The 255502-nt window shown below is 41.1% G+C and overlaps 1 protein-coding gene across 2 annotated transcripts; it reads left to right on the plus strand.

Annotated features, from left to right (window-relative positions):
* Positions 1-54034: 54034 nt before the first annotated feature.
* On the plus strand, positions 54035-224553 carry KCNJ6 (potassium inwardly rectifying channel subfamily J member 6). 2 transcript variants are annotated; one of them, XM_075099989.1, is made up of 4 exons: positions 54276-54384; positions 103904-103952; positions 179731-180651; positions 220486-224553. In XM_075099989.1, exons 2-4 carry the CDS (start codon positions 103928-103930, stop codon positions 220809-220811), a joined length of 1272 nt encoding a protein of 423 aa, XP_074956090.1. In that variant the 5' UTR covers positions 54276-54384; positions 103904-103927; the 3' UTR covers positions 220812-224553. The 2 variants fall into 2 exon arrangements, with proteins under 2 accessions (XP_074956101.1, XP_074956090.1); XM_075100000.1 differs by lacking the exon at positions 103904-103952 and having other exon boundaries at positions 54035-54384.
* Positions 224554-255502: the final 30949 nt, after the last annotated feature.

A 255502-nucleotide genomic window follows, 5' to 3' on the forward strand; every position in this document is an offset into this window, starting at 1 on the left:
GCACACAAAGAAAAGTATTTACTTTTCAAAGTAATGAAGGCAAGTGCAAAATAAGTGCTCTGACCCTAGTCTCAACCAATGCAAACATATGCAGTGCTTAAACAGCCACTTGGTTCTAAGGAACTATAAATGAACCTTTTTATGGTCAGTTTGGTTACTGTCCTTCAAGGGGAACTCAAGACAGCTGTGGAGATACTTGCCCTCTTTCACCTCTCCATCACAATGCTTCCCATTCAGCCTCCCTGGGTTCCCCAAGCAGAACATAGTCGTTTATTTTGGAGACTGCATCCCAGCTCTTCCCTCAGTGAAAGTCAAGGGCAGGGGGATCTCTCCAGCCATGAACAGTGGTCTTAGCCCACCAGCACCTCAATCCCTATCCTATTCTCCAGTGATGTCACTCCTCAGTCTTCAACTAGCTGGTGTACATAAATCTCTGCTATTTAAAAAAAAATACTTCATTCTTCAGTCCCCTCTTCAGCCACAGAAGTTAAATAAAGGAGGGAAAGGCAGGTTGCTTCTTTGCTCCTCAAGTTGTATACAAAACCAGACAACTTGCACAGGATGTTACCATACTCAAATAATATGTGTGAAACACTATGAATGAGGCTGGAGAGTATAAATACAATTTGCTTGCATTATCATATGTCCTATCCTGAAGGCTTTTCAGGTTTAGATGCTACAGGTGCCATCTAATGCCACCATTCCCACAGATGCACCTGATCCTTCTACAGACTCCTCAAGCCAGTGCAATCCCAAAACATGAGATACACACATGGGGCCACAGGCTGGGAGATGTCCAGTCACATAATGGGAGAGCATATCTGCTACACGAGCAAGGAAGGCCACAGCTTGCCTTGCTTTGGCTGCCAGAGGGAAGCACAGGGATGTATGGAACACAGTGCCACGGCTCCTCCAGCCCTTGTGCACCAGGCGCAGTTGGGGAACAGACTGCAGAGCTGTCAGTGTCAGACAAGAGTGTCGCAGCAGCTGCACTAATGTGAGAGATGTGGCATGGCAGTAGGCAAGTGTGAGAAGACAGGTACTAAAGGATCTTGTACTCAGCACAGGAGACTTAGCAGGCCTGTTTGACATCTGCACGGTATGGAGGAATAGCAGAAGGAGCAATAAATGCATCTTGGAGCCCTAGTGCAATCAAGAGTTATAGATCAGGCACGAAGTGTCACAGAAAGGTCCAATTCCTTGAATTCCAACAGGCTGAGAATCCACAACTTTCACCATATCAACAGGACAAAACAGGAGTGGGGCAAGAGCCATGCCCAGCTGTCTGCTCCATACACCTCCCACCACCAGACACCCCATGCAGTTGTTGGCAGGTATAGAAGACTACCGCTACAATGAGCTACAGTGATTGCCACTAATCTACATGCACTAGAGGTTTTGCACAGCTTTATTTCTGGCTGGCTCAAGTAGGTAAAAAAAAACTTTGCTTTCTTCTGTTTTACAGCGACCTGCAAGGAGATCATAAACTGATTCCAAAAACAATTCTAGGATGTCTCTATACAGCCTATGCATCCTTTCAGACCTTCCCACAAACCTACACACTGTCTGGTGGCTTCTAACCATTGCAAATTATCCTATACATATTTAATTATCTCCCCCCAAACTGTTCAGCAAGAGGTTGAGTTGTAACAGAGATCCACGTCCCTTTGCTTTGCCTTCCTGTTTGACATAATCTGAAAAGTATTGGATTATGGATATAGCTTCTATTTACACATAGCAATGCTGCCTCTGTTCTGGAATCAACATGTTGTTTCCAAAACAGAGTTCATTAAAGGTATTTCTACAGATGATGCCTGCTCTTTCTGTATAGAATAATAGAATTGTTTAGGTTGCAAAAGGCCTTTAAGATTGTCAAGTCCAAACATTAACCTAGCACTGCCCAGTCCACCACTAAACCATGCCCCTGAGCACCACATCTACATGTCTTTTAAATACCTCCAGGCATGTGACTCAACCACTTCCCTCAGCAGCCTGTTCCAGTGCTTGACAACCCTTTTGCTGAAGAAATTTTTCCTAATATCCAATCCAAACCTCCCCTGGTGCAACTTGAGGCCATTTTCTCTCATCCTATTGCTTGCTACTTGGGAAAAGAGACTGACACCCACCTTGCTACAACCTCCTTTCAAGTGGTTGTAGAGGGCAATAAGGTCTCCCTTCAGCCTCCTCTTCTCCAGGCTAAACAACCCCAGCTCCCTCAGCCGCTCCTCATGAGGCTTGTGCTCCAGGCCTTTCACCAGTTTCATTGCCCTTCTTTGGATGTGATATATGTAATACACAAAAACCCTCACAACGATCCCTATGGAATCGTGTACATGCATAGGTGGGTGTTGGTTGCAAGAGCATTTTAATGAAGCTGTTCCCAAGCTCAGTGGAAAAAATCCAAGGGTAGCTTTTGTTTAGAGGAAGGCACCTCTGAATTACCCATTTATGGAAAGGTCAGTCTTGTTGTTGCAGAGATACAGAAGAGTTATTACTTCTAAAATGTGGAAAAATGATTTTTCCACAAATGCCCACTATCGTGTACCTGGGGACACCCCAGGACAACTGAAATAAAACTATGCTCTACAGGAACAAGCCATCACTCACTATTAAGTGACTGTGAAAGGCAGAACATTTTTAGCATATTAAGAATTCCTAAAGCTCTAGTATAGCTAATATCTGACAGAAAAAGCAAGATATAGGAAAAGGTAACGTATCCTCTTAAGTGAGCATGTGGAGTTTCTTTAGAAGGCTATGTTCCTTTACACTTGAGAGGAGCATTTTTTGATTACAAAACTATGAAGTAGCAAGGATCAGTAAGAATTAAGAAACTGCTTGAAGAATCATTTACTTTCAGCTGAGCACAGGAAAGGAAAAGTCACTTTGGCTTGGAGGGGAAGAGAAAACCAGAGGAAGTGAATAAAACTAGAAAACAGAAAAACATTGTGTCACTGAAGGTAAAAGTTTCATTTCTGGCATCTCATTTATCTTGATAACTCAATAAAGGAATATAACGGATATTTATTTCCAAATATAATTCATACATGTTTGTTGATAAGGATGTGGTCTTTTGACTTTTTCATAACCTACTGGAGATAAAAATCCTTAAAATAGACCCTCCAGCACTTTCAGAAGCCAGCCTTCTATCTATAATTAACAGTGTTTTCTTCTTCTCAGAGTTTTGACCTATCTTTCATATGGATTTCAATAATACTGTTTATTAGCCTCTTTATTATGTCTAATATGTCAGAGAGTCTGTCATAAACATGGCTTAAAATGCAATAATCAGGAAAAGAAAGTTGCTAGCTTTATCAAGAAATAACTCCCCAGTCACAGCCTGATCTGAGCATACATTATTTCATCATGCAATCCAGAACAACAAGATTGGCAAGGAGAAGCATAAGAACTTGTCAAATAGTGCCAGAAACACCTTAACAGATATGAGAATACAGGACACTAATTAGTGTTTAAAGCTTGCCAAAGACTTAAATGAGTGAGAACTGGTGAGGTCGCAAATTAAGGGTAAGATGGATATGAGAATTACATACCTGAATGTTATTTTTCCCCTGGTGGAGCAGAAGGGGAGATGGCTTCTGTGGACTCAAAGACCATTTTTGGTGCTTGTGGTGAATCCTACGTTCTAAATTTTTCCATGTGAAGAAAAACTAATTAATGTAATTTCCTAGTGATATGTGTCTTTCTTCTCCTGGTCATTGTCATAGTCTCTCATTCTGGTAATCCCTGCTTCTTGTATGACCCGTCTCTTATATGGGAACGCAAGAATAAGCGTGGATGGTACAAGTACAAGTCATAGTTCAAGATGTGGTCAGTTAGTTACAAATATTTTGCGTATCATGAACACCTGTTAGCAATTAATAGATTAACAGTGCAGACATGCTGAGTCATGACACACTGGGGCAATAGTGTGCATCTCTCACACAGACTGAAACTGCTTTTCACCAAAGGTACAAAATTTTAGTTATCTTAATGATTTGCAGGTCGATTTGCTCAAAAGATTTAAAAGATATGAGAGAGACAGTTTGACTGACAGATGGGTCATACCAGACTCATATATTTTGGAAACCAGGCTAAGAAAAATAAATGCAACTGCTGCTAGTGGAATATATTAGTAGGATTCTGATATCTGATTTATGTATGTGATAGAAGTTCAAGGGAAAGAAGGGGGAAGAGAGAGAATTGGTACAAATGATTGGTGATCTAATACCATGACCCAGCAGCTGCTCTCTTCAGCTGGCAATGCTCTAATGCACAAATTTAGGTGTGATCTGTTGGGTTCATACCAGCTGCTGAATTTTGTCTACTTAGCCATTTGTTGCACACAGGATGTTGAGACAAGCTTATACTTCAAAGCTTTATTAGCTGAGAAGCCCATAGTTGATGGCATACACTGGTTCCTACAAAAGCCCACCATAACAGCAGTATCTGGCCGTGCAGGGCCCTTGAGGCTTATGCCATGAGGGCAACAGCATGAGACCCATGAGGGAAAGGTTACTGCCACCAAGGCTCTGGAAAAAACTGCCAAAGAAGCTTAGCTGAAAGTGTACAGAGCTGCAAGCAGAGGGCAGGCTGCAAGATAGCAAGTGGAAAGCATTTAGTGCTACAGGGATTAATTCACCCAAGGAACTGTGCCACACATTGAACTGTTAACATCTAACTTGCCATTTGTAGAGGTTGCTCAGAGCACTTCAGAGAATGAAAGCCAGTGAACAAAACCAAATGTTATTATTGCATTTTGTGACATGGTCTACTCCCCAGCAGCATAAATCAGCATCAGGAAACAGACAGGCAGTGCACCCACAGCTAAAAGAGCTTAAGAGCACAGGACTTTCTCCTTCCTCAAGCACTGACTTCAAGGCACCAAACTCACCAGTTCAAGCATCTTCGAGATTATGAGTGCCCTGATAGCACTACAGCTATATCTATACGATGACTCTGCAGGCTCACACCCTCTCTCAGCCCCTTCAGTTTCAGCTCTATCCCTGGGATGAGGTCACAGCTGTGGGGCAGCATCTAATTCAGTGTCTGATTGCCAGGTGGCAACAAAGCCCTTTATACATGAACCATGAAGAAATACATAGTGTAACTCAAAAGAGGCACAAACTCAGGGAAAAAATGCTGCCTTTTCTACAGGTGAACCATTCACTGTTTTGCTGCCTGTGAATGTGAACATGAGATGTGGACTGCTGAAGGCACTCCTTGACTGGAGATATAAGAGCATATAATACCAGCCATGTATGTGATGAACACATGGCAAATGAGCAAGTGTTGTGCCAAAGGTCTGCATGTCTCACCTCCCTTCTCATATGTACAGGACTTGGTGGGTTTAAACCTAAGATATGCTGTGGTGAAGTCATTAAAATTCATGTAATATGAAACCAAATCCCCAGCTCATTTACCACAGATGGAATTATTCTAGTTCAGCGTAGTTAAGGACCTGGTCACGTTGCAGAATAAACGAGAGCAGGTGACTTTAGGTTGTCAGTCCAAGGGACCCCTCAGCTCAGTTTGGTCACCTCCTAGGATATATGCTGTTTGGTCTTGGCTATACGAGAGCAGGCAGTCCTCTGGTGCAAATATCTCCTTCATCTATGTGGGTTACGTGATTTTCATGCCCAGAACATGCCCCCAGAGCCTCTGCACCTGAAATCTGGGTAGCTGCAGGGCAGGACAGGACACAGCCACAGTCTCTGTCCAGACTAGAAAAATCAGGTGGTCCTACTGAAGGGCTAGACTACTAATGTGCCTCCTTATTAAATTCACCTGCATTTATTTCCCAATTAGGCTAGTACTTTCCTCTGCCAGGTCGATAGGACACCTGCAATATTTCACTTATGACAAGAAAAATATCTGGAAATGCTGAAAGTGTGGATGATAAATTTCTAATGAGTAAAGATCCTTATGCAGGATAAGGGGGTCATTTTTGATGAACAGGAATATGAAATTCCTGACAGATCAGTTAATCTGAGGGAAAGCTAGAGAAAAGAAAAAGGAAAAGCTGAAATCTTTAGCAATTTGACAACCAGAAAATGTTAAGAGTGCATTTTCTTATATTTGAAGCAAAAGGAAAAAGACAAATTCTGCCTACCTTTTCCGCTGGCTAACCTTTCTGTCTCCATTACCCACAGTTTCCACTGTGCAGGAGGCATCTGGCAGATGCCACACCCTGCCCTGCCACACCACCAGGATCTACAAGCCATGCAGTTCCCTGATCCCTCTCCCGCTCAGGTTCCCTATATGTTGGGTACTGGTCTGTGACCCACAAAAAATCTCTTGACATGAAGCAAGAGGAAGTCTAGAGAATGGCACACATCTGTGGTGCTTATGTCTCTGACACTGTCCCTTGCCCAAGGCACCCTTTCTAGAAGGGGACTTCTTGCTGCAGCATGGTGCAGCAGTTTCTTGCCCACAATGTGATCCTGCAAGCATGCATGTGCCAGTATACATGCTTCCCTCCCAGGCACTGGGGGAACAGAAAGCTCCAAGTCTGGCTCAATGCAATATTTCTTACTGAAAGAAAATCCTAAGAAGGAAGGCAAAGCAAAGTAATTTTCCTAGCCTATGAACCCTGCAATCCTCCATGATCCTCCACATAGCCCCCAGAAGAGACCCAGTTCTCAGTCTCATCTTGAATCAGATATTGGGCAGGCTCTTATTTCTAACAGAAAATAGTTGGTTGTGTGCCAGTGGGACCAGACAGAAAGATTGCTGTCAGTCCCGTCCCTTGAAATACAGACTGACCTTACCTCAGTCCTGATTCCTCCACACGCCAGCAATATGATGTGTTATCCTGGAAACAGTCATCTTGGAAGAAAAAGTGCTGTAAAACATTAATTTCAGCTAAAACTCTTGAAAGTCTGGGCAGGGGAGAAGCAGCTTTAGGGCCGTGTAGGGAAATAGTTACAAATGCTGGAAACAGCTGACATGGTCCTTTTGGAAGTGGTTTGGTCTGATTCTGTAGAAACCAGAGCTGGTTCCCAAGATATACATCAAGAAGTGGCTTGTACTGGCTTCATTGCCCTCACTAATGTTTCCTTCCACAGTAGCTGCCTGTGTTTGGTTCAATGGGCAACTCTACCTCTTGCTGCCCCCTGCTTGGGCACAGACCCCAAGTCCTATCTGATCTGCAGCAGGCAGTCCTTGCTGGGATCCTGGCCTCACACCTCAGCTGGTAGTCAAGCTCCCTTTTTCCACCTCTCCACTCAGGTGAGAGCAATTTGGCAGGAGGATACTCCTGAGACACTGCAGAAACTCATGTCCAGCTGTGTCACGGAAGGAAGGAAGGAAGCATGCTGTTCCAGCCAACAGAAATGGGCTAGGGGGAGAGGGGCTATGGCCCTCTCAGCCCTCCACCTTTTCTGTTGTTTTGTTCTTGAGAAGATAGACTGTCCTTCTTTCCATGGCTGGCATCCCTTACCACTGTAGGTAGGAGAGCCATGATGGACAGGTATTTAACTCTGCACAGTGTGGATGGGTGAAATCATTACAGAGCGCAGAAGATAAAAACTGTGCCCATGCTGTGTACGGTGGTGGTGTGAAGAGGCACCTAAGCTACTGGTGTCATTTATCCCATTGAGCTGCCTCCACACAGTCAGCACAGACCAAATCAGCCTGTTCCTCCTTCTTCAGATTTGTATCTCTGTATTTCTCTCTGGCACCATCTTCTGAGTGTGTCAACATAACATGAGAGGGGCAAAACCAAACCTTTTTTCCCCTCAAACATCTCCATTTGCTAGCTCACCCAGATAGGTGCTGAGGCAATACGATAATGATGCCCTCCGTGTTGGCTTGTGCTATGGGCTGTGGCCACTTGTAGTGACCTCAGTGGCCAGGGCGAGACTGCTGTCACTCCACGGGACACTGTGATTTGTGAAGTCTCAAGAGAAATTTCTCTGCAGTCACCTGCCAATTTACAGGGATAATCAGCAATTCATCACTCACAACAGTCCTCTGTATCTATATCCCATCTAATGGTTTCCCATTCTGCTCTGTTTTATTAATCCCTAAGACTGCATCAAGAATTTGTCTTGGATCCTTTCCCGAAGAAGGATGCTGGCTGCCAAGAGGATCTCCTCACATATGGGCCTCCAGTCCCCTTACACTCACACATGCATGTTCCCACATGTCCGATGAATCAAAAAGCCTAGAAAAGAGTGGGCAGATTCTGTTGAGGTTACTGTACTCAGCTGCACTTGTTGAAGTTAGAATTACAGATTTATTTAAAAAGCACCTACAGTTGAATTTAAATTTTATTTCCTCTGGCAGGAAAGTTAATGGGGTATTTTTTTTTTTCCGCACAAAGCTATAGGTTTCTTACCCTTAATACTTAGCAAACACGAGATTAGTTGCCAGGTAAATTGCTTCCTCACTCATTCTCCAGCTCTCCCTCGGCATCACATTCCTGCAGCCCTCAGGCCCCAGGACGGAAGAGGGTAGAATTTGTCAGTGGATCCCCTTTGAGGCACTTTGAACATCTCAGAAACAGCAAAGCCATGTTAGTGCCCCCAGATCTACTGCACAGATTATTTAAGGGCATTATCTAAGCTGCTGCTAAATTCCTGCATATAAATCTATAACTCCGTCCACGGGCAGTACCCCTTCCGTCCCTGCGAGAAGCAGCGTGCGGAAGAGGATTGCACCGTGCGAGGGCAGGATGTGTGCGGCTTATGCTATGTGATGCCCACAATGCTTATGGGCTTCTGCCTGTGAGGCTGCAAGGCTTGTTAATGTTTGAGCATGCCTGGGCTTCACATCGCAGGGTGGTTTTTAAAGAAGTTTGCTAATTTTTTTCTTCATAACAAGACCAGCTTCACCTCCAGCCTTGGTTAGTAATTCCTAGTATTGTTTTTATTGTGCAAGGAGATTTTGTGATGATATTTTCACTGTTTTAGTCCAGGACTGATGTTGAATTATTCTACAGTTACTCAAACATACACAAGGATCATTATTCATTCCATTTGCTCCTGGCAATCAAAAATTCTGAAGGAGCAACTGAGGAGCTGAATAGACTTAAGTGATTTCTTTAGGGACATTTTAGTATGAAATATTTTCTAATTAAATCTATCATATTCAAGCTTGGAACCAGAGGAAAGTGTTTTCCCTGCACCACAAGAATTTTTGATACTTTAAAAATTCTGTCTGGCCTGTGTCAAGACACAGTGTAGAAACACAAAAACCAGCTCCAAAAATGGGAAAAAAAAAGTTGAGTCACATTGTGTAGTTTCTGGGTTATTAGAATGGGTTTTTTTTCCTGAATCTTATTGCCTTTTGGTTTTTTTAGTTAGTGATTTAAACTTTTTGGGGAAAAAAATCAGAATAGTCACTATGATTGCAAAAATGAAGTTTTCTGGATATAAACAGTCAAATATGGCACTGATAATTTTGAAAGTTTTTTCCAAAACATTAACAGCTGCGCTACTCATAACCACCATATCTGTTTTCAAAAGGGTTTGGAGTTTTGTGTTTGTTTTTTTTTTTTTAAAAAGAAAAAGCCCAAAATAAACAAAAATGAAAAAGGAAAGAGAGTTGTTCAATGAATTGCTGACAAGCCCTATTCAAGATATCCAAAGCACAACATCTGATTCCATTCTGCATCATATCACGTCAATATTCTGCAGCCAAATCTGCCTATTTCTAGAGTGCCACAAAGAGTGTATTTCCATGAGAGTCGGTTGGACTGTGGGACATATAGGAACCAGATGAAAAATGCAAAAAACTACGGCATGCAAACAGCCAAGCCAGTAGAAGATAACTCTGCAAGTTGAAACATTTTCAAAAAGATGTCAGGAAAGTATGTTTGTCTCAGCAGTCTTTGTAAGAAATAATCTGTCCCCCAGACCCAGGCTGAATCTAGCACAAATCCACATCATATGCTCAGTCTAATTTGAGGAAATGCACTTTGTTGCTCATCCCTGATCCAGCCGAAATTGAAGCTGCAAGTTAGTGGTCTGTCCAGTATAAAGAGCTTGAATGGCTATTTCAGGATGAGACACTCAAAATGTAAGGCAATATCACACGCACACTGCCTCACTGCAAAGCATATGATTTTAATAAAATGCATCCAGTGTTCCAGCACGCTGTCAAATCCCAAGCTGAAAATTTGGAAGTACCTGTCTAATGATTGAACACAGAAAAGAATTTACAAGTTCTGTGCCTAGCACTGCAGAAAAAAAATACCACCTAGTGTGGATGGCTGATAAAAATATTCCCATAGCCCCTTTGCAACAAACGGGTAGTGAAGGCTGCAAAAACCTTCCTTCCTCTGTTCGTTCCTAGAATGTGAAATGGCAATGGAAGATTTTTACATCCGTGCACCAGAGGATTTAAAAAAGAAAGTCTGTATGTTTCCCATGGGAGAGAACACACCACTTCCATTCAGACTGCATTCGCACAGGCCGGGAGACTCTGGGAGTGGGGGACACAAGCACAAGGTTAGAAAACAAAATTCAAGTAAAATGAAAAGTGTGAAAAAGACAGAGGAGGCAGAAGGAAAGCCAGTATAAGTAAGGAATGTAGTTCCAAAACCAAGCCGTGCCTTCTGCTTTATGGCTGTGTGGCAGAGAGGCAGCTGCTTTCCTTCCCCTCTTGACTGCAGCGGGCTGAAGGTGGTACAGGAGGAATGCTGAACCCCAGGAGCTGGCAAGTATCTCCAGGTCTTTGCAACACAAAGCTAAAGGAATGGGTCACTAAACACCATTCAGAATTGTCACCGATGCAAAAGAAAGCATTTTTGTGTTTGGTGTTCTTGCAGGGGTGCAGCTCCACATCAGAGATAAGGTGCAGAAGGTTAACAAAATCCTGTGTCTCTGACACTGGTGCCTGATATGAGAAAATACATGACACTATGACAAGGGGAATAGGTGATAGAGTGAGAGCCATTTAAGCATCTCTCTGTAAATCAGTGCCTAGCTAAGATATATCTATCTGTCTATCCCATGTCTGTAGCACAGCTAAATATCATCATGTTCTTTGCAATGTATGGATACAGTTTTGATAGGGTCCTATGGATATTTTGCATGTAAAGTCAATAAATAAATAAATAAATAGACTGATGGGGGAAAAACAGTTTTGCTAACAACTGCTAGGGTTTTCCCATAGCTTCCTAGTAAAACGAGGTTTATGCAATCGTGCAGTCTGTCTGCCCTTCTCCTCCCTCCCTCCCTCCAATCTCTTTTGAACCTTTTGCAGGAGACCATCCATATTTGGTAGCATGGACAGCCAAACAGTGCATCTGTGCTGGTGGGACAGCCACCGTATCCCTAGCTGCAAGAGAAGGAAATTAGAGGCATCTGTAACACGCACCTGTTGGGAAGTGAGTTTCATCAGGTGAGACTTGACTACAGTTTTGCTATATCAAAACTCTGAACGCCTTCACATCAAGTGTGCAGTCTCTTGGTCACCTCTCAGCCCATGTATACCTGCAAAGTACTCTACCAATATATTGCCAGCATACAACCAGCATAGCATCCTCTAACCAGCAACACTATTCTGGAAGGCTGGAAAAAAACCCTGAGATTACTTCTGGCACTTCGAGCTGAAAATGACAAGAAATTTAACATTTGCTTCTTATATGCTCTTGTATGGGTCCCAGAGGAGAGCCAGGCCAAGAGGTACATGGTGGCTAATCGACTCTGGAAAGGTCAGAAGCTGTTCTGCAGCATTTGGCCTCTCGGTCACGGATTGCTCCCTGGATCACTGAAGAAGAGCTGACTTCAGGAGCAAGGAACTGAATGGACAGACTTGAGACCTGTGTTTACAATATGAGAAAAAATATGCAGTGAATGTATTAACCACAGAGTTGCAACAGTCAAATGCTGTAGATTATAATGGAGTCCATAAGAGAAGAAAAGGTGAATGGCAGGTCATTTTCAGGTGCTCTGACAAGACTGAATTGCTACTGCAGACTTCATTGGAGGCATTCTGAGGTTAGAGTTCAGCCTTAAGTTTTGCCATCCTCATACTTTTTACATACTACGTTCACAAACAGAACAAACCATGTTAATCAGCTTTTGCAAGAAAAGATGATCTGTGCAAGAGCTAAATGGGACTCTCATAAGGTCCCAAAATACACTATTACACAATTTGTCAAACAATAGTTAGCTCAGTGGCTACTGAAACAAAGTAAATGGTGCACTCTTGACTTAGTGAAATTAGTTATTATTTCCTATTTGATTCTCCATAATAATTTCTTGAGAGAGGTTTCCAGCAGAGACGTCCCATTGAGCAGGTGTGAGCTAAAGGTTTTGCTTCCAAGAGCCTATGCCGGAGGGAAGAGGTGGTGGGATTTGACTCATCTGCTCAAGAGAGTGTACAAACGTGCAGCCCCCCAGGGGATTTTTTTCCTGCCAGCCTGCAATCTGTGTTAATTTCTTTAAGTGTGATATAAAAAAATACAGCAAATATGTACTGTCTGCTGGAGTGATGGTAGGACTAAGCAGGAGACCTGCTGGAATTTACAAATTGTCTGTGACAAGTGAACACAGCACCATGTTTCATGGAAAGAGTGAATTGGACACTTGCCTGATTCAGCAAAGAAGCTGCCTTTATAATTTGCACTTCACCTAAATGTTATCTGTCCCTTAGTTTTATTTCCAAGAATTTGGCTTTCAATAGACTGGGGGTTTTTCACTCTCTCCAAACTTCATTTCCCTTGAAATAATTTTTTTAATTAGAATTTTTATTTATCAGTTGTCAAGTGTAAAACCTAATAATTCAACATGTGAAACATAGTTGTGATACAGAACAAAGCTGAAGGATTGAATTGACAGTGAAAGCTGAACTGCTAGTCTTCAATTCACATTTAAAAAAATGGAATTTTGCAGTCTATTGAAAGTAGAGCTGGCATGTGGGCAATGAAAGGCATGCAAGTAAGGTCCTATTTTTAAAAGAAATTATCAGGACTCCAACTCTTAAAAAGAAATAAAATAAAATATTGCTTGTGAAAGTCAAATCCACAGAAAACAAATCCAAGACCAAGATGTACACCATCTGGGGATCCTCAAAAGGAAGAAGGGGTGGTGGGCAGGGGCAAACGTTGTGAACATGCTTCCAACTGTTGGCCAAACTCTCTTTACACAGGTGGCCTCTGTCTCCATGTTTCTCCGTGATTAGGGCCAAATGTGATTGTATGCAATCACTGGGTTGCATATTCCAGAGGTATTAATCTAATGTAAGTGTCTGGTAAAGTTTTGTGGCTGCTTTTCATTGCTGGAACGTTGGCAGAGCTGAATTGGAAGACTGATAGACAGATGTTCTGTTCAGTCTCAGATTTATCTAGCTCTTTTGCTTAGCAATGCAAAAATGCATTGTTTATGATGCTCAGACACATCTGAAACCATGCAGAGCCCTTATGTATTCTGGTTTAATAAAATTGTTTAGAGGAAGAGACGAGCCATTGCACCTTAACCTTGTGTAGTACCACTTCTCCAATAGGGAATACAGCATCTCTCGCAACAGTTGTTCGGGAGAGAACAGAACCAGCTATGTGATGTCACTTCATAGTGTTTAAAAAGTGGTTATTATAAAAATTTGAGTGCATGCTTCTGATTCTTCACTGTACAGCAGGGAATACAGTACTTGGCAACGCGGATACAAGATACAGTTGGGACTGATTAGATGTGGTTGAAAGGTTTCCTATTTGTTCCTAGAAAATCACTGTGGATTAGACCAGTAAATGAGAAAAAAAGAAAAAAAACTAAAACCAAGCCCCCAAAAATGCAAATCAACCTCCAGAAAAGTGTTAAAATGGCTGTGTTTGGCATGAAAAGGGGTTTTATTTAAATAATAATGAAAAGTCTTGATGGTTGGGCTAATCCTTTAAAATTATGTTTTGGGCTTCATGAAGTTGCAACTGAAGGAAAATGACAATTATTTTTACTGCAGTAAGGGTAAAATGTATAGAGAGTTGACAGGCTAAGAAAGCATTGCACAATGCAATTTCTGGAATTCACTGAGTCTTAAGGAAAAAAATAGGAAAAAACCACTGAAAACAAAGAAGAAATTCTAAAACTAGATGGTGGACAAGGCTATTACACCATGTCGAGATGAATCACTTCTTAAAAAATGCATCTGTGGCAGATGAAGCTAAAACTACAAGACTGCTTGTTACAAATTACAAGCACAGAAGGTTTGAGAGCAACATGGGCCAGATATTTTAATTAAATAAGTAAAGTGTGCAACAGCCTGTAAAATCCATTCAACATGAGCCCTATTTAAACCCGGTTTTGATCACTGGAAAGATGACACTGGACTTTGCATCAGGGCCCAGGATGCCAGCATAGTAATTTGAAATATAGGCTGAGACGGTATTTGATACGTATGTTGTGTAAACCCAAGAATGACTGATAGCATCTCAATACAGCACAGTCTAGGCTACATTTGTGGAGTAGTGAGAAGGGAGTGCTTTTTCAGCTGCACCACATCACTAGTGTGCCTGCCTGCAGTGATCAGTGGGGATCCAGGGAAGAGAACCGATGATGTCATTGTGAAAGCAAAGTATTCAGCAAGGACATCACCACCTGCTGGGCACAGAGGGATTTCACTTTTATGCACAAAATAGAAACACTCTAGGTATATGCTAAATGAAAAATTATGGCAAGGTTACCTTTTACCTGACACCGGAGGCCTTCAACGGAAGGTTTACACAAACTTCCTCCATGGGCAAGAAGCTAGGACCTCCAGCAGACATTAATTCAGGGGGAGATAATACGCTGCAAGAGCTACTGATATCAAATAAGGAAAAGACAAGAAAGCTTAGCAGCGATAGTATTAATCCTAGCTTTTCAGATCATTTGTTCACACTGTAACTCAGATGTGCTCTCTTAAAAATATACATTGTGGTCCTTGTTATTGTTGAAACCCATTTTTCTCTTTTAAATGGGGAGTCTTTTTGAACAATGGTGGAACTGAGGTTAAAAAACATCCTAGTGAATAATATTCTCTGGAGTTCCTGGGAAACAAACATCACAGGACTGTACCTAGGTAAAATGGTTATGCTACAACAAAAGAGAAGCTAACCATCCTGTATGCTGGTCCAGTATGTGTGTGCAGTATGTCCAGTGCCTGTGCTCACCCTGCCGTGACTGACCCTACCAGTTTGACAGGAGAGGCTTAAGCTAGGTTGTATGTATGTGTACATACAGTGTAATAAACTCTGTAAAGACAATCAGGCTCTTTTCTATCATGACCGAAGGCTCCAGAGGAAAGCCCTAGGAATCATTTTCAAAGCAAGCTGTCCCATTCTATTTGTAAACACTGAAATAGCCAGTGTGCACTGAGAGGACTTCAGTTAGAAACGCCCTTCATCAAGACCAGATGAATACCTGCACAAGCCAATAACAGACTGAAAACTTCTTCATATGAAAGACAAATCACAGGCTAATTTGAGATCTGTAACAGGTAATAAACTTGTGCAGGAGTCTACAGATCATGTACAGCTCCACCGATGGCCACCAGTACCATTTCTCCCACAAGCTCACTGATTCTCCTGCAAAGATCCAGCAGTAGGATTAGATCCTCCAGGCACTGCAAACCAATGTACAAGACAGACACAACAAAAGGCTTATAAATACATACCTCTCTTTTGCCATAGGCCCTTCCTAGGTGGGAGAAGATGAATTTCCAAGGTTTGTCCAAAGGCAGAGTGTCTTGTTAATGGTAACACTCAAGAACTGAAGGGCAGGGTTCATTCAGAAACACATTTGCCAGATTCTCACTGTATCAGATAGTTTTACAAAATATCATTTCCCCTTTCTACAATTTACAGAAACAGTTGGTGACAAGTATCGAAAATAAATTGGTCCAACATTTGTTTGTTTTATTAAAATGATGTAAGAGCATTTCATGCCACTTTAATAGGAAAATCCTAAAGCAACAGCAGGTTTCATAGAACATTAATTTTTCTAGGGTAGGAAGTAACTCTAGCTTTGTTGCATAAAGCCTAAGCTGGTAGCACAGGAAAATCTTCATCAGGCTTAATGAGAGAAGTGATGCTTTCCTAATGCCTCTCACATTTTCTAAGTTTGCTGCCTGTCAGCCTTCCAGGTTTACATATCTATTAGCAATTTTTGTCACTTTCTGGTAGAACATTTTATTCCAGGTACCTATGCATGTTTCTCAATCACTCTTTTTTTTTTTCTCTGTGTTTACTCCCACACTCAAAGTATGACACCAGTTTCAACCTTTGGCATGATTACTGGCCAGCAGGAGTAGGGAAATGATCATGCCCCTATACTTGGCACCAGTGAGGCTGCACCTTGAATGCTGTGTTCAGTTTTGGGCCCATCACTACAAGAAAGACGTTGAGGTGCTGGACCATGACTGAAGAAGGGCAACAAAGCTGTTGAAGGGTCTAAATCACAGGTCTTATGATGAGAGGTTGAGGGAATTGGGGTTGTTTAGCCTGGAGAAGAGGACGCTGAGGGGAGACCTTATCACTCTCTACAACTACCTGAAAGGAGGTTGTAGCGAGGTGGGTGTTGGTCTCTTCTCCCAAGTTACTAGTGATAGGATGAGAGGAAATGGCCTCAAGTTGCACCAGGGGAGGTTTAGACTGGATATTAGGAAAAATTTCTTTACTGAAAGAGTGGTCAGGCATTGGAACAGGATGCCCAGGGAGGTGGTGGAGTCTCCATCCCTGGTGGTGTTAAAAAAACATGTAGACGTGGCACTTCAGGACATGGTTTAGGAGGCATGGTGGTGTTGGGCTGATGGTTGGACTCGATGATCCTAGAGGTCTTTTCCAACCTTAATGATTCTACCATTCTATGATTCTAAGTCAGCCACCAAATCCGTTGCTACAACTCACATACTGTTGCCTGTAGCTCTTGATATTAAAGCCTTCCTAGGCACATGGAGAGTGAAAAAAATAACATATTCCCATTAAAAAAGGGAGTGAGGTAGATACTGACATTGCAAAATAAGTCCTTATGTGCAAGGAAATATCAGAACTGTTGTTTTCTCTGGAATTCCAATTAAGCCTTTCTGTGTGCATGCATGATGATAAGTACCTGGTCATGTACTCCTTTTTTCCCCATGGAAGACCTATTTAATTTCATGTACAAAAAGAATGACAATTACTCAAAGCATTGCTCTCTAATTTCTTTTTACTGCTGTAATCCAGTCTGTGACCCAGCTCACCTTGCAAAAACAGGACCAAAGACTAAATTGTTATCTTTCCTATTGGTTTATGTATGGAGCTCATGTCAGGTGTATGGAAACCTCTCTCCTGCATGAAAAAAAAACCTTCAGAGTGCTCCACTGAGATTAGGCTAGTATTATTCTTGCTTTACACCTGGACACCTGGAACAAATAGTTATCTGGAGGGGTATTTCTGTCTCCACTGAATAGAGAGGGAGCCGACATGACAAGTATAACTTTTAATAGCTTACCATTAGGTAAGATTTATTGATCTGACCAGCATCATTGTGCCCATTCTATGATGCAGATAGAGAGAAGCAGCAGCTCTCCTGGGCAGCATCCAACCCTTTACAAGAGAGACAAACCTCTCTTGAAACTCTCTCTCGTCATTCAACATGTAGCTCTCAACTTCGGCAGCGAGACAAGTGTCTCCCTTACAAAGGTCTTCTCTGTCCTTTACAACCTGCCAGCATCAATGACCAGGATCACTGGTCGATTAGGAGCTGATTCTCCCACTGCCTCTTCTTATAGTGTTCACTGTCAAACCCTCAGAAGTCTAAAATTAGTCAAGTATGTGTTAAAATGTGAAATTTCAGGTCCTAGCAAGCTGCAACACCAGCAATACCTCAGGATGCCGATCACCAGGACAGCCCTACAAATCTGTCAAGGCACTTCCTTTCATCATGGTCCCCAGTAACGGATTTAAGCCACCTGCTTTAAATCCACTTACTTAATTTTGTAGTTTAGAAGACCATGACACTTAGCTGCTGTCACAAAGTCATTTCAAACTCTTGCTAAGGTGGCACTGCAACAACTGCATGGGGAGAATAAATGGTAGCATTGCCACTAGCAACAGCTGCAGTAGTAGCTACCTGCTGACTGCGCCCCACACAACCAAAAAGCAGCGGAGGGACAAAGAGGGAGAGCAGCTAAATGTGGCACCTGGATCACATATACAATAGCTGCCTCTAAGACAAGGATGACAGATTTCTACCTTTATGTCCATCTCTACAACAAATTATAAGGTTATACCTCTTTCTCAGAGGGTATGGCTTTGCAAGAGGGCAGATTCTTTCAAATTCTGTGGCAGCATTTGCAATATTTTGTTGATCAACAAGTGCGGCATTTGCATTTGTGCAGAAGTCTATCATTACTTACTTGCTCAGGCAGAGCTTTACAGATGCTGTCTTCAGTTAGTATCATTTACTTATTGGCTGAAATCCACTATTGTGCAACTCTGTAAAAATCATAGGTACATCTTAGCGCATGTAAGCCTGGTGGCGAGGAGACACTGTACTTGTACTTTACACAAGAGCAAATGTCATCCCATAGGCATTAGCTGATGTGCCTTGAATGCTCAAAGCAGATGTTAACAGAACTCTCTTTTTCTAACAGTCTTTTCTGTATTTCAGCAAAAGGATGCAAATATTATATCCCTTTGGCTCAAAATGCTACTGAACTAACAGCAGAAATACTTCTTGTAATAATTCAGTGCTCCTCTCCTTGCTATCATAATCCTGATTTTAAATGAGGACCATAGTCAGGTGATGCAGTCCTTTGAGACTACTCTTTTCAAGCAAAAATGAGTCATTTTTTCCTGTTGCCATTCTTACAGCTGGCACTTTCTGGAGCAGACCCACTGCAAAAGATTGGAAAACACTTGAAGTGTTAACCTTCATGTTTTAAAGAAAGTACTAGACTAATAATAAATGGCGAATAGGCTGTGTTTGTTTTGTCTATTTTAGAATCAAGATAGTCTTATAGGCCATGATAATATAAATGTGTTTACAGAGCACGAAAGAATTCAGCAGCAAAGGAGGCAAAATATAACAACTCAGGCTGTAGTTGAGGCCTCATTCAATAACCCACTCAACATCAGAAAAACAATGACTTGGTTGATTTCATTGGGAAGAGAATAGGATACAGCAGACAAAGGTCCAGCACGCAGCAGTGAACACAGAGCCTAAGTTTAATGGAAAATCTGCCAAGTCTGGAAAATCTGACCAAGCCTTGCTGATCTACGTGTGCTTTCCATTGTAATTAGATGCCTACATGTTGGACAGCTGATGGATCATAAGTACTTGTAGGAGTTGCGTGGCTGCAGCATCCGTCTTGTTGATCCCTTAAAATATATCACATAACAACTCCTTGATATTTTCCTATGTTTGGCATAGATACATAGATAGATACAGCAATCCCTGGCCCAACATCTCTGCCTTGTGGAGTAGTGGTTTTGCTCATTTTCAGCTACTACAGACTGCAGCCTGTTAAACTCGAAACAAGAAAACAGAGAAATGCATGTATGTGAAATGCTGTTCTCCCTCTCTGACCTTCAGGTAATTCAGCCATTGCACTGTGACCATCACTGCACACTTATCTTTAAGCACATGAGGAATCATACTCATTTCAATGCATCTGTTTAGATGTTCTACCTTCCCTGTGTTTATATTGCATTGGCCAGTAGAAGCAACTTTAAGCTTCAGAGAGAGAGAAGAGCTTGAAATTTTCCCTGTATCCCCACATTCACCCAAGATACAAGGAACATAAATGCCTCTCAGGTCCTATGATGAAAACATAAAATCCGTCCTCCTGATGTGTTGGGCCAGGGGTTACCCACTGATCCCTGCAGCAGGACAGCTTTACCGCAGACAAGCTCTGTTTACAAAAGAGAGGAGCTTGCCTTTGAAAATCAGAAGAGTACTCTGTGTATTCAAGGCGCCTCTTGTATCTGAAGGGGACAGGATACAGTTTTACATACAGCCTCTGAGATTTTCTTTCAGGTAATCATGGACATGTTTCAGCAGCCAAATGTGAATTCATTCTTTTTCCTTTTGACATTTGGATCTAGGAGCGTTTACTTAACAGAGATTGCTTATAAAAAGGTGTAAAAACCCAAGGAAACATGTTAAACCCATGTAACCTGGAGTGAAAGCATTTTGACAGGAACAGGTCTATATACACTGCTCTGGACAAGTACAGTGCAATGGACACAGAGGTGAGTGCTCCTGCTCTGAAGGCAACCGTGCCAGAGAGTTGCACAGTTCCTGTGCAATTCCCTTTTCCCTCAGTTGTTTGCCTTGTTAAACAAGGACAAGGTCCAAGTCGACAAAAACAGAAAAAGTGATCTTTGTTGCACAGTCCAAGAAACAGGGAAGCATGTCATGTAAATCTGAAAGAGGAGGGAAAACTTCTCTTGCTCTTTACAGAGGAAGGGAGGAGATCTGTTCTTTTCCTCCCACTCTCTCCTACCTTCACCTCTGAGGATTACAAAATGTTTACTCACAGTACATTGGTTCTGCAAGGGTTAGTTAGCTAATATTTGTACAGTATTTTGCTCATGGGAACACCATGCAAGTATTATAATTATATGGAAAAGCTTACTGCAAGTGTTACCCACAGCAAGTGGAATAAACCAAAAACTTCAAGATGTGATGTGACTCATATGCCTATAATGATAGCCCTAGAGATTCAAACACAAGCATCAGATATCAGATCAAGATTAATAATTGTAGCCCTGTTCTAAGGGAGACAGAAAGGCAGTGTGACTTCTGTGTGCAAGTACAGAGGAATCAACTGTCAGCACTGTTATACACGTCCCCAGAATAATCCAAAATCATTAAGATTTTGCAATCACTTTCTACCAAGCATAAACAATTCACACAGTTAAAACAAATGTTACATAAACAAACAAATTTCGAGATTTTTTTTTTAAGATATAATGATGGGTTGTTCACAAACACATTCAGACTTTGCTAGAGGATAATGGCTGAGAATATAAAATAAGTTGCTTATTTACATAAAAGGACATTTTTAGCTTGAATTTTAAACCCGTTCAAGTCAATGGCAGCTGCCAATTTTAGAAACAGTCCAGTCAGGCCTACCAGAGAAGCAAACACTGCCTTGCCTGGGATATCAAGTAACAATCAAGAGCTCAAATACGCAAGCCTTACTATAGGATAAGAATTTAATATGCATCTGCTGATCTCCTGTAACTCTCCATGTACATTGCAGGCAGAAAAGGAAAGGTAATTTGAGTAAACTCAACCACCTTTCATTGAAGAAGCTACGCTTGCATAAATCACATCCTGTTTTCCAGGGGAAATATAAAGCACACATGAACTGCCATCATGTATCAGCTGTTGTATGAAAATCTGTTACCCTGTGATAACCTGTTTTGCTATGTCCTCTGTGAATATAGCACATCTGGGTTTAATTTGGTGTAAAATCTTTCTTCAGCTCCTTCACTTCTGCTCATAAACACTTATTTTTTATAAATATAAAACGTATTCCTATATAAAATAAAAAGGTAAGTTTGGAGCAGGTGTGTTTAGGTCTGTAAGCAGTAATCACAACCTACCAGCTCTACAGGATATTGTAGCATCTTTATATTTCACAACAATGAAAGAAAGATGACCTTTGTGGTCCTTTATGGAAAACCTGCGCCTGTTGTTCAGTGTCTCCGCATCCCCACTAAGAAGTAAAACATTGAAAATAAGAAACAAATCTGTTTATTTTGATCACCGCCATTTTCTGCTTCAGGATAAATGGAGAATTACAAGGAAATTTTTTTCCATCATGGAGCAATTTGAGTGACTTGTTACACTTCTCTTCAACAATACCAATAAAAATTTATTGTTTGTGAGCCTGTCTCACAGCATCTAGCCACTCTCTTGAAAAGTATACAACAAGAAATCTTGTAACTGCAGCTATTCAGGTTGTCCATCAATGCTGTCAGGTCTACTAGGAGGAGCACTTTAGATGCCACAATCTGTTGGCAAGATAACATATACTAAAATCTGCCTTTTGTGTGGTATCCTCTATGAATGAGACTCATATCACATATTTTAAGCACCTCTTTAGTGTCAGGCAATTGTCTGTGCTCCATTTTCAGACAGAATATCAAGACAAATGTCTCCAAAATGTGATTTAGCTCTCTTCAGTGATGACAGACAGGTCCAGGAAACCAGCATAGACTAAACATGAACATGAACAGGTGAGCCAGCTGACAGTAGTGTAATTAAAACTTTCGTGACACAAAATTACCCAAACAGTTGTCTCTGCATAGAAGTCTGAGTTAATATATTGAGACTATTGTCTTACCCAATCAAGTCAATGTGCCATAGAGTGACACCCACAGGAGAAAAAATCCTGAAGACAACATATACATCCGGTGAAGATGCAGACAGTTCTTCCAATAACCAAGAAATCCAGTACAGCATTTTACAGAAATATGTAAAGAAGCTGACCCAGCTTTATTTCACCAGGCAGCAATATGTAGCAGCTTTGAGGTTCTGTTGTACTGGCAGTGACCATGTCATAATTTACCAATTACTGTGTAGGACTAGGAGAAGGAAGGATAAATATATGTGTATATGCATGCACACATGTAACAGACACATTTGCCCTCCCCCATCATCCTGTCCTGTCCTCATTTTAACCGCTCTGAGAATCCCAGAACAGGTTGGATTTTTTCCTTTGTGGCATGGAGGCTGGGAAAGTAAACTGGATTCTTTCAGTCATCTCACAAACACAAGTGGTAGATGCCAATTTTTTCAATCCTTAAATTGCTTCTGTGCAGGTCTGTAGTATTTGGGGATGCATGTCTAATATGCAATGGTGAGTGCAAAGATCACTTTGCTACTGGGCAAAACATTAGTTGATTGGACACCTCAATGCTGAGCTAAGCCCCAGATTTAGGACTCAGCCTGCCTTTCAAAACAAACATGCAAAATGTAGTCCTTTTATAGCTTTATTTTGATAAGGCTTCGTTCTCCTAATCAGTCATATTGTTAGAGTGGCACTTAAAAGAATCTGGAGCTAGCAATCTAACAATAGCAAGATCCATATAGGTCACTGAATCACCAATTTTATATGAGTCACCAACAGTATAGCACACATTATCTAAAGGTAATGTTTAGTAAATTATTTTATTTTGACAGGCAGACATATGCTTCATTGTTGATTCACTAGGTGGTGTTTTAATTGTGAGGCGTTAGCCTAGTGTTTGCACATTGCCTTCTTCCAGCTCAGGCTCTGTTGAATGAGCTAAACAAAGTAAGCGGGGCTTCCAGTGATCAGCTCTCAGCCCATGGGCTGGTTATTTTTGAAAGAAATCCTGTCTGCCTCCAGTTTTCTAATCCTATCAACAGACATAGGTCTCCTTTTCCTGTGTACACCCAAAGCTGGGGAATAAAAGCTGGTAAATTTAATTTGAATGATGGTTTTGGACAGAACCTGGACAACAGGTGCCACAATTTTCAAACTAAGTTTTTCGAATTGGTTGGATAAAAACCTGCCATGAATTTGAGCTATTTTAACAGTAAACTGGCTTTTAAAGGAAAATATTAAGGGATGGACTCTGGAGGCACAGATGACAACTAAGTGACTAAATCCCACAGAAAATGCGCAGGAGTTGGGCACTTCATTCCCCTGTATGATATTAAAGATCTCCCACTAAATGTTTCTATTAAGCACCCAATAAAACCTTTTGTTTTCTGAACTTCATTGCCCTATCTGAGTCGTCTTCTACAAAATTAGTTGAAAATGTTGCTTCAAATGTTGGAGATTTTTCCCTGATTCTTCTTGCAATTAGTGAAAGGGAAAAAAAATCCACAAGAGCTTAATACGCAGCTGGTGGTTATCAGCCTGAGGTAAAACTTGTGGAGGGATGGATACCATCTGGATAGAAGTCAGCCCTGGTATTTTAATTTGTCTGTGGGTCAGTTACCTAGTATGCAGCCTGCAAGGCAGCTGATTCCCAGCCTCTTTGTCTTCTCATGAATGAGCCACGCTGGGATTGCTCAGTGAGTGCGACTTATTGTCACCCTCCCTCAACGAGTACTGAGTGTCCAAGTTACCCTCAAAGGCAAAGGGCAAAGCACCCCATATTTTACACATTGAGCCCCACAAGTGTCAAAAAAACATACTTTGTAGCCATCCATACCTTTCTTGCCATATGTGTTAGCTCATCTGGTTAAGCTCATGTCCTGGAGCACATTGTAAAGGGTACTGTTTATCTTCCTGCACATGGGATATTGATAACACCCTTGGTAATATTGCAACAAGACTTTCTACTACAGTTGAGTTGTCCAGGAATAGAAAGAGTCTTCCACTCTGCTTTAAAGGTACACTGTGCATTCGTTCCAAATACACTTTTTACCCCTTGGAAATCACTCTTTTCCTCAATAAATCAGTGGAGTTCTGGCTTACTTATAAATGGGGTGAGAGAGAGGGGAGGGAAGTTGGCCACCTTGATTTAATTTCCTTTCTGAAGTGGAGCATATTTTGATTAAGGGAGCCACAAGGAGACATTCCCTATAGGGACTCAATATTTGAAATTTAATTTCCTTCTTACTGAGCTGTATGTTGTTGTTGTTGGAATCAACAGACAAAACAGCTGACCAAGTGATGAAAAGACCTACCTGAAGGTGCTGTGACTGCAATTTTAATTTGAAAATTCCTGCTAATGTTTAGTGGACTTTGTGACAAAGAGTTGCGGAATTTGTTATGCAGTAATTTTTAAATAAAATACATTAAGCCAATTTTGAAATGCATAAGATCAGCTACCCATACCGAGTAAATTGTTCAGCAGTGTAGGAATAGGAAAATTCCACATCTGGGTGTTTAACACTCATTTACTAATCGTTACTAAGTTGAGTTTTGGAGCCACAGTTCATACTAATTGTAAATAGCGAAGTATTTTGACCGGTCAGTGTGCAACGGGTACATACGACCCTCTTTCCTTTGATCTAGCTCAGAAGGCTACATTTGACTTGTCTCTCTTCCTCTACATTCCCTGGGTGTTCAGCAGGTGTTATGTAGTGAAGTTAATTAAAAAAAAAAAGTATGCTAAGTCCACAAGAGCCGCCTCCCACAGCGGGGAGAAGGCTTATATCCCTCCAGATAATTTGGTACTCAGAGTACGATGAAATTTCTTCACAGCAAGAAAGACTCCATTGTGTGCACCACTGTAGGGGACCAGGCTATACTCTGAAGGGTAAGAGCTCTCCCTCTGCTGTGAGGTTCTGTGAGGCTGTGCTTGACAATGACATATATTGGGAGGTTTCATGTAAGCTTGAATTAACGAGAAGAATAGCATTTGCTATTTTGTACACACATATGCACACAGGATTATATATAATCAAGATAATTACTACCGATTTGGGATCATCTTGCTGTACATGATGCCATAAAATGTATATGATACCCAGGATCTAGAAGTAACTCACACAGTTAGTGGAATCAAAGTTTATTCTTTTAAGCCTTAATCAAATAAAGCATACAAGATGTGCAAAAAATTTTAATTCAACGTCATTACTCTTACGCTTCAGGACAAGGACTAATATCAGTGCCATGCCAGGATGGAGTTGTAACACTTATAGTTGCATGACATTAGTTCCAATGGGGTCTAAGGGAAACACAGAAAATACCTTTCAGTAACATAACAGGAAGTTTGATATCTGTGCTATAACAAAGATTCCTCAGGTTTGCCCAAATTTACAGGACTATCAATAAAGAAGATGAAAAAACCAACACAAACTATAAAGTATGCAGTTACAAAATGAAGTATATTAAGTCAAGTAATGAATACAAAACTTAGTTGTTTAAATAATTGAGTGACTAGAAACAGGGGCTTATGTGGATAGCCATTTTTTTCAACACCAATAGGATTAGTTAATTGGTGCAAAGGAAGAACAGAGCTCTACCAACTTTTCCCTTTTGACAGCTGGATTGTACAACAATTCATCACTTTCTCCATATCTCCTTTCTTCTAGCAGTAAAAGTAAATGTGAAGGCAACTCTTGAACAGGTTTTCCCTTAAGGCTCATAAAATAAAAACAATAACCAGGACAGATGCTAAGGTACATCCACAACTTTTATGTTTATCCTTTTTTCTACTGCTGTGCATAGTAGAGGCACATATCAGACAATTGACTGTACAATGGCCTCTTTCACATCGCGAGCAAGTGCAGTAAACAGACATAATACATGCATGCAGCAGAATATCACTAATTCACACTAATTGCCGGCAGATGAATTGTGAGCTACCATAGATGCAAACTGATGAATAATCAAAGACAAGCAATAAGCAAGCATAAAGCTTCAAATAATATACTTTGTTCATTAATGGTGATAGCCATTCTTAAGTTGTATTAGTTATGTTAATAATTCAGAGAATTGTCCTGGTAAATGAAGTGTAGTAAATTTTGTACCAAACACCACTGTCCAAATAATAAGGCTTCATTACAACATCTCACTCATGTATTTTACCTTGACATAAGGGAGACTGCCAGACTCTTGCTCAGTATCATCAAATGCACAGGTAACAAGGTAGTGTTTCACTTACATTTTAAAACCTTCTCCTTTTTTTTCCCTACCAGAGTTACAGGAAAACCTATTGCTCCACATCATCTCCTGACTAACCTTGTCCTCTCAGATCTGAATAGATGAGCCTAGAGGGTAAACCTGGTAGGAGCCTTTGCAATTTATAAAAAAATAAAACCCAGCCTAAAAACGTCAAGCAGGTCTATCACACATGTGTTTGCAGCAGCATGCTTGGGAAATGTGCTGTGCTACAGATGTTCGAAGGGTTTGAGTTTGGGGTTTTTTAATCACACCCTGAAAAATCACTTGGTTTCTCTCTAAGGGTTTCACACTGCACCACTGCACGCAAACTAGGGTCTTTCCCTTACTTTCTTAAATATTAATTTTTTAACCTTTCCACCTGTCATCTCAAACTGCACGGTCTGCCTCTTCTAGCCTGACCTGCCTTTCAGCATTATTAAAAACAGTAAGGATTTAAATTGGTTCTTTGGAAGATACTAGATTTCAGTTCAAATTCATAAAATAGGGCTTCCACCTTTGATCACAAAGATTAAAGGAAAAAAGGTTGTTCTGGGCTTTGCAATCTTATTCTTATGGCAAACAAGTACCAGTTGCATCTCAGCACTTTCCATAGTGACCAAGTGTTGAAAATGTCAATGTGCAATCATTCACATAGTTATTTTAAGGATGATACAATATAAATGGGAAACTCTCTTACGGGTCTAAATTCTTATCTTCTAAGCAAATATTTTATTAAGTACTTCTATCGGACCAGAGATTCACCCAGCTTGTTCAGGTTATTTAATTTGCAATCCGTTTTATTGCTGTGCTATTGCTTCTCCTTAACTGTTAAAAGAGGATATAACAAATGCCATGTTTTAGTGTTTGTGAGTCTTGAGGTCTGGAAGGCCCTTTAATTGGTGGGGGTTTTTTTGCTTTGCTTTGATTTTTATGGATTTTTAGAACACTTAAGTTGCCTTTTTTCATTCAGAGCCTGTCTTCACATTTGTTGAGCTATAGCTAGACCCGTAGTTTATCCAGAAGCCCATCACTGAAACTGAAATGAGGTGAGAAGCAACCAGCCTACACCAAGGGTCCACTGTTTAAAAAGGCTGTTTTCTTGACTGCTTTCCAGTCTGTGTCCTGGTGCATGCCATCCCCAGGTATTTTGTAGAAGGAGTACATTTCTTCTCCTGTCATTTCATATCAGCTCCTCTACCAACACCCTGATACCTTACTACTTACAGCCCCTACAGTGGCAAAGGAATTAACATATGGGTGTGATGTGAATATGGATTACGTAGAAAGGGAAGGTGTAAATTTGTGTCATTTGTTATCTGTATGTGTCCTCAAAAGCCAAAAGAAGCTGCACAGAGTATCCTGCACTTCCAAATTGTGTACATATTGGATTAAGAGACACAGCAGCTGGCATAATAACTAAACCTCCAGCACACACTATGGACCCATCAGATCTAGTTGCCAAACCAACGAGACCCTGGTTTGAGTGGAAGTTCTTTGGGTGTCAGGATGATGGGGCCAGGCTCTTTTTAATAGTGAGCAATGACAGGACAAGGGGCAACAGGCTCAAATTGGCACACAGGAAGTTCCAGCTAAACATGAGAAGAAACTTCTTTCCTGTGAGGGTGCCAGAGCAGGGGCACAGGCTGCTCAGGGAAGCTGTGGAGTCTCCTTCCCTGGAGACATTCAAAACCCACCTGGACGCGTTCCTGTGCCCCCTGCTCTGGGTGTGCCTGCTCAAGCAGGGGGTTTGGACAAGATGATCTCCAGAGGTCCCTTCCAACCCCTGCCATTCTGTGATTCTGTGAAGAACTTGTCTACTGACAGCCCATCTTGTCTTTGCCAGTCTTTGCATGTCACCAAAAGATCCCATATAATTACACGTTAAAGCATTATCTTCCCTGCCTAGAAATAGTCTGATATTCCTACCATCTGGGAAAAAATAGTTCTGCTGGAAGCTTGTGCCATAGAACTACTATTTGAATTAGCTCTCCAAAGCTTTGAACTGAATAAATTATTGTTAACCATAGCAAACTTTTAACATATATTTCTGTTTGCTAGCCTAATTATTTTAATCCCCTTCTCTCAATCTCTCCTCCTCTCTTAGCATTCCACAAACCTGAAGACAGTACAAACAGCTGTGAGAATACTTCTGCCTGAGAGAAAAGTGAAGAAATTCCCAAGAACAATCCCTGTGTCTACTATTTTAGTGCTTTCACTAAAGCAGAAGAAATGACAAATAACAATTATCAATACGCATGAGTTACTTAACAGCATGCAGTGAACAGTGTAGGTGGGGTTTAGACAGAAAAGGTCTAGGGCATCATTTATCTCATCCTAAGGCAGACATTTAAAATAGATTTAGAACAGCAGAATCCCTTCCAGAATATACGCAGCTGTCTTCACTGACTGCAAAAAGTCCCAGGTGAATAGTACAGATGTAGGTGCCTGTATTGGGTTTGTCTGAAGTTAGCTAAGGGGAACCCCACCCTAAGGGCTTACATTACTTTTAGATAAAATAATCCCATGAACTCTTTAAAAAGAAATTACAAAACCAAAGAAATTATTGTCACTCAGAGCTCTAAGGGCCATAATTCTTTGGAAAATTTCCAGGATTCATTTAAATTATCATGATCTAAACTATGCTATAAAATTGCAGCACCTCTGACCCTTACCTGGTGCTCAGGGACTGCAGGTTTCCTGTTCCCACACCTTTCCTTCACTGGTTACATTTCCAGAAGGAGCAAAATCCTCTCAAATATCTCTCTGCAACAAGCATTTGTTTCCATGACAGTGCTCACTGTCCTCTTTTCCTCTGCCAAGGTGCTCCCTTCCTTTCCAGGATGATCCCTTTTCTACCCTCCAACCTCTTATTCACGGGGCTGCTTCTTAAAAAAATTTCTGTCCCGTATCAGTCTCTGCTTGTACTCCTGCTTTTTTTCTCATATTTCCATAATCATTTGGAGCTACAAGTTACAAGAAAGCCTTCAAGTGCTTTGGGGCTTTCTGGATTTCAAATTTCTCTGGCACGATACTGCACCTTACAGCTTTTAAAAAGCAAGCAAACAAATTTTGTGTGCTTGGTTAGCCTGTCTCTGCTCCCTCCATTAGAGTCCATGTTGAGCAACTGTTGTCTAAATACAACAGGACCACAAACTTAAAAAATGCCAGCCTCTAATCACAGACTTGAGAAATCTGAGGCCCAAGATATTTGTTACCCAGCATTTCTTTCTAGTTCATCACAGTTTGGACAGGGGACCCACCTTAAAAAAATGCGCCTTTTTTCCCCTCCATACCTTTACATGCTGTAGGTCATACTGCAGTTATTTTTAACAGCTTCCCCTAGCAAACCTCAAAATATATCTTTCAAATCGTTTTGATTTTTCCATAAATAATGATGTACGCTGTGATTGAATATGAAATGGGCTCTAAAACTGACGCCGTGATGAATTCTTTTTCTTGCCTTAGGCCCTGGTACCTGTGGATACCAAACATTTAAATAGCAAACTGATGAAATCCCTGGTTGGAGTCTTTTCATGTCAGCTCTGCTGTAAATATTAGGCTTCTGCTGATGCTAAATAGTCTAAACCCTGAGTCAGCTATCAAAACTCCACAGCTCATAAGGGATCAGGCTGTGCTTAATATCTCAACATTCATATCTGAATTGACTTACAGCTCACATTAAGTAAATATATTCTTAGCTCTGCCCATCAAACTCTGTTAAAAGGCATGGATGCAATGATGAAACCTGTGCAGTAACTTTAGCTTTGTTCATCGTCTGACTTATTTACTGTTGCTAGGTAAAGTAATTTTCTGAAAGACTGAGTGAAAAATCACCCCTCAAAAACTGAAGGCAAAATGCATGCATGAAAATGCAATGGGACAGGATGAGTCAGGGTATCAGTGTGAAAATCTTTTGCAGCTGTGCCAGCAATGTACAACATTGCTCCCAGACCAACAGAGACTTTAAATTAATGCTAGTTCTTCAAATGATGCTGTAAAGAACGTTAGCAGTTTTGTTTAACTGTCATAGAAAAAGTAGCCTCCACATCACCCAGGTCACCATTCTGTCTAAGAAAAACAGCCAATTTTACCTGCCGTTAGCAAGAAAGAAAAAGGTTGAAACTAAGGTAGTGGACGACTTAGCCTTGCAAACACAAATGGTCCCTCTAAGTAAAAACTGCCAGGAAAACATGGAAAGGCTGGATTTTTGCTCTTAATGCTTTGTATGTCCTGAAGACAAAAAAATAAAGTGGGGGGGAAGGGGTGAATCTGGGACTTATGCACCCAAAGAGGCTCACATTTATGACATTCCCAGCTGAAGCTGAAAATCAGGCAAGAATTTCCATACCAACCTCTCATTTATACATTTGCATCAAGCCTGAGGAAAAACACCAAGAAGAAAAAAAGCCTTGTCTGTAGCCAAGATAATGAAATCTATCATGCATCTTTCATTTACATTTGGTGATATGAAGCTTAAAAAATACATCATTTTCAATTATTCTGCAGACAATATGGACACATAGAAATCCTACTCCCACACAACTCATTTGCGAGGCCAGCAATATTTATGACTAAAAAACCTCAGCAGAATTTAAACAAACATACGCTTTTCTGGGTGAAACTTTACATCTATTTTTATTTTCAGATAATTTAACCTCAACAGTAACAAGAACAGATTCAGTGAGCTGAGTCCTCAGCTGTTGAAAATGAAGTCCATGGACATAAGGCAACTAGAATGACCTAACCGTATGGCTCAGAGAGGTAATCGCTTCAAATCAAGAGCCACTTCATACTTGTGAGATATAGCCAGGTAAAGCCTACTCATATTTTGAAAAATCAAACTTCTTGTCTAATAAAGAGAGCATTGCCTTTCAAGGTCAAGAATTTTATAGCATTAAGTCTAAGTACTTTTTCTTTTGCCACCTTAGTATCTTCTCTGAATCCATTAGAGCCGGAAAAAAATATCACTGCAGTATGAAAAGACCCTGCTTAGGCTTTCACCCTTCTTAGGAAAAAAACCAAACATCAGTCATGGATTCAAAGACTTTCTTTACTAGTAGAAGCATTCTATTTTTATTTCTAAGAAAGCTCTCTATATTGTCTGTATACCCTGTCATGGGAAGAAAAATCACCACACATTCTTGTTTTTCTTGATATAGCCAATGACATATTGAGATTTTCTTAACAAGAGCAGTTATAACTCTCAGGGTATTCCCAGGTCCACTCTTCCTTGCTCATTGCTCTATGGCCTCTGAAAGAATTGGTATTTTTTACTCTTTACTATTTTTCACTTTTACTCTATGTTTTACTACAGAAGGGCCAAAATCAATAGCCATTTCTTCCACTCTTGAATTCATAGTACAATTGTAATTTACTCTGCTTCAAAGCAGATGCCCTCCATTTGAAGATAGGGGTTGGATCTGTAGGAAGAGGGATAACTATGGAAGCGGAGGATGACCTGCTCAACTCCAAATAAGCAACTTCAGAAAGGTTGCCAGCAATTATAACTGACCATCATTTCAGCAAACCCTTACGCCAGTCACTGTCTGTCTATCTAGTCTAAAAGGACCTGTACACAAAGACAGAGAAAGCAAGTCACCTCTCAACAACTCGCAAAGTATTATTAAAATCAAAGCAAGTGATCAGCCTAGCATCCAGACTCATAGCGCTCAGCAGGCCCAAGGCGTGTACCTCTCATTTCACCTCCTCCACACCACTCCACTAATCCCCTTTACACACAGGTATCTACAAGTGAATCTTAATTTTATTAAAAATAATTAACTAATTAATAAACCACCAAAAATCCCATCCCAATATGTTTTCCAATTATTTTATTTTTAGTTACATCTAATGTTTTTTGTTCTCAAGAGCAGGCAGAAACAAGGAAAACAAACTGCATTCTTTATCAGAATCTCACTCGTAAACCTCATACATGAAAGCCTAAAGTGATAGGCGCTGTTCCAGTCTCTTTTAGTGAGGAAATCTGTTCCCTCACAAATGAAAATGCTGAAACAGATATTAACAATGACTCCTTCTACTAAATATTTAGAGCTGTGCTATCTGTCTCTGCATAAAATCCCTGCATGGTTAAGGTCTAACTCATAAAACCTAATTTTCTGTATTTCACATTAGCCTAATAAACTACGTATGTTTAAGGTCAGGATTTTTTAATATATAGCAGAATATAATTTACATTACAGGTTTGAATAAATATGGAAAGTGAGTGTAGGGCTTCCTTATGATATTTATCTGGAGGTACGCTTGTACAAACGTACGTGAATGTATGGAAAAAAATTACTAAACCCATTAATATGTTAGATGTCCAGCTTCTCTGTTAATCTTATGTTTAAATAATCTTCATGTGTTTACCCCATACACAGCTCTGTTCAAATTAAATAAATATGTGGAAATACAGGTGTTCCATATTTTGGTCACTTTGGTGACCCAGTCAATCACTTTTGCTCTCTTACTAGTAAATATCTGCACTCTGTCAGTGCGACAGGTAAAATGCTCAAAATGGATTGCATCATGACACTGTTGAAGATGCTACTGAGCAATAGTCATCGTGCTTTGGTTGACTTGCAACCAGCAATTGCTGAGGATAAACACAGGATGCATATGACAGAAACTGGCATATATGATTTTTAAGAATAACAGCAGGGTTGCACTGTGTTTCTGTTAAGAATATAGAAAAATACAAAAGTGAAAATTAAGCATATAGCTATTCATAACTGCTCAATACCCTTCTGTCCAAAATTCTGACAAGTTAAAGAAAATCCTTAGAAAATACAGGTTTCCAGATTCCAGTCTGATATCCCATGGGAAAATTTGGTTTAGAATAAAGTCTCATATGTTTTGAAGTGTAAATAGCAAGATAACAAGTGTATCCAGCATTATCTGTATGAGCACCTGTGTACCTTACTTATTTGGTTACTGAAGGACGTGAAGTAGAATACCATATTGCAAATTCCAGCACCCATTATAAGCACCCTGAAGCCCAAAGTGTTTTGATCAATACCTTCAAACAACTTCTTTCCATTTATGAACTTCAAACTTTGTCTCTTCTGTACAAAATAATACTGTGTTTTACATATTATCATGTGTCAGGGATGATACTCAGTAGATACATCATTAAAAAGAATGGGTTAAAAATAAAAGCTGCAAAGAGCATAGGAGGAAGGGAGGGAAGCAAGGAAGGAGGTTAGGAAGCTACATTTCAGGAATGATGCTCAAAGACTTTCTGTTTTGGTCAATCCTTTATGGTTTCAATGAATACTGAATCACATTCCTAAAAGATGTATATACTATGAAATGTGTAGAGATATTTTTATAAGCGTACTGAAAAGTATTATTAATTTACCTTCTAATCTTTACTAAGTATTTTAGTAATACAATCTAATGAATAACAGAAATGGCTGTGTTTTCACACCATAACTGCATTATGTGTAATTCACCCCTGTTGTCTCCTTACCAGATGGTGCAGTGGTAGAATTTAGTGGATACATAAATGATGGATTTGGGCTGAAATAAAATCAACCTTCACTTGTGAAATCCATTTTACATTCCATTACTGATTTCAGGACAAAACTCCAAAATGTAAAAGCTGGAAAATCAGCAGAGGGAAATAACAAAGGAGCGTTATAGCACCATACAAATGATTCATTGTAACTCATGCCCTTCATAGACTATACTTTTCTGCATGCTCAGCTCTCACTGATGTAGCGAGAGTGGGAGACATAAAATTACTATTTATGAAATTTGTGGAGGACACAATAAGTAGTAAATAATATTGAGGACTGATCAGTTATACCAAGCAATCTGAATTGCTTGTTAAGCTGAACATATTGAAACATTATGCAGGTAAGGCGTGGAAAAGTCAAAGTTATAGGAGCAAAACTTGCAATGTTTGACTAGTAAAACTTGTAAGACCTTGAGAATAGACACTGGAGTCTTGACTGGCAGAGTTTGCACAATGGTCTCAAAATCACAGGAGTCACATAGCTCAACAGAAAAGTATGTTAACATGATGTTTGTGTTTCCACAGGGAGGAGTAGCAAGAAGACGATTTTGCAATGGCAGTGGTAAGAATGATATGGGTTTGTTATGATGAGCTCTATGGTCCACATGACAGAAAGAATAAATGAAAAATGGGAGAGAGCTATAGGAAAAATAAATGTACCCAATGGCTGGAGAAGCCACTGTACAGTTTGAGAGAAAGAATTTGACTAAATGAGACAGGTATGGAGAAGAAGATACCACAGTGACCCAACTACTGTTTCTAAATATCTTGAAGATGAGAAAATAATTGATAATAAAGGAAACTTCCGTCTAGTGCAAATGGGTCTTATGAATGATGGATAAGTAAATTCACACCAGACTTAAGACACTTATTTTTAACAGGCATGTGATTAATCATGTGTGAAAAATACCATGATGCCTTTCTTTCACAAGAAAATGAGGGGGATTATTTGGAATATATGCTTTAGTCAAAGATTCGAAATGTGGGCAAAATTCTTTGATAAAATAGATTTTTGGGTGATCTTTCTAAACCTCAAAAACTCAACATGGTATTCATGGACAATGCTCTTACAGAGACAGAAATCAAGGCAGAGATGCTACTTTTTAATTAAATGAAGTATATCACATTTTGCCCCCTGTAACAGCACAGATAGCAAATATATGGGTTTTTCCTGTTTTATTTTCTGATTTTTAAGATCCATTTTTTCAGTAAAATAAAATATTAGGGACAATGTCTGTGGCGTTCTGTCCCTCAGTTATTATACCTACAATCACCTCCAGTGAAATGAATTTAATCATTGGTTAAATCACAGTACAAATGGTTTCACCACTGAAGCTGGGGTGTTCATGGGAATTAGGATTTTTAGTAGGATGCAGACCCATATTTCCCTTAACTCCTTAAGTGCAACAAAAGACTGGAGGATTTGGCTGTTAATCCTGAAAAAATGACAGCCATAAAAAACGTTGACTCATATCACCAATAGATCTATAAAACTACCATTAGGTTGTTACCACTAGGAACAACACTGTGTGGGTTGTGCATGTGCAAATGAGCACAAAATCACAGCTGGTACTTCTAATTCTGTCCAACCCAAGAGATATATGATCTCCGAAGTATCTGAGATAATTACACAAACTAAATTAAACCCAAATACTGAATTCCCAAGTGAAAAAAAATCTTTAATGTGTCATATATAACTGTTGAACCATTTACTTTCCATCTGTGTCCTCTCTGATTTTTCTTGACACATATTCTAATTACGAATAATGCTCGTAACCAAACACGTGTTTACACCTCTTCCATCCACTGCTCCAAACCCTGCTGAGAGTGTGCAAACTTGTTACTCCAGCATCCTGTCCAGAGCAATCACATAATAACTCAACCTGCAAATTCAGCAGGCATTAAAACAGAAAATGATTCTGTATTACAAAGAACATTGCCAAAAAGTATTTTGCATGAGCAGAGTGGATACCGCACAAGAAATTGTTTTTTGAAAAAATACTCTTTCTTTCACCATTTTGCCACCACATGAAGAAAAGCATCACTTTTCTCACATATTGCATTTCAGGATGGACGCCATTCAGATAGCATGCAAGGGTTATAATTACACCTTTAAATCCAGACTCGAGCTAGCCTTGTTACAGTGCATGTAATTCACAAGAATTTTGACAATAGAGACAGCGAGAAAACCTCTTTTCTAACGTAACAACCCCTATAGCAGCATTTCATCTTTCCACAATGCAGATCGCAGAGGCTTTTCAGAACAAGAGGGACTTGGAGATTTCTGTAAAACCTTACGCCTGTGAGAAGAAGAATCCAATGCTGGGGAGATGGAAGGAAAGGGTAAAATGTTGTGGCAGTCTGCACCAATTCAATTGCTAGAGCTCTGTTTATATTAAATGTAACCCTGCAAGCAATTGACTCATGAGCAGTTCTCATGTTATATGCAAAACAGTAAACAAAATTAACAGAAAAAGCAGGCTGTGCATAAATTCTTCCATAATTCCAGTTGTGAAAATATCAAGATTAATGCTGAACAGAATTAATACAGTTTATTTTGCTTACAACTGTCATTCAGTTTATTTCTTTAAAACTGTTTTTTGAAATATTTTAAAATGATATATCAAGCAGCCTGTTCTATGAAGTTATATATAACAGTATGGGGCATAGATTCTGCAAATACCTTTGAAATACTTGTATCATCTATGATATCTGTGATACACACATACTCTTCAAATACCACTGCATATTATACACCTATATTTACATACAGGTTTGTAAAAACAAATTCATCATTTTGTCTTGTTTTCTCCAAGTCATAGTCAGAAGATGTACTATCACAGAGTGAACTAAAGTCCAACCTCCAAATGACTCACTCCAACTGCTGCTGTTTAATCAATATTAGCCATAGTCAGGGCACAGTTCTGCCTCAAGATATTCATGAAGGTTGTCTTCTAAAAGCATTAGGAGTCACTAAGAACGATGGACTGTATTTGTAACTAAACCTGAGAACTGAAGTTATTCCATGGGTTAGATTGCTTACATTTTCTCTCCATGTGTGTTCCACTAGGCAGGGAGAAGTCTCTTGTTTAGCACCTCTAAATAAAGATGCTGAATAAGTGACAGTTTATTTATGAAATATTGTATCATTTGGTATAACTACAGCTGGCACAAAAATCTCTTAAACATATGTGATTGTTTGCAAACGTGTCCAGTGAAGGTGAAAACAATAATATGTTTTTTCTTTAACCTTGCACCTGAAAGTGTTGGATGTAAATTACAAAGTATTACAAGTTACATTATTTCATATACTCTACTTAAAATATGCGTATAAAATATACATTATATTATAAGCACACGCAGAAGCAGTTTTCATAGTATTGCCTGTTTTGTAAATGGGAGTTGTTCATACAAGGACTTAGGATGCATTTTCATAAAGCAGCAGGACTCCATCTCTGCGGTTACTTAAGTGGCTTTAGGGCTAATCTGAAAGGCAAATTGGTAAACCACAAATAAACCATTTGCTCTTAGAAATGTATTCAGGGACCAGTTAAGTGCAAACCAGTTAGGAAGGCTGAGAGGCAAACTCCAACTCCACCCAGTGCTGGCGGGGTGGGGGGCAGCCAAATGTGCTCTTGCCTGCAGAGCAGACAAGTTCCACTCTGCTTTGCTTAACCCAGCTATCTGCAGTACATCCCATCTGCTGTCCCAACTTTCTCACATACAAGCCTGACACTGGGCAAACAAGAGGGTTGGTGTCCCTCCCGCGTGGCTGCTAGTATCTCCTGCTGGCAGAGCAGATGGGATTTGCTGACAGCTTGAACCTACGTAGACTACCTGCCTGACAAAGTTGGGTCTGAGGGGGTTCATGAGCTATCTGAGTGTAAAGCCGCACTTTAGCCTGCAGCGCTGTGTACGGAGACTTTTTTCCGACCGAGCAGTTCCTTTGCAGAAGATACGATTTTCCCATGGTCACATATAAAATGAGTGACAGAGCTGGAAACAGAATCCAGGAGTCCCAGATCAAAGTATCCTAATTTATAACTAATAGAGACAGAAAACCACAATGGGAGGATGGGGGTGCCTCTGTCAGCCTTCAGGGAAAGAGTCTGGCTGACAAGGAGCAGTATTTCACTACTCAGTAAGAATTTGGTTTCTAAACAAACACACACTCTGAGAAATTATGACTTCAGGCTCCTTTAATATTTGCATGTCTTCTGTCTCCACATCCCCAGCAGTTCAGCACGTCATTAGAGCACTGCTGATTTTAATGACTGGTTGACAGAAAATGGTACAACTGGGAGAAAATGGGGAGCTGGTGGTGCTGAGTAAGATACTGTTATTTACTCACAGGGTGGACACAGTGTCACAAGCTCAGAATGTGCACAAGTTCAGGCTGTCTTTCTTCCTTCATCTGACAAGCCAGTGCTTCATTTTTAACATTATTCAGACACCTCCAGTCTCAGCAGTAAGTCTGAAACAGAAAACAGTCAGCCTTTCCAGGGAACAAAAGCCAAAGTCCATGTAGGAAACAAAGTGTCTTCCACTGAAATAAAAATGATGCTGCAAACTATAGCAGCACTAATTCAGAGCAGGGAGAACTTAAAGTTTGTATCAAACCTACAAAGTTTCATAAAGAATCAAGAGCTAACTACTTACATAAACAGGGGGCATGGATTTTATATATCTATACATCAGTATGCAAGTGCATGCAGCAATTATAATTTTATGCATACTAACATTTAATAAACTGTGTTATTTAGTTTATGTTCATAAACCATATCGCACTATAGTACCATATTCTCATGACATCCCCATATTAAGCAGCTCCTCCTTTCTTTGCCATGAATGGAGACATAAAGTACAGATGGACTTCTGAACCTGTTTTACTGCAGAGTGCATCACGACTGCTAGGTTACAGAGGGAAAAAAACTTATGGTCAGTCAAGACCCAGTGGGCTTAGAAGCTGCCCCCATCAACAAGCAAGAGAGCACTTTGGAGATGATAGAAGACTAAATAAGTCTTTCAAGAAACAGATAAGAAAATGAGCAAGGTCATAAATCCTTAATATTTAATTCCTCTCAAGCCCACTGAAGAAATGCTTTTTCAAAAAGAGTTTAATACAACCAACAGCTAAAATGAATTAATATAAGCTGTAAAAGAGATGACTACGTAAGGGGCGAGTGCAAAAAATATTCTGACAGTGCAAAAAAAAGAGCCAGAGAAAACTGAGAACTGCAAAGTCCTGCCAATCTCCCCAGGCAGATGAGATGGTCTCTTGTAACAGGTGACATGGTTTTTTATCCCCAGATAATTCAGAGGGTTAATATATTTCTATCTATACATGTGGGTTGAAAAATAAAGTCCATAAATTGACAATCAGTCTTTTTTCCTACTGAGTGCAAAAAAAGTTGTCTTGTGTGGTACAAATGACACCACAGAGCATGTCATGCAACTGTATCCAAACATTTCCTAATTATAATCAGCCATTAACCTTCAGGCAGTGGATCACTGAGGTCAGGACTGGGGATTTACAATCTAGCCAATTTACAATTGTGTCCCCGCAGAGGCAGGACTGCAGAGGGGCCTCTAATCAGAAGTGTTTCCTACGCAATCACAGAACCTTTTACAAAGTCATTAGGCCCAATTAAAATTCAACTCAAACTGTACAGTTGGCCAGTCCATAGACTAAGCTAAGATTCCTAGTCAGCTGGAGGTACACTAAAGCTTCCTGACCATGTTTCAATCAGTGCGGGTTTTCAACAGGAAATTTGGGTTTGGCTAAGCAAAATTTCATTAAAGCTATCTGCTGCAAGCAGAAATGAATCTGCTTTTGTCAAAAGCTGACTACTACAGAAGTTTTGATTTTTCCAGTAGGGGAATCACGGAATCACAGAATCACAGGCTGGAAGTGACCTCAGGGATCATCTAGTCCAACCTTTCTAGAAGGAGCGCAGTCTAGACAAGATGGCCCAGCACCCTGTCCAGATGACTCTTGAAGGTGTCCAACGTGGCCGAGTCAACCACTTCCCTGGGGAGATTATGCCAATGGTTGACTGTCCTCACTGTGAAAAATTTCCCTCTGGTGTCCAATCAGAATCTCCCCAAGAGCAACTTGTGTCCATTCCCCCTTGTGCTCTCCATGTGACTCCGTGTAAAAAGGGAGTCTCCATCTTCTTTGTAGCTACCCCTTAAGTACTGGTACATGGTGATGAGATCCCCTCTAAGCCTCCTTTTCTCAAGGCTGAACAAACCCAGCTCTCACAGCCTATCCCTGTATGGCAGGCTTCCCAGTCATTTAATCATCTTGGTGGAGCCTTCCAGCCTGTCCACATCCTTTTTGTATAGAGGGGACCGGAACTGTACACAAGCGGGGACCAGAACTGTACACAGGACCAGAACTGTACACAAACTGAAAACTACTTGAAAATTTCAAAATTTCATCATGAAAATCCAGTTGTTCCAATATTCCTGTGCCCCTCTTCTGGACTATGAGCTGGGCCACTGAAATCTCCCAAGTTGTGGCACAGACCCAGGGTGCACAACAGGGGCTCAGTGAAAAACTGCAGTGCACCAGAGAATGAGTACTGCGGTCTATTAGCCCATCCAGAGAACGGTGGTGACAGGAGACATCTGAGCTGTAACATCTACTACGTACAAATATGCCTCTTTTCAGCCAAAGTTTTTACACAGAACAAATAACATCTCCTCAAAAAATCTTATCAATGAGTAAAGCAAGATGGTCAAAGACACAAGACATGCTGTTGAGGCAGAAGAATGCAAAATCCACTCTCAAAAACATCAGTACTCTCAAAGGACCTGATCAAAACCTATTAAGTCAGTGAGGCTCCTTCTATTAGAACCAACTAGCTTTCTATCTGATCACACACAGCAAGATGGAAATTTTATTCCTTTAAAAAAACCAGCGTGGATTAAAGAGCATTTCCAGTGAAAAGACCTTCATATTCTCATATTACAGAAGTTGTGCTTCTGCTATTCAACGAGAAATTCTGATAGTTTAGCTCAATGTAGTGCATTTCACTCCACGCTAAATTTTTTAAAGGTTTTGATGTGCAGAGGGGAGCGCGGAAGCTGGCGCTACCACAGAACAAGTGGTAGTTCCCTCTTTGCTTGAAAACAAGCTATTTGCTTTTCAGTGCTTGAGCTGCAGTAGATGGAAAGTAATTTAGACCCTGGAAAATCAGGAAGAATCCAACAAATTACTGGCAGCTTAAACTGCAGAAAAGTTCTAGCACTTCCCTGAACACTTCAGGCTACTGCCCACCCTTTGGCAGGGCTAACAAAGGACTGCGAACTTATAGCTATCCTATTTCATTTTATAAGACCTTCTTATAGACTTCTCACTGAAGAATAAGGGTGTCAGGAAGCAGAGCAAAGCCAGGAAGACATGCAGATTAACATCAGAGAGAGAACGGCCAACAGAGGCAGGGGCAGGAGTGAAGGCAGGGAACAAAAACAGTAACAAAAGAATACCAAAGAAAAAATAACCAGCTGCCCTGGCAGCCTCTGGATGCCACTCCAGGAGCCCTGGCCAGAGTTTTACATTAATGCGTGCCCAGGGAATAGGCCCATGAATACCCAGAGGCAAAGTCTTTTCTGCCTTGCTTCTTCCTGGGCAGGAGGACAGAAGTCCACACCAGAAACAGGCTGACCAAGGTATGTACAATAGGAGCTTCCCCATGCAGGTCATATCACTGAAAACAGCCCACACATGACTTCACAAATCTAATTAGGCATGGCACAGAGGAACGCGAAGGTATTTCCGCGTCTAAGTTCATCGCAGCCTTTGGCTTCTCTCCGGAGGCTACCAGCAAGGTTACCAGCAACTGCCAAGTGTAGTGATGGTGTCATTATGGAAACACCTGTCCACAGGACCACAGCGATACAGCTCACCCACAAAGGCCGCCAAACAACAGATGGTAGCAACTTTTCATCGCTACCAGCATGGACTGGATTTGAACCAGTGAGTTAGAAGTAAAAATATTTTCAGCTTGCTTCTTATTCTCTTCAGCTATTTTTTCCCCTGCTAACATTATATATTATGTATTACCTTATATTAAGTCCTGGGAAGGGCTTGATTAAAGAAAAAAAAACCAAAAACCTTCTCCTTACTGTATAACACAAAATAGAACTGGCAAACTTGGATGTCTACTGTTTACATTTTACAGTAAGAGGCCAATTTCACACTGCCTACTACTGATGCTGCAATATTTCCATACCCACTTTTTGTTTGTTTGTTTGTCTTAACTCAGTTCATGCCAGAATTAAAATGAGAAGACTCATCAAGAATTTCATGCCTTTTCCATTATGAGGAGTTTGTGTCTGCCCTCTGTCTGCATTTTTGCTGTGTTATAACATTGATCTGTTTACAGAACCAGGTCAGCTCTGTGTCTGGCCTAGATTAAGCAGCAGGGATCCATCCCTCACCCGGTCCCTGCTGCCCATCAGCCAACCTGCCACTGTGCCCCTGCCCAGGTGACTTCTTACTCCACAGGTGGTTGTAGGTCTGGCCCTACTAACCCAGCCGTTTCCACTGAAACCACTCAAGGCATGGATTTTCTTTATAACTAAAATCATCCGGGCCACTCTCATCCAAACATCTTTTGCTGTCCGCAGAAAGTCAATGAATCAAAGGCGAAGCAGGAAAGCTAAAAGTTAAAAGCATCCAAGCAGATTGCTGAAAGCATACGTCGTACGGCAGGCATGCTGCAGCGATGTGTGGGTGGCAGGCTGCTTGTCTGGCTGCCTGCCCGCCGCTCTTCGCACGCCGGCGGTACACCTCCAGGATGCTGCCATACCATAATCAGCCTCAGTGGCACAGGCTGCACAAGTTTCAGGAGACGTGCACAGACTTCTTGGGTTTGGAAAGATTTTGGATCTGCGGTTATTTAGGCTTCTATTTATGAGCCTGTTGTGTAATAAAGAAGTGTGCTAGGGGAAGGAGAGTGGCTTTTCCGTATCTCTGACATTATTACTTTGACAGAAATTAAATTATAAGCCCTTATCACCACTTAGGAGTGGAACGCACTGGAGGCTATAAACCTCCTGGGTTAAATCTTAACCCTGTGGAAAGCAAGGGTAAAATTACTATTGATATTAATAAAGCCAGGATCTCACTCTATGGATTTGTGTGTGTGCGTGTGGTTTGCATTTTCACAGAGAATCGGGATTAATGTATTAACTGACATGCAGAGACTGCAGCAAAGACTGCCCACAGTATCATCAAAGCTTATGAAAATGTTCCTAAGATTCTCACTTCCTTTGAAACTGCCTGTAAAAGCCAAACAAAATCTCCTAAACTCAGTATGTGTTTTGGTTTAGATATAATTTATTTGTAAAATAGCATGCTTGAGTGATTACAAGCTTTTTTGTTGTTTTCTGAGATTAATATTGATTTGGGAAAATGAAAGTAGGAGTGCATTATTTTGTGTTTTATTAAATCACATTAGTTACTGAGCCTTAAGTGGCCTTCTCAGTTGGGAATAAACCTCACAACACTGGCTAGTAAGTTTCAACTCTAGGTACCGTACAAAAGCAGACTGGCAGTGAATGCACTATTTCTAATGCAGTATTTATTATTTTGCATCTGTAATTTCTGACTTTTCCAAAAGCAAGATGTACATAGTTTTTTGTTGTTTTTCAAGCAAAAAATAAGAATGTAAATTTTGTGCTATAATCATTCCTAACTCATTCATTTGCTTATTGTGACATCTCTATGGAACTAGATCTGTGAATTTTATGAAATTCAGCTGTCTGGGTTTTTTTGCCTAAGCACTTTCTGGCAAAGGCAGATCCTCCAGTGACGCTAATGACTATGGATCCTTTGGCATACATGGAAATATAACAAGTAACTCCACTGGAAATCTCCTCCAGGTAACCAAAATACTGTTTTTCTAAACACCTGCTAAGTTTCACATTAAGTTGTACCTGGGTGTGAAACAATTATAGAGAACTGATAGGGTTTTTTTTTTTAATACAAGCTCTGAATTTAGATCTTCACATTTCTCTTTGTCATTTATGTCTGAATAAACACAATATTGCTTTAGAACAGACATCCCTTGTAATCGTTTTTCTTGTCCTGGCCAGAAACATCTTCTACTAGATTTCTCCAAGCTGAGTGCTGTCCTTGCACTGACTTTTCTCAGTTTTTCTCATGCAGCCACCCTTGTGCTCCCATAGAAGTCCCCGGTGACCTCCTTCTGACTGAATGGAAATGAATCCCTTTTTCCAGGTTTGCCCTCTCAGCCCTCTCAAGAAGCCATGCCACTCAGTCATCTTTCAGTCTTCACAGTTCACTGTATCGCAGGACAGGGTTCAAGTCAGCTAATTCCAACTGTTCCAGCATAGGTATCTGATCTACACTGATTGTGAAAGCCCCCAGAGAGCCCCCAGAGAGGCAATTATGAGCAGGGGATAATTCATCTCATTGTTACTGCAGCCAGATCCTGAGCTGCCCAAGTTGCTGAGGTTTATGTGCCTGTACCTTTTCCTCATGTCAAACTCCACAAAAATGTTGAGATGTTTTTAAACTTCAGAAGGCAAGGATGTAGTTGACTATGTGCTAGGGTGACGGACTTTTAGATGGAGAAAGCTGTTACGTGGCAAAGGAAGAGAGAACAGAAATAGAAAGGATTTAGTCACTGCTTTTACCCCCTGCTCTTCTCCTTGTTTCCACAGAGGGCCTCAGCCAACCCAGGGAGCGGTGGCAGACATTGCCTTATGCTGCTGCTCCTGCACCACTCTTCCTTCTGCCTCTCATCCCCATGGCACATGTCCTTCCTGATCCTCCCAGCAGTTTCTCAAGCTCTCCTGGAACAGCAAGCCCTGAGCACCATGACAGGAATTTCTCCCTGCTTCTTCTGCTTCCCCCACTCAGTGGTTTCTGGCACCCACTCCCCTGAGAAGGCTTTGCAGCTTCCCTTGAGTAGGGACAATCTCCCCTCCCTAGAAGGGTTCCTCCTCATCTGCTTTCCTTAGACGAACACCACTCCACTGGGAAAAATTTTTTTTAAAAAAACCCACGCACTTTACCTCAAACTAGGATATGTCTACGACATGAAGAAGAGAATGGCTCTCTTCCACTGTTCACAGAGAAAGCCTATTTCATTGTGCACCTAAATTTTAGATGAACATTAACCCAATGGCCAAAGATACCATTACAAAGCAGGTACATAAAATATCTTACTCATAAGATGACAGGAAGGATAACAGCTTTAGCTGTATCTATTTTTGTAGATACAAGTGCTGGTATAATGCCCAGAGCACTGGGAAAAACAAGGTTTCTGGTTTGTAGGAGAGGTTAGAGCAGAAACTATTTCACAATAACTAGGCCTGGATTCTTTAAAACCAATCTGAAAGCACAGATGATTTAGGAACACCTTTAATTTATCAACACTATTGTCACCTTCCATTTGCTGACAATGAAAACCATTGACTACGCAATAGAAATACTAGATAGGCCACAGGAAAACTGGATATTGCACTGTCCTTCATCTATAACATAGCCTGCCACTAAGTTTTTTTTTTAAGTCTTTAATACTCTAGATCTCACTGTTGGATGTCAGAAGTCCAGTGGGCCAGAGAGCCAAGATCTAGCACCTTTACACCGGCCCAATCCTACACTGCCTCAGAGGTTTTAAAGGCCTCTTCAGCTTAGATATTTTTTTGTGGATTTGTCAAGTTATGACAGTCACAGCACTGAACTTGATAAGCTTCAGCACTAACCCAAATCTTGCCTAGAACTGGCATATTGAGCCTGCTCCTACATGCCCCACCTATCCCAGACCATGAGGGGATGGAAACAGAAGCGTATGTCCTTGTGGGTCAGATTTAGGGCAAACCCCTCAGGAGATGTTCCAGGCGAGGAACCCCAGGAGCGCATCCAAAACTTTCAATACCACTTTGCACCATACGAAAGAGCTGAAAGAGGGACAGATCTCACAATCTAACCTGCTGCTATGAGTAACCAGTTCACCTCCAATTTTTCAGCAGCACATGATTTGGACTAGTTCTTTTAGCTGGACTTCAGAAGGGACAATCACCCAATTGCTTCTTCCTCTTTTAATGCATTATCCACAAACTACGAACAGCCTCATGAAACAAGAAGTGGTAGCGGTATGTGTATTTCCATTACATTTAATTTCTCATGAGGCAAGAGAGAAGAGAGACACCAACACCACAGCTGGTGTGTCTATGATCTCACAGAGTTGGACAAAAAAATTAGGAGGTTAATACAATTCATTTCTTTCACTTTGTTCAGAATTTACAGATCAAAATCAAAATGTAGTTACAACTGTAGGAAGAATGGTATCAGCTTGTAATTAAATCATCGGGGTTTACAACTGCTAGCGCTGAGCTATGCAGCAACGGTTTATGAGTGGCATGAAACAGCAAGTTCCTTTTACATTAGTCCAACTTGCCTAGTTTTTTAAATTAAACAGAAAACCATCCATATTTGTGTTCATGCTTTAAAGAGACCATATATTTTAAATTAAACCCCTTTTAGAACCAGTAGGTTTCTGTAGTCAGACATAGCACTTCTGTTCACTTCACCAGACCTGGTGCCTATGTTTATATGAGGACACCATCCAAAGGGGGATCTACACACTGACTACCGAGTTCAGCCTCCTTGGGAATTGTCTGTAAACAATGGGTGGATGGAATCCGTCTTCCTTAAAAGCCCCTCTGCAGAATTGTCCTCTGTGGATGTCTTTCAATGACAGGGTGTCTATTTGTGATTGATATGATCAGTCTGTAATAGTTTAACTCACTACCATGTTCTACCTTAAAACTAGGGCAGGAGCCAAAAAAATTAGGGTAGCTGTTTCTTACATGCCTAAATCCAAAGAAATAAGACTTGCTTTCTGATTTTCCTTTTTCTTTCTTCTTCTTTTTTTTCCTTTTATTTTTCCCTTTTTTTTTCTTTATACCTCAGATGATGGCAATGTATCCATTACAATTTATGGGGCCTTTTTTCTATATTGCCACTAGCTTCTTTGGTTTGTTTCCTATCCACAGATTTGCTTTTATCGATATAGATCTTTTATAACCTTAAACTCGATGCCAGCTTACCTGTGGTCTTTGGAGAAGATACCCGTAGTGACAGAAATGGCAGCTGTCTGGCCAAGAGCTAGCATATTGGTACATATCTTAAGCCCCTTTAACACCACAAGAGGTACAGAACAAATAAAGGCAATATAAGCTTTCAAATATCTTTCAAATAGGGCAAGGGGATCCTTGCTTACCATGCTGAGTCAGTCTGAAACGTACCTTGTTTCAAAATATTATTATTTTGTAGGAGCATAAGGCTTTTAAACTAGTTATTATATACTTTGGAGCCTTACCAAAGACTCCAACCCCCAGATAAAATTGTAATAAATAGTGGTAGGGAGAAAAGTAGGTACTGCAAAGCCTAATTAAGTATTTTGATTAGTTCATACTTGCTGCATTTTGGCTGCTGTTTATAATTAATTTTATTATCTGATGTCTGTCAGTGCTGGTTTTTCAACTGCTTCTTTGTTTACTTGATTGGACAGTTTATAATCATTACTTTGGAAAAAATGAATTTTCCTCTTTGCTTTTGTAACTGGTCATAGTCTCTAAGCCTGTTTGCCCTTTCAGTTTCAGTACTGTTCATAACGCTGGCAGGATTAACCCCAAGCAACAAACCAGCTTTCCAGCCACAATGGCAGGGTGCTGAGCATCGTTTCTTACCCACAGTCAAACACAGACCTTCCTTTACCTTCAGCCACCTTTTCACGCAATGTGCAACCTATTCCCCTCTAACACCAATTTGCTATTTGAGTCTGTAGTAATGAATTAGTGCACCTATGGAGAGGCCCATGACAGCGGAGTGTCTTGTGGACACCATCAGTCTACCCTGCCAAGAAACGACTGCAGAATCAGAGCCAGTAACACAAAATCACACCGAACTTGCAGCAGGAAGGAGCCACCATCATTTTTAATACCCTACTTTAGACTTTGAACAAGGAGACCCGCATTCTTTACTTTTGACTTTTGAAGTCAGTTATTTCCTTTCTTCTATTTGGGCAAGGGACTAATTCAGTAAGAAAAGGAGGGGGCACATAGCCGAAATTATTTTATATTGCGAAGTACGAAAGTACCATTGAAATGTGAAATTGAGGCACAGCTATCCGTAAAAGAGGAAGACTGGGAATATTGCAGTGTCTTGTACGACCTTGAAAACTAGAGTAATAGGTATGGAAGGAGATTTAATAGTAGAAAGAGTGCAAAATCATGAATTAAACAGAAATTCCTGCCCTCAGTTATGAACATGATTGGACTGACAAGGAAAAAGAAAGACTGTACTGTACCATCCTCAGTCAGAGAATAACAGAGCCATGAGTGCAATAGAACTGTAAAGAAGTAAATGTGATCCTACATCCCATCAGCTAGGACGTTTCCTGTAGGGAGAGAGTAATATTGTTTCTGTTGTACATGACACTGATGAGCCCTTTGCAGTAATACTGTCACAATTCTGGTTCCTCCTACACCAGTAAGATGAATTTAAACTGATACTGTACAGAGGAGGACCAGCAGGCCGATAAGGAGAATGGAGAGCTCATGGTACAAGAGAAAACTAGCAAGAATTCATCTAGTTCAACCTAGGAAAACAGACTAGGAGGACATTAAGTTACTCATTATAAATACATTGGATCAGGTGAAGGGAAGGGAGGAAAGAGGGTAAGCATGGTTTTAAATTAGTGGAAAATTCTCTACCTGAACAAAACGATTTCAACTAGATAAATTCTGAAGTACAATGTCAAAGTGGATTTCTAACCATCAGAGGAGTGAGTAATGCTTCAGGAGTTGTAGCAGGAATACTACTAATAATAATAACAATAAACAGTTTGGTTTTAGAGTAAACAGCAATCACTGGAAGAAAGGAACTGTAAGGCACAGTGCAGACACAATCCAATGACCCTGCACATTGTTTCTAGACCTCTAGTCCTAAACCAGAACAGCATAACAGAGCTGAGAAGTTTTTATTAATCAAATTTCAGGAAATGGGAGACTTAAGTCGAAAAGGGAGGCAGAGGAAACAGAGATGAAGACTAGACGCAGTGACAGAGAAGCAGTGATGGACTGCTCTATAATATATATATAAGGAAGACCACAAATGCAGTATTTAACCTCAGTAACTAAAATTCATCTGTTGAAAATTAAGATTCATAATTGATCAAGAAATCCCAGCCAAACTAGAGCACTGAACAGAGTCACCTGAGACCTAAAGAGTTGAAATAATTACTGATAAAAGGAGTAGAAGGGGATTAAAAATGAACAAGCCTTATTAATTAAATTTGCTTGTTGGTGGGGAAAAAATTTTCCTATGATTGGTACGTGTCCTGCAGTTTGCAGAGAGAGAAGAATACTCAGAAAGATATTTGTTGTCAAAGCATGAAGCTACATTACCAGGGAAGACAGTTTGCACATCAAGAGGGATACTGTGGGAAACATGGGGAGATTGTGCTTCTGCGTGCAGCAAAATTCCAAGCTTGCCATCGCATCTCTGTGATGGTTGCAAAACAGCTTTACATAAGCAGCTTTTATAATGCTCCATGAAGATCAATAGCTTTAGGTTGCCTTATCTGTCTTGTTTTGTTCCCCTGTTACAAAAGTACTTGATCGCAGAGAGGAAAGTTGTTTGTTGGGTCAGGTACTATCCAAAACCATCAGGAAAGATAAACTTTACCCTGCAGAATACAGAAGACAGATAAAGGGCAAAGGGGAGAAGGTTACTGCAAACCTCTCCTTAATAAATCTTTGCAATTGTGACACCTAACTCCATATTTATAGCCATTCCCTATCTTGACATCCAGAAATGGGAAGGCTAGCAAGTGAAATAGGAGCTTTTGCACAGTAAAGCAATCTTAAATATCAGGCAGGTTTTCAAAACAGCTGTGCTAGGTTTACCACATTGCATTATGGAAATGTTAGACACCAAAAAATCATGCACTGATGTGTAAATAAAGAAAAAATGGGGGTGGTAGGTTGGGAAAGAGAATTCCCTTTGGTATTCTTCCTGCCAGAAAACAAAATCAGACAGCTTCCACCCACTAGTCTCTCCTTATCTCCCCTTCAGTTTCCAATGGCTTGCTCTGCAAAATTTCCCCAACTCTAACAAGCCATAAAAACTACTGAGGATTTAAAATTACTGTTAAATTAGCAAATTTTGACCCTTCGTCAATATTATCAAGTTGTGTGAACCAAAACTGGTTTAGCTGGTCTTTAAGCAGACATTTCTAACCATAGCTTTACTTACTGTTGTGCAAAAAAGCTCTCAGTGTTGCCATATGGTCTGAAGCAATATCTGGACTTATATTGCCTAGGCCAGTGAGAAAAAGTGTAATAACGAGAGGAGGAGCAAAGGAAGCTCTAGGCAAGGGAGCTCTTCCAAAGCTGCCAGATGATTTGTTCTCTTTGTATACACCCAGGCCCGGTCTTCATCTGGGATGGTGTCTAAGAGCCATGGGTCAGGATCAGCTAGCCATATAACTGTCAAAGCATACATCTTAGTCACAAAAACTGATGATTTTTGACGCATTCAGGAGTGATTTTGATATCTCCAGGTAAGTGCCATAATTTTGAGAAGAACATTGGACAAACTTTGTCTTACAGCTAAACAGCAATCCTTTAATGAGATAGATTAAAACCGCTGACTCTTTAAAATAGCTAAAACTCAGAGTGTGTGCATGAAACACTGTTATGTGGCCAAAATTCTTCCACAGACACATTTTTGATTCCTCTACTCGCCCCGTCCAGAGGAAAAGAGGGACAAATACTAAGAAAAGTAAACACTTCAGAACTTGAAGGGAAGAACCAATCGCTCTGGCTCAATTTCATCAGACTTCAAACATGTAATGCTGTCTGTCGTGCATGAGACTGCATTTGCAGGATGCACACAGCAAGGAAAGCCCATATACGCAGGATTGGCATAGGCGATTCAGCATATCGGAAACTACAGTGTAGGTAGGAAGCTGATGGCATTGCATACACTTACGGATGTGAACTAAATAATGCTCACATGGAGCTGTTGTCTTGAGTTCACAGGATAAGGTCATGGGAATAACACATGCATTTACATTTTGTCCTGGGAGCTGTAGCTTCACTGAAATACAAGTATCTCCAGTTGGCAAGCATACATCAAAATCACTCCTAGAGAGGTGCTGGCAAGTGATTTCTCTACGTGTAAATGCCGTGTTACATTGGCAAAATGAAAACTGGAGGGGGATAATCATGCATCAGATCCTACATTAGGCAGCTAGTCTTTATATAATCCCTCCACAACCTCTACACAGTCCCTATACAGAAGGCGAGGGAAAAAAAAACCTCCAGAGGGCAGTTCAGAACTGGTGTTTATTTTAGGTGCACTGAGTAGCCCTCCACAGGCTTCCTTCTCTCTTCAACGGCCTAAGTAGAGCAGCCTCCTAATGTAAAGCCCTAAGGTTAGGCATCTAAAGTAGGATGCCTCTTCTACCTTTTATCCTTATCAATCCATGCCTCTACCTATTGTTTGAAAAATGTACTTTCCAAAACCAATTCCAAAAACCTCAAGCTGATACAAACTTTGGTTCCTGACATAAACTGTTCCCTCAGGCAAAGCACAAGTCCAGTGAAGCCAAGTTGTTTCTGGGACTACCCTTCCAAAGGGAGGCGGGAGGGATCTCTGAGTCAAAGCCCATTAACTGAAATCACCCTGAACAAGCAATACAGATTTAGAGACTGCCAGTTCAAGTACTGCTTTGGCCTTCAACTGAAACACAAAGGGAAAAGAAATCTCAGCAATGTACTGGTCGAGCATTTGCTTGGGACCTTAAGAAAATAGCAGGCATCTTTTCTGTGTGTGCTAGCGTAAATATTAATAGACTCTGAGAGGTTCTGCAGTGAGATTAATGGAGCTGGCTTAGAGAAAACTGCAACCAGTATCAAATGGATTGAAGGGGGACAGCAGGCTAAGTATAAAACAATTATTTGTGCACCTGTTCAAGAGCCATTTTAGTCTGTGTGCCCCAAGAGAAAAAGTGCCATTTGGAAGGCACAAGGGTTTGTGCAATTTAATGATGCTATTATGGTTCCAAGCTCAATGTAACCATCCATATGCTGCTCCTCCTGAAATATTTAACAATTAATAGAGACAAAAGGCCCTGTCACTCATCACATTGTGTCAGGATTGTGAAGTCAGGACACACAAGCTCACACATATCCTTGTTCCACAGAAGCCCTTTCTCAGTCTTGAATATGCCCACTTTTCCTGCTGTGTTGGCAAATTAAAGCACGAAAAATGAGTAACAAGTGGAGCAGGCTCTAGAAAAGCAGTTTCAGCTTGGAGAACAGATACTGTTCCAGTAGATATGCTCCTAGCAAAAGGGAAGAGATTTAAAGAACAGTAGTTTGCAAGAAGAAACTTAGAGTTGTGCAAATCTCCAGGGAAGAAGAGGCCTCATATTGCTCTTTTCAGTGAGGCTCCCTTTTATGGAAAAAACTTAAGAAACTAGAACACAGCCATTTTTTTAGACTAGCATGATATAATACATCCACAACACAAAGGCATGGACTCAGATGAGATTAGACAGAGAAAAAAAAAGATTCCCAGAAAGTACATTAGGAAATGTAGGAAGGTGTGAAGAGGAAGGGTGAGGTGAGAAAGGAAATACAAATAAGGAGATTTTACAGGCTAAAGCAGTGCTGGTTTAAAATACTACTTTTGTCTCAGAAGGAGAAAAAAATAAGGTCACTGGTGATCCATGGTCACACAGCACAGATGAGCTCTAGAGCTGGTCTTGCGGCTAATCTTAGAAGAAAACCAAACCAAACAAACAGACAAAATAAAAAAAACAAACCAGAGAAACTGATATGACTAGTGAAAGTGCAGATTGTTGTTATTATTTGTGTTACCTGAAGAGCCACAGACCCATTCTGCTTCCCACTGAATAGGTGCATTAGCTTGGAATATGGGTAATTTAACAAAATGTAGACACAAAAGGTGGAGCAGTCTGGAAAGGATGCGTCCTACAAGAAAAATGATCAGGATGACATCTGGCAAATGTCTTCTTAGTTCTGCTTTTCAGCTAGGTTTTCTAAGAAAAGGAGGCTTAAGTAAAGTGTCTGTTAGTGTCTGAACGTGTGCACCTGCCTGTTCGTCTGGCAGCTGCCCTTCCTTCCCAGGAACGTGGTGTCTGGTGGCCAATTTCAACAAACCTGAGAATGGGAAAGTATTGTCAAAGATAGTACTTTCCACCAGACTCAGTCAGCGAGGACGGTGGGTGAAGACGCTGCGAAGTGCCCTAAAGGAGGTGGAGGCTTGCTCGCAGTCCGAGACCAGCCCTTACTGTGCACCAGAGGAGTCCCGCGGGACACAAACTTGGGCCTCCGCCGGTCACCTGGATACCCCTGTGGTTCCTTCGGAGCCCCCCGGCGCGGGCGCACCTGAGGAAGGCGGGACGGTCCCGATGCAGACGGCTGGGCGAGGGGCTGCCGGAGCCGGCGTCCGCACTCGCGGGGGGATGAGAGCCGGGGCCTCGTCCCCTCCCGCGCCACCCACCGCCCCCACGAGAGGCGACGGACCTCTCTGGCGTGGGCTGCTCCCCCCTCCGCGCCGTCACACCCCCGCCGCGCGCCGCTCCGGGGCCCGGCCCCCCCAGCAGCAGCCTGCCCGCCCCGCTGAGGCCGGGAGGCGGCGCAGGCAGCGGGCAAGGCCGCCCCCGCGGAAGGAGCGCGCCGCCGCCGCCGCCCCCGCCGCCCCGCGCTGCCCGCAGGTGGCGCTGCCGCCAGCCGCGCTCCGAACCCCCGCCGCCGCCGCCGCCGCCGCCGCCGCGCCGGCCGGGCTAGCGCAGCCCCCCGGCGCCGGCCGCAGCCCCTGGGCCCGCCCGCGGCTGCCTCCGCGGGGCCGCGCCTCCCCCGCCCGCCCGCCTCCGCGGGGCCGCGCCTCCCCCGCCCGCCGCGCTCCGCGCCGCCTCCCTCCTTTCCCCGCACACACACACACACACGCAGACACGCGCGGCGCCGCCGCGGCCGTCCGGTCGGTCGCCCCCCTCCGCTCTCGCTGCGGCCCGGAGCGGAGCCCCGCAGCCGGCGCGTTGCCGCTGCCCCGGCGTGCCCGTCTGCGCGGTGGCGGAGCGGCGCGGCGCGGGAAGTGGGCGAACGGCGTGGGGAATGGAGACGCCCGACAGCATCCTCGGGGCCGTGTGACGGCGAGCGGCGCTCACAGACGCGCACGCACCCACCGGCTCGGAGCCGGAGCCGGAGCCGGTGCAGAGCCGGGCAGCGCCGCCCTGCCCCGTCCCGCGGGGAGCCGGCATGGAGTGAGAGCAGCGTGCCGCCGCCAGGTAAGGCGGGGAGGGTTACCCGAAGGGAGGACGTGCTGCTCCGGAGCTTGCGTTTAGTGCCTGTGCCCTTACGGCTCGTTGCCGCCGCGTTTCTCCAGCCCCCCCCCCCGCCCCCCCGCACCCCCCAGAAACGCCCTTCCTCAAGCCCCCGGGCAGCCACCGCCGCAGCACCGGGAGGTGCGGGGTGCGCTCCTTATGTAACCGGGGGGGCGAGCAGCCGCGGCCGCTTTCCGCTGGGCAAGCGGGGGCGTGGGGGGTGGGGGGGTGCGCGGCGGATGGGGGTACAAGGCGGGGGGCCGGGCCGGCCCCGGGGGAGGGCGGGGGGATGTCCGTTTGCAGCTGCCGTCGCGGGAGCCTCCCGCGTGGGAGCCCCGGCCCCGCGCCCTCGCACAGAGCAGTGCCGCCGCGACGGGGCCGGGTCTGCGCCGGCCTCCCCTCCCCTCGGGGCTCGACAGCGGGCACCCGCGGGCAGGGGCGATCGGGGACGTCCCGCCTGGCCGCCCCCTCCCCAGCGGCGCTCCAGGGGCAGAGCCGAAACCGGGAAGAACTTCAAAGCGCGGGGGGTGGGGGTGGGGGGTGGGGGGCGATGCTGTTTTCGCTGCTCCCATCTCACTCCTCCTCTGGGAGGGCAGCGGGGGGCGGCCGCGCTGCGGGGAACTGGGGTCGTACTGGGCTGATGCAGGCAGCGCTTAGGGCAGCCGGGGAGAGGCTGAGGGGAGCCGGGGCAGCGCTGAGGGCAACCGGAGCCAGGCTGAAAGGAGACCGACCCAGGTTGGGGAGGGCGGCGAGGCCCTGGCCCCGCTGGGCGGGCAGGGACAGGGGAGCCTCCGCCGGTGGAGAGGGGCAGCGGGAGCGGAGGGGATGGGGGATGCTCCCGAAGGGGTGCCTGTCTCCTCTTGATCGGAGGGAGAGCGAGCTCGGTATCACCATGGCGACCTGAGGGAGGGAAAAGCTAAATAAATAAATAAGTAGGAGATAACTCCCCCCTTCCCCTCCCCCGGCCCCTGCCACCGCCCCTTCCCGGCCAAGTCTGGTCCCAAACGTGGGGAGGAAAATGCCACAGACAAAACTTTCCTCTCGTGTTAAAAAGGGAGCGGCAAGGGCTGGGGGACCGTGGTGGGGAAGGGGCCCGACCCACACAGCTCAGCGAGCCGCGGTTGCGGGGAGCCAGCTGCACCCGGCTCGCCGTGCCCGGAGCTTCTTCTCCGGCCGCGGCGGGAAGCAGACGCTGCTTCGGGGCGAGGTCCTCACGGCTGCTTATTACAGTGCCAGCCATGCCCCCCGGCCGCCCTCTGCCCCGCTCCCCGGCCGCGCCCCGCCCCGCCAGCCGCCGGGCGCTTTGCGGGGGCTGCGGGACCGGACGGGCCCCGCTTCAGCACCGCGGACAGCGGCGGCGGCAGCAGCGCCCCGGTCAGCGCCCGGGAGCGCGGCGGGAGCGCGGCGGGAGCGCGGCGGGAGCGCGGCTCCCCACGGCGGGCAGGGAGCCGGCCGGCGGCTTCGGATCGGGCCCCTGCGCCGGGAGGACCGGGGGAACCCCCCCGCCGGTGTCCCCACGCCAGGAACGGCTGCCTTACTCTGCTAGAGCCAGCACCGAGCACAGTGCCGCTCCCCGCCGGGTGCCAGGAGCCAGCGGAAGCCTCACCTCGGGCCACTAAACTTCCCTGAGCCAAATGCGCGCAGGAGCTGCGGGCAAACGCGTTAACAAATGGCATCTTTTAAACGAACTTGCTCGAGGTTGTTTCTTCTGACTCTTTGGCAGTGGTTCTCAGTAACTTGTTATGGCTACCTGGCTCCCTGGCAGGACCGTTCACATGCACGACATCCATAAAATGAGTCTTTCAGAAACTGTGAAAAATACGTGTTCTCAACTTGTTTTCCTTAAGAAAGCTTGTTGAGAAATTACACTTGAAGAAATTGCACTCTTAGCTTAGGGAGCTATCCCACTGCTGAGGTGCACAATTACACAGGTGGAGTTTGTGCCAGTCAGAAAGACACAATCAACTAATCAAAGAAACACCTCCTGGTTAAGAGCTGTTCTCCTCAGACATTTGGTGACCAGTTTAAAGAAATATACAAAGTGGGGTGAATAAAGCATTTAGGATGGTGATATTTCATTAGAAGCCAAGAGTTATTTATTGCACTGATAGGTTGTAAATTACTGACTCAGTTTTCCTATACATATCTCATGCTAGTAGTTACATATGCAATTATTGTTTAAGACTAAGAAAAAATATTCTAGAAAAGCAAACAGAGTAATGAATAATATTCACTGGGGAAGATAGAGATGGATTAGTCACTTTTGTGCTGTTCACTGTGTCAGGATGTTCTTTTTTCATTAAGCAAACAAGATTTATTTAACCTTGCCTCAGTCCTGATAGGCAGTAAACTATAGATACACGTATAATTATTGGTTTTGAATCCAAATCCCCAGCCTCTTGAGGTTATGCTTTACCTATAATCAAGCTGTCAAATCACACCAGCTACTGGGTTCCTTCCTTGCCTGCGTTCCTTCTTTGTTATAAATTGTCTGTTTCAAATAAGTCCTAGCCTAGCAGAGACAATCACATAGGTGAGTCTTATTCATGCATGGGAGATAGTCAGGTTTTGTACTTATGCAGAGAATCCAAGCAAATTCATCTCTGAGAATAACAAGTTGAAGTAAAGTCTTTTTAACTGTAGATCCACATTTTGCCCTAACTACACTTCTTGAGAAGCCAAGTGAACTACTGAGTTAAGCCTTTATGGAAATGGAGACCTGACTTTCTTAATGATGGGCCTCACATTTTCAGAGCTGTCTCATAGGGAGTATGGAAATAAAGGGCTGAACTGTAACTGTGGGCTTGGGAACTCATTACTGTCCTGTGGGAAAATGAGGAGACATAATAGAATACAGCTCTTCGGGGCAGTTACCTGATCATTTATAATACTTCAAGCTATTTATTTTGTTATGTAAGGCAATACTCCTGCAGTGTCAGAATAATTTTATCAGATAATTACAAAATGGTTTTGCCTTATAAACAACATAAGAAAAAAATTAATTATAGCAACATCAACAGAAAATCCCATAACCACAACCTTAATCAGTTTAGTAAAAGACAGAATTCATTGTGGAGTTTCTGCCAGTGCATTACATCACATTCAATATGAGCTTCCCAAGATACATAATTTCACTGCAGAAATAACTTACCTGTTTTTCATAAGCATGTATTTGTAGCCTTGAAAACACCATTTTATTGAAACACGGTATTTTGGAAGGAAGACAAGTTGTCTCCTTCAAACCATGCAAGAGAAATAGAATTTCATTTATATTTTCATAAAATATCCATAACAAAGGATTTAGTCAAATATTTCACAGGTATAAGCTTTATGTTGTTCTTTCTTTCACCGGTAAAGTATCAGGAACTCTGGACACTGTTGGTATAAGGCTACTGTATTTGCCATGATCTTCTCATGGTATTTTCACGTGTACAAATAGATTTTTATTCAGGAGTTGTTTATATGCTTCTACCAAAGCAAAAAGTGAAAGAATTGATATTAGCATTCTCCCAAATAAATTAAAATGTGTCTTAAGTAATAGTGGTTGAAGCATTGTAGAGAACACATTCCTATTGTATTTTTTTCTTTTTATTTTCATTGTTGTTAAAAGCTTGGGAGCTCTGTTCAGTGTTTTCATCATCTGCTTGCTACAGAATGTTGCTTTTTAATTGGGACAATTAAACACTGGCAGTTTTAAGAAGAGATATGGCTTAGGTTAATGTGTTCGTTACGTTTATGTGAATGTACGACATATACAACAATATTCCTAGCATATTAAATATCAACCTCTAAATACTGATCATGCAGAAAGAGACTGATGCTTCTTAAACAATCAATGCTAAATTTTCTAAACCATAAACCCAAGAAAAGAGTTTTAATCTCCTTCCTACTTAATAGTGACTTCCTAGAAGATTTTTTGTTTTCTCCCCCAAAACTGTGCATCGGATGCTTTACTGAAATGCTATTGATATTAGAAATACATTTTTATTATATGTGTGTTAGGAATAGCTGGAATAAAAGTATCAAACAATAGAAGTTTACTAACTTCACTTTTTCATACACTGCTGCAATTTTTAATTACGCCTGAGGACACTGGCTGTCATGGAAGCTTGAAGCCTTCTGAAGGAGCCTCATGACAGTGTTGTGGAGTCTCTGTCAGAAGGACAGCCTACACCAGGCTACCCCAGCCCAGTGTACTGGAGGAGGTGAATGGCAGCAGTCCTGGTGATGCAGGGGCTGGAGGAGGAGAACCTCTGTGGTCAAAAGTCATGTGCAGAGAATGGAATTTTTCAGTCATATACATTAGTATGGCAGCTGCAAAGGCACTGTGCTGCAGATATGAATCATGTCCATAAGGAGGCTCAGCGCACCACCCTCATTTAACTCATCACCCGTGGCCTGCCTGGTAGGATATCACACAGGGCCAAAGGAATTTGACAACACAGGAAAAACATCTTGTTTATATTTTAAAGGCTCATTAAAATGGATTTTTGCTAGCTAGTAACATGCGCTCTATTCACGAACTTTTACATATGGCCAGCAGAACATTCTGTCTTCAGATAGAGGACAAAAAAAAAAAAAAAGTAAATTTTAAAGTTTTTAAAAGATATGCAATTTCTACCAGCAGTTCATGCAAATGTACCCTCAGGGTTACTCAATGCCCAGTAAAATCAGTGAAGATCTGCATGACTGCAAGGACTGTGCACAGTCCTGATTGCAGAAGCCCCAATTCATGCCAGAGGTTGCAGAAGGAGCTCTAACATAAATGAGAAGGACCTCTAATAGAAGTCCTTTGGAGAAGTGCTTTGGAGTGTTAGCCAATAGAGTTTTGGAATTAAAAAATAGCTTAAAAAAAAGGTGAAAGCCCATTGATTCCCTGCTTCTATTTGCCAGCTACAACTTCAGGTCAGCCATTAGTGGTATCTGGGTATGAGGTGCAGCATGATATTCCTGGTATAGGCATCCACAAGAATAGGAGTCATACTATTTCTGTAGGTCTAACTGACAATAAGATCAGAAAAGCCCCCAGAAGACACATTGCCCAATTATGATAGTAAATATCACCTTCATATTAGAAAATAAAAAACTCATTCTATCAGGCTTGGCTTACTTCAAAATGAATGCAAGTATATGGCTGGAAGTGTATATTCACGGTATGCACCATTCTTCAGTTTGATATTATTTACTTCCTAGAAGCATGTACTTTCTTGTCTCACTTTGGTAGGAAAATAATGTAGTATATCCAAGGGCAGAACTAGCCTTGCAGTCAGAAAACTCTAACATTTTCACTTATAGCTTGAAATTCACAGGAGTAAATTAAAATTCCGCAGAGATTTAGGTTTGTTAAAGCGTTTGCATTAACAGCACTGGGTGTGTTAATGCAGACAGTGAAGGCTTATCCAAATATTTAAGCCAGAGAGCCTGCTCTTAATCCTGACTGCCAATGACCTACCCTTTCTGTCATGTGCAAAGTGAGTGGTTCATACTGAGGGAGCTCAGCTTCAGATTTCGACATGTATGTGAACATCTGAGCCTTCAGAAAAGCCTCCCAACCAGAGAAAGTATCTGATTTATCCTAACACAGAGACTTTAAGATGCTGGCATGAATGTAAATATGATCTTTGCCATTTGGTCTTGAGGCAGTGCTACCTGATCCTCATGTGCCCAATGGCTAAAGGCAGTGGTTGGAGACAGTATGGATGGGGCGAAGAGCTTCAGCACAAGCTTGGATATGCTCCTACATCCCATCACAGGCCTGCAGACACAGCCTTACCCTTGACTTTGATTTTACTTCATACCCTTTGACCTGACTGTGGTGGGTCTTTAAGTTCAACCATGCCTTTAGAAAGAGAAGTCCTAGGTCTGATTGCTACTGTCATAGCAGTGACGGCATTTCATAGGCAAATAAACACTAAAGATCATAAGTTTATACAGCTGTTATGATTTATTCCATATTTATTTAATCTACATAGGCTGTTGGAGCCTGACCTGAAGAAGCCACCATGTGCAGGATTTGTTGGGACTCACTAGAGCAGAACACTGGGGCTTGTTTTCTGATGAGAGCCAAGTGCTGGCATTTGTGCTGAATTCTCAGAAAAACTTCTGGACAAGAAAACAATAATGTGCAGGTTGAAAGGGTGAAATAGAAGGCTGAAAGAACGAACAAGATGATGAGGGAGAGAGAGCACGAGAGCATTGTTAATTCAATGTTCTAATCAACTGTGTTCTGCAGTGCTTTATCACAAGCATCCCTGCATTAGGCTCACCAGCTCAGAGCACTTTGCAGCATTGCAGGAAATCCTCTGCTTTTTGCTTCCCATTAAAAAAAAAATCTCACTGTGTCTTGTCAATACAGACAACTTTGTCAGTGAAAGCAAAGGAGAAATTATCATACAATTTAGTATTTATCATAATCAAGAGCAGGGGTTCATTACAACAATGAGCAATTGCCAAATTATTCCTCAAAGTATTAATTTGAAGAATGAGAAAATAATATTTCCTACCTTCCTGCTTTTTCTCCCCCCCTCTCCTGTTGACACACACAGTCTGCAGTTTCTATCAGCTTGTCAGATCAATTTCCCATTCTTGAAAAGCAGCATTTATGCTAAATGATTGTAATTAAGAACCTTCTTCTTCCAGCCCAAAAGCTGTCTGGACATGGAGAGGTAATTCCCCATTGATTTCCATGGGTCCAGGTTTTCACAGCAAAAGCTTCAATAGGCAATGCCTGCTTTGGAAGTATAGCTCCCTGGGCTCCCTATAGCATCAGTGAAAAGAGCTGGGCAACTCTAAAGGGCACTCTAAAGAGTTTAGTCCACCAAAGATCTCAACAGGCCTCTAGAGATGTCACATTTCGGTGCCTCAGGTTTCACAGGATGCATCTCAAGTAATTAAATCGATGTGGCAATCTACAGTTGCAGGAGCTGTGATGATTCCCTGTCTTCAGAGCTCCCATACAGAGTGGTACTCACTAAACTTCTTCACTTGCATGGTCCTACATCAATGTCTTCCTGGCTGGCATACAAAAATCTCAATATTATGTAGAACTAGGGCTTATTTTTTTTCCCAATTGTTTCTGACTCTCTCCAGCTGCAGCATGAAGTATCTCAGTGCTTCCTGCTCTCAGAGGTGGCTTTGGACTATCAGAGCTGGAGCCAACAGCAGAAGCAGGGAGAACAGAGTTCTGCAAGGAAATGGAAGGAAACTTTTTTTAGTAATTAAAACCAGTGGCTGTTTAAGGATATCAAGGTTGTCGTCAGTTGCAGTGGGCTCTGATCCATGGCCTTTGTGCCAATACAGAGAGGAAGGGAGGTTGAGCGGGAAGGAAAGTAAAGGAAACTGCCAGCTTTGGTACAGCCCTAATGCTGTACTCTCCTCAGTATGCCACTGGCTTTCTCTGGTACCAACGCAGGAAATCATATCAGTTAGATGGGAAATAAATAAAATGCCTCATTTAATTCTTTACTGAATGGAAACGGGATTATCAAGTCTTCACCCAGCATCATTTTTACAGAGGACGAGGGGAAAGGAGGCTATTGGATCGCAGCCCATTAGCATTACCCAGTGTAGTGTGTACATCAAACTGGAGCTGTCTCAAAAAATGCAGTGTGTCTCTGGTACTCTTACAATCCATGGCTGTTGTGAATTACTGTATAAGAATTCTAATACTTCAGGTGGTTAATCATATTAAATAAACTAGATACATGTTTATCCCAGCCAAGTATCCAGCAGGGATATGAACAATCTTTATGAAGCTGCTGTATTCCATCTATTAAACATAATTACATTAAAGCATAAAGTGCATCTGAAGTCTTTCAGGGTTACAAACAAAGTAACATCAATCTACTTTCCAGAAATATACCAAAGTTACCATTAAAATCAGAAAGATAAACATGGAAACAGAAGATCATAGTTACTGAGAAAATATTCCGACAATATCTGCAATAGCCTAGTGATGGTGACTGTAATTGTATGTAGGATATTTACAACCTGATTTTGTGGTAGTTGTTGGCAAGTGTTGACTTTGCACTTGTGAATGTTATGCAGTATGTAAGAGCACAGTTCCCATGTAACTGTTCTCCAGACATTCATTGCCATTACTTTTTTCTCTACAACTGGACTGAAACTGTAAAGAGGTGACCACAAACTTCTGTTGCACCTCAGTGCCAAATTCTGGGCCTGCCTGAGTTCTTCCTTGCCAGTCAGAGTTTGCAAAGCTATGTAAAAATTTAAGAAGGTCAAAATTTGGAAAAGATGGGAAGGAGAAGGGCTCAAGAGAGAAGGAATAAAAACACAAACAAGGGAAAGGAAAAAGCCCTAGAACTGGATCATAAAGACTGCCATATTTGGAACAGTCTATTCCACAGTTCTGGGATGGCTCACTGCAGATGTAGGCCTGTTTGCAACATCTGGATGTTGCTGATCACTATTCCCCTTCTCTCTACCTCTTGCAACTAGCAAATTTATGGTTTTAATTGGAATCAATCTCTTACCAGATCACAGGGCTCAGAAATGCATTTCACAAGGAGCTAAAGCAGTTAATACACTGACTTAACGCTACCAAGACTTTTGCCTTCTGGATATATAAAAAAATAATTACAAAGGTATTCTAAACTGCTATCCAGCAAAGAAATAGTACCCACTGTGTATAAACAGCAAATGTCTATTGTTGTCACACTGCATTCCAGCAGTGTTTTCTGCAAGAAATAGCTTTGCTCTTTCATAAAGTAAGAGGTAACGACAGCAGATACGAAGGCAATATATCTCCAACCAGAATTTAAACTGAAATACTGTATAAAGTCAAAGAATTTTAAAAATAAGAAGACAGACAGAATTAGGAAGAAGTTCTGTCTTGGACTATTTCCTAAGAATAGAACTCATGGTTTGTTTATTGTTTTGTTTTTAATTACAGCTGCATGCAGAAGCCAAACTGGTGGGTTTGGGGAGTGACACACAACTCACATCTTAGAAGATAATTAAGCTGCTGGCTGGTAGGAAACTCAGGTAGGCCCTTAGAGATGCTGAAGAGAAAAGGTGTATGATATTGTCATGAGGGGAAATAATAATAACAAAAGAAACTGGAGGAAACCTTGCTGGAAATGTATAGGAATTGTAAATCCTACCAAGCTGTTACAGAAATAGAATCACAGAAAATATGTGATCTTGTATATGCATTTTAGTCAAAGAGCATTAAAGTCTTTCCATTAACTTCAGCGGGTTATCGTATGAGACCTTAAATGTAAATTTATTTTAAACAGCCTAGTATACAGGGGAGAGAGGTCTGACATGCAGCTTCCTTAGCACATCTCAGGATGACTTCATTACTTAAAACTGTCATCAGAAATCTGTGTATAATCCAGCCTAAACTTTGTTCCTATTTGTTCTGCGTAATTCTAAGTGTGCAACCAGCAGATAGAGGGAAAGCAATCAGCTAATATATTCTAGAAATGTCTACAAGTATTGCAAATCCCTTTCATTTATGATGATTTTAAGGTGCAGTTTCTCACATTTTGCCATAGTGCAAGCACACGGCACTCATATGGGAGTTTTGTGGCTCCCCAGGAGTAAATATAGTGCATTTTCAACAGACATGGCAGTGTATCAACCCAAACTTTTACCAGGAGTTGGAGCCTGAATATTTCTGCTTGACCTATAGTAAAGATCAGCCTGCTTTAGGGCCGAAGCATGGATTTAGGAGTAAATATGGAGATATATTTCAAAGCAGATTATTTTAAAAGCAATGGCTCTTGCAACTTGGATGGAATGTCAGTCAACAGTGGTCAGGGTGAGCACAGCTGAAGTGGTCAAGTCGGAGGCATAAAAAATGTCATCTGTTATATCTCCTTACACCAACTAATGAAATATCGTAATTATTTTTAAAAATTCAGAATAAAGTCAGATTTATGCAATTAGTACTTTCCCTTAATTAAGTTTTCCATAAGCAAGTAGTGCAGGATCAGACCCATATCAATTTATAGCAATAAGTCTAACCATTCCATCAGCTTAAAAGCAAAGCAAAAATAGCTTAGATCAGCTGTTTATACAGACCACTATGATGAAGGAAAAACCGAGAGAGGAGAAACTCCATTATTCCTGAAACAGCTATCATGGCTTGTGATTGTGCAGGACTAGATCCTGTGTAAAGAGGACCTTTCAGTAGTAAGCAAACATTAGACCAAGCCTGATGAAGAATTCTTTTCTTGAATACAAGGCCCATTTAAATGCCACATGACATTTTAACTATCAAGTGTGTATGCAGGGCAACCCCATATGGTTCAAGACAAAGACAGGCTAAGGAATTGGGCTGTGCAATTGGGAAAGGTGAGTGCAAACACTGGCAACTGAAAAGACAAGAGATCTTCATTTTGTTCTTGAAAACAAGGCCTCAGGCATGCCCCTTATGAGCAGCAGAGGGAGAAAATTCAGGCTTCACTTTTTGCAAAGCACACAGAAGAACAACTTTAACTTTCTATAGGAATTAGGTTTCTGGCTTCAGGCTAGCTTTTCATTTCAGTGAAACCTAAACTTGGGTGAGGCTGGACCCAAAACATATATTCCACAGTTCAGCATAGTCACATAAAGACTGGATTTTGTGGGTTAGCTTCATAATAAGTTGAGCTTAATTGGTAAAGATGTGCCATGAGAAAAAAGAAAAAAAATAATCCCAAAAATAAAACCAACAAAAAGCACACCACAAACAAAACAAAACCCCCCCCAACCCCAAAACCCAAAGCTAAACCTCAAACCTTACTCTTCAGTTATAACTGTAATCATCAAAGCCATACTCAATAACCTAGAATTAGCACTTCTACTTAATCCTACACACTGACGTGGGAGGCAAAGAGGAGGAGAACAGTGTAGTTCTGATGCAGCTAGATAAACATTTATTAATGATTAGTACAGAGGTCAAAATTAGAACTATTAGAACTATAAGTTAAAACAACTTTTTAAAAAAGCTTCCCCCCAAATAAAAACGTTTATACAAGTAACTGGAAAATTAAATGCTTTACCTTTATATTGCCTGTGAATATTTCCTCTGTGACAATAGTCAAGGACCTTATCTTGTATGTCCTACCAACTTTCAGACTTTGGTCCATGTGAAAAGATTCTTGTTTGCTGTATGTCTAGTTATTACTCTAACTTAACCCCTATCACGGACCTCTAATGAACTCAAAACACAACCTAATGAACATTACTGAATATAAGAATTATGAAATCATTTCACAGAATTATAGAAAAAACAGGTAAGAAGGGATCTCTGGAGGTCTCTAGTCAAACCTCACCAGTGCCAAGCAAAAGGGAATAATCCCTTCCCCCACCCTGCTTGCTAATTCGTTATTAATGCATCCCAGTATACACTCAGCCTTCATCACTGTCTGTGGAACCCATGGGTCCTATCCTGTGGTGTTGCTACCCAGTGAGTTGGTCCCCAGCATGTATTGAATCATGGCACGCTCTTCCCCAGGTACAGGACTTTGCATTTGTCTTTGTTCAACTTCAAGAGGCCATTCCTCTTGCTTGTCTAGATCCCACTGAGTAACATCCCCACCCTTCCTGTGCATCAGCTGCTCTTTCCAGTTCGGTGTCAGCTGGAGGCTGGCTGAGATGCCTTCAGTCCTGCTGTTGAAGTCACTGCTGAAGGCATTAGCACTGGCCCCAGCTGGTATCAAGCCCCAAGGAACTCCATGAACTGTTAGGCTGGAAACTGTAGACCGTTCAAGTTCAAAGGCCCAGCCCATTTTCCACCCCTCCTTATAGTCTACCCATCCAGTCCAGTTGTCCTTGTTTGGCTAGCAGAAGTTTTGGGATGGTGTCGGAAGTCTTGTTAAAGACTTGCTACTCTCCCCTGATCCACAGACACAACCATCTCATTGTAGAAGGCTGTCAGATTGGTCAAGCTTGATTTGCCAAGCAAAAATCCAAGCTGACTCTTCCTGCTCATGTTCTTGTCTTTCATGTGTCTGGAAATAGCTTTTTTGAGAATTTCCTCCATAGTTTTCCCAAGGACTGAAGAAAGACTAATCAGCCTGTAGCTCCCTAAATCCACCTTCCTGCCGTTCTTAATAGGAAGTTATGTCATTTTCCTGTTTACAGTCATCGTGGAACTCCTTATGTATTTTTGATTTTTAGTATTATCATGCTCATTATTCTCATTTTAAAATTTTGTAATTCCTTCCACTTTGAGTATCCTTGTCCCTTACTGCTGACTTGGCTGATTCTCAGTGTATAACGTGATTTTCTGTGTGAATAGTCTATGATCAAGTGATTACTTGGCAATCATTTCCGAATTTGTGTCATATTTCTAGAAGGTTTGCCTTTCATTTGTAAATCTTTCTCCTGCAGAAAGTAGGTGTACAGCATCCCAGCCCAGAAGTGGATTTGGAATTTTCCTTTATACATTTTTACCATTATAAAATTCTTACCTTCACCAAATACTTCATCTATATTCTTTTTGTATGCATGTACACTGGAATAGGAAGCTACATAATTTGGAGAAACTTTTAAACCATTTGCAGCAAAACAAAGGTAAATGTTAAAAATGTTTAATCATTTGCTTGGCAAATGTTTGTTGTGTGAGTATCTCTCACTACTGAAGTTCATAGAGGTGTCTGGGCATATACAGTTATACATAGGAGTACAAGAGGTTTGGTTCAGTTACTTTTGAGTCCTTAACACAACCTTGTTTTCTTCTGATATTTTCAACTGTGTATTTTTGATACTAGTCATACATAAAAGGTAGGAGCTGCTTTGAAGTGAATGAAAGTTTTCCTACGCATTTCAGTGGGAATAAATTGAAACCCTTAATTAAATTTTCTCACCTATATCAATCTTCATGGAAGAACTTTAGCATAGTGATATTTTCCTCATAGACATATCCTTGTGGGATAACAATTGAAAACGTGAATTAACTGCATTAACTCTCACATAATCAGGGTTTTTTTCTAAGACAGTCAAATCTCTGACCGACTTACACTGCTACAGTAGTGACTTGAATTAAACTACTGCCATTTCAGTCCACTAATAAAAGCACAGTGAGAGCATTACAAGGAATTCTGAAACAAATATACCCCTGCTCTGCTTCACTTTTTATCAAACTGTTTCTCCAGCTTCTTTCTTAGCTCCATGAATGTAAGTGTCTCCAGACTGTACCCTAGGCCACCACAGCTGTTTCAGGTACTGAAATAAACTAAATACTAATTATTTACTCCCCCTCATGTGGCTGATCTTTCCCTCGCCTTCATTTCCCATTGCTCCTTCTACTGCTCCTTCTATCTGTAGGAGAAAAAAAAAAGAAGCATTTTTTCTTAATTCTGTTCGTCAAGGCTGCTGAACAAAGCCTTTTATCCCCACTGGGCCTCTGAAAATGTACTATGGTTATGTACCTTCCACACTTGGAGGGACTTCCCACATCTCTCCTGAAGGTGTTCTCTTTTTCTCAATGTATATTAAAAAGAAAGCTCATGGGTAAAATGGTCTATTGAAAAGTGGACCAATTATCCTGTTGTTAGGAGTAGGCTAAGTCTAATTTGCCCAGATTAGAAGGGAGTAAGCTCCATCCTCTAGTACATGCCCTCACCTATACTGAAATGGTTTTCATTTCCCCACTGGAATGTTACATGTTTTGTCCCCAAGAGCATGCAAGGGTGAGGTGTTAAGAAGTGTTAAGAAAAACTTCAGAGCACTAACCACAGGCAGAGAGAGTACTCCATTTCCTAAACAAAAAGCAGTTATAGCCCTTATTAACCTGTACCCCTTCTACAGGCAATGGGACAAGATCAAAGAACACAGTCCTTACTAAAAAAAGACAAAGGAGAGTTTCAGTTTAGGAAACAAACCAGCAGCATCAGGACAATGACTGGGAGAGCAATGTTGCAGGGCTTTGTTTTCTCTCAGTCATCAAAGACTCTAAGTATTCAGATGACACACATTCAGTTTAAAGTCAAATAATGGTTTCTCCTAATTACTAGCACTTTGAACTTTTAAGTAGTATCTCAAAGTGAAGCTTCTCCTGCCTCTAGCAACTCCCACAGACAGAACATTCCAGGCTTAGCATCCATACAGTAGATGCATCATGCGGCACCTTACTGCTCTACGTTATTTGCAGTGCCATAAAAAGAAGATGTGATGGAAAGAGATGCAGGCCAAAGTAACCCCTGATTTGCATGCCATGCAGTCTCACTGCTGTTTTATGGAATGGATCATATACCGGAGAACAAAAACTCAGAGGCTTGCTGAATACAGCAATCCCACACCAGGCAGAAATTGTATCCCTGCAGAACTAGTTCCCCAGCATGGGTGGGCACACGTATGGCGAGCTGACTCACAGGTGAAGTAGAGTGTTTTCCCAGTCTCGGTTGGGTTCTTTGCTGACATAGACCATGTAGCTGCTCTGTACTATACTGGCTGGCTCTTAGTGCCTTCAGTCTAGTGCTGTGGAAGGGGAACATCAGATTCCACAAGCTTCCAGCATGGTCTCCACATGCTACCTATGATCATACACCTACACCCACTTGGGGATTTCTGAATGATGAAAGAATGCCATTGTCAATTATTGCAAATGGTCAACTATTCACACCAAACTGGAGCTTCAGGAATCTAGTACTAAGTACACAATTATGCATGCTTTTTATCAGGTCACTGAATTAAATCCATGGCTTAAAGCACTTTATTATGTGTGTGGAGAGGTGGACATTTTGCCTGGTACAATGATCCTCTAATCCAAATAATGTCTGTTAAAAAACTTCATTTTCTTAGCTGTCACAAACTGAAGTTGTTCACCTTTATAATGAAATTCAGTGCTCCGTTCCACTGTCACTTTCCTCATCAAGTAATTCTTGTCTTTCCATGCTGCTGCAGTATTATATAACCAGCCATGTGCAAAAGCTGGATTCAAACCCAGCTTAAGAGCCAAGCTCAACACAGCACAGTCACGTCCAGTTATCAGTTTGGAGAAAGGTACAGACTCTCAGTTGACCAGTTCCAATTACAAAGTAATAGTGTTCAAGTGCTATAAGCGTGAATCTCCCCTGCCTTGAACTCCAGAGTGCCACATATATACCTGTGAAAATCAGGATGGAAAAATCTGACATCCACTTTGCAAGAGTGTGAACAGCATGCAGAAACACTAGAGCAGATTTCCAAAACAGCATATCGGCATTAGCATGAGGTAAAATAAGTCCTCTCTCTCAGTAGGACTAATTCTCCAAGGTGCAACATTTGTATGTGCAAAATTTGCACATACAGATCATGATAGACTGCAGAATCAGGTCTGCTGTTGATAAAAGATAGTAAAATTACAATGAGTACAAGGAGAGTGGTGGGATGGAGAGAGCAGAAAATTATGTTTTAAGAGCAGAGTCCAAGAGAAGACATTAACTTTGTAAACTTGTTATACTTCAGTGAAGGAGTTTTAGTGTTTCCTTCAGGAAGGGTGTGAATTACGTCCAATGACCTGGATGATGGGACAGAGTGTAACCTCAGGAAGTTTGCTGATGACACCAAGCTGGGAGGAGTGGCTGATACACCAGAAGGCTTTGCTGCCATCCAGCGAGACCTGGACAGGCTGGAGAGCTGGGCCGAGGGGAACCTCATGAAATTCAACAAGGGCAAGTGCAGCTTCCTGCACCTGGGGAGGAACAACCCCATGCACCAGTACAGGCTGGGGGCTGACCTGCTGGAAATCAGCTCTGTTGAGAAGGACCTGGGAGTGCTGGTGGACAACAAGGTGACCCTGAGCCAGCACTGTGCCCTTGTGGCCAAGAAGGCCAAGGGTATCCTGGGCTGCATTAAAAGGAGTGTGGCCAGCAGGTCAAAAGAGGTTATCCTCCCCCTCTACTCTGCCCTGGTGAGGCCACATCTGGAGTACTGTGTCCAGTTTTGGGTCCCCCAGTCTGAGAAGGATGTGGAACTGCCTGAGCAAGTCCAGCAGAGAGCTACCAAGATGATCAGGGGACTGGAGCATCTCCCTTATGAGGAAAGGCTGAAAGACATAGGTTTGTTCGGCCTGGAGAAGAGACGGGGGGGATCTTACCAATACCTATAAATATCTGAAGGGTAGTTGTCAAGAGGATGGGGCCAGGCTCTTTTTAATAGTGCGCAGTGGCAGGACAAGGGACAACGGGCACAAGTTGGCACATGGGAAGTTCCAGCTAAACATGAGAAAAATCTTCTTTCCTGTGAGGGTGACAGAGCAGTGGAACAGGCTGCCCAGGGAGGCTGTGGAGTCTCCTTCCCTGGAGACATTCAAAACCCACCTGGATGCGGTGCTGTGCCCCCTGCTCTGGGTGTGCCTGCTCAAGCAGGGGGGTTGGACGAGGTGATCTCCAGAGGTCCCTTCCAACCCCTGCCGTTCTGTGATTCTGTGAATTTCTCCTGATGTGCCTGAACTGAGATTAAAAGAAAACTAAGGTTTTAGTTATATTGACCTTTAATAAAGGTCAAATATCGTAGTAGCAATACTGATTACTTATTAAAATCCCACTATTCAAGATGCGCATAAGGCCTTAAGCTCCATTTTGGGCATATAAAGCATGACACAAAATGCAGTGCAGAGACTGAACTGTGGCTGAGCTACTTTCAGATCCAAAAGTTCAGTGTGGTGCTGCTCCCTGGAGAATTATTTCTATTAGGAGGCAGGACTTCTTTAGATACAGGCACACCCTTATGTTAACACTGCTATACTTTTAACACTGCTTTTAGAAACCAAGTTAGCAATTCCATACAACAAAACGTCCCACCATTAATTCACCACAGGATTCAGTTTCTCCCTTATGACAAAGCAGCAGAATTAATCTAGGCCAACAGGTTGGTAAGCCACTAGCCCACCAGCTTTCAAGAACTATTAAATAAAAATTTCAGGATGGAGTTTTAAATATAAGGTGTTAACAAGTATCACAGTATACATAACAGAGAGTAATGAATGCAGGCAGTTCCACAAGAAGTAGCGGGTCTCTCAATTATTTGTCAACCTGCATCACTAAGAATGGTGACAAATGACATCAATGCTTCATCCCAAGCCAACGTTTGCAAGGGCTGTATTTCCATTTCCATGAAGGTCAAGAAGGAAAAGATATTCAGCAGCAGACATGCCACTTAACAGAATTTCATGAGACTCATGAAGGAAAGCTGTGAGATCAGGCCATTAGATGAAACAATGATCGTAAACATTTTAACAAAGGAAACCTCAAAAGACAGAGATAAGAGATGATTGTATAGATTTTGCCACAGTACCAGTAACAGAATAGGAGGAAGAGGAGGAATAAAGTTGGCTGCATCCATATTTGGAGACAGACAGTTTCCAGCTCCTGAGTAATCATCTGCTGAGATCAGGAACAGACACATCGACCTGGTAGGCAGAAAAAAAAATCTATTCCAAATCTATTATGAAAGAACTCCTCAAGAATCCAGAGGATGCGTTACTGCCAAGCAACTGAGTCTGAACTGACTAACTGAAAAGTTACTCAGGCTTACCTGTACCACTAACCACACTTCTTACTCCACTGATACTACCTTGAATTAACAAATCAAAATTAATTAGAAAGCTCAGAGAGCTGGAGAAAAGGACATAGGGAAACACAGGGAACATCATCAGGAACATGGTCTTGGCCAGTTCTTTCAGTGAAGAGCCAAGCTCATGAAAGGATAAGAACTAGGGTTCAGCCCCCCCTGCTCAGATGGTATAACTGGGATGGAATGTGGCTTCTTTGACTGCAGAATGGTGTTCCATAAGCTAGTGATAAGAGGAGTGCCACCTCCTGACAAAGACAAAGGAAGACCAGTTTTGCTTATAAACTTCCTCCTGGAGGAGGATTTTAACTGCATTTGAAGGGAAGGATGACAGAAACTTTCAGGAAAAATTTCTTCACCAAAAGGGTTGTCAAATATTGGAACAGGCTGCTGAGAGAAGTGGTTGAGTCAACATCCCTGGAGGTATTCAAAAGACGTGTAGACGTGGCACTTAGGGACATGGTTTAGCGGTGGACTTGGCAGCATTAGGTTAACAGCTGGACTTGATATTAAAGGTCTTTTCTAACCTAAATGGTTCTATGATTCTATGTATGTGTAAACACCAGTGACTTTGATAAGGACCTAAAATGAAAGGCACGCATAAGGCCATTCATGAAAAGGTCATAAAAGGGATGAAGCAAATGAGTGAGTCAATCCATTGAACAAGTTGAATTATTTCCCTTTTATTTCTTGTCTTTCTTGCATTAGCACAGACATCCTACTAGATGATCAAGATAACAAGTTAACCAGTGCAACAGAGGCTTGAAGAGGTGACTGATAAAGTAGGTTTGTTCAGTGCCTATCCAGCCATATTATGTATTAGGAAGGACTAGATACAAGTGTCCAGGTAATGATAGAAGAGGAAAGGAAGAAGGTGCTGATATATTGGGGATTTAAAACAAGTCATTGAACTAGAAGAATCAGTAGGTGAATTCTTTTGTGGGTAATTAGAAGAATCACCCACATTGCAGGAGCTGTTGATCATAGGGATTTGAGGGATTTTTGTAGAAAACTACAGCAGTTAAGGAAGGCTGTCCTTCAGAGAAAGGGCACACACCCACACGTGCGCGCACACACACACAGAGGAATCCAGATGATGTATAAGAAATGTAGTAAGAGATCAGCTGAGCTAAACTGTGAATTTCACATTAACCTTACAAGAAGAATGCATACACAAGCTATGTCATAGCAGTGAAGACAATCACTGGAGGAGATAGGGGCTAACTCTGGAAGCTATGAAACAAAAAGAAATTCAGCTTGCAAAAGGCATCAGTGATAGCAAGAAATTAATCTGCTCACAGGTTAGTAGTATGAGGAAGCACTGGGAGAGTCTTGGCCCACTTCTTAACAGGAAAGAAAGCTACAGGTGATACTTAGTAGGATAAAGATTATTTTATGCATTTTTTGCATCAGCTTTCACTGGAAAGACCTGTGGTTAGCAAGGGACTAGTACTGTTCAAACCAAATGGGAAGATCTTACTCTATAACTGGGAAGGTACAGGCTACAGTGCATAAACCTAGATGTTTTCAAATCAATTAAACTTGAAGAATACATTAAAGGTCTGTCTGAGAGTACATCCAAGCTACCTGAGAATTCATGGAGAATGAGGGAAATTCTAGCACATTGGAAAGAGCAAGTGTGGTTCCCGTCTTAAACAAGAAGGGTGTTTGGCAGAAAAAGGAAGAGAAACTGGTGAATTATGGACCACTCACCTTAACTTAAGCTTTTTAAAAAATAAAAACTGATGTAGGTACCAGAAAATATATGCTGAAATCTGCCAAAATGGTTTTATCAACAGCACATTGCATGAAGCCATCTAATTTCATTCCACAGTAGATCAACACAGGCTAAGAAAAATGTTGAGAAGGTCATATATTTTGATTTTATTAAGACATTACACCATCTGCCACAGTATACTAATAAAGAAGCAGTGAAACTTGGTCTAGAAGAAGTTACCTAGTCATGGTTACAAAACTAGTTGCAAAAGCATGCCAGGGAAGAGTTATCAGTTGTTCACTGCCTGTATGGAAGGATGTGCCAAGTTAAGTCTGTAGAGTGTCCAATTCTGTCTTACAATACATTGATGCATTTATAAAGTATGCAGGTATTTTAGAGGATAAGATTAGCATTCAAAATGATCTTGACAAAGTGAAGAAAAGGTCTGAAAGACCAGATTAGAATTCAATAGCAACACAGGCTATTCCCCTAAAACAAGAATAATTGGTTACAAAAACAAAGGACTGGAAACAACCAGAGAACAATATACCTTCCCAAGCATGCAGGATCAGGCATATTCCATCCTGAATCATCTGATCTCTCTTACTCTAGGGAGTTAGGCACAAGGTAAGCAGTGCATCCTGCTCCTGAGAGCAAGCATCTAACAGCTAGATTTGATCATGCCTGGTGACATTTCACATTCTTTCATATGCTTTGCCATCACAGAGCCTCCTCTTTAAATGGCTTCAAAGTTGATTTACGTTGCTTTTAGCCAAATGTTCTTCAAGGTGTTCAGCACTTCAGAAATGTAGGACAGCTGTTTTATCACATTGCCTGTAAATTACAACAGACTGGTTGTGTCTGCCAGGAGCATCCTGCCCTCTGAGCGGATGCTGAGAAAGGATTAAGCATGCTTGGCTGCCTCACTGAGACATTTGGTGGAGAAGGAGGTGCGAAGAGGCCTTTACCAGGAGAGGCTCCAGAACACCAACTGAGTCACGCTGGACTCAGGACTCCATGAGCAGCTATGAATGGGGAGGAGCCTTGATGCCAGTCCTAAAATGCCATTGTCTTGAAGTCCTTACAACATGTGGGCTGCATAGGAGGACAGACTGAAGAAAAGCATCAGTGCAGAAAAGCATATTCTGATAAAGAGGATTCTAAAAATTCTATGTCCTTTTCAGACATGCATATTGAAGCAACTGAATGTTCCTTTCTCATTTTTGGGTGGCAATCACAAAAAACAGATGTTACGCTATGTTAATTTTTGTCACTGGCATCTAGCCCCCTGGCAAGATTAAAACAACCATTGGCATCTTTGGAGCAGCTGGGCAGCAGAGCTGCTTTCTTTACTTACACAATACCATTCTGAATAATCTTTGAGCCTAAGGTTTTGTTGCTTTGTAATCCATGTTTTGGCAGTCTTCTCTTCCACTCCCCCTGTTCAAAGATGGTGTTCCCCAATCCTTACAGGGTCTAGCATGTATCTTTATTACACCATATGCTTTGATGAAAAACAGATGTAAAATCCATGACATCTATGACACCCATTTAACTTCCACCGCAGAAAGAAGGACATTTCCAGGGTTATCTTTGCACTTTAACTTCTTAGTGTCTTTTTGAATTCATGCTTCATCAGTAAATCAGGATAAACCTATTTCAAAACTGTGTCATACATTTCACCTGGATGTCTAACACAAGTACATAATTTTACATAAAACATTGAATACTTCTGACATTAGATATACTAAAAATGGCAGTCATTGGCAAAACTCATTTGAAGAATGAGCACCATTAATTCCAACATTGATAGGAGCAATAAGAAAAATTATTTCTTCACAGTTCTTTTGCTAGGAGCTAGAGACCTGTTACTCAAGGGACAGAGCAAGTTGCTGCTAGAATTAAGGAGTTCCTGACTTTTAGACTTTGTTCAGTATGCTGGATCTTGCCAGCAGGGAGAAGCTTCTACATTCTAAAGGAGTAGACATTTTAATGGGAGAATGGTGTGATAAAAGAGTTTTTTAAAAATAGTTTGGGGAATACATTCAATGTAGCTTTATGAATCATTTGTGAAATATCTGCCTATACTACTCCTAAGGTTTTCAGGCAGCATTGTGCTTTATGGAATGAACTTGAAGTAAAATGGTCCTGATACGAGGATATGCTGTAACAAAACCTTTTTCAAATTTCACTGGACATATGTGGGATGGAGATTAGCTACTGAACATAAATACCAAAATTGAATATTTTTTAAATAAATATAGAAAAATTCTACTAGATTTATCATATAGCTGTTTATGTCTCTTTGGGAAACATAGACAAAACCCTGCAGATATATTTTTAGATTACTGCACGATTTCACGTGACTTGAATCTAAATTTAATCCAAAATTAAAATGAGTAAGTACATTATTTCAAGCCCCCAGAAGCTGGAGACCATTCCAATAGATAATTCAATGCCAAATGAAAGAATTTGTAATTCAATGGGTACAAATGTAAAAACATATCTTTAAATAACAAAAGAGGTGAAAAACTAGCTGAAAAAACAACACAGTATGTCAGCCAGGGACACAGAAGGAACTACTATCTAATGAAGAGAAAGCCCATTGCGTTAAACATTCCTACAGCTATACACTTTAGAACACTCATTAAAATAAGGTGATTCAAAGGCAACTTAAGTAATTTATTTAGACTTCTTGTCCCTTCTGGGTTGAATGTGGATCTATAGAAAGATGCTAAACTGTTGGCAGAGAGGACCGAGGTCCCTAGGACATCTGATGATACAAGCCCCTGGTTTCCCATGAATATGTGCAGTCAAACCCCATGCATTAATAGCAGCCAGTGCTTTATTCTGTTGAGCCTTCAGCTGAAATTCTACTTTTTGGGGGGCAGAGCCTATAAACCAAGGGAAGCACATGACTCACAGATACCCTTTTCTGTTGTTTTTAAGAGTAGGTTTACCATTAGTTCATTTGCTCTTACTCCTGTAAAAAGCAGATCACACCACACAACCCTAGCCTAGTAGCTTGTCTTTGGCAAAAGCCTATTTTTCCAGGTTATGTTCAGGTCTTGTCATGAGAACTCAAGAAGTGGTGAATCCACATCATACCTGGCAACTGCACACACAGGTTATTATACAAACATTACTAAACATTTGCACCTGTCTTTTTCTTTTTTTATTTTTCTGGCTTTAACTTCCCTCCATTGCTTCTCATTACACGTACCTTCCTCCACTGCATCAGAAATACTTACAGCACTAACTGAACTGTGATTAATTACAGGACTAGAATTAAATTGTCAAATAATTCCATAAAGACAATATATGGCAGTAACTTCCAGGACACACTGGCTTAAGCTCAGTATAAACTACAGGCTTAAAAGGAAAATGTGTTATCACTTCTTCCAACCTATACGACCTATTAGTCCATACCCAGGCACATGCCCTTTGTAACAGTCTCCCATTCCTTCCAGTGTTTCCTAGCTGACTGTATCCACCTTCAGGTAGGCTGCATTGAAGCCTTTTTAAGCCACAATATATTCAGTTATTAGTAAGTACAGAGAAATGCCAACTCATAATAAGCCAAGGTGAAATATTTAAATATCCCCTATTTTTGTCAGGTCTGAAAATGATGAAAGCTTCCCAATTCCATTATATATGCAGTTCTATGCCTTCGCTTCAACACTGCAAATCTACAAGAAACTGTTTTAAACTGTTTTTCTATATTAAAGGTTATGTAGTCAGAAGTCTGTGGAGGACTTTGTTTGACTGTAAATAGAAAATTTTCCTCACCAATTTTCACTGTGAATCACTCTTATATTCTCCACTGGTTCTGTCAGAATAACATCCCTTGCAAGTACACTGGAGGTACCACAATTATCAGTAAATGCAGCAGAAATGTACATTGTTGTCTGGAGAAAAGGACTTTCCTCAGATTTTTCTCCATATATTGTCTTTTCTATTAATTTGCTATGGAAGAGAATTCAGGAATCAACAAGGAGGGAAGAAAGGAGTCCATTAAGATCACTGGCAGGAATTACAAGGAAAATAAGTGTAGTAAAATTAAAATGCAAATTAACAATATATGTGTTTGTGCCCACACACTTGTGTACATGAGCGCATGCAGAGCTATGTCTGTACATTCATGGACTAGGGTGTATAAATTCAAAGGGACAGCTAATTCAATAGCTTGACTGTAAATCAATTTGCAATAGTCACCTTTCTTGTGACAGTCAGTTGCTAAGAGGTGATAGCACAGCACAGAGGTATGCAAAGATGCACAGGCAGGTCCTAGAAATAGCAGTTGAGATACTGGCAGCAGAACAGGTCATCCACCTAGCATTCTTCAAAAGGAAATTAGCCCATGTGTGGCTGGGCATGATACACTTCTAACATGCATGCTTCATAAAGATGAATGAGTCCATCAGCAGTGTGCCTCTAGAAGAAAGGGCAATGATGTGAGATACAGAGCTAAATCAGAAGAAATAACCTTAGTGACTCAAAGTCTCACAGGATCTCTCCAGCACGCCAGACTGCCAGATTCAGAATTTCCCTGCCCTGATTGATTTCTCACTCCTTGGAGCAATTAGAGTGAATTTGAGGAAAGGGAATGCCCTCATCATGTTCTCCTAAACAGATAATCCTCCTACCTCCTCAATTAAAAAGCAAGCAATGCATCTCTGAGGCACAAATATTGTAAAATCTTTGAATTTTTAGAAATCTAACTGGGTTAAAGCAAATCTAATAAGTCCAGTTGATGACTAAGAATTTTTTTCTGCTTTTAAAAAGAAACTGTGTTTTGTTCTTGTAGAATGTTGAACCCTTGTGTGCTGCTGCCATCAAACGTGCATTATAATGGAAGTGTAGAAGATGCCAAGCCCCAGCATGTGTTTCCAATTAAGATTCTTCATTTTCTGCTCAGATGTTAGAGTATGACCTGATTAGCTCTGCCAATTATTAGCGCTCAGCTTCTGTGACTTCTTATCTTATTCAACAACAAGCGCCTGACTTTGCATATTTGGAGAGGAAAGAACCATATCTCTCAAAGTTCAGGGCAATTTTTTGAAGTCCATTGACATCGTGGAAAATTTAGCATGGGTTGGGGGAAACACTTCCAGCCTGTTTTCTGTCCTTGAGTCTCCCATGCCTGCTCATACACTGTAATAAGAAGCAATTAGCACAGCTCAAACTGCAACTTACAAGCTAACAGTGCAGGTAGATGTCTATTTTGCAGGTACAACAATTTCACATAGTAGAATTTATTGCAGTAGAATTGCCTGCAAATTGTTAAAGCTTAACACAATAGGAAAAGTTATTTATTTCTATCTAGGATTCCTCAGTGATGTTATCAAATAAGGAGAACAAGAAAGTCCTTTCTTAAGAACTACTGTCCTTTGTCAGCAAGAAAAGAGCAGTGTATTATTTATGGAAAGCAAATGATATGGAAACAGAGTGAAAGTAACTGACACGAAGGGTGGTAGATGAAGTGCCAGATTATGTCTGAGCTCTGAAAATGCATTATATGTCGCACATAAAAAATACTTCAGTATCCGTGTTAGCTAAATTGTGTACAATTATCAGAAGCTACCTTTTTGTATAAGTTTTACTTTAGGTTTTAATTTCACCTAGTGGTCATTCATGTTCAGACAGGGTCATGAAAATTCTTTTTAAAGCACTTCTGCATCCTACAAAGGATCCTGCAGCTTCCTCTCCTCATCTTCCCCAAAGACATACACGTACATATTATGCAGCCGTTTTCAGTGCCTTTTTCTGCACCAGCAACATGAAAGAATAGCTACAGAGATGGGGAAAGCAGGAGCAGGTTCTCCAGCTGAGAAAGGGAATGTTTTTAGAACAGAGCTGCATACGCAAAGACTTAGCCTGGAGGTGGGTGTTAACGTAACTTTTTAAAAGTGACAGTAAAAATGCAGTGCCCGTAAATGGTGGGCCAGATGGTTTTCTCTCTGCTTTCGCGGGTTATGCCTCAAATACCGTGATGCATATGTATTTGGTGTGTGAGGTGATTTTCCTTCTGGGTGAAATGTACTCCTAGTCATTGCACCCGAAGCTTTCAGTATTGATAACGCCATAGATAGACTGGGAGTTTTCCAGGCATTGAGATGACAGGTTTACACTTTATTGACAAAGGTGTCTGTTATCTTGTTATCTCTGCTTTTGTCCTTATGTTTCGCCCAGACAGCCTGCAATACACTTTCCCATACTGAACTGTACCGTCAGTGTGAACAAGCCCATGTCAAACAGAACTGAGAAGACTCTGTACTTTGGGCTCATGGAGAACATATTTACTGCACCAATGAAAGGGAGGAGGACTTATCCTACAGAGATGTTAAACCTCTAGGTTCAGCCTCTTGCCTGGGTACCTCTCTAAGCAATCAGTGGATACCTCCAGAGGACGATTCCCATGCCATCTTTAGGAGGGAACAAAACAGTGCCTTTTCTTCCTGATAGCCTGTAGTGACAGACAGGATGACCCTCAGAAGTAGAAGTTTAATTTGCAGGTGGCTGAAGCGAGGCGAGGTGAATGTTGTCCTGAGTGTCTTCACACAGTGCATTAGTGCAGGATAGCAAGCCTCATACAAATGCTTGCCCAAGCATATCACACAGTAAATTCCCCACAGAGACCAGTCTATTCTAACACAATCTGATCCTCTGGGAGTCCAACAGATGAGAAGGAAAACAAAACGAAAAAATAATCCCATCAGCCCATATATTACTAAGTGTATATCTGGAATTATTAATGTTTATTTGTTTCAGTGCAGTTTAGGATGTCTTCTCCTCTGCTTTTCCAAACCTCTTTCAAACATATTCTTACTCCTAGCTTTGCAGAGTTGTGTGGGATTGCAGTGATGCAGATTGTATTCTGCTAGAACTTTCTAGCCTGAGTTGCACTCCAAACTCCCACAGACTTGCACTAGAAATTTTAGGCTCATAAAGTCTCAATGTAACTTTTCAAAGTAGGATAACAGAACCTATATCACTCAGATGCTTTTATATATTAAATTCTTTTTGCTTAAGCCTGGATCCTAAAGTCTCTCTCGTTACCAGACCTTTCCAGTAATGTTACTGCAACTGAAGGTAAAAAGGCTTAAGGAGAAGGTAATTAGTGTGCTTACCATGAGAGGGAACAAACAAAAGAAAAACAAAAGGAACTATAGATTTCTGTGTAACTTTGGGGAGGGGGGGGGAAACAAATCCCTTTTTACTGTACCTTAGGGAGCTTTGTCACATCATGTTTCAATTACAGGACTGTTCTCCAGGAAAAAAGAGACAAGCATTTACAAGGTTGTGCCTTCAGACTCCTGCTGAGCAATAATGGAAGTATAACTAATTAAGGGCCTGATCAAGGGCCCATCGAAGCCAAGTGAAAGCCTCCCACTGATTTCAATAGGCTTTGGATCAGCTCTAAGAATGTGGAGTATAAATATGACCTCATTAAAAACATGATGAGCCAATGTCTGCTTTCAATCAGAGTTGGCTGCATTATGCTGTGCCACATCCAGAGCTGGCTCAGAGCTTCTCAGGAGCATCACACGGTCAAAGGTTATTACTCCAAATGGAGAGCTTGAGCAAAGCTACTCTTGATCTGAGAAGTATAGATGGGCAAAGCTGGTAGAGAGAGGCCTTGGGGAAAGCTGTGGTAAGACAAGCTTGCTGCTGCTCCTGCCACTGGGTGGACGAAATAGAAGAAATTGGTACCTCTGCAAGAATTTCCCTCTACTCAGACGTGGTGAGACCACACCTGGAGTACAGTGTCCAGTTCTAGGCTCCTCAGTAAAGAGAGACATGGATATACTGGAGAGAGTCCAATGAAGGGCCACGAAGATGATTAAGGGACTCGAGCATCACTTCTATGAGGAAAGGCTGGGAGAGCTGGGTCTGTGTAGCCTAGAGAAGAGAAGGCTCAGGGAGGCATCTTACCAATGTATATAAATACCTGAAGAGAGGGTCCAAAGAAGATAGAACCAGGTTCTTTTCAGTGCTGGCCAGTGACGGGGCACAATCTGAAACACAGTATGCTTTGTCTGAACATCAGGAAACACTTTTTTTTTACTGTGAGGGTAACAGAACTGGCACAGGTTGCCCATGGAGATTGTTGAGTCTTCCCTCCCTGGAGATATTTAAAAGCCATCTGGACACAGTCCTGGGCAGCCAGCTCTAGGTGGTCCTGCTTGAGCAGGGAGTTGGACCAGACAACCTCCAGAGATGCCATCCAGCCTCAACCATTCTGTGATTCTCTGAATTTGTCCACATCCCCTCAGGCATACCCATCTCAACTCAGCAGCCTGAATTTTCAGAGCTCTGGCTAGACCAAGCTGCAAGACAACAGTGATTTTGAAATTCCCAGTAGTCCTGCTCTCACTGATGACACTGATCATTCTACCACACTGTTCAGGTAGCCCTTGTTAATTTGTAAGAACTGAAAGCTAATGACTCTATAAGGGAATGGCACTTATTTTATAATTTATTTTAACAAAGAGTCCTGACTAGTTTGGTGCTAAACTGTTTGTAGAGAATAGAACATCTGTAATTGCATTATGGATTAGTCCTCAGATTCCACAAATGCTTCTTTTATACCCTTTGGCCATTTATAGTGTATTAGCTTAGTTCTTAGTGAACAAATATCGTCTCCAGTTTCCTACTGTGCGCTGACCTACAGCACAGTCTTCATATGCCTGTTCCTGAGGTCACTCTCTAAAGTCAGCACACAGCTGACTACAAAAGTTGACACATCAATATCATAGGGAAAAAAAAAAACCCTAGTTTGAAAGACTATTTGCAGTCCACACAGGAACATGGAGAACCAAGCCTTTGCTTTCCAGTTCTCTATGGTGTGTTACTTCACTTTTTCATGTCTCGTTAAAAGTGTAAGTTCAGACTGTCTGGGGGGCTTCCTACATGCATGGCTTTGGAGCAGCCACACCTTTTCCCTACCCCAAAACATAAATAAATAAAAGCCTACCCATGCAACATCTGTTTACTCCCTTGTATTCTGAGTCAGTAGATGAGACTTAGAGAAGAAACATAATGTAATATGTTAACACCCAAGAAAAACAAACAAACAAAAAAAAGACTTGCTCATCCATAAGCAAAAAGCACAGAATACAGTTCATTCTGGTCTTAATTCTGCAATCAGCAAGAAAAGTGCCACATGAGAAACTATCCAGACTGGAAAAAAATGTATCTTCTTTCCATTACTATAGTAATTCTAAGCTGTAAAATACATGTTCTTTTCCCACAAAATGGGGATTAGTAGGCAGAGAACAAGAATTTGTCAAAATAATTTATCAAGCCAGGTCTGTTATTACCCAAGTTAGTTTAAAGTCATGGACTCTGCCAACTTTTAACACCCTTTTCAGACTACTAGAAGAAGAAAGCTAAATTAGTAGACTCTGGTGCAATGGCAAATATTTTAAACATCTGAAATGCTGGAAGTCCACATGCCAGGCAAGTCAGATGTAATCCTCTGTTCTCTAGTTCTAATCAAAATAAAAGCATATCCTCAGTTCCAGCCAGAAAACAGAAATGCAAGCAAACACACAAGAGCACACATTATGCAAGCTGGGAAAAAAATGTCAGCCTTCCCAATGACCAATAAAAAAGGAAAAACATAACCAGGAGTCAATCTGTATCCTTTTTTTCCTATTCTTTAATCTATCAGTTGGTTAAGGAATGGTATGGCTGAATCCAAAACCTGCCTTATAAACAGGCAGTACATGCAGAAGACTAAACTGACCCTGACAGGAAAATATATATGATCAGTAACAGCTGATCTTTAAAGGATGGGTTCTAGGTAGAGGAAACAACTAATTTCAGATTGTTGTTGATTTTGTGGGTGTCTCCTTCAGGTTAACTCATAGCATTGCCTTAAATTTATTCAGATTGACTCCTTAGGTACTGTTGTACATATATTTTTAATCAATGATCTATTGATAACTAATTTTGATAATCAACCCTTTTTTCTTGAAAAAGAGAAGTAAACATGGGGGGGGGAAGATGCAAAATCAAGAAAAGTCATAGAGAGTAAAAGATCTTTAAAAAGAAAAAACAGCAGAAGTCTCTAGAGCAAAAAAGAAGAGTTTTTTTCCCCTTTGCAGGCAAGGAGTAATTTGTGTTCTGAGGTTATGCATTATAATGTTGACAAAAGGAAAATAATAATCTCACTTGGCAAAGTGATTTACCGTCACAGGCTTAAAAAATCTGCACATAAAGCACTTTGAAACATGATGCCACCATTACCATTACTTTGCTACCACCAATGGCAATCCAGCCTTGTCTAATAATTAATAAATCAATCATACCATTGCTCTGCACAAAGTGACAATGCAGTTTGGGTCTTTATATTATTAAGTAGGCATTCACATCACAGAAATGATAGGTAGATAGATAGATAGATAGATAGATAGATAGATAGATAGATAGATAGATAGACAGACCAACCGACCGGTAGACAAACACATTCATATATATACACACATACATACATATCTCTCTCATTGTGAAGAAGCATGTAACAAGAATCCTTATGCTAGACCTGTGCTGCAGATGGTGGTTTTAGATACCACAAGCAAACCTCTCCTCTGTGTTTAGGTAGATCCATTCAAGCTGAACATGGTCAATGCAAACTTCTCTCCTGAGCTTAGCTTCCATGGGAAAGTAAAAAGAGAACCATAGCCACAAAGGAAGAGATGCTAGCAAAAAAGATTGAGACCTGCATTTTTAAAGTGTTTCCCCAGAAAGACACAGAGAAATTCTTCACTGTGAAGAAAATTAACTCTCTCAGACAAGACCAGCACACATGGCAACTCCTCTCTTCAAGACTTTTCAAAAAATGTTCATAAAGCACCAAGAGTTCTTATAAAATAGGTTCGTTTAAAAAGAGGTCTCCCCAAACCAAAGATGGGAAAACTGCAATTAGGTAGTTTTTCAGATTCTCTTCGGATGCTTGTGCAATCTATTTGTTTAAAACAAAATCAAACAAACTTCTCTAGATGAGTTCCAGCACTGTGCTCCTGACTGCATCCAAAAAAGTAAAATAAACAGTACCTTTCATACCATTATTTTCCCTTTTCCTGGTTAGAAGACTGAAGTAAGTTTTTTGGGATAGAAGGCAGGTCTCAGTGCAATGGTCTTTGGACTAGGGTTCATAAAAAACCAAAGACTTGGAAAAGGGAATGCCCTTATTTTATCCAAATTGAATGATTTGTCCATAATCCAAATCAGCCCATTTTTCCAGTGCCTTAGGGCACTCATGGAAAAACTGTATAGATTGGTTTCTATTCAAGCCAGTTTAGATATCTGGCCCAGAGCCTAAAGAGATTACTTCTGGGCAAAAATAAACTGGATATTTAAAAAGTCCATTTTATTTCTGAAATTTTTGCTTAGTAGGAAGTATTGCTGACATTTGCTACTATTAAATTTTAATATATCCAACTTGAAAAAAAAATCAACATTTTAACCTAATGATTTTTCAACAAGCAAGAAAAATACAGAACGTGGTGGTTAGGCAATTAATAAGGAATGATAAACACAGGAATTCAGAATACGTTTTGGTAATACACGCCAAAGAGTAACAGCAAACAACATTTGCTGAGACTATATAATCATCTGTATTGGCTATTTTCACACTGGTTAGAGATGTGACAATTTGTTGACATAGCTGTCGTGACAGGATATCCTGGGTCAGACACATCCACTCTAGCAAGAATATAGTTCTATAAGAGCATACCTCATTTCACTTGGGACACATGAAGTTGTCACAGAGATGATAGCTCTTACTACAACTCCAGAAGCTATTTTCCACTGAAATGTGAAGGCTTTCTCATAGCAGTAGAGAGATCTTCATATAAATAATAAAGAATAAAAAAAGTAACACATACAGTGCAACAACATCCTAATAACATCTAAAAATATATTTTAAAACCATTTTCAACATTGCCAGTACACATTTGGTGTTACTTGCAGCGTAGATTACAGCTCCCCTTTTGAAGAATTAGTATTTGTAGTACTAACAAGAGTAGCAATGCAACACTTGCATGTTACTTATACATTATCATTTGGAGTAGTTTAACCTACATATCTTTACTGTTTTCCAGGGGAAAAAAAAAAAAAAAAAAAGAGGGCCAGGTTTTTTAAGCTGTATAGGTGCCAGAATAAGTAGATGTGTCCCACAAAGTACTTCCAGAACTCGCTGGACATCTACTCTCACCCATTTCTCAGTGTCAGCACCTGTCTAGATGCTTCTGAAATTTCCACCAGTCACCCTATGTGCACTGGACAGACCAATGTTCTTTATAATTTGGCACAGTGCTTCCCAGGATGGCAGGGAGTGAAAGAACAGTGAAAAGAGACTACAAATAGAAGGTAATAGGAGGTGCCTTTTCTGATCAGTGCAGCCTGCACAGTTAAACCAAAGTAATACCCTTCTGAGCAGCCCTGAAGGAGTTAAAGAATTTACAAGGACTGGCAGGCAGATGAATGAATTCCCTGCAGGGAGCTCAGAAATTCAATGTGGGGAACTCCTAAAAGGAGATTGGGTATCTTCATGGGTTACAGTCCATTGGAAGAAAGTGATAAATGGCAATAGAGGCCACAAAATCTCCTCTGTGCCACCTCCCCCTTTCAATTCCAGTCCTGATAGACTGTACACATGTTAACAGCTTTCTGTGTCTTTCAAGGGCATGTATTTCTGGCAAGGACATATACTTTTCTGACAAGGTTTACAGAACATTTTGTTCTGCACCATGCATACACATGCTGCTGGATCCTGTTCCTATTATATATTCAAACACCACACATAAGATTGCCATCTCACAATCTGTCTTGAGCTGTCCCAATGAGCAGAAAAAGTTCAAACAGCGATGTAAAAAAATAATCACCCTTTACTTAATTCTTATCCAGAATCAGGTGGTCTGGTCTTTCTGTACTGATAGGCACACCGTGGGAGAAAACCACTAAGGTACCTGTTCCCCACGTCTCCTCATTTATTCAGTCATTCATTCATCCATCTGCACCTGCTTTTAATAACTTCATGGAGGATTGTCATTTCAGGAACATCTATCCATAATTGTATTCTATCAATACAAGTCCTCATGCCCTTCTCCATTATGCTACTACGAAACAATTTCAGTGGCATTTAACCATCTGCTTAAACAGGTGTGCAATTGCTTTCCTGACTAGAGAGGTTTTGCAGTATTACTACCTTAATCCATGATGAAGGCTGGCAAGCAAAGGAATAGACTTTGTCAAGGATTCTAGACCACCAATAATTTTCAGCTTAGCCAAAAATACTACAGCACTAAGTGTACTTTGTACAGTCAGCAGGAGGTCATCTCAGAAAGTACCGGAACAAAGGAACTTACACTATTGCAGAAGAAGGAAGAAAACAGTGTTAAATTAATTTGTAAAAGGGATTAAATAATGCATATTTTACATTAATCTGGTACTCCTACTGAACAACTTTGCTTTGGTATGGATAAAATGAAAGATCAAACTCATTTTTCATGGGTGATGTAAAAATCTAAGAGGCATCCATTAAAGAAAAAAAAAAAAGACAATCGTTCTAGTCAGGAGAATTACACAGAAAGTTATTCTCCAAGTCCTATGACATCCAGAGTAAGGAGGAGATAACTTTATACTCTTTTTGGAAGACAGAGGGCTGTAGCAAAATGAGAAATACAAAGAGCTGCACAGCAACAGAAATTTGTGCAAGCAAGGCTCTGTGCAATACATTTAAATATAAATCGTTCCCCAATTAAAATTTTTATCCCATACCTCGATACTTGTAACTTAACCAAATACACCAAAGACAACTATTACTCTGGAGCTGAAATTGTGCCCCAGGGTTAAACATGTTGACTGTTGTGGCTTACCAAGGCTTTCAGGGAAGCTGCTTAAGCTTAATGAATCACAGAACTGTTACCATTTGAGGCCCTCAAGGTGTATGTTCTACACCATCTGTGGGTAATTCTCTGAGCAGCAGAAGGCACAAATTCCTGTGGAACTGTCCCACGTGCATTCTCCGCTGCCTAGCAGTAAGTTCAGTCCAATCAATGGCTCCTTCTCAGCTGCCAATTTTCAAAGAATTTCCAATAAATTAATGCGATTGAAACCTCTAACCGCTCTGAAAAATGTGGTTGAAACTCATCTCAAAACTGTTGAAATGTTGTTAGAAGAGGACAAAAAAAGTCACTGTAGTCACAACAGTAGGAAATCAGAGTGAAAAAGAATGATAGCCCTCGGGTCATTTATAAATATATTTTATTTTAAGATGGCAGGATTAAAAAAAGAAACCAGAGAGTTGGCATAGAAAAAGGTATTAACATCAATGTCTCTGTACAGAAGAAATTAGGCATTTTTTTCAGTGACATAAAATACCAATATTTGCTCTAGCATTTCCATTAAAGTGCAAAGAAGTCACCAATTTAAGTTTTCCTTTGGTACTGCCAGAAAAGACTAGTGATTCATCTGTTGAACTGCCATTGTTCTGGCTGGGGGAAAAAAAAAAGGAAAAAAAAATTGACCTGGATGCACATGTCCACATAATCTATTTGAAACTGAACATTGTCTCATTTCTGGAGTGATTTTATTCAGCTCTCCTCCCTATTAAGCTGTTTTCATAATCTTCTGTAAAACAAGTGGAAGCTTCTTGGACCTTCAAGGTCTAAAGCTAAACTCCAAAAGCTCATTCCTTCACCTTTCCTCAAACGTCATGCACTAACCCATCAGTGTCCAGTCTCCCGAGGTAGATCTGAATTGGCTGATACCCCTCACACAGCACATCTTACATGAATAGTTGTTCAAGACCTGAACACAGAACAGCTGTGTTAGCACAGCACTATGTCCAAGCTAATAAACTCTGCTTCTTAGCAGACTGACTGGCTCCTCTAGGAGATCCTGCCATGCTGACACAGCTGTTCTGCCTCCAATCTCCAAATGGGAGCTCTGCTCTACTGTGCAACCCTCCCCTCTTTGAATAACTCATGTGGGTTTCTCCTGCCTTTCCATGCCTTTGAGCTCCTTCAGTCATTTCTACCCCTATACGATATTTCCTCTCCCCTGTCTGGCATTATCCCTCTGTTGTCCCCCTCTCCCCTACTTATGCAGTATGAGCTGGCTCTGCTGAAGGCAGGTGATTTCCTTAGGACTAAATACAGAAAGCCAAATTCTGGTGTTTCTTCCCACAGAAAGCATCCCTGCTAATCTCTTGAGCAGTAAAGCACCACTCAGTATGGCTATGGTTGGTAGAACAGGCCCTGAAGAAGGAGTTCAAGATTTTAACTCACTAAAAGCAGCAGCAGCAGCAAGAGGGAAAGGGGTAGCGAGGGAAAAGCCATGTATTTCAAATACAACATATTCTGTAGATCAGAGACCTTCAGATTCAGAAAATACCGCGGAAATCAGGGTTAAATCATTATATATTTCAACAAAATATACAACCAAAACATGGACAGAGCCATATTGGCTGTGCATCTACCAAGAAAGAGGCCAGAGGTGAGACAGGGCAAGGAGTGGGTAAATGGTTTGTGGATCTTTTCAATTTCTCTAATCTAGCTCAGATTGCTATCATGACTTTCACTAACAGAGATACTGCATGTAACTTCTGTAATAAAGAATGTACTGAATTGTGCTAGACAGAATAAAGAAAGGATTTAAAATCATAAAAGTTATGCTGAAGAATACAGCCCAGGGGTCTCAAAGTAGTAAGAGAGATTTTATTCACTGAAGAGTTGTAGTGAGGTGTTTCTCTTTTCAAATAAGGAATTATAAGATAAAGTGCTAGGGTTAAGTATTCTGTACACATTTCCTGGAAGTGGAGCTGTGATGTGATAAATCCAGTAGTTCTTGACTACTGTTAATGATGTGTTTGGGTATGTCAATGTAATTTTCTGGACCCGTTTAGTAATAAGGTAATAATTTCTTTCTCCTTGAATCTAAAATTCCCCTAAAATCACAAAAGAAGTGATTTTTGGAAATGATGTGACCTTGTGGATAAGGTCAAATAAAGCCCATAAACAAACAAACAAAAAACCCCAAACTCAAAAAAACCCAACCAAAGGAACCCTCCTAAGCAGAAAATTAAAAGTGATCCAAAGGTGCTAGGGGGTCTCATGCCTGTCTGATAATGTGAGAAAAACTTCTCCTTTGGAGACCTGAGTAGCAGAAAACAAAAGGTAATTACCATCTGACAGCTTTCTCTATATACAAAGAATTGGTAGCTCCTAATGGGCAGGTGCCCACATTAGAAAAAACATTAATTAGTACCCTTGTTGGCAGGCTCAGCTGAGAAAAACATGACTAAATGAGCATGGAAACTGAAGTGCCTTCTGTGATGATAATTGCATGTACCCACATTAATTGTAATTTGGGATGTGATTTTCCATTTGGATCTGAATCACTGAAAGGGTCTAGTTGTTGTGACAACATACGGGGATAATGACTCTATTAAAACACTCAGGGCCTAATTTCCAAAGGTATTCGTCACCTACACCTTCAATGGGATCAGAAAACTCTTGGTAGCTTTGAAAATTTGGACACTCATCATAATTTCAGTGCAAAATCTGCCAAGTAAGAATCATGAGAAAGGCACAAAGTAGCAGTGACTGTCAACACAATGAAAAGCAACAAATTTCGTAAAAATGAGGACGACAGAGAACTGTGAGAGGGAAAATGTTTTGTTTTCTTTTCTTTCATTTTACATGAAGGAAAAAAAGCAGTAATATAAATGTTGGACCTGCAAATTACACACATCAGCAACTTTCTTCAGTAGCAGAAACACAAATTCAAATAGTATATTAAAACTTAATTATTAGTTTCTAGAACAGCTGAAGGTATTTTTCACAAGGATAGACTCTAAGCAAGTACAGAATGATATGGAAAAGGCAGGTGTGATTTGACCAGATCCTCGGAAGTACTGGATGAAGCCTTTCACAAGAGGCTGGTTCCCAAGGCTGTAACACAGAAATGCCATTCTGGGCTCCAACATACTGTGGGCCTTTCTGCGAAAAAGACCGACAGTATAATCTGGAAAGATACGGGTCGTTCTGGTGATGTTCCATAAACCTGATTCACCTGACCAGTTGCAGAATCAATTACGCACCATCTCAAAAAGTCCAACCAAGTAATTTTCCCCTCATTTAAGTGTTTGGAGTGCCTGCTTTAAATTTTCCAATTGTTATTATAATCACTATGATAAACATCATGTTCTTTTAACTTGCTTGATATGAAACCCTTTGTAGCCATGATTCATACCAGCTTGCATCAAATTAGTGGTTATATAGCAATCAATTTAGCAAAGTGAAAATCATTCTGATCTGAGGAATTGCATCATCAGGGCTGATTTCAGAGGGTGGACAGAAAAATGAAGATACCTTGTTACTACTGTACACTCAGAAGAAGAAAAGAAGACTTGATTTCTCTTCAGTAGAATGCAAACCAAGGTAGTCACTTTAATTCTGGGCTTTTCAAATACCACAGAAGAGCCTGGAAAGAAATGAGAGCCTTAAGCCCTGACCCTGCACTGGGACATCTCTGCCTAGACTGAGCGAACCTGCAGTCGGACCGCATCCGCCAGAGCTTCCTGAAGATGCATAACAGGTCTGCCTGCACTTGATTTCACAATCAGGGCATATATGCCTATGTTGGGTAGCATTCTGCAGGCTTCTGCAGCTGAAATTGCTCTGGAAAGAAAGAAAACCAGAAAGAGATGAAAAATAGTCCAAAAAGTTGCATGTCAAGGCTTTGCAAAGCAGAACAAGTGGTTCCATTGAATGGTTAGGAAAGCCTGGAACTGCTCTGTTGTAGGTCAAATGACTAGGAGTACATCTGTATTTTTTCTCAAAATAAAAAAAAAAAAAAGAGGAATTTTAACCAAAAGATATCAAGAAATGACAAAACATCTTACCTAAATCTTGTTCCCATTTTCTGTGAGTAAAGATTAATTTAGCCTTAAATTATCTGAAGTTTTCTGAAGTGTTAAGTATTTAAGAATTATACAGCAGACATCAAAATCAAGTCAAGCCGCAAAAATCAGAAGATTTTTATGTATCTCATCTATTTTGCACAGTGGTAGAATGCTTATGTCAATAGGACAGTACGGGAACTGTCATGTGCTTATCTGTTTATTAACCAGGTTTGCACATAACTGAATAAATGTTGGGCATAACCTAGAATTGGGGGAGGAGAAAAGATACCATCAAAATAGGAGCAAAGGATGTTTTAAAAATTGGAGAAAAAAATATTTAAATACTTCTTCTGACTACATTTTTCTTGATTAAGATTTCACAAAAGAGCTCTTAGGAAATATATTTGTAATTCTGAGTAATAATGAACTTCCTCATAATTTTAAAATGCAGGAGACAATGGAGTTAAAAAAGATAACTGTAACGTTTTTTCTCAAAAAGTTAACATTGTTAACCACAAATAGTAAATAAATAATATCACCGAGAAAACCCCGAACTGGAATAAATAATATAACCACTAAATTCACAAAACAGCCTTAGAGACTTCTGACTTCTGTACCGTCCAGGGCAGCATGGTGCAGCTATATCCAACTTATCAGAAATTGTCCTGCCTCTTAAAATGGAGACACTGCAGCCATGTCAGCGGGTCCCAAGGCCAAGCTGATGAGCTCCACCCAGTGCCGCAGTGATGCCGCGTCCCAGGCTAGCCCCTCCACAGGCATGTGGCTGCATTAGCTCGCGTGTGCGGTAGGCAGGAGGTCTCTGCACAGGGACTGGTGTACTGAGGAGACTCGTCCTAAGTTTACAGGTAAATGCACTCAAGGTGACAAAAACCAAGAAGGATTCTCAGCTGATAATCAATTTGTGCTTGATGTGCGGTAAAGCTCTGATGCTCTTGCGAGTCTTTGCTGCTTGGCATTGCCCTCTCTGAGTGCTGGCTGTGCTAGTGCAGCTCTGGGGCAAGGTGAGCACCTCACTCTTTCATACACAGGCTGGGCCTGAACATACTCCTACTCTCTGCTCTCTCTGTACCATTGTACAAGGTGTTCATCCACACCAGGAGCCTTCAGCCTTCACATAGGACATAGGCCCACCAGCAGCTCCAGAGGCTGCTCTCTAACCTACTGCTGCTTCTACTTTAAGCGTGGAGGCATCTCAGACAAGAGGCAAGAGTGGTTAAAACAATTAAAAAAGGTGGAGGAAAAGGCAGAGCTTTGTAATGTTGAAGGAGCAGGGACTCCTTTGGAACAATAGTGAGGGACAGGTGTATGTTACAGCAGCTTAGATGGCTGAGGGAAGAACAGTCACATAGGAAAGTGATGGAGGCCTTCTTAGAGACATCAAGGTACAGCAGAGGAGACTATCTGCTAGTGGCACTATCATTACGGTTTGATACCTGTGTAACAGAATAAAACGCTTTATCCCATCCCATCTCGATTAGAGCACTTATTTTTTCCCTTTAGAAGCTAATAGCTATTAATATTTTATTACTATTAACAATTAGATTAAAAGCAACAGAAATGTCTAGCTTCATGAGCTGACCATTTATCACGAGCATCATATATATTATTTTGGGGGTGGTTAAACCTAGAGAGAACTAAAGCTCGTACATTTTGAAACCTCTCCATTATATGGCACTATATATAAAGTGCAATCAGCTGTACTATCTGAGGAACACAGATTTGCTGTGTCTGATTTGTAAATCTTTAGTCTGATTCACACAGAGTTTGTCCAGATATTCCACATAAAATGTATTCAAATACCCGAGACTGAATACAGATGTCTACGTAGCACAACACAAAACATGTCTAGGTAAAAAGCTAACTCAAGTACTTGCAGCGCAGTTATATTAGTGCAGGGCTCTTGTAGACTAATTTACTAGTTGACAGTTATTGTTCTTTCAGAGGCCGCTTGGGGATCTCTAGGCGGCATTGCAATGTGCCGAGATGGCATTCCCTCACAGAAAACAGCCTTTGTTTGAAACAATAAATGTGAATGCTATCTCTAGCCTCAGCCGACAGTGAGCACGAGTCTCCTAGGGCAGTCAGAACCCTTTGTCAGCTTGGTCTAAGTACTGGGAGAACGGTGAGAGCAACAGTGCAATGATTTTCACTGTTTTGCATTTTTATTAATGAACATTTTATACTTCTCTGTCATTTATGATCATGTATATTGTAATACATTGTACACATTATTAAAACAAGAATATCTCCAGAGTCTAAAGACTTGAGGTGACGCTATGATTGAGCCGGTGCAGTTCAGGCAGTAGACAGTCCCTGCCTCAAAGATGTACAGTCTGTTTAGCTTAGGTAGATAGTACGTGTGGGTTTGAGGGGTAGAGAGGGAGGCGTGTGCAGTGTGATGGCAACAAACGGCGTGCTAGTTTCACAACCGTTCTTTTTAGAAGTGTGGGAAAGTGTGAAAAGAGGGAGAAGGAAGGTTAGTTATAAAGTTAGATGGAGAGAAAAGGGAAGGGAGAGAGCATTTTAGGAAAGGTGATGGGCTGAATAAGACAAGAGAGAACAAGAAGAAGAAACCATATGTGAGGGTGAGGAGAGTGGGAGGTGAAGGGTAGGAGCAACCTTTAGCACAGCAGAAAGGCAATAGTCAATACTACAGGAATTTCAGAGAGATGGGGCTTCATACACCCTGTCTTTAGCCATATAACAAGTATTTAGTTTGATTTAGTCATGTCAGCTGTATTTCTAATGAGTTGAGCACTTCCACCAGTGATTTTTCTACATGAGACACCTGGCTAACTTGCCTTTGGAGGTGCTGATTTCCCTCTGTTGATGCTACAGGAAGTCTGAATAACTTCCTTAGACTGTATATTCAAATTTTTAGTGGGTTGAACCTAGGTGACATGAGCCCCAAGCCCTATGTCCAAAAGTCTCTGTTTGACTGTTTCTGATGCAGCTCCTATTATTTTTTACACTAACTCTGAAAAGCTGGCAGATTGAAGGCCAGGGTTGTGACTTTGTGCAACTGGGGAAAGATGGAGCTTCACCGTAAGGTGGGAAGTTCACTGATAAGAAAGTAATCATCTGTGGAAGACACAAACTTGAGAATGAAGTCTGTGTTCTTAAATTCAGAAAGGCTGGTTTACCTCCGCATTTCTTTTTTTTAATGCTTTTGCAGTTTCACTGAAAAATGTCTATGTAAGCCTGCCTGAATATCAGCATAAGCAACCAAAAGTTCAGTTTTCTCTCAGGGAGTAGTAAGTGAGAGGCATTTTCAGGCATTTTTCAGTAAGACAGGGAGGTACTTTCATTATTAGCATTTTTGCATCATCACACATTACTTGTTCTTTTTCAACTCATCTGCTTTTGAAGATTTTTTTAAAGAGATTTAACAACAAAAGGCTGCTAAAATTGGAAACTGTGTGAGATACTTTAGTATTTTTCAATTGGAGCCAATTCTGACACTGAAGAAATTCTTGTTTAAGAACTTTCAACGAATGAAAAAGATCATAGCACAAAACCAAGAAAAATGTCAGTTCCCCTGTTGTATATTTATCATTTAAGTCTCACAAGGCACCTGAGGAAGTAAGTTCACTTTTGAAATGGTTGATCTCTTCTATTCAGTTATGAGTTGTTTTAACAATGCATCAAGGCAAGTAATAAACAAAGCATACTTTATTAGATCATTATCCTCTTAAAGAGTTTAAATAACGGTTTCTAGATTAGTTCAGGCATACTTCTACCTATAATTTTTCATGTGAAATCCCCAGTCTATAAATATTCTTTAAAGTGATTCTAATTGAAATCTGGACTTTAATGCTACAAGAATACAAACCAGTTGAGATTTTCTATTTGGGGGGCACAGAAGAAATTAGTTCATTAAAAACTAAATGTACGCATTATTAACAGCTGAAAAGATTGGATTTTAAAGCCTCCTTTTTATAGTGAATCCCCTCTTTTGTGTTTCTACCATCTTTTCCAAATAAGGTAGCTGCTGCTATCTCAAGGTAACTTACATTTCACAGAATCACAGAATGGCAGGGGTTGGAAGGGACCTCTGGAGATCATCTTGTCCAACCCCCCTGCTTGAGCAGGGACACCCAGAGCAGGGGGCACAGGAACGCGTCCAGGCAGGTTTTTAATGTCTCCAGGGAAGGAGACTCCACAGCCTCCCTGGGCAGCCTGTGCCACTGCTCTGGCACCCTCACAGGAAAGAAGTTTTTCCTCATATTCAGGTGGAACTTCCCATGTTCCAACTTGTGCCCGTTGCCCCTTGTCCTGTCACTGGGCACGATTGAAAAGAGCCTAGTCCCATCATCCTGACACCCACCCTTTAGCTATTTATAAGCATTGTCAAGGTCCCCCCTCAGTCTTCTCTTGTCCAGGCTGAACAAAACCAAGTCTCTCAGCCTTTCCTTATAAGAGGGATGCTCCAGACCCCTGATCATCTTGGTAGCTCTCCGCTGGACTCTCTCCAGTAGTTGTCTGTCTGTCTCAGACTGGGGGACCCAAAACTGGACACAGTACTCCTGATGTGGCCTCACCAGGGCAGAGGAGAGGGGGAGGATAACCTCCCTCGACCTGCTGGCCACACTCCTTTTAATCCATCCCAGGATACCGTTGGCCTCCTTGGCCACAAGGGCACATTGCTGGCTAATGATTCACTTGCTGTCCACCAGCACTCCCAGGTCCTTCTCAGTAGAGTTGCTTTCCAGTAGGTCAGCCCCCAGCCTGTACAAGTGCATGGGGTTTTTCCTCCCCAGGTGAGGGACCTTAAATTTGCTTTTGTTCTATTATGATTCTTTTTCTTCTATCTCGATTTTTCTTCTGTTACGATTCAGAATATATTCATGAATTATGTCCTAAAAAGGAAAAGAGCAGTTTCTTAAGAGTTTGATCCAAAGGTTTTTGAATTGGTAAGAACTTTTCCACTGATTATAGAGCTTTTCACCATGCATTAATTATACACAGCGACCCTATCTGCAGTCAGGAAATTTAGATGACAAAGCATATGTAAGATTATCCACTCTGTCTTGAAGACCGTTTGCTGAGTTGTAATTTATGCTGTTTTGTCCAATGGGGTTTCAACAGCCCTAAGTAAAAAGCTTTCCAACCTTTTTAGTATAGCATCACTACATCATTTTTTTGCAAGGATATTTTGCTCGATTTTCAGCTCACACTTACACTTGCTTAGTTTCACAATGCAGGCTAGACGTGTTGTATGTAAGACTTAAATAATCCATTGCAATTACTTTCATCCAGAATTTGTTAGAACACCCAAGCTGAGCTTCTCGAAAGCAAGCAGTACATATAGTTTGTTGGCTGTAAAAGTACAGAAGTGGAAGCTGTCCTAGTGTTTAGTCTCATTAGACTGATTGTCTTAGAAGAAATGTATTTTTATTGGAATCTGAGGCAATCAAATAGAACTTCAGACATTCTGTAGAGTCTTTGTAATGGGAGATGAAAATTAAGATGATATACTTCACCCTGTAGAGCAATGAAACTAAGAAACTGCCTTTAATCATGTAATAATACCACAGCGTTACTTAACTCCCACCTTTGGTCTCTTAGATACCCAAAATATTTCTTTATTAACTATCACTGTGTAATGTTCCCATTAGTTCCTTAATGGCCATTTCATATTAATGCTTAAGTGACTATTCTACAGTTGACAGCAGAAGCAACAAGAATTTAACAGCATAAAAATGTAAAACAGAGTTGTTCATAAAATAATCTGCGTCTTCTGGCACCGTTACCACAATAAATTAAGGATACTTAAATGCCTTTAGTGCTGAGGTTTGCTGCCAAAGGTAGGATATTTTAACATTTTTTTAGATTCATGTTCTCTGCAATCACTTTTAATAGTTTAAAAATGTGAAGTTCTTTAGTTTTTTAAGAAAAACTGAAAACCTGAAACTTACTACAGCTTAGATCTTAAAATGCCAAAAACATAAAGCCTTTCTCTCTCTCCTTCTCTCCTTTTTTTTTTTTTTGTTTCCTAGATAAGTACTCTCCTACAAACTCATAGATTATTTTTTCTCTTTATCTTGTTCAAACTTTGTTTTTTTAATTTGTGTTCTGGTAGATGCAAGTACATTTAAAAGTGTTCACACATGCTCAACAGCAGTCAGTAATATTTATTTATGCTGCTTCTGTTACCAGATAGATTTCCTACCCTCAAAGCCACCACACACCATTCCCACTGTTTAATATATGAATATTTGTTCCTCCTAGTTAGAAAATGACAATGTATTTGCAATGGACTTAATACATGATTCTGTGAGCTTTGTATCTTGAGTCTGAGGGAAGCTGACAAACTTCTCTAGAATTGCTGCTTGATTTTTCTGCCTGGAAAAAACCCAGAGATTCTTCCATACATATTTCACAGACCAAGTGTGAATGATGAGTAAGATAGTTAACTAAAAACTATGAGAAATGAAAAAAAAACCTATATTCTAGAACCCGGAGAAATAAATTCAGTTCCTCCTGCTGTTAATGCAAATTTCCTCCATATAAGTCATCTTACATCAGAGTTACTGAGAGTGCTTTATGATATCTAAACACATTAATGAGCCATACTCACCCCTACTGCTCAATAACTCTAGTGAACCCAGCTAAGGTACACTCTCAGTGAAGCCTGCTCACTCCATCTATTCAAATACTGTATTTTAAGCTCATTCCAACTGATGCAAATTGAAACCACCTCTTGTGCCAAGCACAGGATAGTCCTCTAAAATGTATTCTTAGCCATTCAAATGCTGGGATCACTGCAGAGGAATGCAGATTACTTGCTAGTATTCTCACCTTTAAAGCTGAGGATGAAGCCAATTTGCTTGAGATCACACTGTGCTGGGTCCTGCACAAAAACAGTCATTACGGTCTCTACTCCAAGAGTTAATTCTAGAAAACAAGCAAAAACAGGTGGTTGGGACCAACCACCTTTCTTGGTATAGGCAACACAGAATAATAAAAATAAACATGACATACACTATTTTTTAGCTTTGGGACAAGGAGGCATGAAAAGCAACTCACATAAAACTAGGCAGATCTTACATACAGCTTTAGTTTTGGTAATAGTAAAATAATGCAATAACACAGTGCATCTCATTGCTAGAGGTCCTAAAGATGGGCTATTAAGCTATATTATTCCTGTGTTGGATATGTGTCCAGATAGAAGTGAAAGTTCCCACAGTGTTTTTCAAAAGCAAGAGCTCCAACTCCTTCCAACAATCCCTCTCCCCCTAAAATAAGCTATGCTTTCAAGAGCTGAGTGTAGGCTATTGCTAAAATGAATAACACATAATGAGTGCTGCATTTGCCTACACACCATTGCCTAACAACCAGTATCTAATTCATTACTGCAAAGCATCTGAGGATGACACGGGTATGAAAGACACTATGTTAAAATGAAATTCTATTATTCTCGTTTAATAGTGTTTCAAACATAACACCATTTCCATGTAGTTTGAAAAGTAATTTAAGATATCCCAAGATAGATTACTCTAAGCTAAAATTTCAGAAAAGGTTCTTCTTTGCTTCTTGCTCATTGAATTTACATTTAGTGATTGAATAGCTATTGCCTTAAAGCATACATCAATGAAATTACTAGGGATTTGCCACTGAATTACTTTCAAAAGTAACAAAGCTTCACAAAAAGTATGTGTAATGGATATAATGTATTTGAGTTCTCATCCATAGCTCAGCCTGTACAGGACTGATGAAGTACTCTTAGAAATTTTAACCAAAGTTCTACTATTACTTCAATAGATTCCTAACATGTCGGCACACCTCTGCACTTGTGAACTGGCAAAAGTGCAAGAGAAGTTTCAGCCACGCAGTAAACAAACAAAACAAAGATAGTTATCTCATTAATTTTTGCCAGCTGAAGCTAACAGCCATTGAAAAGGAAGTTTCAGGGTGTGCCCATGCCCTTCTATCAGAAAAATTACAGGAAGATTATGCCCAGTAATTTTTCCTTACAGGACAAGTGGCCTAGGTACTTTTGATTCCCATCTGGAATTTGATGCAATCCTCACTCTCTGCTCATATATGACACTGAAAACATTAAGCCTGAGCTGCCTTGTTGGCATTATTGACATCATCTTGTGTGCCTCTGACAGGAACCTATGGCAGATGATGCAGCATGGGCAGTCAAGCAAGGAGAGCTTTACACAAAGGTGCCTGATTTTCTTTGGCTGAGAAGAGAGAGAGTGATGTGAAGGCCACACTTTCTGTGTTGGCACTTAGAGAATCACATCAAATCCATGAATGTTGTAACAGCATGATAATAATTTGAGATTAAAATCAGTGCAAGACGGCACACCATAGTCTCGAGACATTGTAGGATTGGGCAACTGTTCACTTGCCTTAAGGAAGCTTATATAAAGGAAATACCTTTAAATCTGACTATTCAATTAGAAAAGGCACCATGAGTTTATAATAATGCTTAAATTTCACATCAGTGCCAAACAAACTCTTCAAAATAAACTAAGGCTGGGCACACAGCTAAAAAAAAAAAAGCTCCACTAGAAAAGGAGAGTTTGCAGCTTCTTTCTTACACCCTCAGCTGAATGAAAGACCTCAGCAGCAGTGCAAAAAGTATAAAGAAGCATTTTAAATACCCATTTTTACTAGTTGAAGTTAGCATGCTTCACATATGGATTTACATTTCACACATCCCTTCTTGCGTCACAATCATATCATCTACCGCTTGCACTTTACGTGCATATAATTTAAAATACAAGAGCAGGATTTCTTACTTTTTATACACCCAGGAAGATGGTAGCCATCTCACACAGGTATGCACACACAATCCAGTCTCTTACAAAGGCAGATTCTGTCTCTGCTGCTCCTCTGAGGCTGCGGAAGATTGGGGTTCTTGGCCCCAGAACAGATACACTGTCAGCAACAGCCCATGGATTCAAGCCCCTGCAGAAATCACTCCATGCTGACGACACAGCTACAGAAAAAGAGATGAGCATCACTGTATTAGGAGACACAAAATAATAAGGCCTGCTTTTCTTGATGTGCTTTCTGAAGTGGCAATTCTTGTTTACCCAGTAATCTCAAGAGGGAATACTACCACAGTCTGCCCTTAAAGAGGAGTTCTATCCTGACATGAAACACCGTGTTGTTTGGGTTTTGTTTTGTTGGTTTGGTTTTTTTTTTAAAAAAAAGAAGGCAAGTCTTACTGTGCTGTCAGCCTATATTCAAAATCACATCTGCCGAATTCAGGACCAAAAGTATGTTTTAATGTTTTTTTTTCCCCCAAGCTAATCTGTTAGAATTCGTTCTGTCATATAGGATGGAATTCTATCTTTATCTGCTATCAAAGTCCATATTTCTTAGAGGTGTTCAAATTTTCTTAAGATATGCCATTTTGATAAAACATACGAATGGAAACATTTGCTGTAGAATGACAGATCACACAGAATCACAGAATTTCCAGAACTTCATAGTGTGTACATGTGCACGTACTAGCGATCATTACAGAAAGGAAAAAATGCAAAACTTGAGAGAATAATTTCATACAGAATCTAAACTTTAGTGGTAACAGTAAAAAGAGATTCTTTTTTTTCAATCAAATACATGGAAAATGGGATGTCATTTTTTAACCTGTCCTATTGAGAAATGACGTTCGAACAAGAGTACCTTTATCTTCTAAAGAAGGAAGATCAGAACTTCAGTAGTCCTGGTTATTTCTCCTACAAAGAGTAAACCAATCTTTTTCAATATTTTTCAAATGCAGCAATTAGTTGAATCTTGTTAGCCATTTCATGTTGTCTCTTTAACAGGGAAATTCACACAGGTGACAGTATCAGAAGCCCTAGAACCGTAGCTTTCTTCTTCAACATGCTATACTCTAACAGCTGCAGGGAAGATATGCAGTCTTTTTACATGTAAATGTTTCTGTGCTTACATGTCAATGTTCTCAGGCCATTACTGGAGGAAATAGTCCATTCTGTTAGCGCTTGCCTTTACCAGCTTCCTCAGAACAAATATTTGATCATTAGCAGAACTCAAAAACTTGTAACTTTCTCCCTATATATTATATTTAATACTTTCACTTTAAAAGGAAGGACATTGTAGTCTCCTATGTCCTTACGATAGACCTCATCATTAGTAAAAAGTATATAAAAATATGCAAGAGCAAAGTATTAATATTTAAATCCACAGCTTGTTATTAGTCTAATAAATCCAGCCTTTCATCTCCAGCCTTCAACATTGATCTTCCCCAACCATTCCTGATAAACTATAAGTTCTCTAGTGGAAGGAGGTGTTTTAAGGTCACATTATAAAACAACATGGACACAAATTACCGATGATTTTCACAGTGTTGTGCTTTCCTTTGATGATTAATACCATGCAAGAAATTGCCATACGGGACCATTTTTTTTTTTTTAACTGGCACTCTTGTGCTATTTCTTTATTCTTTTTTTCTTTCATAGTAATGCGTGAATCTGATGCTGAATGCTACATTATCAGCATGGCTTAGTGCATTGACCGCACCACAGATTCAGGACATAATCATAAACCTTTGTCTTAATATGAAATGTTCTAAGGGGTATGCATACAGTTGTGAAGCATTGTCTGCTCATTTCATGCATTCCAATGTTTTCTATTGCTATGAAATGTGAGCTTTTTATTAGCAGAAGTCTAGCTTTCTGAAGAGCAAGCAGTAGCATATTTGGTGTAGAAAATATTTCTTTTAGATTTTTTGCACCAGGCAGAAGCCAGTACTGTGACAAAACAGAGACAGACAGACCTCATTTCCTCTCAAGTCATGGGACGATCCTCCTCTTTTAAATAAAGCAGGAGGGGTAGCTTTTGTGACAGCCTGGCACCTCTGTAACACGGTCTGCCCATGTCGTAGCCAAACAGCATCAGAAGACTACATCTATACCGCCAAATAACACCTGCCAGAGACCATTCTCACACCATTCTCAGCTCATGGCTTGTCCTGGTGCTGTTTGTTAGTATAGACCCAGCCAGAGATGCTGCCATGCTGAATCCTGTTCCAACCTTTTCAGCAGCTACTGCAGGCCACCCTGCCCAGAAACCCACACCTTGTCCCAAAGCTGAGAAAGGGGGCAGGGAACATTTGCTCCACATTGCTGCCCATTGAAGTCATATTAGGAGGAAATTCTTGCTCCTGCTGAGGTTTTGGGAAAAAAATGCTGCTTGGATCAAGAGCTGACATCTGCACACCAATGGCCCATGACACTCACTCCGGCAGCCTCCACAGAGGTGGAGCCAGGCTCCCACACCCTTTATTAATAAGTGTTGACACCCAGCCCTCTTCCCTTTGGCTTTTCCAGCTGGACTTGTCAGCTGTGGTTAAGACTAGCAAACATCTGGGCTGTTTGCATTTTGAAGACAGCTGTGGGATAAGGGGCAGGTAACCATTAGCTCAGCTTACCTACGGGGCTGAGACTCAGTCACCGAAGATGCTTGTAGAGTTTCAGGGATCATAAGAGTGAGAGCAGCCCCACCACATCTTCTCAAAACCAACTAAGTAGAGATTAAAGGGCTTTGAAGGGCTGAATGTTTTAATTCAGGCCAAACTCTGGCTCTGAAATCAGGAGATTGGACCCAGCCTCCATTGCTTTGGCTGAGGCATGCTTTGGGGCATTGGTCCCTGTTAAGGGAAATTCCACCAAATCCAAGGGCTCTTGATTGACCGAGCCTTCTGTCAAAACAGGCTTGGTTGCAACAGCTACAACCACTATCTGAAACAGGAAAACAAAATTAGATTTTAAAAATTATGCCAAAAACAAGTGACAAAGACAAGCAGGTTTGATTGGGAGTCCCTCATGTATGGAAGAAATAAACAAAGCAGTACTTCAGTTAGTTCATTTCAGTGTCAGACCCAATATCATAACATTCACTCCAGCTTCCATCTGAAATTTATTTCTAAATAAGTGCTTTCTTTCCTTCAGTATATCTGTTTGTGGGATGTTTCATATCTTTTGTCAGGAAGTCCTAACACACTTGCAAATTTTAGTACAGAGGACAAAACAGAGGAGGGTTTCCTCCTCCATTATCACTTTGATTGAATAACTTCAATTACTCCAACTAGATACACACAGACAAACAGAGAAATAAATACAAGTTTCACACTTCATAGCTGACACCATCCAGAGACTATAAGAAAAAGCCCCTAGAGGTGTGGACTATTTCGGAGTACATTCTAAATCCCTAAACACAATAGAAATAGATAAAGGATTAATGTTCTTCCCTCACATTACCACTTGCACTCAAGTGTATTTATATTTATATATATATTATATATATTTGTTTGTTTTTTATTTTGTCTGTTCCCCCAGGAGAAGCCCAAAAGAGAAACAGAGATGGCCAAATTGACAGAGTCGATGAGTGAGTACAAATAGGAAGTTCAACCACTTTTTTTTTTTTCCATCTGTCCCCCTCCCTTACATGATGCCACAAAACAAGAAAATAGTGCTTGCATTCAGGGATCTCATTCATCCCTGTCTTCCCTCCTAACTTCATCACAAATCATTCCACTCCCCCCCAAAAAAAAAGAAATCCCCAAAACAAGGACTGCTATTTTCTTCTTGTACTGTTTAAACCACCTGTATTTGGATCTAAACCCAGCAAAGGAGCTACTGTGTGTTTGACTTCATGAGCCTGAGGTTTACTTAAATAAAATGTAACTACTTGCAGAGTTAATGAGCGCCTAAGTTATTTGATTCAAGTTAGTGCGTGCCTTTCTTCACAAGCTTACAAAAGGTCACACTAAATCCAGTCTACCTATGCCAGATTCATCCAACAGGAATTATGCCCAGAGATATATATGGAAAGCTTTCCATTAACTTCACTGGTTTCTAAGAGGTGTGTGTTGTCTTAAATATATAACCAACAAGAGGTAGTTTGTACTTCTGCCATAACATGGGATCTAGATGATGGAGTAGCGCCTATAAACACTTGCAGCTGAGAGACACAGACTGGATAATCTATTTCTGGACAAAATTTTGAGACAATTTAAGACAAAATACTGGCAAACCAATGTCTCTTTCCCAAAACTTACCTAGCTCCACAACCTATGCAAGCTTAAATACATTGGCTTTGAAAGGGAGAAATCTTTTACTCTGCTTAACCAGAGACTACAGAAAGACAGAAATACAGACATGCATAAGACTCATTTACAGAAGAAAGTTGCCTCCAGTTAATTTTTTCTGGTTTTGTAGAGAACAAATATTCCTAGGGCAGCACTTCCCTGCCTTTTTGCTTTCCCAGGTCATTTGGCTTCTTTCTGAAATCTTTCAATGTATCTCCTTACATATGCCATTGCAGGGCAGAGTCACCACTACTAGCTATAAAAAATTATTTCAGTGTCAGAAAGAACCTATCCCACAAAACGGTGCTGCAGACCTAGGAGATGCAATAGAGGCAACAGAACATCCATGTAGCAGAGGCTCTATTCCTAAAGCTTCATGCACAGATACAGGACACAAGTCAACCTGAGAGTTCCTCTCCCCGTGGGGAGAGCCTTGCTAATCAGTAGCTGACTACAGGCAATGGTATAAGATACATGACAACCTGCTGATGGGTAGTTAAACTCTCATTAAAGCACTGGATGGCGTTCTTGCCATGGAGGTGTGTGTTTTTATCTGAATGCTGTTCTGTCTGCTTCTTCTTCTCCCCCTCCTCTCTGCATCCCATAAGACCTGGCAAATTCAAGTTTCTAAGAGGTTCATAGACAAGATTTTAAATTTTTTGAGCTACCAACAGGATCCACATTCCTATACTTTCTGCAGTATTCATAAGTAGAAAGAAGTATTTCTCCATGGTGCAGCAAAGCCTAGGTAGTACCAGTGGAAAGGTCAACATTGTAGTTTAGCAAGGCTCAAAAGGACAATGATACCAGACTCTAGAGAAACTCTCCACCATGAGGAATGGTACTTCTGCTCCATCAACCTCTGTGGATGTACAATGAAATTCTTAGAAACATCCTGCAACCCCATCACGTCTCTGGCATTACTGGATGCTGGACAACTGTATAATTGTGTCTTGATGGATGGTGGGAGATGGATGGAACAATGGAGGAACCTGTTATCAAAGGTGGAAGCAGATAACTAGTATCTGCCCTATGTGTTAGGTATTTGCTGGGCTTTGCACAATCTTTTTGAAACAAGGTGAAGGAATCTCACCAAAAAGTGTTAGGGGAAAGCAAGCAGAGTTTCTGAGTGGTCTAAAGAGGCAGAGGAGCAGCCTCTGTAAAACTTTATAACTGATCAGAAACACAAGCTCAAAAATGCACATTGAGTTCCTTTAGGATTCATGTTTGTCTTGTGAATTACTTTTATATGACTTCTTTAGGATGGCATGCTTCTTAAAATTATTTACTTCTGCTTTATATGAGGCTTTCTTCATACTTCATGCATTATGAAATTTTCAGATTGTTTCATGACAGTTTAAAATATTTTTAATAAATCATAAACTGTGTTGCAAGCTGGAAAGAAAATTCTTAGTGAACGTACCACGGTGCTCATTTTAAAGCTAGGGCAGATTAAAAGAAAATAAATGGAATGGGGAAGCAACAAGATGGCACAGGGTGGGCCTCTGGTTTGGACTGCAGGGCCTTTTTCTTGGAACTGAGAAAATAAAGAAATGCCTTTGAGGCCTTAGAGGGTTTCAGAGGCCTCAAGAAATGGGTTGATCATGATACCAATATAACAAAATTACTATTTGCCTTTCAGTTTCACCCACAAGCTCTGCTTCTTGTCTCTTTCTTCTGCTCACATCTTTGCACAGTTCCAGAAAAAATCAGTCACCTTCCCTTCACTGCTCTATATTTTTCTCTATCAAAATGCTCTGATAAAATTACCCAGCACTGCTCTCTGCTTCTTCTTCTCCATGACGATTCTCTGGATGCTTCTGCAGTAAGAAAATCCCCGTACCTGCGATTCACGTCACATTGTGTGCTAAGGGGAAGACAGAGAGAACACTGATCCAAGTCCGTTATCTTCATCAGCAGGGATAACAGTCTGTATTTTTGTCACATTTTGTATTTCCATTCTCAGAGGATCTGTTACATTGTAGGGAAGATCGGTAAGGAAAAAACATGTTCTAATACTTTCTGTCCTATTTCTGTAGGACCTCTGTGATGATGGAAAGATATGAGGTATCATGACAGAGCCCTTTACTTGCATGTGTTGAGAGAACTGTCTGCCTTGAAAACTAAAAAAAAAATGTGAGAGGGAAAATCATTTTAATACAACAGCTAAAGTGTAAACTAGAAAGAAATGTTGTGCTAAATTTTTTGGGATAGTCCCTTAGAGCTGATATAGAAGCAGAAATGCATACCAAATAAGACCACTTTTTGCCCCAAGTTATTATTTTACACTTGCACTTGCACAGAATTAGTGGAAAGCCACCATAATTACACTGAGCCCCAGGGAGCTGTCCAAGAATTCCTTTATAATGCCTTAAAATCCATATGCATTTTGAAATTTCTTTATAGCCTGAGTTGGGCAATTTACCTCATAGAATCTCAGAATACTTAAAAGCTGAGCATATAAATGAAACCAGGAACCAAATTATTTTCCCTATGGTTTTTATTTTCTTTTGTCCCTGTTGTTCTCATGCTTTCCATGCACTGCTGGTCATTTTTAACCCAAATAATGCCATCATCTTGCCTGAAAATAGCTAAAGCACAGCAAGCAGGGTAGGAAAGCAAATATTAAGCAATATAGGAACATATCAGATGTGCAGCCTGATGTACGTGGCCAATATAAAAAATTACATATTCAAAGAAACATTCTGTACACTATTCAGTCCTCAGGAATGATGACCATTTTTAATAGATTGGGGAATGAGAATTATTACAAGACATTTAGTGAGTAGCCAACTATGGTGATGCTTTGATAGTACCTTAGAAAAGTCCTTTTAGGGTGTCATGATATAAAAGGAATTTCCTCTCTGGTTCCATCAGTTTCTCCTTCTGCTATCCAGCTAGTCCTGAGTTACCTTGGGTGAAAGCAAGCTGCGTACATCACAACCCCTAATTGGCATCAGTGGGATGTCTACCTTATGTCAGGGGCCAGCTGGTTGCTTCTTTTGCAACATGATAGCTCGCCAGCTTGAATAGCACATGCAAAGCTCTCCTCAGGGCCCTGATATTTCTAAAAGCCCTGCCAGATATGTGCTCTTTGCTGAAGACCAAGTGAGAATATGAGTATGTCCCTTCTCTTTCACCCAGACTAAGCTCTAAGGTGTCCAGGACAATGGTGTACAGACAAGTTTGTACAAACTCTTCTCCCTAAGGTAATGAGGAAGTCCACAGTTTCAGCTCCAAAGTATGCAGAAGCATGGATCTAGTGTGCCATGTGATGGCTGCAGCATAATCAATGTGTGACATGAGCAGTGCGAACTAGCTACAGGCTAGAATCAAAAACGGGCATGGTTGGCTGCCTTAAAGCATTTAAACAGAGAAGTGACATCCAATTAATATGTTCTCCGGTAGTAGGGACACACCAGTGAACAGTCATGTTTGTTCTGCTACCCAGTTAAGCCATGTGATACACCTGCAGGAGGACAGACAGAGGCAGAACTGTTGGTTTAAAATAAGGATGTTCCTTCATTTCTTACAAAAATGTATACTCCAAATGTCTGTAAATTTACTTCCAAAGACAGTGAAATAATTAATACTGAGACCTTAGATGACTCCAGACAAAACCTTCTGAATTATGGATGCCATGAATTTTAGTGGAGGCGGGGGGTGGTAAAAAAATAAAATCAAGCTAACCTGAAAGAATTTAAGGAGCAGACAAACTCTAGGAGAGATCCAGTTTCTGATGGAGTGCTTTTCCCAAAGGCTTTCTTTTTCTTGTCTCCAGTGCCTGAATCTGAAGTGTCACAGAATCACAGAACGGTAGGGGTTGGAAGGGACCTCTGGAGATCACCTCGTCCAACCCCCCTGCTTGAGCAGGGACACCCAGGGCAGGGGGCACAGCACCGCGTCCAGGCGGGTTTTGAATGTCTCCAGGGAAGGAGACTCCACAGCCTCCCTGGGCAGCCTGTGCCACTGCTCTGGCACCCTCACAGGAAAGAAGTTCTTCCTCATATTGAGGTGGAACTTCCTGTGTTCCAACTTGTGCCCATTGCCCCTTGTCCTGTCACTGGGCATGATTGAAAAGAGCCTAGTCCCATCATCCTGACACCCACCCTTTAGGTATTTATAGTTATTGATTAAATCCCCCCTCAGTCTTCTCTTCTCCAGGCTAAACAAACCCAAGTCTCTCAGCCTTTCCTCATAAGGGAGATGCTCCAGACCCCTGATCATCTTGGTAGCTCTCTGCTGGACTTGCTCAGGCAGTTCCACATCCTTCTCAGACTGGGGGACCCAAAACTGGACACAGTACTCCAGATGTGGCCTCACCAGGACAGAGTAGAGGAGCAGGATAACCTCTTTCAATTTGCTGGCCACACTCTTTTTAATGCAGCCCAGGATATCCTTGGCCTTCTTGGCCACAAGGGCACAGTGCTGGCTCAGGGTCGCCTTGTTGTCCACCAGCACTCCCAGGTCCTTCTCAACAGAGCTGCTAAATGTCCCTATTGCTCTCTCATACTTGTAGAGAGGGTTTATAAAAAAAAAAATGTTTCTGCTTTGTGTTACTTAAAAGTCACAGTATTTTCAGATTTACATGTGCCAGGATAGTCCGGAATTTTTTGAGCCGTTCTAATTATTTTGAATTATTGTCTTATGACATGTAAGAAAAATGTGTGGTACGTTACAGCAAATATATACTCTCTTTTGCTATAGGACATGGTGACCTTTCTACTTCAACTTTTTAATCCCAGTACTACACCTTTTATCTTTGTCTTTTGTTCAGAAATCTAACCATTATGCTATCACATCATGAGTTGGCGGAACATGCATAAATGCTGTCTTGTGTGCACACACCACCAGTTGTGCATACACAGAATAAAGACTTTGAAGAACTGATCCTAAAGCCAGAGTTTCCATCTCGTCAGTCTAGAATACTGATTCTTTAGTCTCAGAAAACATTTCTAAGTAGAAAAATCCAGTTCAACATTTTCCATTTATATCAAGTACATCAATTTGTTACGAAGAGCAGAGCCTTACAATGCAAAATTCAAGTGCAAAAGCTCCAAAGCATTCACAAAACTCATTCAAGGAAGACATTTGTCCATGCTTGGGGAAGTTAACGTGATTTATTTTCAAGATACCCAGTTATCCTTTTATGGTTAGTCTTTTTATGAGGGAGTGCCAAGAGTAGAGTAGGAAGGCTGGTTTTCCCACAATATGTATCTCCATCATCTCTTACTTTTCAGTAAGAAAAGAGTTCTACTGTGATAGTTATTTTTGGACAAGTAGTTTTGTAGCAAGTAAGTCATAGAGATAAATATTTGATTAAGTGGAATATCTAATTACTGTTGATTCGATACTGTATATATAGGTAGACAACACTTATTTCAAAATTAACTCCTTAAATCTTTGGTCAAATTTAAATTGCCAGTAACCAGAATGTATATTATTTTATTATTATTATTAATATTGTTATTATTTCAGCAGAAATTAGCTGATGCATATAATGAAGAGAACAGAATGAACAATGCTATTATCATTAAGTGATAATACAATCTATTCTTTGTGGGAAAGGTCAGGTTTTGAGAGGAGAATGAAATTCTAAAACAGGAGTTCATTGTGCAAGAAAGCAAGTTCTATTGTTTTAATGATGCACTAGCAGGGGCTTAGAAGAACTGTGAACTTATATTGCAATAAGAAACAAAAGAAACTTGTTTTAATCAGGAAGCTGATTGACAGTATTTCTAGTCCTCAGTATACAACAATGTGAAGAGTATTTGCTTTGCATTCTCTGAGCTTTTAATTTCTCTTGCCTTTAATTCCTGTTTGCAAGTGTGAGGGGCCAAAATGTTTTTTTCCTAAGTGAAAACCATATAGTAATATGATTCTAGAAGCTTAGATTTTTCAAAAACATATTAAACTTTGACAGCTCTGATAATATTATTTTGCTAAGACAGAATCTTTGTGAAAATTAAACTCAAAATATTGGGGATGAGATAAGCAAGTGCTGAATTATGAATTAAGAAAAAAATTCTGGTTTTCTAGTTAGGAACAATGATTACATATAGGCTACATTGTACCACATCTTATTGAAACACAGTATTTCCTTTCACTTACACCTTTAAGAACATTTATTCTATTGATGTTGTAATTTTCCATGGTAAGTGTGTGCTTCAATACTTCCCTTACTTTTATTAGCTCAGGATCACCCGTTTCTAAAACAGAGGCTACAGTTAGTCTGAAATTATTTAAGAATTCTTAGCGCCTTTCCTTCGCATTGCTATGGTCCGTGGCACAGCAAAGCTGGGTGTTTCAGTCACATGCTTCCCAGAGCAAACTCTCATTTTCCATCCTAAATCTAAGTGGTCTAGACACAAATCTGTTAGATAAAACAGCTTCACAGCTTCCACAGCCCTGCTTTCTACAGAACCCAATCCACAGACATATTGTAATAACATCTTCTGATCAGCAGTAGGGCATAACTATGAATCCATATGAGATTTGGTATGAGATACATTTAGGTATAAGACAGTCTTTAGACAGGAAATACATGCCCAGTGTTTCTGGGCATGACCATAATTAGTTTAAGCATGTGCAGAAATTTAATATTGAAAGCAGAATTCACTTCAGATTATAAGTAGCAGTTTTTGAGGACCCTGGTATGGGACTGAGTTGCCAAAAACATCAGTTAGGTGGCTAAAGCCTTTTTTGAGACAACATTTTCTCATTATACCCTGAATAACATGGGTATGTTCACATCTGGGCCAGTGGGCACTGCACTCTCAGCTGTCTATTTCCAGCTATTTGGGGCTTAGCTTCACAATTTTAATGCTCTTCTAATGCAGGGCTTTTGCTATATTTACTTAATGTGCACTTAAACCTTCCAAAGGTGCTAGCCAACAATGGATTTCAGTTGGAGAAGCGAGCAGTGTGCAGTGCTGAAAAAAAAGCCCACATAAAGAGCAGAAAGTTCACATTCACTCAGGATGAACGAGTCATTAAAATGTCTAATCTGTTGTCTTCACATAGAGCAGATGAGTTGAATTAAATGGTGAAAAACAGGATCAATGTTTCTGAAAGCTGTAGAAAACTGTCTGACCTGGATCAGGCTTATTGAGCTATCAAGCAGATAAGAGACCATAATGGATTTTAGTTCTAGGAAATAAGCATAGCATGATGAATAGCAAAGAATGCTGGTCAACAGTTAAGGGGAAAAAATACAGAAAAAAAATGGTATCTGAGATGCACAAGAACAGCTGTTAAACAGGTAGTACCATAAATGTATTGGATTTTGAAACCCTTAGACTTTGACAATGAGTTGCAAAGGTGTCCAGAACCAACGAATGGAAAATATCATAGAACATGGTAGGATAAACTATTTGATATGAAAGAGAAATACCCCACTTCTTTGGATAAAGGACCCAGTTGCATTATTCAATATAAACAATGAGAGAAAGGTCTTATCATGGTATTTTTGACAGATGTCTCTTAAAAGCCTTATAATAGGGTATTAAATTAATCCCTAAAGCTAGACTATATTCTCCCTGTATTTTTCACCTGCCTCCATTGATTTTCAAACATTTGACAGGGGATAACAGGCACCATATTAACCATATTATAGGCAAAACAATGCCTACAAGTCAAACTCTGTCTTCTGTACACAACACACTACTTCAAAGTGTGTTGTTTCTGAACCACTGCCTGCACTCATAGCTCAGGCTCTTCTAACTTTTTTTACCACTAGTCCTTTTACCATAAAATATCTTGAACTACATGGAGGAGAAAACCAAAAAGACTCCAGTGAGAGTCATTGCCAACAGTACGAGAGCTGTTAAAATATAAACCAACAAGAAGAAAGAGACCTGTAAGATCTGTCCTCCTTTTAGTCAGTGCAGTACTGTTTCCAGGCATATGGATAGCAGTGATTGTGCAATGGGGCTGTTCTGCACCCCAACATCAGTCTATCCTAGACTCCAGCATTGCCCCCTTTGCTGCCTCAGCCCAGCTGCAGTTGCACAGGCATATCTTTCTGCAGGAAGGGGAGGAACCAGCTGGGTACACCTGCTGATCGTCACTGTTAATACGGCATGAGATTCTGCCATATAATGAGAGTTTGCTTCTTCTTCCTAATATCATCCCTCCTGTAAATAATTCCCCTATCTCCCCTCTTCAAAAATTTGCCAGCTTGCAGAACCCCCCGCTAATCACCTTGTAATTAAAACGCAGAGTTAGATTTTATAGTCCACTTCAGCATTCATGGCCTCCAGTCCTGGGAGTTCTTTGCTGAGCTCCCTCGACTTTGTCATCATCATACTTCATAAGCACATTTCTTAATCCAAATACCTATAAGTGAAATACTGGAAAACAGAAAGACTTGCATGAAAGAAAAAGAATACTGGAAGCAGCAAAAGCAGCTTTTACTCACCTAACTGGCAATTAAAAGGGAACACTTAAGAAATGTGTTTCTCTCACTCTCAACACAGAAGTAGCAGCAACAAAGTTACTTTGAGAAGCCTAGCTCTTGCATTGGCATATCTGCTTGCATCTGGAAGTCTTCCAATGGATATTGGAGTCAGAGCCCAAATTCGACTTTCTGTTCTTAGTTGGCTTAATGACCAACATCCTCACCAAAAAAACCCAAATAATATGGCTATAGCTGGCCATTGTTGTGCTAAGTTAACTCATCAAAATCAGTATTCATCCAAAATAAAATCCTGTGTTTCCTCAGGACAGAGACAGGTAATTTCAGCCCAACTGATAGAATAGTGCCTTAGATAAATGCATTTCTCTCTATGCTTCCTGACAGCACTGACTTGTGAAGAGGGGAGATGGAAAAAGACAGATGTCAGAAAACGTTAATGCCATCACACCTGAGGAAATACTTTTCATAGATCATGCAGCCTATGAAACACTTTGCCACAAAGTACTATAGAGTAGATAAAGAGTTTAAAAGAATCCTGGTAGAGGTGGGCTGGTGGGCTACAAACATGCAGTTTAGTAATTCAGATATTAAAATACAAGGAGTTAGAAGGAGATGATCCACTAGGAGGAAGGTTGGAAGGAAGTGATCCACTAACCAGTAAAGACTAGACAAAAAGTTCTTCTGTGGATGGTTCCAGAGAACTTCGCATCAGTCTCCTTTAGAGATTGGTTCCTATCTCCCTCTTCATCGCCTATTAATACCACCTATTACCATCACCACCACCAGTCCCACATTAGGAGTATCACTCAACAGTTATAAGATAACTTCTCCTGTCTTCCAATAGTTTTAAGGCCAGGGACCCTTTTAATCCAGTGTCGCTATAGGCCACCTGTGTCCATCTGAGCAGTAGTAAGAACTCTAAGCATGGCTACAAAACTATTCCAGTTTGGTCCCAAGACCGTAGAGATCCTATTGAATTCCCAAAGGCATGGTAGCAGCTTACAAAGAGAGAGAAAACCCATGACGTTTCTGAAGCTGAGAAGAGTCACTGGCCACGATTACAAGGGCTTTCAGGGAGCCCTGTCCTTCCCCAGCTGCGTTCTTCCTCACCCCACTAGCATGGGGACTAAGAACGGCATAGCCAGAGAGACTCAAGAAAAAACCCACAATATATTTGACTTGTATAAACACATACTTTCTGCCTCATCTCCATCAAGTCAGCCAAATTTCAGTGGTATGTAAGTGACTGTGCTCAGTCCTTGGGTGAAATTTAATTGGTTGTTTTATCTAAGAGGTCAGATGTGATCCTTCTGTCTGACTCCAAATCCGTATCCATATGTCTTCACACAGCTCACACTTTATGCATGGAACAATATCAGGCTCCATTCTACTACAACTGATTGTGAATGAGTGATACAGAGATGATTATGCTTCCAAATCATGGCACTTTAAATTACCATTTTTGTTCATTCACAAGAACTAAATTCACAGAATGATTGTCATCATCTGACATTTTTATCATTGTCAAGCTGAGCCTGCTATCTCTACATCGCAGGTTTCCTCTGTTGCTCCTAGGAACTTACACAATGGAGTCATGTCACGCGTCATGAAGCATTTGCTAACCTAGCTGCAAATCAAAAGAACAGCAAATAGCATGATTACTTGTCCTTAAAAGTGGCACATTTTTGTTGAGTTTGGAAAACCTATACTTTCACTTGACAGATTTGGGAGGCAGTTTAAATATCTGTTCTGCTCTGTTTTCTAGTATTGTTTGAATAGTTATTTTAATGATAGGCAGAGGATAATTTCCTCTAAAACCTACTGAAACATAGGATGGTGTATTGGCACACATTTTCTTATCTTTTTTTTTAAAATAAGGCAGAAAAGAACATAGACCTCCTGCTAAGTCAGTTTGTTTCTTATGGCATATTGCTCTTGCATGTGGCTGAGTGTCTTTTTGGTGATAACACTATTATTTAGGGGAGTATTACTATTTAAAGCGCAAGTAACTCATGCTGTTGTACTAATTTGTGGGTGAATGCTGCATATTTTTAGTATCCATTCAATCATATGTGCTGGGCTGTGATGTTTAAAAATGAATTCATGAAAAGCATGATACAAAACCCATTAAAATGAACAGAAAAACTCCTACTGTTTTTCTGCCTCCCTAATTTTATAAGATGCCCATGATGTTAACATGAAAAGGAAGGAGACTTATTAATTCATTTAAATTATTTCTTTATGTCAGTAACTCTGAACAGGTAGATCCCTGCATTAAGGTATGACCCCACTGACTGCTGGTCAGGTAAAACAGTCCACACAATGGAAAGACTGCCAGGGTCAAGGTCTTAAATATCGTTGTGTTGCCATGTCCTGAGCATGTGATAGGTTTTTAAAACCCAGTGTTGTCTTGGTTCGTTCTGTGTCCCTACTGCAAGAGATTACGCTCTGGGTTTCTCCACACTGTTGACTGACATTTGCAGAACTCCCAAAGGCTACTGGGAAAAAAAAAAAGCTTTCCAGGTGTAAGGGCAACATTTAAAATTACTACATTTCAAAACAGCTTGAAATGGCCTAATTTTAAAGTACATTTCTCCAAATTGGTACAGTTTACCCTTCCGTCTCTTTTGGGGTAGATCTGAAAAAACCACACAGAAATCTGTTGGCAAATAGGTGGACTGGTAGCAAAGCCTGAGTCAGACTGTTGGCACAACTCTGTTGTTCATTGTTCAAAAACATCTGCAGAGCTTTGTGCAAATGCCCATGAAGAACGTTCAGGGGTCCATAACTGAGAGTCCCTCCCTCTGAGATGCAAAACCACGAGGAGAAGGAGGCAGTGGTCTCTATGGCCACTTTCACAGCTTGAATGGATAAGTCCAAATGGTAAACCTCCTGGCCATGAGGAGCCTGATTTGAAGCCCTGGAGAAACTTCGCTGGTGGGCACGATTAACAGTGGCATTTAGGCTTCATTCTGTAGAAGTGATTTATGAGATTTGGTGCGTCAAACCATTTACAGGTGGGCCATTTCCAGGAGGTGTCTGTTCCATCCCCAAACACTCCAGTGTTTAGAAGCAGCCAGTTGACTCCCTCTGCCTCACTAGGAAAGTCCAGTTCTCCATGAAACATTTCACTCCTGCATGCTCCTATTTTGGACAACCCAACTGTAATCAAACCTTTCTCTTCTTCCTCCCTCCCACCTCCACTTCCAAATCCTTGACAAAAGATCTTGCAGATCTACATCTTCCCACTCAACAGCAGAAGGCCTGGAAATGCTTCTTAAATGCTATTGAAATTGGTCAGTGGATTTTTTTTTTTTTTACATTGTCACATTGAATGAATGATAAACAGATTCCATAATAGTATATGTCTAAGAAAACCAGGGTATAAATCCAAGACCTATCATTAAACTCGATAAAGGCCTTTCCAGTAACCATTGCACGTGTTGTTGGTTTAAATACAGTTATCCTTTTTTCATGGCATTAAACAAACAGTCGTAGCAAAATAATTTAATAATTTAAGAATAAAAGGAGGCCGAAAAGCAACCAAATTATACAAAATTCATAATGTCCAAGGAAAATGAGTGCTGAGAACATGGTCGTTTAACTTCAGCAGTGCTGTTAGATAATGGTTTTTAATTTGAAGGAGCTCTTTTCAAACTTCCTTTGGAACAGAAGAGAGGTATACCACTGTGGCAAAGCCAATTTTTTTTTTTTTTTTTTTTAAGAAAATACATTGAGAAGGGAGCTGGGGGAATCTCATCTTTATCAAGAGATTATAATTTCAAATTAAGTCTGCATTGTGTGTTACTATAGAAACTCCCGTTTTGTGTAATGTTTGTGAGGAAAAAGTCAAAAGTTTCATTTTAATGAAGGCAGATCGCACATTGGCTCCCTCTGTAAAGCAAAATAAAACAGAAACTTTCCATCAGAAATTTAATAATTACACAAAATAAGGTGAGCTAATTAAGGTTATGGGGAAGGGATATTAAATCCTGAAGTGACAATATGTCATGTTCATTTTTCAAAACTAGTGCCCGCCTTACAGATTATGTATTAGATACTGCAGGAGTCTGATGGATTGCGAGGCTTGTTGCCATGGCAATATTTGCTGCTTTGCTGGTATTCCCTACAGAAAGTAAAGGATTTTTTTCCTACTCAGTTAGACAAACTGGCTATATATAGCAAGAGATGTTGGAGAACTGAAACAGCAGAATCTGGTGGGGGGAGGCTGGGGGAAGGACTGACATTTATAAGACTTCAGGAATCACAATAGACCACATATTGGTGAGGAGAGAGGGGGGCTGCTGAAACAGGGATAGGAAGGGAGGGAGGAAGGGAGGAAGGGAGGAAGGAAGGAAGGAAGGGAGGGAGGGAGGGAGGGAGGGAGGGAGGGATGTTTATATCATACATTCATAAGATATCTTGTTTTTAAGGGCAGGGAGGCCAGGAAAAGAGAACAGGTAGTGTTGCCTAAGAGAAAGCTACAACTGCTGTTGGTTTACTATGCTTGAAGTGGTTTATAGTTTCAGGGACACGAAAGAGGTAAAAAACTTTAAAATGGAGGAAAAAAAAACAGTGGAATTGCCTACCACTGAAATTGTCAGTGTAAATCACAATTTGAGCTCCAAATATAAGCCACCTTCTTCTGTTGTTTTTTTGTTTTGTTTTGTTTTGGGTTTTTTGTTTTGTTTTTTTAAATCTTTGCTCACAGCGTTTTTCAAGCAAGGTGTTGATACCATTTCCATCCTCCTCTTGGCACAGTGAAAGCAAATGTGCTTCAGTCAGATGTTAGGGAGTACTGTCTCTTATGTATAGTTCAGTCTGTTGCTTGGAGGTGTGGGAAGAGTGTGACAATGTGCTTTCATTTTAATATTAGCCCATCTCAGCCAAGCATCTCTGGATTACTGCAGAGGGAAAAAAGGATTGTTTTGTTTCTTCCTCTTTTCCACTCCTATCCCTTTTATATGCAGAAATGCACCAAGCAATCTATGGTATTTTCCCTGAGGCTTAGAAATACGCTATTCCAATAAGACTGACCAGGCAGCTTTAGGTGTCCGCCGTGCTAATTCATTTGCCATACCACTATTCACTGTTTCTTCCACTTTTCATGCCAGTCATCCATTACAGTTTTTAATTTTTAGAGTATCAGACACATACGCTGACCTGTACAAAAGACAATATCTGGCAAATCATTAATACAGGCCTTGCACCAGATTGTTTACACGTACAAGAAAGAAGAGTGCAATGAGGAATATTTACTTCAGTGACCACAGCTGCCTGGCAATTTCATGATTATGGGACATCCTGAGGAAAGGCACTTTTAAAGGATGCAGGGTGAATAGACAGAGGAGAGAAGAGTAGGTCTATAAGCAGGATCTGATTTCCTGTGCTTTCTGAAAGGCAGAAAAAGCTGCAATTTAGTAATAGAAAGAAAAAGTGCTAGCAGAGAGATAGAAAAAATGGGAACACAATTGTAACAGTGAACAGCGGAGTGGGGACTGTGAGAGTATATGTGTGCAGAGGGGATGAAGGGGAAATCTTAGCAGCAGATTTACAGACTGTGTTTCAGTCTATGTGTAATATACAGAGTGTGTATTACAGAAGTTTTAGTGATGTGATTAGAGAGAAAAGACATACAAGATCATTATAACACTTAACCAAGTAGTCAAGAAGTGAGGGAGAACCAGGGGAATTAAAGATGATACTGAAATGATGAAATGCTATGGAGACAGAAATAACAGAGCCCTCTGTTCACACCAATAACTAGAACTGGGAATGAAGACAAGAGAGGTTTTTTTGGAAGGGAGGAGGAGAGTAAGAAATCCTTTCTGAGATATATTAACATTCAGCTGTCAGATAGACCTTAAGAAAATTAAACTAGAAATCATAGAATTAATAAAATTCAATAGAAACAGAGAAAAGTTGGGAGGGGGGAGGAGAAAGGAGAGAACCTTAACACCCATTTTCACCTGCATAACCTCATAAAATCCACACCTCTCTGAAAGTACAGGTACTAGAAGACAAGTCCTCACATAACCACCATGCAGAGGGGTGAGAGACAATGAACAGGGATCAGGAGTAGTGACTATTGGTACAGAGGGATCGGGCTAATGGGAGTGGGGCTAAGTGAGCAGTGATGGCAGGGATGGAGGTAAGCTTTCACTCCTCTCACCAGCAGATGTATATAAACAACACAGTTGTTGAATCAGAGATTGCTGGGGAAGGAGGTGTTGACTTTGGGTTTTTCGGTTGGGTTTGGTTTGTTTGGGGTGTTTTGTTTTGTTTTGTTTGTTTTGTTTTTCTGAGGGGCAGGCTATCTCCTTACCAATAACCCGCACAAAATAAATGAGAAAAAATGCAGCATGTCATGGAAGAAGGCATAGTGGAATCATCAGGAATGAATAAGGGTTTGTAAAACAAGGAAGAAAATTAAAGGAGCTCAAAAATGGCTGAGATCCAAGGAGAAAGCAAGCAACCTGAGAGTCAGAAAGATAAGGGTACAGAAAATTCACAGACCTACAGAAGCATAGAAAGGATTGATGAACCCTTTACTACAACAAACAATTGAAAGAGGCTGTTAGCAGACTAAGCAGGAGCACTTTTGGAGTAGCTCAAGCAAATGTTTTATAGGCAAGACAGAAGAAGACAGAGAATTAGGGTTGTCTGAGGTGGACTGTGTCCCTTTGGAAATCCTTAGCATGTCTCTCCATGATCAACACTTAACATTTCAGAAGTATTAACTACCTAGTCATCATTATGTTGCTGAGACTTACCACTGGAGACAAAACTATGTGTCCCACAAAACCATACTGTCTCATCTGGCTACAAAGCCAATGGAACATTGTACTTAAATAAATGCCAGCTGTACACCTGTATATACAAGTTTGATTTCCTTAGGCACAAACAGTGAGGATCTTAAGTTTCCACACGGGGGTGTAGGTTACCCTGCCAAGATTTTCAATAGAAAATGTAAAGAAATTGACAAGAGCAAAGATCTGGATGGGATATGTAGTATCAGGCATTCCCAAGGTGGCAACAGAAAAACAGATGTGGTATTTCAGCTTTTGTCTCCCAGCAGCAGTGGGAAAGCTATTAGAGAAGCATCTGTTATTGATTCACACTGCTTAGAATCCATTTATACTGGCTGGTTTTGGAGCCATTATAATTTGCAGTCTGTCATGTAAATTGTTCTTGGTCTGTGAAATATTGATCTATTAGATAGACATGCCATGCATGCACACTGAACACATGGACTCAAAATCCTTGGGGACTTTGCTTTCTAAACAACAGATTATTGCCCACGTTCACTAGCTACTTCTACAAACAGCTCAGTAATTTCAGGCTTTAATATCCTTCTCTACTCTCTTCCCACATAACTAGAGGTAATATTTGATGTACTAGGGATTAAAGACCTGACTTTTTTTTTTTTTCATTTAAAATAAAGTAATTTTCATGTGCACAGAGTATTTCTTAAATATCTTAAATGGATATATATACACACACCTAGATTTGTGTGCATATAAATGTATATGTATCTTACACAACCTTTTATTGATTGGAGGAGCTCCTGGTGGACTAATTTCTTGGCTAAGAATTTGTTTTAGCTTTAAACCCTACACTGCCAATAACATAAAAGAGAAACTTCATACAGCTGATCTGTAAATGACAGCGACATATGAGAGTAGCAGGGAAAAAGCATTGTGTCTATACATATTCTGTGCCCATCAGTCTGCAGTGAAAGTCATGAAGTAGCTGTGGTTTCAGAGCATCCCTCAAGCTCAGAATTGCCCAGGTCACACCACTTGCTCACGCACTTCCTCCTGGTTTGTCCTGCGGGACTTTCTGCATGGTGTCCAAGTATTCTACAGACAATAAAGGAAGTTATTTCTGTCTCCATCTTGCAGACAGAAACTGAGATGGGAGCTTGGACTTACCTACCAAAGGTCGCTAGAGGAACAAGAGCCAAGGGCTACAACTAAAGAGCCCCAGTCCATTTGCATCCCAGTAGGCCTTCTGCCAAGGTGCTAAGCCACAGCCATGTCAGGTGCAAAGGCTTGGTAACAAAGATTAAAACCAGAATCTCCAGGTCTCAGCTGAGCACCCAGGAAATGAGGAATGCATGGTTCTAATCAAAGCCAAACACAACTTTAATTAGGTATTTCTGTAAGCTTTCAAAAAGTACAACTAAACAAGAGTTAGGGATCAAGAACTAAATGGCCATCTAATTAGAAGGTCATTATTTATAAGCCTGTGAATTTTATGACTGAAAAAGAAATTAGATGTACAACCAGACACCTTTTTCACTGCATATCCCTGATGCACACACTAAACATCACTCCTTCTGCAGATGGAGATTTCCAAAGAAAAAGCAAAACGCAATTAGACACCATATTATAAGTACTCACATCCTAATTTTGCTAACATTATGGCTTTAAAAAGATCCTTTAATACAGGTTTTTTTTAATACCAGCTATTCTTTTTCAAAGGAAGAGGAAGCTACCTGTCATCATACAATGATGGGATACAGATGGGATACATGTGTATGTTCCAGCAGCAGCAGATTAAAATACAGATCCCACACTACTGCAGCAGACTCCCTCCCCCATCCCATGGCACAGAAATAACTGCTTAAGTGGCAGAAGGCATCTCTCATCCTGCTTGAACCAAGCACTACAGAACGAAAGTACACTGAAATAGCAGTAGGTGTGTTGTTACCCGTGCACCAGTAGTTGTGCTACGCAATCAGGATACTAAAGAGGAAAGAGGCACAGTTTGCTCTGAGATGCTGCTGAACCCATGATCTGAGTCTGCTGCCAACTCTGCCCCATCCCATGAAAGGCAAGGTCTATCTTTCATTAATGAAGATCCCCTTTTGATAAACAACTAATGCCAGACACCTGAAGAATGCACTTCCTTCTTGGCCCTTCTGGCAGAAGAAAGCATGGTAGTCATGACCAGACATCCCCACTGTATCTATTTCTCATCAGACTGTTCAGCCTGTTTTAAAAGAAGAGAGGTGCTGGAGTAATGTACCCAGTGCTATAAACTACTGATGGACTTGGAGAAATGTTGCCTTTTTGTATGGCATAGGCAGAAAGTGACAACCAGAAGTCATTTACTGTGACAATGCTAGGGAGATTAATATCAGGCCAGAACAAGGTGCTCATAGCCTCCAGTCAAACGTAAATAATCACAGAATCACAGAATGGTAGGTGTTGGAAGGGACCTCTGGAGATCATCTTGTCCAACCCCCCTGCTTGAGCAGGCACACCCAGAGCAGGGGGCACAGGAACGCGTCCAGGCAGGTTTTGAATGTCTCCAGGGAAGGAGACTCCACAGCCTCCCTGGGCAGCCTGTGCCACTGCTCTGGCACCCTCACAGGAAAGAAGTTTTTCCTCATATTGAGGTGGAACTTCCCGTGTGCCAACTTGTGCCCATCGCCCCTTGTCCTGTCACTGGGCACCACTGTGCATTTTCAAAGACATTTTTTCCAAAGACATTTTCAAATGTCTTTGAAAAAAAATAGCAGATAGTATAACTTTTCAAAGAAATTCCCCCATCCAAGAAAAAAAAAAAGAAGAGGAAAAAGAAAAAGAAAAGAAGGAAACAGTAGAGAGCATTAAGCTACTTCAGCATGACAGCTACCTGAACTTGCTGTAGGGGTGGAGAAGGCTGTCACAGCACTCTGCACTTTCTATGGTGGTGGATGTTCACTGCACTACCATTGTATTCAGAGAAGATCCAAGTTCTCTTCTTTCATTTTTTTGATAAAATTTCTGGGCTACCTCTGCCCATTATTCTTATAAGAATAAAGAAACTAATCTTCATAAACTGAAATAAATCTATGTGGCACGTGATTGTTTTTTAAATGCCTGTTGGAGCTTTAACGTCAAAGAAAGGTGAACTGGCAATATATTTGCCTTGGCACATCGTATGAAAAGTAATCTGAGAATCACTGGGGTTATGTTCTCACAGATAGTGAAGAAGCACTTTAATTTTTCATCTCTCATGGCATACAAGACAAATAATACATCACTTGGTTCTCAAACCAAGGTGAGCAACACAAGTTACAACTATGTGTAATAACAACCACTAACACAACACCTGAAATAATCACATATAGAAAAGGGATGTGATTTATCAAGCATTTCACATTCACTTCCAAAAAACTTAACAGCAGTAAACCAGTTTACTATTTAATTGAGAGAAACAGATACAAATTTCCTCAAATCGGCGAAACCAGTTTCAAGAGCTGAAGATCCGCCCTCTACATGGGTTCTCCCAAGTGTGGTGCAACAGAAAGCCCCTGCCTTTAGAATTACAAGGTCTCAGTGCTACTAATATCCACAGCATTCATGGTAAAATTCAGCAACTATTCAAAGATTATGACTTTGTACTGTGTTTCCATTAAAAATCAAGAATATTGATATGTTTTTATCTCAGACTTGAATTAATGGAGCAGGCTTCCCTATATATTATGAAGAGAGCCATAAGAATTTCATCTTAACATTAACCTGAAATATGGTCACACAATGGACTAAGAAAACTATCTGTTTGGAAGCTGGATTTCAATGTAAGGAAAGTTTATTTAACAAAGCCAATGGATCTGGAGTCACTCTAAGCACACATTACGTATACATGTTTTAAAATAAAAAGGAATCAATTAGTTCTTCCATAGTATCAAGTCATACAAAACAAATTCAAGAGGTTTTGTTGTTCCCCCCCAAAACTGAAAGTATTTAAATGGATTACAGTCCTTTAGCACCATCTTGAGAATAAAGTGACAAAGCTAACATAGTATTATTTAACTGCAGCAGTCATTTCATCTACAGTAGTGTAGAAGACTGATGGGGTAACTCCCTTTTCTTTCTTCCTGTAGTTATTACTTCACATTATTTTATATTCACCTCACTAAATGCATCCCAAGAGCAGAAACCAAACTGTCACCAAAGATCATTATTTGCTATCTTTATTATATAAGCAATATAGTTCAGAAAATGATAGAAAGCTCTGCAGCTACATTGGCAACACATTAATGAATTGTCATTTTAAGATATATTCTAGCTAGTTTTGATGGAAGGCAGTAGAGGAAAGTTATCACTTAAGTTTTTAAAAGTGATAGATGTTATGAAGACTGTAAAAACATGACAAGTAGGAATTGCTACTCTGTATAGTATGCAATTACTTATTCCAGCTTTACAATATGAATAAAATGCTCCATAAAAAATCCCTCTTCAATATTATTTTAAAGCTTTTTCTATAAATAGCTAGTGAAAAAATTAATTTCCATTCCCTTAATGTATTAGGAACAAAAGGTCACCAAACAGGAACTAAACAGTCAAAAGAAAAATTTGATACAAATCTTTCCATCTCCAATGCACACCAAGACTGAATGTTAAGCAGTGCTTACAAAAGCCCAGAGTCACATTCACATGACACACGCATAGGTGTGTCCACAGGCAGATACATGCATACACACACATAAGACAAATTTTCTAACTATCCACGTTCAACACTCCATATATCTCAGGTTACTAGAGACGTGGCATTACCAAAATTAATAATGTATTAGCTGAAATTCATTTCATGCATATTTCAGCAAAGTTGTATAGGCAGCACTTCAAACCACGGCTGTCTGAGAGATTCTGAACTTTGGGTTTGATTTAGTGTTTATGCAAATGCAAATGCAATGGATAAAGCCAGGAGCAGTTGAGAAAGATGCCTTGCAAGCTTCCCCTGACAAATTCGCCAGTACACCTCATCCTCGTGTTCCCATATACCTCCTGGTCCTGCAGAGTCTGTTTCTCTCAAACATGTGGCAAAGAGCAGTTCATTTTTCCAGCTTCACATCTATGCAGGTCCACTTGCAGGCCCCCCTGCAAGATTCATTTCAGCGTTTACAGACTGTCATTATTTCCTAGTTGTGCAACCAAGCAGAACATAAGCAGCATGGCGGCAGGCAGAGTTTGTGCTTCTTGGAGCCAACAGCTGTAAATGCGAGAACCACCAAAGAGCTTCAACTTGTCTCAGTGTGTGTTCATAGGAAGTTGTGTGCACATATTTTTTGCTCAGCCTAAAAAGCCCATCATGATACTTTATGGAGACAAACAAGGTGAACAGGTGCCTGCCTTCCCATCACGCCTCCCTGCCTTATTCTGCTCCCGGGGTAGCATTACTCATATCACAGGATAGATGGAAAGTATGGCACCAATGCTCTAACAGCTGAGATTCCTCAGGAAAAACAAGTCCTCTCTGATAGCTTTCCATCTGTCTGTGTTCCCTCGCTGGTTTCTGCACCAAGGAAGCCCACAGAGTTGTATTATATGCCCACACTATTTTCTAAGGACAAGTGCAGAAATTACAGTTTGCTTATGATGCATTTTGCTCTCAGCTGGGAACATACAAATTGAATCATCACCTTTTCCTCTTTCAGTGCTTTCCACACGGGAGATGGTCACATCTCCCACCACCATTCAGAACATGGCATGAATGTTTTAGCCTCTGTGGAGAGTCACCGCTCTCCTGGGGCTTGTTCTTGGTTCACTTGCTGAAGGCTCCCTCCCATACCACAGACAAGACTGGAGGTGAAAGGGCCAGAATACTCTATTTCCCCATCACAAGGATATCAGGTTTTCCAAAGAAGATGGAAGATTCTGGTGACAGCACTGTTGACGTCAGCAGTAAGCAAAAACCTAGAGTTGTTCCAAAAATAAAACAAACTGCCTGAAAATAAACCCAAGACAAAACTTAAAAATAAGCATTCACTTCAGCTGAAGTTACATAGCAGATAAAAGGTGCTTCTTAAATCAAAGGTTCTTCAGTAACTGTTGCAAGGCTATAAGGAAAGAGCTACAGGTCTATCAAAAGCCTCGTTGATCCCATTCTTCCCATAGGGATCTTGGCTTCAGAGCTCACTGCTATGAAGGTTATCAGCATGTTTCTGGGGCCAGCAGTGGCAGTCACTGATGCTGAAGCCAGTGCAACAATGTGTCAGAATCTGTGATGCTTTATATTTCAAGGACAGAGCTATAACCTATGAATGAATTAACAGACAGAAAATAAAATTATGTATATAAAAAAAAAAAATCAAAGCACATTCTCATTTGAATGGTTCCCCTGGATTTAGTATCCCCCAGTAGCACTACATGTCAAGTCCTTAGTCTAGAAGGCCAAAATTTCCCCTGCAAGGCAAAAAAAAAAACCTGTGCCTCCAACACTGTGCCATCTACAATACTGACAACTATTTGGAGCAGTGATGCTTCCTGGGTGCAACAGAAGTTGATGCACACAGGCATTTTTGCCTATTGACCCTGTCCAGAGACGGCTTCAATCCAGCCTATAAACCAAGCACATTCAAGGCAATTGTTATGGTTGAACAGTACTTGTACATACTACACTCAGTGTGTAGGAAGCACCAAGAAAAGAAAAAAAGGGAATGTTTCTTCTTACAATCCATTATATAAACAAGAACAAAGCAAATTGGAATATATCACAATGTTTGTGCAAACAAACAACATGCATAAACTGAGTACCATAACATTTCACATTACAACTGTAATGGCTCTGGGTAGCCTGACATTTTGCTTTGAAAATGCATTTGTATTTTCCCCTAGGTTAAAATATCCAACTGCAAGCTGGATTTTGGTATTCCAGCTTTTGTCTAAGCTCTAATAGCATAGACAAAAATAGCATAGACCTCAGGATAGCATAAATTCACCTGTTTATGAGATGCTTAATGGTATTTCATCGGTCATAATTTTGTCGCTTTAAACTGTGTCAGTAGTCACCTAGTTTAAACTAATTGCTGCATTCCTAATAAAACAGTCCGATACAGAGGTTTAGAACTGATAGCCCTCCTAGCCAAACTGACAGATGTCCATGTTCCTGCTGCAATAGACTCTTGAGCATCTTAGAATCACAGAAGGTTGGAAAAGACCCTTAAGATCATCGAGTCCAACTACTAACCTATCACTGCCAAGTAAACCATATCCTCAAGCACCACGTCTACCCTTCTTTTAAATACCTCCAGGGATGGAGACTCCACCACCTCCCTGGGCAGCCTGTTCCAATGTTTGACAACCCTTTCGGTGAAGAAGTTTTTCCTAATATCCAACCTAAACTTCCCCTGGCACAGCTTGAGGCCATTTCCTCCCATCCTATCACTTGTTACTAGGGAGAACAGGCCAACCCCCGCCTCACTACAACCTCCTTTCAGGTAGTTGAGGAGAGCGATAAGGTCTTCCCTCAGCCTCCTCTTCTCCACACTAAACAACCCCAGCTCCTTCAGCCACTCCTCAAAAGACTTGTGCTCTAGACCGTTCACCATCTAAGCTGCCCTTCTCCGGACACGCTCCAGCACCTTGATGTCCTTGTAGTGAGGTGCCCAAAACTGAACACAGTACTCGAGGTGTGGCTTCACCAGTGCCGAGTACAGGGGCACGATCACCTCCCTGCTCCTGCTGGCCACTCATCTTGTTGCATTGGATTGTTGAAAATGGAAGCAGAATCGAAAATCTCAGGATCACTTTGACATAAGAAAGAAAGCTTTTACAGTAAGAAGAATCACTCACTAGAACAACCTCCCCAGGGACACGGTCGAGTCCCCATTGCTGGAGATTTTCCAGATGTGATTGGACAGGATGCTAGATAATCTCATCAGGGTTCCTTCCCTACAAAAATTTAGACCAAGCAGTCCTTCGAGGTCCCTTCCAATCTGAGCTATTCTATGCTTCTGTGAATAATATTTGAAACCTAACTCTGCACTGGAAATAAAATAAATCATCGGTTGTAGAATTTCATGGAGGGAAGTGAGACAGATGTTGCCTATGTGAAGTAACACACCATCCTATTAAGGCTATCTATTTACCCTTGCCCCTTTTTATACAGTACCTATATTTAACCTTCATTTATAACTGTTCATATAATTACATTACTTTCATCTGAAATGTAGTCCTCTTGGACAGAAGAGCCTCCTTTCTACAGAAATGAAGGTCATATAAGATCACAGCTCTGTTTATCAGAAATTAGCCAAGAAAGCATCAATACAATTTTTATCTTATTAGCCATTACAGGCATATACTGTTTCCAGTATTCCAGGACAGACTCCAAGGTCCTAATCAGGCAACAAGCTTAAATGGTGTGGGTGGACCATTGCACTTTGTTGCTGAACTGGAGCCTCAGGATATATCTGCAGTGCAGTCCCTGCTGTGGCCATAACTTTTGCAAGCATTCCCTGTTAGTTTTAAACCAGCTGGTTTAAACCTGGCTTACAGTAAAAAAGCAGCAGCCTGGAAGTTCACACCAGGCACAAAATCTGCCTGATAAAGTGACAGATCTGGCAGAAGGTGGTAAAGGCTTGTCTTGGGAAAGCTAAGGATGCTCCCAGACATTGCTATGGAGGTCACCCTCAGGGGGTCTGCCCAGGGCTCTGAGCTGCCCAGCAGGCAGCTCTCCAATCGCTACAGTTCACAGCATGGCAAATAATCAGCCATCTCCATGACATTTCAGACTCAGTCGTACACCATCATCAATTAAGAAACTGAATAATTACTCAAGTGGTTAGTCTGGGCTAAGTAGCGTTACCTCTTTTCCCTTTCAGTGGCAGTAAATGTAGCTCAGCATGTGGGGTTTTGTGGATTCTCCTGTGAAGGTACAACACTCTCTTCACTGACCCACTGGGGCCCTGAGCACCTCTTCCAGATCCTTCAGGTCCCTTTCCTGGGACCATCTACCTGACTTAATGCTGTACCAGACCAGTGTTGGAGAAACCCTTATGGTTGCGTGATGTCTTAGGAAAGACATCTCAAATGCAGCTCAAGGAACATACATACATTTTTAAGTGCAGTGTCTTAAGTAAACTCACCATTCTGAGAAGTTCACACTCTCACAGCTTTGACAAAATCACAAGCAACAATATAACTTGTTTGTAAAACTGTCTTATATGAAACATGGTATTCTGCATACTCTACAGAAATTGAAAATACAGTCCTGCCCTGGGGCACAGGATCAGAGAAACTAAAACCACTTATGCAACTCAGAGCAAGACACAATTTAGCAATGAAGTACTGGAGCTTTATTTGTTATACTATTTATTGATTATTAACTCACTTTTTGTAGACATTCCAAATTTTCTGTGTATTTTACACTGAAGTTACAGATCCAGGGAAATTATTTCGTTCCCATCGACTGCAAATTCCTAAGCAGGACTACAGTAAGAAGACAGTCAGCTGACCTGGGAAAAAGAAATCATATCTGCTTCAAGAATGAGTCAAAGGTATCTAACCTGCTTGTTCCATTAACTGATCCTCCACCCAATCACAGGCCAGTTTCACCAATTAGTAGCATAAAATGGAAGGATGGGCGCTATGATCACAGACAGCAGCAACTGTCTAAAGCTCTCCTGGCTAGTGACCAGCAATAGCAGCATTTTATATACCAGCTACTATCCACCTTTGGAGAGGTCAACCAATTAATCACTGCAGCAGTCCCAGGGCATACGTATTATTTTCACCTGTGTTATCAAAGCTCAAAAAAAAATCACAAGATCTCACAGGGAGTCTGAACTTGATATCTGTTTTGTTCTGTCACTTTTCAAAAATCTCATTACCAGTGCCTCCCAGTGTCTCCCAGTGACTCCATTTCCACAGGTATAAGGATGGGTAGCAACACTAATTTGTCGTTAAAGAACTTTACTACACACATGATATATTATATATCTTTTTCAAGAAGAGTATTTACAAATATTTAAAGAGGAGTTCAATAACCAAATGCCTTCCACATATCTGAAAATCAGTCCAACTATATCAGTGTATCGTGTGCATAGTTTCTAGGTATTGCTAATGTGAAAGCTCCCCAAGCCAAGGAATTCAGTGACTAAAGCCAAAAAAAGACATAAATACAGAAACAAAAGAGTAGAGAGTCTACAGTTTGAAGCTTCTGATAACACCTCAAGTTTTAGTTAAGCGTGAAGGGGTAAAATAATAAGTTTGCGTATTCCATAAGCAACCTGAACTTGCCTTTCTGTTTATCATCTATATAGCAATAAGATGTCTTGCAATAATCAGGTAATAATAATGACATTTGTAAATGCTCTTTTAAAAGCCAACTCAGAGTGCAATGAGAAGCTCAATGCATGTTGCAGTGAAAATATGCCCTGGCCAGTTTGTTCTGCTATCCAAGGAGGACATAAGCAGTCTATTAGACTTCTGGCATGACAACCGATGTTACCACAGGGCACTCAGAGCGGATTAAGGACAGAATTATTTCCAGCTTTAACTCTGAGTCTGAGTCAAGCTCTTCATATTACTTAGCATTTGTATTTGCTTAGGTTTGATAATACTTTTTTAGCTGTTTGAGGGCAAAAAGAAAATAACCAATTTACTAAGAATGTTTGGCAATAGGAATTCTTTTTTGTTGTTGTTGTTATATAAAAGCACTCCCATATTAGTTGAGCTCCTCAGAAACATTAGCTTTACCTTTCCATAGGACTGCAGGGTAAGGCAGTGTTGCTCCCTGAGGTGCAAACATAGGCTTATATTTTCAAAAAATCTGAACTGAGCTGTGGTGCACTGCAGCAGAAATGTGTGTATCTGAAGGGGGCAACAAAATCCAGAACGCCCAATTTCAATAAACACGTGCCAGGAAAAAAAAATTTACTGATAAGACTTGCTAGAGATCCCAAAGGGTGTTTATGGAAATGTGGGGAACAGATTTCCTGGGTTCTGTGCCTTGGGCACAAGTACAGTCTTCTTCTGGGACACATTGCAATATAAATGTAACTAAGGCTGTTAATAGAAATACCTCAGGCCACCTCAAATGATCATTGCTAACTCCCCAAATAATGTAAATATGCCAGTTAGCCTGAGAGGAAATCTAGTCTCATATACACACTCTGCATAGGTTACCAATACAGTATTAATCACTTGAGCCTAATCCTGTTATTCAGCTCACGAGTAAGGAATGCACTGCTATGTTTTACCTTCATCAGCAGCTATGTTTCATCTCGTTTGGAAAGATGGAGTAGGAACAGGGCGCTGGTAGAATTGAATTATGCCTGCAAAAATGGTACCTTTTCCATATGTATTACCCAGTGGCAAATGCGCTTTTTCAGGTTGACAAGCAAAACTGCTTTTTGTTTTACAAAGTCTAGTTCCCCGGTGCTATAGTTCACATGCTGTTTAGAGCCTGGGTGTGATCACCTCTCCACTGAATTGCAAGTAGCCTGGTGTCCATTTGACCTCTAAGCTGGGAATGAAAATCACCAGTAAACACACAGTTCAGAAGCATAATTTTACTTTCCATGATTAGTGCATGCACACCAACTGTTCCCTTGTTTGCATGCATGCTCAGTTCAAACAAATATTCCAAGCGGGTAGGTTTCTATGCATATTTGCAACAGAGGCAGATCTCAAACAGAAGGGTAAAGGCAAAGAGGAATCACAGTTCCCCAGCACAAAATGTGCTAACCAGCTTCCTGACACAGAATGAGAGGGTCCAAGGCACCTTATAAGCCTGGCAGATCCCCTCCGGCCAGAGATGCAGAATTCTGTATTTGTGCTAGAAAAGGCCCTCAGGGATGTGCCAAACTGCCATTAACGAATCACTGAGCAGCAAATACAGAGTAGCAGCTCTGACTGCCTTCCGTCAGAAATGCCCCGGAGTGATTCTTTCATTGAATTCCCAAAGACTGCTTAGGTACAGGGAGGATTTTTTAGAGTGCTGTGAATCCCTTTGCAGAGAGTAACTATTCTGAAGGCAACTCAGCAATAGCGCTAAGTCTCAGGGTGCAGACAGTACAGCTCCATGTCAGCTGGCAGTCACTCTGACAAGCAGATGATATGTCGGGCGGATTCAGAATTTCTCTTTTTCTCCCCCAGGCATGTGCACACAAAAAGCGTAACCACCCTTACTCTACAGTGCTGGAAGAACAACACAGTATTTTAAGAGCCCACGATTGTCTGTTACTGCCACAGCAAGAAATATTTCTGAAAGAAAGCAGAGATTTTTTTTCTTCTAGATGGAACCGTATGCTTGGCGGCTGGGTGAAAAGTGTCACTCATACAAGCAGAGATATCAGTCTCTTGAAGTACCACACCAGCACTGAGGCATAGACAAGAAGAGACTCAAATCAAACCTTGCCCTGAAGCACCTTAGGATGTTTGGCAGAGAAGCTCCAGCAATGGAACTGGTGGCCATGAAATGCAAATAAAACTGAACTCTGAAGTACAGTACCAAATATACCAAAGAACCTGCTGATTCCAATAAAGTGGACATAAAATCCAGCACACGCTCTTGTTTATCATCAATAGTAATATTAATATATGCCCTTTTATTTTATTTCAGTATTCCAAACTGTTGAATTAACAGCATCTTGTACCTGTTTTTACTAGGAAAAAGTAATACATATATGCACATGAACAAATAGATGCAGGTATAGATATACATGGACAGATATGCATGAAGTGTCCCCAGCTGGTTAACACAGAGCTAGAAACAGATGCCAAATGCCTGAAAACCACTCCGTCCAAAAGAATAGCCAGAAAGAGCCCAGCACTCTCAAATTTCCCCGACAGAGATATTAAGAGGACCTCAGATCCCTGGGAGTCTTATCTGCTGGTTATTACTGAAGCACTAAGAATGATTCAGCCAATCAGAAAAAGGCCTTAGAAACAAAATGTAACCATCACATTCTGCAGGGGATTTATTTGTGTGTCATTTTTGTGACACTGTTCAGCTCTTTGTCTGCTGGTTAAAAAACAACAACTACTGTGTCATATAATCATTAGATTTCTTTCTTCCTTTGTTCACCTTCCAAAATACAATTATTCCTTTTTAGAGGTAGATTATCTTAATCTATTTCCATGTCATATGATACTTGTATGCAGATCAGTAATTTGCAGGGGGTTTTGGTGTCTTGTTTTCATAACTATCACTGAAATCCTTTCCAAGCCTGCCACATCAAAATACACTATCTTTCATTAAATGTCATTTGTATTGTGTCATCAAGAGGCACGTCTATTAATTTGCATTTTAGAGCTAAAGCATCCTTGTGAATATATTCCTTCTTCCTTCCACTTACATTCCTCATGGTCTTGCAAGCTATAACTTGACCTGAAAGCTTCTCGTGCTCTCTTACCAACTACTGCACTGGGAACACTGGAGCTCAGACTGGACCTCAGTCATTAGTAATTGTTTCATGAAATTATCTAACTCTTACCCAAGATGATACAGAAGCCAGCCAATGAGAACTGAATCTGTAGTCCCTTAGGCCCATCAGTCCTTTACAAGAATCAATTCTTCCTGTTTTCCTGACCCCATAAAATAAGGACAATCAGGAAACTTTACTGTAGCTCCATCAAACACTGAATAGTTGGAAAATCCACTTGTTTTTCTTACCAAGCAATTTAATTTTATCATTTTCTTGAAGTTTGCAAGCTGTTTCCTTTTACCTGACATAGTCCAGGGGGGCATTTTATGAAACATCGGAATAAACAGTGACACCATGCAACTTCCAGTGCTGTGTCAGAAAGCTTCTCTTCCAAGGTTTGTGCATAGGTTAGTTTAAGTGCCCATTTCAGATACTCTGAATTAGGGAACTCTGGAGGAGATCCTCTCCCTCCACTGTCTACAGAAAGAATCTGGGGAGATTGGCATCCAAGCTGATGAAGCCTAGGGCTACATGTATCCATTTCAACTGTAAGTTTCCATATCCACATTACAAACCCAAGCCAATAACCTTTACCTCAGCATGCATAATTCTTACAAATGAACATGCTTCGTATGACAATTTGTGAAGGAAAACATGGATTTACTAAAATAAAGAGTGATCCTTTATTTCCTGTAATTTTTCACAGAAATTCCTCCTTCTTAAAAAAACTGTAATAAAAGTGCAAGGGGCAGCAATGTTTCAATGTCCCGAGCAGGTCATCCACTCAAGCCAGCTGGGATTTAGGAGAGTATGCTTCTGTCCTCATACACTGTAAAGGTTAGCTGTAGGTTTGCTTTTGCCTCTGTCACCCTTACAGGTGAAAATGAAAGCTTTTAAAAATCATCTTAGCCTTCCAAATCAAAACCAGCAAATTTTGAAAACAGTGGACAAACAAAAAAACCCCGATAGTTTACACCTTCCTAGGTAAGACATTCAGAGGTATGTCTGCATGCTGTAGTTGTCCAGTCACTCATTTATTGTGACAGAAAAAGAAGCTGCATGTGGGAAGACAGTAAAAGAAAGAAATCAAGTAGTTACATCTAATATATTGTTGAGGGCAACCAGGTTCCTTTACTAAATTTCCTCCAAAAACTTCAATTATTAGGTTTCCTTCTAAGGGCCTTAGTAAGTATTCAAAATACAGTTTGTTTTAGTGGAATCATAACAGTTATGTGCTCTGCCAAATGACACTCCTGTTCTTGCCCTCTTGGCTTAAAAACCCACTATCTAGGCTTTTAGTTCTTGATAAATGTGTTTAGACCTTTGCATTGGTCTTCCCCCAGCTTTTATTGCTGTTCATGACATCATAGTGTATGTGATATCCTTTTGGTCAGATGGGGTCAGTTATCCCAGATGTGTCCCCTCCCAACTCATGCACCCCCAGCCTACTCGCTGGTGGGGCCGTGCGAGAAACAGAAGAGGCCTTGACACTGTGCAAGCACTGCTCAGCAATAGCTGAAACATCCCTGTCTTATCAACACTGGTTTGGTTACAAATCCAACACACTGCACCATACGAGCTACTATGAAGAAAATTAACTCTATCCCAGTCAAAACCAGTACACAGAGTCATTGGCCTCTACCATCACTGTGTCTGGCTACAGACCAATCAGAGGAGTGAAAAGGAAGCCCACAAGAGGAATCTTGACTCTTGGAGGAAACTTGTGGGAGAAAGAAATGTAGTGGTGGAACCGAGAGGGTCTATTGCACTCAGCCAAAGGGATCTTCACGAATCTTCTAGTGGTGCTGCATATGGAATATGATAGAACAATCTTTAAAAATGTCTGAAACATACTTCTCTTAAAAGCCTTTTGGTTACTTATAATGTTTTGCAAATGCAATGTGCCACATACTATATGCTGGGTCTTTGTACCATAGTGAGATAAGAAGCATTTCTATTCCAGTTAATATAAAACATCCCCCTCCACATAAAGCCTCCACTTGTGAGGAAAGATTTATGGTGATAGTTTACCTAAATAATACAGAGGAAGATATACCAGTTGCTAAGACTCCCACACCACGAGCCAAGAAAGGCCCCTGTATGTCATTTTCCTAGTAGTCTTGATCTGAGAAGCCCTTTAAAATGGCTCTTAAGAGTTTTGCAGCCTACTGGCTAAATCCTTCATCAGTCATTAGGATTGGCCTCTTTCATGTGAAAACACATCAGAAATTCATTGTAGCTCTAACTATTTCAGGGAGGAGAATGCAATGTGACGTTCTTCGGGTGACATACATTGAATCAGGACATAGCTGTCTTGACTCATACAGCTAGGGATTCAATTTTAATATCACAGGTTGCATCACAGCTTGATGCAGAGTTCTCAGGGTGAAGGGAGAAGACACAGAACTGAGGGGCAACACTGATTCCCTGAATTATCTTCCCCTTTTGATACAGAAGAAGATAAGTGTATTTCGCCTTTTCATCATATTTGTTACACTGTGATTTCAGAAGAGTCCCCTCCTCCATGTTTGTGACCCACCCACTTTATGCTAAGGCTGTTGCTTCCATGCGAGAGGCACATTTAATGAGTGAAAGGTTAAATGTCTGATTTCTGTGCACGTGAGCTTAGCCTGAAGTCCATGTGATAGCTGAGTAAGTGAGCAGAACATTAATATCAGCAAAGTATTTCCTTTAGTGTCCAAGCCTGAAGGAGGGTTTGTTCAATCAGGCAAAGCAAAGGGCTGGGCAAAAGGAAAAGGTGCTGATTTCTGAGCTAGTCAGCTGTTTGGCAACTGATATTCTTGTTCAAGGAAAATTAAATCTCTCCATTAGGAAAACCCATGGCCCTGATCCTATGCAAGCAGCCGTGCTCTCAGGCTGGAGCTACCTTGAGTCTGGTAGGCTCCCTCTTCCCTTCACTGATCACTAACAGAAGATGGAAGCTAAGACCATACCCTACATCTTCACAATATTTATTATCAGAAGAGGAGCATGCTTTTCTGCATTCTCCATGTTTAAGATAATTGAGACAAGGATTCTTAAACTTGGAGAAGATGGCTGGCTTATCCTTCGCGCTAGTCATATCAGTGCCAAACCACAGCAGCTTGCTCAGAGTCTCATGAGTCCTTCAGGGAGCACAAGCAAACCCAAGAGTTGAAGTCAGGAGGATATAATCAGTTTTGCAAGCTGACTGAAAAGGTAAACAGGATTGTCCATTGATTGACACCAGACAAATTCGGCTTACCAGCACAGTGAAAGGATCTTCTGGCCATTTAAGTTACTGCTCTGCTGTCCAAGAGGGAGCTCTGGGAACAGGAACATTTGCAGTCTCTGGAACCAACCAGCTGTTTGACTACCTCAAAGTAGTTATTTTGGACAGATGCTTCCCTGTTTTGAATTACATGTTACAGCATAGGAAAAGTGCAGAAGGAAGAAGACTGACATCTGTTCCCAGGGCTTTGTTTTTTCTTTTTACCTTCACTCAATCACATGTGATCATTCACATCCATCATATAATCTCTGTGTTCCAAGTAATGGGACCACTGAAGAGCAGAAAGGAATAGTGAAGACCAGGAGTTAAACCCCAGGGTCTGGACTCCCGTGAAGGAACAGAAGATCTTTTAAAGTATTGTTCCCTCTGTTGCCATCCCTAGTCCCATTACTGGAGAGGAAGTAAGTTTTGACTCAAGACTCTAAGTGTGGATGCAAAATCAGTCCAAAGTGGTATGTGCTCTGTCACCACCTAGGAACGGCTCTCTCATGCAGATTCTGGCTTCCTGCAGCAAGAAACCTTTCTTTTCCCCCAAGAGTCCTGAGTCTAAAATGTTTAGTGCAATGAAAGGGCTTCCATTTGTTCTGTTTCAGGATTACTAGTGAATTGAGGCTGTACATGATTTAAAAGCATAATCTACAAAAAATGTTTAACTCTGAAAGTGTTAAGTGCTGACCTGGGGGATAATCAGTCATTTTGCTCTTGCATGCTGTTGTCTTGTTTGTTCCAAACTCTGCTCTATAAATAGGAAAGTTAGTTCAGTTGCCTTTGAAATTAAACAGCTATATCAGACTTAGCAGTTTGGAACCACAGGAAAGCATCAGTCACATGGCTTTAATTGTTCACATTCTATCCTTGCTCCCTTCTTGCTCCCTCTTGATTTTCCTCCAAGTGATCAAAAGTTCTAAGTTGTTGTTAGTGTCATGGAATATCAAGTACATTTTCTTAGGTTCTGCAGATATCAGTCGTGATGTCATACATCAGAGCAGCATGAAAATGACTGCTGCAATGTGTTCTAAGCTGCTCCAGATAATTGCCTGATGATAAATAGATGACATGGGTGCATTGGGTGCAACAGTGCACACTTCTGACAGTGCTCTGAGATGACTGTGAAAGTCTTCATAAGATGAGAGATTACTTTTTCCTCAGTGTGGAGCTAAAGCCCCCTAGGCCTGACAGATTTTTCCTTCCTGCACCATCCCTTGTCACCATCCAGTAAGTCCACCCAGAGTAGGCCAAGCTACCTGCACATCACACCTTCATCTCCTTTCACTTGACCATCAGAGGAAGTAACTCAAATGTCCCCTAGGTACGCATGTAAACAATAAACAACTTCACAGGAAACCATGGTACACCAGAGCACATTGCTTGTGCTACTAGCCTGGGTTTTCATTACATGTAGAAGCTTAGTTATCATTATTATTGTCAACAAAGTGGTTCTTTCTGTTGTTAACCAAAATATATATCAACAGTTGTCACTGCAGATGAGAAACTGATAAGCCACATTGACAGAAAATCTTCTCAAGACAGCCTGAGAACAAAACTCTTGCAATAATGTTTCTGTCCTCAGAAACAAGAAAAACTAATATCTGAATTCCTGTATAATCCACCAACAAGATAATGAACTGTCAATGTAACACAAACCAAAATCGTATTAAAGAAATAGGAGCCATGAATGACAACTGCTCATTGATGGTAGAATCATCAAATGAGCAGAGGGATATTTCTGCCAGGCACAATATGGCAGAAGAGGGATCAGGAAGCTTTCTAAGGAAATCAGATCACACCTGACATACAGCAGGTGTGAAATCCACAGCAGTGCTTCCTCTGTTCCCCAGCACAGTCTTGCTGAGCATATTCCTTTCCATGCAGCTGGGTCCCTATAAAGCCCTGTAAGGACAATTCAGCAAAAACTTTTTAAAAACTCCTGAAAGTATGCAAGATTCATTCTCTTCCTTGGAATGGTGATAATATCCTGTGTTAAGTTAACATGTAATGGTATGGTATCTTCTGCTATAACCATGAACATACATCAAAAATAGAAAATTCAGATTCATATAGGATGCCTGACCAGGAACATCCACACATCTATAGAACTTTCAAATACTTTTTTATCAAAAGTGGAATGTATCAAAATCCCTTTTCCATAACAGCAGTATATTTTTCAGTCTGAATCTTCTGCCCACCACCTTATTCCCAAGGTCTTCCAGTTCTTCTTCCTTCATCATTCCCAATTCTTTGGACAGCCTTCCCCCAGGTACCAGAAAGACGTGCAGGCAAACAAATTGGTGCTTGACTCAGTTCCATTTCCTCTTGGACTACCACAGATTTCCATCAATGTAGAGCCGCTAAGCAAGGGGGGAAACGTCTTGCCTTGCCCCTTCTCATACTTTACAGCAGGGTAGCTTGAGAAGGGCAGGGTTGCTGCAGGATACTATGTGATACTCTCTGTTCAGTGCACGTTACCTGATATTCATGCTATACTCCATTTGAGTAGGGTGAATTTAAAAAGGAGAGCAAGAGCTACACCCCCCTCTACATTCGGCAATAACTGGCCTAAAACAACCTGGTAGAAAAAGTCACATGATGCTCTGAGTTGCAGCTTCCCTGAAAAAAAAAGGATACAGCTTCCTTTCTCCCTCTTTTTTTTTTTTTTCATTGTTAAATAGGGAAGAGTTACTTTTTCTAAGAAAAGCAAATGACTCTGCATATTGGCAGTTTAGATTAGCACACTTTCATTTTCATTTTCTGCCACCTACATTTCATTTGGCCTGTCGGCAACCCCAAAAGCGAAAAAGGAGATTGCAAAGATCTCACCAGCATGTAGTCATGAGACTGCACTCCCTGGCTGACAGCACTGTGGGAAGCCTGGAAGCACAGGAGCAGTCTAGATCTCTTGCACATTTTGAAGAGGTGCTATAATTTGAGCTGCTTCATTACAAAAGGGCAACCATTAGGAGAGCCGAGAGACACTAATGAAGCCTTGGGCATTATCATGCATTGATTAAATACTGTTTAATGTCTCAAAATGACAGGAAAAAAGGAGCTCAGGGAAGCCCAAAGGAGCAGAGCAAGTCAGCAAGACAAATAAATCTGCAGTGATTCTCGCATACTAACAGAGTTATTTTGATAGGAAAATGACAAGGAACAATGTGCAGCACCATTAGGAATTTTCTAGCATCTGCCCATCCATCCTAAATAAAAATTCAAATGCATTCATCATGTGGAACAATAGCTTTATTATCTTAATTTCCCATTCCTGTAGGACAAAAGAAAGATCACATCTTATGACAACTTGTATTCTAACTCTCCCATTGTATGAAGTTCTTCACTTAATCCTTTTCCTGCGTTTCCTGCATATTAGCTGTATTTACATATCAATCACACCTTGCACATCAAAACCTCATTTTCTTCCTTCAAAATCATTCATATCAGACAAAAGCAATTAGTATACAAGTAAATAGAATGAAATGCAAAGCTAATGGCAACCTTACCTATTAATCTGCTAGCTTTGTTTTCAGTAGGCATCTTGAGGATAAATGCAGTGTGACTACTCATTTGAATACTCTTTGTGAGTTATATCTTTGAAGATTTGAATTCTGGATTTTGGACATTGTCTAGATTGAACTCATTGTTTAGAACAACAGGTTTTAGAACATTAATCCTGCTCTGAATAAGCTGAATAATAAAACACCCACACAAGTGTTAAGAAAGTCAGCTGTACCGACAGCGCCTTTCCTCACTGAGGAAGAGCTCATTGCATATCCAGAAGGCCTAGTTATAAGAGTCCACTCTCAGCTACTCCCTATCAAAAGGCAGCTCCATGGATCCTGAAAGAAAGTTTGGGATCAGTTAATCTCAGAGCATAGTACAGGCATGGTACTTGGATTTTTCCACTCTAACCTGGTGATTTGTTCATACTTTGAAATAGTTGAGTTTTTAAATCTATGAAGATACTAGAAGGGATGATATTTATTAGTATTAGGTCTTTAATTTATGCTAGATTGCAAGTTAGGTGAAATTCCCATGGAGCAGGAGGATGGAGCCTGAACTGCATCACCCTTCTGAACTGTGCGTACTTCAGGATTCTCCACTTTCAGTGAACATGACATTGCTACTTGTCCAGGGGCAAGCAAATATTGTGGTTCCCCATCCTAAACCCTAACCTAACTACTAGGCAGGCACAAGGGGTTATGGACATCTATTCAGCTTCACAATGGATTTAAATGTGGCCAAATTAACCTAAATGAAATTCCCAGCTGAATCACCTATTGTTAAAGCTGCCTTGAAATTCCCATTACAGCAACATTTTCAGCTTGTCAGAATAACTGCTTGGGCTGAAGTTTTCCATGCTGAGGATCAACTTCAGTCAAAGCATTTTACTGGATGTGGCAGGGAGAAAAAGAAGAGAAACTAAGAAATGTGCGTAACCAGAAGGTCCAGGAAAACTTCACATTCCAACCCACTTGAGCACATACATTATGGAAGAACATTTAATTACACAACACCACCGCCTCTTGTTTCCATGGGTCCTGTCTCATTCAGTGCACAAATATGCATAGTGCTCACTTGACTGGAAGATATTCAGTATTTCATTTTATTCTTGTTATTCAATGTGTCTTTACACTCTCTTTCTTGCAGACCATTTACTCACAGCTCAGCAGACAGAATTACTGACTTCCTCATGGGCTTTGCTACAGAGCCACAGTAAGACAAAAGAAAACTGACAGAAATTTGCACTGTGTTGCAGAGGCTGACCTTAGTAACAGACTATGTGGAATAATAGATAATTGAGCTAGGCTTGAAAGCATGGCAGCAAAAAGCGAAATGGCAGTAGATAATTATATTACCAAAGAATATCCCTCTCCCCGTTAACACCCACGTCCAATTAATGGCTCAATTATATTCTGAAATAATTGGTTACATTACACTAAAACCATGTATTTTTTGCATCCTCTTGCGTCCTCCCTCTTAATATCTTTTTCCTCCCCATATCAAGAAGAATTTGGGTTGTGACCCTGGAAATTGTTCTGTTCATGTTGTCCCCTGCATTCATGTCAACCCCTGCTGAATTCAACAAGGCAAGATAGAGTGGAAGTAAAGGAGAGCAATCTACTTATGCAGTGTAGATTTAAAATCAGAGCTCTCAGACCTGTTTTCATCATACATAGCTTTAGGTACCTATCAGAGGGGGGCTGCATTAGAAGAAGCACAACCATCTTTTGTAGACAAAGGAAAGGAGATAAGACATTGAAGGATTATCCAGACATATCGACCAAATCATCCCCAGATGGTGCTGAACATTCTCCTTTGACCATACGGACAACCTGTTGATGCTAAGCTCTAATCATGGAATCATAGAATCATTTATGTTGTAAAAGACCCTTAAGATCATTGAGCCCAACTGTAAACCTAACACTGCCAGTCCACCATTAAACCATGTCCATAAGCACCACATCTACACATCTTTTAAATACCTCCAGGCATGGTGACTCAACCACTTCCCTCGGCAGCCTGTTCCAGTGCTTGACAACCCTTTTTCAGTGAAGGAACATTTCCTAATACCGAGTCTAAACCTCCCCGGATGCAACCTGAGGCCATTTCCTCTTGTCTTATTGCTTGCTACTTGGGAGAAGAGACCAACACCCACCTCGCTACAACCTCCTTTCAGGTAGTTGAGGAGAGCGATAAGGTCTCCCCTCAGCCTCCTCTTCTCCAGGCTAAACAACCCCAGTTCCCTCAGCTGCTCCTCATAAGATTTGTGCTTTAGACCCTCCACCAGCTTCATTGCCCTTCTTTGGACATGGTCCAGCACCTCAACGTCTGTCTTGTAGTGAGGGGCCCAAAACCGAACACAGGATTTGAGGTACGGCCTCACTGGCGCCGAGTACAGGAGCACGATCACTTCCCTACTCCTGTTGGCCACACTGTTCCTGATACAAGCCAGGATGCTGTTGGCCTTCTCGGCCACCTGGGCACACTGCTGGCTCATGTTCAAGTGGCGGTCAAACAACACCCCCGGGTCCTTTTCTGCCAGGCAGCTCTCCAGCTACTCTTCCCCAAGCCTGTTGCATTGCATGGGTTGTTGTGGCCCAAGTGCAGGACCCAGCACTTGGCCTTGTTGTACCTCATACAGTTGGCTTGGTCCTTTGATCCATCCCACTTAGACATATTAGCTGTGGTATCCATACTCAGGCAAGATCCAAGCAAGCAGTAGTCAAGAAAATCAAAAATGTGAGCTATACTTATACTGACATGTATTTCTGCACTGTAGACATGGACAGTCTGAAGTCTTATTCCAAATTCAGTCAGGGTGTATTTGGCCATGACTCTGCTCTGCACATCCTGTCCTTCAGCCAGCATGCATTATCTTCATACCAAGTATGTCCCATGAAGCATCAGGAGGATGCCATATGTGTCATCATATGGCCAGCAATCCATATGAGAAAAATCACATGGCGAAACCAAAGTGTAGGCATCTCCTCCTTGATCAAGCGTATGGTAAAGGAATAAGCATAAACTAAGGCTTGAACAACTGCAGCTTTTCTGCTGAAAACATGAGCCGTAAGACATTAAGAACCTGCAGAAGTCACCCCATCCCTCTCCTCTTTCCCCACGAGACAATTTTCACAAACTGGTTTCCTGTATCTTACAGACCCATGCAGGCTGTTACTTGCACTATAGCACTTTAAGCAGACAACTGAGGACTGGTAAAATGGATTGCAAAGAAAAGAACAGAATTAGAAGGCTTCATGTGACTCACACCACACAAGTAAAATAAAACAATTTCAGAGACACCCACCTCCAGCCATTAAAGGAAACTCCCCAACAATCCTGGAAAAAGCAAAACAAACAAAAACTGGCTACAGAAAGGGGAGGCAATTGTGTAATCTTGAAGATCTGCATCATTCAGGCACAGGTAGGGGCTGGGTGCAGCCCCAGTGGTGTCAAGGGGAAGGAGAAAGGGATCTTCTTGTGCAACAAGACCAGCTTGAAAGCACATGTGCTGCGCAGAACATGCTACAGCTCTGCTGTGCTTACCCTTCTCAATAAATCCATACCTTCATATCAGCAAGGAATAAAGGAATACAGACTCTTCTGTGCTGAAAGGTGGATTTTTTTCCTACTTTCTTTACTGCTTTTAAGGTCAGAAAAGACAAAAATTCTGTATAACACTTGCAAAAGTATTTAATCCAGTTCTCCTTGTAGAGGGGTTATTACTTTGTTAATGCATTCCTCCTACACTTTATTTCCAAGCTGAAAAAGAATCTTCTGCCTAAAAGCATGTTTGTTTATTTGTTTGTTTTCTACCCCAGTTATATGAGTTGATCTATTAGAAGATATAATTACCTTCTACAGGCAGTGTGGAGTCACCTTACCTCCCATGTGAGAGCAACTTCAGGAATGATTTCCCACCCTGTTAAAAATAAGTTATTCCTTTCTTATTTAGGTTTCTGTTACGGCTCCCAGCCTTTGCAGTCCCATAATTTCTTCCTGTTTCTGATTCTGATTTCTATGCAAATCCAGAAGAAAGTTGCCAGTATTATTAACAAAGAAGAAATACATCTGAGTACTATCTCAGAATGGAGGAGACACAAAAAAGCAACAAAACCCCAGAATAGAAAGCCAGCTCTTCTGCTGAACAGTTTCTTTTTGCACCCACGTGTACCATAGCTCCTAAATTGCCCATGTATCTCATCCTTCCTTGCACCTGTCTCAGCTTTCAAACCCAGCACTTCACGCAAAAGATATGCCTAACAGCATATTTGTAAGTGCTGTGAGATAAGAGAAAAGCTGCCTCTGATGTCAGACTTGGAGGCAGGGTGTCTGCAGACTGCATTTTTCCGTATAGGAACCATCCACTGCTTGGCATGCACCACAGGCTTTGTCATCGTTACCACACACTCCCTACAGCCGTCCTTGTAAAGCAGTTCAGACAGAGGGCAATGAGCTATTTTCAGCAGGGAGGGAGGGGGATCATGTACAATATCTGTCTAAGGAAACAAATGGGCAGGATGTGGAATAGATCCCAAGAGAATCGTAATCAAGTCGGTATCAAACAAACCCTCCATATGCTGAAAGAACGTAACACTAAACTCATTCTGAAGTAAGAAGTAGTACAGTCCTTTTCTGTTAATGCACAAATAATAAGGCTACATCTTAGTGTGGGTTCTGTTGGGTTTTGTTTTTTCTTCCACACACCAATATTTGAAGCACTTCTTAAAAATAACAAAAGTGGGGAAATGACATTCATGGTTTTCTGTTTCAAATATTTATATATTTTTGCAAAAATGGGGGGACGAGTGCAGGGATGTACATATGCATGCAAATAAACATCTGGGAGCTGATCAAACCATTGAATGCAGAAAAGTTTTGGCAATCAAAGTATATGCATGCAGATCTGGGCACAAAAGAAGAGAAGAATATATCTTTCATAGGAGAAGACATGAGGGAAGGCAAGCAGGCAGCCAGCAAGCAAAGGATGGAGTTGTGTTATTCAGCAAGCCGTTCTCCACATCAAAGGGAAGCCTGCTTGTGCGTTCAGACAGTTCGTACAAGGAGGAAAACTAGAACAACAAAACCCAGAAAGGTGTTCAGGCACTGGCTTATGGAGGGGGATTTCACTCCTCACCACCACAGTACAGCATGCTTACCCCATATAATGCAATCTTGCTGGGGTAGGGGCCCTCCCTATCTCACCAGTCCCAGCGCTGCCCTGGCCTGCAGGTCACAGAACCCAAATCTTGTTTGTAAGCGCCCACAGCCCTCTCTCCACTTGTGAAAAGGAGCTAAAAGCCATGAGAGGTGTATCTGCACTAGGTAGATCCACTGAGTGAATGTCTTGGTTTGCAGCTGCTGTCACGGCTACCTGGCTGGAAAGCATTTTGCTGTTAGCTGTCTGCTACCTGCAGGCTTGTACAGCTGGTGAAGGAGGTACCATTCAGTGGCAAACAAGCTAAGTGTAGCCATCTTACATCAAACGTGTGCGCGAGTGCACGTAGCCTGTGAGGGGTGACTTCCACTGTGGAAACTGTGCAGTGCAGCCCAGGCCCAAGACAAAGAGACGGATCAGAGGCACATTTCAGAAATCAGGATATCAGGCAGCAACAAGAGGCTGAGTCAGCACCTCAGCAAGGAAGACTCAGAACAGCTGCTGAAAGAGAGTCACTTTTTACCACAATTCAAAACTCCCCTGATATCACCAAGCAAGCAATGTTCAGACTACACCCCAAAGAGTTACCGAGCAATGGCTGACTTTTACCTCTGGAAACACGCTCCTTGTAACCATCCTTGCTGAAATTAAAGAAAGAGCATTCAAGATGCTGTTGGTCTGTTTTGCTCTTGAGTATCGTAATGGCAGTGGCTAATACCTGGAGGCTATCTTCATGGAAGATGTGAATTTTACTTTAATTTTCTTTTCAGTCTTGGCACCACCAAGAGGCAAAAAATCTGAGCAATCCATGAAAACATTTCAAGGGGGTTTCTTCTGGCAGGCAGATGTTATATTGTTTGCTGAGGTGAGGTACATAAGGATCTGATCATTTGTGATAAAAAGCAAGTTTTTCTTGCCCATTTCCAAAACACAGACGAGCTTCCAACAAAATCAAGCTACTTCTTCAAACAATGCAACATCCTTTCTCAATTAAACAAAGTGCATATTTCATGATAGCATTTGGCAGGTGCAGAATTACAAATTACTACCACATTTCTTTTTGCGAGAAACATTGTTCATGCCACAGACTTAATTATTTTGTCAGCTTATTTGAAGGCAAGGTGAGACAAGGGACACCTTGCCCTTAGGACGGACACTCAAAATACCACTTTTGCAGGGAAATCTTGTTTCATCCTCCTTTATCAAACAGAAAAAGAGAATATATATGTGTGTGTATATATATATATATATTTGTTCTAATCCAGGGAATATTTAAAGCTGGTGCTGACAGATATGGAAAGGCAAACAAACAAAGGTGCATGCCAGATAGTACCTAAAAGGCACCAATTTTCCTATTGGATGTCTATTTTTTAAATTTTGATTCAAAGGCACCTTCAGCTCAGCAACCTACTGCACAACAAAGGCAGCAAATCTGTCAGTGCAGGAACTTGCACACAGTTTAGTAGGAAAGAGCAGGGCATTTCAGCAAGTTTCTGGTCCCAATGTGAATTGCTGTTCAATTGAAATAGCTTCTGATTATCTGGCATAGGCCTTAATGATTCTGTTATCATTTTATTCTCTGGCTTTCTATTATGACTGCAGACTTCTTCCCCAGCTTTATTTAAGGCTATTATGCTGATGGGCCACAGCAATTTTGATCTAGCCGACTTTAAAAATCAGAAAAAATTAGGATTAGTAAAAGCATAGGCAGTTGATTATTTAAATTAAAAGCATGGATCTCTCTCCTTACTTGAAATCTGATTTTCTTTTTCCCACAGTACTCTTAGCTACACACCTTGCATGAGTTCTCTAGCTAACATAAATCAACAGAACTCTAGTGATGACACACTATCTACCAGGCAGAGATTCATCCCTTGCACTATTTCATTTTCTCAGCCTTTTTAAGAATTACAGACTTTGTTGCACACTTACCTTACATTAATATACACTTTATCACCAAGAGGGAATTACTTATATCTTACTCCATCATTAACTTAGGCCTGATGGTTCAAAGGTTGGTGTGTTATTGTCACACTTTCATGACAATGTGGGGATTTGTGTTCATTGCACTATGCTCTAACCATGGTGAAGAGGAGGCCTTTAATGCAGCCCATACAACAGGTCTGCATGAGGGCAGCTGATATGGTTGGTAACCCCCAGCCTATGAAGTGCACCCTCAGCCATGTAGGTCTCACAGTACGGCTGTGGCCCTCTTGGCCTCAGCAGCAGGGCAGGGTACCTCTAACACTCCCTCAGGTGCTCATACACCATATGCACCTTCAGCAGAAAGGACAGCTGTGAGTTTGCTGTCAGCAGTGTCCACGTGTGGAAGTAAAGGACCTGCAATTAGACACTTACCACCATATCTCCTAAGGGAGGTCCCACCTACAGGAGCTCAGTGCTTCCTCTCACATCAGTTTCCCTCACTCTCAGCTGTCTATCTGGGGCTTCCCATCCCCTAGCAGTCTGCAAATCCTCATGCAGCAGGAGAGTGCTAAGACCTGCTTCATGCCAGTGGTTACAGAGACATAGGAAATGCACAACTCCAGCAGTCATTATAACCCTTTCATTTGCCAAAGGTGCTCCAGCTGTACAATGAACTACCCGTGTGCACAAGAAAAGATTTCCTCTAAAGAGCACGCAATGGCTAGGAGACCTAAAAGTTTAAAATATCTGTCTTGCAATATAGCATGATAGAAGTTCATTTGTGTTTTTGAAGAGGCTTTTTTAAAAGCTGAGGAGTCTGTTGGAAACCCCAATAAATTTGGATACAGGCTGGTTTTGCTGCAAATGAAGGAGGTATGTTCTTTTATTTGTATTTCCTTTAGGAAGCCCTAAGATTGGAAATTCAGGAAGAAAGAAAGCATCTACTTAATTTCTCTACTCTCCTGACTCTCAGAATGGTTTTCTTTTATTGTCCTACATTCTTTTGGGGCTTCTTTTCTTGTGTGTTCTTTGAGCCTGTCAGTAAGAGCCTGAATGACTGTTACATATGATTACAGGGATTGTACAGATTTGATCAGAACTTGAGTCCACCAGAAGTTTGAAATTCTACATTAATAGCTTTAAACGCAGGAAATTTCTGAGGCGTGTGTGAATGCACTTAGAATTCATTGAGTGTTTCAGCCTCTCCATTTTCTTCCACAGTTGACTAGAAAACATCAACACATGTGCTTATCTGGATTCCAGAAAACACTAGTGTTCAAAATTATACCTGCTTCTCACTAGAGAGGCCAAAAATTGAATACCTTTCACCAACTGCATCATTTCTATGCATGGTCTTGTTCAGAAGAGGAATGTCATTTATAAGTCTTATTTAGGAGTCTTATTTGCCATCCAGAGGGACCTGGACAAGCATGTGAACCTCGTGAGGTTCAGCAAGGCCAATGCAAGGTCCTGCACCTGGGTTAGGGCAACCGCCAGTATCAATACAGGTTAGAGGATGAAGGGATTGAGAGCAGCCGTGCAGAGAAGGACTTGGGGGTACTGGTGGATAAAAAGCTGGACATGAGCCAACAATATGTGCTCACAGCACAGAAAGCCAACTGTGTCCTGGGCTGCATCAAAAGAAGTGTGGCCAGCAGGTCAAGGGAGGTGATTCTTCCCCTCCACTCCGCTCTGGTGACACCCCACTAGGACTACTGGAGCTCTGGAGTCCTCAGTGCAGGAAAGACATGGAACTGTTGGAGCGGGTCCAGAGGAGGGCTACAAAAATGGTCAGAGGGATGGACACCTTTCCTATGAGACCAGGCTGAGAGAGTTGGGGTTGTTCATCCTGAAGAGAAGGCTCCAGGTAGACCTTATTGCAGCCTTTTACTTCTTAAAGGGGCCTTGTAAGAAAGATGGGGCCAAACTTTTTAGGAGGGCCAGATGCAATAGGAAAAGAGGTAAAGGTTTTAAACTAAAAGAGGGTAGATTTAGACCAGATATAAGAAAGGCATTTTTTACAAGGGTGGTGAAACACTGGCACAGGTTGCCCAGAGATGTAGTAGATGCCCCATTCCTGGAAACATTCAGGGTCAGGCTGGACAGGGTTCTGAGCAACCTGATCTAGATAATGAATGATTTAGCTCATTGCAGGGGGTGCTGGACTCAATGAACTTTAAAGGTCCCTTCCAACCCAAGCTGTTCTATGATTCTATGATTTATACCTGGAGTATGAGACTGGAAGGCAAGAGTCAGGACTATACTGGTTATAAGGTTACTGCTTTCCTGGTTAACATTATGTCTTTTTCATTCCTTCCATGAATTACAGAATACAGTCCTAACTGCCTTGGATCTCAGCAGCACATAAACTGCATATACAAATGTGGCACTAAACTGAAATAACATTTAAGTCAGTCTTTCATGTGGACCTGTGGAAGATCTTAATTTAGTTTTGCAAACAGTTTTAACCATGGATGGCTGGTGAGATTTAGTTAACATGTTGCCAAGCAGTATCCAAAGGAAATTAAAATAAATCATAAAATATTTTGGGTTGGAATGGACCTTCAAAGGTGCTCTAGTCCAACCCCCCTGCCATGGACAGGGACACTTCTCACTAGATGAGACTGCTCAGAGTCACCCTAACCTTGAACAATTCCAATGACGGGACATCCACAACTTCTCTGGGCAACATGTTCCAGTGTCTCACCACCCTTACCATAAAAAATTTCTTCCTTTTGTCCAACCTAAATCTACCCTTTTTCCGTTTAAAACCATTGTGCCTTGTCCTGTCACTGCAGACTTTCGTAAAAAGTCTCTCTCCATCTTTCCTATAAGCCCCCTTTATATCTTGAAAGGCCTCAATAAAGTCTGCCAAGAGCCTTTTCTTCTCCAGGCTAAATGTGAAAGATAGATCCAGTTTTCGCCTTGGGCAACTGGAGTCAGAGTCAGAACTGGTATTTAACACAAAACTTAGAAACAGAAGCTCTGGTCTTTATTTACTTGCTCTTCTTTAAGTAGGAAAATGTCTGCTTAAGAAGCTGGGGGAGAGGAGAGTTTAATATGTTCTCCATGAGCCCTGTGGATTGCAGACAGACTCATCGTTATATCACCAAATGTTAATGCATTTACTGAGTATTGCTTTTTAATAATTTTCTGTTGCGGCAAGTGAAAATCACAAGTGATTTTCATTGTGCCAGCATTAGATATTAGTCTGTGTTAGATAAAAATCAATGCTGTCACTGAAGTATCCATTCCTTTCATTACTCTAAATAGCATTTTGTCCTAATACATTGAGTCATTGCAGTACAAGCAATAAAAATCAGTAAATACTTCTGGTTTATTTCAGGGTATAAACAAGCCTTAATTCATCCCCTCTTCACAGAAGGGTAGGACCAAACAGAACAACTCTGCATAGACTTTATTTAGCACAACTGCTATATTTTCCCTAGGAGCAAAAAAGGGGCTATTTTGGGGAGAGGAAAGGTGAACAGGACCAGGAGAGATGGAGGAGGCAGCACAGTGGGATCATGTCCATTTGGGTATCTGCCAAGAGAGAACAGGTCAACCCATCTGAATTTTGTCAGGGATGAGGTGACATGTGCCAGCAGGTCTTGGACTGAATGGATTGAAAGGGCGGGTGTGACAAAAGGGGAGTGGTAGTGCTCCAGCTAGAACAAAAAAGACACTGATCTATACTTCACATGCCATCCAACAGCATATATTTTCTGCTTTCAATCATGCCTATAGTGCTGCACACCATAATTGTCCAGGTAGCCTCCAGGACAACCAGGTGATCAGTCCCAGTCTATGAAAGGCAGATCCTGCTTAACTAACCTGATCCCCTTCTATGACAAGGTGACCCACCTATTGGTTGAGGCTAGGGTGTAGGCGTTGTCTACCTAGAATTTAGTAAAGCCATTGACACTGTTTCCAACAGCATCCTCCTGGAGAATCTGGTTGCTCATGGATTGGACAGTGTACTTTTCGCTGGATAAAAAACTGGCTGGATGGCCGAGCCCAGAGCATTGTGAGGAACAAAGGTAAATCCAGTTGGCAGCCAGTGACAAGTGGTATTTCCCAGGCTCAGTATTGGGGCCAGTTCTCTTTACTATCTTTATCAATGATCTGGTCAAGGAGTTCAAGTGCATCCTCAGTACGTTTCCAGATGACAACAAGTTGAGCAGGAGGGTTGATCTCTGCTGGAGGTTAGAAAGGCTCTGCAGAGGGATCTGAACAGGTTGGCTGGATCAAAGGACCAAGCCAACTGTATGAGGTACAACAAGGCCAAGTGCTGGGTCCTGCACTTGGGTCACAACAACCCATGCAATGCAACAGGCTTGGGGAAGAGTAGCTGGAGAGCTGCCTGGCAGAAAAGGACCCGGGGGTGTTGTTTGACCGCCACTTGAACATGAGCCAGCAGTGTGCCCAGGTGGCCGAGAAGGCCAACAGCATCCTGGCTTGTATCAGGAACAGTGTGGCCAACAGGAGTAGGGAAGTGATCGTGCTCCTGTACTCGGCGCCAGTGAGGCCGTACCTCAAATCCTGTGTTCGGTTTTGGGCCCCTCACTACAAGACAGACGTTGAGGTGCTGGACCATGTCCAAAGAAGGGCAATGAAGCTGGTGGAGGGTCTAAAGCACAAATCTTATGAGGAGCAGCTGAGGGAACTGGGGTTGTTTAGCCTGGAGAAGAGGAGGCTGAGGGGAGACCTTATCGCTCTCCTCAACTACCTGAAAGGAGGTTGTAGCGAGGTGGGTGTTGGTCTCTTCTCCCAAGTAGCAAGCAATAAGACAAGAGGAAATGGCCTCAGGTTGCATCCGGGGAGGTTTAGACTCGGTATTAGGAAATGTTCCTTCACTGAAAAAGGGTTGTCAAGCACTGGAACAGGCTGCCGAGGGAAGTGGTTGAGTCACCATGCCTGGAGGTATTTAAAAGATGTGTAGATGTGGTGCTTATGGACATGGTTTAATGGTGGACTGGCAGTGTTAGGTTTACAGTTGGGCTCAATGATCTTAAGGGTCTTTTACAACATAAATGATTCTATGATTCTGTGATAGCAAATTAGATTGACAAATGCATCTATTGTCAATAAACATCTGGAATTTTACAAAGTTCTCAGTCTTTGTTAAGGCACCTATCTTGTGTCCACTTAACAGTTTGCAACCAGTCACACATCCCTGGGAAAGCAGATCATCAGACCAGAGTCTGCCCTGAGGATCAAAGAGGAGCAGACGTGCCCTCATTGGGCCAAGAATACTGAATGACTAACTCACAGATCAAAGGCTGCTCAGTGCTTAATAGTCACATTTGTGCCTTCTCACATCAGAAGTAACCCAGAAATCCTCAGCTCTCTGACTGATTAGCCTGTTCGTCCCAGAAAATTTCTTTCTTCAGTCCCTTGCTCCCCAAGGACTGGTTCAGTCTTGATGTAGGGCACAACAGTTGGCAGTTCCTGAATAGAAGACAGTGTTCCAAGTACAGCTCTGTCTCATATAGACCTTGGCTATTTCTCAAAACTATGACATAATATGCTACTTCTCACGTGAAAAGACGAAGCAGTTTGATGTTAGTAACAGTTTGGTTAAATATGAGATAGAAAAGGCATAGGAATGGTAAAGCTATGGAAACATTTTGCACTTCTCTCGATCATGTGTCTTGTTCCTCCTCACCTCACAGATTTCTCCTTAGGCTCCCAGAGCCCACGCTAGCTCACCAGAGACTTCAGCACTTTCTACACAGTTTGCACAAAATCTTCATCCCACTCTATATTTCCTATGGTGGCTTCATGCTCCAAGTAAATGGACAAAAGGAGAGTCAGAGTGAAGTCCTAAGCCCATCAAGTCCCTATATCTTATGTTGTTTCTACACATAGCTTGATATGGGAGCAGGGACCAGACGCCTATGGAAGTTGAATTTGTTGGAATAGTTCTGACAAAAAAATTTATTGAAAAATATTTTTTTTTGAACCAAAATGCTTAGCAAGGTGAGTTCCAGTTTCAGGAAATTCAGCACTGGGAAGGGGTTTCTAAGGCTTTGAACTGAGCTATCAGGTCAAAGGAACTGCAGAAAGGAATCTGGGTTGAAAAATCTGATCCTGCCAAGACAGAAACGGATGTTTTGCACAGATCCATTTCATAAAAAGCATTCTTAAGGTTTTGGTTTTCCTTCAGTGCAGAAGAAAAACTTCACAACCTCAGAAGCTGTCACAAAAACTGCAGAAGCTGTCATGAAACACAAATTGTTCCCTGGCCAGCTTAACCTGCAAGTCTTTAAATAGCCATAGGTTGAAGTTTAGGTTGCAAAGGTGTGCAAAAGTCCTCAAGTGTCTTGTACATAGAGATTTCATATGATACATCTAATATATCTAGATCTAGACTACTTCTCTTGGGCAATCTGAAATGAAAGCACTTTATGGGAAAGCCAGGAGGTTTTCAGAGTTTTTCTGACCCACCATGGAAGAGTGCTTAACCCATAACAAATTGGAGCAAGGCCTGTTAACTCCCACTGCAGCTGTAGTAAATTCCATGTGCAGTGCCGGATTGCAGGACTGTGCCCCTGCAATCAGGAAAAGCAAAACATTTAGTGATTTCTGTGTTGGCAGGTAGCAGATGAACGGCTACAACCCTACTACTACTATAGTCAGGATCAGGAAATCATTTCTATATTGCAAAGACAGACACAACTGAAACAAGAGCTTCAACCATTTTCAGCAAATTTTTTTTAATTCTCATTCTCTTGGAGGTGTTTTGCTTTGTTTCTTAAACCTTGTCAATTATACCTAATTTACAGGCTTCCGAAGACAGCAGGTATAACCTCAGTTGCTCAGGCAATTACTTGCAAGGGACAATCAAAACGAGGAAATGTACACTTGACTTTACATCTCTGTTGACTCAGGTACTTTTGGTTTCCACGGAATCTGTGGCTTCTAGCTTTGTTAACCCTGTTAATTTACAGCTTTGAAAACAACCATCTTATTTTAAATGTGTATGTTGATAGCAGTCCTAAGTGTATTACACCTGCCTGCCAAGTCCCAATGCATGATAAAACATACTACGGAGGTTTCCTGAATTTTGTAGGCAACTGGGTAGAAAAACCAAAGATGTCATTAAAAGCATTTAATCTCACTTCTGTAGATTAGCGATTTCAAGGTTCTCCTACCATGTTTTTATAATGAGCTTATGCTAAAATTTAAGAATGCATTTTGGTGGTGACTGGATACCCATTAAGCATTTCTTATTTCAGATGCAAGCCAACCATGCTTAGAAACAAAACTTCATGAGGTGTCTCTACTAATTTTTGCAATCATCCACCTAATCCATATTACAGAATGAAAATTAAAGTCTAAGTGGGGACATCAGGCAGAGATATATTCAGGTTTCTATGACTCAGCCCAGAATGGGAGCCTGAGCAGGCAATGAAAGCAGGCAAAATACTTCTGAAAAGTTATTTTCACTGTACTGCCTACAGGTCTTTGAACGCTACGGGTGTCTTCTGGAATCATGCATTATGTGAGAATCTCAATACAAAAGTGGAGTTTCTTCTCTGTCATGATTGTAGAGGCAGGTTCAAAATCCAAAATGCAAAGAGCAGAAAAAACTAAATGTAATGGCTTTTTCCTTTTAAAGTTCATCAAAGTGGAAAATTATGTTGGTATTTGTCCAGTATTCAGGACAGACATAATTTCATTATTTTTTCAATCATTAAGAGAAAAAAAAATTTCTAAAACTTACAGAAATCTGCAGAAACAGAGCAAATCAACTTAATTTCTTTTGTCTTTCTATGTTTCTCTACATTTTCAGATTTTTATATGCTAGGCAAAATTCCATTGTTAAGGTGCTTTGATAAAGTTCTGCAACCGAAAGATAATATTGTTTGAATTAAGCTTTGAATTCACTTGTTAGATTTCACCTGCAATACTCCACCCATAGTTTAGGGAGGTAGACAACATGATCCTCAAGCAGTCTAGAGGTGAACACAAGTCTACAGAACATAGTCAGGTGCTATGTTTATTCATAAAACTAATGTACAGCATTCTTCATTTGGTCCTGTAGAGCTTGCAACAGCTAGACAAAAATCTTTGATGTAATTTATTTAACACATTTTATCTTCCCAAGATGAGGAAGCACAGAAATGCAGCAAGGTATGACTGAGCACTGAATAATCCACTTGAAAGTGAGTTGTGCAAGCTTTTCTTAACCACTGGTTACTACCAGTTAATGGCTGGTTTGTTGTTCCTTTTAACAGCCTGTAAGCATTAGCTTCCGGTATTATTTTAGTAAGATTTTTTTTCTTCTAAAGAACATCCTGAGGTTAATATATGTTAAGAGAAAATGAAATAATTCTTTAAATAAAAAGACTTAGCAGACACTTGTCAGAAGGGGCTTCACTAAGTGTCAAGTGACTTGAATATCTCTGCCAGGAAAGCTGTATTGGGTGAGCTGTATTGGCTCACTACAGCTGTGAGAGGGTATTCTCAAAACCCTTCCTAGAGGATGAGACCTCATCCTTCCTAAAAAAATGGCAAACAGAACAAGAGTAAGGCTAACCCTGCAGTAGCGTGAGCATCTTGCATTAACCCAGCCTCTCTCAGAACAACGCCAACACTCAGAAACAAAGCTTTTTAACAAAAATCCCTCTCTGCCTTTCTCCTTCTGACTGTGCTATTCCTCACAGTCACATCCATGCTAGCGGACTACCTTTCAGGCAGCTCCAAGGCCAGAGGCAGGTTAACCCCGTTGGAGAGCGGTGCTCCAATGCACCCTCAGGGGATGCCCAGGCACAGCATCGCACAGCATTACACAGGTGTAAGGCAAGATTTCCATGAGCAGGAGGCGGCCTCGCTGGGTTAGGAATTCAGGCACAGCACTGCACTGGTACACCAACAGCTCATTTAGGAGCCAGGCTGATGTCCCCATGCAACAGGGCACCACTGCTACACTGCATGAATGCATGAGCTCCAGGCTCTCAGATGCACTGACCGCCCCAGTGACAAATTCAGGACTTCCATGTGTTCTCCAACCCATCCAATCAGGGAACGGCAACAATGTCATGGGATTTATGTGACTAGTCCCAGCTGGAGAACCAAGCCCAGATTTCAAAGGCAACATATTGAATATTTGCAGCAAACTTTCTAGGACCAGTTCAGCCAGGGAGAGTAGAAAGGGAAGAAAGTCCCAGAAATATTTAGCAAATGCTTTCCAGCATGAGTTCTAAGAAAACATAAGATGTTTGTGATTAGAAAATGAAGAAAATATTATCAAATTCTAATCCAGAAGATATTTTCTGCACTCTCTGTGATGTAGTTTCAGAGGAAATGTAGCTCCTTGCTGAATAAAAATCACCCCATATGACATATAATCTCTTTCTGAGCTGCATATTCATTTCCCAATTGGGACTTTTCTTACCAGCTGCAAGAAGTCCACAAATGGGCAAAAAGCCCAAGCAAATATCCAACATAAGAAGTTTACTCCAAAAACTAGGAAAGAAAACATCACAGATAGGGTGGGATTTTTCACCGTCCAGCCACTAGAGGGGACAGGAGACACTTAACCAGAGCAGTACATGAATAAACGAGCAGAAGACAGTGGGCAGTGTATGCAACCCATTCTAATAAAACTGTTTATGAAAGAGCTCTTGGAAGGACAGAATGGAAAACACAGAGACCATATAGAAATGCTCTGCCTTAAAAGTAAGTACCTGCGCATAACCTTCAGATTGTCCTTCTCAGTGATGCAGTTTTAACCTTCAAATGTGCAAGCCAGGGAAGTGTAAACTCTTGGTTTAAAAAAAGAAAAGAAAGAAAGAAAAGGGCCTGCCTTGCTGTTCTGCAGAGAGAATGCTCCTGGGAGCAGAGTGTGATAATTAAATTCACACTGAAACTCAATTTTCTAGGCGGAGGAAGCTCTGCATTTTCCTCAGGCAGGAGAAACCATAATTTGGCTGCCTCCTTCTCCCAAGTGCTTCCCTCCAATTCAAGCAATAAAAGAAATGAATACGAAGTGATAGGATGATGTTTTGGTTTAACAATAAAAACATACATTTATTCCCAAGAATAATCTTACCATTGCCCTGAAAATTGCAGTTCACATTCTGTCTTCTGCAGTGAATGTGTTTACAGACATACACAACTAACTAGGTCTGGTAGCGCTGGAAGTTGTAACAGAAGAAGAGCACTGGATGTGCTTGAAAACACAAAAATTCAAGGAAAATTCTGCAAAAGTAGGAATATGAAATTGAAGTACAAATAGCCACAGTTAATAAAGCTGTAGCAATATGAAAATGTTTAACTGTTTAATTTAACAATAGGAAAGTTTACGTTTCTTTGGGGTTACCTGAGACAAAGCTCAAAAAATGTAAAATGCTATCTGAGAAGGAGGAAACATCAGCGATGTAATAGAAAAATCAGTAACTCTTCAGTGAACCTTCCGTTTAGGGTGAAAATTTTCAGATCACAGGACTTCCTCCCTTGCCCCAGAAACGCAGCTTTTGACAGACAATATCCCAATAGCAGCTACGTGGCCAAGTGCAATTTTGAATATGCCCTCTGTTCACAGATGAAGCAGCAGAACTCTTACCCTCTGCAAGGCATAAGCCACGTGTTTCCATTCTTAGTAACTTCTCTGAAGACAGTTTTTTGAGTTTTCCTAAATCCCCTCTTTCTGTACAACAGGCTTCACAACTGCAAAATATATCACAAGTCCTGCGTTGCATTGAACCCTTTACCACAGAATGCAATCTCAACAAAAACAAAAATCCGTGTGTTTCAGCTTTCCATTCCTTCAGTGAGATTTTCAGGTTTTTGATTCCTGGTAGTTTTGCATTCAGACCTCTTCTCCCCTGGTACCCACCCTCCCTCTGAAATGGACCATTGCACGTCCACCTGAGTACAATGTCTTGTTTAACTTCAGTCCAAAGGGCATCCTTAATATTGGAGCTTTTGGGAGGAGGGGTCAGTCTAAAAAATATTATTTACAGTGAAAAAAAAAGAAGATGGAGCTTGTATGAGGGAAACAATATTTTTTTTTAACTGAAAAAACAGTGACTTAGAAGGGTACGACTGGTGACTGGATTTATAGCATGTGTGCACACTAGGCTAGTGCTTGACATAAAGCTGCCAACTGCCTCACCTGAAATGCTATAACAGGCTGACAGATTCCACACTAGAAAATAGAGGCAATATTGATAGTCTTAATAACCACATTGGGGTGAATAATTACTTTAAAGCTAGGAACTGAATGCTGAAAGACATTGTTTAGACAGAGCCTCGGTAGTAAACTGTGTTTGAAAAGGCAGGCCAACATCTCTGCTGAGGCTTCCCTGATTTCTTATTGGCTGTTATTCATTTTCCCTCCATGATTAACACTGTCTAAAACCCAAAGATTTAAGACTCTTTCAAAGCTCTGCTTTTCTACCCACAAGTATGAGTCTCAATAGCTGCTGCGGAATATAGCATATCTGGTGAGAAGAGTTTGATAACTGATAACTTGAAGTGGTCAAGGTGCTTGTACTAATAAATTACATTAGCCAGACTGGCACCCTGACAAATCCTTTGAAAACATGTGAGAATAGTACACAATTCAAAAAGACCATGAGAACACGAGGGATTAAGATGGTATTGATTTCCACCATTTTTGTAACCAAAACCTGTGCTACAAAGCCCCAAAAATCAGAAGGAGCTATAAAAATGCAAAGAAAAATGGCAAGAGAAAAAGAAAACAGAACATCTGAATGGCTTTTACATTCAGAGACATCCCAGTGCAACTTGGAAATCAATTGTATTCCTCTTCTATTTTAGACAGAAAAGTTATTGAGGATGAAAAGTTTCATGAAAAGAAATAAAAAACAAATCCCAACACACAACCTAAGTCTTGTTTGCTGCTTTATTCCATTGCAACTAACATGTTATTATCTCCACATCTATTGAACTCTACTTACTTTTTCCCCTCTTTGAATCCCTTCATTTATAGCAACAGATTATCTCAATTTTCAGAGCATCTCACTTTTCCATTCCAAAGAGTTACCATACATCCACCACTTCATACAGAGCAGAAACTATGAAGTGTAAGCAAATGCTAATAATGTCCCTTGTCAACAGAGTGATCATCCCACTTCTTTCATACCGATGCTTGCAAGGGTCAGGAGGAAAATGAAATGTTTTCAATACTTTTAACATTTCTTTAGAATTTGCAATTAGCAGGAAGTTTGATTGTCCTCATCAAGGTGGACCTATTAAAACTAAATATCAGCATGTCCATTAAAATTAGTGAATAGGTTACTTTTATATGATTTTTAAAAATTGTTTAGGAGTCTACAAATCCCAAGCTGGAAGATGAGCTCCAAGTGTCCAGTTCTGCAAAACCTTTCACACAGGAACAAACACTACTCAAATTGGTTCCTGCTGGAGCACTGCTGCAATAGGAGACAGAGACCCTGGAGAATCAGGACACAGTGATGATAATAACGGGATCTTTTTACTTGTCTCCATAATAGGATAGGATGTTGCAAATTTTCATTCCTCTTAAAATATTATAATATTTACATCAACAGGAGGCTATCCTTCCTCGGTTGTATTCCTCTTGGTTTTGCACCATGAAACTAATTGGAAGTTTCTTCACAGTCTTTGAAGAGAGCCAATGAGCAGAAAATAGACATGGATACTTCTTAGTCTGTATAACAGCAGTGAAGGGTCTCTATGGGGTACACGTGCTACAGATGTCTGAGAGTACAGCCTTTCATATCCAGGCATAGGAACATTTGGAGCCAAGCCACAGCCCAGTGCAGGAGTTTCTTACTTGACACCCAGCTTCCCACTAGGCTAATGCTATCAAAGGCAGGGAAGGCTAAACCCACCTCTGAACTCCCATCAGAACCCTCCTTCAGAGCACAACAGCTCTAGGACGGCTGAAGTATGTCAGGCTATCAGGAATCAGCAATCCCTTCACAATGAAACCAAGCAGATTTGCCAGTAATCCCACAAAGCATACTAGCAAGCATAAATCCAAAGCAGGCACCTACATTATCTTGTCAGATTAAAGCCAATGGGCAGAGAGGTTTCAGGTGCCAACTCACCTAGAGGACCCCAGAAAACATATCTCAGGTTCCTTTCCTTCTCTATTGTCCTCATTTGGAAGCAAGCTAACTGGGTATAGGAAAGTTACTCTCACTGTTTAACAACAAATTTGCATATGGTTTCCTTCTTTTGTTTTCCTTATCCAAGTGAGTTGGGTATGGAGCTATAAAATACTTCTAGGCTAAGGCCTACAAAAATGAAGACTCACCACCCTGTAAACAGGCTGGTCTGCACCGCCAGTGCAAAGAGCTGTGACGTGCCTTTCCTCTGTCCTCCCATCTGTACATATGACTCAGAACAGACATAGAGAAAACAGATAAACCCAAGATCCCTTCACCAAGATGGTTATTTTTTCCTACTTACCGTTCTCCCCTTGTGCATCATGGGCAGATCTTCTGTTTCAGCACCCAGGTACTAATGGAAAACTGTCTCCCACCGAGTCTCCCCACTATGCAAACTCCCTGTATCCATTACTCCAATGGGCAAGCAGCTGGAGAAGCAGCTTCCCACACCTCCTTCCCCGCAACCCTCTCTGCCCTGTGCATGCACTGCTTGAAGTTAGCAGGCACAGACAGCCTAGGAGTCCTCACCAGCACCCAGATACAGCAGGGAGCTTGGCAGAGCCTCAGTCATAGGAAATAATTTGTCCTAGAGTTCAGTCCATTACAGAGACAGTGTTTACATTCTTTCTCTTCTGCAGTTACATCTTATAAAAGGGAAGAAAAAATTGATCGCCCAAACCAGGAGTGTTACAGCTCAGAGCTGGCTACCTGTTTCTGACAGTTGCTGGGTCCCAGTTGTCATTGCCAAACCCCACCACGTTACAGCAGTATATCTTCTCTGTAGCCCCCTGTGAAAGCACCAGGCCCACTTCAGTAACAGCCACTTGGACAAAAGCATGTAGGTGCCAGGAGTACAAAGTGTCCGGGGCAGGTTCATCCTGTGCTTTTGGATCTGACAAGAATTTGAGCACTTAATCAAGTAAAATAGAATTTTAGGTCAATACTGTGTCCAGCCTTAACTGGTTTGCCAGGTCAGAGATCCCATGCTGCAAAATTGCCAGTCCCCTACTTTATCCACTGGTTCTGGCTTTACATAGGAAAACAGAGTGTAGGTGTTCCCTCCTATGGTTACAGGCTTGTTCTCCAGCTCAAAGTCACTTGACCAGAGGCCAAGAGTTTCATTTTATTTTAAGTAGGAACAGAATGGAACAGAAAGACTAAAAACAGTGACAGCTTTATGAGGAGGTGGAGGAGAACAAATGCTGGGAGTCTTTTTAATCAAAAGGTCCAAAAGGACCTTTAAAATCGCTAAATCTTATGCCTAGCGTAGTACAAGCCCTGAAATTTCACCCTGCAATTCCTGACTAAGCTTTGACTTCTCTCAGAGGAGATTCCAGGCCACCCTTACTTGCGTTAATGTTCCTAGGATAACATCACAGAAGATTAAATGTGTTCAGCCTGCCAAACAAAGGGAGTGTTTTGTGAACAGCACTGAGCGCTGCTTTTCCCCCGCCAATGTGGAGATAACATAATATATTGCTGCCTCCTACAAACATACTTACCAGTGTGCCCAACTGCATTTTTTAGCTCCTGTTATTAACATTGTCTGGACCCAATAACATCAGCACACTTAAACAGCACTGAGAGGATGAGCAGGGTGGGTGAGGAAGCACTGTTCCTTATTGATTTGACAAGAAGGCTTTACCAGAGACAAGGCATACTAATGCTAAATAGAAAAACAAATAGTCCAGGTAATTGCAAGAGAAGGAAGGTGAATGGAAGCAAGTTAGGCAATTTGTTAAAACTGATCACAGGTGAAAATCAAGAGGTTGCCCATTTAGCCACAGCATCCCTGCAATAGGAACTTGTGCTTAATTTACATGTGAATAGTATCACAGTTTGATTGTCTACGCTCAGGCCAGCCATGAACCGTTGAAATCAGTTTAACTAATAGACATTTATCACAGTCAGCTGTTATTAATGTCTTGCCAGATGTTGCTAGCAGAGCTTGCTCCGCATAAGACAGTGATAATAAATACATTAACATGGTGAAGGTGCAGTGCCTGTCATGTCATGCACTGGAGGCAAACCTGTGTCAGTTCAGGGCATCAGCTCCTTGTACAGATCAGAGCTCAGGCTTAAGACTAACTTAGAAATGGGGTTACAGCTTCTTTGGTAGCTACATAAGTAACACCCAGTGTGGGTCATTATACATTTCCTTGCACTTTCTGAAGGTCCATAAATGACATTCTCTCATTTTAGGGGTGATGACTGGGTCCCTGGAACGCTTAGATGACAGTGCAGCAGCAAGTCTCTTTCTTCCCAATCCTCTGTTCACCAAACCTCAAAGAAGCTTGCCTGGGACCCTCCCATAACACTCTCTTTAAGGTCCCTATACATACACAAAAATGAGAAATGTGAGATGAAAAACTCTTATTACACAACGGTCCACAGAAGGTACTTACACCATTACCTTTTTTATTCCAACATTAACAGAGGTGTCAAGAGAGTGAATGTCTCACTGCATTACTATAACACCCTTATCCAGGCTGCCTTCCCAGTGTTGTGTATGTGAGCAGGTAAATCCTGCTGACTACCTCTGACACCCTCCGCCAAGAAAGAGGCAGTCTGTGGCTAGAGAAAGCAGTGCTTTTCCCACTTCACTTTAGTGCTGCTGATCATTTCTGGTTCCTCTGGGAATGCTGATTTACAAACTCACTGCTCTCTTGGGCTTCAGAGGAGAACAGTAGGTCTGGGGCTATCTCTGGCAGCCAAACACATCAGGCAGAAGGAAATGCTTGCTCTGCTACTGCTCCCTGTTGCCTGCTTGAGGAAGTGTCAGATAAAAATGTCTCTGATGCAGCTTCATGTACAAAATACCAGTCGCACAGGCTGGAGGAGGAGTAACAGCCCCAAAATAAAGAGTTTAGACATCATTTCAGAGCTCAGTATCCAATGTGAAAAAAATGTGCTTGTATACAGATATGAAAGAGGTTCCTGTGTGTCTCCCCCACTCTTCCTGAATGCATATTCATTGTTTTGTATTCCATGTATCTCAGGTCCTCATTATCCATTTTACACACGACTCCCACATATTTTGTCTAGATGGAAATAAATATGCATTTGTTAACACAAATAAGGTCCATATTGGGATATATGGGAGGTGTGAAAGTCAGACACAAGCTCAAAATCTTAATGCAGCCCTTATAAAAACTGTAGTAATAATAATTATAAGACTTCCCAAAGTGACAAGGCCAGAGTAAACTGGCAGATTTTCCACTTTTTACCCACAGGTTTTGTCTGGGTAACTCTCAGCCACACTGCCCCCTCCACAGCTGATATCACAAAGGACTTCTCTTCTAAAGCTTAACTTTTAGCATTATCCTAGATGTGCCTAAAAGTTACATCGAGACACATGCTATTAAGCATTTTAATGGCAAATAGCTTATTTACTGAACAAATTATGCTTTAAGTATTCTAGCTTTAAATCTGCACATTTGGGTCAAACTAGGTAAATATTTTTCAACTAACTATTTTTTTATTTTTTTCCTAAGGAGGACAATGTAGCTATTATTTATAGAAACAGTATTATATTTGTGGGTTAGATTAATAAAGAAAAAATAAAGAAAGAAAAAACGGTCAAGATACTTCTTACCTCTCCTTCACCCTTCCTCATTCCCAACACCCATGGTAAGCCTCAGGCATAAAGGACAGCCCAAGCTCCAATCTTGTCTTTGCCTTACTCAAAGGCAAGTCCAAGACTCCTCACCCCATGTAACGGCCAAGTCTGTGTAGCATCAAAAGAGGAACATGCTTTAAGAATGACACCTGCCTTTGCTCCTCCCTGCCCTATGATGCTATCATTTTTCTGAAGACTGAGTTATAAATCCAAACTATTAATATTTAGAGGCAGGCAGAATAATTTGTTGGATCCTATTTTTAATTGCTAGAGATTCTGAAAAAAAAATCCCACCCAAATAAATCTGAGGTCATTTTTCTGTTCCACCACCAATCTGAAAGGCAGCTGTTTACGAAACCATACTGTGAAGGCAAATGAGGATGTCTGTTCAAAGACTGAAAAGAACTGATCAGATTGCTTCTGCATACTAGCCATTGAAAGAAAGAACTGCTTTGAAATGTTTGTTTTTGCCAAGAAGTTCTTTGTGTCCATCTTGTTCATTGCTGGCTAATTACCACCTTTGCAGACAATCTACATGACTAGATCTCCTTGGAAACTAGCAAGGCTAGGAAAAAATAAGTCTAAGACTATATTTTAACTCAAAAATCGTTTTATAGCAGTGAAGTAAGGTCCAATCACCTCTGATGTCAACCCATCACAATATTTACATGAACAACAAAGTTATCCTATCAGAATAGAGATCTTTCTTAGCATCTATCCACTTTTTCTTAGCATCTGTCCACTTCTTATGAACTCTTCCATTAACTCCAGAGGACATGTCAATGACTTCAAAAAAAGTAACATGTATGTTATACAGCTGGCACAATATAAGAAGAAAAGTGCTCTACCATCCCATGAAAGAGGGAGAACATAAACTTGGTGGTCCATTTCCCACCAACACCCCTGCAACCCTACCTCCTGCATTAGCCTTCTTTGAGGGAGCATCCCTGCCCCATCCTTTCACTGTCTATTCAAAGACCTCTTGTCTATGGGCTTGCCAAACCACTTTTGAACTTCCTGATATTGTCCAACTCCACAGCATCCCAGGGCAGCAAGCTTTCAAAAACTACCTGCTGTTAAAGGAATACTTTCTTGTAACTGTTTTAAAACCTATCTTCTACTAGTTGTGAGAGATCCATGATACTGTAAGACTCTCCATTCTCCACCTCCATGCCATCCCTCTCAGCCTTCACCCTCTTTAGACTGAAGAGCCCAGGCTTTTCTTACCATCTCTTTGAGTGCCGGAACTCCTCCACCCCTTTGGCTGCCCATCTCCATTAACTTCTCAATTTCTTCCATGGCCTCCTGAGGTCCAGGGACCATGCACACACATGCAGTACAATATGAAGTTACCTGGTTTTAGAAGATGGCTCATGTCCCTGAGAACAAATGGAGCTGTGACTATCATCTTTTTTTTTTTTCTTTTTGGAAGCCAAGCAGCCCTTGGGCCTCAGGTCTTAGATGGAAAATAAGGAATATTAAGATTCATCTTGGCCATCCATGGGATGCCAGGGGAGCTGTGCGAGTACTCTATCCTCATAGATGCTACATCCAAATCCTGAGGCATCCAGCACCAGCTGAGACCCCCAGATGAGAGTCAAAGAGTTGAGTAAGACTTTGTGCAAGTCACTGAAAGGAATTGTCACCTGCTTTTCCTAATTCATCCCATCACCATTTGTCCTGGGCAAAGAGAAGGAAGCTACAGCTTAATCATAAAGGGGCTGTTTTGCAACCAGAATTGAAAGGAACAAGACAAAGGTACTCTCTGTAACTCCACAAATTAATCTCATCCTATGCACAAACACAGACAAGTCTGAACACTGCAAACCCTTTCTTTCCCATCACTGTCTCAGACACAAATCTGGACCCTTATCTCTGTTACCATAGTGTCTCCTTCCTCCTTTCTCACCAGCTGCCTGCCTGCACGTTCTGTTTCTCCCTCTTCAGACATACCCATGCCAGTGCCCAGTTATTTCACTCTGCCAACCTACCACCCCTCCACATCTCTGACATCCCGGGGTCCTCATTTCTTTCCCACACATCCATGTCCTCTGATGCTCCCATCACAACACACACACCAGGATAGCATAATCAAACTTCTAGGGAAGGCCCTTTAAAGCTTTTGTCATTTCATTAAAAATGAATCCATGTGCATTTCTGCCACTTCACCTGCTCTGATCTCAAAGCACTCTCTTGTAACTGCTGTCCCTATTCAGAAAGCCTAGGCATCTACAAAGCCACTGGTCACATCCTTTAGACCAGCCAGGTGGGCTGCCATGGTGCTTGAGCTGCTGGGGGACTCAGGCACCAGGGAAGGCAGCTGAAATCCTGCATCATTCCTGGCAAAGCATTACCTTTCTGCTGCTGGCCTCAGCCTCAAAAGCAGTTTGAATTAGTTTAAAACAGAAGAAAACCAGAAACCTACCCAATACACAAGCTAATTTGTTTGCAAATGTTCCACTCCTATTTCATGCATGGAAAGCCAATCTGAAGCAGCCAAATTCTATTTTTACCATCTCAGTTTTCCATTTAATTTTGCTTTTGGATGCACAAGATGTGTGTTCTTGTTACCAGCCTATTCATTTATCAAAAGCTCTCCTCTGTAGGTTCAATACTTTTGTTTATTGCATGGAACTGATTTCTCTTTAGAAGGTCAGCTCCTTTATCAACTATTTCTTTTAGTGAGTCCAACTACAGGTGCCTGACTAAAGAAAGATATAGAATTCACATTTCATTCCAGCATAATTATTGTTTCACGTAGTAGCTCTAACAAGAGCAACCTGTATTTCTGATGCCTATGAACAAATCCCTGAAAGATAGCTCACACATTTCTGTGCTAGATCTCATCCTTATACAAATTAGGAGATGGGTGAAAAGCAAACCTACTCTTTTCTCTCAAAATATCTAAAGGCTACAAAAGCTTTGAACTGTTTGCGCTCATGCTGAGCTTTGCTAGCTCCAATAAAGATAGATGGGCTTTGCTAACTGAAGGCTAATGTACCATCTAAAATGCCAATTGTTTAGCAAACTCAATACCAGTTCAGTCTGTTCTGGTAAGATCCATACATGCTGTAGAAAGAAAATTTAAATCCACACTAGTATTTTAATTTCGTATTAAACTCTACATTCAGCCACCCAGAAACAAATGTCATCAAGACTACTTAACAGATTTGCAGAAACTGGATGTTGCAATCTAGCCAGCTGGGATAGCCTGAGAGCCCAGCACCATCAAGTCTTTCAGAAGGGTTCCAGTTACCTCTCAAAGTACTTTATTTTTAGAGAGGAAAGCAGTGATCTAGTGACTCGTGCATGGGACAATCCTGGTGAATGATGGGTTATTTTCAGTCAGACTGGAAAAAACTATAGGAAAAATTAAGAGCCAATCAAAAAGACTTTTACATATTTTTTCAACAAAGTAAGATAAACAAAGAAAAGCTCTACCTCCCCCAAAATAGGCATTACAAAGTCTTTCATACAATCCCTCCATTTTGAGGTTATTTATCCTTTTGAACAACTTTGTTTCTTAAAGCTAGGTAAAATTTTACTGTGAAAAGAAGGGAAAATTCAAATTCTGAAACCGTTGCTAAAAGCTCCTGGTCTTCAGTATTTCACAGGCAAAATACTGCATGTTTGAAAGTCTGAAATTAAATGTCTTTTCCTTCATAAAATATTTGGAAAATCCTGTTGGTCAAACTGCTTCCAATTTACAAAATATTTCAGTGCTTACAATTCTTTCTTGCTACCCATTTCCCTGTAGAAAAGGATAATAGCAATTATAGCCATTATGGCAATTTCACAGCAACTACTTTGATTCTTTTTTTCAAAGAAGTTTATAGCCCTATTAACTTTATTATGTAGCTTAAGTGAAATAGCATAGTAAATGATAGTTTAGACACCATTGAATTGTTTATTTCAAGATTAAAAGTTGCTATTTGTTGACATGGAAACATTTTGTGTGTGTGTGGTTTTGACTTATATTTTCAGTCATGTTGGGTCTGGTATTTTACTTGCCTAAATACATCTTTTTATAAATTCTTATGTAGATGGGTATAAAATCCAGTATAGCTGATGCTCATTGCAGAAAGGGTATATGGTTTTTCATTTAAATAAAACAAAGGTAAGAAAATATCTGGATTGAAACCAGACATACATTCATTCAATCTTTTGCTCTGATTCAACTAAAAATTTATTTTAAAAAAAATTAGTTGAGTCAGTTTTATTTTCTTGCACTCAATTTGATTTGTAGACAAAGCCACAAAGTCTGACCTAAACAAACCTGTTGTTGAGTGGGGAAGCCCTTCTATTGAATATGAGCATCAGGCAGATCCAGCCTGTGGCTGCACTCTTACTGCCTGAAAATAAAAGCATGCAACCCTTCAGGCTCCACACAAAGCAGGAGCAATTTCTTTGAAGATACTTCACAGGGACATTGAGTGGAATAGCTATTTGAAAAAATATTTGACTGTAGCTTTGGAAGCAGCAGCCCGCATGGAAAAGAAACATTTCTTGTAGAGCTCTCTTATCTAGATTCCTTGGCATCTGATAGTGTGGTCAACTCAGTCTGTTTTTATGACACTGGTAGGGATTTAGTATTTCTGAGACCTCCACACACTGTCAAGTGCTGCTATGTCTACCTCTCAGCATCAAACTGAAGAACTGAAAGAAACCTAAAAGCCTAAATATCAGCCAAAGTTTCAAAAGGAGGCCAGGCAGGGTGATGGTTAAGGCTCGTTTCCTTAGGAAACAAGGCTAAAGTACTGTTCTGTACTTACCATTTCCAGGTTATCAAAATACCACAACCTGAAACAAAACATTGACCCAGCTGAAATTATGGAGTTTGTTTTTAATTTCTTTTTCTAAATGTTTTTTAAATGTCACTTCCAACCTTATTTCTCAGGTATTCTTTCTCTGCAGTCTATAAACAGCACAAAGTAGAAACAAGAAGTCAGTAGCAAGAAACTAGGTCTTTGTATTTCACTGTGACTTCTTTTGGCAGGGAAAGGGGATGAAGCTGGTGATGGCCTAATTATTTAGCTTAAAGAAAACAGCCAGAATCCCAGTATCAACTGCAGTAAGGAAGTTGAGGGGGATGAGGAAGAGGAGGGGGATGGAAAGAACATTGCAGCTGTTCAGATGAACTAAGTAAGAGGGGTAACTGCCTGGTCTCTGAGAAAATGTTATTTGTGAGGCAACGTTTGGATGCAAGAATTTGATTTTGTATGTTAGGCCAAACGAACTATGTCATTCACCTCAGCTGACAGAAAACTGCATACATCCACCAAGTCACCACCACAAGAGACAGTAGTAGTCACAGCAATGTTGTTTCCCCAGCATATATGAGAAAAAAAATTAGGAATTTTTCTTCTCAAGCATGTGAAAAAGTTAAATTAAAATCCTGCCTGACTTTTGTAAGGGAGGAGCACCTTGCTCTTCTGAAATATGATGCCTAGAAGCAAAAGCTACCAAAATCCTCATTTGATTGCAAAGAAGTTATCAAGAAAGAAATCTCCATTACCAGATGGAAAAAAAAAAGTTCATGGCTGTTTCAATCTTCCCAGTCTTTCCGGCCTGTTCTGTAACATCATGTACAGTAATAACAGAAGGAAAACCAATATGCTTAAGTAATGTCTGTGACCTGGGGGCAGCCTGTCTAGGGTGCAGCTCAATGTAAACTGAGGGGGGAAAATATAATTTAAAGAAGGAAGTTTGTGACAATTTTCTCTTTTCCTTCAAGGAACGGGGGGTAGGAGGAGTCAGGTATCTGTACTTTGAAGTCACTCTGTACTCTGTAGTCCATATTTCTTGAAAAAGCAGACATAACAAGTAACAGTTCTTTCTAGCTCAAACACTTCATCCTTACCAATGGCATTCAAACAGCTCTCCCAAAGCCTTGCTTCACTAGGAAGCTGCTGCTGGGCAAAATCAGCTGCAAAGAAGCAGTCAGTGGGGTGTAGGTGTATGATATTTTGCATCATAGCACACACATGCACACACACACACACTACCCAGGGTGCTATTGCCAGGTGGTTTCCGCAGTGAATGATCATCTTGACCTAGGAAAAGTTTATTCAGTGTAGGTGATGTTTTGCAGAGAAAAATTAAACACTCTCAAAGTCATCCCAGATCCCCTAACCCTAAGCTGGTCAGGTCCAAGACCTGTATCTATAGGCAGCATCTTCTGCCCATTTCTGTAAGAAAGTACTAGAAGTTCTTGAGCTTGGTCTGCAGGCTTACTTCATTGCATAAGTTATTGGCTTCAGTCAACTGGTACAGTATATTGATTGAATCAGTTCCATTCTTTCTGACAAAAATATTCTTCTCCATTCTTCTTATGCCTTATATTTATGATAGTTCATTGATCAAAGCAAAACAAGCTGTCGGAGTATGTCTGCAGCAGTCAAGATGGTTCCAACACCTGCCCAAGGAGCTCTGTGAATTTTCAGGCACAAAGCTGTCTCAAGGTTGTTCAGCAATGCAGGAAAAAAATGTGTTTGACTATCCCAAGGACAAAGATTCACGTAAAGCCACCTTTACTTCAGGAAGGGGAAGAAAAAAACCACAAGAATAGAGTTGGGATAGAAAACAGCCAACATGAAAGTGGGAAAACCAGTAGTATCAACTTCTGTGAGGGTCTATTTCTCTCCTCTCTAGTGACCTAACTGGACAGATGATAGACTTTGACAAGGGCAACAACTGCCTGCCTTGATTGCTAAACTTTTCACATACTGCAATATGCACCAGGCTCATCACGAATCTGACTAAATCTATAATCCTAAATGAAACCAGGCCAGGAATTGTTCTGCAGTTTTGAGAGCAAGTGACACAGGATGTCCATGCCATGCTGCAGAGCACTTGGCTCTAGGTCTTGTGTGAACTTTATGTGTCTTGTTTTTGAGGCATAATTAGTATATTAACAGTGGGGGTTTTTTTCCACTTCAAATTACCTGAAATAGAACGAGGTCTGTGTTTCAGACCGAGGTTATATGTTGCTTAACTCAGAGGTAGCGTGAGGGCCTGTGGAGATGTCTGAGGGAGCAAAGCCTGCTGGGACAATGTTGGCAGATGAGATGTTACCTGATCTAATCTCATCCATGCTGTCTAATGGGAGCAGTCCCTGGCACATACTGTCTCCCAAACCATTCCCATGTATTCTCTCAGAGCACTAGTCGGCATGGGCCAAAGCCAAGACAGGTAGCTTGCTAACATTTAGCAGAACAGATAATCAGCATTGGACAGGCAAGCCAAGCCCCTATTTACTTTTCAGCTTCCAGAGACAACCAGGACCACGCCCCAGATATCAGTGGCATTAGAGGTGCAGAATTAAATGAGTCAGAATTACCTATAGGAAATGTTTGGCTGATCAGCTAATTTTTGTCTCTAGAGTCTTCAGCTGGGCAAATTTTAATGGGAAAGAATCATGAGAAGAAGAAACTAATTCTTCCCACCTCTTCTCACAAAATTTTAGAATGCTTTTTTCCATGTAATCAGTAAGGAAAATATGTGGTGAAACCTCACACAACTTCCCTGGACGGCTGAGCTGTGAATCTATAGCTCAGATGCAAAAGACAAGCTGCAGAGAATATGAAGTCATGTTCTTCTCAGAGGTGCACAGGGGAAAACAAGGAGCAATGGGCACAAGCTGTAGTGATGGAAATTCCAATAGGATATAAAGGGAAAAAAAGGGTTCTGTGATGGGACCTGGGACAAGGCCAAGAAAGGCCGTGGAAGCTCCCATCCTTGGCCCTGAGCAATGTAATCTAACTTTGAAGTTAGTCCTGCGTTGAGCAGGGCATTGGTCAAGAGTCCTTTAGAGGTCCCTTCTGATCCAAAATATTATATAATTTTTAACAAGTTTTAGTTTTTTTTTTTATTTCTAGCAGTTAGAGTGTGTAAACACAAACAGTTTAAAACTAATAAAACACAGACAGTTTAAAACTTATAATAGTCAGAACAGTAATCTTCCTTTATGCTTTCTCCTTTTCCTGGTACACCCCACAGAGGTGAAAAGTTGAGTTCTTAGTAAATCTCTGAAGAAATAGTGCAAGTGACAAATAAAAATTTTGACATTAGTACACGTGATAGTAACTGGCAGAAATAGCTGGAGTTGAGTAACTGCAAAAAAATCTCTCAGGGGGCATGTCAGACAATGACAGGTTACAGCAACTCAGGGAGACATACATCTGATGCAGTGGCATCAGAAAGAAAGCATGTGTCCAGTATTTGCAGTTATTAAGGCCTGTCAGCACCGTGAATCATTAATGATCCCTATTATCCCTACTACAGCAGTTGTCAGCAGTTTTGCCACGTGGAAATACTAGACATGAGCCAAGGTCTGATGTTGCCAAGTGGCATGACTTAGGATGGGACACCTGGGCTGTCTCTGCCACTAATCTTACCCTGCTGCTTGCAGCAGCAGTGACAATAGTAAGCATTTTCCAAGTGAAAAAAAAAATGCAACCTTTCTATCTTTCTCACCTTCTCAGAAGAAACATTGCTTCTGAAGAAGCTGTTTTCTGCATTGGTTGTGGTTAGGACAAGAACACTGTAGCAAAGGAGACTGGGGCCTGGTTTTGTCAAAAGAGGCAGAGTACCACTCTGACCTCTTTGTACATTGTTATGGGCGATTGCATGCAAGAGTCTCTGATTTTAATGCCAGCCTTGCACACTTATTGTGGCTAGGAATCTTCACTCTGCTTTCCTGGTATTCCTCCATTGTCTGGTCTTACATTCATAGGCCATGATTTTCAGAGTAACCACTGTTATGTCCATCATGTTAAGCTTAATCTCCATTGTTCAACATTCTCTAAAATTGCATGGGACACCTATTTGTCTGCCTTTTGTTTCTCTATGGGTTTGTCATTCTCAGACTTTCCTATTTATTACCTGCTTAAGGTGAAAACATCTTTGCTTTTGCCTTTTTGTTGAGAGCAAGGGAACAAAAGTGGGGAGGTTGAGCGTGAAGGAGTAGTGAGCACTAGACAAGTGTGATAGACCATCTGCCATAAAGGATAAGAAGGAGTTGCTAATTTAGCATATAGCTTGTGGCAGAGATTACTTGTACCATCCAGGGGAATATGATGAATAAGAACATGGCACAAGGCAGAGCAAATGTGCGATATCAGCAACAGCCCATATATATGCTGAGTCTGCTCAAAAGAACAGCATACAGTCACCACATACATAAGGAGGTCAATGGCCAGCATGTATGCTGACATCAAAAAAAAAAAGTTAATCTGTGTAGGTTCACAGGCTTTCAGGAGAACCCTTACCCACCCTGAACCTCTAGGTCAAGCTTTTCTAGAAGACGACAGTCTGGAAAAAGTCATGTATGGCTAGACTAATCAGGCAGGAGCAGAGATATGTAACAGCAAACTCTCCTTATTGCAGAAATCTGTTTTCAATGCCAGGCATTTGCACTAGAGATGGCTCTGAATTAACATTGACGGCAAGCAATCAGGCTTCAGGTAGTAAACAATTTCATAATCCAATTTGGGATCCCCAGCCTAGTGAAAGGCAGAAGATGTTGACAATCAACTGTCTCCACACATCCTTGCAAGCTCGGAATGTGTAGCTTTTTTACACTGCCCCATTTATGTAACAAAGTCAAGGTTGTTTGGCTTCCCTGTGCTTCAAATGAAGCTACATTTAGAAAAACAGTCATAAAAACAGCATTCTGGAACCTTTAGTGGTAAATTCTGTAAGGAATGGTTAGAATCCAAGATGAAAACTACAAGGTCAAATGACTACCAAAAACGGAGTTGTGGTTTTTTAAATTTACATATCAGCTTCATTTTCCATCCTCCATAATAAAAGGGCCAATAATCAGAAATGATTGGAAATGTGTGTACTGCATAGAGGCAAACTCTTACTCAGGCTGATTCTTTTGCAGCTGTACAGGCTTAAAAGAAATGAAAATAGTAGAACATTATTTTTATCAAGTTGAATTAGAAGGCAACGATAGAGCAGGTAGTGCAAAAAACCAAGGTATCATCCTTACAGCCTCTTTTCTAATCATAAATACACTTCAATTTGCATTTCTTTTCTAGTGAAAGCTGCTGCTGAAATAGATTTAAGTCATACGCATGCTCTCTCTGAAATTATATTTATGATTCTATGGGTACAAATAAGTAATTTGGTTCTTGAAGAAATTTGCCAAGTCAGTGTTTATTGAATATTTCAACATTTCAAAGTGAGGACTAGACAATGTTCCCAGCTGAGTGAATAGACAATCTTGCATTGATTTCACCAGCACAGGACCAGATTCTAATTCCCTTTTTTTTTTTCAGAAGAAAATCTGCATTTTGTGATAATGACTGCTGACAATTGTTAGCTGATCATAAAAATCTGCATTTTTTTCTGTAAACAAGACACTTTATCCTCATATCTAGTGGTAGTACACAGTGTCTTGCAGTACAGATTACCTGGTCTCACTGAGAGCGATACAGGCTGAGTTCATCAAACAGGCAAAACCCCCTCTATTCTGAGAATATCTGTTCCTGCGTGCTCAGTGCTCATCAGATCTGAGATTTTACAAAGCTCTGAAACAGTGACTAAAACCAGCCAGAGATCAGGCAAAGCATTTCAATTTCAATGCCCATCTGCTTCCTCTCTCTGACTTCTTGCATCACAGGCAAGAAAAGAGACAGAAAGACACAGACTTAGAGCAGAATATTGAACATTGCAGAAAATGTCTTGTGCTTGCTGTGCAGTGCTACACCTTCTTCTCCTGATGTCAAAGCCTAACAACCTCACAGAGGCAGTGAGGAACAGCAATAGCCACATGGTACTGTCAAATATTCCACAGCTGAGGTCAGTGTCAGGGAGGTTTATGATGACAGAAAATGAGAGATGAATACTGAAAAATGCTCACAAAAGGCAAGCTCGGACCTTACAAATACAAACACCTGCTTAACTTAAAAGTTGCCCTTGTCCTATTAGGAAAGTGGGGAATGACTCGCAGGCAGAAATCACAGTCAAAATTATGTCTGCCTGACATTTGTATACGTGCAATAAAACCCATGAGAACAATTTATAGATTATAAATGATTTTTTTTAAAATAGTGACTTTTCAATAGATTTGCATACAAACCATTCAAAACTCTGTTAAAAAGGTTAAAATTAGTCTATTAAATTACAGTGAAATGTTCACTAAACTCTCTATATCAGTTTCTGTTACAAAAAGGTCAGTTATAATTTGTAATATTCTCTGTTGAAACTCCTAATTATCTTGCAGGTCATCCTACTCTAATATAGTATATGATCAAAATATGATCAAAATCCTTTTGCTTTGTATTTGTACAGTACCATGACAAGATCTCTGAAGCACTACCAAAGTACAAAAAAAAAATCACATTGCTAATGATAAAATGATTGGTTAAGGATTATAGTAATATGTTACATTTACAGCCATAGAGGTTGTAAGAGTATCTCCCATACAGCTCACAGTTTGCTGCTGACACTGGATTCTTGTTATTCTACAGACTCAGAATTAAAATATGTGCTTGGAAACACTGGTTTGTGCCTTTCCAGTGCTGTTCTGGAATAGGCACTATCAGGACATGAACACTGGTTATATCTTTACTAGAAAATAAAATGTTCCCAAGCACTGGCACCCAATTCCTTTTATGGTAAATTTCCTAGAAAAGCCCCTGGCATCATTTTGACCAGTGCAGAACTGAGTACACACAATTCCTGGCTACATTTCAGGTGTTAGCATGAGACACAGTCTACTCCTAATAAGCAGATTGTGTGAGACTACCCTGCTCTGAAATCAACAGGCGTTCAATAATACAAGTGTGGGCTGTACCACTCCATTTAGCCTCCATGCTGAAGAATAGGCCTGGGCACATTTAATTTACTGATAGCCATAGCCAGTACATACTACTGCGATAAAACACAAGTGAACTATTCAGGGACTTATTTAGGAGAACTCCTTGTCATCTGCTGGAAAATTAAAGAAGTCACCGAAATCTCATACATGTTGTATGCATTTGCCTAAGGGACTCACTGAAACAAATCCTTTGAACAGAATACTCTGAATTGGCCTAAATTGGCACGGTATTACTACCTGGCCATTGTGTCCAAGCAAACATAATGTTTACTGGGAGAGAGGGAAGCATTCAGAAGTTCAGTTTGGTTTTTTTTTGCAGTGCAGATTAATAGTATGTATGTATTTTTGTCATGAAGAAAAGTGGAGAGAGTAAAAATAGCTCTCAAGTGAGAGAGCTGCTATTCACTCCTCTGTTCCTGGAACCATGACAGCCATTATATAACCAAAAGGAAAATTAAATTAAATAAACAGCATAAGCTAATTGGGTTGATATCAAGTAAAAATATAATTAGTCAAAGTGTTTTGTGGCAAAGGCGCTGACAATATGTGGCTGTACCTCAGCCTTAGTGGTGAACAGGGATCCTGCCATGTGTTCCAAACTTATTCATCAAGCATTTCCATGGAAACACACAGATGCACAATCCTTGGATCACTTATTTCAGGAATCGCTGCACTCAAGATTCACTCGGGATTGAGAACTCAGACCAGGAGAGGATGATGGGCTCTGATTCTGATCTAGAAACCTCCCCATACAAGCATTCATTTGGTCTCTCAGTAGGAGAATTTGGGTGAGGGAAAGAGTAAAAGGACATCTTGCATAAAAAGACTAAAAACTTGACCTTAATTTTTCCTCTAGACACTGCCTGAGAGTTGAGAAATGACAGCCCTGGAAAGAGCCTGAAGAGTTTACAAAATGGCCAGATGCCCCCAGGGAGATCAAAATGTCCACAAGCATGTTAGTGAGATGCTATACTGAGAGAGACAGGCTAAATGCAGTCACGGGGTTTGGTTGTCCAAAGCTGCCCTCTTACATACCAGATGGGAGTCAGCTCTGGTGTGAACTCTCAAGGTTAAGAAAAGTTCTCCCATGTTGGAAGGGGCAGGTCTCTGAAGCCCACTTACAGTGACAATGACAGCCCACCACCATGTGTTGGGGAGCACAGAGGCTCCTTGCTCCTGCTACAAAACCTACAGCGACTTGAGAAATTGTGGCCCTTACCTCTCTTTGCAGGTCAGCTTATGTACTGTAAAAGACAGGAAAGGCTGGTTATGATGCACAAGGGCTTAATCAACACAAAGCGTTTTGAAAGCATCACGAAATTTGTTGTATGAATAAAAGGTGCTTTATTGCCAGCAAGTACTTCTGTAGGAAGTAAACATGGTATGCAAAGCAGGCTAGATGGGTGCAGCATATGACTGGTAGGCATCCCTGGATGGGGTCATGTCCTCAGATTTCTCCAGATGTCACTAATAAAACCAGCACGTGTGTCCCCTCCCAACCCTGTTATGGTTTTTAGTATGCTACGCCATTTGTGGTAAGATATGCTCGGGCAGGGAGGTCTAGGACATGGTTGCTTCTAATAGCAAGGTCAAAAGTAGGTATATTCTCAAAGGCAAGAGGCAACACCTGCACCCTGTGTCTGTGTTCATGCCAGGCTCCTGCTGGGAGGAGAAAGCAAAATATTCATAATGCCTTAAAGATAATGTATGACATTAAACCAGCATTACTAGTCTAACATACATTGCATTAAAGCCTCGAAAGCCAGAGCCTTCGTAGGCTGTTCATAAGCATTTGTGGGGTGCATTCCTGCAGTGATGTGATAGCTCCTGTGGACTGAAATTTCCTTAGGCACAACAGAGTTAAATGTAAAGCCTTAACTTCAAATTTTCTAGCTTTGGCTTAAGCCTGCCTCACAAAGTTCCTGCAATGCCTTTTTATTGTGTTGATTTCATCATACACCACACAGCATTAATGATAATGCAAGTAGACACACCATCACCAACTGGGGTAAGTTCATACAGAACTGACTGCCTTGTGACACGACTCACAGTGCTGTCACTAACATCAGCCTGAATAATGATCTCTCTGGACACAGTAGCAAGCTGCAAAAGTGACACAGGATGGAGCACACAGTCTTTAAACACAGAACTGCTATCAGGTTTCCATGCTATAGTTGGCCTTTGAGCCTCTCTTTTAACACAGGAAAGGATATAGGACTGAACAGAAGCTTGGCTGGCAGTGGTGCTGGCCAGAAGGAGAGAAAACCAGTCTCCAACTCCATTTTTTTTTTTCTGGGTATTTCAGTCAACTTCATAAGGGTCTGTGATCTTTTTCCACAGGGATGAGCCTGCACATCTTGAAAAAGCCACAGGTGCTGTGATACTCCACAGATGACCTGCTATGTAGCACATGTTTCTAAGAGTGAGACTCTTAGAAAATGCTTTATGAGCCATACTGACCCACCAAGAGAAGCCCCTTGTGCAACCCTCTCTCTGGACAAGAGCCCAAGATTCCCTGGTAGCTCCTCCACATGAAAGGGTTTGGGCCTACTGCCCAGGGCAGTGCCAGGTGGAGACACTTAAACCCATGGGGTGCCAGAGACAAGACTTCTGTGTCAAGCAGGAGCTTTGATGGGTTTCTGTCCCCATTTTCCACGGAGGCAAGAGGTACTCAGAGGCAAGCAGAGCCCACGGAAATTAAGTGCTTCCCAACCCAAGCTCCTTGTCCCCCGCTCTCTGCTTGAAGGTCACCACCCACAGCAGGACGGGGCAGCCCACACGTGAGCCTGCATAGCAGTTACCGCAGCACATTAATGTAAACTGTGGCCATTGCAGGGTGCACTGACAACACTGACTGTTCAGGAAAAGCGTCTCCATAAACTGATGGTACAACATCACATCAGTGCTGCTACATTCAGAACCAAGCATCTAGGCAGAGCCAGCAGAAGCCTTTTCTCTTCACAGCCTGGCAGCAGAATGATAGTAGTTGGCCAGAAGGGAGAAAACTAAGAGTTCAAGAGCTGAAATTCCTGCAGGAACAAGCCCCAGGGTGCAGAAGGGTTTCCAGGAAAAAGACAACAGTTACCCCAGACCTCATGGGGTCCTCGGTTTAAAGCAAAACCCATTTGATTAAACCACTCTCCTCCTCAGTAAACTCTTCTTTCTTGCACAGAAACAAAATGAAGCTGTTTATCTCAGATGGCTGGGAAGCAAAAAAAAAAAAAAAAAAAAGAAAAAAGAGAAAAAGAAAAAAGGCAGTTACTGTCATTTCTGGTTTTTAAATTCCTGTAAGATACAGCGAAATGCTGTGTAGGCCCATACAGTTAGAGGAAAAGGCATACTTGAATTAAAGGCTACAGGCATACTGAATTAAAATGGAATAATGTTCTAAAGTACTCTATGGTTTACATTACTGGGAGAAGGACATGTAATTCCCTGTCTCAGTATCAGCGAGACATTGATTTTCTATGGAAATGTGCTTGAATTGCTTTTGGTATATATTACACTGAAGCCTGCCTTTCCTTCAACAAGAGTAGGGCTAGTTCTTTCTAAAAAATGTTGGGTTTTTTGAAACTACTTACACCTATTTAATACTTTTCCCATAGCAATACAATTCATAGAAAAAGAATAGTTCAACAATTGTTTATTTTCTCTGCTCATCTTGTTGACTGAAACCCCCAGGTGAACCCATTTCCTCATTTATACCTGTTATCTCCCAGAATATCTTTCTTGGTGCATAAGAAACCTCATTTATTAAACTGCAAAGGGGGGAGGGGGCAGAAAGACCTCCTTGAACACATCCTGCAGAATTTAAATATGGGTGTAGGTAAGATGACCTGATAGATAGGAAACAAGAAAGAGTTTTCCTTCAAAGTATTTCTATTCAGCAATAAATTGAGGATGCTTGGCATCATCTGACTTTTGTGTTGTGCCTCTAATAGGCGAGCAAAGAAGAAGGATGATAATTTTATTGATTAATAGCGATTTCATACCAGTAATACAGGAAGAAGTTGTGTGGTGACTTAGAGAAATAATAAGAAAAATAATGCCTGCCTTTTTCTTGTTTGTTTTTTTTTAATGGCAGCTAACGTGCTGGAAGAAGACTCAATGGAGCAGGACATAGAGAGCCCTGTCACTATTCATCAGCCAAAGTTGCCCAAACAAGCTAGAGAGGATCTGCCAAAAAATATAAACAAAGAATGTGCCAAGAGAAAAATCCAGAGGTATGTTAGGAAAGATGGGAAATGCAACGTCCACCATGGGAATGTCAGAGAGACTTACCGTTACTTGACTGACATCTTCACTACCTTAGTCGATCTCAAGTGGAGGTTCAACCTGTTGATTTTTGTCATGGTTTACACTGTGACCTGGCTCTTCTTTGGAATGATCTGGTGGTTAATTGCCTACCTGCGAGGAGATATGGATCATATAGGGGACAGCACGTGGACCCCATGCGTCAGCAACCTCAATGGGTTTGTCTCAGCCTTTTTATTCTCAATCGAGACAGAAACCACCATTGGGTATGGTTACCGGGTCATCACGGACAAGTGTCCTGAGGGAATTATTCTGCTTTTAGTGCAGTCTGTTTTAGGTTCTATCGTCAACGCTTTCATGGTTGGCTGCATGTTTGTGAAAATATCCCAACCCAAGAAGAGGGCAGAAACCTTGGTTTTTTCTACAAACGCAGTTATTTCCATGCGGGATGGAAAGCTGTGTCTGATGTTCCGAGTAGGAGACCTTAGGAATTCACACATTGTAGAGGCATCAATACGAGCCAAGTTGATCAAATCCAAACAGACAAAGGAGGGGGAATTTATACCACTCAACCAGACAGATATCAACGTAGGTTATTACACAGGGGATGATCGTCTCTTTTTGGTTTCACCACTGATCATCAGCCATGAAATTAACCAGCAGAGTCCTTTCTGGGAGATTTCCAAAGCCCAGTTGCCCAAAGAGGAGCTAGAAATTGTTGTAATCCTAGAAGGAATGGTGGAGGCAACAGGTAACATTTCTTATACTTTGTATAAGGTAAATGCTTTAATTTTAGAAAGGAAAATCAGTGGTTTTGCTTCACGTTAAAGGAATCACTTCAATAGTCATTACATTTGAAAAAGGCATCAGTTATCTGGTTAGCTTCAAAATTAAAAGCATGCCCAGTTTAATTGTCTGTTCCACCTTGCCAAATGGAATTAGTGTTGTTTCTGCTCTGTTTGGAAAATGGGATAGCATTTCTCATTTTCTAAACTTTTCACAGCATGTCACCCAGTTATTTGTTGTTCTATTGCAGGAGCAACTGAACCACTAGGACCTTGTGGGATAAAATGATTTAGAAAAAAATATCCGTACAAAACTCTTTTTATGATTAACATGGAAGCACCATAGTTCTTGCTGCTTCCAGTCACACATGGGTAACTACAGAATAACTGCCTCACACATGAAATTCCTAGCCTGCTTGGATCCAGTAGGAAGTGATAATGTGTTCAGTTTTCTCCTTTTGCTTATTTGTTCACTTGGGTGTTTTTTTAACTTGTAACGTGGGGCTTGTTCCACTTTAGTTCACAAATGATCTGTCTGATTTTGTATTTTACTGAGGCCCACTACATACTGCAGAAGTGTACAGAACACTTTAAGCTGGTATATATAAATAAGTCATGTTATGTCACCAGAGTCTGGTTGAGAGGCTTTTTGGTCATTACCTACAATTATACAGCAGAACATCGGATCTCACTTGTGTCATGGTTTAACCCCGGTCGGCAACCAAGCACCACACAGCCACTCGCTCACCCTCGCTGCCCTTGGTGGGGTTGGGGAGCGAATCTGAAGAGCAAAAATGAGAAAACTTGTGGGTTGAGATAGGAACAGTTTAATAATTTAATAAGAATAATAATGATGATAGTAATCAATTGTAATTACAGGGAAAACAACAAGAGAGAGAGAAACAAAACCCAGGGAAAAGTAGTGATACAACCACTCACCACCTGCTGACCAATGCCCAGCCAGTCCCCAAGCAGTGGCCACTGCCCCCAGGCCAACTCCCCCCAGTTTATATACTGAGCATGACATCATGTGGTACGGAATATCCCTTTGGCCAGTTGGGGTCAGCTGTCCTGGTTCTGCCCCCTCCCAGCTTCTTGTGCACCTGGCAGAGCATGGGAAGCTGAAAAGTCTTTGACTCACTTGACTCAGTATAAGCACTGCTCAGCAACAACTAAACCATCAGTGTGTTATCAACATTATTCTCATGCTAAAGTCAAAACACAGCACTACACCAGCTAATAGGAGGAAAATTAACTCTATCCCAGCCAAAATCAAGACAACTTGAGAGGGACAAAATAGTGCTTGGAATTCACAGCAAACGGACCAGTAAAGTTTCTTCTTTGCATTTAAGCCAGAATAGTAGAAGGATGCTTCCTCTAAAACTGCTGTACCTCCCACTGTCAGAGTGCTGGCATACTTCTTTTAGGAACCGGAGGGATTTTTTTTTTCTTTCCTGTTAATGACAGCATCAGTCTCTGAAGTGAGTAAATATAATCAATACAAGGGAATAGTGATTATAAAATGAAGAAAAGATGCACTTGGGGAGGAGGAAACACTGAGTATAGAAATATTAAAAATAGATTTGCCATTTTACCCCACTACTGTAGCAAAAGCTAGGAAAGTTTGAGGATGCAGATTACACATCTCTGACAGAGGTACAACCTTTCTAACCCTGACTCATGTTTTGCAACTGGAGCCAGGAAATAAAGAGCAGTCTCTTACTAGAACATGTGTGTGTGTTTCACACATCTATTATGTGGTGTCAGAAGAAAACTGCATTTGTCACCATATAATAAACGTGTGAGACAAAAATGGAGCAAAAAAAAAATTGAAAGGAACTTGGCAGAGAATTTGAAGTGGTAAATGTAAGGCTTCCAAATTTTCCAGGAAGTAGGCGGTACTGAAGAGAAATCACGATGAAATATTTAGTGATTCTGATACGTGCAGTAGGCACAGAGGTTTCAAACATCCGCATCACCTTCAGGTGAGACGATGAGGAAATTGTTGTTTGTTAGCTGAAACCATTTTGAAATTTCTGAATTGCAACTAAATGAACTTGATATCCCAAAGAGCGATGGATATATTCAGGTTTACTGAACACCATGTTTTCCAGAAAAGTGATTGGCAAGTAGTAGAAGTATAAAAACCACCTCACCAAAAATACCTATAAGATCAAAAGACAGTATACTTCTGCAGTGCATCAAATGTAGCTTTATTGTCTAAAGCCTCATCACTCTTCATTGCTCTAACCATCCCTCCCTTATCTGATCTTCACCCCTGCACGCTCACATGGCTCTCTGGGCTGTCCTTTCCTGCTCTGATACTGATCATAGCTGCCACTCAGCCATTATCAGCCTTCACCAGAGAGGGCTACCTCTCAGACTGCTTGGGCTGGCAAATTCTAAGTTAAAATTGTAGAAGAGTCCATATTAACATAGAAACTGAATGCAGTGATTTGAAAACCCAATGAAACCATCCAGGATTAAGGTGTTACCCTGGCACTGGATAGGAAACTACATTTACTATTTTAAGCTGTTCCATTTTGTTCTGTTTGGGTCAGCCCTCTAGCACACAGCTACATGAGATATGAGGGGAAGGCATCAAATAAAGCCGCTGAACTGTGGCATCAGAAAAATCAATGCTGTGATTACCAATACAATTTCTAAAATATGTTTGTGCAGAAGTAGCCATTGTTCTGTGCTTTGCCCACACATATTGGGTTATTTTTGTTGAAGGTGCAATCAGTCCAACTTTCCACCAAAACTAGGCGTTTTCCCTTTTTTAAATTACAAATATTTTCCAGTTACATCCTGGCAAACACTAAAAAAAAATTTAGGAAATATATTAGCTTTTCCTTCTTACACCCAATGTAGAGTGAGAGCAGCAAGGGAAGTTGCTTATAAATTGATCTCCAGCCCTGGAAAGCAAGCAACACACTAACCATCACACCTGGCAACGGTCGAAGTCATGGGATATAAAAACATTAAGCTGAAGCTAAGAAATTGTGACCCAGCTATAGCAGTATCATCGTTCAGTATCATTGCTCATAGGTCAAAACCAGATTGAGAACATAAGCTTATGTTATGCACCAGAAAAGCCACTCCCAAGTTTGATCAGTGAAAACAATCCTTTCTCTATTTTCAGCGCTTCCCCACTCTGACATTTATCCCTTTAATGAGAAGTTACACAGTGGTAAATGCTAAGTATAAACATTTGCTATTATTTTTGTTAATTATTGACATTTTTCTGTTTCAAGTTTTACAGAGCAGGTGATATCATTTTATATATATATAATACTTTCCACCTTAAGGGCTCCAAAAGCACATCTACCTCTAGTATGAAACACAACAGTTTATGTAGTGTCACGTGAACTCTGCATTGCATGTTAGGACAGGAAATGAAGAATAATGCATCTTATTAAATGAAACTGAAATAATTAACCAAACCGAAAAATCAGCAGAAAGATCAAATCAAGGACTCCGTAATTCTCCTTGGAAGCACCACCATATCTTTCTGAGATGCAAAAAGAAGTAGGTGTGCCTTTACCAAGACAGAAACCAAAATATCAGCTTAGGAAGCATCACTACACCTTGACTATTCACATTCATTCTACCATGAAGATTACTTTGAGGGCAGAATCTTCAACAGGGCACTTTCAACAAGACATGAAGTCAATCTGACTACTTCATACAGCATCAGCAAAAACTCAAAATAAGACTGTTTTTTAAAAGGTTTGTTATGGATCCTTCCAATATGCAATTTTCCTTATTTGAAATGACATTCAAAAACATCCCCTTGGGTTCAAAGGATAACACTTCTGCAAAGATTTACTCCTGTGGTTTTCCTGACACTGATGCACATCTCTCAAGTGTCCAAAAAACCCAGTCATGGTGTGAAGACCATTAGGCTGCCATGAAGCAGCCAATGAGCCTTCAGGATCAAAGGGCAAAAGTCCAACCAAGCATCACTATATCTGAAGGACACATCTGTTATTTCCACCTTTTGCAGCCCTTGTTCCATTTCCCACTATGCTAACAGCAGGTAGGAATGCCAGTGTGATGCAAGAATCGATACTAACTCTGCAAAAACTGAAGTAACATCCACCATTAATAGGGAAGCCGTTTCTGAGGCACTTATGCTTTGTTTAGTGTCAGACTATAGCTGTGGCATTGACAGAATATCCCCATACTAGCAAAGGGTCTGGTCACGCACTTATGCAGCCTTAAAAAGCAGGATTCTGGCATCCCTCTGCTCCTTATGGGAGAGCTGTAACACTGAATGCAAATGAAAAGAACATGGCTAACACACTGATCTCAGTTCAGCAGTATTTGAGACTTGCCATTCAAAATAGTTGGTTTATATTAAAGTATTACTACTACTTTCATATTATTTTCTGGAGACCACTTAAGAGATTTGTTAGAAACCAGTTAAGACATTTGTTAAAGTATGCATATTTATAGAATGGAATTTGAGGAAATTATTTTTTTCCCTTGAACCAACAAAAGAACCTAGGCTCAGAGATCCTGAACTCTGTCTCCGCTAAACAGCAGACACAAAAGCTTGGATCGGAAGAGCTTATTTATTAGTTTACATTTTTTTAAAAAATCGACAATTAAGAATTCGTTATGATAATTTAATAGCCTCTTTGCAACAATAGGCTTGAAATTTTTAAGGTTTTTTTGCCCAGTTAAATCTATTGGAGGTCTTACCATCATAAGCAAACTAGTCATTTAAAAAAATTAAACAAGACTTCCAAATTCTGATATAGGAAAGAAACGAGGACCAAGAAAAGGAAAGTCTTTTAAATTTGCGGAGGTGAAGTGGGAAAGTAAGGTATGTTACACCAGCTAGAGAAATGGAGAGGAAGAACGAAGCAGAAATAGGGATTTACATTTGAAAAAAAAAAAAAAAAGGAAAGAGAGAAAGAGGAGTATCCTGAAAAGCCCGTAGCCTTGCTGGTAATGCGGTTCCCGAATCATAAGCAGCCTGGTTCAAATCCCTCCTCTAAAACTTGCATTAGTTTACAGAAAACAGCATTTTCTAACACAGGAAAGGAATACAAAGTATTAAGCCAGCAAGACCCTCAAACTTGGTGAAGTTATATCTGGCCAGTAGGGTGCACTAGATGACACTCTGGCAATTCCCTCTGCCTAAAAATAAAAACATGAAAATTGGAACAGTATTGAGGAAGGAAAGTTATTTGCATATTTATAACTGTCAAAAAATAAGCAACAAAGCTAGACAGAGAACTTTAGGTTCATATGGATAATTTTACAAATAAACTTGTAATAGGGTGCATTTATAATTCTGACACATGGGCAGCCTGAGAACAATATTTGCAGAACAGTTTATAGATACATAAATAAACACACTTGCCAGCTGTGGAAAATGTGTGTGGAAAGCAATAAAAAGTTCACTTAGATGGTTATTTATATAGTAAATGATGCTATTGACTAGACAAACAATGTATAAAGCTGTTCCTGCTCTTCTCTACAGCCCCTTTGACCAACTGATTTATTGTCTTTTTTATTTCTCCCTGATGAACTGCCATAGTTACCCCTTCTCCTTGCCCAGCTCTAACAAATATGTCCCTTTCATATGTATGTTAGCAGTTCCAACCTCTCAAAAGATCTCAGCAGACTTTGCTCTCTCTCCAAATAAGCCTTTCTCAGGTTACAGTTTTTTACTAGAATTTTTTACTGCTCTTCCAAGAATAGAAGTTTATGCTCTCAAATTGTTTCTTAAGGGGACATAGATGAAAAGAAGATAGGAACCAGGATTTCTCACACCCCAGTGTTTCTGCAAGGCAACCGGTGAAGGTAGATTTGTTGTAGTAGATTGCTGTGCCCTGGGATGTGACCAATGTAGATTGAAATGCAGTTTAAACAGGCTTAAGAATAAATGGCTTCTGCTCTAAGCTGGATCATCGCCATTTCAGGAATGGTCAGAATACAATGGCTCTCCAGTCTTTAGTTTTTCTTTCCTTCTAAGTGTTTTAATATCTCTTGAAGCTAAGCGCTAGGCTTGGACATCTAGGTTCACCTTCTCATATATCCACATTTCCCTAGTGCTTGCCAGCAACCCCTTTCACTTATGTTCCTTGCTCACATTTTCATTTTATTAATTCTAACAAAATGTTTCATTGTTATTAATTTGACAGAGAAAATTAGGGATGTTAGCACAAGTGATTGCGGTCGTGAGCTGGAGTTCTGAATACCGGCAAAGAAAGGCACTCCAATTTCATTGCGATGGTTCTTTCAAGAAGCTTTCTCTAAAGGTAGAAAAGATTAGTCTGTTTGGTGAAGGAGGCTATAAGGCTTAAATGAGGCAATTACAATTTCACAATAGCCAAAACAATATGCAAAATAGCAAGAAGTCAGGGATCAAAGTTCCTGAGAAAAGTGATGTGCTGATTATGAGCATTTCAACCAAAATTTTAGTGAGAGTCTGCATCACTTTCAGCGAAGGCAGGGGAAAAGGATTACATGTTTTAACAGTTTCATTCTCTGAATAGTGCTGTACTATACCAACATGTTACCTAGTATTTGATAATAGCCTATTGTCCATCTTTCACACCTTTGTCACCAATTAGTTGCTCAGCTCTTCACAACTACAGCTGCTCCTTCAACCATAAGTGTTCAGATATAATACTCAGATTCAGGCAGTAACTCATATGTTAAAAAGTAAGATTCCTAAAAAACAGGTGTGAGACCCCTTTGTATTAAAAACACTTCCTTAGAGCAAATTAGATATTATTAAATAATTCTGGTCTGAGCGTAAATAAAACTTGCAGAAGAAGAGGTTCATTTTGCACATCATGTCCTTGCAACTGGTAGTAAGTCACTCTGGGCAGAGAGAAAGGGCAGTTTCCAGTACTTTGCACACTTCTGTAGACCTCCATTGTCAGCATTGTTCCTTTCCTAGTGCAGTGGCAAGCAGAGAGACATGGTCTTTGCTCACCACTCCTTCTTACTCGAGAGCCTACTTGTTATCCCTTGCAGCACTCATGATCTCCACTGCCAGAGAAATGACAGGATCACAAAGGTGTGCTTTAACTCTGGCCCTGCTGCAGTTTCCCTAGCAGAAGGGCACAACTGGAAGCTGTGCTGGCACCCGCCTCCTTGACCAGCCCAGACCTCACCACCACCACTGGCAGAGTCCCCCTAAAACCCTGCGGTGCCAGACACGTAACAAACACTGCTGCCCCCAGCATAGCCTCAAGCAACTGTGTTTTCCGACAGTCTTAGCACAGAAGAAACGAGCCTGTGAAGGTGATACTGCGGAGTCTTTGGGACTCCAGACCCAGCTCAGACACCAAGGAATGACTGTGTATTACTTCATGGACCAAGAAAGTAGAGGCTGAGCTGCACTGAGCAGTGCTTTTGTCCCCTGTACCCACACAGTCTCCATCACAAAGATCTTCACTTTGCAAAACTAAAGGGATGATCCTCTGCAAAGGGCACAGCAGCTGTTACCCAGGCCGAAGGGTTCCCCAGGCAGAATTAGCTCACTGAACATTTTTCACCTGCTTGCAAAGTGGAGACATGATTTCTGAGCCCCCCTGAGAAGTGCTTCAGGACAATGAAGTGCCTTCTTACATTCCCGAGCACTTTTAAAGACAACAGCTATGAACCTGAGCATGCTCAGTGTTCACTTGGTCTTGGAATGGTGTAAATGAAGGGTCAGCACTGAAACAGCTGATTTGGAAGAGGAAAAACATAGCTATCATTTCTAATTTTAGACTTTCACTTTTGGTCATCCAAGGTTGTTACCGACCTGGAGACGGAGGCTGCTGAGCACCCGCAACGAAATCCCAGGCACACACTGATTTGAGTCAGGGCAGTGTCTCACCCCTGGAACTTTTGCCAAAATTAACTGATTCTTTCATGTTGATTATCTTGTTTGCTTGTGTTCGATCTCCAGATATGAAGTCTACTTAACTAGCCTGCAGTTCAAAACCATGGGAAATAGTTTTGGCAAACTTTGTTCTTGCCCATATTTCTAAAAGATCTTTTTGCTTCTCCCTTTGGTGCTTATTCATTTCCAGACGTATAATGTTGTTTCCTCCTGTTCTGTCTTTCTGAATTGTAATGAAGGATAAACCTGTTACATTACACTCCTTGATAACAGTAAGACCTCTCTAAAGTTACAAATACTTACACTGGTTTCTAATGAATATAAGCAGATTATTCACCTTCAGCAGAAAGTTTTCACAAAATTGAATAGCGCAGGAACTGTAAAGTAAAAAGTGACTTAAAAGATTGAAGAATGAGCAAGCAAAGCTGTTAAGTAAACCAGAAATTCAAAATCAACATTTGACAGATTAAAAAGAGCAAGACTATGGACAGCAGCTAACCCCACTGGCTACATAAAGTACATGAGAATGACAGAAAAGACTTGCAAGTATATGCTTGCTATCCTAGAAAGCTTCTGACAGCACTATAAACTCCCATTATGGCATAGCTTCTGGGTTTCATGAGGCCACTACAAAAAAGTCCTCAAGTGATTCCAGCAAAAACAGATCACAAAGAATTGCCGTGGTCTCAGTGGTCTCAACCATGGCATTTCAAAGAAAATCAAACGCAGGTTCAGACTCACAGGTGTGCTCTGCCTGTTTTTCACTACAAAGCAGCTGAGCTCTAGTTTATCCGTGTAGCCAAAGGGGGTTCAGAGGGCTGCTCATTCGCGTCACTGGTGAGAAACAAACTAACACCATGCTGGTGAGCCCGAGCCCGAGTCCAAGCAGCAGCATAGGCACCGATTACAGTGTTCACAGAAGGACTGCTTATACTGAGCAGCCACGCATTTCTCAGGACTCCTACCTACAATTCATAGCAGTATTAATGTGTGCTGCACACCTGGAGGGAGGCTGGCCTGCTTTTTTCACTAAGTGAGGAGGACAATACAGAGCTTCAATGTGAGAATACGCTACCAAATAGCTATATCCAAAGCGGCATGCTCTCAGTTTACAGGTCAGATTAATTTAACAAGTCATTTAGCATTAAGCACTAATGTCCCAGCAAGTGATGCTGAACATCTATAGTTTATTATTACTAGTTGATTTTGATATAAAAAACATTTTATCCTGTAACAACCTGTATAGCGCCAAGCAACCCACATCTCATTTTTCTGGTTGTACTCCACTCTTCACTTCTCCAGACATGCTGTATTGGCAGAAGAGATGGAAAGAGAGAGGATCTTCTGGGAACGATGAGGCAACTGCTGTGACAACAAATATGAAAAGCACAAAGATCTCATGTGATCAGCCTTGTGCTCTCACTCGCTCACCCTCTCACCTTCATTCCTGCCATTCCCAAGACAATTAGAGAAAAAAATGAGCCACAAAGTTTTCCGAGATTTCTGTTCTTCCTGGTTTTGTAATTTTCATTTGTTGGGATTTCTGGGAAATAGAACAAAATTTTTGTTTAAAAAATAGGATTTTAATAAATATAGGATTGTTGAATTTGAGATATTACATTCTTACAACTTATCCAAATGAAGAAACTTGCTTTAAAGAAACATTCCAAACATGAAAACAAAGCAAAAATTAAATAAATCAACAAAACCAGATTTTCAGTGGTTATCAGAAACCTGTTTGAGATTTCTAAGGAATGACAAAATTTTATTTAGAAAACTAATTCAGAAGGAATATTTGGATCAGCTCCACTGACTTCTCAGAAATAAATAGTAGGAAAGGTAAAACACACTCTAGGGGATTTTCTGCCCTGCAAAGGACACCAGGGTGTAGGCTCCCAGGCTCCTCCCAGCAGTTTAATTTTACAAAGCCATGGACTGTACAAATAGCTTCCCCGGACAGCACTGATCAGGAGCTGACCTCACACCCTGAGCACTAGAGGAGGTCAGGGTGAGGTCAGGGTGAATTCAGGCCACCATCATAGCAAGGGAAGGGGGGAAAAGGCAGCCAAGACTGCTCCAGGACAGTTCATGGCACTGGCCAAGGCTCATAGGGGAGCCAAAGCCTCAGGGATTTGTCATTCAATTCATAGCTATTACTAAACGGAGTTGGAGGAGTCCAGCATGTCCCTCATGCCGCCAAAGTGACAGTGAGAATAAAAGAGGAAAAAGACAAGATGAGGAAGAAAGCTGGAAAGCACCACTGCCTAACTCTGCCCTTAGGTACAGGCTTCCTGAGACAACGAACGAGCTCGGTTTCACGTGTACAATGAACATTGCTGTCCACACTAAATTAACTGGAGTAAAATGAGTAAAAGTCTCTGCAAACACAGTCCTAAGCATTTCATTAAACCACAGCCCTTAGCACAAACTATTAAACAAGTGAATGATACACACCAAAATAAGTCCTTATGGCGGATAAGGCCAGCTGCGTCCTGGGCTGTGTTAGTAAAACTGTACCCGGCAGCTTGAGGCAAGTGACTATTACTATCTATTTACCACTTGTGAGGCCACCTCCTGTGTGCTGTGTCCAGCTCAGGGCTCCCTGGTACAAGATAGACATGAACTTCTGGAGCAAGTCTTGCAGGGCCACGAAGATGGTCAAGGGCTGGAGCATAGGACGTGCACTAGGAGAGGAAGAGGGAGCTGGAGAAGAGACAGTGCAGGGGGATCTTATTGCTATGTGAACCTACCTAATGGGAGATTACAGATAAGATGGAGGCAGGGTGGCAGGACAAGAGACAACACATACTAGTTGCAATGCAGGTAATTCTGATTAGACACAAGGAAACCTTTTTTTTTTTAATCATAAAACTGGTAAGACCTTGAAACAGAGGCCCGGGGGATAGGGGAATCACCATCCCTGGAGACATCCATAACTTGATTGCACAAATCCTGAGCAACTCAAGCTATTTGGCTGTGCTTCGTGCAGTGGGTAGGGCCAGATGACTCCACAGGTCCCTTCCAGCCTAAATTAGTCTGTAATTATAAAACTCAAAGCCTGTTCCTCCTAGTATTTTATAGCTGTGAAGTACTGAATGCGTTTGAAAAATGAATAGCCCAGCTAACAGACTGTGTTGTTCTCCCTTGTCACCACTTAAGAAACCGTGTTTTATATACTTGAAAGCTGTTCTGTGGCCAGCATTGAACCACTGGAGACAGTAGTGCCTCAGAGAGGGGAGGCCGAACTAGGTAAGGAGCATGAGTTGATTGCTGTGGGCAGGCAGGCAGCCTGTGCAACCAAGCTTTGCTCCAGGAGGTCTGATGGAAGAGGAAATCTTAAACTTGTAAGGCTGTGCTCCAACAGACAACTAGGCTTTGAAAAGTCACCCAAAGATTGCACAAAGTCACAGCATTCCCCACTTGTCCTGGATTTTATCCCATTCCCCTGGCCACAGTCACCCTCTTTTGCATATTTCTGCCCCTCTAGACAGTGAGGGAGGTTGAGAAGGGCATCCAACATTGCTGTGATTGCCTGCTTCTCTCTCCATTGGACACGCTTTGTGTGATTCAAGCTGCCAACACAAAATCCAACAACAAACAATTGCTCAATTATCATTATTATTGTTATCATCATCATTGTCGTCATCATCATCACCACCATTACTGGTAGCCTTGTATCTAGTGACGGAGTCAAGATGTTTAGGATTTGTCTTTGGGGGAACTCCTAAGGCACATGAGGGTTGACAAGTTCTATTCCATATTTCTGACTATGTGTACTAATGTGAACTGAAGAGACAGGGGCTTACCACTAAAGGAGAAAAATCAGTCTGACTGTGGCAGAGTTGCCAGGCACTGCCATAACAAAAAAGATTTATTACTCAGCCAGTCCAATCAAATTGTGCTGCCTCTGTTTTTAACCAGCCATTAGGTTCAATTTTTTTCACACTCGCATAAGAACTATTAATTAATTACCCTTAGACCTCCAGGATGGGAAAAATCCCCCTTCCGTTTTCATAATTTTCAGATACTTTTTCCATTAGTCTCTTTTTACAGTGACAATACAACAAATTACCTACTTTTTCAGATAATAGGTGCAGCAATGAGTTTCTATCTGCCAACAGGGCCATGACGGATGCCATGAAAAAGTGTAGAAGAGTCCAAAGCCAAAGGTTTCAAGTCAGCCAAGGGTTCTTGTCTGGGCAAAAATCTGCTTCAAAAGCAGTAGCCACATCTACACAGCTGTGAGGTGGAGTAGGTTTAGCTTTGCAGTCTGAGGAATATGCCCTTCTCCTAGCATAGGTCAAGGGCAGGTTCTCTTGGGAAGACAGAGGCCAGCAGCTGTCTTCATAACACAACTGCCCCACAGTTTGCCAGCACCTGACTAATCAAGTTTGATGCTTTACGAGTGATTGCTCTGGCCTCATGTTTTGCGCCCGTATTACAGCAGCTCAAGCCTTTCCAGAGCATTTTTGCAGAGTAGTCATTTTAGAAATACAGGCTGTGAGTACCGTTACGGTTATGTGTCAAGACCGCAGCAAAGAGGTCATGCTCAGCGCTTCCACCATGATCTGCAGCGTGGGGCAGGGCAGGAAGGGGAGCCAACACCAAGAGTGAGGGGTTGCCATCAGCTCAAGGGAGGCATCACAGCAGCTAGTGCAGGGTGAGCACAAGCCCACTCTTCACAACTGGCCTTCTCCAACTATTCCCCAGAAGAGTAACAAATGATCTGTTCCCCTTTCAGATTTTACAATTAAACTGCTTTTGTTTTTCTTTCTGTTTCAAAGAATAATAAGGCAAAGATCTAAGTCCTTTCAAAAGACAGATCTTTCAAAATAGATCCAGTACTCATTTTTCAACTTTCAGATTAATTAGAAACAGTTGAATGAAAGCTGCCTGTCTTTGCTCCAGAACAGCTTATTCTATAACTGTGCTCAAACTCCTCTTTAAGACTCTCCCCTCAGGGCTTGAACACAACTACAACAGGGTTTTAAAACCCTGTTAAATTAGTCAAGATCCAGGGTTTAAGACACAAAACATGAATCTTTACCTTGCTACATCTGCCTTCCTTTACCCTCCAAAGGGATATGAAATACTCTTCCAGTATTCAAAAGCCATCAGTGGTAGAAACCCAGTCCGGAAACATCCTCTACCAATGTGTATCAAATGTTTAATATACAACTTTGAGCCTGATCCAAAGCTCTCCCAAACCTGCGGAGTAGGTCTCAGTCTCTGGTAGCCTTTGAGTTAGGACCCTAAAGGAATAAACTGAGCTGTGCAATGCCTGTCAGCTCCCTAATGGCCTCAGAGAAGAAGCAATTAACACTCCAATTAAAAGGGAAATGGAAGATTAGAAGACAAATGTTTATAATCTAGATAAAGTGCCTTTACTGGAAATTTTGTCACTTAAAATGGGACTTCACGACATCTGAGGGGACTCCATACCTACGGGAGGAACGGTGGTATCAGCCAGGGTTTCTTTCCCTTGGGCACACTGTTGCAGCAGCCCTGCAGTCATTCTGTTCTCCACAGCCACTGTTCCTTCTGTGTACAGATGGAACAAGCTGTTCCACAAAGACAGCCCCAACAAATCTTGAATATTTCATCATACAAACTGTTCACATCAAATACAAACACCACTATGTACAAAAAAGTTTGGTCCATGAAAATACACCTTACTCTTTCTCCTCTTCTTATGTACTCAGTTCACTGCCTCTTTCCACGCTTTCCATCTGTCATATGTGGTTTAGTGCATAATCTGTTACAGAGAAAGGAACCGAGAGCCAAAATTTCACCAGGTATAGCAGGTCCATCACAAATATGTGCTAATGATTTCATTTAAATGCCAACAGAACCAGAGCAGAGAGCTAGGGATTCTTGTAAACACACACAGATCTCGAGGATGATCCTCTTTATGGCAGCCAAGACAGAGATCAGATCTCTCTGGAAAAACTTTCATTACACTATGTAAATATCACATCAAGCAGACCAGAAAAACACTGAGAGCAAAAAAAAAATTAAAATGTCTACAGGAGTTCCCCTGGAAATTTTTTCCAGATTGAGCCCTTCTCCCTTCAGAAGCAAGGAGTTTTCTTGAGCAAGAAAACCTCTTTATAATATGAGGTCTGGACATCACTATTCTAGCATTGCCATACTAGAACATCCTCATTTTTTTTGTATTCTCACTTCCTTTTAGGAGGACCCAATCAGCAGACAATCTTAATATTTCCAAGTAGTCTTCTGAAGAGGCCAACAGCCCAACCTGTGATGCTGAAAAGACAGCAGCCAAGTTTTACTGATGCAAAGCAACCAAAATAAAATGCATAGAAAGCAATAAACAATCATAGTATTTTCTATCCAGCAACTCATACAGCATCTTCCACCTGAGGACTGCAGAACAGCCAGGGCATGATAGGTTAGTGCTGCGAGTCTCTCATTCCCATGTTCTTCATAGTTTTGATTTCCAGCTTCATGCAATGCCCCACTGCGACATAGAAACTCATGTGGAGGGAACACAAAATGACCACATTCATCTTTTGGGGGCCAAAACAGTAATGTAAATCTCCAGTGATGTAATATCAGCAGCCAAGCTAGAGGTGAAAAATTATAGGCTGATTTGCACCGAGCTGAAACGGGATTTGTGTGTCTGAGGAAGGCTGGTATGAGGAACTGCAAGAAAGTGGAGGGATGGCTCATGGCACTTGAGAAGCGCTTAGGCATAGAGTAGGAGTGATGTCTTTAACTTACTATGGCAATACCACATCTTATACATTAGTAAGGGTAAAGTATATATGTGTGTGTGTGTACAAAACAGCCGGATGAAAATATATACAAAATATTTAAGATAAATCATGGTGTCTATCCACGAGGATGTGAGAGAGCTGCTCAGCTAAACTGGCTTCTGGTGTGAGTAGTTTCTTCTGCCATCTCAGCAATTGTTTATGCTAAGCCTACCTTAGAGCCCCTGAACCTTGGAAAAATGAAGACATAGCAAAAAGTAACATCTAAAAACCAAATTAATAAATATCCAATGCACTTTGTGCCAAATAGGAACCACTGCTTTGAGTGTGTGATGGAAATGTGAGAGAGATTGTTCAGCAAATTGGTGCCAAAACACCCAGCTCACAGGATGGCTCTTTCCTTGCTGCAACGTGGTCACACAATGACTGATGGTTTGAGACCTGAGAGAAGGGAGCCTGGGGAGCTGAGCAAGGCAGAATGCAGCAGCCTCAACAGAACAGAAGCTCACATTTTCATCCTCTCCCAGGCAACGTTTCTAGGTCTGGTTTGCCTCTCAGCAGTCTATTCAACAGATACTGAGAGTGACACTACACAACTTTTATGGGTACCTTCTGTGTCAGACAGCCAGACATTTGTCTCCCTCCTCACAGCCCAGACCCTCAGCAACCCTCTGCATTTCCCCCAGGCACCTGGGAGGACGTGAGGACACCAAAAACATGCGCACTGTCCTGCAGGGATGCAGGCGATATCACACCTGTAGGACCCCATGGAGGTCCAGGCAGTCCCAAGGCAGCTGGAGTCTGCCCTTGAGTAACACCCTTCAGCCTCATTTCCCAAAAAAAGCCAGCACAGGGCTACCACTGGCCACTGGCAGAGTAGTGCACTTCAGCCAGGTACCCTCCATGTAAAAATAGCACAATACAGTACAGAATCCCTTATCTTCACTATTCCAGCTATGCAGGACTTGAGAAGATAAGGAAAAATCAATTTTAAAGCAATTTAATTTTTAATTTGAGCATGTACATAACTTACTTAAACTGACAAAATACATAACATACCTGTAGGTTGTTTAAACAAAAGGAGAAGAAAATAGCACTGAGCAGGAAGAACAGGTGTACTGGCAGAAGATTAGCACTCAGTGTACAACTGGTCCTGTGAAAGCAAAAAAAATATGCAGGTTGGCTTATAAATCTGTACTGGCATTTATAATATGTGTTGTAATGTCTTTATCATAAGACCCTGTAGCATCACACTACAGCTGGAAGCCGTGTTGATATAAAGAGAATATTCCAAGCAGGTGGTGATAATACACATCAATTGTATTTTCCATCTACATCGTGTAGTTACAGTAAGCTCAGTCTAGAAAATCTTGTAAAAGTAATATTTGTACTGGGGTCTACCCTTCTGTTCTCCAGACTGTAAAATCTTGAACTTCTGTTATCGTGAGTCTGAAGGTCTGGTGCTTAAAGGACCCTGAAAACGGTTGTAATCTGCCAAGGAAGAAATTTAATTTTTTCAATGAATTTTTAACTACAGATTGTTAAAAAACAGAGTTTATAAGATAAACTGCAATACCAGGGAAAGTGTTTGGGCAGAGGCCACTTAAATATACATGGTCATTCAAATCCAAGGCAAAGTGACAAAGGAGTAACAGGGTCCTCTAATTTTGTGGTTATGGTGTTTACATATGTGGGAAGAAAAGCTAGAGAAAAGTAGAGAAATTTATACAAATCAAAATATACTTCCTAACATGGAACATCTTGTGGGCTCAGAGGCTGAGTTACACAGCAGTCGGTTGTCATCCTGGTTATAGTTCAGGGTCGGTTAGCTCCTTCAATGCAAACTCAGAGACCAGTAATTGTGTTAAGAAAATAGCTGCTTTCTACAATGTGGCATGAAGTATTTAGAGCGCAGGTTATGTTTCCTCTAATTTTCCTACCCATTTGGAAGTTGTACAGGTTTGTCAAGGAGGAAAAAAGGAAATTTGCTTGTGGAGAAGTTTTGTTTACAGCACAAAACCATTTTGATAGTAAAACACAGCATTTTGAATGGTATTGTGCCCAGAGGGTACTTGTTTATATTAAAATGCTGAGACCCTAAGATGAAGCAGTTGCCTGTGTGTGTGAGAATACCCTGAGTTCACTGAAATCAACAGAAAGAATCCTATTGCATTGAGTTAGGTCTAACCCCATCATCATCAGGCCTTAATATACTTGTATAATCACTACACTGAGATTTTATTGCATCCAGACCATAAGATATTACACTAAATCTATCACAGATGCTGAATTTATTAGGTTTTCAGTGCAGTTTTTCTACTTCCCCCCTTCTCAGGTTAGAGTAATTGAAAGCAAGACTATTTGATTAGGAAAAAAAAAGGCACCATGTGAGCAGTACTTCAAGCCTATATATCAATACTTCAAGCTCTATATTTCAAATCCCAGACTGTGCACAATGCTCTTTGCTTCCACATTGGAAAAAGATGTGGGGAAAAAAATGCTCAGATCCAAGTCTTTTGGTCTTGTTTGGCTTTGCGTTTGTCTCACAGCGTGAAACCAGCAACAGGCCCAGTGAAGAAGCCACACTGCAAAAGCAAGACATCGTCAGTGGGCATCAAAGAGAGGAGCAGAGGGTCTGAAGCTGCAGAGGTGAAACCCGCTTCAGAACAAGAATAAACCTTTCAGCATCAGCTGGCGCCCAGCTGCTGCAGTTCACATGCAGGAGCAGGCTTGCCCAGCGATGCTGCCTCTGCTCTTGCTGCACTGGGCTGCCTGCAGTGGTGCCAGCTTTGGGCACTGCTGCACATGGAAGTGCTGAGCACATCTTTAGTCAAGACATAAACTAAGCGGCTGTTTGCATACACCAAACAACAGCCTCTCTAAGGCTGCTGGGCTGCAGCTTCAGAGGCCAGTTTGAGACCCCACATGACTCTAAAGCCCAGGAACCCTGGAAGGGGCAAATTATCTGTGCTGGGGCAGCACTCTCCCCCTGAAAAAATGGGAATAGCATCACACAGCCTAGAGCTAGGGCTCAGGTCAGGCCAACAAGAATGAAACTGACCTTATGAACACATCAGAAAATAGATCCCTGGGCTGCCACATTACAGACAGACAGTCAGACACCGGAGTGTCCCAGATGACAGAGCAATTCCCTCTCACCTCACTCTCTGCCTCTTTGTTTCTACATCTGAAAAAGCAAGCACACAGTTCCTCTAGACTCCAACTGTACAACTCAGTAACAACCTAGACTCATTTTATAGGCAATTTGCATGGATGTGAACAATTACAGAGAATCAACAGAGAATCAAGCCCTGCATCTAATGCTGGTAATGCACTTAGTAATAACAACCCCACTTTCCTGGAAGAGAGCATTAAACCTGTTCAAAATACAGTATTTTTTCCAAATGATAGTATTTCTTCCCTCCTACATCGTATCTACCTTAATCATCTGACTCCCACATAACTGGCTCGACTTCAGTGACAGTCTCCTCTACTTGTTTAAAAGTCATGTTATTTCCACTGCCATCAAAAAGACATGATTTTCAAGTGAAGTTATTAAGTTTCCAATACAAGGAACAGTGCGTGGGTGCTACTGAAGTAGACTCTCAGGAATGAAAACGAGATTCCCTTCCTTCTAACAGAGGATTGGGTCTTCCTTCTCCCTGGGGCCAGGAGACACCTTCAGTTATTACGATGTTTTGGCTCTCTCCAAAGAAGTGAAAGTCGTGTCGCACTGTCAGCCCAGTGATCTAACGCTGGCTCCATCAGAGAGAAACTGGAGCCCTTTCCTTTGCATGTCTTTCGTGGTGCTGGAGGAACAGAAAAACTACTCAGTTATTTTAACTAGCTTGCTTATATCCAAAGTCTTCTAGCCAAGACATTGCAGACAATGGGCAGTTTATGAACCCATAAGGCCACCCCATCTGCAAACCAGTGTGCAGCTGAACTTGATTCATTAAAGCTAAGAGCAATTAAGTCTGACCCACATGCCTGATTCCCACCCTGGTGCTAAGGCCCTCATACAGGACACAGGAGAACAATTTTTGACTACCTCCTGAGAAAGCACAGGTGAAAAAAAATCTATTCAATTCCGACCTTCAGCTTTTCACTTCAAGCTTGGTATCTGTGCTGACAGCATCGTGGACTTCAATCAAATTTACTGAGTTTCAAGTAGTTTTATACCAGCCCCCATGTGTAATTATGGACTTTGTCAAGTGACACCAGTTTATTAAGTTTGTGGCACTGTTCTGAACTGAGACCTGAGAAATTAATCTCAAACCAATTCTGTGGTTTGTAAGAGTTTCAGCTTCTTTTCCACACAGCTCTCTCAGCAGCCATCAAATCACTGCAGCTCTTCATTTGCTGAATGCAACCTCCCTGAAGTTTCATTTCATTAGCTGTCCCTTTCACAAGATCTTTCAGCTCTGTTCAGTCCCTTGAATTCAGCAGGATGAGCAGACAGAGGGATGTTCCAGCTGCTACAGTAATAAAGGTTTATGAAAACTGTATTATGCAGCACCTACACTATTAATGAATGAAATCCTCTGGGTTCGGTCTTAAAACACTGCCATTGTTTCAAAACCTGTCAGAGCCCCTTAATCAAATTACAGCCTTCATTCAGCTCAAAATTATACCTGATGGTGTGTCAGTTTGACACATTTGCCAAATGTCAGTTTGGCATCTGTCATTCTCTGACAATGAGATAAAAGGAAAAGAATTGACAAAAAGAAAAAGTAAAGAAAGTTTTTTTATCTCCCCCACTGCCCTCCCTTAAGACAGATCTGCCACACAGGCCAGATCTACATTCAACTCAGATTTACCTGAGTTGATCACCTCAAAATGCTGAACTGTACAACTGGTAGCAGGACCAGAATGGTTCACGACACAGAAAAAGCATGCACAGACTTGCTGAACATGTAACTTGCTCTGCTCTTGTAGGTCACATTGACATGCACAGTTCAAAACTTTTCCAGATATCATTATTCACATTCTGGGTTGTGTTCTGGTGCTGTCAGCCTACAGGTACACCCTGAGAGTTATGCTTCTTCATGTTGCCATAAAACATTGAGATTTAGGACTAACATCTTCTGGAATGAAAATGTCTTTCTGAAGTTCTCTATGACACGTTGTAAAGCAGTACAAACCTAGAAGGCAGAAGCATGTCTGCTCCTATACTGGCCACTTCTCTACAGCTTCAGTTTTCCATCACACAGCATTTTTGCTCCGCCTGGGTGCTATCTGTGCTGCTCCTGCATGGGAGTCCTTCAGGGAAGTGCAGCATGGGAGTGGGTTAGCAGCACTCTTTGGGTTAGCCTAGAGATTTTGTCCCCTCTAGAGTATCAAAGTCTAATGCAAAACAATCATCCCTCACCCCTACCTGCTTAGATGGTCATGATCTCTGAGGGTTTGTCCCACCGAGCCATCCACTCCATGCATAAGTGGCCCAGCTGATTGACTGTCTGCTTCCTCACACCTGGCACAAGAACAGAAAAGGAAGATTCAGACCTGTCCTTTAGTCTTGTCCCCAGCAACTCCTGTACACTGCGGGGGAAAAAAAAATGCTCTTGACCACTCAGGTTGCTATTCTGTACTTCAGATTTCTCAGTGCTGTATCCTTTTCCACAGCCCCTTCCTGACTGCCCCAAGAAACAACACTCCTTTCGAAAATGGTGCTTTTCACAGGAAGAAGTGATCCCTGTTGGTCTCATTACTGTCTACCCAGGGAGATCCTTTTTGTCCCATTCTCAGACAGATCCCTGCTGCTGCAGTGTCTAAAGACTATGCAGCACAACTGACATGTATCAGAAGTGGTCCATAGCCTCCCTGCACCAGAAGTGTGTGTCAGATGTGACGGCTGGCTCTTTTTTATCTTTGATCTATGCTATTCTGTGTTTGTATTAAAAAGACAAGGACAAAAAATGCCTGTCTGGCACTTCAGATGAGAACTACTGAGTTTCAGTTGTCATCGGAGTTTATTTCTCAGTCTCTTGCCTCTGTAAAAACAGAAAAGTTCCATTTTGTCCATCCTTACCCAAGATGCAAGCAGTTCACAGTTGTTCTGCTCTCCGGTAATGCACATCTTGAAAATAGGCACAGGTTTTCATTCTTGCTATAGAAATCAAATGACAGGTAAGATGAGTCTCTGGAAGTGCTTCAGCATTTGTCATGGATTGGACCTGTGGTTTTATGCCTTGCAAAAATGCATTGCAGTGCCCAGGTAGGAGATGAAGAAGGATTATTTAGACCCAAAGTCAGTCCATTTGCCTGAAATGGAGGACAACCATCAGCTGTGCCCACATCTCTGGTTTCGGACTAATTCCAAAAAGATTGTTGCTTCAACTAAAAAACAGCAACAATAACATCAAGATCTTGCGTGGAAAACAACCAGTCTGAATTGGAAGAGCAGGGAACCTGTCTAGACACTTGGATGATGACAGAATTAAGCAGCAGAAAGTTTAAACTATTGCTATATGATGGCTCCAAGTTGTAACAGTGACCAGACTGATCGCATATTCACTGCTGTTTCCTTTATTAGATGCCCTACTGATGTTGGTTTACTGAGGGCTTGTATTCTCATCACAATGACAAGAGTGGGGCTCAGGGCTCTCTCCATGCAGTCAGTCCCTCTTTCAGTGTCTCTCCCTGGCTTGGAGTCAGACTGTCTTAAGACAGCAGATTAAAACTTGCCAGCTAAATGTATTACTGCTCCCTGCCAGCCTCCTCTTTTTTCTGACAAACATTATCACAGTTGGTGCTGTTTTAATGGATGCTATTGCTGCTGCACCCTGTGGTTTTCCAGGGTGTCTACAAAAACCTTCCAAAACCCCTGATTTGGATCATGGAAGTATGGAGTTACTAAGTGGGTACATTGCAGGATTTGGGTAGACAGTGCAACTCAGCGCTAGGCTTTAGTTTATATTCCCCTTTGACTGCACAGTGGATATGTCAATGTCCCTCTAGATCAGCATCCCCTCTCACGTCCCAGAGCAGCTGGTGCCTAACTCAGTGCAGTGTGCACTGACCACAGCAACCTGCCAGTAGGCATAACTCACACTTAAAAAAAAGGAATTGTCTGTTTAGTCAGAATAGCTGAGGAAACAAGTTGCAAGGAATCATTTATCCCTCACTGTTTTTCACACCTTCTTCCAAGTATGCAGTCAAAAGTAGCAGGGACCCACATCTACTGATTGGGTGGAGGAGCGGTGGCAATGCAAAACACCATTTGGAGACTTTCAATGCTCCTCTAGTCTTGGGAATATTTGCTCTATCTGTAGCTTGTAAAATTATTTTTGCTGCCAGCCTACAGCCCTAAGGCAGTAGTCACTCAGAATCAGGATGTATGGTTACAACTTTCACCCAACATCTTCCCCAGAAGTTTTTGCTCCGGATATATCAGGGGTCATGGAAGATCCCTTCCCGCATTGCCCGGCCGTTCCCTGGGACAGGGGAAAACCTCCAGCGACAGGAGACTGCTTTAGTGCTCTTTTGCACCACTGAAGCAGTACAATGCAGCATGAGCACATTGAAGGATCTAGTTCATTAACTTTTAAAATTAGCTTACCAAGGGAGATGGCAGTGCTCGTGGGAAAACAAGATGTTCAAAGCTTCTTGCAAATCCAAACTGTCCTCCTCTAAAGCATCATACCTCATCAGTTATACTTGCAGCTTTCTCTCTTAAATATGACAGTGTAAAAGGCTGCAAAGTGAATTTTCTTCTGCAGCTGCCATCTTAATCTCCATCTTTCTCCCGTTAGCAATAGAGCCATGAGCTACAGCATTATTCAGGAGTTTTGCAGCGTCAGGTCTCTGATTGTGCTCCTTCTTTTGAGATATTTGTTCACAGCAATTTAGTTCAGGGTACAACAATAACCCAAACAGCAGCAGATCAGCCTGATCTGGCTTGAACATGGCACTGTATGTAGTGGAAAGCTGTTGTGGTATTGTTGCTAGGCATCGTAGAGTTCATGAAGCTGAATTATACCTTTTAAATATGAATAACCCAAGACATGACATCCTCATTACCGTGGGCTGATTTCCTTTGAATGAGTTCTTTTGCTGTCATTCCATATGTATTACCACACTTGGATTCAGAAACATTCATGTGATTCAGCAGTTACAGGCAAAACTGGAAAAATTCCCCATAGGTAAGGGATCCTGAGCAACCCCATTCCTGTAGAGACTTTTGCATCCCACTCTCATCCAGTCTTAAACCGCTCCTTTCCAAAAAGCAAGAAATGCAGCAAAAAGATACTTTTGACTTTCGTGAATCTTGGGTTGGGCCATCACCTAATGGGCTTTGGACCCATTAGCTGGCTGGTTGAAAGCTTGTAGAAATGGGATCACTGGTTGGCCCGAATGGCACACATCACAGCTAGAGCAGTCAGTTCACAAGGGGACTCTTCTCATTATCAATCAGGAAAGTGAATGAGATATTAAGCAGCTTCTCCTTCACTCATGGACGGGGACACACACACACATTGGCACGCAAACAACCCGGCCAAGTTCACAAAGGGATTTGTTAAATGAAAAATCTTCATACTTGCCCAAACTCTGAGGAATGCTCCCTGAAATACTGGGCTTGAAACCTGTATTCAGTCATGGGAGCAGCGTATGATTAGCTGTGCTTTTATCCCTGCGCTGGCATCTGAGAAGATCACAGGTTTTTTTACATTAGTATGCCTGGTGAAATCAGAGCAAACCCTTTGCTCTGTGATTAATAATGTGTTAAGCCACAGTTCTAAATTATTTCAACTTTTCAATGGTTATGGGAACATTTACAAGACTGATGGCTGGACTGTATACTGCCAACAGGCTGAAAGAACTACTTTATTACAGTGCTTTCTTGTAGCCAAAATGTGTAATACTACCCTGGTAAACTGCAGAAAAATAATTAGGAGCTTTTGTGCAGCATTTTCCTAAATTAGGAATCAAGTGAAGCTTTCTGCACTACAAATGTTTTTGTGTGTGGAGAAAGGGAGGGAATACCATTAAACTCTCCCAAAAATGTAAAAACCAAACATTTCTGCACCGTGATGGTGCAACAGAGCTTCGCTCATTGTGTTGGCTGATTTAGTCCCATCATACCGTAGTATTTGGTGGTGATTTGTTGTTCTGTTTCACCATATGCTTATAATAACCTGATCTATCCATCATTTCCCAGTTATACTCTTGTAATAACACCTTGACTACCCCAGTGCCTCTCTGAAGTCTGTTAATTGTCTTCTCACTGCTGCCAGTTAAATTCTCTTCTCCCCCATCATACAACAGAAGTAATTTTCATTTGATGATAATCAACATATCTCATTAAGTATTTGAAGGGACTGAGCATTTCCAAGGCTCCCACATTAAAGGTTTGCTATTTTGGGTACAGGAGAACTGCAAAATCACTGACCTCGGTATCTCTTTACAGCTCTACATATCTGTGTGTGTGCACATGCCACAGCTTCATATTATCACCAGCACCCGCAGGCAAAATCTCTATTATTCTGATAGTAGAAATTTTTCATTTGCGATTAAAAGACAGGGAGAGCTTCGCTGCACAGAAAAGAGGGAAAGGCTGAGGAAGCACAATTGCAACTCCAGGAAAACATGTTCATGTTCCATGACGTGATCCATCTCATCTGCCTTCTGTTCCCAAAAAACTCTCCAGTTTTGTCATCCAAACCCTGCTCTGCTTAAAGCAAAGGAGAGAAATGGTCTTAGAGGAAAGGTTTTGAGATCTGCTGAGACCCTGGTCATGAGAAACAGCTTGCCTTGTACTGAAATAACAGGACCTGGAAAAAATGCTGTTCCAAGACATTAGCTCTCCATGAAAACTGCATCAGTGCTTTAGGCCAAAAAAGCCTCCTGGCTCACATCAAAGGACAGCAGATAGCCAGCATGACCCCAAATGACTATCAAAATATATTTATCCTCACCACGGTAACATTTCTTTGCTACACACCTTCTATGAGGCCTCTGGGCAAGTCACCCTTCTCTGCCTCAATTTCCCCATTGGTAAAACAAAAATAATAGTATTTATCTTCCTTTGAGACTTTCAGATAAAATGTCACAGAAAATAAGAGCCAGACTTTACTAGTACTATCCTTTCTGAGCCTCAGTAACTTGTTCCCCACTGGGCTTCTGGATTCTGATATAAACTTACTGGCATAATACATTCTGCACTTGTATTGTTGTATTTGCTTTGAACTCTATTTCCAGCAAAATCAGAATAAAATGCCATTTATAAATTGACAGGAACCACAAGAAACAAATAATCTGAGCTGTACTGAATGAGTAGCAGCTAATGCTCTATGCACATAGGGCCCAGCATGTGCCTGTTCAGTAGTTGCTTCTTAAAGCAATGTGCAAGTCAGTGTTTGGGCCTTTTGGGGTGTAGCTACATTTTTCAATTCATTTCCAGTACTCACATCCATGCTGGGAATAAGCGATGGCAATTTTTTCTCCCTTTTCTTTTTAGAAACTTGTGATTAAAAAGAAAAAAGAGTCTTCATTCTTCAAGACAGCTCTGCCCGCACTGATCTCAGATTAGCCAGGCAGGAGTTCAGCCTCAGGGAGATGATGAACACTTACCCACATCAGTGCCCAGATCCTCATCGGAGCGGAGAGGAGAAGCAAGGGGAAAAAGCCAAGATGGCCATATTGGTCTGTCACCTGTCCCAGGAGCACCTCCCAGGTTTAGTTAGATACTAAAGTGCCTTGTGCAGATATTTTGCTTCTTTTAGCTCTCTGGTTAAAAAAAAAAATCTCTGCCTGGGGTAAATACGAAATGAAGGCAGTGGTGGTGTATTTCATTTGGCAGCCAGGGAAAACTTTTTTCATGGTGGAGGAAAGAGAAGTGCTCACTGCATGGCACAGAGCTGGTTGGATTCGGCATTCTTCCGATGTCTTCTTGAATTCTTCCCAAACTCGCATCCCCTTTGTCAGCCTGCCTTGTCTCCAAACTCTTGTATTTTTCCTCCCAGGTGTTGTGATTTACACTGTTTGAAGGGAGCACAGCTAGCTTTAAAGCCATCATCCCTGACCTCACCTACTACCCAAACCTGTTCCACTGCAAGCAAGGAGGAGAGGAAGGGTCAGCAAAATTTCAAGGAGAGCATTCTAAGTTTTATTTCTCTTTCCTACCCTGGAGGTTAAGCTTGTCTTAGGAACACAGCGGGAGCCAGGGGATGCTGTCTTACAAGCACGCATCTGCTAAATTGCTTGGGACTTAGCAAGGACCCCATGGAGGTGCAAAACTGTGGAGATCTGAGTCAGGCCTACAGTCCTGAATAGCTCTATCTGGGTGGAAGATGGTCATATATCAGGATGGAAGATGGTTTGAACTGCTGCTGACTGAGACTAGAATCTGGTGCTGCGCTTTCCATTTTCTATGGCATACATTTTTTAAAGCCTTATTTTAAACATTTGTAAGCAATGTTAGAGACAGATCTCTCTGGCCAGCAATGCCTGAGTTTATTTTTTTCCCCCATCTACCTCTGAAACTGGGAGCCTAGTCTAGTTTATTCTGAGAGGCACGATATCATCAGAGTGAAGGATGTCCAGTTTCAGCCAATTACTCATTGTACAAAGCATATATCAACAAAGTGTTCTAAATTAGCAGTGGTCTGGCAGCAGTAATAAAAGCTGCAAGAAAGAGACTGTGTAATTGTGCTTGTCATGAAGAAGAATATAGTCTGCAGCTGGTCTACAGAAATGCCTCAAATCTGTACGGGAGTCAGAAGAAAATCAAGTAAGCTACTAACCTCTAGCTGAAAGAGTTCAGCAACGTACCTCCTTCAAATATTAAGTTGCTGCCACAAACACACAGCATCCTGGTGGTGTCTCATCTGCATGCCTGCCCAGATATTTTGAAAGTAACTTTTGTAATAATCTCTCAACAATATTTTCCTGGCATTGCTTCTTGTTTCTTAGTTTAGATATATGCACACTTCAAAATCTTTGTAAGTTATCTCTTCTGGTAGAATAGTGCCACCTCATGACTGATGCAGAGGAATAAAACAACCCACAGCGGTAAAGCTGAAAGCACTCAAGTGCTCACGGCTGGGGAAGACTGGAACAGCTCGGGCCCTGTGTACCCACCCAGCACCACAGCTCCCCGAGACAAATACTCCTTTGCCAAACAAGTGCTTTGTGATCATTGTTCGGGGAGAAAAACCTTCACATCTTTCCTGAACACCAAGCCCATCCTTAGTGTTGAGCACAAATTCCTCATGAAAAACAGAAAACATTATTCAGGCTTTTATACATGATGCTTCTTGCTTCAAAAGCCCAGTCATTTTCTTTCAGGACTCCTCTGCACTATCTTAGGTACCTCTCCTCTGGGAACTGCACAATTTTGACTGTGAGCATCCTCTTTTCCTTGCTTCCTCAGACAGCTTGTGATACACTTAGCCACCTCTTCTCAAGCTCATTATTTTTTCCTTACTAAAACAACTGATTTTTCTCACCAGCTGAGATAAATATTTTTAAACTAAGGAGAATTTTGGGGTGCTAAAAAGTCCTAATGACTCTGTGCATCTGTCAAAGAAACTCAGAATTTCTCTGCTCCACCACCAGTTGGAAATGTTTGGTGCAAAATCAGACACATATTCTCATGGATGATCCTTTGTCTATGCTCCTCCCAGAAACCGTTAGTTTAAATATTTACAACACAGAGAGAAGGAATAGAGTAAAATAGCTTTTTTCTGGTATTTTACTTCCTTTTTTTTTTCCTTTTAAATGAATTCAGGCATTGAGGAAAGTGCTAGATTGAAAAGCCGAGAGCTTGAAATGTGTTGTTCCTATTTTTTCCCAGAATAGAACTATCAGGAGAGTAGTACTGAAGCTTTCCTAAAATCCCAACTCTACCACTGCTGTTCTCCTTTATTGGACTCATTGCTAAATGCTAGGCAGTAATTAAAGATCAGAATCAGCTTCATCCTCACCACCTCAAATAAAACCAAAGTAAATTAAAACCAAGTGGAATATTAATTTTTCTAAAATGGTCATTGATCTTCTAGCAGGTATATTAATAGCACCTATTATGAGACAAGATGTCAAGCAGCTAAAATACGGCTACAAATTTTGACATAACTTGAATATTAAATAGTGTTTCAGCAGCAAAAGACTTTGCATCTCATTCCCTGAGGCAGCCAGTTTTTGCTCAGTCCTGCATTTCAAAAATATGCTGCTAAAGTTGACAGATAGCCAATATTATTAACCTGAAAGCATCAACTTAATAAGTCTCATCCTATGAACTGAAAAAAAGAAAAAAATCAAAACCCATTTGCTATTCAGTGGGAGGATTTTAACAGCACAGATGATTTTCTTTGCATAACTACTAGAAGGCCTGGAAAAGTTCATCAAAAATCAGAGCTGCATGAAGTCTGGGATTGGCTGATTCTTTTGTTATGATAAAGATAACACTAGCTGAATCAGTAAACCTAATTTAAATTTTAATTAAAGATTATTGTTATGACAGATGAATTTGTAAGCTTAGTGTATTTAACAGTTTCCCTTTTTATAAAGGAGTTGACCAATCACACTAAATAATAGCATGAACAAATATTTGGTTGCTTAAACTCTCCCATTAGGAAGACGAAAGGGTGTAAGGGCTACTATCCATACCCACCATTTGAAATACTAGCAAAATTAGCCTAGGTATTCCTCCTCCTCCTCCCAGAGCAGGTAAGTTAGCTCTGGGCCATGTACAGTGTGGGGCTCCCTCAGAAAGGACGGCAGCGCTGAGCCCCTTCAGCTCTTACAGTGAACACATGTAAAGCCAGGCGCATGCTTCAAAACATCTGAGCAAAATTTGCCCACCTCCCAGGGGCTATACTGGCAGCAGGTCATAGCAAGTGGAACGGGGCTAGAGGCAGGTCCGTGCTTAAGCCACCAGAAAGAAAAGAGGAGATGCCAGCTGAATTAAGCACAGGTCCAACCACCATCACCAAAGGGCAACACCTTCTAGGAGCTGAACTTCATCCAAAATAGCCAGAGAAAGGGCTGGTTGCTTGGTTAAAGAACCAGAAAGCAGCTGTGCTGTTATTAGCCAGTGCTACAGAGCTGGACCAATCCAGCTTTCACACATCCCAGTGCCCAGCTGCTTTTCATAGGCTGCCGTGTGATAATAACTGGACTCTCAAATGGTAGCTGTGACGGTTTCAGTGATGTCGTCAGGATTTAGAGCTTTCTTCTGAAAACCACAGAACACCAGTCCTCTTGGGACACTTTCAGGTGAAATATAAATCAAAAATATAATCTCTGAAACTAAGATAACTTTAGAAAAACTGATTTTTTCAAGTCATCTTTTCTAAAAACATGTACCACCTACCAATGTTTAGCTTGTTTTTCAGCTCACCTGAAAGAATGCACTGTTACGAAACCGCCCAGGCAACCCCATTGAAATGCTTTGTTGCTTACCAAAAATCCAAGTGATTTTGGACAGAACACAATTTCTCTTTATTTATGTTGCATTCCCAAAAATCACTTCTTACCAACATCTGCCTGGCAGAAACAAGTGCTTTATCCTGAACTCCCTTTCATCTCCTCCTCCAATTTCACAACAGCTAAAGCAGGCTTCAGCAATGTCATTAGCCACAAACCTAGAAACAACCACCAGAATACCTTGTGGGTGATTCACAGGTTTTGTTGTCAAAAAGCTAGTGATCTTCCTAGTTTCCTGAATTTTACAGCACGCCAAGTTGCGTGTTCACACTGCTTTGTCTTTAATCCTGGGTTCAGAAGTATTTCCACAGTAAAATGTGATGTTTTTATAAAAAGCCCCAAGTCAGTAAAGTTCAGGATAGAGGAAACCTTGGATGCTTTGTTCTATTTGTAAGTAGCATTTTTAGAAGAGAAACAAAAGCCATCCAAACATGCAGACTCAAATTATGTGTTTAAGAAGTTGGCACAGCAAGAGGTGAAATAGATCACATATATATCTTAATTAAACATTTATCTCACAGTCACGACAGCACAAGTGTGCAGCAGCTACAAGCCATTACAGAAAATGCTTCTTTCACAGCAAGCACCGTTCCATCTAAAGGGATTTTCTCCCGGCCATCCCTTGGCATCAGTGCTTATGTGGGGTTTCAGCAATGCCCAAACCTGTCTTGTTCTAGTCTCAGTCCCAGTTACTACTGTGTGCTAAGTACATGGTCCTCAAGAGGGTTGCATGTGCTATGCATTACGTAGCATAGCGCCACTATAGCAGTCAGATATGTTTTTCCACAAAAGATTCCATCTTGGAAGAGCTCTCAGATAAGCAACACTTCTACCCCTTTCCAAGGCCAAATGCATTTCAGGTCTGTATTCTCAGCAGTTAAGCAGGCAACCTGCAGAGCATCCAGCCCTACTAATGCCGTCCTTGGGCATTGCCCTGGGAGGCTTGCTGCAGGCATGTCTGAGCAATTGTGTCTTGCAATGTTAGCCTGAACATTTTGGAGAAGAAGCAGTTCTCATCCAAACTGCCCATCAAAGCTGGAGTTTTCAAAAAGACATAGGGTTTTATCGAACTGTGAAGCTTAGAAATGTTAGAGGATACATTTTTCTTTTCTTCATTTCCTACCTGCAATCTGTATCTGCCCCTTTCCCACCTTCTGCCCCCCCAGCAAGGAGTGGAGAGAAGGGAACCTGCTTCTGAGGTGCTGATCTCATTTAGCCTTTGGGTTTATGCAGAACAGAGACGAACAGGAGCTGTTCTACTCCTGTCTTCCCCAAGATGAGTAATGCAGCAGCTCAGGCAGCTCCTTCTGCACCCTTCTTTAATCCAAAACTATGTTTTCCTGTGGCCCTCTACCTCTTCATAAAAGATGAGGGAAAGGGCAGGGGACTCAGAGCCCCTGGAGGAAAAGGGACTCCCTTTAGCTTCTCTCAGCTGGAAATCATGCTGCAGGAAGCCAGCTGAGGCACAGCATCACTGCATACCGGTGTGCAGCTGGTATCGTCTCCTCTCCTGGTGCTTTTATGAGATGTTTTTTCCCCAGCAGCAGTGAATCTAGTGACTGGAGAGAGACCATAAAACAGACTGAGCCCAAAGTGCTTTCAAATGCCAAGGTAAATAAACTGGGATATTTGTGTGAACTATGTATTTCCTGAGGTTCTCTGGCATAAGAAATAAAGATGCTGCTTATGACTGTGAAGAAGAAGTAGGGAGCCAACAGGAACACATGCAAACGCTGTGATTCTTTCTGGCTGGTCATCCTCTCTGTTATGGAAGCAACCTAGCAAGACAGCTGGAGAGGGCCAAAACCATGAACAGGACAGAGCCTTAATGTACTGCCAGGGGCCTTCCCCACACCCACTGCCACCTAGGATCCTCTCTGCTCCATGCCGTACCCCAGCCCTGATGGGTCAGGTTGTGCTGCTTAGCGAAAAATCCTGCCAAGACCCTTCTCCAGTGAGGCAGCAGCCGGCTGCTCAGCTGGAGCCCGGTGCCTTTGCTGCCTGCTCCCGGCTGTTTATCCGGAAATTGCGGAGCAGGCTGCCCGCGCACCGCACCGGAGGAGAGCGTCCCGTCTGCAGGCCAGGATTCAGGAGGAAGCCTGCAGATTAACAGCAACGTATTTTCAAAAGGTCAGGATAGGCCTTCTGTTTACTCAGCACTTCGCATCTTGAAAGCAGAGCTACTGAAGATACAACTGTGTACTGCAGCTTCTTTAAAACAAAATTCCACTATATCCTCCTGTGCAGGTATCTGCTAGGAGAAATAAAGTACTCGCGAGGCACTGATTCGATGTCAGAGAAACCACCAAATCTATAAATGTATCCCAAGAGTCAAACACAGAGTAGCGTACAAAATCCTGGTACTTCATGTTCCATCCCCACTGAATTGAGTCTCCCGTTTCCAAGGACTCCAAGTGCCAATTCTGGAACAAGCTTCTCTCTCTGGTCAGATGCTGTGTTATTTGATATATTAAATTTCTGCAGATTTGGTCAATGGAAAAAAGTAATCACCATCCATTTAAAAAAGCACAGCTGAAAAAAAAAGATTAAAATTCATACACATCAGGCAGCCTGATTTGCTGGGCATGGCCTGAATATCAGGCTAAATGAAGGTTAAATATTGGCTGAACAGTAATTGTACCGTCTCTTTGAGAAGCTGTTTATTGAGAATGGATACGGCACTGTTATCTAAAAGTGGCAGCACATTTGAGATTGAATCAGACAAGCTTTTCTGCCTTACGCATGTGCCATTTCTCAGACTAAGCTCCATGCAGTTAAAAAGCAAGAAATTAGACAGAAAATACCCAATGAAGTATATTTCATTCCTGATAGGAGAAAAATTAACCTAGTCAAACATTTCTAACAGCATTTTTGCATTGGAAAATATCGTTTCACTGGCACTGAAATCTCCTACTGGGGGGAAAATGTGCATTTTTTTAATATTTTGGAAAAGACTAGAACATGGTCATCATCTTCTAATTCAGGTGCTGCATTATACAATACATCACATTTGAAGAAGTCAGAATGAAAACAGAATGTTTTGACTGATTCAAGTTACACTTTGTTTGGAATTTAACTTAATATCAATTCCAGTTTTTTATACTGGTATTTCATCATGTTTTCATCTTGTTTAGAAAGAAATAGATTTTGGAGTGTCAGAAAGTCCCCAACTTGAAATTATGGCTTCTCACCAGCTCAATTTCCTATGCATATTCACCTCTTGTGCAAATGTCACCTAATAATATATGCCTTCTCCCACGGGGGATGTGGTTTTATTACTGTTGGTGGTGGTCAAGCCAGCCACTCCAGCCCACTCCATGGCAACTTGCATTTTCTTACGTGGCACTTGTCCCCAGTCCTGTCATCAGCTGTGAGACGAAGACAGCAGCTACCACAAAGACCTCTGACCAGAATTTACAGATGGCATTAGATCAAAGCCATAAAATTTCAAACATAGTGATCAGCTTCTTGGTCTGATTAAGTAAGAAATACGAAAATAGAAATAGCAAATTACTCATGTCATTTACAGAAAAAAAAAAAGAGAAAAAAGCACCAGTTTTACCATTAAAAAAGGAAAAAGAAAACAAACCAAAGAAGCCAATGGAAATTAATTCCTTATATTCTTAGAGGCAAAAACACCTGTCCCCCCTCCTTTCCTCTCCCACTCACACACACACACTCCTCTCTCCAGTCACTGCATCAGAGCCAGGAGCGGCCATGCTGCCCTGTAGCTGGGACATGGAGAAGTCACACACGCTGTTCATAGCCCACAGCACGAGGATGTTGTGCACAGATTCCCAGGCATGTTGAAACACAGGTACATGGAAACGCCCGCTGGCACCCTTCCAGTTTTTACTCCTTTCAAGAGCTTTAGACATTGCTCAGGATGAGATAAGCATCCAGCTTCCAGGTGTGTTCTGAATCAAATTATCAGAACCCCTGGGAATTACCCATTGCTAGCTCTGAATGAGAGGTTATATATATTTAAATTTTTTTATTCAAAACTGGAAAAAACACTGATTTCATGTCAGATGTACACAAATACAAAAAGGAGGGGGGAAATATCTTACCACAGCATAGTATTTGCAGCATTTTCCAGCAATGGCAACTGATGCTTCAGGCTTTGCATAAAGTGATGAATTCATGGTACAGCGTGACTTTTTTCTTTTTTTTTAGCTTGATTAAAGAGAACAAATTAGCTCATATGGAATGTTTCTTCACAATAACTTGGTGGCTCCATGGAAATTTTATTCTAAATCTCTGTTCCTTTCTGAGGCAATCATTTTCACACCAGGGAGAATTGCTTAGTACAAATTTGTCAGTGAAAGTCTAGATGAGGAAGAGAAGATACTGCAAGCACATCTACTGCCTTTAAATCGCAGCATGTCCCTTGCGGCACACCAATAAAACAAACCCAGCAAAGCTAGATAATTTGCCAAAGCTCACACTATGTCTGCCGGAGAACCAAGGTATCAGTCAGGAGTTCTTGACTCCTAGCCTTTTGCTTGTTTTTAACAGCACACATTGCTTTCTCATTCTCCTTAACATCTAAAAATAGCAGACTGACAAATCTTGTACCAAATATATTTGAGACCAAAAGGTCATGCAGGCAGAGACCATCTCTCTGCCTTGTAGGACACTGTTTGGTCCTTAATGAACACGGGAGCAATGCTCAGATACAAACCTAGAAAGTCACTGTAGCTTTTTTGAGCACCATACTGGAGTTTCAGCCACTAGGTGCACATCATATAATTACCTCACTATTAGTGCTGTTATCGCAGTGTTTAAGTAAAATTCTTCCATCTTCTAATTCTTGCCTCAGGCAAGGTACAAAAGTCAGCTCTAATGCTATGGGTTGGCATCTCCCCTTCTTCATAACTCCTACAGTAAACTAGTTTCACCATGAGCACTGACATAGAGGCTGTAGGAATTAATCTCAAGGGGTAGCAAATTTCCTACATGTTTGGGTTTGTTTTGAAGGAGTTCTTATTATACAAATAAACCTTTGACAAAATAGATGAAAATCTCTACAGTGACACCTCAGCAAAGGAAATTGTGAAAAGAGTGAAAGTAATTTAATAGGAGCATCACACGTGCAAAGGGAAGTCTCGGCTCCCAGCTAGAGACCCCAGACCAAATTCTGTACTCCTGTACCTGAGTGAAACTCCACTCGCTCCAGAAATGTGGAACACCACTCTTTTCTGTGTACATTTGAGTCCTCTGCTGCTCAGGTCTTACTCCAGGCTGAACTGTGAAGTGAAATTCCCATGCAGTGATTGAAAATGGGTCTTTTTTATGGGGTATCTCATTCAGTTTTGTGCAGCAGAAAGTCTGCCTCACTCTGGTAAGTCCCAGCAGAAAATCACCAAACCTCCATATCAGCTTGACATTGTGGCTGTCAGCCAAAAAGATGCAGTCAGTAATGGGCTGTACTTCTTGCCCTCTTCATTTCATTTAGAGTCCTTTTTTAATCACAGGAGTGGAATTTGAAAATAGAAAGTCCTGTTGTAATAAGACTGCCCCAAGTAAAACTAAAGTTGAATAAGTCTGTTGCCATGTGTAATCTGCAGTAGGCTGATGTACAGCTGAAAATTGCTGTATTTTGCCCATAACTTTTTTACAACATTTTGGTTTTGATGGCTGCCATCACAAAGTGAAATAATATATGGTGAGAGTGCATGACACAACATATTAGTGTGTGGGCTACCATAAAATCTTAAATTAAGTGCACTGTGAGGAAACGCATCAAGTCACTCTGGGTCACCACAACAAACCCTTGTAGCACTGTAAAACAGTGCAAAGCATAAGCCTAAATAGCAGTAGACAGCATGAACAAACCGTAACCTCAAAATAACTGCACAGGGCGACTTTTCAAGAGTAATGAATCTGGAGGTGGCATCAACTTTGTTATTAATTCTAATCAGTCAAAGGTGGGGTTGTAACCTTACCCGTATATCGGCAACAGCTTAAGGGAATTATTCTGTCATTTTCATATACAGCATGGTGCAAATATTAAGCTTGATAAAACCTTCCATTCTAGCTGCAAGAAAAATTGCTGATGGGGTACACTGGAATAGTGTCCACGCTCCAAGTCAGGCAGAGGGAGCCACCTCAGCCTGTGCTCTGGAGAGGAACAGCCAAGGAGGAGACAGAGCGTGGTCCCAACTTCTTGTTGAAGCCAACAGGACATAATGTCATGGATATGACCAAGTTCTCTACAGCCTAACCCATGGGCAGACACCCAGCATCCCCACCCCAGCATGGGCACCTTGCAGCAGGAGCCCAGCTGTGTGTCAAACTCAATGCAGACAGAAAGTAGCTTAGCAGGCTGGCCCCTGCCTACAAGCCACTCTTCACTCTGCAGCATTGCTCCAATTTCTGTGCAGTTAAGTTTCTTGCCTGTTGAACAGGAATAATAAGCATTTAGAAGATAAATTAAAGTTGTAATTAAACTAGTTGTATGGCAAAGGGTCTATCCAAAGTAGTATCTAATTGTTGATTTCAGATACATGGAGCTAATCCCAGCACTGTCAGCAGGAGCTTTTCTGTTCCTGTTTGAAAGTGAAACAATAAAAATGTTGCCAGTTAGGATGGCTGCCTCTAAAAAAAAAGAAAAAAAAACAAAAAAAAACAACGCCAAAGTCTCCTTCACCTAATCCACATAATTTAGTTTGCCTTCTCCAATATAACAAGGACCAAAATTCAGCTTGCAACTCTGCCTGCATAGTTCTGAGCCAGGAACAGGGATGGGGAAGTGACAGGAACGGTATCCACCATGGTGTGTCTTTCACAGAGAAGTGGCCACTCGTATGAGGCTGGTTACAGCCCACAGAGCTCTAACTGGACATTAAACATAATTTAAAAAAAACCACAATGAAGTGAGATGATAATTAATTTTTCTTCTTAGGTAAGTTGCCCAGCAATCAAGTATTTGCACAACACACAGCCGTCATTCCCTAGCCTGTGCAAGTATAAAATAAGCAGACCAAAACGCCGTCATTAAGACCTAGTGGAAAGCTGCAACATATACAAAGGCTCATTAACGCTCATTAAAAATGCTTCAAGTTTAAAGGAGTGAGGCAGCAGTTCAGGGCAACCATCAGAGGTCTCATCAGCTCACAGTGTATTTAAAATACACTATGCAGCAAGGTAAACCAGGTGCAAGCGCAAGCCCACTGCAGGGCAACCTAATCCTGCCGCTGCCATTCCCCTGTGCCAGGCAGCAGGGACAGACGGTGCAGGGAGCTGCAGAGCTGCCACGCTGGGACACGCAGGGGCAAGCGGCTGCCCAGCCCAGCGGGAATGCTCCTCCGTCACCACCCGCTGCCCAGGCTTCACATCATGCCCATCACAGCAGGGCCTGAGAGACCGGCCTTGAAGTTTTCGTTGGGCTCCAATGCTCCTTCTGAAATAGACCATTCCTTCCAGTTATAGTTTTAATTAATTTAGAATGAATTATTTGGGTCTTTTAATTTCCGGGCTTATTTTGAAAAAGGCCAATTAATGCTGAGCTACGTAGCTCCAAAGGCTCCCCAGCTCTCCTCTACCCTGAAGGGATCCAATTAAAATAAGACACTAGTCAAAATGTCAAACCACAAGCATTTTTAAAGGCATTGTGCAACAGATGTATGGCTACATATAAACCACACAATTACTGAATAAATTACTGAATAAATCATGCAATACTTGGAAACTTAAAGCCTAAAATGCCCTCACTCATGATGCAGCCTCCCCTGAAGAGCATGTTAAGAACTTAGAGCAAATAATAAAGGTCACATTTCTTTTTACAGGACAATTAAAACCATGGAGTATAATGAAACCTGTGTAAATTGGACCATAATATATGATAAGGGCTTAAATGCAGAAAGGACAGTCCAGAAGCTCTGCTGACTGTGGAGCTGAAGGACCTCTGAGCCAGCACAGGCAGAGGCTGGTAAAGCCGTACCACACAGAACTGCAGAAATCACTCTGTTGTTCTTCCAGAGCCACACAGGCACTCTGGAAATCACTTCAAAGGTCTCCACAACTGTGGTACATTTTAAACTGGAATCCTCGTGATCCACTTACAATTTTTTTCTGTAGTATCTTTCGCAAACCTTTACAGAGCATAATAAGGTCTCTCTCATACATACGTCCCTCGCTAGATAAAGTCTTTTTCTTGATTTCAACTTACTTGCGTGAAAAATCCTGACTCTTTCATTCTAGCCTGAAAGCTTTTTGTCTAGCTGTGGAAAAGAAACAGGTACTAAATCATTGTTGAATGGGAGACTAAATTAAAAACTGAGACAGGTCAAAATTTCAGATGAGGGTTTCTTTTTAATGAGCTGTGACTCTAATGTAATCCAATTAATCTTCTTGACTTCTGCAGAAAATTGCCCCCTCTTTCCCACCAGTCAAATGAATTTTTCCAAGCAAAGCAGCAGGATCACTGAGTACTTGGTCTGAGCACAGGAAGGCAATACTGTTTCAAAGGGACTTCGATTTTTTTGTTTGTTTGTTTAATCTCATTGCCCTTGTAATGAAAATTCCAAATTTCCCACTCACTTCAAAGTTAAATTTCAGCAGCAGAGAAAGGGATTGGAAACACATGAGTCTTAGTAACGGCACACTCCTTTGGGGAAACCCATCTAGGGGTCAATGGTCGCGGCGTGCCACCAAGGAGCAGCAAAGGCGCTGGCAGGAGACCAGCCCAGAGGGGTGCCTGAGACAGCAGGGGAGACACCACACAGCACTGCTTGATGCCAGCCCTTTCTGCCCCCAGCCTGCTGATGCCACCCTCCTGGGGCAGGGAGATCCTATCAAATACTGCACCCATGCTTCTGGGTCTGCCCAGAAGAGAACTGCAAAAAACAAATGACCATTTGGGGAAGGTGTTGCACGAGTGTGTTTCTCATATGTATAGTGCTCTGTGAACTGGCAAGTTCCTCTCCTGTCATTTTGTGGGAAAGAAGATCTCCTTTAGACTAAAAATTGCACAGGGAGTCTCACAAGATATTATTTTGTCACATGGTTTTGTGTTCTTCAGCCCTTCCCACCTGTGAAATGTACAGAAAAATGGTAAGATATTCATATTTCCATTTGTGCATTACTTGAGAATTGAAATACAAACGTGTCTTGTCCTGCAAAATGAGAAAATTGAAGGCTTGAGTACTTGTGTCAGGCAAAAGGAAAGAGAAATTAAGATGAGTAAGCACAGTAGAAGTATGCTCCCATTTCTGCCTGGCTGTAGCAGGCAGGTACAGTGCAGCAGTTTCCCTGCATAAAGCTTTCCCCGACAGTCACCCCTCCACGGGGTCTGAGGTGATGCAGTAAGCAGAGGGAAATGATGGAGAAGTGCTGAAGTACCGCAGTGCAGGAACAGCTGGTAAATGTCTTTCTAAACATAACGTTATCAGTGAAAAAGACAGAGTACCAAAAAACAGCAATTTTCACCCATCAGGAGCAAGTTATCTGAGCTTGGAGAGGAAGCTCGAAAGAAAGAGGGCAGAATTATCTAGAGCAGTTTGCACAGCCCTGAAAAAGACCAGAGACATTAAGCTACCAATGTTTGCTCTTCTGAGACACTCCACGTGAATTTATATGATGCCAGCAGCACAGAGAAATGATGTGCATTTCTAGCCTGCCATTTGTGTGCCCAAAATTAAACCATTTTAATTGCGTATTATTACCTTCTAAATAACTGGTGTGGCAGGCAGGGGTTAGGTATCATTATTTACTAAGTATTTGACATATACCATTTAGCTGGCTTTTGCTTAGTAATACATAGTTAATAATGTGCAGGTAATTAAAGGAAAGCCATCACATTCTTTCTGTGTAATCCCATTTTGTCAGCAGCATGGCTTTGCCTCCTAAATTTACTTCTCCTGACCCTTTTCCTGGTCAGCTGGGTTTCTTTCCCCTTCCACTACTGAGCATTAATACTTTATTGCAGTGTTTCCCTGAGCTGTCTGTCTGAGATGGGGCAGGTTCTCCAAGTCACAGGTCCCTGCTACGGCCAGGTGTTTCTTCACCCAGAGGACACGCTGGACTACACGTTTGAGCTTGGAACAGCTACCGCTGTCCATGCCTCTTAACAAAATATAGTGTCTTACAGATTTTTTTTGCCCTGTAGCAGCTCCCAGAGTGAGGTTCAGCAGAGCTGTGAAGGGAAGGTAACAAAGAAGTTAGTCCCAGTTATCTGAACTCAACACCACACAATCACAATGTCCGTCAGGAGTTTTGCTGATGTTTGTGCATTGGCCACCAGCCCAAACCTCAAAGCAGCATAACTAAAAGGTGGCTCCAACCTTTAGGGGAACCAAGTCAACCCATGGATCACAGGTTCAGGCGTTAGCTCCAGCAGAGAAAAGCTTTTGCATCGGTTCCTCAGTTAGCCTGGGCAACTGCTGGATGCGGCAGCGCGGGTTCATTACGCACCAGGGAACCAAAGGATGGCATGATGCAAGTCACGTACTCTCTCCATAAGCCATCTGAGACTCGTCAGCGGGTGAGTTACTCATTGAAGAAATACAGGAAGAAGAACTGCATTTAATAAAGAAATGTTAATCTTTGTTCACAGGCTTGCCACTTGTTATATATACACGCACAGAAGGAAAGGGCATCAAATAAGATACACATTGTAAAATTGCTTTCTAAGCTCAACCTCATATGATGTCAAACGTATTTCTTCTCTGGCATATGTTTTTTTACACATACTTCTCTGCCTATATGAATAAATAATTAAGGATTTGGGAAAGCAGGGGGTCCTTATTACAGCACTTCTTCCTTCTCTGTTACAGGAATGACCTGCCAAGCTCGAAGTTCATACATTACTAGTGAGATCCTCTGGGGCTACCGTTTCACCCCTGTCCTCACTCTGGAGGACGGTTTTTATGAAGTTGACTACAACAGTTTTCATGAAACATATGAGACCAACACACCAGTTTACAGTGCCAAAGAGCTGGCAGAGATGGCCAGCCGAGCAGAACTGCCCCTGACATGGTCTGTTTCCAGCAAGCTGGACCAGCATGCTGAGCTGGAAACTGAAGAGGAAGAGAAGAATCAAGAAGACCAAAATGAAAGAAATGGTGATGTGGCCAACCTGGAGAATGAGTCCAAAGTGTAGGACCACTGGAAGCATCAGGGCCACACCACCTCCTTTATCTTCTCCCTCTTTGCTCCCCTTTTCTTTCCCTGACATGCCTTTTTTTCCTTCCTTCTTATTCTTAATTCCAGGAAAAGAAATACTTAAGATGTGAAATATCTACCTGCCCAATTTAAACTCAAGAGGTTCACAGACTAAGCAAAGGCGTGGGTTAAAGCTGCAATACCCATTATCAATGGTGGAGTCTCGATCCCCACCCTGGTAACAACTGCTGGCTTCCTCGGCACCTCTCTGAGTTCAGACCTCCAGGTTTATTCACATCAACAACAACAACAAAAAAAACAAACCCCGAAAGCAATGGGAATATACACAAGGGGTTTAACAGGAAAGACTGATTAATGTCCATCAAAGTAATGGGCCTTGGCTCCAGATTTTGTGTATTTCAGAACAGTTTCACATACTGAGTGACAAGCCTTTATAAATGGGCCTTGCAGCTTTAAGATGAAGGTGAGCAGAGGGATCTGCAGTCCAACACGATACTGTACATATGCCTTATGTAATTACTTTCTCTTTACATTTAGTAATAAATACCGCATGTACAAAAGTACTGTAGTAAAGAACTTCTAAATAATGTACATAGATGTGTAATTAATGTAGGTTTAGAAACAGAGTTTTAGAAATATTGGGATGCAAAAACTCACTACCCATTGAGTAGGCATTTCTCTTCTAATATTTGGATTGTAATATTGTTTTTTGCCCCTATATCTATGGCTCTTCTAGTGCATGCCATTTTCTTCAGTGTACCAGACTGGCAGCTATTTAGAGTACCTCACTGTTTGCCAAACAGATCATTTTACTAACTCTAAAAAGCCATAAGTCTGGGAGAGGGCAGGGTAGAGAAATTGTAACATAATTACTAATATACTGTGAAAATGTTTACAAATGAGGCAAACCGTTCCCCGGGGTTTTGGGGGGGGGGTTTCATTTTGGTATTTTTTTTGCAATTCAACCTAAAATTTAGGCTGTGGTAAACTCATGGCAAGCCACAATTTCCTGTATACTGTTAATATAGCGAGCATGTTTCATGTGGAGGTATGATCCTTTATGTGCAATATCTAGGGAAACTGCTCCCTTCTCCCCACCCAAACCATGGGATTTCAGCAGAGTAGTTTGCTGCACAAACAGCACAAGCCATTGAAAACCGAATGTTGCACCTTAGCAAGTAGATTTCAGCTACTCAGATTGGAAAGAAACAGTTGAATTTCATCTGAAGCCGTAATCAATGAAATTCATTTGTTGACAGCGCCGATCCTGCAGAGTCATGGATGGTGCGACATCCCTGGGTATATGCTTCCACAGGGTTTCTCAGCTAAACGCGCGGTTCCTGCCACCCGTGCTCAGGAGAGTGGTTCCCTAATGACTTTCTTCACCTTAGGTTTTCTCCCTGGCTGTTCTGAATCGGTGTAAACCCTGTACGCTCTGACCTGACAGCTTCAAAATTAACGGGGCAACAATAATTTGCGTAGCTTACACGGCAACACTCACGCGGGTAAGGGAGCCAATATGCACGGTCACGGTTTCACAGACATGCTCTATAAGGCGCTGCTCACACGGTGCGGCATTGCCCAGTGCTAAGGACCCCTCAGTCAGGCCCAGCATGCATAAAATACTACCTGTTGAAAAGGGATTGCGTTGCTTTCCATGGGCTTTCACTCAGGCCCATCAAGAACAGCGTTTCTGTCAGCGAAGGAGAAGAAGCTGCAGCCTTAATTTTGTTTTTTATACCTGCCTACTCCAGAAAGGAAGAATACACTGAAGAGAATCTGAAGCATTTTTGTACAGAAACATTTACATTAAAATAGAAGAGAAAAAAAAAAACCTCAGGAGAAACTTAGTGGGCAGGTGGAAATTTTGCACTGTGATACAGCTTTCACATTAATTTCACAACTATTTTAAATTTTTTTGCTGAAACAACTGCCCCTTGCTAATTTTCACAGTGTGTGGCTGATCAGTGGGGTTTCTGCAGGTCCTCCAGCTGTGCTTCATGCTGAGGTGGGCAGAGTAGGGTGCGGGGTGAGGGTTGCACAGCAGGGACTGGCAGACCGGGCTGGATGGAAAGGGTGTTTTGTTTCAACTCTGAACTTTTTCCCTAGAAGGTTTTCACAAAGAAGCATGATGTAAGGAACAGTGCAGAATATGGATTTTTGTTCTCTCCACCCAGGATGGCTGATTCTGCCAACTCAGTAAAGGTTACTTACGCTTAACTTTTGTGAAATAACACTCGCTTTGCTACAGAACTTACAAAGCTCATTCTTCTGCCCCAGCATCAGCAGCTGCTGAGTGCTCCCGTTCATCCATCACAACCCTCCTGTAAGGCTATCTGTGAGAGGTACTGAGCATTTTTAAGGAAGGGTGGCTCCACAGCTCCACTGGACAACAGAAGCCTTATAGCAGAGGGGCCGGGGGGGAGCACAGCATCAGTAGCGACAAGCCGCCCACACGTCTTAGTCCTAGCGAAAGATACATGAGCTGAAAGCAAACCATTCCTCTGAGGATAAACCTGCTTTTTGCTCTTGTAATTTACTGGGCCACCCTATAATTCATTGCTGCGGTTTAACAAAAGTTTGCATTAATTAGAACAGCAGCTCAGGACCCTAAACTTTTTTTTGTGTCCTTTATTACAAAAAAATAGACTTTCTGCCACTGGGGCATGCGCATGTGTAAGCTATATTTTTGTGAATAGGGCACTTAAAGCTTAAGGTGTGTGTGTTCTTCTCTTTCTCTCTCTCTCCCTGTATTTTATTGTCTTTGGTATTAATGTAGTACGGACTGTAAAGTTTATGAAATCTCATTTTTGTAACATAAGCTTAAAAAAAAATAGAAGCCTCCAAAGCTTTCAACGGGGAAGCTTCACGTAAACTTTGTACTAGAACGTCCCTATCAAACACCTCTATTTTTCTACAATGATTGATTAAGCAGTTTAACAATGTATTTTGTGTCAATGATTTCAACTGAACTGGTAAAAATACAATTAAGAATTGAATGCTGTTAACTAACAATGGATTTTCAAGCCGTATATACTGAGTGGTGTTTTCATTAACAGCAAATAATTTAACCTGGGAACTTCATCTCCTAATCCTAAAGAATATACTATGAAATAACAGTTCCCTATGGGAATATTTTTGGCAAATCACAGTTAAGGAATAGGAATAATGCGACATTTTAATATAATTGACTACCTAATTAATCAAGACCCATTACATCTCTATATGCTTCACTAATATATTTTGGTGTTTTTTTCTCAGAGTATCTTGTGATTTCCAAGAGCAAAAGAATTTAGAGACAAATGTGAGCCCTCAGTAATCTACCACAGCTCTCAATTCCATCTTTCGGAACGAACAGAAATGTTGCAGAGGTGCTTTGTACAGACTTCATGCACAGTGTGGCACACTTCCCTCTGGCTACTTCTCAGGTGTTCTCAGCTGATCTTTCAGGTGTTGATAATAGACACAGGCTTTTAATGGAGCAACACAAATATATACCAGGCAAGAACTTGACCTTCAGCAAATTATTGAGCAATAAATTCCATCTTACCAGCATTAAAATAGATTTCACAAATTATTTAAAAATAGGCATCAAAAAAAGCAAACATTCTCTTAGCAGTATACAGCTGTTATGGTCTAGATCTTTGCCCTACAAAAACTGTCATTGGCATTGATGTAAGCCATCCCAACAAATTTAACTTCTATGATCAAAGCTGAATGTCTGCTTCTAAAAAAGGGCCTTGCTGCAAGTGTGCAGGTAGGGAGGATTGCACAGCCCTGAGTCAGTGCTCTGCGCATCCCTTGCAAGGCAGAGGAAGGAGGTGGCATGCCAGACAAGGGTCCCCAGCAGGCAGCTGCCAAACCAGGTGGGACAAGGTAATGGCAAATGCAAGAGGAAAAGGTCTGAAGGAATGTTTGAGGTTAACTTCAAGACAGGCTCTGGATTTAACCCTGGTGCGTGGAGGTACCAGATCTGGGGTTGCCATGTTCCTCTGCTGAGTTAAAAAGGAAACTCAGGCCTTTCAAAACCAGGGAAGAAATCCCTCTTCTCCTTTCAGCCACAGGGCGGAAGTTGTCATTTCTCTCAGCTGCACGGTGTTGGGCTACTTAGGAGAGGGAACACCTGGAGTCAGTGCTCTCTTCAGCCCAGGAGGTTCAAAGCCACATCTCACTTCCCCCAGGAAACTAACCCTGCCATAACAGCAACAGCAGAGCCCCAACCCCTATGCCAAGGGCTGACTGGCTCTTGAATTCTCCTGCTAGCCCAAAGAAACTTTAAATCCTTGTGTTTCTAATGGAAGAATGGAAAATTCCTCATTCCCTGGGTCCAAAACAGCCTTCATCCTGTCCACCAGGGTGCTTCCTGGCTAAATGGCACACCATTGGGGAAGGCACAGTGCTCAGGTTTCTCATCTCCTGAGCTAGCACTGCCAGCAGTCAGCTGCTAGCTGCAGAGGCGCGGCACAGCGGCCTTTGCCTATGTTTCTGAATGCAACCAGCTACCGTATCTCCTAGGAGGGAAAATCCTGCAAGGCCTGGGTTTGGTGTGCTCTGAACACTACCCACCAGACCAGCCTCAGACCTGGGAGGTGGAGGTGGACAGAAGCCAAGTCATTTTATCTTGCTCCAGCTTCATTGTCAGATGGGCACAGGGGCCTGCATCCCTGAGAGGATGTATAATGTTACACCCAATAACCCCAGCCAGCAGAAGGAAGGGGGATCTGGGACTCCCGACTTTTGCAGATTTGAATCTCAGCAAGTGGTGAATTTATACCATTTTTTCCAGTTATTTAATGTGGATGTGAATTAGAGGCTCAACACTGAAAACATAATTTGTCTATATGGCAATTGGAGGGTTGGGCACACTTCATTTTGTGCATTTTCTTCAAGCTTACTTCTACTGATTTCCATTTTTTTCAGATCCTCTGGATTTCCAGCAATGATAATCTAGTGGCAACTTCATTGTAATGGCATACTTATTTTACTACTTGCCATTCTCCCATTTATTATCTGTATACTGATGCTTTAATACAGTTTCATACAGCATACAGACATTATATCCAAAGACAGCATTCTAAAGAGACCCAAATATCTTGCTATTTCATCTCAAGTGTGAAATCTGTTTTCTATTCTAAGTAAATTCACAAGTAGAAACCACAGTTCTTCCCTCATCCTCCCTAACTTGAGTGTCATCCACAAAGAGTAAAAACTTAAGAGTTTCAAATAATACCAGGTGCTTTGAGATTTTCTTTTTCTCTCAGAGGGCAGGACTGGGAAGAGTGCTTCCCACTTTTTTGCCTTGTTATTTTTTTTAAATCAAAGGTGGCAACTCCAAATTCACAGCTGCACCTCATGGGCAGTCCTCTGGAATCTACGGGAACCATCCTGCTACCAGCTTGCTCTGAAGTCTGCATCAGCCACTCTTCCAAGCCATAGAGCTGTCTTCCCTTAGACGATTATAGGCAGTCACTTGCATTAACTTTTCCAGAAGGTTTAAACTGGAAGAACCGTGGAGAACTGTTACCCCAACACACTTTCCACCACATGCTGTTCACAGTCTGTTGGACTGGAGTCCTCTGGACTTCTTCCAGCTGAGGAAAGTAGGGTGCCTGGCACACAAGCACAAATCCTCACAGCCACCCTTTCTGGCTGTTTCCCCAGCATCATGACCAGAGGGACCCAAATTCCTTACTGAAATATCCATATGAAAGGATGTGTGATGTGGTGCTTGAAATGGCACCATTCCAGTTCAGAAAGGATGGCAATGCAACGTACAGTGTTCGACCCACTTCACGTGCACAGCGCGTCGCATGCAGCCTTCTGCTGAGCTGAGGAAATGGAGCTGGAGCGTAGCACCAGTAGCAGAGCTCTTTAAATGCCTAAGAAATCTTCCCAAGGATGTAACTCTAATCAAAATAAACTTGAAGTAAAAAGGACTTTTTCTAAACAAGATTATAATGTTTTAATGAGAAATCTCTAATCTGAAAATATCAGTGAGATTGGGGGTGGGGAACCCAAACTGTTACTCTTTGAAGACATTACAGTGAACCTGTTCAGACAGTGATAGAAGTTATTTCCTTTTCACAGAAACATTTTTGGTTTAGATGGATGGGATGCTAGAGCTAACCTCCTAAATCTCTGCTTGTGAATTTCAGAAATGCTGAACATTTACCAGATCTTACCAAGATCAGTAGCAATTAGGAGGCATTTCTGTGAAGAGATACCATCTGCTCAGCTGACAACCTGAGAACTTGGTGCTGCCTTTTGCTCCTGCTTTTAGGCTCCCTGGGAGATGATGGAGCCAGGAGAGGTCTCCACCACACTGAAATGCCATCCTCATCAAATATACATGCCAAAGCCCTAAAGAACCCACATGTGTTGCGGTAGGTTTTAGGCACATATTTTTAGGCACCCTAGGGATCACTAAAGGCACTGTCAAATGTGCTAAAGATGCTACAAAACATGAGTGAAGAATGACTTGACTCTCCTAAAGGCATTTTATTGAAATTGCGTTAAGGTAGGGCAGTGAGGTAAGAAGGGGAAGCTGCACAGCTTGCACTTGTGCTGTAGCTTCAGTAGTTAAAAATGGAAGCCATCACTTAGCAGAGAAACTAGCAATCCTCATTTCTAATAAGCTCAATATTTAAACCACAGGAAAATAAGTTAATGCACTTTCTAATCAAAAGGTAAAATGGTTCCTAGCAAGTACAAAAGATCCGTGGAAAGGCAAAGGAAGGACTACGAATAAATGCAAAGTCTACCAACGAATCCCAACAAAAGTCTTGGCCAAAGGGCAAGGGCACTGGAATGAAGAGTTCTAAGCTAAGCCATGCTATTGGCCAGTTTTTTACTTTTTATACACAAGTATCATTTCTTTGACACAAACAAAATGACTATTATTAAATACAGTGAAGTAAAGTATGACCAAAACTATTGCTTAAAAAATATTGGCTAGCCAAATCATCAAAATTTAACTGGTATAATGAGAAGAGACAAGGGAGAAGATTCATCACTTAAATCCCATTCAGCATTTTTTCCCTCTGTGAAATGCATTGAAACAATACCAACAAGAGACAGCATTATTTTTAAACTTGTTGAATTCAAAAGAAAAGGGAAAATGTTCAATGCACAAAACCATTGTGCCTCTTCAAGACCCCATCTTTAGCGTCTTTTGCCACCATCTACATGACAAGGAAGAAACTAGCTGTATGCTAGTTAGTACCTAGAGTACTGATTGTAGAAAAGCTTTTACCCCTTGAGAGGCACAAATTCAAAATTAACTTGAAGAAAAATCACAGCAAGATCACCCAATATGATAACTAAGACACGTAAAAGGAGTTAAGCTCCTGCTTAGCTTCATTTCACAGAGAAGAAACAGCAGTACAGAAACAGAAAAACTACATAGAAATTTTCCTGACAAATGGCAAAGAAAAATGTGGCTTCATTTCATAAATTTAAATAACCATTTCCTTTTTTTTTATTTAGTGACAGTGTTCTCTCTTTGTGTCAACTCTCTGATTGATTTCCTAAAAATCTGCATGCCATAAAAGTATGACCTTTCAAAAGTCATTCAAGTTTTGTAAAGAAATAATTTGTTTGTGGTCTTTAGTTATTAATTATTGAGTAATCTGTGGATTAGTACTGATAATTAGAACAAGATCAATATAGTGAACTGCTTCAGAGAAAAAAAATCACAAAAATTAAAATATATCACTGTACACACCAGAAGGGAATACTCTATTCACAGTTTTTCCCCCTCACATTTCTAAAATAAAGTAATGAAGCATTTTAGTATTAGAACAAAGTGTTTCGTTCAGCTGGAGACTGTTTTGAAATAGGTTGAAAAATCCATTTTTGCTCAACTTTGCAGGTAATGATCAAATTCACACCGTTAAATTAATGTCAATTTACTTACTGTAAAAATGAACAGGTATTAATAATTTTTCAATCAAATACACTGCTGGAGATATCTAGCAGTGAAGAAACCTGCCACCAAACTCACCCTTACAATACGAGTCAGTCATTGCCATGACTCTGGTTACAGCCAAAATGAAACTATTCCCAATACAACATTCTGCACATTTTCACAAAAATGGACTTGTGAGGAGCTTGGACCAAAATGTCAGGGACCCACCTGGGATTTAGGAAGCGTAGGCTCAAAATCCTGGTGTAACTGACTCAGACAGAAATTTTTAATCTTAGATCATCTTAAATACAGAGTTGCAGAATCAAGCCAGAGATCCTCCCCCGCCTCCATCAGTTTCTACCCATCAGGTTACAAATTATCGATCAATCTGTTGCAATATCTGAAGAGCTATACAGAAAAAAAAAAAAAATGGTTTAAGTTTAAAAAGTCTGAGCAGCTCTACCATAAAATTCACAGTGAGACACAAAGACTTTCTCTAGTCACTGGCTGAAACTGGAGCTGTGCCTCTAAAAGCTGAAAGGCAATACTCTACCCTGGTCTACCCAGAACGAGTGGATAGCCATCTAAGAAATTAACGATTAAAAAATTATCATAGCTGACAGCCTGTGAGCAGCAGGAGAAAGGGGAAGGCTTACATGAACACAGGGATGGAAACGCCGGCGTGTTCCAGCAATGGCCCTTCTGAGTCGCATCCGAAACACTGAGGAAGCACGTACTGCTTTTTTTCTGCATTGCGGCTGTCCCATGACGGAAAAATTCTATTGCAAGCCAGAAAAAGCAAAAAAAAAGAAGGGGAGTGGGGGAGAAAAAAAAGGAGAAAAAGGAGAAAAATGGGAAAAAAGGGCTTGCTCCCACTTCTTCAAACGACGCTCTGAATATCTTGTTTACTTTTGGTTTTGTTTGGGGGCGGCGGGGGGAGATGTTTGGTTTGGTTTGGACTGGATTTTTTTTTTACCACCTCAGCCTGATAATGATGTTCTTGATGTTGCTCTTGACAACCGCTGTGAGCTTTTCCTAAGGAATGGCGAACGCTGTGACCTTACAGTCCCTTCAGCAATAATAAATTAAAACTTGTTATCAAGGTTTTTTCTTGACAATTCAAGTAAGTAGTAGCAAATAATTGACACTTCACTTGGAAGCCCTGGGTAGAGCCCTCAAAATGGGCAACACTTTCCTGTAGGCTTGCTGGCCCTTCAGTCATCTGCGCTGCAGGCAGCCAGCTGGTAACAAGCCCTCGACATTGCCTTCCTCTCAATATTTTCCGTGTGGCACAGAATGAACTTCACATGGGTACAGTAAGGACAAAGGCAAATATCTTCCAAATGATGTGCCCAAAAATCTTCACGGTATGGATCAACAATGTCCATTTGACACGCAAAACCGTGTAATATCACTTTTCTGATGTTTAGTATAGTCATTTTACAAAAAAAACCTATGAAAGTTAATTTTAAATATTAAAATCATAATTTAACTGCTGATTGAACCACCAAACGACAGTATTTTAAGGTCTGCAACAGTATTTTAAAGTTTCCTGGAAGTAACATTGCATTTTAATATCACCAATGGCTAGGCAGAGCCTGCAAGGCAATAACTACCATCTTTTCTTAATCCAGCAAATGGACAAACAGAAATTAAAGCAACCGCTTTAGATAAACATGAATTAAGGTTTTAACGTTAGTTTACAAACCACTTTATCCATAGTCACAAATTCCAGATTTTTCAAAGCCTGAAGTCTGCTATATAATTCCTAGTAGAGTAAGAAATAATAATGTAATCAGAACTTCAATTTTATGGTGTTGGTGGCAATTTTATTCAGTTAAAAGTGAAACCTTTCCCACACCTCTTCATTTTGAGACATGTTTGTAATCTTTAGAAGCTTTTTACTGATAAGCGAAACATGCAGGTAAAGACCTTTTTTCCAAACCACTTCAAGGCACAGTCCCCTTCCTTTTTGTTCAACTATCAAATACAACTTGTCTGAATTTCTGCATAAATCTCAAAAGGTCAATGTTAACAAAATTAGGCAGGCAAATTAGTAAATTGTATCTACCCTAAAATACTTACATAGAAGTTCATGAATAAATTAGTAAAACTGCACAAGCATATGCACAAATCATCTTAGTAGATAAGGAGGAATCATAAAAAATCTTCTGTGGAAGGTGCAGTTACCCACTTGCTGCCATAGCAGTGTCTACGTCATTCTATCAGATAGGAGAAGATACAAGGTAGGTATGCAAAAGTAATAGTTTGGCTATTAGCCTACCTTCGCATGCTTTTGTCTTTCCCTAGAAGCAAAATTGATACACCTGTGAATGGGTAATGATGAAAGCATGTTTATTGAAAAAGCACAAGAAAAGAATGTATTTAGACAACTAATTAATTTTTTTTTCATAAAATATATATGAAACTACTGTTCTAGGAAAATTGTTCACCCACTTTAAGAACAGGGATACTAATAAATAAATAAATTCGTTCCTCTGGAACAATAAACAGCTTCGGACACTGTCTTGATTTAATTTGCTTGTGTTTAATTCACAGAAATACCAGTGTGTTATTAACAGAAGGGACAGCTATAAGCGAGAACTGAGAATGAAGATCTGCTTTCTTTAGCTCATAGCCTAGAGTTCAGGCTCCCTTTTTTGCATCTTTGGTTTTCCTGCGTTCACCTGCAGGTGGTATACGTACAAGACCCCACATTTTGAAAAATTATGGATGTTGCAGCAGCTGTGGGTGAACAAGGATGCTGTTGCAGCCTCAGGTCTGGAGGTGGTCCATGTCCAGACCCTTTCATTGATCCATGTTCTACCCACCTCAGCCAAAGGCAAGCTACACTCCTCGTCAGTACGTCAAGTTTCACTCTTGATTGATTTGGCAATCATTTTCTCGGAAAATTATCAAAATGCTATCTGAGTAAACATGTGCAGTTTGCCTGCAAACTCACTTTCATCTGGTCCGCAAATGCTAGCAGTGCACATGGCTTAAACACAAGCTGCACGGCTCCAGACACCTCCGAGGGTTTGTTCCTGTGGGTACCTGCTGGGACTTGAACCAGGCAGTTCAAAGCTGGTGCAACACATGTAGGCTTACATCAGTCACTGCTTTTACAGCACTACGGGAATATGCACCGACATTAGCCTAAAAATAGAGGATACGCAGTCACAGAATTTATCTGTCAGGAATCTACACGTGGTCAAAACTCAAGAGCTTTGTGTGTTGTGCTTCCAGACCACATCTCTTCCATAAACACAGTTCTTCATTGTTAGCCATTGGGGGGTGGTACCGTTTCACATAAACATTGGTAGTTTGCTGAAAGAAAAGAAGCAAGGGAGAAAGAAAGGGAGGGTAAATCTCCCTCTAACACTTAAGTAACCTTCTAGTAGATGAAATGCGACCTCTAAAAGGTGCTTTTTCAATTATCCAGCATTATAAATTCCAGTGTTTAAAAAGGCAAAAAGTTACAAGATTATCTTAACAGGCATAATATTTTAAATGGTAAGATGCTTTTCAATAGGTCTTATGCTCCCAGACTGGTTGTGGAAGACCAGCCTCCGAGCCCTGTCCTAGTAAGAGCTTCATTATTGCTACTAGGGTACTTGAAACTTAGCAATGTTTCATTGTTATACAGGACATTCATCCACTGTAATAGGACAATAGGATGAAGATATTCTCTACAGGCCATATGTTTGCAGAGTTCTGCTTTGGTTTATGTGAGAAAAACAGCTAATACACTGCAAATACAGAATTTTAAATAATGGGGTTTGGTGGGTAACGGTCTGGGTCTCTGGGACATTTTGATATTAGTTTTCAACAGTTTTCAACAGTTTCAGTTTCACATGGAACTTTCTCACATTATATCAGAGTATATTTTCCTTTCCTATATAACACACTATAATCATATTTGAAATCAACACTTATTTCCTTAAATGTGCTTTATAGTTAAGCATGTTTACATTTACCACAACTCAGTTTTCTCAGTGACAACTCAACTTTCTATTCCGTACCCTGTCTCTTGCCTCATCAGCCATTTTGCTACACCCAATTCTGCCTGCCCATTGCATCACAACCCAAGGCAAATCTCTGCTTCTCATCGCTCAAGTTCTTTATAATTTGCTTTTTCTGAAAAGCCCATAAGAATTAACTCTAACTCAACCTTATTTGATTATTATTTGGAGAGTTGAATACACTGAATTAGATTAAAGCAATTTAAACTTGGAGCAAGTGCCATAAACTGATTTAGTGCCATCAAACTAATCCACTTTAAATTATACCATTAGCTAATTCAGATTAACTTCCTGGGTAGACAAGTCTCAGTTATAAAACTAGAGACAACAGATAGATAAATATGAAGAGAAAAGGAAGCGATGCAGCATCATTGTTAAGTTGGGTAAGGCTTCAATATCAGTGAACACATGGGCTAACCAGTATTAAAGTTTTTCTAACTGCCACAAAAAAATAGAAGCTGCAAGGAGGAAAATTAAAGCTATACATAAAACTATTGTGTTACTATTTGTGGAGAGTTATTCTCAAATGCAAAAAAAGAAACACAAGGATGATGAGATGACTTTTGATAATTTACCCTTACATTTATAATATAGAAATTTGTACTTGAATATAAATTTAATTTACATTTTTTGGCCATAAATCTGAGTTTTGGTGAAGTTGACCCTCAGGACAGACAAGGCAGGACTGGAGCAGAGGGCTAGATTAGAGAGTTTTCCATGCAGGTGGCTGCTGATTTTTTTATCAAAGGATGGGATTGGACAGAAACAGGGACAGATAGGGAGAAGAGAAGGGGTCCAAGGACAGAGACCCACTAAACTCCCACAGCAAGTTCTGGAGGGATTGAGATAGAAATGCTGATGAAGCAACTCACAGAAGAAAGCCAGACGGAGGAAGAATTCAAGGCAATGGTAGTTTGGTGTTTCAAAGGCCACAATGTGCCTGCAACGTGAAGGCTGGAGGCAGATGGAGCACCCTTCTGGTGCACCCTTCTGGAAACCTTGCAGAGCAACCTCCCCACATCCCCATGAGGGTGCTTCTGCCCAAGGGCGAGAGTGGGACAAGGGACAGCATGGAAAGAGAAAGACGCACTCAGCGAGTCTGGAGATGAACAGGAGGAGGAAGATGGGCGAGAGCACTTGTGCTGTGGCAAAATGTCAAAAAACCCCACAGTTAGGAAGAAAAAGGGGAAGACGGAATAAAAACATGCCTGAGAGATCAGAGACAGGAGCCTTTTCAGGGGCAAGAGAAGGAAGAGAACAAAAGCAAAAGTCTTTCTAATTTTCTACAAGTTGTTTGTTCAGTTCCCCAAAGCTCCAGCCAATTCTCACATTTTTGCAAATATTTGGTTCACATTTGCTTTCCATATGACAGGGGAGTGGACTTCAAACTACTTGATAGCGTCATATCCCCTCTAAACTGAATATTCAGATTGAATTATTGGATTCAAACTATTTTTTATAAAAATCAAGAAAAATAGGTAAGAATTTAAGCAAATTCAATGTACCAAAATGAATGGAGAAGCTAAAAAAAATCCTAGGAACACGAATCATTAAAAATAAAATACATACCAACTCCGACACCTGCCTTCTAAAACACCTTTTTTTCTTAGGTTAGTAAATAACTGAAAATCAGTTTTTATTAATTAATTTTGTTATGGAAGAAAAGAGGAGGAGAAACACCATTAACCATGATTCAGTTTCCTGCTGGGAAACCAAGTATAAAACTGAGTTAAAAAACTGAGTGTACTTAGGTATAGTTTTATAAGATGTTGATAGATTATTACTCCCTTCATGCCAAATTTTACATCATGTTAGGTAACTTCTGTAAGAGGGCCAAGGATAGCAAAAAAATTAGCTAATTCTTCAGAGAAAATTAAGTTCCACAAACCCAAGAAAACAGTTGCTGTTATACAAACTACTTTATTAGTGTAACATGCAGCAATAACACTGTTTGTGTTTTTCTAAAATGTGCTGGAGGAAGAGCAAGACAGTCACATTTCCATCAACATTCTCAGTTATGTGAATTTTTCAACAAGAATTGAAGGTATTGTGACACCAGTTTAGGAAATTTTGTCTTTAAGCACAGGAACGGAGCTGTGTGCCTAAGGTCATGGGTGTGCACGAATACCTTTCCCTAATTAGAGTCCATGAACATTATAAGAGCTACTCAGCACATTGCGGGGTCATCTTAAAACCATTTGGCTTTGTAAATGACACATCGTTGAATTCCATTTAACATGGTGGGCTGCAGAGTTGTTATATTTACTCCTCGTTGAATGATAATAACCAGGGCATGCAGGTTACCAGTCTAATTCCAGAGACACACTTGACCTGCTGCCTGCGTGGAGCTGTTTGCTACCCAAGAGATCAGCAAGGGGAGCCACATCTCCCTTCAAGAAAGGGATGCTCTTGCGCAACCACCAGCAGCCACCAGCAGAGCTGGCTGAAGTCTTCCTAGGCAAATTTTGCTTGATTTGGAACTGAAAAAATAAGTGTCTCGCAAATTTGGCAGGGCTTTCCTAGTTCTCAGTGAACAGAAGCAAATACAAGGAACCGTTATGTGAAATAATCCATTTCATAGGGGGATTTTTTGATTTTGCCTTGGTCTTGTCATGATCCATGAAAACTGATGCTTTCCTTTAAATTTCTTAAGACTCAGGTTACTTGGAAGCTGAAGGTCCAAGGGACATGCAGGAAGGGATATGCTATTTGGTACTCTGTGCTGAATGGTCGTGCTATTGCTGGCTAACAATTTACCATAACGACATCCTCTATTTTTATATTACTACGGAAAAGGGGAGAATTTTTTTCTTTTTTTGTAAATGTTTCTCCTATAAAATGCAAATCAAGTCAGAGCTACTCAAATGCATGCAAACAGATTTCTTTAACTTTCACCATGAAGACAAGAGGGAGCTATCAGCCAGACAGGCCTTCCTTCAGTTGTACTTCATGGAAAAAAAAACACACTGTTATCACTCAAGCCAGCCAGCACAGTACTTTTTCATCTGAGCCTGTGCTATTTATTTTTTTCCTCCATATTCTTGTCCAGACTCAATGACTGGGAAAAAATGGTTCCTGCCCATTAGAAATTATAATTGCATCAGAAGAATAGATGGATTTCATAGGTTTTCTTTCTTTCTTTCTTTCTTTCTTTCTTTCTTTCTTTCTGGGGGTAAGGGGGGATAGGGGGGCACAGCTTAAATTCTTTATTTTCTTTGAGCTTTATCCTCTCCACTTTCTTCCTGTCACGTTCCACTCTTGACTGATGTGTACAAGTGTTTCTGCTTTCCGTGCTATACCAAATGTAGTCTTGCTGCAGTCATCTGATACAGCGGTTCAGCTATTTCTGTAAGGTTTTTCCTCTGGCGTGGATTTCGGTTAGCTCCAGAAATCTTACTTGCTTATGGATCAGCGATGCGCCGGCTCTAGAAACTTGCATTTTATATTCCATTACTCCACCGACATGACTGAGAAACATCCCCTGCAAACATATCTTACTATTTTTACAAATCCTTCTAATAGCATTACATTCTCAGATTTCTTCCATCAACGGCTGTGGGATTTTTTCAGTGTCTCATTATTATTAATAGCTGTTCATCCTTCATATCTCTTACCTCAAATTCACTTCCAGTTATTTCTGTGTTGACAGTTGCAGCCTCTGCACTTTACCTAATCTACCATGTATTCCCTCTCTTGAATTATGTTCTCCTGAAGCATCATAGACTGAGTTAGCACTTTTGTCTTTCTGTCCACAGAAATACAGCACAAATTCCACCTTCACTAGTTTGTAACAAATGGCTTTTTAAATCCCTTAGTGAATCTCAAAATACCCTTTCAGCTTTCCCAAGTTGAGGAATTCAGCCTTGTGATATTTTTTTGCTCATGGTATACCTAGACAAGGTCCAGAACTGCTGGACTCAAGCATACTTTTGCTGGTTGTCTTGTTTCTTTAGCAGAGTATTGTAAGCTTTTGCTTTGGCTTTTTACTTGAGATTAGTCACAAACTAGACAGTGCTTTTCCTCCATTTCCAGAGCGAATGAAGAGAGATACCCATTCAGGTTATCTTATCGTATAATATTTTGCCTTATTTTCTATGTCAGCTTGTACCCATAACAGAAATTTTTCAAAATTCATAAAGAAATCATAACCAAAAAGACGGAAGACTGAAACAATCTTTTATAAAAAGCCCCATTATTACAGATTTTTGCAGGGTGCAGAGACAGAAGTAGTGAAGTAGCGTATCTAAAGCTACAGCGCTGAAAACCTGGCACAGAGCTGGGTATAAAGCTCTGTATATAAATATTCAAGAATCAGCTTAGTGCCTTAACCCTCATCCCATGCACACAAACAATAACCAGGGGTCAATATTGCTTCAGTGTGGGTGGGAAGGGGTCTGCATGCACATGAATTTACTCTCCCCTCTCACGCCCAGGGGCAGCTACTGCTCCAGCCACTGTTACTGGGAGAAAGAAGAGGGTACATGTCTGAAGACTTTTCCTTCACCCCTCTTCAAAGCCATGTTTAAGAAACATTTGCTTTTGCTTCTAAAGTAATAATGGAGGGGAAATCCCATCAAATGCACGAGATGTGTACTGGATTTAAAAAAATAGGCCTGTTTAATAAATGCATCTCCAGTGTACTGTACCAAAATAGATTTCATTAAAAATTTCCCTCACAAGAACATCTTAAAATTAAGTTTAAAGGAAAAAAACCCTGAAGAATCAAATGCTGAGGCACTTGTTTTAATTGGCTTTAACTTCTGTAGTCTAAATGCAAAGTATGAGGCCCATTATAATTTGGATGGCTGGTGCTTCTAAACATAGCGTCAGAATTCAGTGAATGAAGAGAGGGGTGGCAGGCCAGCACACACGCTGCCAAGAGAAACAACTACTCCAGCCGCACTGCAAAAATCAAACGCGCACACACAGAGCAGCAGCTATAATTAGACATGAACAAACCATATCAGATGTGTTAAGAACCCTCTTTAAATCAAATATTTCTTAAGGTTTTTCATGTACGCTCTTCTACTGAGTTGGACGGGAGTCTATTTCAGAAAACGAAGAAGAGTTACCTTGTCAGAGTTTTCCTTCATGCTAGAGGAAAAACAAGTCAGTAGAAATATGCATGCTTAGATCTACTTTTTCCTGGTTCTCCTATTACCCCTCCTAAATCCTTCTCTCTCTTATTCAGATTTTAAAACACGCCTTCTTGAACTCACAGCTGTGTGTGTTTGGCCACCATTCAAAAGGAGGGACAAGGAGCTTTTTATGTAATACAGCTGAAGCTGAATGTGGATTTGGTGATGAAGGCGAAGGCTGCAGGACAGGCAGGCTTTGATAAAGACCTTACATGGTCATAGAAAAGATCTTCGGTATCTTCTTCCCAACTACAGCAAGCACCCAAGTTGCAAAGAAAGTAGGTACAGTAGAAAGCAGCACGGGAAGCTTTTTGTACCAAGAAGTAGCAAGGAAGTTTTCTCCTAATTTTCAATAATTATGACTGATTAATGGCCTTAAGAATGAGGATGCTTGTTCTCTTCAGTATCTGTTATTCATTTTGATTAAGCATTATCCACACACTCTCTAATGCTTTCTTTTCAGTCCTTGGTTCCAATGAGAGTTATGGGAAGGAGTTACATCGGCTTAACAGAGCAAAGCTTAGAAAAGCTTTTATTTTGTCACTTTCAACTTCAATTCAATGTTAAATTTTCAAGCAAAAAAAATTCACTATATTTCACCTCACAAATAAAAAGTTGAGTAGAATGTTTCACTATGCTATACAGGGGTATATTTTTAAGTTCCTCTACATGATTTTTGTCCCTTATTGTTGCTGTACGCTTCTGTGGGAGAACTTATCTTGGGCCGCGTATCTCCGGGACACAGGGCTCTACCCACCCTGGGGACAGTGATGCACAGACATCAATAGGATGGATACAAAATGTCCGTTTATTTAGCTGCGTCACACGCTTATATAGCTCTTGCGCTTCCTGTTCCTGCCACTCCTATGGGGAGGAGTCTATCTTTCCGTCACATCCCGTGATCTTCCGGTCGCCGATCCCTGTCTATTCCCCTACACCTTATCATTAAATAAACAGCCTGAGTCTTTTCAGTCTCCCTCTGTGAGAGCTTTTCCATTCCCTTCACCCTTTCTCTTCGTCCCTCTCCGAGTCGTTTCCCCTGGACCTTTTCACTGAGCTGCAGATATCCAACTGCAGGCAGCATGCCATTCAGTGAATTCCCCAGCTAGGTGAGGTGCCTCTCAAGTTTCTCACAGCTTTCATGAACTTTGCCCAAGTTTACCACCCCATGTCATTTACTGGATTTGCCATTGTGTTCTTCACCCTCTTTCCAAATGTCTAGTAAGGATACAGGTCCCAATTCAGGCCCTTTTACTTGTCATTTCAAATATTGTTTTTGTTTTCATTTGCATTGTGGTAACTTCTACCCTCTAAACCAGAGTTCTGCTGTCCCTCCCCACCCCCAGGCTCCCACGGAGAACCTCCTCAAGAGCAGAAACCATTTATGCGGGTGGCTTCAAGCCTTCTGTACACAGCCAGAGCTACACAGACAGGGCAGGAATCATCCTGTTCCCTTTGCTTTCCAGGCGATGGAGCTGAGTAAAAGATCTACGCTGCTTTGTCAAGAATGTTTGCTTGCTCTTCATTTAAATAAAATACATGGTAATTACAGCTCAACTTCCTATTAGTTGGAGATGTTCAGAGCACATTTATTTGTTCTATTACCAGACACTACAATTTAGTTTGCCATTTATGTCCTCACCATCATTCTGGGTGTTGGTATTTTTAACTTGTACCACACTGATTTCTTCCCCCAACTGACTGCACCTTCACTAAGGAAGTTGAGAGGACAGGTCAAGGTTTTGATAGCTCTTGAAGTAAGCTAACCCAAACAAACAAGGGCTCAGGGTTTCTAGTCTGAATTTACACAGCAATGAAGCAAATGTCTGGTAAAATGATTAACAGCACTAACCTTCCTTTCCTTTCCCATGGTACGCACTGATCAGGCCACATACAAAATGTCTGTAAATGGGCTTAGCTTAATCTTCAACAAGCATTTGCATCATGTCACAGAGAAGGTACCACTTATGACCTGAAGGCAGGAACAGAAAACATTTTTGAGCAAGAGGCTCAAAACCTACGTACACTGCAGATGAAAATAGGTCAGCTCACAATGGAAATATGTTGGATTCAAGTAATTACAAGAGCAGTCATCAGCGCTAAGGACATACCGTGTTCTTTTTGCCTTGGACATAAATATACTTCAACTGAGAAGAGTCATAGAAAAATGAGAAAAATCTGGACTTCAGCACTTTGTAGGTTAGACAATCACAGACAGCTCTGCTTTAGACAACAATGGACTGTCTCCCAAGTTTTTCCCTGGGCAACACTGACCTCTTGGTCAGGGAAGTTCCATATCAGTTCTCTGGGAACAAAGTTCTCTCAACCTTTTTCACAGCTGGAAAATAAAATTCTATAAAGACAAAAAAAACAGAAAACAGGGAAATATTTGAAAGAGAACTGAAAAGTATTAATGAAGTGTTTACAGTGCTCAGAAACAGGCCCGAAATATGCCTGCATTGGCAAAATTGACAACACACAGAGGACCAGACTCTCACCACTCCCAGTCACCCAGCAGTAGATTTGTGGTGTTCTCTAGCTAAGACACCTTCACCAGATCCACTTTCACATAACACCCTTTCAGCCAAGAAAGTGCAACTACCTCCACTTCATAGGGAAAACAAAGGCGTGGAAAGTTTGTTGTAACATAAACCTAATGCCTTAGACCTTAGGGTGCTGCCTGATTGTTTAGCCGTTCCTCCCTCAGGGGAAGGAAAGTGGGTCCTTTCAGTCTTCCAATACTTAATTCTATTAGTCGTCCAGCCAGCTACAGAGGACATGAGCTACTTGTTCATACTCTTGAGAATTTTTATTTTCAGAGCAGAAAATAGATAGACAGGGCCAAGAAAAGGGATGAGCTCAGGGCAGCATAATCACTCGCCCACAAAAGAGGATGTCCCCTCCTTCCTCAAAAGTGAAAATTAAGTAAAGGGATTTTTGATAGATGTCAAAACTTCTTTTCTCATTAGTTTCCTTAGACACAAGATTTGTAGTAGAGCGATCTTCAGAGTTTCATGATAAAAGATTAGTACCTAAGCTATTAATAATTATTTTTATTTCTGATCATGATGAAATGGGTAATTGCTATCAATCCAGATATTACCTTCCAGAAATCACCTGTGCCTTTGCTTATCTTCTAAGTCTACAGCTTTGAGTGACAGACAACAACTTTTAATAATAATCCACAGAATTTCTGGAGGCCTTACAGAAACAGCACGTGCATACAGTGAGCAGCTTATGCACAGGGAAGCCAGTGCACAAATGCAACAACACGCAGCGCGTGCAGTATGGTCAGTCCTTGCTTGAGTCACCCTTTGCCGGTCTGAGGCACTCTGGATGCCCCAGCTTTACTGCGCATGTAGAAAGAACAGCACAACACACAAAAGCAAATCAACCTGTACGAGTGCAGCAAATCGGATGTGCGCGGCGTGTGCAACAGGCTGAAGACACACGTTGTAACCTCACTGACCCCTTACGGGTTGCTTGGGCAACTTTTTGTACCAAATCACAAGGCATATAGTTTTAACATACACATTCATCCAAGCTCCATCCTGGAGGCTTGACTTCCTTTTTCAGAAACATTCAGAAAAGAAACAAGCAGCAAAACATAAGCTGAACAGGGTAAGGAGACTTCCCAGGCAGACTCCCCTGTGTACTAGCCACACCTGCTTGCGACTATCATAACAAAAAAGGAAATATTGTACCTTATAGGACAATTGCCACCATGAATTTGTCTTTACTTAGCAAACTAAAGTGTTACCTCAACAGAAGTGGTAATAAATGATATTTTTAATTACATTATTGTCTCTTTTTTTTTAACTTTAAACACCGATGAATGATAAACTTGTCTCTTGTGTTCTATTTCTCATCCTGTTCTCTCCCCCTCTTTTTAAAAAGTCTTAGAAGACAGTTCAGTGGTGGTACTTATGTTCGAAAATTATGAATAAGTTTAAAAACAAACCATTTGTTTCATATGATAATCCAATTTTTCTGAAGACTGATTGGTTGGAAGCATTTTGTACCATTTATAAGATTCAACATTTATTCCAGAATTCTTATTTTATTATAGTTGCTGGCAATGATCTTGCCAAAAAACAAAGTAGTTGTTAGTGTCATCCATGAGAAAGACCGCTTTAAGAAATGTAGATTAATTTCTTGCCTGTAACAAAAACTTTAGAACTTGAAGAGGAGTTTTACTCTTCAAGATAAATGGCTTTACAAAGATACTGAATGGGTCCAATTGTCACATGTATCTTACAGCAAGAGAGAAACTATTTTATTACTCCTTATTTGAGATTCCCATCTAAGTATGGTCACAGACAGCAACACAGTGAGCTGTCTGGACTTCACAGTTGTAGAGCCAGAAATACTAGCTTAAAAGCTGTTTCTCCATCCACAGTTATTTCCAACATATTTCTAAATAGCTCACTAAAAATTTGGTGGAAAAATAAATGAAAACTATACCATAAAGCTCCTCTGGAAATGTTGCTCTCATATAGACCTATTAGCTTTGATGGATAACCTCTGGAGAATCTCACACCACTGACTAAGCACCTTTGTTGCAGCTGTCTGTCATAACGCTGCCAAAGCAGGCATGGCAGAAGGGAATATGTGCCTACATCTCCATCACAGTTTACTGCTCAGCATCTTCACTTAAACATGACTGCAGTAGCACTGTGAGGGCAGATCCAAGGTTCGCTCTGGAAGAAATCTCCCCTTTGCCCAGTTCTGGTCCAGGAGTGACCAACATCTGGCATATCCTGTGGAGGAAGCATCTAAAGATAATACAACTTCTACAATGCTCAGCAGGGGACTTTCATCAGAGCTCTTAAGTTTTTACATACTGTTCGTCCACCACTGTAACATTTATTTCCACAGGCTAAAAAATCCTGTTCATTAATCTACCAGAGGAAGAAACCCCACAGGGAGTCTCAAAAGAGCTTTACATTGAAATGGCACTTTCACACCAGGCTGAAAGTTGCCAAGTGCTCTATTTCTGGGGAGAAGGGTTTCCCAAAAGCAGACCATCCAGACAGGAGCCATGCAAAAGTTTTCTGGAAACCTTTCAAAAGATGAATGAGGTGAGGATGGGGTAGAGTTACAGTCCAGGGGACTGCAGAGATTCTCAGAGGTGCTGGCTGGTTTGGGGGGCTCCCTAAATTACCCTAAGGACCACTAATACCTACCTGACCTACATTTTCCTCTTCTGTAATGATAATCTGCAGGAGCATCAGTCAGCCTCTTCACAATTTCTACCACAATGAGTTCATAATCTTGGACACAGATGGTGTGACATGAACACAGTATCACAGTAGGCAGGTAGATGGATAAACTTTAATGTAATTAATGAACAACTGCTTGGTCTCTTCCTCCTTTTCTTTGCTCCTGCTTTCCTCTTTGGCTCTTCAGAACTTGGGTTCTGTGATGACTGCTCCTTGAAAACAGAAGTGGAGCACTCTGGTGCGTAGATTCATCGGGTCTCCCCATTTCCTGTCTTCTGCCAGAACTAGAAAACCTTGAGAAGAGGAATCCTTTGTGGAAAGAGAACAAAGCAGTGGGCAGAGTGTGCAGAAAGTCTTCTAAGGTTATAGTAATGAGGAAGAGGATATGAATGCAGAAGTATGATCCAAGTAGAGCATAGTTTTTCTGAGGGTGATCATGATACCGTTAATTACATTTTCTTTTCTGTGTTTCTTCTCTTTGTTACCATTCTTAATCCATTAGAAGCATCAGTGATTACAAGCAGCTACATGAGGGCATAAGTTTAGCACTATAGTTAAAGAAAAAAAAAGCATTTGCTTGTTTATCAACTATGTTTTTCATTGTACAGCTCAAAGAAGGCAAGAATCAAATTACTGCTTCTGCTCATGGAAATTATCACATTACCTCCTCAAGGTATTCTAGACTGTTCCACCAAAGCAACCTCTAGGCGGCACATATGAGAATACTGAAACAGCTATCAGGAAAGAAAAGCAAGGTTGTTTGAACAAAAATCTCTTCAAGTGTTGAGAGGTATGTTGTGAACACACAGTTACTGGTTGCAGTTATATTATCAATCTGTGCTAAAACATACATCATTCTTGGTCGTGTTCTTTTCAGTCATTGATTTCCGTTTACATTTTTGTATCTTTCTGAATTTAGTTGTAATATTTCATCAGAGAAAAACTGACTAAAGAAAACAGAAAACAAGATGCCATAAAGATTATGTCATTCTATGGCAGGATGGATGATTATAGATAAGGCTACATAGGTTATCTCTGAGTTCCTATTTTCAGTCGTTTATTCAACTTATCAATAACTACTATGTTTAGCAACTAAACTACTCAAATCATTTCCACCTAGAATGATTAAAATCCCAATGTTTTCTGCTATGAGGAAAACATTTTCTTTAAGCATATGCTTTGCATCATTTTTAAAACACCCATACAGCCATGAACATTTGAACCAGGAAAACTCTTACGGAAATTAAATTGCCCATGTTGTACTCTGTGAAAGAGGCAATGAAGAGCAAGGCATAAAAAGGCATAAAAACCATGACATCAGTTCTCTTATCAAGGGAAACTCATGTCAAAGTAGCAGAGATTTGAGCAAACAAAGGCTTCTTTAGGTGGTGGGCCAACCCACATGCAAAATCTGCCTGGAAAGGGGAGGACTATGTTAAACTCGCTACAGCCATGGCCCACGCAACTGGTATTTGGGTGAGAGCAATGTGTCTTCCAGAGGTTAATCTCTAAAGTGGATTATTTCAGTACTGGATACTTTGGTTTTACAGCTGGTTTCCCCGCAGTGCAAAGTGGCTAGAGCAGGAACCTTGGCACGACAATCCTTTCACCATTACAAAGAAAAACTACTAAAACTTTTTATTATTAAAAACATCAACTGCGAGAAATAGTGAACAGGCAGATTCCTTTTCAGAAAGACAAAGACTGGATATGTTCACCTGAGGGCACAGAAAGACAAGAGAAAGAGAAAACAAAACAGATTTACACAGATGCCAAAAGCCCTTGATGAAAGATACAGCACATACAAATTGTCAGAATAATTAGAACTGTGTAAATGCCAAAGAGCCTTTTCAACAATGACTTTTTAGATCAAAGCAGAAAATTCGCTTCAGGTGAGTTTGTGTCTGCTCTTCTTGAACATCCAAGCAAAATTCATTCCAAATGTGCTCCTGGAAAGCAAGTTTCACGGGCGTATACCTAACTATTTGCACAACTTGTGTGAATACTCATCTTATGGAAAATATCTCATCCTCCTCAGGGGTGAGATATTGTTGCAGAGGCAGGACTGAAGTCTTCAAGTACTTCAAGTCGAGACAAAAGACTGAAATTCTGTGCTGCATCGCAGGGGTAGAGAAGAAAGGCATGGGCAGGGAGAGGACTGACTCTGCTTTAAATCTCATTAGTTCATAGACTGCCCTAGGTCTTCAAGGTTTAGTTAGTTGTGGTGACTTCTCTATACTGGTTATGGGGCATAAAATTCTACATGATCTCTGTATCTCCCTTGTATGTGTCGTATGTCTTACTAGAAGCAGCACTTCTCATTGAAAGACTGGTATCAAGGGAGGATGCTGGAAGGCAGAGGGTACTAATCAGATGCATCCCATGAAAGACAATTTGAACAAATACGGCCTTGCACTGTCAAATCATAGGATACATGAAAACTACCTTTAAAATAATCTTACAAATCTACCTAATTGGTATTCTCACGGTCTTTATGCTGTATTGGTAGATATCCTATAAGAAAAAAATGCAGGATATTGTTGTAATACAGATAAATGTTGACTAGCAATACGACAGGGTCCTCCAGCATAATTTACTGGTAATTCAAATTATAAGTATGAACTTCAAGGACAGAAATCTAGTGTAATAATTCAACCACTACTTAGCAGTTCTCACTTCCAATTAAACCCAACATAATGAAACAATCAACAGATTATTTCATTTCAAGAATTAGAGTTGAAGTTCTCAAATTCATCTCAGTTTTCCATCTCATTTCAAAAATCATGGTGACCGGGTCCTGAATTTAGGTTTTTGTTGTTACTATCTCCTATTATGCTTTGCTCCAGAACCCGGTACTTTCTGTAGCCTAGAAAAAACAAATTTCAGTCTACTGACAATAGACTTGCTTCCCATGGTTAACTTTACAAATTTTTAAGTAGTTCAGTCTCCAGGCATCCACAGGTTGAAAATCATCTATTGTAAACACATCAGCTTTATTGACAAGCGTCTCCTGCTCCTTTTGCCTTTCTTTAGGTGACAAAAAAGACAACAAGAAAAAATGGTAGAAGGTTGAATGAAGACAAAACTTTCCTGCCCTTTTCCCTTTATTTTTTGCCCCCTTTTTTAAAGACTAAATTAATAAATAAGTAAAAATCCAAATCAATAAGCCGCAGGAATTAAGGTGGAAACAGGTTCTCTGAGTCATTCTCCCTTGTACTTTACCATTAAATCTCCTTTATGTATAATTACTCTCCTTTGAAAGTCTTTGCCTTCTTTTCTGCTGCATCCCTGTCTCCACTTTTCATTTTGTTGTGGTGCTGTGTGTGACTTATTCCTTCCCCAATAGTGCTTTCTATTTTTAAAACAACAAATTATGCTATAATTTTTATTCATGTTGCTTCTTTACTTTTTTGCGCTACCTATAGCTTTCTTTATTCCACCTCTTATTCTTCTTCCTTTAACTACATGGTTTATATTCAGATGTTTGCTCTCAAAGTGTAACTAATATAATTTAAGGCCTATATCATGTTTATATTGATCCTTTGATTCCTAATAAAAATAAATTTTTAAAAATGTAGAAGCAAATCCTTACTACAGTCAAGTGATTGATTTAACTGAAGAGAAAAACATGGCAATAGCTTTGAGGTATCAAAGCAACAAAGATTAGAAATTTTCACGATTATCAGCACTTCATTTTTGCCTATATAGTTTATGTGTGTATTGTATTTCCTTCCCCATGTACTGAAGCCAACAAGACAGGTTGACTGGAATGCTGGTGAGGACAGCAGAGATGTGAAAAGGGGGAAAGAAGAAGTGAGGAAAGAACAGAGGCAGAGGAAGGTGATAAGGGGAAAGAGGGGAAGGAAGCAAAAAGAAAGGAAGAGATGTGAAAAAAAGAAAGTAGTGAAAAATGTGAAAAGAAGATACAGGCATTAAAAAGAGTGAAAAGTTCTGAAATGAGAAAACATGAAAGAAAGGAAGTGAAAGAAGATACAGAAGTCAAAGTGAAAAAATGAGGCATGAAAGAAGAGGATGAAAAAAACCCTGAAAGATGCAAACATTTGAAAAGAGAAGTGAAAACAAAGACATGTAAAGAAAAAAGTGCTAAGGAGTGAAAGAAGAAAGAACTTCCAAAGGGAAGGTTAAAAAAGAAAGAAATGAAAAAAATAGAACTCAGGAGAAAAAAAGAGAAACAAAAATTGAAAGAAGCAAAGCAAGAAAGGCGTGAGAAGTCAAAGCAGTGACAAGCAGAAAAGAAAAAAGACAAGAAAATAAAAAGAAGGGAGGAAAAGGAAGAGGCCTGAAAGGCAGTGAAAGGGAATCAAACAGTGTGTATCTTGGACAAGTGTCAAAAAGGTGAGGAAAGCAGCAAAAAGGCTGGGAGAAGTGGGAGCAGAAGGGAAGGGAAAATCAGGAAAGGAAAAGAAGGGGTGAAAGAAGTCAAGGAGCAGTGAAAAGAAGTGAAAGCCATGAAAAGCAGGGGAGACAGGAATAAGCAAGGAAGGGACAAACAGGTAGAAAAAGACAAGATGTGAGAATTGGCAACATGAAGTCAAAGCAGTGAAAAGCAGGGAGGGAAAGGGGAAGCAGAAGGAGGAGAAAGGGAGATAGAGACAGACTAAAAGGAAGGGGGAAGGGGAACAGGGGAAGAGGGAAAGAAGAATAACAGGGAAGAGGAAAGAAGGGAGGTGGCGGGTGGGGAGGTGGGAGGAGTGGGGAGGCTGGAGATAGAAGGCCTGGAAAGCAGTGATAAGAAGTCAAACGGGGGGGGGAAAAAAGCAGCGGAAGGGAAAAGAAGGGTAGGAAAAGGAAGGGAGGAGGGGAAGACCTGAATATCAGCAAAGCAGTGAAAAGCAGCAGAAAGCATTTAAACAGTGTAAGTAAAAATCACATAAGAAAAAAAAAAAGCAGTCAAAGCGGCGTAAAACAGAGAAAAGAAGTTAAGTGGGGGGAAAAAAACCTCACAAGATGTGAAAAGCAAGGACAAGCAGTCAAAGCAGTGACACGCAGGAAAAAACAGAGACCAGAAAAGCAGCCTAAAGTTAAAGCAGTGAAAAGCAGAGAAGGGAGGGGGGAAACAAAACAAAAACAAAACCAAACCCACCTGAAAAGTACCAAAAAGGAGCATTTAAAGTGAATGCAGGAGAAAACAGCCAAAGGCAGCCCAAAAGCAGGGAGAAGCAGTGAAAAACAGGGAAGGGGCAAGCAGGGAAGGGAAGCAAAGACGGGGGAAAAGAAAAGGTCTAAAAAGCAGCAAAAGGGTCAAAGAAGTGAATGGAGAAGTAGGGGTGGGGGAAGTGGGGGGAAAAAGGAAGGGAACAGCCTGAAAACAAGTGGAAAGAAGTCCAAGCAGTAACAAGTAATGAAAAGAAAGGAAAAGACCATTCAAGCAGTTGAAAAAAGTCAAAGCAGTGAAGAGGCTGAAGAGCAGGGGAAAGAAGAGGAGGAAAAACAGAGGAAAGGAGTGAAAAAAACCCTACTAAACAAACTAAAAAGCAGTAGAAAGCAGGGAAAAGAAGGAAAAAAAGAAAAAAAAAAAACAGGGGAAAGACCAGAAAAGCAGTGAAAGGCAGTCAAAGTGGTGATAAACAGGGAAAAGAAGAGGGGGGGAAGATCTGAAAAGCAATGAAAAGAAATCAAAGCAGTCACTAGCACGGGAAAAAAAGTCAAAGCCGTGAACAGCAGGGAACAAGAAGGCAAAAGCCAGGGGGAGGCAGGGTGGGAAGCAGGAAAAGACCTGAAAAGCGGACACAGGAAGTCAATGCACTGAAAAGGAGTGAAAAAGCGTCAAAGCACTGACAAGCAGCGAAAACAGGTCAAAACAGTGACAAGCAGGGAAAGATCTGAAAAGCAGAGAAGTCAACGCAGTGTAAAGCTGGGAGAAGGGCAAAAAGGAAAACAGGGAAAAGAATTCAAAACATGAAAAAGCAGGGAAAAGAAGTCAAGCCAGTAAAGAGTAGGGAAGAGAAGGAAAAATCTGGGAAAAGAGCCAAAGCAATGAAAAAAGCAGGGAAAAGAAGGAGCAGGGAGGGGATAAAAGGCTAGAAAAGCAGGGAACAGAAATTAAAGCAGTGACTACCAGGGAAAGGAAAGGAAAGGAAGTTAAAAGATCTGAAAGGCAGTGAAAAACAGTCAAAGGAGTAAAAAGCAGTGCAAAAAAAGTCAGACAACTGAAGGGAAAAACAGGAAAAAAAGGGGGAAGGGGGAAGGAGAGGGGAAGAGAGAAAAAGAAGAGACCCGAAAAAACAGGAAAAAAGTCAAAGCAGTGAAAAGCAGGAAAAAGATGAGGAGCAGAGGAAGGAAAAGACCTGCAAAGTAGTGGAAAAAAGTCAAAACAGTGATGAGCATTGAAGAGAAGAGAGGAGGGGAAAGAATTAAAAACAAGAAAGCCAGGGAAAGATCAAGAAGCAATAACCAGGGAGGGGAAAGAGAAAGAAAAGACCTGGAAATCAGTGAAAAAGAAGTCAAAGCAGTGGCAAGCAAGGGGCAGTGGGGAAGGAAGGGAAAAGTATGTAAAAGAGAAGAAGGGAAAAGCAAGGAAGAGACCTGAAAAGCAGCAAAAAGTCTGTAAGTACTGAAAACCAGAGGGGATATGAAAAAACCATAAAAAGGAATGAAAAGATGAGGATAGAGAAGCAAGAGGACAAGCAAAGAAAAGCAAAGAAAAAAGACAAGCTAATGAAAAGCGGCAAAAATGAGGGAAAGTATCTGAAAAGCAGGGGGAAGGAGGTCAAAGCGGGGGGGGGGGGGGAGGCAGGAAAAAGCAGTGAAAAGAAGTATCCAGACAATGAAGAGAAAGGGGAAGGGGGGGTGGGATTAAAATCCCTGAAAAGCAGGGGAAAGACAAGGAAGGAAAGGCAGGGGAAAGGTAAGGAGGGAGAAGTGGGGAAAAGATGAGAAGAGAGAAGCAGGTAAAAGACAAAGCCTGAAAAGCAGGGGAAATGCCAGAGAAGACCACAAAAGCATTGAAAACAAGTCAAATGAGGGGAAAAGATGGGAGGAAGCAGGAGGAAGCAGGAATAAGTAGGGAAAACAAGAGAAGGTGGGAAAAAAAGAAGAGACATGAATAGAGAAGTGGAGGGAAATGAAAAGACCCAAAAAGCATGGAAGAGATGAGAAAAGAATGGGAAAGAGAAGTCAAAGCAGAGAAAAGTAGGGAGGGGATGAGAAAATGAGCGAGGGGAAGAAATACACCTGAAAAGAGTTTGAAACAAAGTGGAGAGGAAGGGTAAAGAAACTTGAAAAGCACTGAGATAGGGGAAGGAAGCAAAGAGAACACCTGAGCAGCACTGAAAAGTATAGGAAAAAAGAAGGGGGAGACACAGAGAGCATTGAAAAGAAGGGGGAAACACCTGAAAAGCATTAGAAATGAGAGAAAAGCAGTGAAAGTCAGTGAAGGGAAAGCAATGCAAAGCAACGGTGGAAAAGGAAGTGGGAAAGACAGGCAGGAAAAACCAAACAGGAAAGATAAGAAAAGAATTCAACATAGTGAAGAGCAATGAAAGGGGGAGGGGGGAAGAAATAATGTATCCAAACTGAAAAAAAGAATGGAAAAGAAGTCAAAGCAAGGGGGAAATGTCAAACCACAGAAAAGATGAGAACAGAAAGCACCAAAAAGAAGAGAAGGGGGGAACCTGAAAGACTTGGGCAGAAGCCAGAAGAGCAACAAACAGGCAGAGGAAAAGAAAAGCAGGGGAGGGCGGTGAAAGACCTAAAATGTATTGAAAAGAAGAGGTCTGGGGGAGCAAGGCAAACAGGGAAAGCATGGCAGGAAAACAAAGGCAGGGAAGACAAGCACAGACAGGACAGGAAAAGCTGTGAAAAGACAGGAAGAGGACAAGCAGGAAAAGGAAAGCAGCGCAGTGAAAAGAAAGCAGAAAGACTGGAAAAGCAACAGAGGAAAGCAGGAAAAAGCAGCGGGAATAGCAGGGGAAAGACAGAAACAGAAAAAGCAGGGGAAAAAATAAAAGGCTGAAAGATGGGAAAAGGAGAGAAAAGCACAAGTTGAAAACCACAGCGAAGTGGGGAGAAGGGTCAGAGGGGAAAGTAGGGAAGGGGATGGGAGTGAGAAGCAGTGAGAAAGGACGGAAACTTCTGGGGGGAGAAAAGGCCATGCAGTGTTATTCTTTCTGAAGCGGGAAATGAACTACTGAAGAGAAAATGAAAGGGGTATTATTTTAGCCAAGTTACTACGTTTGACTTTTTCTTCAGACAAAAAGCTCTCATTGTCCCCATGAAGGAACTTTGAATATGATATTTCTGATTTTCAAAGCTCTGGCTCCCGAGATTCCTGGATTTGTCTTCCCAGGTCACTGAGGACACGTCAGGACACAAACCTTCACACTGCCACTGTATCAAAGTGACCTCTGCGGACACCCCTGATTTCAAGGCAGTGCTACTGTGATGTTTCTACTTGCAGCATGTTTTGTTTACAGAGCAAAGGCCCCTTCACAAACACATAGAGTAGTATTAGCTCTGTGTACTGAAGTTACTGGACCAATGTGAGACAGAATACGTAGAGAAGGGTACAACAATAAAGTGCGTTATTCCATTATTGAATAAACTTACGTACAGCATTTTTCTTGGAAGAAATCCTAACTTAGCTAGCGTACAAAAAAAGTGATAAAATTTCCTCATACACACGGCAAACATTTTTTACAGGCAGGAGACCAATTCAGATGAAGATAAAAATGCACGATTGCTCTGGCACATTGCAGCAAAGAGGAGGAATCCTCCTGCTACTGAACGGCACTAGCCCTGCATTGGGAAAGAAGACAAGTGAGACGTAAGCTTTGAAAACTAAATTCCCACGGATTATTCTTCAATGCAAGGTCTCTGAATGGAGTCTCCTCTGAGCGCAAATTATGAAAGGGTTTCTTGCCCTTGAAAATCCAGAATAGCTCAGAATGTGCTCTGTTTGGGACCAGCCTTTCTGCCTGCTTTAGGTAAAGAGAACATCATCATCATCATCATCATCATCATCATCGTCCTCCTCCTCACAGTCTCAAAACTTTTAATTTGATCTATTAGCTGTTGACATTTTATGCCGGGAAGGAGTCATGAAGGGAGTCCCGAATGAGCTACAAGCTGGCAGGAAAATCTGGAGGAAGAGAGAGGCTTTGGAATGCTGCAGCAAGCAGTACGTGAGAGACCTCTTCTACTGGCGAGGGGGGAAGAGAGATCCTGAAGAAAGCAGTCTGGGTGGAGAGTTTTTCTGCTTGACATCTTCAAATAGTTTCTTCAGAACAAACAAGATCAGCATTTACTTCTTCATGTATCATTTTTCAATCACTAACCAACTAATTGTCTTTTGACAGTCAACATCTGTCATATTCATCTCCCTTCCTCCCACTTCTCATGGGGAGACCTACAAGAGGTGGATGTGGTTATTGATTTCTATTGGCTTCTCTATGCTACGGTTCTTTTTATTACTCAAAACCATATGGAATACCTGTAAGATCTGAAGCTTCAAGATATTCTTAAAACCTCAGCAGGACTCATCTGTGATGATCACACAAAACTGCATTTGAGAAGCAATGTTTTTGACCCTTTCCTCATCTTGTAGTTTTTTTTTTTTTAGGGACCAATCTGTGGATTGCCTTGAAAATTAAGTCAGATTTCTTTATAGACACACTGCAGAAAGTCAGCACATCAGCAGGAAAGCCAGAGGTCTTTTTGAAAAACCCAGAAGAAAGCTACCAAGCCAGATCTTCAAAACTGTAAGCTACTGCCATACCATTGCTTTAAGGAATGAGAACTGGCTGGCACTATGCAGAAAAAATAAAGGGAAAAAAGCAACACAAGCATGTTAAGACAACTACTGTGTCCTACAGTCAAACATACCAACTTTCAACACCTTTCAACAAACAAATGCTTTGAATTAAAATGTTGGTATCGGTACAAATCGTAAACGACAGTGCACACATGATTTAAAAAACCCTAAGCAATCCTTTAGACACAAATTGTTTTTTCTAGAAGGAATAAAACTGCTCATCTATTGCTCCACTGGCAAAACAATGTCTTCCCAGAAAGTTTTCATGATATACTCTACCAGGAGGCTGCAACAACAAAGAATCCAAATAGCTAATGTATTCAAGAGAACACTGCGTGTACTATAAAAGCGTTCAATATTGGAGACAAACATGTCTCTAGGAGACACTGCAACACTGCCTTAGGGTACACATCAATTCCACGAGACTTGTCTGTTTGCATGCAAAACAACGTTGGAAGCCAGACTTCGAAGCATTTTTGTACTTTCTTTCTTAACTGAACAGCTTAACAAAACTCAATTTGACATGTAAGATGCAGTGTTCTAGAAAATATAATGCCCTTATAACCAAAACATATGCCAAGACATCATGCCAATGGTGTTCCAGGCCACTGGAAAGCAGAAATTCCTGTTGAAGCTGTTCCTACGGAGTACCTGGAGACTAAGAGCTGGACTGCACAACTTACCAGAGATGAGAAATGCCTCCTGTGAAGGTGTACAGGAAAGAGAAACAGAAGAAAATTCCAGCGTAGCACACAAGAAGTTTAACTGAATTGCCTTGGTAACCCAAAGCCACATTACATTCTGTTGCCCAAAAAGCACGGTCTATGTGCTGGTTTCTCAGTACTGGCTCTACTGAAATCCAGACTGACCTGCCCCAGCCCAGGACGCATCTGCTTTTTAGGATTATTGGAATTTGGTTTAGAAAGCCGAATCTGGTCCATACACTCCTCCTGAAAGGATTTATAAAGTTTTTACAATAATGGTAGTTCTGTCTTACCAATAAGGGTGTTGTTAGCCTTATCTTTCAAAAAACAGCTGATGTTTTTCTTGTTTAGACTGAAAATACTGGGGCTGTTGTCCCTACATGCTAGTTTTCTGTTTGAGGTTTGCAGCTTTTTACTATCATACTGTTTATCATTATTTAGCTGGGATACTTTTCCCTGTTGCTCACTGAGGAAAAAATGCCTGTTGTGAAAGAGAGGAGGCCCTGCCTTAGGAATGATGGCCTAAGGTGGACCCACAAGAAAACATCTTTTAGGCTATATAAATCCTGTGCCCCTTCTGTTCCATGGCAACAGTTTTTTTTAAGGATGTCTTTGGTCAGTCTCACTTTTGTCCTCATCCTACTAAATACATGTACAGGTTTTAATAGGTAATCACTGACTCAAAAACATGCACTACTTGGGGGTTTGGCTTTTTTATTCCTACAGTTCTAAAACTCCTATTATAACACCTGCTGCGGTTCTCACTAGGCTCTGCTTTCAGCCCATTTTAACCTATATGTCTCAGCCCCAGTTAGTAAATAAATTAAAATCCTTTCAGCGGCCTACATGCTGACAGTCCGCTGCCGCTTGCCAGTCTGATCTCTCCAGCATATCCTTGTTTGGTCTGCTGTCAGAAATCAAATGCTCCTTCTCCAGTTTGGTCTTTCTAAATTGCAATAAAATCATCCCAACTTCTTGCAAACTTCCCAAATCGACCCAAGTCTTGCCACTTGATAAACAGTCTAGATCCAAATCCACCTGGAAACAAAGCACACAGCTACATTCTAGACATCTCTCATGTTAATTACTGCAATCCAACCTTCTGTGAGAAACCTATTTTCTACTCAAAATAGATCTGTTAAGCTTCATTCAACATGGCCATGAAGTTCTTCATTTAGCTTCCCTCACATGCTTTCCTAGGACCGAGACCGCATTAAAAATGTCTCGGTCTCACTTTCAGATAAGGTGTGCACATTTCCACTCCAGCTAAGGGTATTTCTCTCCCCGCCCTACGCCGTTGCTCACGTTGGTTAGGCTCCCTCCCGCACAGAACATCCTTTCAGTTCCAACTTCCTCTTCTAAACCTTCTATCTTCACTTTCTCCTCTACCGTCTATGAACATTGCTTAAAGTGAATTAAATTTTTTCTCTGCCATTCAGCAGAGGAGCCTGGAGTTTCAAGTTTTAACTGCCACCTTTGTCTAGCGTATGGAGTGTATCCCATCCTCATATCATTCAGGACCTCAAGGGTAGCCACAGTGACCGTCTTGTGATTGAACTCTATGGTGCTCTGTAACATCCAGCATAAAACATAATAAACAGAAACTGAAAATCCTCTCAGGTCTAGGCAGATCATATATATTTGATAGGGCTAGTATGGATAACTGTTAAAATAGAAACAAGGCATCTTAATCAATAAAGAAAAAATACTTCAACTATCATTATGAGGTGGAGAAATAAATACCAATTGCAAACTTTTCAACATGAGGTTACTTCTGTAGAACCCCACAAAACCAGCGATATTTAACAGATAACTCCAGTTTGGCAAGGTGACTTGCTTTGCTGTGCAGCTCTAATATCCATCCCTCTAAGTAAAATACATCACTTGCCGAAGTCATGCTGGAT

This window comes from Phalacrocorax aristotelis, chromosome 1, assembly GCF_949628215.1.
Source record: "Phalacrocorax aristotelis chromosome 1, bGulAri2.1, whole genome shotgun sequence".
Classification (NCBI taxonomy): domain Eukaryota; kingdom Metazoa; phylum Chordata; class Aves; order Suliformes; family Phalacrocoracidae; genus Phalacrocorax; species Phalacrocorax aristotelis.

Bases quoted from the DNA above. Each gene is read 5' to 3' on its own strand.
- KCNJ6 (XM_075099989.1), top strand. From the start codon at position 103,928: ATGGCCAAATTGACAGAGTCGATGA. The intron at 103,953-179,730 runs GTGAGTACAAAT...TTTTAATGGCAG, and splicing joins CAAATTGACAGAGTCGATGA to CTAACGTGCTGGAAGAAGAC. The intron at 180,652-220,485 runs GTAACATTTCTT...TCTCTGTTACAG, and splicing joins AGGAATGGTGGAGGCAACAG to GAATGACCTGCCAAGCTCGA.